The sequence below is a fragment of the Phaenicophaeus curvirostris genome, unplaced genomic scaffold (genome assembly GCF_032191515.1).
Source record: "Phaenicophaeus curvirostris isolate KB17595 unplaced genomic scaffold, BPBGC_Pcur_1.0 scaffold_84, whole genome shotgun sequence".
Lineage (NCBI taxonomy): Eukaryota > Metazoa > Chordata > Aves > Cuculiformes > Cuculidae > Phaenicophaeus > Phaenicophaeus curvirostris.
In genome coordinates this window covers 1-242,360 of record NW_027206706.1, presented here as the reverse complement: position 1 = coordinate 242,360, position 242,360 = coordinate 1, and the positions used below count along the sequence as shown (strand labels likewise).

The window sequence follows — 242,360 nt, the reverse complement described above, 5'->3', positions numbered from 1 at the left end:
GGTAACGAGGCAGCCGCTATGGGGTGTCGCGGGGCCTTGTGGGTAACGAGGCGGCTACTGGGGCGCCGCGGGGCCTTGTGGGTAATGTAGGCGACCGGGGGGCGCCGCGGGGCCTTGTGGGTGCGGGGAGGCCCCCGCCATGCGGTGCGTGTACCTGCTGCGGCCGGTCGGCCCCTCCCCCTCCCCGCGCTGCTACGTGGGGTTCTCGGTGTCCCCCCGGCGGCGGCTCCGGCAGCACAACGGGGGGAGGGGCCGCGGCGGGGCCCGCGCCACCAGCAGGGGGGGGCCCTGGTGAGGGGGGGGGGGTTAGGGGGTGGGGGAGGGGCTAAAGGGGGTGGGGGAGGGGTTAGAAGGGGTGGGGAGGGGGTGATAGAGGTGGGGGAGGGGGTAGAGGAGAGGGGGAGGGGGTAAAATGGGTAGGGGAGGGGGCTTAAAGAGTGGGGGAGGGGGAGGGGAGGGGGTAAAAGGGAGGGGAGGGGCCTAAAGGGGTTGGGAGGGGGTAAAATGGGTGGGGGAGGGGAGTTTAGAGGGTGGGGGAGGGGAGTTTAGAGGGTGGGGAGGGGCTAGAGGGGAGGGGGAGGGGCTAGAGGGGAGGGGGAGGGGGAAAAGGGGGTGGGGAGGGGCCTAAAGGGGGTGGGGAGGGGGGAAAAGGGAGGGGAGGGGGCTTAAGGAGTGGGGGAGGGGGGAGGGGTAAAGGGGGAGGGGAGGGGGTAGAAGGGAGGAGGGGGGCCTAAAGGGGTTGGGAGGGGGTAAAAGGGGTGGGGGAGGGGCCTAAAAGGGTGGGGGAGGGGTTTGCTGGGTGGGGGAGGGGGCTTAGAGGGTGGGGGAGGGGCTAAAGGGGGTGGGGGAGGGGTGAAGAGTGGGGGAGGGTCTCTCACCTCCCCTCCCCCCCCCCAGGGCCCTCGAGCTCTTCGTTTACGGCTTCCCCAGCGTCATCGCTGCCCTCAGGGTGAGGGGGGAGGGGCCGGGGGGGGGGCCTAGGTGGGTGGGGGAGGGGCTGGGGGGGGGTTGGGTGGGTGGGGGAGGGGCTTAAGTTGGGAGGGGAGGGGCCTATGGGTGTGGGGGAGGGGCTGAAGGGGGATGGGGGGGTCCTGGGTGAGTGGGGGAGGGGCTGGGGGGGTCCTAGGTGGGTGGGGGAGGGGCTGGGGGGGTTCCTGGAGCTGTGGGGGAGGGGCTGAAGGGGGATGGGGGGGTTCCTATGAATATGGGGGAGGGGCTAAAGGTGGGAGGGGGGGTTCTTCGCGGGTGGGGGAGGATTTTGGGGGGTCCCTGACCCCCTTTTCCCCCCCCTCCCCCGCAGTTCGAGTGGGCCTGGCAGCACCCGGGGCGGTCGCGGCGCCTGCGGGGACTCGGGGGGCTCGGGGGGGGGCGCAGGGGGTCGCGCCGGGGGGCACGGGGGGTGGGGGGGGCTCTGGGCCGGGCCCTGAGGACCCTCCCCCTCCTTCTCGGGGCCCCCCCCTGGCGCCGCCTCCCCCTGCGGCTCCGCTGGCTGCGGCCCCCGCCCCTCCCCCCCCTGCGGCCCCCGCCCCCCCCCCACGTCGTCGTCGAGGAGGGGGAGGGGCCGGGGGAGGAAGAGGAGGAGGAGGGGGAGGGGCACAGGGAGGAGGAGGCCCCGCCCCCCAGCGCGTCATGTGACCTCTGCGGGGAGGGGTACGAGGTGAGCGAGGGGGGAGGGGAGGGGTTAATGGGGTGGGGGAGGGGCTTCAAGTGGGTCTTAAGGGGTGGGGGAAGGGCGTAAAGGAGAGGGGAGGGGCCTGAAGGGGTGAGGGAGGGGCCTAAAGGAGAGGGGAGGGGCCTAAAGGAGAGGGAGGGGCCTTAAGGGGTGGGGGAGGGGCCTAAAGGAGAGGGGAGGGGCTTGAGGATGGGGGAGGGGCTTGAAGTGGGGTCTTAAGGGGTGGGGGAGGGGCCTAAATGAGTGGGGGAGGGGCTTGAGGGTGGGGGAGGGGCCTAAAGAGCCTCTTAACGGGTGGGGGAGGGACCTGAGGGAGTGGGGAGGGGCTTGAAATGGGATCGAAGGGGTGGGGGAGGGGCTTGTGTGGGATTTTGGGGCTTGGGGGAGGGGCTGGAGGGGAAGAGGGAGCTTGAGGGGGTGGGGGAGGGGCCTTGAGGGCTGGGGGAGGGGCTTATGGGGCTGGGGGAGGGGCTTGGAGGGGTGGGAGAGGGGACTGAGCGCGGGGGACGGGCTTGAAGTGGGGTTCAAGGAGCGGGGGAGGGGCTGAAAAGAGGGGGGAGGGGCAGGATATGGGGTTAAGGGAGTGGGGGAGGGGCTGTGGGGTGGGGGAGGGGCTAAAAGCCCCCCTCCCCTCCCCCCCCCCCCCCCCCCCCCAGCCGCTCCTCCCCCCCCTGCGCTGCCCGCGCTGCCCCCTGGCCGCTCACCCCCCCTGCCTCGCCCGGAGCCTCCTCGGCCCCGAGCCCCGCGAGCTGCTGCCCCTGCAGGGCCCGTGTCCCAGGTGGGCGGGGCCGGGGGGGGAGGGGGCGGGGCCTGAGGGGGAGGGGGAGGGGCTGAGGGGAAGGGGGAGGGGCAGGGGAAGGGGTTAGTTACGGCTCTGGGGGGGCTAGAGGGGCAGTTGTGGGTCTGGGGGGGGCAGTTGTGGGATGAGAGGGGCAGTTAAGAGGCTGAGAGGAGCAGTTATGGGTCTGGGGGGCAGGTATGGGTCCTAGGGAGCAGTTGTGGGTCTGGGGGGGCAGTTATGGGGCTGAGAGGGGCAGTTGTGAGTCTGGGGGGGCAGTTGTGGGTCTAGGGAGCAGTTATGGGGCTGAGAGAAGCAGTTGTGGGTGTGGGGGGGCAGCTATGGGTCATAGGGGGGTGGCTACGGGTCTGAGAGGGGCAGTTGTGGGTCTGGGGGGGCAGTTGTGGGTCACGGGGGGGTGGTTACGGGTCTGAGAGGGGCAGTTGTGGGTCTGAGGGGGCAGTTGTGGGTCTGAGGAGGCAGTTGTGGGTCATAGGGAGCTGGTTACAGGTTTGAGAGGGGCACTTGTGGGTCTGGGGGGCAGTTATGGGGCTGAGAGGGGCAGTTGTGAGTCTGGGGGGGCAGTTGTGGGTCTGGGGAGCAGTTATGGGGCTGAGAGAAGCAGTTGTGGGTGTGGGGGGGCAGCTATGGGTCATAGGGGGGTGGCTACGGGTCTGAGAGGGGCAGTTGTGGGGCTGGGGGGGCAGTTGTGGGTCACGGGGGGGTGGTTACGGGTCTGAGAGGGGCAGTTGTGGGGCTGGGGGGCAGTTATGGGGCTGAGAGGGGCAGTTGTGGGTCTGAGGGGGCAGTTGTGGGTCTGAGGAGGCAGTTGTGGGTCATAGGGAGCTGGTTACAGGTTTGAGAGGGGCACTTGTGGGTCTGGGGGGCAGTTATGGGGCTGAGAGGGGCAGTTGTGAGTCTGGGGGGGCAGTTGTGGGTCTGGGGAGCAGTTATGGGGCTGAGAGAAGCAGTTGTGGGTGTGGGGGGGCAGCTATGGGTCATAGGGGGGTGGCTACGGGTCTGAGAGGGGCAGTTGTGGGGCTGGGGGGGCAGTTGTGGGTCTGAGGGAGCAGTTACGGGTCCCAGGAGAGTAGTTGTGGATCTGAGAGGGGCACTTGTGGGTCTGGGGGGCAGTTATGGGGTTGAGAGGGGCAGTAATGCGGCTGAGAGGGGCAGTTGTGAGTCTGGAGGAGCAGTTATGGGCCTGAGGGGGCAGTTGCGGGTCTGGGGGGGCAGTTATGGGTCATAGGGGGTGGCTACGGGTCTGAGAGAGGCAGTTGTGGGTCTAAGAGGGCAGTTATGGGGCTGAGGGGGCAATTGTGGGTCTGGGGGGCAGTTGTGGGTCATGGGGGGGTGGTTACGGGTCTGAGAGGAGCAGTTGTGAGTCTGGGGGGGCAGTTGTGGGTCTGGGGGGCAGTTATGGGGCTGAGAGGGGCAGTTGTGGGTCTGGGGGGGCAGTTATGGGGCTGAGAGGGGCAGTTATGGGTCTGGGGGGGTCAGTTGTGGGTCTGGGGGGGAGCACTTATGGGTCTCTGCCCCCCAGGTGCGCCCTCCCCCTGCTGTGGGGCGACCTGATCCGGCGGCACCGCGAGGCCCACGGCCCCTCCCCCACCTCCCGGGGCCCCTCCTGACCCCAAAACGCTACTTTTTATAATAAAATCTATTTATTTTTTTATTTCTTTCTTCATTTCCGGGTCTCCAACCCCACTTCCGGGTGTCACGTCCCACTTCCGATGCACCCTGCCCTCACTTAAGGGTATCCCACCCCCACTTCCGGGTTCTGGACACCACTTCCGGGTGCCCCGCCCCCACTTCCGGGTCCTGGACGCCACTTCCGGGTCCCCCGCCCCCATTTCCGAACGCCCTAACCCCATTTCTGAGCTCCCCCACCCCACCCTGAGCTGCCCCAAACCCCATTTCCCCTTCCCCACCGCCACTTCCGGGTGCCCCACCCCACTTCCGGGTGCCACTTCCGGGTGCTCCTCCCACTTCCGGGTGCGCCACCTCCCTCCCAGGCCCCTTTTCTACGTTCTCAACCTCATTTCTGGCTGCATCGTGTCACTTCCAGGTGATAAAACGCCTCTACTTCCTCTTCCGGGAGGCACTTCCTCTTCCGGGAGGGGCCACTTCCGCTTCCGGGAGGGGCCACTTCCGCTTCCGGGAGGGGCTCAATCACTTCTTCTTGGTCTCGCGGCAGGCGACGACGTAGCGCTGGGCGACGTTGAGGGGGGGGGAGTAGCCGTCGGCGTACGACGTGTCCTCAAACAGCACCGAGTAGTCGTCCTGAGGCTGCAGGGGGCGGAAAAACAGGAATTTGGGGCAAAAAAAAGGGATTTGGGGCAAAAAGAGGGGAGTTGGGGGCAAAAAGAGGGGGTTCGGGGCAAGGAAAATGAGATTTGGGGTGGAAAACGGGGATATGGAGGAAAAAAAAACGGGTTCGGGGCAAAAAGAAGGGGGTTTGGGGCAAAGAAAATGAGATTTGGGGTGGAAAAATGGGATTTGGGGTGGAAAAAGGGGATTTAGGGTGGAAAAAAGGAGGATTAGAGGCAAAAAGGGGGGTTTGGAGAAGAAAAATGGGGAGTTGGGGCAAAAAAAGAGGGGCTCGGGGCAAAAAGAAGAGAGTTTGGGGCAAGGAAAATGAGATTTGGGGTGGAAAAGGGGATTTGGGGTGGAAAAAGAGGATTTGGGGTGGAAAAAAGGAAGATTAGAGGCAGAAAAGGGGGTTTGGAAAAGAAAAATGGGGGGTTGGGGCAAAAAAAAGAGATTTAGGGCAAAAAGAGGGGGGTCTGGGCAAGGAAAATGAGATTTGGGGGAAAAAGAAGGGATATGGGATAAAAAAGAGGGGGATTTGGGGCAAAAAGAGGGGGATTTGGGTAAGGAAAATGAGATTTGGGGTGGAAAAAGGGGATTTGGGAAGAAAAATATGGGATTAGAGACAAAAATGGGGGTTTGGGAAAGAAAAAGAGGGAGTTTGGGGCTAAAACGGGGGTTTGGGGCAAAACGAGGGCGTTTGGGTCTAAAAGGGGGGGGTTGGGGCAAAAAAGAGGAATTTGGGGCAAAAAAGAGGAATTTGGGGCAAAAAAAGAGGAATTTGGGGCAAAAAAGAGGAATTTGGGGCAAAAAAGAGGAATTTGGGGCAAAAAAAGGAGGATGTGAGGCAAAAGAAAAAGATTTGGAGCAAAAAAAGGGCTTTTTGGGCAGAAAAGGGAGAAATTGGAGTAGAAAAAGGGGAAATTGGGGCAGAAAAGAGCAAATTTGGGAGAAAAAAGGGGATTTGGGGTCTGAAATAGGGGAATCGAGGCTGAAATGCGGGATTTGGGGTTGGGAAAAGGTGGATTTTGAGGGCTGGGGGTGGGATTTTGGGGTGGGGGTGGGATTTTGGGGGCGCGAGGAGGGGGTTTGGGGGTACGCACGCGCTGGGGGGGCGCGTGGATGAGGGCGCGGTAGAAGCAGGTGGTCTGGGGGTAGAGGGCGAGGACGAGCTGCTCCCGCTGGAAAAGGGCCTCGGGGTCCGTCTCCGGGTTCGTTTTCCACTGCGGCAGCGGGATGATGCGGCGCCGGCTCAGCGTGTGCCGCCTGCCGGAGAAACGGGGCGGTTGGGGGGGGTTCCAGGGGATTTAGGGCGATTCCAGGGGATTTTGTGGGGATTCTGATGGATTTAGGGCGATTCCAGGGGATTTTGTGGGGATTCTGATGGATTTAGGGCGATTCCAGGGGATTTGGGGGCGATTCCGGGGGATTTAGGGCGATTCCGAGGGATTTGGGGGCGATTCCGAGGGATTTAGGGCGATTCCGAGGGATTTTGGGGTGATTCTGAGGGATTTAGGGCAATTCCAGGGGATTTGGGGGCGATTCCAGGGGATTTGGGGGGGATTTTGAGGGATTTAGGGCGATTCCAGGGGATTTGGGGGCGATTCCGAGGGATTCAAGGCGATTCCAGGGGATTTGGGGGCGATTCCGAGGGATTTTGGGGTGATTCTGAGGGATTTAGGGCGATTCCAGGGGATTTGGGGGCGATTCCAGGGGATTCAAGGCGATTCCAGGGGATTTAGGGCGATTCCGAGGGATTTAGGGCAATTCCAGGGGATTTGGGGGCGATTCCAGGGGACTTTGTGGGGATTCTGATGGATTTAGGGCGATTCCAGGGGATTTTGGGGGGATTCCGAGGGATTTACAGCGATTCCAGGGGATTTGGGGGCGATTCCAGGGGATTTGGGGGCGATTCCAGGGGATTTGGGGCGATTCCAGGGGATTTTGGGATGATTCCGAGGGATTTAGAGCGATTGCAAGGGATTCAAGGCGATTCCAGGGGATTTGGGGGCGATTCCGAGGGATTTAGGGCAATTCCGAGGGATTTAGGGCGATTCCAGGGGATTTGGGGGGGATTCCAGGGGATTTAGGGCGATTCCAGGGGATTTGGGGGCGATTCCGAGGGATTTGGGGGCGATTCCGAGGGATTTGGGGGCGATTCCAGGGGATTTAGGGCGATTCCGAGGGATTTGGGGGGGATTCTGATGGATTTAGGGCGATTCCAGGGGATTTGGGGGCGATTCCGAGGGATTTGGGGGCGATTCCAGGGGATTTGGGGGGGATTCCAGGGGATTTGGGGCGATTCCAGGGGATTTGGGGGCGATTCCGAGGGATTTGGGGGCGATTCTGAGGGATTTAGGGCGATTCCAGGGGATTTGGGGTGATTCCGAAGGATTTGGGGGCGATTCCAGGGGATTTGGGGGCGATTCCAGGGGATTTTGTAGGGATTCTGAGGGATTTAGGGCGATTCCAGGGGATTTTGGGGGGATTCTGAGGGATTTAGAGTGATTCCAGGGGATTTGGGTGCGATTCCAGGGGATTTGGGGGCGATTCCAGGGGATTTGGGGGCGATTCCGAGGGATTTGGGGGCGATTCCGAGGGATTTGGGGGAGATTCCGAGGGATTTAGGGCGATTCCGAGGGATTTAGGGCGATTCCGAGGGATTTTGGGGGGATTCTGAGGGATTTAGGGCGATTCCAGGGGATTTGGGGTGATTCCGAGGGATTTGGGGGCGATTCCAGGGGATTTGGGGGCGATTCCAGGGGATTTTGGGGGGATTCTGATGGATTTAGGGCGATTCCGAGGGATTTGGGGGCGATTCTGAGGGATTTAGGGCGATTCCAGGGGATTTTGTGGGGATTCTGATGGATTTAGGGCGATTCCAGGGGATTTGGGGGCGATTCCGAGGGATTTGGGGGCGATTCCAGGGGATTTGGGGGAGATTCCGAGGGATTTAGGGCGATTCCGAGGGATTTAGGGCGATTCCGAGGGATTTTGGGGGGATTCTGAGGGATTTAGGGCGATTCCAGGGGATTTGGGGTGATTCCGAGCGATTTGGGGGCGATTCCAGGGGATTTGGGGGCGATTCCAGGGGATTTTGGGGGGATTCTGATGGATTTAGGGCGATTCCGAGGGATTTGGGGGCGATTCTGAGGGATTTAGGGCGATTCCAGGGGATTTTGTGGGGATTCTGATGGATTTAGGGCGATTCCAGGGGATTTGGGGGCGATTCCGAGGGATTTGGGGGCGATTCCAGGGGATTTAGGGCGATTCCGAGGGATTTGGGGGGATTCCGAGGGATTTGGGGGCGATTCCGAGGGATTTGGGGGCGATTCCAGGGGATTTGGGGGCGATTCCAGGGGATTTAGGGCGATTCCGAGGGATTTTGGGGTGATACTGAGGGATTTAGGGCGATTCCAGGGGATTTGGGGTGATTCCGAAGGATTTGGGGGCGATTCCAGGGGATTTGAGGGCGATTCCAGGGGATTTTGGGGGCAATTCCGAGGGATTTAGGGCGATTCCGAGGGATTTGGGGGGATTCTGAGGGATTTAGGGCGATTCCAGGGGATTTGGGGGCGATTCCAGGGGATTTGGGGGCGATTCCAGGGGATTTAGGGCGATTCCGAGGGATTTGGGGGGATTCTGAGGGATTTAGGGCGATTCCAGGGGATTTGGGGGCGATTCCGAGGGATTCAAGGCGATTCCAGGGGATTTGGGGGCGATTCCAGGGGATTTTGTAGGGATTCTGACGGATTTAGGGTGATTCCAGGGGATTTGGGGGCGATTCCAGGGGATTTGGGGCAATTCCAGGGGATTTGGGGGGGATTCTGAGGGATTTAGGGTGATTCCAGGGGATTTGGGGGCGATTCCAGGGGATCTGGGGGGGATTCTGATGGATTTAGGGCGATTCCAGGGGATTTGGGAGCGATTCCGAGGGATTTAGGGCGATTCCGAGGGATTTGGGGGCGATTCTGAGGGATTTAGGGGCGATTCCAGGGGATTTGGGGGGGATTCCAGGGGATTTGGGGGGGATTCTGATGGATTTAGGGCGATTCCAGGGGATTTGGGGGCGATTCCGAGGGATTCAAGGCGATTCCAGGGGATTTGGGGGCGATTCCAGGGGATTTTGTAGGGATTCTGAGGGATTTAGGGCGATTCCAGGGGATTTTGTGGGGATTCTGAGGGATTTAAGGCGATTCCAGGGGATTTGGGGGCGATTCCGAGGGATTTGGGGGCGATTCCAGGGGATTTAGGGCGATTCCAGGGGATTTGGGGGCGATTCCAGGGGATTTGGGGGCGATTCCAGGGGATTTGGGGGCGATTCCGAGGGATTTAGGGCGATTCCGAGGGATTTTGGGGTGATTCTGAGGGATTTAGGGCGATTCCAGGGGATTTGGGGTGATTCCGAAGGATTTGGGGGCGATTCCAGGAGATTTGAGGGCGATTCCAGGGGATTTTGGGGGCAATTCCGAGGGATTTAGGGCGATTCCAAGGGATTTGGGGGGATTCTGAGGGATTTAGGGCGATTCCAGGGGATTTGGGGGCGATTCCAGGGGATTTGGGGGCAATTCCAGGGGATTTAGGGCGATTCCAGGGGATTTGGGGGCGATTCCAGGGGATTTAGGGCGATTCCGAGGGATTTGGGGGGATTCTGAGGGATTTAGGGCGATTCCAGGGGATTTGGGGGCGATTCCGAGGGATTCAAGGCGATTCCAGGGGATTTTGGGGCGATTCCAGGGGATTTTGGGGGGATTCTGAGGGATTTAGGGTGATTCCAGGGGATTTGGGGGCGATTCCAGGGGATTTGGGGGGGATTCTGAGGGATTTAGGGCGATTCCAGGGGATTTGGGGGCGATTCCGAGGGATTTAGGGCGATTCCGAGGGATTTGGGGGGGATTCTGATGGATTTGGGGCGATTCCAGGGGATTTTGGGGGGATTCTGAGGGATTTAGGGCGATTCCGGGGGATTTGGGGGCGATTCTGAGGGATTTAGGGCGATTCCAGGGGATTTGGGGGCGATTCCAGGGGATTTGGGGGCGATTCCGAGGGATTTGGAGGCGAATCCGAGGGATTTGGGGGCGATTCCAGGGGATTTGGGGCGATTCCAGGGGATCTGGGGGGGATTCCGATGTATTTAGGGCGATTCCAGGGGATTTGGGAGCGATTCCGAGGGATTCAAGGCGATTCCAGGGGATTTAGAGCGATTCCGAGGGATTTAGGGCGATTCCGAGGGATTTGGGGGCGATTCCAGGGGATTTGGGGGCGATTCCAGGGGATTTGGGGGCGATTCCAGGGGATTTGGGGGCGATTCCGAGGGATTTGGGGGCGATTCTGAGGGATTTAGGGCGATTCCGAGGGATTTGGGGAGATTCTGATGGATTTAGGGCGATTCCAGGGGATTTGGGGGCGATTCCAGGGGATTTTGGGGGGATTCTGAGGGATTTAGGGCGATTCCGAGGGATTTGGGGGGGATTCTGATGGATTTGGGGCGATTCCAGGGGATTTTGGGGGGATTCTGAGGGATTTAGGGCGATTCCGGGGGATTTGGGGGCGATTCTGAGGGATTTAGGGCGATTCCAGGGGATTTGGGGGCGATTCCAGGGGATTTGGGGGCGAATCCGAGGGATTTGGGGGCGATTCCAGGGGATTTGGGGCGATTCCAGGGGATCTGGGGGGGATTCCGATGTATTTAGGGTGATTCCAGGGGATTTGGGAGCGATTCCGAGGGATTCAAGGCGATTCCAGGGGATTTAGAGCGATTCCGAGGGATTTAGGGCGATTCCGAGGGATTTGGGGGCGATTCCAGGGGATTTGGGGGCGATTCCAGGGGATTTGGGGGCGATTCCGAGGGATTTGGGGGCGATTCTGAGGGATTTAGGGCGATTCCGAGGGATTTGGGGAGATTCTGATGGATTTAGGGCGATTCCAGGGGATTTGGGGGCGATTCCAGGGGATTTTGGGGGGATTCTGAGGGATTTAGGGCGATTCCGAGGGATTTGGGGGGGATTCTGATGGATTTAGGGCGATTCCAGGGGATTTTGGGGGGATTCTGAGGGATTTAGGGTGATTCCAGGGGATTTGGGGGCGATTCCAGGGGATTTGGGGGCGATTCCAGGGGATTTTGGATCGGTTTGGGGGGATTTCAGGTGATTGCAGGGGATTTGTGGGCAATTCCAAGAAATTTTAGGGCGATTCCAGGGGATTCCGGGGGATTTTGGATCGGTTTGGGGGGATTTCAGGTGATTCCAGGGGATATTGGGGCGATTCTAGGGGATTTCAGGTGATTCCAGAAGATTTTGGGGGGATTCTGAGGGATTTAGGGCAATTCCACGGGATTTTGGGGCGATTCCAAAGGACTTACAGCGATTCTTGGGCATTTTGGGCCAATTCCAAGAGATTTTAGAGCGATTCCAGGGGATTCTGGGGGATTTTGGATTGGTTTGGGGGGATTTCACGTGATTCCAGGGGATTTTGGGGGGATTCCGAGGGATTTAGAGCGATACGAGGCGATTTAGGGCAATTCCACGGGATTTTGGGGTGATTCCAAGGGATTTACAGTGATTCTTGGGGATTTTGGGCCAATTCCAAAAGATTCTAGGGCAATTCCAGAGGATTCCAGGGGATTTTGGATCGGTTTGGGGGGATTTCAGGTGATTCCAGGGGATTTTGGGGTGATTCCAGGGGATTTAGGGCGATTCTTGGGGATTTTGGGGTGATTCTGAGGGATTTAAGGTGATTCCAGGGGATTTGGGGCCAATTCCAAAAGATTTTAGGGCAATAACAGGGGATTCCAGGGGATTTGGGATCGGTTTGAGGGGATTTCAGGTGATTCCAGGGGATTTTGGGGGGATTCCAGGGGATTTTAGGGCGATTCCAGGGGATTCTGGGGGATTTTGGGGGGATTCTGAGGGATTTAGGGCGATTCCAGGGGATTTTGGGGCGATTCCAGGGGATTTTGGGGCGATTCCAGGGGATTTTGAGTTGGTTTGGGGGATTTCAGGTGATTCCAGGGGATTTTGGGGGACTTTGGATCAGTTTGGGGGGATTTGGGGGCGATTCCAGGGGATTTCAGGGCAGTTTGGGGTGATTCCAGGGGATTTAGGGGCAGTTTGGGGGGGATCAGAGAGGATTTAGGGCAATTCCAGGGGATTTAGGGGCAGTTTGGGGGGATCAGAGAGAATTTAGGACGATTCCAGAGAATTTAAAAACAGTTTGGGGCGATTCCAGGGGATTTAGGAGCAGTTTGGGGCGTTTCCAGGGGATTTAGGAGCAGTTTGGGGCGATTCCAGGGGATTTAGGAGCAGTTTGGGGCGATTCCAGGGGATTTAGGGGCAGTTTGGAGCGATTCTTGGGGATTTAAGAGGATTCCAGGGGATTTAGGGTCGATTCGAGCACATTTAGGGCAGTTTGGGAGGTACAGGGCGGTTCAAGGGGTGGGTTTGGGGTGATTCAGAGGGTTTTGGGGTCACTCACTCTTTTCCTTCCTCGTCGATGTCGTCCACTTCATATCTGGGGGAGAAAAAAAGGCACAGGGATGGGTTTTGGGGCAAAAAGGGAGGATTTTGGGGCTCAGGGCTTGGTTTTTTGGGCACGGGGTCAGTTTGGGGGCAGGATTTGGGGGGCAGAGTTGGTTTTGAGTCAAAATCCAGGGATTTTGGGTCAGAACAGGTGGGTTTGGGGCACAATCCAGGTGTTTGGGGTCAGGATTTGGGGCGCAGGGTTGGGTTTGGGTCAGAATCCAGGTGTTTTGGGTCAGAACAGGTGGTTTGGGGTCAGGATTTGGAGGTTTTACATGGGGATAAGCGGTTTTGGGGCAAAATCCCCGTGTTTTGGGGCAGAACAGGTGGTTTGGGGTCAGGATTTGGGGTCCAGGGTCGGTTTTGGGGCAAAATCCCCGTGTTTTAGGTCACAACAGGTGGTTTGGGGTCAGGATTTGGGGCGCAAAATCAGTTTTGAGTCAGGATCTCAGGGTTTTGGGTCAGGATCTGAGGATTTGGGGTCAGTTTTGGGTCAAGATCTGAGGGTTTTGGGTCAGAATCTGGGCCGCAGGGTCAGTTTTGGGTCAGGATCTCGGGGTTTTGGGTCAGGATCTTGGAGTTTTGGGTCAGGATCTCGGGGTTTTGGGTCAGGATCTCGGGGTTTTGGGTCAGGATCTGAGGGTTTGGGGTCAGTTTTGGGTCAGGATCTGAGGGCTTGGGGTCAGGATCTGGGCCGCAGGATCAGTTTTGGGTCAGGATTTCAGGGTTCTGGGTCAGGATTTCAGGGTTCTGGGTCAGGATTTCGGGGTTCTAGGTCAGGGTCTTGGGGTTTTGGGTCAGTTTTGGGTCAGGATCTGGGGGTTTTGGGTCAGGATCTCGGGGTTTTGGGTCAGGATTTGGGGCGCATGGTTGGTTTTGGGTCAGGATCTCAGAGTTTTGGGTCAGGATCTGAGGGGTTGGGGTCAGGATCTGAGGGTTCTGGGTCAGTTTTGGGTCAGATCTGGGGGTTTTGGGTCAGGATCTCGGGGTTTTGGGTCAGGATTTGAGGCGCATGGTTGGTTTTGGGTCAGGATCTCAGAGTTTTGGGTCAGGATCTGAGGGGTTGGGGTCAGGATCTGGGCCGCAGCATCAGTTTTGGGTCAGGAACTGGGGGTTTGGGGTCAGTTTTGGGTCAGGATCTTGGAGTTTTGGGTCAGGATCTTGGAGTTTTGGGTCAGTTTTGAGTCAGGATCTTGGGGTTTTGGGTCAGGATCTTGGGGTTTGGGGCCAGTTTTGAGTCAGGATCTGGGGGTTTTGGGTCAGGATCTGGGCCGCAGGGTCAGTTTTGGGTCAGGATCTCGGGGTTTTGGGTCAGGATCTTGGGGTTTGGGGTCAGTTTTGAGTCAGGATCTTGGGGTTTTGGGTCAGGATCTGAGGATTTGGGGTCAGTTTTGGGTCAAGATCTGAGGGTTTTGGGTCAGAATCTGGGCCGCAGGGTCAGTTTTGGGTCAGGATCTCGGGGTTTTGGGTCAGGATCTTGGAGTTTTGGGTCAGGATCTCGGGGTTTTGGGTCAGGATCTCGGGGTTTTGGGTCAGGATCTCGGGGTTTTGGGTCAGTTTTGGGTCAGGATCTGAGGGCTTGGGGTCAGGATCTGGGCCGCAGGATCAGTTTTGGGTCAGGATTTCAGGGTTCTGGGTCAGGATTTCAGGGTTCTGGGTCAGGATTTCGGGGTTCTAGGTCAGGATCTGAGGGTTTTGGGTCAGTTTTGGGTCAGATCTGGGGGTTTTGGGTCAGGATCTGGGGGTTTTGGGTCAGGATCTGGGCCGCAGGGTCAGTTTTGGGTCAGAATCTCGGGGTTTTGGTTCAGGATCTTGGGGTTTGGGGTCAGTTTTGAGTCAGGATCTTGGGGTTTTGGGTCAAGATTTGAGGGTTTTGGGTCAGGATCTTGGGGTTTGGGGTCAGTTTTGGGTCAGGATCTCGGGGTTTTGGGTCAGGATCTCGGGGTTTTGGGTCAGTTTTGAGTCAGGATCTTGGGGTTCTGGGTCAGGATCTTGGGGTTTTGGGTCAGTTTTGGGTCAGGATCTGGGGGTTTTGGGTCAGGATCTCGGGGTTTTGGGTCAGGATTTGGGGCACACAGTTGGTTTTGGGTCAGGATCTCAGGGTTTTGGGTCAGGATCTGAGGGTTTGGGGTCAGGATCTGGGCCACAGGGTCAGTTTTGGGTCAGAATCTCGGGGTTTTGGGTCAGGATCTGGGGGTTTTGGGTCAGGATCTGAGGGTTTGGGGTCAGGATCTGAGGGTTTGGGGTCAGGATCTGAGGGTTCGGGGTCAGGATCTGGGCCGCAGGGTCAGTTCTGGGTCAGGATCTGGGGGTTTGGGGTCAGGATCTGGGGGTTCGGGGTCAGGATCTGGGCCGCAGGGTCAGTTCTGGGTCAGGATCTGGGGGTTTGGGGTCAGGACCCTCGGGTTTCGGGGTCGCTCGTCGCGGCGGCGGGGCTGACTTGTTGGCGGCGTGGCTGTAGCTGACGACCTCGGCCAGGATCCACTGCTCGTCGCCCTCGAGCGCCTTCACCCTGGCGGCCACCTTGTCCCCGGGCTTGGCCACGTAGTCTCCGGCGGCCGGCACGGCGCCGCACAGCGGGGGGGGCCTGGAAAGCGAGAAAACAAAAAAAAAAAAAAAAAAAGGGGCTGGGGAGACCCAAAGCGGAGGGGTTTGGCACCGAAAACGGGGGGCCCCGCGCTCACTTCTCGCCGGGTTTGCCAATCCAGAGCGGGAGCGTCATGGCCGACTGCTGCAGCAGCGTCATCAGCACCCCCCGGCGCATGGTCTTGCGCGGCGGCTCGGCCTCGCTGTACAGCCCCGCCATCTTGGCCGCTGAAACGGGGGCGAAAACGAGAATTTGAGGGGTTTGCGGAGGGAAACGTGGGGGTCGAGGGGTTTTTTGGGGGGGGGGGGGGGGTGGAGGTACCGATGCGGCGCTCCTCGAGGAGGGATTTGATCTCAGCCACCTTGTCCAGGGCCTTGCGGAGGATGCTGGAGAGGGGAGAGAAAAGAGGGATTGGGGGAAAGGGAGAGGAAAAGGGGGGGAGGGGGGGGAAAGGGGAGGGAGGGGAGGGGAAGTGGAGGGGAAAAACAGGGGAGTGGGGAGAAAAAGGCACGGAAATGGGGGAAAAGGCAAAGAAAATGGGGGAAAAGGCAAAGAAAATGGGGGAAAAGGCACAGAAAATGGGGGAAAAGGCAAAGAAACTGGGGGAAAAGGCAAAGAAAATGGGGGAAATGCACGGAAATGGGGGAAAAGGCAAAGAAACTGGGGGAAAAGGCAAAGAAACTGGGGGAAAAGGCAAAGAAACTGGGGGAAAAGGCAAAGAAAATGGGGGAAAAGGCAAAGAAAATGGGGAAAAGGCAAAGAAAATGGGGAAAAGGCAAAGAAACTGGGGGAAAAGGCAAAGAAACTGGGGGAAAAGGCAAAGAAACTGGGGGAAAAGGCAAAGAAAATGGGGGAAAAGGCAAAGAAAATGGGGGAAAAGGCACGGAAATGGGGGAAAAGGCACGGAAATGGGGGAAAAGGCACGGAAATGGGGGAAAAGGCAAAGAAAATGGGGGAAAAGGCAAAGAAAATGGGGGAAAAGGCAAAGAAAATGGGGGAAAAGGCAAAGAAAATGGGGGAAAAGGCAAAGAAAATGGGAAAGAGAAAGCAAAAATTGGAAAATAGTGTGAAAATGAAAAAAAACCACATGAAAACAGGGAAAAAACTGCATGGAAATAGGGAAAAAACACGTTGCAATGAAACGAAAAGAACATGAATAGCAAAAAAAGGAAAGAAAATGGAGAAAAATTTTAAAAAGCCATGAAAAAGGGGAGCAAAATGCATGGAAATCACAAAAAAACGTGTGGAAATTAGAAGAAACGGATAGAAATAGCAAAAAAAAGGAAGGAAAATGGGGAAATGAGAGGAAAATGCAGGGGAAACGGGGAAAATAAAAAAAAATCATGGGAATGGGGAAAAAAACACGTGGAAATGCAGGAAAGGAGAGGAAAATCATGGAAATTGGGGAAAAAACAACATGGAAATGGAAAAAGGGAAAGGAAAACGTGGGGAAATGACAGGGGAAAAGCAGGAAAATGCAGGGAAATAGCACGAAAAGAAAAAAACAAACTAGAAATAAGAGAAAAATATAACAATGAGGGAAAGATAAAAAATTAGAGAAAAAAATGACAAAAAAACCACAGAAATGAAACAAAAACCACATGGAAACGGGGGAGAACGTGAAGAAATTGAACAAAAAAAAAGCAAAAAACATAGAAATTAAAAAAAACAGGGAATAGAGAAGAATGAAGAAAAAAACATGGAAATGGGGAAAAAAAGGTCACAGAAATGGAAAAACAAACAGAACAAAACTAGAAGTGAATGAAAAATAGGTAGAAAAAGGAGAAAAATAACAAAATATATAAAAACAGGAAGGAAAACCTGAGAACGGACAAAAGGAAACTAAAACTTCAAGAGGTTTCAGCTAAAAGTGAGAATTTGGGGCTAAAATGGAGGGGGATTTAGGGTCAAAAGAGGAAGATTTGAGGTTAAAAGAAGGGGATTTGGGGTCCCTACTTGCACTCAGCCTCCGCGTCCGCCTTGGCCGTCGTGTAGAGACCTCGCAGCTTCGTCCTGTAATAAGGGGAGACTGGGGGGGGGGGAGGGAAACGGGGGGTCAGGGGGACCCCAAAACCCACGAAGGGCCCCCAAAGCGATGAGGAAACCCACAAAGCGCGAGAGGAAACCCTAAAACCAGGGTGGGGGGAACCCGAAGAACAAGGGGAGAGCCCAAAATCAAGGGGAGACCCCCAAAAATCATGGGGGGAGACCCAAAAATGACAAAAAAGGGGCCCCTAAATCAAGGGGGAGCCCCAAAAATGACAACAGGAGCTCCTAAATCATGGTGGGAGACCCTAAAATCAATGGGGAGCCCCAAAAGCAGAGAGAGGAGGTGCGAAATCATGCGGGGGAGCCCCCAGATTATAGAGGAAGCCCCTGAATGACAGGGAGAGCCCCCAAAATCACGGAAGGAGACCCCAAATGACAGGGGGAGAGCCCGAAACCATGGGGGAGCCCCAAAATGACAAGCAGAGAGACCCTAAAATCATGGAGGGAGCCCCAAATGACAAGGGGGAGACCCCAAAATCATGGGGGAGGCCCAAAATGACAAGGAGAGAGCCCCTAAAATCACGGAGGGAGCCCCCAAATGACAGGGGGAGCCTCTAAAATCAAGTGGAGAGGCCGCAAATGACAGGGGGAGCCCCCTAAATCATAGAGGGAGCCCCTAAAATCACGCAGGGAGCCCCCAAAACGACGGAGGGAGCCCCCAACCCCCCCGTCTCCTCACTTTTGTTCTCCGTCTGCATCCGCTCGTGCGTTTTCTGGATGTTGACGAGGTTGTGCTCGCTGCGGGACCGCTCCTCCTGCGAGGGGGGAAGAGGAGGAGGTGAGGGGGGATGGGGCTGAGGGGGCGAGGGGGCTGAGGGGGGCGCTAATCCCCCTCAGGGGTAAAAAAAGCGGGTCCCCTCCCTCCTCCCCGTTACCTGCGTCTGTTTGATGAGCTGGTGCAGCTCCCCCAGCAGCTCCGCGATGCGGGAATCGGCTGAAACCAGCGCCATGGGGAGAGAAAAAGGGGGTTCGAGGGGGTGGGGGGGAAGAAAATGGCGGCGCAGGGGGGAGGGGGAGAAGAAAATGGCGGCGGCGCGCGCTGCGCATGCGCGAAGACTCCCGCCTTTTTAAGGCGGCGCCTCTGCGCAGGCGCGGAGTCCCCCCGGCGCCGCGGGGCACGACGGGAGTTGTAGTTCGCGCCGGGGGCCCCTCCCGCGCTCTGATTGGCGGGAGGCGCGTCGGCGAGCGTTGCCATTGGTCGAGGGAAGGGAGGTCACGTGGGCGCGGGGTCACATGACCCCCCCCCACTTCCCCTCAGGGTAAACAGCGATGGAGGACGAGGAGCCGCTGGTGCCGCCGGGTGAGAGCGGCTGCGCCCCACAGCGCCCCACGGAGCCCCACAGCGCCCCATAGAGCCAGGAGCTGCCCTATAGCGCCCCACGGAGCCGGGAGCTGCCCTATAGCTGCCCCACAGCCGCGCCATGGTGCCTTGAGCTGCCCCACAGCTCCTCCAGAGCGTCCCGAGCTGCCCCACAGCTGCCCCACAGGGCCCTGAGCTGCCCCACAGCTGCCCCATAGGGTCCTGAGCTGCCCTATAGCGCCCTGAGCTGCCCCACAGCTGCCCCATAGGGTCCTGAGCTGCCCCACGGAGCTGGGAGCTGCCCCACAGGGCCCTGAGCTGCCCCAGAGCAGCCCCATAGCACCCTCAGCTGCCCTATAGGGCCCTAAGCTGCCCCATAGCTACCTCCCAGCTGCCCCACGGAGCTAGAAGCTGCCCTATAGCTACCCACCAGCTGCCCCATAGGGCCCTGAGCTGCCCCATAGCTGCCCCCCAGCTGCCCTATGGAGCTGGGAGCTGCCCCATAGCTGCCCCATAGCACCCTCAGCTGCCCCATAGGGCCCTCAGCTGCCCCATAGCTGCCCCATAGCACCCTCAGCTACCCCTCAGCTGCCCCACAGGGCCCTATAGCTGCCCCATAGCACCCCCAGCTGCCCCATAGTGCTCTAATCTGCCCCATAGCTACCCCCCAGCTGCCCCACGGAGCCGGGAGCCGCCCCATAGCTGCCCCACGGAGTCGGGAGCCACCCCATAGCTGCCCCATAGCTGCCCCATAGCTGCCCCATGGAGCTGGGAGCTGCCCTATAGCAGCCCCATAGGGCCCTGAGCTGCCCCATAGCTACCCCTCAGCTGCCCCACAGGGCCCTATAGCTGCCCCATAGCACCCCCAGCTGCCCCATAGTGCTCTAATCTGCCCCATAGCTACCCCCCAGCTGCCCCACAGAGCTAGGAGGTGCCCTAGAGCTGCCCCATAGCACCCTCAGCTGCCCCATAGCTACCCCCCAGCTGCCCCACAGGGCCCTGAGCTGCCCCATAGCAGCCCCATAGCACCCCCAGCTGCCCCATAGTGCTCTAATCTGCCCCATAGCTACCCCCCAGCTGCCCCACGGAGCCGGGAGCTGCCCCATAGCTGCCCCATAGCTGCCCCACAGAGCTGGGAGCTGCCCCATAGCTGCCCCCCAGCCCCCAGTGACCCCTCTCCCCGCAGCCGAGCCGCCCCCCCAGCCCCCCAGCGCCCCCTGGAGGAACGGAGCCGCCTTCTGGTGAGGCCGCACCCCCAAACCGGCTCCCAGTCCCTCCCAGTGCCACCTGGTACCCCTTAATCCCCTCCCAGTGCCACCCCGTACCCCTTAATCCCCTCCCAGTACCCCTTAATCCCCTCCCAGTGCCACCCAGTACCCCTTAAACCTCTCCCAGTGCCCCTTAATCCTCTCCCAGTGCCACCCAGTACCCCTTAAACCTCTCCCAGTACCCCTTAATCCCCTCCCAGTGCCACCCTGTACCCCTTAAACCTCTCCCAGTGCCCCTTAATCCCCTCCCAGTGCCCCTTAATCCCCTCCCAGTGCCACCCAGTACCCCTTAATCCCCTCCCAGTACCCCTTAATCCCCTCCCAGTGCCACCCCGTACCCCTTAATCCCCTCCCAGTACCCCTTAATCCCCTCCCAGTGCCACCCAGTACCCCTTAATCCCCTCCCAGTACCCCTTAATCCCCTCCCAGTAGCCCTTAATCCCCTCCCAGTGCCACCCTGTACCCCTTAAAGCTCTCCCAGTGCCCCTTAATCCCCTCCCAGTGCCAACCAGTGCCCATTAACCCCCTCCCAGTGCCCCCCAGTCACCTTCCAGTCCCTCCCAGTGCCCCCTACTCCCCTCCCAGTGCCCCTAAATCCCCCTCCCAGTCCCTCCCAGTGCCCCCCACTCCCCCCCCAGTCCCTCCCAGTGCCCCTAAATCCCCCTCCCAGTCCCTCCCAGTGCCCCTAAATCCCATCCCAGCACCTCCCAGTCCCTCCCAGTGCCCCCCAGTCCCTCCCAGTGCCCCTAAATCCCATCCCAGCGCCTCCCAGTCCCTCCCAGTGGCTCCCAGTAGCTCCCAGTTGCCCCTAGGTTGCTGGGGGCGTGCAACAACCTGCCGTACGTGCTGATGCTCAGCGCCGCCCGCGACCTCCTCACCCCCGACCCGGCGCAACCGGTGGGTCCTGCCCCCCAACCCCCTTTATCTGCCCCCCAACCCCCTCTTGCCCCCCCCCCCCTTTTTATTTTTAGTCTCTCACCCCTCTCTTTTCCAGGGACCCCCCCGGAACAGCTCCCGCTACGACTGCAACCCCATCTCTACTGGGGTGAGACTGGGAGGGGACTGGGATGGACTGGGAGGGGAGTGGGGGGCACTGGGAGGGGATTAGGAGGGGACTGGGGGGGCACTGGGAGGGGCCTGGGAGGCACTGGGAGGGGACTGGGGGGCACTGGGAGGGGACTGGAAGGGACTGGGGGGCACTGGGAGGGGACTGGGGGGGACTGGGAAGGACTAGGGGGCACTGAAAGGGTACTGGGGGGCACTGGGAGGGCACTGGGAGGGGCCTGGGGGGCACTGGGAGGGGCCTGGGGGGCACTGGGAGGGGACTGGAAGGGACTGGGGGGCACTGGGAGGGGACTGGAAGGGACTGGGGGGCACTGGGGGGCACTGGGGGGCAGCGGGCTCTGTGCCCCACACGTGTGGGTCCAGGCCGTGCTCCTGGCCGACGTTCTCCCCACGCTGCTCATCAAACTGGCGGCGCCGCTTGGGCTCCACCTCCTGCCCTACAGGTCAGGGGGGCCCTACGGGGTCCCTATAGGGTCCTTATGGGGTGTTATGGGTCCCTATGGGGTCCCTATGGGTCTCTATGGGTCCCTATGGGGTGTTATGGGTCTCTGTGGGGTCTCTGTGGGGTCTCTGTGGGGTCTCTATGGGGTCTCTGTGGGGTCTCTATGGGGTCTGTGGGGTCTGTGGGGTCTCTGTGGGGTCTCTGTGGGGTCTCTATGGGGTCTCTGTGGGGTCTCTGTGGGGTCTCTGTGGGGTCTCTATGGGGTCCCTATGGGTCTCTATGGGTCCCTATGGGGTGTTATGGGTCTCTGTGGGGGCTCTGTGGGGTCTCTGTGGGTCTCTATGGGTCTCCATGGGTCTCTATAGGTGCCTGTGAGGCATTGTGGGTTCCTATGGGGTCCTTATGGGGTGTTATGGGTCTCTATGGGGTTTCTATGGGTTCCTATGAGGTGCTATGGGGAGTTAGGGGTTGATCTATGGGTTCTTGTGGGTCCCTATGGGTCTCTGTGGTCCCTGTGGGTCAATCTGTGGGTCCCTATGGGGTCTCTCTGGGTCCTTATGGGTCTCTATGGGTCTCTGTGGTCCCTATAGGTCAATCTGTGGGTCCCTATGGGTTCCTATGGGGTCTCTGTGAGTCGTTATGGGTCTCTATGGGTCCCTATGGGTCAATCTATGGGGCACTGTGGGGGGCCATGGATCAATATGGGTCAATCTATGGGTTTCTGTGGGTCTCTATAGGGCGCTGTGGGTCAATCTATGGGTCCAGATGGTCCTTATGGGACATTTATGAATCCCTATGGGTCTCTATGGGTCCTTATGGGTCTCTATGGGTCCCTATGGGTCTCTGTGGGGCAATCTGTGGGTCCCTATGGGTCCCTATGGGTCCGTGGGTCAATCTATGGGTCCATCCGTGGGTCCCGCAGCCCCCGGGTGGCGTTGGCCGCTCTGTGCTCCTGGGGAAGCTTCGCCCTCGTCAGCTGCACCCGCGGCCCCACGGCGGCTCTGGGGGGTGCGTGTGGGGCTGGGGGGGGGATCTGTGGGGCTGGGGAGGGATCTGTGGGGCTGGGGAGGGGATCTGTGGGGCTGGGGGGGGATCTGTGGGGCTGGGGAGGGGATCTGTGGGGCTGGGGGGGGATCTGTGGGGCTGGGGGGGGATCTGTGGGGCTGGGGAGGGGGATCTGTGGGGCTGGGGAGGGGGATCTGTGGGGCTGGGGAGGGGATCTGTGGGGCTGGGGGGGGGATCTGTGGGGCTGGGGGGGGGATCTGTGGGGCTGGGGGGGGGGATCTGTGGGGCTGGGGGGGGATCTGTGGGGCTGGGGGGGGGATCTGTGGGGCTGGGGAGGGATCTGTGGGGCTGGGGGGGGATCTGTGGGGCTGGGGAGGGGATCTGTGGGGCTGGGGGGGGATCTGTGGGGCTGGGGGGGGATCTGTGGGGCTGGGGGGGGATCTGTGGGGCTGGGGAGGGGATCTGTGGGGCTGGGGGGGATCTGTGGGGCTGGGGGGGGATCTATGGGGCTGGGGGGGGATCTATGGGGCTGGGAGCGGGGCTGGGGGGGGATCTGTGGGGCTGGGGAGGGATCTGTGGGGCTGGAGGGGGGATCTGTGGGGCTGGGGGGGGATCTGTGGGGCTGGGAGCGGGGCTGGGGGGGGGATCTGTGGGGCTGGGGGGGGGGATCTGTGGGGCTGGGGGGGGGGATCTGTGGGGCTGGGGAGGGGGATCTGTGGGGCTGGGGAGGGATCTGTGGGGCTGGGGAGGGATCTGTGGGGCTGGGGAGGGGATCTGTGGGGCTGGGGGGGGGATCTGTGGGGCTGGGGGGGGGATCTGTGGGGCTGGGGAGGGATCTGTGGGGCTGGGGAGGGGGGATCTGTGGGGCTGGGGGGGATCTGTGGGGCTGGGGGGGGATCTGTGGGGCTGGGGAGGGATCTGTGGGGCTGGGGGGGGATCTGTGGGGCTGGGGAGGGATCTGTGGGGCTGGGGGGGGATCTGTGGGGCTGGGGAGGGATCTGTGGGGCTGGGGGGGGGATCTGTGGGGCTGGGGGGGGATCTGTGGGGCTGGGGAGGGGGATCTGTGGGGCTGGGGAGGGATCTGTGGGGCTGGGGGGGGGATCTGTGGGGCTGGGGGGGGGATCTGTGGGGCTGGGGAGGGGATCTGTGGGGCTGGGGGGGGGATCTGTGGGGCTGGGGGGGATCTGTGGGGCTGGGGGGGGATCTGTGGGGCTGGGGGGGGGATCTGTGGGGCTGGGGGGGGATCTGTGGGGCTGGGGGGGGGATCTGTGGGGCTGGGGGAGGGATCTGTGGGGCTGGGGGGGGATCTGTGGGGCTGGGGGGGGGATCTGTGGGGCTGGGGGAGGGATCTGTGGGGCTGGGGGGGGGATCTGTGGGGCTGGGGGGGGGATCTGTGGGGCTGGGAGCGGGGCTGGGGGGGGATCTGTGGGGCTGGGGGGGGATCTGTGGGGCTGGAGGGGGGATCTGTGGGGCTGGGGAGGGATCTGTGGGGCTGGGGGGGGGATCTGTGGGGCTGGGGAGGGATCTGTGGGGCTGGGGGGGGGATCTATGGGGCTGGGGAGGGGATCTGTGGGGCTGGGGGGGATCTGTGGGGCTGGGGGGGGATCTGTGGGGCTGGGGGGGGATCTGTGGGGCTGGGGGGGGGATCTATGGGGCTGGGAGCGGGGCCGGGGGGTGATCCATGGGGCTGGGGGGAGAGCTATGGGGCGGATCTATGGGGCTGGGGAGGGGATCTATGGGGCTGGGGGGGATCTATGGGGCTGGAGGGGATCTATGGGGCAGAGAGTGGGGCTGGGGGGGGATCTGTGGGGCTGGGGGGAGAGCTATGAGGCGGGGAGCGGGGTTGGGGGGCGGATCTATGGGGCTGGAGGGGATCTGTGGGGCTGGGAGCGGGACTGGGGGGGGGATCTGTGGGGCTGGGGGGGGATCTATGGGGCGGGGGAGGATCTATGGGGCCGGGGGGGGATCTATGGGGCGGGGATCTATGGGGCTGGGGGGTAGGGGCTGCCCCCCCCCCCCCCCCAGGCTGTGGGGCTGCCCCCTAAGTGTGGGGCGGGCCCAGGGGTGGCTCTGGCCAGCGTGAGCTCGGGGCTCGGGGAGGTGACGCTGCTGGCGCTGGCGGCCGAGTACCCCAGGTAGGGGGCGCTATGGGGCACGGGGGGGGACCCTATGGGGCGGGGGGGGTCCCTAAGGGCCCCTATGGGGCGGGGGAGGGAGTTGTGGGGTCCCTATGGGGTCTCTATGGGTCCCTATTGGTCTCTATGGGTCCCTATGGGGTCTCTATGGGTCCCTATTGGTCTCTATGGGTCCCTATGGGGTCTCTATGGGGTCTCTATGGGTCCCTATGGGGTCTCTATGGGTCCCTATTGGTCTCTATGGGTCCCTGTGGGGTCCCTATGGGGTCCCTATGGGGTCTCTATGGGTTCCTATTGGTCTCTATGGGTCCCTATGGGGTCTCTATGGGTCCCTATTGGTCTCTATGGGTCCCTATGGGGTCCCTATGGGGTCCCTATGGGGTCTCTATGGGTCCCTATTGGTCTCTATGGGTCCCTATGGGGTCTCTATGGGGTCTCTATGGGTCTCTATGGGGTCTCTATGGGTCTCTATGGGTCCCTATTGGTCTCTATGGGTCCCTATGGGGTCTCTATGGGTCCCTATTGGTCCCTATTGGTCTCTATGGGTCTCTATGGGTCCCTATGGGGTCCCTATTGGTCTCTATGGGTCCCTATGGCTCTTTATGGGTCCCTGTAGGTCCCTATTGGTCTCTCTGGGTCAATCTATGGGTCCCTATGGGTTCCTATTGATCCCTATTGGTTTCTCAGTCCCTATTGGTCTCTATGGGTCCCTATAGCTCCTTATGGGTCACGGTGGGTCAGTTTATAGGTCCCTATGGGTCTCTATGGGTCCCTATTGGTCCCTATGGCTCTTTATGGATCCCTGTAGGTCCCTATGGGTCTCTCTGGGTCAATCTATTGATCCCTATTGGTTTCTGAGTCCCTGTTGGTCTCTATGGGTCCCTATGGGCCGCCATGAGGTTCCTATGGCTCCTTATGGGTCGCAGCGGATCAATTTATAGGTCCCTATGGGGTCTCTATGGGTCCCTATGGGGTCTCTATGGGTCTCTATGGCTCTTTATGGGTCCCTGTAGGTCCCTATTGGTCTCTCTGGGTCAATCTATGGGTCCCTATGGGTTCCTATTGATCCCTATTGGTTTCTCAGTCCCTATTGGTCTCTATGGGTCCCTATAGCTCCTTACGGGTCACGGTGGGTCAGTTTATAGGTCCCTATGGGTCTCTATGGGTCCCTATTGGTCCCTATGGCTCTTTATGGATCTCTGTAGGTCCCTATGGGTCTCTCTGGGTCAATCCATTGATCCCTATTGGTTTCTGAGTCCCTATTGGTCTCTATGGGTCCCTATGGGCCGCCATGAGGTCCCTATGGCTCCTTATGGGTCGCAGCGGATCAATTTATAGGTCCCTATGGGTCCCTATGGATCCCTATTGGTCTCTATGGCTTCCTAGTTGTCTCTATGGGTCCCTATGGTTCTTTGTGGGTCCCTGTAGATCCCTATTGGTTTCTGTATTGATCTCTATTGGTTTCTGAGTCCCTATTGATTTCTATGGGTCCCTATGGGTCGCCATGAGGTCCATATGGCTGCTTATGGGTCAATTTATAGATCCCTATTGGTTTCTCTGGGTCAATCTATTGATCCCAATTGGTTTCTCAGTCCCTATTGATCTCTATGGGTTCCTATGGCTCCTTATGGGTCGCAGTGGGTCAATTTATGGGTCTGTATTGGTTTCCTTGGGTTAATATATTGATCGCTATTGGTTTCTGAGTCCCTATTGGTTTCTATGGGTCCCTATGGGTCGCCATGACGTCCTTATGGGTTGCAGTGAGTCAATTCATAGATCCGTATTGGTCTCTATGGGTCCCTATTGGTTTCTTAGGGTCCCTGTAGGTCCCTATTGGTTTCTCTAGGCCAATTTATTGATCTCTATTGATTTTTCACTCCCTATTGGTTTCTATGGGTCCCTATTGGTCGTTATGGCTCGCCATGAGGTCCATACACGTCCTTATGGGTCAATTTATAGGTCCCTATTGGTTTCTCTGGGTCAATATATTGATCCCTATTGGTTTCTGAGTCGCTATTGATCTCTATGGGTCCCTATGGGTTTCTATGGGTCCCTGGAGGTCCCTATTGATTTCTCTGGGTCAATCTATGGGTCGCTGTGGGTCGATCTATGGGTCCCTATGGGTTTCTATTGATCCCTATTGGTTTCTGAGTCCCTGTTGATCTCTATGGGTCCCTATGGGTTTCTATGGGTCCCTGGAGGTCCCTTTTGATTTCTCTGGGTCAATCTATGGGTCCCGATGGGTTTCTATTGATCCCTATTGGTTTCTGAGTCCCTATTGGTTTCTATGGGTCCCTATGGGTTGCCACGAGGTCTTTATGGGTCGGAGTGGGTCAATTTATAGGTCTCTATTGGTTTCTATGGGTTCCTATGGCTCTTTATGGGTCCTTGTAGGTCCTTATTGGTTTCTCTGAGTCAATCTATTGATCTCTATTGGTTTCTGAATCCGTATTGATCTCTATGGGTCACCATCAGGTCGTTATGGCTCACAGTGGGTCAATTTATAGGTCCCTATGGGTTTCTATGGGTCCCTATGGCTCTTTACGGGTCCCTGTAGGTCCCTATTGGTTTGTCTGGATCAATCCATTGATCCCTATTGGTTTCTGAGTCACTATTGATCTCTATGGGTCCCCATGAGGTCCCTATGGCTCTTTAGGGGTCGCAGTGGGTCAATTTATAGGTCCCTATTGATCTTTGGGGGTCCCCCTATTGATCCCTGTGGGTCCCTATGGGTCACTGTTGGTCACTGTGGGTCCTTATTGATCTCTATGGGACCCTCAGGGACCTTATTGATCTCTGTGGGTCCTCCTATTGATTTCTATGGGTCATTATTGATCTCTATGGGTCCTTATTGATCTCGATGGGTCCCTATTGATCTCTGGGAGTTCCCCTATTGGTCTCTGTGGGTCCCTATTGATCTCTATGGGTCCTTGTTGGTCTCTATGTGTTCTTATTGATATCTGGGGGTCCCTTTATTGATATCTATGAGTCCCTATTGATCTCTGTGGGTGCTTATTGATTTTTGGGAGTCCCTATGGGTCTCTATTGATCTCTGTGGGTCCCTGTGGGTTCCTATGGGTCCCTATTGATCTCCGTGGGTCCGTATTGGTCTCTATGGGTCCCTATTGATTTCTGTGGGTCCTCCTATGGGTCTCCGTGGGCCCCTATTGATCTCCATGGACCCCTATTGATCTCTGTGGGTCCCTATTGATCTCTATAGGTCCTCGTATGGGTCTCTGTGGGTCCTCGTATGGGTCTCTGGGGGCCCCTATTGATCTTTGGGGGCTCCTATTGATCTTTATGCGTGCCTATTGATTCCCGTGAGTCCCTATTGATCTCTGTGGGCCCCTATTGGTCTCTGGGGGCCCCTATTGATCTTTATGCATGCCTATTGATCCCTGTGAGTCCCTATTGATCTCTGTGGGTCCTCCTATTGATCTCCATGGGCCCCTATTGATCCATATGGGCCCCTATTGATCTCCATGGGCCCCTATTGATCCCTGTGGGCCCCTATTGATCCATATGGGTCCCTATTGATCTCTGTGGGTCCCTATTGATCTCTGTGGGTCCCTATGGGTCTCTGTGGGTCCCCCTATTGGTCTCTGGGGACCCCTATTGATCTCTGGGGGCCCCTATTGATCTTTATGCATGCCTATTGATCCCTGTGAGTCCCTATTGATCTCTGTGGGTCCTCCTATTGATCTCCATGGGCCCCTATTGATCCATATGGGCCCCTATTGATCCCTGTGGGCCCCTATTGATCCATATGGGTCCGTATTGATCTCTGTGGGTCCCTATTGATCTCTATAGGTCCCTATGGGTCTCTGGGGGCCCCCTATTGATCCCTGTGGGCCCCCTATTGATCCCTGTGGGCCCCTATTGATCCCTATGGGTCCCTATTGATCCCTATGGGTCCCTATTGATCTCCATGGGCCCGTATTGATCCCTATGGGTCCCTATTGATCTCCATGGGCCCGTATTGATCCCTATGGGTCCCTATTGATCCCTGTGGGTCCCTATTGATCCCCGTGGGTCCCTATTGATCCCCATGGGTCCCTATTGATCCCTATGGGTCCCTATTGATCCCTGTGGCTCCCTATTGATCCCTATGGGTCCCTATTGATCCCCATGGGCCCGTATTGATCCCTATGGGCCCCTATTGATCCCCGTGGGTCCCTATTGATCCCCGTGGGCCCCTATTGATCTATATGGGCCCCTATTGATCCCTGTGGGCCCCTATTGATCTATATGGGTCCCTATTGATCCCTGTGGGCCCCTATTGATCTCCGTGGGTCCCGGTGGGTCGGCGCGGGGGTGAGCGCGTGGCTGTGCCCCCCAGGCTGGCGCTGTCGCTGTGGGCGGCGGGCACGGGGGCCGCGGGGCCGCTGGGCTCCGTGTCGTACGCGGCGCTGGGCCAGGGCCGGCGGGCGCTGCTGCTGGGGCTGGGGCTGCCCCTGCTCGGCCTCGCCAGGTACCGGGGGGGCACTTGGGGGGCGGGGGGGGCACTTGGGGGGCTGGAGGGGGGGTTATGGGGCTGGAGGGGCACTTAGGGGGCTGGAGGGGCACTTAGGGGGCTGGAGGAGGGGGTGATAGGGGTGGAGGGGGGGGGTTATGGGGCTGGAGAGGGGGGTTATAGGGCTGGAGGGGCACTTAGGGGGCTGGAGGAGCACTTAGGGGGCTGGAGGGGGGGTGATGGGGCTGGAGGGGCACTTAGGGGGCTGGAGGGGGGGTGATGGGGCTGGAGGGGCACTTAGGGGGCTGGAGGGGCACTTAGGGGGCTGGAGGGGCACTTAGGGGGCTGGAGGAGGGGGTGATAGGGGTGGAGGGGGGGGTTATGGGGCTGGAGAGGGGGGTTATAGGGCTGGAGGGGCACTTAGGGGGCTGGAGGGGGGGTTATGGGGCTGGAGGGGCACTTAGGGGGCTGGAGGGGCACTTAGGGGGCTGGAGGAGGGGGTGATGGGGCTGGAGGGGCACTTAGGGGGCTGGAGGGGGGGGTGATGGGGCTGGAGGGGCACTTAGGGGGCTGGAGGGGGGGTGATGGGGCTGGAGGGGCACTTAGGGGGCTGGAGGGGCACTTAGGGGGCTGGAGGGGGGGTGATGGGGCTGGAGGGGCACTTAGGGGGCTGGAGGAGGGATCTATGGGGCTGGAGCGGGAGGTTATGGGGCTGGAGAAGCACTTAGGGGGCTGGAGGGGCACTTAGGGGGCTGGAGAGGGGGGTTATAGGGCTGGAGGGGCACTTAGGGGGCTGGAGGGGCACTTAGGGGGCTGGAGGGGGGGTTATGGGGCTGGAGGGGCACTTAGGGGGCTGGAGGGGGGGGGATGGGGCTGGAGGGGCACTTAGGGGGCTGGAGGGGGGGTTATGGGGCTGGAGGGGCACTTAGGGGGCTGGAGGGGGGGGTTATGGGGCTGGAGGGGCACTTAGGGGGCTGGAGGGGGGGTTATGGGGCTGGAGGGGCACTTAGGGGGCTGGAGGGGGGGGTTATGGGGCTGGAGGGGCACTTAGGGGGCTGGAGGGGGGGTTATGGGGCTGGAGGGGCACTTAGGGGGCTGGAGGGGCACTTGGGGGGCTGGAGGGGCACTTAGGGGGCTAGAGGGGGGGTTATGGGGCTGGAGGGGCACTTAGGGGGCTGGAGGAGGGATCTATGGGGCTGGAGCGGGAGGTTATGGGGCTGGAGAAGCACTTAGGGGGCTGGAGGGGCACTTGGGGGGCTGGAGGGGGGGGTGATGGGGCTGGAGGGGCACTTAGGGGGCTGGAGGGGGGGGTTATGGGGCTTGAGGGGGGGTTATGGGGCTGGAGGGGCACTTAGGGGGCTGGAGGGGCACTTGGGGGGCTGGAGGGGGGGTTATGGGGCTGGAGGGGCACTTGGGGGGCTGGAGGAGCACTTAGGGGGCTGGAGGGGGGGGGTTATGGGGCTTGAGGGGGGGTTATGGGGCTGGAGGGGCACTTAGGGGGCTGGGGGGGCACTTAGGGGGCTGGAGGGGGGGGTGATGGGGCTGGAAAAGGGTGGTTGGGGGGATCTGTGGGGCTGGGGGGGGGATCTGTGGGGCTGGGGGGGGATCTATGGGGCTGGGGAGGGGATCTGTGGGGCTGGGGGGGATCTGTGGGGCTGGGGGGGGGATCTGTGGGGCTGGGGGGGGATCTGTGGGGCTGGGGGGGGATCTGTGGGGCTGGGGGGGGGGTCACTTATAAGTCTGACCCCCCCCCCCCTCCCCCCCCCCCAGCTATTTCTTCCTGCTCGCCCCTCCCCCACCGGCTCCCCCCGACCCTCCCCCCCCCACGACTGGGAGTTGGCCCCGAGCCAAGGTGGGGGCGGGGCTAAAGGGGGTTAATTGGGGCTAAAGGGGGTTAATTGGGGCTAATGGGGGTTAATTGGGGCTAAGGGGGGTTAATTGGGGCTAAAGGGGGTTAATTGGGGCTAATGGGGGTTAATTGGGGCTAAGGGGGGTTAATTGGGGCTAAAGGGGGTTAATTGGGGCTAATGGGGGTTAATTGGGGCTAAGGGGGGTTAATTGGGGCTAAGGGGGGTTAATTGGGGCTAAGGGGGGGTTAATTGGGGCTAAAGGGGGGTTAATTGGGGCTAAAGGGGGGTTAATTGGGGCTAAAGGGGGTTAATTGGGGCTAAGGGGGGTTAATTGGGGCTAAGGGGGGTTAATTGGGGCTAAAGGGGGGTTAATTGGGGCTAAGGGGGGTTAATTGGGGCTAAGGGGGGTTAATTGGGGCTAAAGGGGGTTAATTGGGGCTAAGGGGGGTTAATTGGGGCTAAGGGGGGTTAATTGGGGCTAAAGGGGGGTTAATTGGGGCTAAAGGGGGTTAATTGGGGCTAATGGGGGTTAATTGGGGCTAAGGGGGGTTAATTGGGGCTAAAGGGGGTTAATTGGGGCTAATGGGGGTTAATTGGGGCTAAGGGGGGTTAATTGGGGCTAAAGGGGGTTAATTGGGGCTAATGGGGGTTAATTGGGGCTAAGGGGGGTTAATTGGGGCTAAGGGGGGTTAATTGGGGCTAAGGGGGGGTTAATTGGGGCTAAAGGGGGGTTAATTGGGGCTAAAGGGGGGTTAATTGGGGCTAAAGGGGGGTTAATTGGGGCTAAGGGGGGTTAATTGGGGCTAAGGGGGGTTAATTGGGGCTAAAGGGGGGTTAATTGGGGCTAAGGGGGGTTAATTGGGGCTAAGGGGGGTTAATTGGGGCTAAGGGGGTTAATTGGGGCTAAGGGGGGTTAATTGGGGCTAAGGGGGGTTAATTGGGGCTAAAGGGGGGTTAATTGGGGCTAAAGGGGGGTTAATTGGGGCTAAAGGGGGTTAATTGGGGCTAAAGGGGGTTAATTGGGGCTAATGGGGGTTAATTGGGGCTAAAGGGGGTTAATTGGGGCTAATGGGGGGTTAATTGGGGCTAAGGGGGGTTAATTGGGGCTAAGGGGGGTTAATTGGGGCTAAGGGGGGTTAATTGGGGCTAAGGGGGGTTAATTGGGGCTAAAGGGGGTTAATTGGGGCTAAAGGGGGGTTAATTGGGGCTAAGGGGGGTTAATTGGGGCTAAGGGGGGTTAATTGGGGCTAAAGGGGGGTTAATTGGGGCTAAGGGGGGTTAATTGGGGCTAAGGGGGGTTAATTGGGGCTAAAGGGGGTTAATTGGGGCTAAGGGGGGTTAATTGGGGCTAAGGGGGGTTAATTGGGGCTAAAGGGGGTTAATTGGGCTAAAGGGGGGTTAATTGGGGCTAAAGGGGGGTTAATTGGGGCTAAAGGGGGTTAATTGGGGCTAATGGGGGTTAATTGGGGCTAAAGGGGGTTAATTGGGGCTAATGGGGGTTAATTGGGGCTAAGGGGGGTTAATTGGGGCTAAGGGGGGTTAATTGGGCTAAGGGGGGTTAATTGGGGCTAAGGGGGGTTAATTGGGGCTAAAGGGGGGTTAATTGGGGCTAAAGGGGGGTTAATTGGGGCTAAAGGGGGGTAATTGGGGCTAAGGGGGGTTAATTGGGGCTAAAGGGGGTTAATTGGGGCTAAGGGGGGTTAATTGGGGCTAATGGGGGTTAATTGGGGCTAATGGGGGTTAATTGGGGGCTAAGGGGGGTTAATTGGGGCTAAAGGGGGTTAATTGGGGCTAATGGGGGTTAATTGGGGCTAAGGGGGGTTAATTGGGGCTAAAGGGGGTTAATTGGGGCTAATGGGGGTTATTGGGGCTAAGGGGGGTTAATTGGGGCTAAGGGGGGTAATTGGGGCTAAGGGGGGGTTAATTGGGGCTAAAGGGGGGTTAATTGGGGCTAAAGGGGGGTTAATTGGGGCTAAAGGGGGTTAATTGGGGCTAAGGGGGGTTAATTGGGGCTAAGGGGGGTTAATTGGGGCTAAAGGGGGGTTAATTGGGGCTAAGGGGGGTTAATTGGGGCTAAGGGGGGTTAATTGGGGCTAAAGGGGGTTAATTGGGGCTAAGGGGGGTTAATTGGGGCTAAGGGGGGTTAATTGGGGCTAAAGGGGGGTTAATTGGGGCTAAAGGGGGTTAATTGGGGCTAATGGGGGTTAATTGGGGCTAAGGGGGGTTAATTGGGGCTAAAGGGGGTTAATTGGGGCTAATGGGGGTTAATTGGGGCTAAGGGGGGTTAATTGGGGCTAAAGGGGGTTAATTGGGGCTAATGGGGGTTAATTGGGGCTAAGGGGGGTTAATTGGGGCTAAGGGGGGTTAATTGGGCTAAGGGGGGTTAATTGGGGCTAAAGGGGGGTTAATTGGGGCTAAAGGGGGTTAATTGGGGCTAAAGGGGGTTAATTGGGGCTAAGGGGGGTTAATTGGGGCTAAGGGGGGTTAATTGGGGCTAAAGGGGGGTTAATTGGGGCTAAGGGGGGTAATTGGGGCTAAGGGGGGTTAATTGGGGCTAAAGGGGGTTAATTGGGGCTAAGGGGGGTTAATTGGGGCTAAGGGGGGTTAATTGGGGCTAAAGGGGGGTTAATTGGGGCTAAAGGGGGTTAATTGGGGCTAAAGGGGGTTAATTGGGCTAATGGGGGTTAATTGGGGCTAAAGGGGGTTAATTGGGGCTAAGGGGGTTAATTGGGGCTAATGGGGGTTAATTGGGGCTAAGGGGGTTAATTGGGGCTAAAGGGGGTTAATTGGGGCTAAGGGGGGTTAATTGGGGCTAAAGGGGGGTTAATTGGGGCTAAAGGGGGGTTAATTGGGGCTAAGGGGGGTTAATTGGGGCTAAAGGGGGTTAATTGGGGCTAAGGGGGGTTAATTGGGGCTAAAGGGGGTTAATTGGGGCTAAGGGGGGTTAATTGGGGCTAAAGGGGGGTTAATTGGGGCTAATGGGGGTTAATTGGGGCTAAGGGGGGGTTAATTGGGGCTAAGGGGGGTTAATTGGGGCTAAAGGGGGTTAATTGGGGCTAAGGGGGGTTAATTGGGGCTAAAGGGGGTTAATTGGGGCTAAAGGGGTTAATTGGGGCTAAAGGGGGGTTAATTGGGGCTAAAGGGGGTTAATTGGGGCTAAAGGGGGTTAATTGGGGCTAAGGGGGGTTAATTGGGACTAATTGGCGTTAATTGGGGCTAAAGGGGTTGGGGGTGGGGCTAAGGGGGGTTAATTGGGGCTAAAGGGGGGTTAATTGGGGCTAAAGGGGGTTAATTGGGGCTAAAGGGGGTTAATTGGGGCTAAAGGAGGTTAATTGGGGCTAAAGGGGGTTAATTGGGGCTAAAGGGGGTTAATTGGGGCTAAAGGGGGTTGGGGGCGGGGCTAAAGGGGGGTTAATTGGGGCTAAGGGGGTTAATTGGGGCTAAAGGGCTGGGGGCGGGGCTAAAGGGGGTTAATTGGGGCTAAAGGGGGTTAATTGGGGCTAAGGGGGGTTGGGGGCGGGGCTAAAGGGGGGTTAATTGGGGCTAAAGGAGGTTAATTGGGGCTAAAGGGGTTGGGGGTGGGGCTAAAGGGGTTTAATTGGGGCTAATGGGTTTGGGGGCGGGGCTAAGGGAGTTAATTGGAGCTCAATGGGTGTGGGGGTGGGGCTAAGGGGGTTAATTGGAGTTAATGGGTCTGGGGGCGGGGCTAAGGGGGTTAATTGGAGCTCAATGGGTTTGGGGGTGGGGCTAAGGGGGTTAATTGGGGCTAATGGGTCTGGGGGCGGGGCTAAGGGGGTTAATTGGGGCTAATGGGTCTGGGGGCGGGGCTAAGGGGGTTAATTGGGGCTAATGGGTCTGGGGGCGGGGCTAAGGGGGTTAATTGGGGTTACTGGGTTGGGGCGGGGCTAAGGTTGTCCCCTCCCCCAGGCGTGGCTGCCGCTCGCCCTGCCCCTCGGGGTCGTCTACTTCGCCGAGTACTTCGTCAACCAGGGGATGGTGAGGGGGCACTTGGGGGGCAGGGGGGGGCACTTATGGGGCAGAGGGGGGCACTTATGGGTCGTTAGGGGGCAGTTATGGGGTAGAGGGGGTCACTTATGGGTCACCAGGGGGCAGTTATGGGGCAGAGGGGGCACTTATGGGTCACTAGGTCACTCGTGGGGCTGAGGGGGGGCACTTATGGGGCTGAGGGGGTCACTTATGGGGCAGAGAGAGCACATATGGGTCTCTGGGGGTCACTTATGGGTCACTAGGAGTCACTTATGGGGCTGAAGGGATCATTTGTAGGTCACTATGGGTCGCTTCTCAGTTTAAGGGGGTCACTTATGGGGCAGGGGAGAGGGATGTGGGGTGGTTATGGGGCTGGGCTGGATTCTGTGGGGCTGAGGGGGTCACTTATGGGGCAGGGGAGATGGATGTGGGGTGGTTATGGGGCTGGGCTGGATTCTGTGGGGCTGAGGGGGGTCACTTATGGGGCTGAGGGGGTCACTTATGGGGCAGGGGGGATGGATGTGGGATGGTTATGGGGCTGGGGGGTCACTTATGGGGCAGGGGGGATGGATTTGGGGTGGTTATGGGGCTGGGTTGGATTCTATGGGGCTGAGGGGATCACTTATGGGGCAGGGGAGATGGATTTGGGATGGTTATGGGGCTGGGCTGGATTCTATGGGGCTGAGAGGGTCACTTATGGGGCTGAGGGGGTCACTTATGGGGCGGGGGGATGGATGTGGGGTGGTTATGGGGCTGGGCTGGATTCTATGGGGCTGAGGGGGTCACTTATGGGGCAGGGGGGATGGATGTGGGGTGGTTATGGGGCTGGGCTGGATTCTGTGGGGCTGGGGGGTCACTTATGGGGCTGAGGGGGTCACTTATGGGGCAGGGGGGATGGATGTGGCGTGGTTATGGGGCTGGGCTGGATTCTGTGGGGCTGAGGGGGTCACTTATGGGGCTGGGGGGTCACTTATGGGGCAGGGGGGGATGGATTCTATGGGGCTGGGGGGTCACTTATGGGGCTGAGGGGGTCACTTATGGGGCAGGAGGGATGGATGTGGGGTGGTTATGGGGCTGGGCTGAATTCTATGGGGCTGAGAGGGTCACTTATGGGGCTGAGGGGGTCACTTATGGGGCAGGGGGGATGGATGTGGGGTGGTTATGGGGCTGGGCTGGATTCTGTGGGGCTGAGGGGGTCACTTATGGGGCAGGGGGGATGGATGTGGGGTGGTTATGGGGCTGGGCTGGATTCTGTGGGGCTGAGGGGGTCACTTATGGGGCAGGGGGGATGGATGTGGGGTGGTTATGGGGCTGGGCTGGATTCTGTGGGGCTGGGGGGTCACTTATGGGGCTGGGGGGTCACTTATGGGGCAGGAGGGATGGATTTGGGATGGTTATGGGGCTGGGCTGGATTCTGTGGGGCTGAGGGGGGTCACTTATGGGGCTGAGGGGGTCACTTATGGGGCAGGAGGGATGGATGTGGGATGGTTATGGGGCTGGGCTGGATTCTATGGGGCTGAGGGGGTCACTTATGGGGCAGGGGGGATGGATTTGGGATGGTTATGGGGCTGGGCTGGATTCTATGGGGCTGGGGGGTCACTTATGGGGCTGGGGGGTCACTTATGGGGCAGGAGGGATGGATTTGGGATGGTTATGGGGCTGGGCTGGATTCTGTGGGGCTGAGGGGGGTCACTTATGGGGCTGAGGGGGTCACTTATGGGGCAGGAGGGATGGATGTGGGATGGTTATGGGGCTGGGCTGGATTCTATGGGGCTGAGAGGGTCACTTATGGGGCTGAGGGGGTCACTTATGGGGCTGAGGGGGTCACTTATGGGGCAGGAGGGATGGATTTGGGATGGTTATGGGGCTGGGCTGGATTCTATGGGGCTGAGGGGGGTCACTTATGGGGCTGAGGGGGTCACTTATGGGGCCGGGGGCTCACTTATGGGGCTGAGCTGTGGGTCCAGCCCCACACGTGCCCCTCCTGCCCCACAGCTGGAGCTGCTCTACTTCCCGGCCTCGTCCCTGCCCCATAGCGCCCAGTATCGCTGGTGAGACCCACGGCGACGGCACTGGGGGGGGGGGGGGGGGGTCGATGTGTGGGTCGCGCCGTGGGGCTGCCCCACATCTCGCTCTGCCCCACAGGTACCAGGTGTTCTACCAGGGGGGCGTCTGCATCGCTCGCTCCGCCACCCACTGGGTCCAGGTCCGGCCCCTCTGGGCCCTGGCGCTGCTGCAGGTGGGGGGCTGCCCCATAGGCACCTATAGAGACCCTATAGAGACCCCTAGGGACCCATAGAGACCCATAGAGACCCACAGAGACCCCACAGAGACCCCACAGAGACCCCACAGAGACCCCATAGAGACCCATAGAGACCCCATAGAGACCCCACAGAGACCCCACAGAGACCCTATAGAGACCCGTAGGGACCCCTAGAGACCCCACAGAGACCCATAGGGACCTATAGAGACCCTATAGAGACCCATAGGAACCCTGTAGAGACCCATAGGGACCCCATAGAGACTCCTAGAGACCCATAGGGACCCATAGAGACCCATAGGGACCCCTAGAGACCCTATAGAGACCCATAGGGACCCTGTAGAGACCCATAGGGACCCCGTAGAGACTCCTAGAGACCCATAGAGACCCATAGGGACCCTGTAGAGACCCATAGAGACCCCTAGGGACCCCTATAGAGACCCCTAGGGACCCCTATAGAGACCCCTAGGGACCCCTATAGAGACCCATAGGGACCCTATAGAGACCCATAGAGACCACCTAGAGACTCCATATGGACCCCTATAGAGACCCCTATAGAGACCCCTATAGAGACCCCTATAGAGACCCCACAGAGACCCCACAGAGACCCCACAGACCCCACAGAGACCCCACAGAGACCCCATAGAGACCCTACAGACCCCACAGACCCCACAGACCCCACAGAGACCCCACAGAGACCCCACAGACCCCACAGAGACCCCACAGACCCCATAGAGACCCCACAGACCCCACAGAGACCCCATAGAGACCCCATAGAGACCCCACAGACCCCACAGAGACCCCACAGAGACCCCACAGAGACCCCATAGAGACCCCACAGACCCCACAGAGACCCCACAGAGACCCCACAGACCCCACAGAGACCCCACAGACCCCATAGAGACCCCACAGACCCCACAGACCCCACAGAGACCCCACAGAGACCCCACAGACCCCACAGAGACCCCATAGAGACCCCACAGACCCCACAGAGACCCCATAGAGACCCCACAGAGACCCCATAGAGACCCCACAGACCCCACAGAGACCCCATAGAGACCCCACAGAGACCCCATAGAGACCCTACAGACCCCACAGACCCCACAGACCCCACAGAGACCCCACAGAGACCCCACAGACCCCACAGACCCCACAGAGACCCCATAGAGACCCACAGAGACCCCACAGACCCTCCCCTCCCCCTGAGGCCCCTCCCCTCGCCGTGGCCCCTCCCCCTCAGCCCCCTCCCCTCCCCCCAGCCCCTCCCCCTGGCTGAGGCCCCTCCCCCCCCCCAGACCCTGCTGGCCTGTGTCCTCTCGGGGTCGGTGTTCGGGGGGTTCCTGCCGGGCCCCGCGGCCGCCATGACGCTGCTGGGGGGGGAGGGGCTCGTCGGGGGGGCCGCCTACGGCAGCGCCTACCTGGGCGTCGCCCAGCAGGTGAGGGGGCGGGGCCTGAGGGGGAGGGGGCGGGGCCTGGGGAGGGAGGGGGCGGGGCCTGAGGGGGAGGGGGCGGGGCCTGAGGGGGAGGGGGCGGGGCCTGAGGGGGAGGGGGCGGGGCCTGGGGAGGGAGGGGGCGGGGCCTGGGGAGGGAGGGGGCGGGGCCTGGGGAGGGAGGGGGCGGGGCCTGAGGGGGAGGGGGCGGGGCCTGAGGAGGGAGGGGGCGGGGCCTGGGGAGGGAGGGGGCGTGGCTTGAGGGGGCGTGGCTATAGGAGAAGGGGCGTGGCTTGAGGGGAGGGGGCGGGGTGGGAGATCTATGGGGCTGGGGAGGGGATCTGTGGGGCTGGGGGGGATCTGTGGGGCTGGGGAGGGGGATCTGTGGGGCTGGGGGGGGGATCTGTGGGGCTGGGGAGGGGATCTGTGGGGCTGGGGGGGGGATCTGTGGGGCTGGGGAGGGGGATCTGTGGGGCTGGAGGGGGATCTGTGGGGCTGGAGGGGGATCTGTGGGGCTGGGGGGGGATCTGTGGGGCTGGGGGGGGGATCTGTGGGGCTGGGGGGGATCTGTGGGGCTGGGGAGGGGGATCTGTGGGGCTGGGGAGGGGATCTGTGGGGCTGGGGAGGGGATCTGTGGGGCTGGGGGGGGATCTGTGGGGCTGGGGGGGGGATCTGTGGGGCTGGGGGGGGATCTGTGGGGCTGGGGGGGGATCTGTGGGGCTGGGGAGGGGATCTGTGGGGCTGGGGAGGGGATCTGTGGGGCTGGGGGGGGATCTGTGGGGCTGGGGGGGATCTGTGGGGCTGGGGAGGGGATCTGTGGGGCTGGGGGGGGATCTGTGGGGCTGGGGGGGGGATCTGTGGGGCTGGGGGGGGATCTGTGGGGCTGGAGGGGGATCTGTGGGGCTGGGGGGGATCTGTGGGGCTGGGGAGGGGGATCTGTGGGGCTGGGGAGGGGATCTGTGGGGCTGGGAGGGGGATCTATGGGGCTGGGGGTGGATCTGTGGGGCTGGGAGGGGGATCTATGGGGCTGGGGGGGGATCTGTGGGGCTGGGGAGGGGATCTGTGGGGCTGGGGAGGGATCTGTGGGGCTGGGGGGATCTATGGGGCTGCCCCCTAAGTGTGGGGCGCAGGCGGGCCCGGCGGGGCGCTCGCTGGCTCTGACGCTGACGGCGCTCGTGGCCTCCGTGGGGCTGGGGCTGGCGGGGGGCGCGGCCCTGGGCGTCCATCGGCTCCTCTGTGGGGCAGAGCGACCCACGGCGCCCGCCTGACCCACGGCCACGCCAGGTGAGCGACCCACGGCGCGGGGGGACCCCTAACTCTGCCCCATAAGTGAGGGATGGGGGGCTGGGACCCCTAACTCTGCCCCATAAGTGAGGGATGGGGGGCTGGGACCCATAGCGCTGCCCCATAAGTGAGAGATGGGGAGCTGGGACCCATAGCGCTGCCCCATAAGTGAGAGATGGGGGGCTGGGACCCCTAACTCTGCCCCATAAGTGAGGGATGGGGGGCTGGGACCCATAGCGCTGCCCCATAAGTGAGAGATGGGGGGCTGGGACCCCTAACTCTGCCCCATAAGTGAGGGATGGGGGGCTGGGACCCCTAACTCTGCCCCATAAGTGAGGGATGGGGGGCTGGGACCCATAGCGCTGCCCCATAAGTGAGGGATGGGGGGCTGGGACCCATAGCGCTGCCCCATAAGTGAGGGATGGGGGGCTGGGACCCATAGCGCTGCCCCATAAGTGAGAGATGGGGGGCTGGGACCCCCAGCTCTGCCCCATAAGTGAGAGATGGGGGGCTGGGACCCCTAACTCTGCCCCATAAGTGAGGGATGGGGGGCTGGGACCCCTAACTCTGCCCCATAAGTGAGGGATGGGGGGCTGGGACCCCTAACTCTGCCCCATAAGTGAGGGATGGGGGGCTGGGACCCATAGCGCTGCCCCATAAGTGAGAGATGGGGGGCTGGGACCCCTAACTCTGCCCCATAAGTGAGAGATGGGGGGCTGGGACCCATAGCGCTGCCCCATAAGTGAGGGATGGGGGGCTGGGACCCATAGCGCTGCCCCATAAGTGAGAGATGGGGGGCTGGGACCCCCAGCTCTGCCCCATAAGTGAGAGATGGGGGGCTGGGACCCCTAACTCTGCCCCATAAGTGAGAGATGGGGGGCTGGGACCCCTAACTCTGCCCCATAAGTGAGAGATGGGGGGCTGGGACCCCTAACTCTGCCCCATAAGTGAGGGATGGGGGGCTGGGACCCCTAACTCTGCCCCATAAGTGAGAGATGGGGGGCTGGGACCCCTAACTCTGCCCCATAAGTGAGGGATGGGGGGCTGGGACCCCTAACTCTGCCCCATAAGTGAGGGATGGGGGGCTGGGACCCCTAACTCTGCCCCATAAGTGAGGGATGGGGGGCTGGGACCCATAGCGCTGCCCCATAAGTGAGAGATGGGGGGCTGGGACCCCTAACTCTGCCCCATAAGTGAGAGATGGGGGGCTGGGACCCATAGCGCTGCCCCATAAGTGAGGGATGGGGGGCTGGGACCCATAGCGCTGCCCCATAAGTGAGAGATGGGGGGCTGGGACCCCCAGCTCTGCCCCATAAGTGAGAGATGGGGGGCTGGGACCCCTAACTCTGCCCCATAAGTGAGAGATGGGGGGCTGGGACCCCTAACTCTGCCCCATAAGTGAGAGATGGGGGGCTGGGACCCCTAACTCTGCCCCATAAGTGAGGGATGGGGGGCTGGGACCCCTAACTCTGCCCCATAAGTGAGAGATGGGGGGCTGGGACCCCTAACTCTGCCCCATAAGTGAGGGATGGGGGGCTGGGACCCCTAACTCTGCCCCATAAGTGAGGGATGGGGGGCTGGGACCCCTAACTCTGCCCCATAAGTGAGGGATGGGGGGCTGGGACCCCTAACTCTGCCCCATAAGTGAGGGATGGGGGGCTGGGACCCATAGCGCTGCCCCATAAGTGAGAGATGGGGGGCTGGGACCCATAGCGCTGCCCCATAAGTGAGGGATGGGGGGCTGGGACCCCTAGCGCTGCCCCATAAGTGAGAGATGGGGGGCTGGGACCCCTAGCGCTGCCCCATAAGTGAGAGATGGGGGGCTGGGACCCCCAGCTCTGCCCCATAAGTGAGGGATGGGGGGCTGGGACCCCTAACTCTGCCCCATAAGTGAGAGATGGGGGGCTGGGACCCCTAACTCTGCCCCATAAGTGAGGGATGGGGGGCTGGGACCCATAGCGCTGCCCCATAAGTGAGAGATGGGGGGCTGGGACCCCCAGCTCTGCCCCATAAGTGAGGGGGGGGGTCTCTGCCCCACAGCTCTCTGGATCGTGGCCCCCCCGGCTCTGCCCCACGGCGAGAAGGACCCTCGGGACCCACGGAGCCCTCGGCTGCCCCACGGCGCCCACAGCCAATAAACCTCGTGGACCCCCACGTGCTGCTGCGTCTGGGGGGGACTGACCCATAGATTGACCCATAGATTGACCCATAGGGACCCTATAGAGACCCCATAGGGGCCCATGGACCCCATAGAGACCAATAGGGACCCCATAGAGACCCCACAGAGACCCATAGACCCCATAGGGACCCCACATGGACCCATAGAGACCCTATAGAGATTCATAGGGACCCCTAGAAACACCCTAGAGACCCTATAGGGACCCACAGAGACTCATAGACCCCATAGAGGCACATGAAGAGCCATAGGGACCCACAGAGACCCCATAGGGAACCCTAGGGGCCCATAGAGACACATGGGGACCCGATAGACCCCATAGAGACCCCACAGAGACCCCATAGAGACCCCACAGAGACCCCATAGAGACCCCACAGGGACACATGGAGACCCCACAGAGACCCCATAGACCCCATAGAGACCCCATAGACGCCACAGGGACCCCATAGAGACCCCATAGAGGCCCCTAGAACCCCATACAGACCACATAGGAACTCATAGACCCCATAGGGACCCCATAGAGACCCCACAGAGACCCCACAGAGACCCCACAGAGACCCCACAGACCCCACAGAGACCCCATAGGAACCCCTAGAGACCCACAGAGACCCCATAGAGACCCCGTAGAGACCCCATAGGGACCCACAGGGACCCACAATGGCTCCGGTTTCTTCACCTTTAATCAATTCTTAGCGAGTTCCTGCCCCACAGATCCACGGGGGGGGCCCTCCTGCCCCATAGATCGGGGGGGGGGGGGGCCCTCCTGCCCCATAGATCCATAGGGGGGTCCCTCCTGCCCCATAGATCCACGGAGGGGGCCCCTCCCGCCCCACAGATCCACGGGGGGGGCCCCTCCTGCCCCACAGATCCACGGGGGGGGGCCCTCCCGCCCCATAGATCCATAGGGGGGCCCTCCCGCCCCATAGATCCATAGGGGGGCCCTCCCGCCCCATAGATCCACGGGGGGGGGGGGCCTCCTGCCCCATAGATCCACGGGGGGGCCCCTCCCGCCCCATAGATCCACGGGGGGGGCCCTCCTGCCCCATAGATCCACGGGGGGGCCCTCCTGCCCCATAGATCCATAGGGGGGCCCTCCCGCCCCATAGATCCACGGGGGGGGGCCCTCCTGCCCCATAGATCGGGGGGGGGGGGGGGCCCTCCTGCCCCATAGATCCACGGGGGGGGGGGGGGGCCCTCCTGCCCCAGAGCTCCCTCCCCCTCCACCCTCGGAAGCGAGTCCCCACCCACTTCCGGTGACGTCACGATGAGCGCCGGTCACTTCCGGTTTTTCCGTGCTTCCGGTTCCGGTTCGCGGAAGCTCGCGAGCTGCGGTCGCTCGTGTGGCCTGAGAGTAAGTGGGGGGGGGACGGACCCTGATTTTGGGGTGAAGGACCTTGAGTTTGGGGTGAAAACCCTTGAGTTTGGGGTCAAGAACCTTGGATTGGGGTGAGGGACCTTGAGTTTGGGGTGAGGAACCTTGATTTTAGGGTGAAAAACCTTGAATTTTGGGTGAGGGACCTTGAGTTTGGGGTGAAGGACCTTGATTTTAGGGTGAAAAACCTTGAATTTGGGGTGAAGGACCCTGGGATTGGGGTGAAGGACCTTGAGTTTGGGGTCAAGAACCTTGAGTTTGAGGTGAAGGACCTCGAGTTTTGGGGTGAAGAACCATGATTTTAGGGTGAAAACCCTTGAGTTTGGGGTGAGGGACCTCGGATTGGGGTGAGAGACCTTGAGTTTGGGGTGAAGAACCTTGAGTTTGGGGTGAAGAACCTTGAGTTTGGGGTGAAAAGCCTTGAATTTGGGGGGAAGGACATTGAGTTTGGGGTGAGGGACCTTGATTTTGGGGTGAGGGACCTTGGATTGGGGTGAAGGACCTTGAGTTTGGGGTCAAGAACCTTGAGTTTGGGGTGAAGGACCTCGAGTTTTGGGGTGAAGAACTATGATTTTAGGGTGAAAACCCTTGAGTTTGGGGTGAGGAACCTTGGATTGGGGTGAAGGACCTTGAGTTTGGGGTGAGGAACCCTGAGTTTTGGGTGAAGGACCTTGAGTTTGGGGTGAAAAACCTTGATTTTAGGGTGAAAACCCTTGAGTTTGGGGTGAGGGACCTTGAATTTGGGGTGAAGAACCTTGAGTTTGGGGTGAAGAACCTTGGATTGGAGTCAAGAACCTTGAGTTTGGGGTGAAGAACCTTGAATTGGGGTGAGGGACCTTGATTTTAGGGTGAAAACCCTTGAATTTGGGTTGAGGGACCTTGAGTTTGGGGTCAAGAACCTTGGATTGGGGTGAAGGACCTTGGATTGGGGTGAAAACCCTTGAATTTGGGGTGAGGGACCTTGAGTTTGAGCTGAGGAACCTCAAGTTTGGGTTGAGAACCTTGGGGTTTGGATCTCGAACCTCAACTTTTTGGTGAGGAACCTCAAGTTTTGGTGGCGAACCTCAACGTTGAGCTGAGGAACCTCAAGGTTTGGATGGAGAACCTGGAGTTTTGGGTGGGGAACCTCGAGTTTTGGGTGGGGAACCTCGAGTTTTGGGTGGGGAACCTCGAGTTTTGGGTGGGGAACCTCGAGTTTTGGGTGAGGAACCTCAAGTTTGGGTTGAGAACCTTGGGTTTTGGATCTCGAACCTCAACTTTTTGGTGAGGAACCTCAAGTTTTGGAGCTAGAAGGTGGGTTTTGGTTGCAGGAGATGCCCAAGGGCGCCCGTCCCCGCCCCCCCGAGCGGTTCCGGCTGCGCTGCCGGTGGCTCCGGCGCCTGGCGAGGACCTTGGTCCTGGAGAACGGGGCCCTCTGCGACGAGGTGGCTCGGCTGGAGGCCAAGTGGCTCCGAGCCCGAGAAGAACGACGCTTCCTCCTGGCTCGGCTCCTCCAGCTCCACCAGGAAGCGCCTGGAGAAGGTCCCAGGGGGAGGCAGCGACGAGGAGGAGGTGGGAGAAGGTCCAAGGGGGTCAATGGGTGGAGGTGGAGGAGGAGGTGGGATGGGGTCAGGAGGACCTGGAGATGGAGCTGGAGCTGCTGGAACGTTCTCCACAGCTCCTTGAGATGGTTTGATGGTCCCCAGGTCCACGCGAAGGAGAAGCAGGAGCCGATGGCGCTTGGTCCTCCTGGCCCAGAGACCCCGCGAGGCCCCAGCTCCCCGGAGACGCCCCTCGCCAACCCCCCCGAGATGCCTTCAAGCCTCCGGGACCCCCCGAAACGCCCCGAGGAGACCCCAAAGCGGAGGTGGCGGCTCCTCCGTCCGCCCTCTGGAGCCAGGAGGTCACCTCCAGGTGCCAGCGGCGCCGCGTCCCCTTGGTCTTGGGCCCCTTGACCGTCCACCACGTGGGAAGCATCAACCCGGGGTCCTCCTACCCGGTGGGATTCCAGAGCTCCAGGTTCTTCTCCGGAGGCCTCTACGCTTGCCGGGTCCTGCCGGGTCCTAGATTTGAGATCGAAGGAGGAGGAGAAGATGCTGAGAAGGTCGCGGTGGTGGGTCCCACGGCGGACGTGTGTCACGGGCGGCTCCTCCAGAGCTTGGGAGAAGCCGGAGGGAGGTGGAAAGGGGCCGGAGAAGACTTCTTCGGCCTCAGCCACCCGGCCGTGAGGCGGCTCCTGGAGGAGGAGGAGGAGGAGGACGAGGAGGACGAAGAGAACGACGAGGAGGACGAGGACGACGAGGAGGATGAAGACGACGAGGAGGACGAGGACGATGATGGAGCCGCCGGGGGCTTGGGCTACGGGGAGGTCTTCTTGGCCAGCCCCGCGGGCTCCGAGCCGTGACCGCGAAAACCATCTCAGAGAGGTTGAGGGACCTCAAAATCCATCTTGGAGAGGTTGAGGGACCTCAAAAACCATCTCGGAGAGGTTGAGGGACCTCAAAAACCATCTCGGAGAGGTTGAGGGGCCTCAAAATCCGTCTTGGAGAGGTTGAGGGACCTCAAAAACCGTCTCGGAGAGGTTGAGGGACCTCAAAATCCAACCCTGAGGCGATGGAGGGACCTTAAAATCCATCATGGAGAGGTTGAGGGGCCTCAAAATCCATCTTTGAGAGGTTGAGGGACCTCAAAATCCATCTTGGAGAGGTTGAGGGACCTCAAAAAGCATCTTGGAGAGGTCGAGGGACCTCAAAATCCAACCCTGAGGAGGTGGAGGGACCTCAAAATCCATCTTTGAGAGGTTGAGGGACCTCAAAATCCATCTCGGAGAGGTTGAGGGACCTCAAAATCCATCTTGGAGAGGTTGAGGGACCTCAAAATCCATCATGGAGAGGTTGAGGGGCCTCAAAAACCATCTCGGAGAGGTTGAGGGACCTCAAAATCCATCATGGAGAGGCTGAGGGACCTCAAAGCCAAAGCTTTGGTGGCTCCCGGAGGTCCCAGAGGGTCTCCTGGTGGTCCTAGAGGGTCTCCTGGTGGTCCTAGAGGGTCTCTTGGTGGCCCTAGAGGGGTTCTAGTGGTCCTGAAGGGTCTCCTGGAGGTCCTAGAGGGTCTCCTGGAGGTCCTAGAGGGGCTCCTGGAGGTCCCAGAGGGGTTCTAGTGGTCCTAGAGGGGCTCCTGGAGGTCCTAGAGGGGCTCCTGGTGGTCCATAAAGAGGTCCTGGGGGTCCTTCCACCTGCCCCCCAACCCCCTTCCTTCACCCCCCACCTTCTGGGGCCACCCCAGAGCGCTGGAGACCCCCCCGTCCCCAAGAAAAACACGAGGAGAAACTTCCAGAAGGTCCTTTTTGGGGTTTTGAGGGGGGCTTGGGGCATCTCAAGGGGGTTTAATGGATCTCAAGGGGGTTTTGGAGGCATCTCGAGGGGGTTTTGATCCTCAGGGTTGAGTTGAGAAGCTTCCAAGGTTGGTTTTGAGGTGAATTTGGGGTCTCGAGGGGGTTTGGAGGCATCTCGAGGGGGTTTAATGGATCTCAAGGGGGTCTTGGTGGATCTCAAGGGGGTTTTGATGCATCTGAAGGGGATCTTGGTGGATCTCAAGGGGGTTTAATGGATCTCGAGGGGGTTTGGAGGCATCTCGAGGGGCTTTAATGGGTCTCAAGGGGGTTTTGATGCATCTCAAGGGGATCTTGGTGGATCTCAAGGGGGTTTAATGGATCTCGAGGGGGTTTTGGGGGCATCTCGAGGGGGTTTTGATCCTCAGGGTTGAGTTGAGAAGCTTCCAGGGTTGGTTTTGAGGTGAATTTGGGGTCTCGAGGGGGTTTGGAGGCATCTTGAGGGGGTTTGGAGGCACCTCGAGGGGGTTTGGAGGCACCTCGAGGGGGTTTGGAGGCACCTCGAGGGGGTTTAATGGATCTCGAGGGGGTTTTGGAGGCATCTCAAGGGGGTTTAATGGATCTCGAGGGGGTTTTGGAGGCATCTCAAGGCGATCTTGGTGGATCTCGAGGGGGTTTAATGGATCTCAAGGGGGTCTTGGTGGATCTCGAGGGGGTTTAATGGATCTCGAGGGGGTTTTGGAGGCATCTCGAGGGGGTTTTGATCCTCAGGCTTGGGTTGAGAAGCTTCCAAAGTTGCTTTCGAGGTGGTTTCTGGAAGGTCTCACGTCGCCCAAGGCCGGAGACGCCTCCAGAGCTCCTGGGCCACCAACTTGGCTTCTCGTTTGGCCCCCGAGAAGGGCGCCAGGTTCTCCTGGGCTCGCCGGGCCAGGTAGGGGATGGTGGCTTCGGGAGGTCCATACGGCACCGACTTGTAGACCGTGAACCCGGCTTCTCCTGAGGAGCAAAAATAAACCTTCTCAGGACCTTCGGAGGGACCTCCAGGGGTGGAAGCGTCTCCGTTTCTCTTGTTTGGGGAGGAGAAATATCTCCCCGGGGTTCCGAAAGCCTCATCCGGGGGGTTGAGGGACCTTGAAAGGGACCTTGGGGCATCTCGGGAGGGGTTGGAGGCATCGGAGAAGGTCCCTGAGGAGATGAGGGACCTCAAGAGGCACCTTGAGGCATCTCAGGAGGCTTCAGAGAAGCCCTTGAGGAGGTGAGGGACCTCAAAAGGCACCTTGGGGCGTCTCGGGAGGGTTCCTGGAGGGGTTGGAGGCCTCAGAGAAGGTCCCTGAGGAGATGAGGGACCTAGAGATTCATGGAGAACCTCAAGAATCATGAGGGATCTGAAGAACCTTGAAGGTCCTAAAGACCCTGGAGAAGCTCAAGGACCCATGGAAGGACCTTGAGACCCATGGAGGGACCTCAAGGAGCCCATGGAGGGACCTTGAGACCCATGGAGGGACCTAGAGATCCATGAGGAACCTTAAGAATCATGAAGAACCTCAAGAATCATGAGGGATCTGAAGGACCTTGAAGGTCCTGAAGACCCTGGAGAAGCTCAAGGACCCATGGAAGGACCTTGAGACCCATGGAGGGACCTCGAGACCCATGGAGGGACCTCGAGGAGCCCCTGGAGACCCTCAAGACCTATGGAGGGACCTAGAGATCCATGAGGAACCTTAAGAATCACGAGGAACCTCAAGAACCGTGAGGGGTCTGAAGAACCTTGAAGGTCCTGAAGACCCTGGAGAAGCTCAAGGACCATGGAAGGACCTTGAGAGCCATGGAGGGACCTCAGGGACCATGAAGGGACCTCAGGGACCCCCTGAGGAACCTCAAGAGGCTGGTGGGACCCCATCCCCACGTACCGAGGGCGAGGGAGATGTGGTCGCTCATCCCCAGGAGCTGCCCGAAGCAGACGCCTCCGTCCTGACGGGGGATCCCCAGCTCGTCCATCCTGGGGTGGGGGGGAGGTTTACGAGCCCTAATTAACCTCCCGTTGATTAATTAACCCCCCCCGGCCTCGTTAACGAAGCTCGGGGAGGAGTTGATGACGCTCGAAACACGTTGAGGAAGGTCCGAGTTGACCTCGATCTCCTCTAAATTGACTCGAATCTCCTCTAATTAACTCAAAGCCACCTCTAATTAAGGTTTTTAATTAATCCAACCTCCCCTAATTAACCCCTGGCCCTTAATTAAGCCAAATTGCCTCTAAATTGGCCTCAATCTCCTCTAAATTGGCCTCAATCTCCTCCCAATTGACTCGAATCTCCTCCCAATTGACTCAAATCTCCTCTAATTAACGCAAATCCACCTCTAATTAAGGTTTTTAATTAATCCAACCTCCCCTAATTAACCCCTGGCCCTTAATTAAGCCAAATCTCCTCTAAATTGGCCTCAATCTCCTCTAAATTGGCCTCAATCTTCTCTAAATTGACTCAAATCTCCTCTAAATTGACTCAAATCCCCCTAATTAACCCCAATCTTCCTTAATTAACCCCAATCTCCCCTAATTAACCCCTTAATTAATCCAAATCTCTTCTAAATTGACCTCAACCCCCTCCCAGTTGACCTCGACCCCCTCCCAGTTGACCTCAACCTCCTCCAAATTGACCTCAACCTCCTCCAAATTGACCTCAACCTCCTCCAAATTGACTCAAATCCCCCTAATTAACCTGAATCTTCCTTAATTAACCCCAATCTCCCCTAATTAACCCCTTAATTAACCCATATCACCTCCCAGTTGACCTCAACCCCCTCCCAGTTGACCTCAACCCCCTCCAAGTTGACCTCAACCCCCTCCCAGTTGACCTCAACCTCCTCCAAATTGACTCAAATCCCCCTAATTAACCCAAATCTTTCTTAATTAACCCCAATCTCCTCTAATTAACCCCTTAATTAACCCAACCCCCCTCCAAGTTGACCTCAACCTCCTCCCAATTGACCTCAACCCCCTCCAAATGACCCCAAACCCCCCCAATTAACCCCGAATCCTCCTTAATTAACCCCATAACTCTTCTTAATTAACCCCCCTGTGGCGCTAATTAACCTGCGGGTGGCGTGGAGCACCGATTCCTCGTTATGAGTGGCCACCATGAAGCCGAAACGAGGTCCTAGACGCGAGGCCAGCGACAAGCCCAGCTCCACGCAGTGACGGTAGCTGGGGGGGGGGGTCACTTAGGGGTCACTTGGGGGTCCCAGGGGTCACTTAGGGGTCACTTAGGGGTCTGAGGGGTCACTTAGGGGTCCGAGGGGTCACTTAGGGGTCACTTAGGGGTCACTTAGGGGTCCCAGGGGTCACTTAGGGGTCACTTAGGGGTCACTTAGGGGTCCCAGGGGTCACTTAGGGGTCACTTATGGGGCTGAGGGGTCACTTATGGGTCTGAGGGGTCACTTAGGGGTCACTTATGGGGCTGAGTGGTCACTTAGGGGTCTGAGGGGTCACTTAGGGGTCACTTGGGGGTCTGAGGGGTCACTTAGGGGTCCGAGGGGTCACTTAGGGGTCTGAGGGGTCACTTAGGGGTCACTTATGGGGCTGAGGGGTCACTTAGGGGTCTGAGGGGTCACTTAGGGGTCACTTAGGGGTCTGAGGGGTCACTTAGGGGTCACTTATGGGTCTGAGGAGGTCACTTATGGGTCTGAGGGGTCACTTAGGGGTCACTTATGGGGCTGAGGGGTCACTTAGGGGTCCCAGGGGTCACTTAGGGGTCACTTATGGGGCTGAGGGGTCACTTAGGGGTCTGAGGGGTCACTTAGGGGTCACTTATGGGTCTGAGGAGGTCACTTATGGGTCTGAGGGGTCACTTAGGGGTCACTTATGGGGCTGAGGGGTCACTTAGGGGTCTGAGGGGTCACTTAGGGGTCACTTATGGGTCTGAGGAGGTCACTTATGGGTCTGAGGGGTCACTTAGGGGTCACTTATGGGGCTGAGGGGTCACTTAGGGGTCTGAGGGGTCACTTAGGGGTCACTTAGGGGTCTGAGGGGTCACTTAGGGGTCTGAGGGGTCACTTAGGGGTCACTTATGGGGCTGAGTGGTCACTTAGGGGTCCCAGGGGTCACTTAGGGGTCACTTATGGGTCCGAGGAGGTCACTTATGGGTCTGAGAGGAGCCCTTATAGGGCTGAAGGGAGCAGCTATGGGGCTCTCTGCGGGATCTATGGGTCCCAGGGGTCACTTAGGGGTCACTTAGGGGTCCGAGGGGTCACTTATGGGGCTGAGGGGTCACTTGGGGGTCCAGGGGGTCACTTGGGGGTCACTTGTGGGGCAGGCACCTCCGGTGGGTGGATTCCAGGCTGGGCTGGAGGTTCCCGGTGCTTTTTTCCGCCTCCAGGTAAGCTCCTCGCACCAATTTGGCTCCGAAAAGGGCCCCGCGGCGGCTCAAAAGCTCGAAATCCGCCTCGAGGCGCGACCCACAGCCCTGGGGGGGGATCTGTGGGGCTGGGGGGGGATCTGTGGGGCTGGGGGGGGGATCTGTGGGGCTGGGGGGGGATCTATGGGGCTGGGGGGGGGATCTGTGGGGCTGGGGGGGGATCTGTGGGGCTGGGGGGGGATCTGTGGGGCTGGGGGGGGGATCTATGGGGCTGGGGGGGGGATCTGTGGGGCTGGGGGGGATCTGTGGGGCTGGGGGGGGGATCTGTGGGGCTGGGGGGGGGATCTGTGGGGCTGGGGGGGATCTGTGGGGCTGGGGGGGGATCTGTGGGGCTGGGGGGGGGATCTATGGGGCTGGGGGGGGATCTGTGGGTCCAAGGGGTCACTTATGGGTCCCAGGGGTCGTTTACGGGTCACTTAGGGGTCCGAGGGGTCACTTAGGGGTCCCAGGGGTCACTTAGGGGTCACTTAGGGGTCTGAGTGGTCACTTAGGGGTCCGAGGGGTCACTTAGGGGTCACTTAGGGGTCTGAGTGGTCACTTAGGGGTCTGAGGGGTCACTTAGGGGTCACTTAGGGGTCTGAGGGGTCACTTAGGGGTCTGAGGGGTCACTTAGGGGTCACTTATGGGTCTGAGGGGTCACTTAGGGGTCCCAGGGGTCACTTAGGGGTCACTTAGGGGTCTGAGTGGTCACTTAGGGGTCCGAGGGGTCACTTAGGGGTCACTTAGGGGTCTGAGTGGTCACTTAGGGGTCTGAGGGGTCACTTAGGGGTCACTTAGGGGTCTGAGGGGTCACTTAGGGGTCACTTAGGGGTCTGAGGGGTCACTTAGGGGTCCTAGGGGTCGTTTACGGGTCACTTAGGGGTCCGAGGGGTCACTTAGGGGTCTGAGGGGTCACTTAGGGGTCACTTAGGGGTCCGAGGGGTCACTTAGGGGTCTGAGGGGTCACTTAGGGGTCACTTAGGGGTCTCAGGGGTCACTTAGGGGTCACTTATGGGTCTGAGGGGTCACTTATGGGTCCCAGGGGTCACTTAGGGGTCACTTAGGGGTCCGAGGGGTCACTTAGGGGTCTGAGGGGTCACTTAGGGGTCACTTAGGGGTCCGAGGGGTCACTTAGGGGTCACTTATGGGTCCCAGGGGTCACTTATGGGTCCCAGGGGTCGTTTACGGGTCACTTAGGGGTCCGAGGGGTCACTTAGGGGTCCCAGGGGTCACTTAGGGGTCACTTAGGGGTCTGAGGGGTCACTTAGGGGTCACTTATGGGTCTGAGGGGTCACTTATGGGTCCCAGGGGTCATTTACGGGTCACTTAGGGGTCCGAGGGGTCACTTAGGGGTCACTTAGGGGTCTGAGTGGTCACTTAGGGGTCCGAGGGGTCACTTTGGGGTCCCAGGGGTCACTTAGGGGTCACTTAGGGGTCTGAGTGGTCACTTAGGGGTCCGAGGGGTCACTTAGGGGTCACTTAGGGGTCTGAGGGGTCACTTAGGGGTCACTTAGGGGTCCGAGGGGTCACTTACGGGTCTGAGGGGTCACTTAGGGGTCACTTAGGGGTCTGAGGGGTCACTTAGGGGTCACTTAGGGGTCTGAGGGGTCACTTAGGGGTCACTTATGGGTCCCAGGGGTCACTTATGGGTCCCAGGGGTCACTTAGGGGTCACTTAGGGGTCTGAGGGGTCACTTAGGGGTCTGAGGGGTCACTTAGGGGTCACTTAGGGGTCTGAGGGGTCACTTAGGGGTCACTTAGGGGTCCGAGGGGTCACTTAGGGGTCACTTATGGGTCCCAGGGGTCACTTATGGGTCCCAGGGGTCACTTAGGGGTCACTTAGGGGTCTGAGGGGTCACTTAGGGGTCACTTAGGGGTCTGAGGGGTCACTTAGGGGTCACTTATGGGTCTGAGGGGTCACTTATGGGTCCCAGGGGTCGTTTACGGGTCACTTAGGGGTCCGAGGGGTCACTTAGGGGTCCCAGGGGTCACTTAGGGGTCCGAGGGGTCACTTAGGGGTCACTTAGGGGTCTGAGGGGTCACTTAGGGGTCACTTATGGGTCTGAGGGGTCACTTAGGGGTCCCAGGGGTCACTTAGGGGTCACTTAGGGGTCTGAGTGGTCACTTAGGGGTCCGAGGGGTCACTTAGGGGTCACTTAGGGGTCTGAGTGGTCACTTAGGGGTCTGAGGGGTCACTTAGGGGTCACTTAGGGGTCTGAGGGGTCACTTAGGGGTCACTTAGGGGTCTGAGGGGTCACTTAGGGGTCCTAGGGGTCGTTTACGGGTCACTTAGGGGTCCGAGGGGTCACTTAGGGGTCTGAGGGGTCACTTAGGGGTCACTTAGGGGTCCGAGGGGTCACTTAGGGGTCTGAGGGGTCACTTAGGGGTCACTTAGGGGTCTCAGGGGTCACTTAGGGGTCACTTATGGGTCTGAGGGGTCACTTATGGGTCCCAGGGGTCACTTAGGGGTCACTTAGGGGTCCGAGGGGTCACTTAGGGGTCTGAGGGGTCACTTAGGGGTCACTTAGGGGTCCGAGGGGTCACTTAGGGGTCACTTATGGGTCCCAGGGGTCACTTATGGGTCCCAGGGGTCGTTTACGGGTCACTTAGGGGTCCGAGGGGTCACTTAGGGGTCCCAGGGGTCACTTAGGGGTCACTTAGGGGTCTGAGGGGTCACTTAGGGGTCACTTATGGGTCTGAGGGGTCACTTATGGGTCCCAGGGGTCATTTACGGGTCACTTAGGGGTCCGAGGGGTCACTTAGGGGTCACTTAGGGGTCTGAGTGGTCACTTAGGGGTCCGAGGGGTCACTTTGGGGTCCCAGGGGTCACTTAGGGGTCACTTAGGGGTCTGAGTGGTCACTTAGGGGTCCGAGGGGTCACTTAGGGGTCACTTAGGGGTCTGAGGGGTCACTTAGGGGTCACTTAGGGGTCCGAGGGGTCACTTACGGGTCTGAGGGGTCACTTAGGGGTCACTTAGGGGTCTGAGGGGTCACTTAGGGGTCACTTAGGGGTCTGAGGGGTCACTTAGGGGTCACTTATGGGTCCCAGGGGTCACTTATGGGTCCCAGGGGTCACTTAGGGGTCACTTAGGGGTCTGAGGGGTCACTTAGGGGTCACTTAGGGGTCTGAGGGGTCACTTAGGGGTCACTTAGGGGTCCGAGGGGTCACTTAGGGGTCACTTATGGGTCCCAGGGGTCACTTATGGGTCCCAGGGGTCACTTAGGGGTCACTTAGGGGTCTGAGGGGTCACTTAGGGGTCACTTAGGGGTCTGAGGGGTCACTTAGGGGTCACTTATGGGTCTGAGGGGTCACTTATGGGTCCCAGGGGTCGTTTACGGGTCACTTAGGGGTCCGAGGGGTCACTTAGGGGTCCCAGGGGTCACTTAGGGGTCCGAGGGGTCACTTAGGGGTCACTTAGGGGTCTGAGGGGTCACTTAGGGGTCCGAGGGGTCACTTAGGGGTCCGAGGGGTCACTTAGGGGTCTGAGGGGTCACTTAGGGGTCCCAGGGGTCACTTAGGGGTCACTTAGGGGTCTGAGGGGTCACTTATGGGTCTGAGGGGTCACTTAGGGGTCCCAGGGGTCACTTAGGGGTCACTTAGGGGTCTGAGGGGTCACTTAGGGGTCCGAGGGGTCACTTAGGGGTCACTTAGGGGTCTGAGGGGTCACTTAGGGGTCACTTATGGGTCTGAGGTGTCACTTATGGGTCCCAGGGGTCGTTTACGGGTCACTTAGGGGTCCCAGGGGTCACTTAGGGGTCTGAGGGGTCACTTAGGGGTCACTTAGGGGTCTGAGGGGTCACTTAGGGGTCACTTATGGGTCCCAGGGGTCGTTTACGGGTCACTTAGGGGTCCGAGGGGTCACTTAGGGGTCTGAGGGGTCACTTAGGGGTCACTTAGGGGTCACTTAGGGGTCACTTAGGGGTCACTTAGGGGTCTGAGGGGTCACTTAGGGGTCACTTATGGGTCTGAGGGGTCACTTATGGGTCCCAGGGGTCATTTACGGGTCACTTAGGGGTCCGAGGGGTCACTTAGGGGTCCGAGGGGTCACTTAGGGGTCCCAGGGGTCACTTAGGGGTCACTTAGGGGTCTGAGGGGTCACTTAGGGGTCTGGTCACTTAGGGGTCCGAGGGGTCACTTAGGGGTCACTTAGGGGTCTGAGGGGTCACTTAGGGGTCTGAGGGGTCACTTAGGGGTCTGGTCACTTAGGGGTCCGAGGGGTCACTTAGGGGTCACTTAGGGGTCTGAGGGGTCACTTAGGGGTCACTTATGGGTCTGAGGGGTCACTTTGGGGTCCGAGGGGTCACTTAGGGGTCCCAGGGGTCTGAGTGGTCACTTAGGGGTCCGAGGGGTCACTTAGGGGTCACTTAGGGGTCCGAGGGGTCACTTAGGGGTCCCAGGGGTCTGAGTGGTCACTTAGGGGTCCGAGGGGTCACTTAGGGGTCACTTAGGGGTCCGAGGGGTCACTTAGGGGTCCCAGGGGTCTGAGTGGTCACTTAGGGGTCCGAGGGGTCACTTAGGGGTCACTTATGGGTCTGTGGGGTCACTTATGGGTCCCAGGGGTCATTTACGGGTCACTTAGGGGTCCAAGGGGTCACTTAGGGGTCACTTAGGGGTCTGAGTGGTCACTTAGGGGTCCGAGGGGTCACTTAGGGGTCACTTATGGGTCTGAGGGGTCACTTAGGGGTCACTTATGGGTCTGAGGGGTCACTTATGGGTCCCAGGGGTCATTTACGGGTCACTTAGGGGTCCCAGGGGTCACTTAGGGGTCACTTAGGGGTCTGAGTGGTCACTTAGGGGTCTGAGGGGTCACTTAGGGGTCACTTAGGGGTCTGAGGGGTCACTTAGGGGTCACTTATGGGTCCGAGGGGTCACTTAGGGGTCCCAGGGGTCACTTAGGGGTCACTTATGGGTCCCAGGGGTCACTTAGGGGTCACTTAGGGGTCTGAGTGGTCACTTAGGGGTCTGAGGGGTCACTTAGGGGTCACTTATGGGTCCGAGGGGTCACTTAGGGGTCACTTAGGGGTCACTTAGGGGTCACTTAGGGGTCCCAGGGGTCACTTAGGGGTCACTTAGGGGTCTGAGTGGTCACTTAGGGGTCCGAGGGGTCACTTAGGGGTCACTTATGGGTCTGTGGGGTCACTTATGGGTCCCAGGGGTCATTTACGGGTCACTTAGGGGTCCAAGGGGTCACTTAGGGGTCACTTAGGGGTCTGAGTGGTCACTTAGGGGTCCGAGGGGTCACTTAGGGGTCACTTATGGGTCTGAGGGGTCACTTAGGGGTCACTTATGGGTCTGAGGGGTCACTTATGGGTCCCAGGGGTCACTTAGGGGTCACTTAGGGGTCCCAGGGGTCACTTAGGGGTCACTTATGGGTCTGAGGGGTCACTTATGGGTCCCAGGGGTCACTTAGGGGTCACTTAGGGGTCTGAGGGGTCACTTAGGGGTCACTTTGGGGTCTGAGTGGTCACTTAGGGGTCCGAGGGGTCACTTAGGGGTCACTTATGGGTCAGAGAAGGTCACTTATGGGTCTGAGAGGAGCTCTTATGGGGCTGAAGGGAGCAGCTATGGGGCTCTCTGCGGGATCTATGGGTCCCAGGGGTCACTTAGGGGTCACTTAGGGGTCCGAGGAGGTCACTTAGGGGTCCCGAGGGGTGACTTGGGGGTCACTTATGGGGCTGCCCCACACCTTCAGGTAGGCCTGGTAGGTGTTCCAGACGCAGGGCCGGTCCCGGTTGTGCCGCCCCATAAGTGCCACCGTCACCAGGCTCAGCGCGGGGTTCAGGGAGCTCAGCTCGGCGTCCACCAGCACCCCGACCCCCAGGGAGGCCGCTCGCTATGGGGCAGAGGCCTCAGGGGACCCCCCTGCCCCATAGATCCGTCCCCCTGCCCCATAGATCCCTCCCCAGCCCCATAGATCCCGCCCCAGCCCCATAGATCCCATCAACTCCAGCTCCAGCAGCTCCTAGTGGGGCATCAGGACGTGGTTCCTGCCCCATAGATCCCTCCCTCTGCCCCATAGATTCATCCCGTGCCCCATAGATCCATCCCCTGCCCCATAGATTCGTTCTCAGCCCTATAGATTCGTCCCCTGCCCCATAGATCCCTCCCCAGCCCCATAGATCAGCCCCAGCCCCATAGATCCCATCAACTCCAGGTCCATCAGCTCCTATTGGGGCATCAGGACATGGTTCCTGCCCCATAGATCCCTCCCTCTGCCCCATAGATTCATCCCGTGCCCCATAGATCCGTCCTCTGCCCCATAGATTCGTTCCCAGCCCCATAGATCAGCCCCAGCCCCATAGATCCCATTGACTCCAGCTCCAGCAGCTCCTAGTGGGGCATCAGGACGTGGTTCCTGCCCCATAGATCCCTCCCTCTGCCCCATAGATTCATCCCGTGCCCCATAGATCCATCCCCTGCCCCATAGATTCGTTCTCAGCCCTATAGATTCGTCCCCTGCCCCATAGATCCCTCCCCAGCCCCATAGATCCCATCAACTCCAGGTCCATCAGCTCCTATTGGGGCATCAGGACATGGTTCCTGCCCCATAGATCCCTCCCTCTGCCCCATAGATTCATCCCGTGCCCCATAGATCCGTCCTCTGCCCCATAGATTCGTTCCCAGCCCCATAGATCAGCCCCAGCCCCATAGATCCCATTGACTCCAGCTCCAGCAGCTCCTAGTGGGGCATCAGGACGTGGTTCCTGCCCCATAGATCCCTCCCTCTGCCCCATAGATCCGTCCTCTGCCCCATAGATCCATCCCCTGCCCCATAGATTCGTTCTCAGCCCTATAGATTCGTCCCCTGCCCCATAGATCCCTCCCCAGCCCCATAGATCCCATCAACTCCAGCTCCATCAGCTCCTAGTGGGGCATCAGGATGTGGTTCCTGCCCCATAGATCCGTCCCCCTGCCCCATAGATCCGTCCTCTGCCCCATAGATCCATCCCCTGCCCCATAGATTCGTTCTCAGCCCTATAGATTCGTCCCCTGCCCCATAGATCCCTCCCCAGCCCCATAGATCCAGCCGCAGCCCCATACATCCCGTCGACTCCAGCTCCATCAGCTCCTATTGGGGCATCAGGACATGGTTCCTGCCCCATAGATCCCTCCCTCTGCCCCATAGATTCATCCCGTGCCCCATAGATCCGTCCTCTGCCCCATAGATTCGTTCCCAGCCCCATAGATCAGCCCCAGCCCCATAGATCCCATCAACTCCAGGTCCAGCAGCTCCTATTGGGGCATCAGGACATGGTTCCTGCCCCATAGATCCCTCCCTCTGCCCCATAGATCCCTCCCTCTGCCCCATAGATCCCTCCCCTGCCCCATAGATCCCTCCCCAGCCCCATATATCCTGCCCGATAGCTCCAGCCCCATGGATCCCACCTGGACGATGCTCTCCAGCCGCCCCACGGCCGCCCCCAGGTGTCGGTTCTCCGCTGGGCTCAGCCCGGGCACCACCCGCTCCTGCACCAGTATGGACCAGTATGGACCGGTATGGACCAGTGTGGACCAGTAGGGACCAGTATGGACCAGTAGGAACCAGTATGGACCAGTACGGACCAGTACATGGACCACTCTGGACCAGTATAGACTGGTACAGACCAGTATAGGGACCAGTAGGGACCAGTATAGACTGGTACAGACCAGTATAGGGACCAGTAAGGACCAGTATAGACTGGTACAGACCAGTATATGGACCAGTAGGGACCAGTATAGACTGGTACAGACCAGTATAGGGACCAGTAAGGACCAGTATAGACTGGTACAGACCAGTATAGGGACCAGTAGGGACCAGTATAGACTGGTACAGACCAGTATAGGGACCAGTATAGGGACCAGTAGGGACCAGTATAGACTGGTACAGACCAGTATAGGGACCAGTAGGGACCAGTATAGACTGGTACAGACCAGTATAGGGACCAGTAGGGACCAGTATGGACTGAGGGGTCACTTAGGGGTCACTTATGGGTCAGGAGGAGTCACTTATGGGGCAGGGGAGTCACTAGGGGGTCACTTATGGGGCAGGAGGATTTATTTATGGGGCAGGGGGGTCACTTATGGGTCACTAGGGGTCACTTATGGGGCAGGGGGGTCACTTAGGGGTCACTTATGGAGCAGGAGGAGTCACTTAGGGGTCACTAGGGGTCACTTATGGGGCTGAAGGGGTCACTGATGGGGCAGGGGAGTCACTTATGGGGCAGGGGAGTCACTTAGGGGTCACTTAGGGGTCAGGAGGAGTCACTTATGGGGCAGGAGGAGTCACTTATGGGTCACTTAGGAGTCACTTATGGGGCAGGAGGAGTCACTTATGGGTCACTGGGGTCACTTATGGGGCAGGAGGAGTCACTTATGGGGCAGGGGGGTCACTTAGGGGTCACTTATGGGGCAGGGGGGTCACTAGGGGTCACTTAGGGGTCACTTATGGGTCACTAGGGGTCACTTATGGGGCAGGAGGGTCACTTATGGGGCAGCCCCACCTCGCCCCCCATCAAGGCCTCGAGCAGCTCCAGCGTCAGCCCCGACCCCGGCTTGGAGAGCGTCTCCTAGGGGGAGATGTGGGGCAGCCCCATAGATCCCCCCCCCCAGCCCCATAGATCTCCTCCCCAGCCCCACAGATCCCCCCCCCAGCCCCATAGATCCCCCCCCAGCCCCATAGATCCCCCCCCAGCCCCACAGATCCCCCCCAGCCCCACAGATCCCCCTCCCCAGCCCCACAGATCCCCCCCCCAGCCCCACAGATCCCCCCCCAGCCCCACAGATCCCCTCCAGCCCCACAGATCCCCCCCCAGCCCCACAGATCCCCCCCCAGCCCCACAGATCCCCCTCCCCAGCCCCACAGATCCCCCCCCCAGCCCCATAGATCCCCCCCCAGCCCCACAGATCCCCCCCAGCCCCACAGATCCCCCCCCAGCCCCATAGATCCCCTCCCCAGCCCCACAGATCCCCCCCAGCCCCACAGATCCCCCCCAGCCCCATAGATCCCCCCCCAGCCCCACAGATCCCCCCCCAGCCCCACAGATCCCCCCCAGCCCCACAGATCCCCCCCCAGCCCCATAGATCCCCTCCCCAGCCCCACAGATCCCCCCCAGCCCCACAGATGTGGGGCAGCCCCCCAACTCACGCAGAGGCGGCCGCTCAGCAGCCCCGTCACCTTCAGCTGCATCAGCGGCTCGTGCCCCACGGCGCCCGCCAGCCCCACACATTCCAGCGCCGCCCCACGGTTCGCCTCGTACCAGGCCTCCCTGCCCCATAAGTGAGATTCCGGACCCATAAGTGAGAGATTCCTGCCCCATAAGTGATTCCTGCCCCATAAGTAGAGCTCCCAGCCCCACAAGTGGCTCTCCCAGCCCCACAAGTAGAGCTCCTATAAATAAGGATCCCAGCCCCACAAGTAGGGATCCCAGCCCCATAAGTAGAGCTCCCAGCCCCATAAGTAGGGCTCCCAGCCCCATAAGTAAGGATCCCAGCCCCATAAGTAGGGATCCCAGCCCCACAAGTGGGGATCCCAGCCCCATAAATAGGGCTCCCAGCCCCATAAGTGGCTCTCCGAGCCCCATAAGTACGGATCCCAGCCCCATAAGTGGCTCTCCCACCCCACATGTAGAGCTCCCAGCCCCATAAATAAGGATCCCAGCCCCATAAATAGGGCTCCCAGCCCCACAAGTGGCTCTCCCAGCCCCATAAGTAGAGCTCCCAGCCCCATAAATAAGGATCCCAGCCCCACAAATAAGGATCCCAGCCCCACAAGTAGGGATCCCAGCCCCATAAGTAGAGCTCCCAGCCCCACAAGTGGCTCTCTCAGCCCCATAAATAGGGATCCCAGCCCCACAAGTGGCTCTCCCAGCCCCACAAGTGACTCCCCAGCCCCATAAGTAGAGCTCCCAGCCCCACAAGTGGCTCTCCCAGCCCCACAAGTAGGGATCCCAGCCCCATAAATAGGGATCCCAGCCCCACAAGTGACTCCCCAGCCCCATAAGTGACCCCTCAGTCCCATAAGTGGCTCTCCCAGCCCCATAAATAGGGATCCCAGCCCCATAAATAGGGATCCCAGCCCCACAAGTGGCTCTCCCAGCCCCACAAGTAGGGATCCCAGCCCCATAAGTAGGGATCCCAGCCCCATAAGTGTCTCTCCCAGCCCCATAAATAGGGATCCCAGCCCCACAAGTGGCTCTCCCAGCCCCATAAATAGGGATCCCAGCCCCACAAGTGGCTCTCCCAGCCCCATAAATAAGGATCCCAGCCCCACAAGTAGGGATCCCAGCCCCACAAGTAGGGATCCCAGCCCCACAAGTGGCTCTCCCAGCCCCATAAATAGGGATCCCAGCCCCATAAATAGGGATCCCAGGCCCCCAAGTGGCTCTCTCAGCCCCATAAGTGACCCCTCAGTCCCATAAGTAGCTCTCCCAGCCCCACAAGTGGCTCTCCCAGCCCCATAAGTAGAGCTCCTATAAATAGGGCCCCCAGCCCCATAAGTAGGGATCCCAGCCCCATAAGTGGCTCTCTCAGCCCCATAAATAGGGATCCCAGCCCCACAAGTGGCCCTCCCAGCCCCATAAGTGACCCCTCAGCCCCATAAGTGGCTCTCCCAGCCCCATAAGTAGGGATCCCAGCCCCATAAGTAGAGCTCCCAGCCCCACAAGTGGCTCTCCCAGCCCCATAAATAGGGCTCCCAGCCCCATAAATAGGGATCCCAGCCCCATAAGTAGAGCTCCCAGCCCCACAAGTGGCTCTCCCAGCCCCACAAGTGACTCCCCAGCCCCATAAGTAGAGCTCCCAGCCCCACAAGTGGCTCTCCCAGCCCCACAAGTGGCTCTCCCAGCCCCATAAGTAGGGATCCCAGCCCCATAAATAGGGATCCCAGCCCCACAAGTGACTCCCCAGCCCCATAAGTGACCCCTCAGCCCCACAAGTGGCTCTCCCAGCCCTACAAGTGGCTCTCCCAGCCCCATAAGTAGAGCTCCTATAAATAGGGCCCCCAGCCCTATAAATAAGGATCCCAGCCCCATAAATAAGGATCCCAGCCCCATAAATAGGGGTCCTAGCCCCATAAATAGGGGTCCCAGCCCCCCAAGTGTCCCTCCCAGCCCCCCAAGTGTCTCTCCCAGCCCCCCAAGTGCCTCCCCCTGCCCCACATACCCGTCGTCGCCCTGCCCCACGTCGTCCTCGCAGGGCAGAGCCAGCATGGGCCGCAGCCCCATAGCGCGCAGCCGCCCCACGGCGGCCTCCACCTCCTTGGGGGTCTCGCCCCCCACGAAGTGCCCGTAGAACGAGGCCCTCAGCCCCGCGACCCACACGCGTCGGCCCAGCGCCCTCCTCGACGCCTCCAGGATCTATGGGGCAGGGAAGTTATGGGGCTGGAGACCCTCGCTCTGCCCCATAAGTGGCCCCGAGGGGTACGTAGGGGGCACCGACCCACGGCGCGTGGCGGACGAGACGTGGCGACGAGCACAGGGTGAGGACCACGAGGGCTCGAGCCAGCTCGCCGGGGGTCCTCTGCCCCATAGCGGCCCCCGAGGAGAAATCCAGCGCCGTGGGGCGCCCCACGGCCCCCGCCGCCCGCTCCGCACCCATCGCGGGAGGTGGGGAGGGAGCCGGCGCCGTGGGGCACGGGGGAAAAGGGACCCCGAGTCACTCATTAAGCTGGACTCTGACCCACGGCGGCCGCCCGGGGATCTGTGGGGCAGTAGGGGTCAAGCTATGGGGCACTAGGGGTCTCTATGGGGCACTAGGGGTCTCTATGGGGTGTCTATGGGTCTCTGTGGGGTCTCTGTGGGGTCTCTATGGGGTCTCTATGGGGTCTCTGTGGGGTCTCTATGGGGTCTCTGTGGGGTCTCTGTGGGGTCTCTGTGGGTCTCTATGGGGTCTCTGTGGGGTCTCTATGGGGTCTCTGTGGGGTCTCTGTGGGGTCTCTATGGGGTCTCTGTGGGGTCTCTGTGGGGTCTCTATGGGGTCTCTATGGGTCTCTATGGGGTCTGTGGGGTCTCTATGGGGTCTCTGTGGGGTCTCTGTGGGGTCTCTGTGGGGTCTGTGGGGTCTCTATGGGGTCTCTGTGGGGTCTCTGTGGGGTCTCTATGGGGTCTCTGTGGGGTCTCTATGGGGTCTCTGTGGGGTCTGTGGGGTCTCTATGGGGTCTCTGTGGGGTCTCTATGGGGTCTCTGTGGGGTCTCTGTGGGGTCTCTGTGGGGTCTCTGTGGGGTCTCTATGGGGTCTCTATGGGGTCTCTGTGGGGTCTCTATGGGGTCTCTGTGGGGTCTATGGGGTCTCTGTGGGGTCTATGGGGCTCTGTAGGGTCTCTATGGGTCCCTATGGCGCCCTATGGGGTCTCTATAGGGCTCTATAGCTCTCTAGGGGACTCTCTCTATGGGGTCTCTATGGGGCTCTATGGATCCCTATGGGGTCTCTAGGGGGTCCCTATGGGTCTCTATGGGGCTCTATGGGTCTCTATGGGGTCTCTATGGGCTCTATGGGTCTCTGTGGGGTCTCTATGGGGTCTCTATAGGTCTCTATGGGGTCTCTATGGGGTCTCTATGGGCTCTGTGGGTCTCTATAGGTCTCTATGGGGTCTCTATGGGGCTCTATAGGGTCTCTGTGGGGTCTCTATGGGGTCTCTATGGGCTCTATGGGTCTCTATAGGGCTCTATGGGTCTCTATGGGGTCTCTATGGGCTCTATGGGTCTCTGTAGGTCTATATGGCGCTCTATAGGGTCTCTATGGGGCTCTATAGGGTCTCTATGGGTCTCTGTAGGGTCTCTATGAGGTCTCTGTGGGGTCTCTGTGGGGTCTCTATGGGCTCTATGGGTCTCTATAGGTCTCTATGGGGCTCTATAGGGTCTCTATGGGGTCTCTATGGGGCTCTGTGGGGTCTCTATGGGGCTCTATAGGGTCTCTATGGGGCTCTATAGGGTCTCTGGGGGTCTCTATGGGGTCCGAGCATCCCCGCGGGTCCTCTGCCCCATAGCGGCCCCCGAGGAGAAATCCAGCGCCGTGGGGCGCCCCACGGCCCCCGCCGCCCGCTCCGCACCCATCGCGGGAGGTGGGGAGGGAGCCGGCGCCGTGGGGCACGGGGGAAAAGGGACCCCGAGTCACTCATTAAGCTGGACTCTGACCCACGGCGGCCGCCCGGGGATCTGTGGGGCAGTAGGGGTCAAGCTATGGGGCACTAGGGGTCTCTATGGGGCACTATGGGGCTCTATGGGGTGTCTATGGGTCTCTGTGGGGTCTCTGTGGGGCACTATGGCGTCTCTGTGGGGTCTCTGTGGGGTCTCTGTGGGGTCTCTGTGGGGTCTCTATGGGGTCTCTGTGGGTCTCTATGGGGTCTCTATGGGGTGTCTATGGGGTCTGTGGGGTCTCTATGGGGTCTCTGTGGGGTCTCTGTGGGGTCTCTGTGGGGTCTGTGGGGTCTCTGTGGGGTCTCTGTGGGGTCTCTATGGGGTCTCTGTGGGGTCTCTGTGGGGTCTCCGTGGGGTCTCTATGGGGTCTCTATGGGGTCTCTATAGGGTCTCTATAGGGTCTCTGTGGGGTCTCTATGGGGTCTCTATGGGGTCTCTGTGGGGTCTCTGTGGGGTCTCTGTGGGGTCTGTGGGGTCTCTGTGGGGTCTATGGGGTCTCTATAGGGTCTCTGTGGGGTGTCTGTGGGGTCTCTGTGGGGTCTCTATGGGGCTCTATAGGGTCTCTATGGGGCTCTATAGGGTCTCTGGGGGTCTCTATAGGTCTCTATGGGGCTCTATAGGTCTCTATGGGGCTCTATAGGGTCTCTATGGGGTCTCTATGGGGCTCTGTGGGGTCTCTATGGGGCTCTATAGGGTCTCTGGGGGTCTCTATGGGCTCTATGGGGCTCTATAGGTCTCTATGGGGCTCTATAGGGTCTCTATGGGGTCTCTATGGGGTCTATGGGGTCTCTATGGGGTCTCTGTGGGGTCTCTATGGGGCTCCATGGCGTTTCTATGGGTCTTTATGGGGCTCTGTAGGGTCTCTATGGGTCCCTATGGCGCCCTATGGGGGCTCTATAGGGCTCTATAGATCTCTAGGGGACTCTATGGGGTCTCTATGGGGCTCTATGGATCCCTATGGGGTCTCTAGGGGGTCCCTATGGGTCTCTATGGGGCTCTATGTGTCTCTATGGGCTCTATGGGTCTCTATAGATCTCTATGGGCTCTGTGGGTCTCTATAGGTCTCTATGGGGCTCTATAGGGTCTCTATGGGGTCTCTATGGGGCTCTGTGGGGTCTCTATGGGGCTCTATAGGGTCTCTATGGGGCTCTATAGGGTCTCTGGGGGTCTCTATGGGGTCCGAGCATCCCCGCGGGTCCTCTGCCCCATAGCGGCCCCCGAGGAGAAATCCAGCGCCGTGGGGCGCCCCACGGCCCCCGCCGCCCGCTCCGCACCCATCGCGGGAGGTGGGGAGGGAGCCGGCGCCGTGGGGCACGGGGGAAAAGGGACCCCAAGTCACTCATTAAGCTGGACTCTGACCCACGGCGGCCGCCCGGGGATCTGTGGGGCAGTAGGGGTCAAGCTATGGGGCACTAGGGGTCTCTATGGGGCACTATGGGTCTCTATGGGGTGTCTATGGGTCTCTGTGGGGTCTCTGTGGGGCACTATGGCGTCTCTATGGGGTGTCTATGGGTCTCTGTGGGGTCTCTGTGGGGTCTCTGTGGGTCTCTATGGGGTCTCTATGGGTCTCTATGGGGTCTCTATGGGGTGTCTATGGGGTCTCTGTGGGGTCTCTGTGGGGTCTCTGTGGGTCTCTATGGGGTCTCTATGGGGTCTCTATGGGGTGTCTATGGGTCTCTGTGGGGTCTCTGTGGGTCTCTATGGGGTCTCTGTGGGTCTCTATGGGGTCTCTATGGGGTGTCTATGGGGTCTCTGTGGGGTCTCTATGGGGTCTCTGTGGGGTCTCTATGGGGTCTCTGTGGGTCTCTATGGGGTCTCTGTGGGGGCTGTGGGGGCTGTGGGGTGTCTGTGGGGTCTGTGGGGTCTCTGTGGGGTCTCTGTGGGGTCTCTATGGGGTCTCTGTGGGTCTCTATGGGGTCTCTATGGGGTGTCTATGGGGTCTCTATAGGTCTCTATGGGGTCTCTATGGGTCTCTGTGGGGTCTCTATGGGGTCTCTGTGGGGTCTCTATGGGGTCTCTATGGGGTGTCTATGGGGTCTCTATAGGTCTCTATGGGGTCTCTATGGGGTCTGTGGGGTCTCTGTGGGTCTCTGTGGGGTCTCTGTGGGTCTCTATGGGGTCTCTATGGGGTGTCTATGGGGTCTGTGGGGTCTCTATGGGTCTCTGTGGGGTCTCTGTGGGGTCTCTGTGGGGTCTCTATGGGGTGTCTATGGGTCTCTGTGGGGTCTCTGTGGGGTCTCTGTGGGGTCTCTGTGGGGTCTCTATGGGGTGTCTATGGGTCTCTGTGGGGTCTCTGTGGGGTCTCTATGGGGTCTATGGGGTCTCTGTGGGGTCTCTGTGGGGTCTCTGTGGGGTCTGTGGGGTCTCTATGGGGTCTGTGGGGTCTCTGTGGGGTCTCTGTGGGGTCTCTGTGGGGTCTCTGTGGGGTCTGTGGGGTCTCTGTGGGGTCTCTATGGGGTCTCTATGGGGTCTCTGTGGGGTCTCTGTGGGGTCTCTATGGGGTCTCTGTGGGGTCTCTGTGGGGTCTGTGGGGTCTCTATGGGGTCTCTGTGGGGTCTCTGTGGGGTCTGTGGGGTCTCTGTGGGGTCTCTGTGGGGTCTCTGTGGGGTCTGTGGGGTCTCTGTGGGGTCTCTGTGGGGTCTCTATGGAGTCTCTGTGGGGTCTCTGTGGGGCTCCATGGTGTTTCTATGGGTCTTTATGGGGCTCTGTGGGGTCTCTATGGGTCCCTATGGCGCCCTATGGGGTCTCTATAGGGCTCTATAGCTCTCTAGGGGACTCTCTCTATCGGGTCTCTATGGGGTCTCTATGGGGTCTCTGTGGGGTCTCTGTGGGGTCTCTATGGGGTCTGTGGGGTCTCTGTGGGGTCTCTGTGGGGTCTATGGGGTCTCTGTGGGGTCTCTGTGGGGCTCTATGGGGTCTCTATGGGGTCTGTGGGGTCTGTGGGGTCTCTGTGGGGTCTCTGTGGGGTCTATGGGGTCTCTATGGGGTCTGTGGGGTCTGTGGGGTCTCTGTGGGGTCTCTGTGGGGTCTATGGGGTCTCTGTGGGGTCTCTGTGGGGCTCTATGGGGTCTCTATGGGGTCTCTGTGGGGTCTCTGTGGGGTCTCTGTGGGGTCTCTATGGGGTCTGTGGGGTCTCTATGGGGTCTCTATGGGGTCTCTATGGGGTCTCTGTGGGGTCTGTGGGGTCTCTGTGGGGTCTGTGGGGTCTCTATGGGGTCTCTATGGGGTCTCTGTGGGGTCTCTATGGGGTCTCTATGGGGTCTCTATGGGGTCTGTGGGGTCTGTGGGGTCTCTATGGGGTCTCTATGGGGTCTCTGTGGGGTCTGTGGGGTCTCTGTGGGGTCTCTATAGGGTCTCTATAGGTCTCTATAGGGTCTCTATGGGGCTCTATGGGGCTCTATAGTTGCTCTGTGCCCCCCCTGCTGTCCCCCCCCCCTCTATAATTAGCGCTGGGTTATAATTAGCCCCCATGTGACTAATTGGGGGGTGGGGTCAGTTGTCCTTCAGCCTCCACCATGGCCACCCCCGGACACGGAGGAGGTTGGGGGGGGGGGGGAATTTTTAGGAATTTAGGGGAATTTTGAGAAATTTGGGGAGATTTTGAGGAATTTGGGGAAATTTTGAGGAATTTGGGGGCATTTCAGGCGGTTTGGGGGGAGATTTGGGGCAATTTTGAGGGATTTTGAGGGATTTGGGGGCATTTTCGATACTTGGGGGGGTCAATATTGGGGCATTTGGGGAAATTTTGAGGAATTTTGGGGAATTTTGGGAAATTTTGAGGAATTTGGGGAAATTTTGAGGAATTTGGGGGCATTTCAGGAGATTTGAGGGGAGATTTGGGGCAATTTTGAGGGATTTTGAGGGATTTGGGGGCATTTTCGATCCTGGGGGGGGCAATATTTGGGATTTGAGGGGATTTTTTAGGAATTTAGGGGAATTTTGAGGAATTTGGGGAAATTTTGAGAAATGTGGGGAAATTTTGAGGGATTTGGGGGAATTTTGAGGATTTTGGGGGCATTTCAGGTGATTTGGGGGGAGATTTGGGGCAATTTTGAGGGATTTTGAGGGATTTGGGGGCATTTTCGGTCCTTGGGGGGGGTCAATATTGGGGCATTTGGGGAAATTTTGAGGAATTTTGGGGAATTTTGGGAAGTTTTGAGGAATTTGGGGAAAATTTGGGGGCATTTCAGGTGATTTGGGGGGAGATTTGGGGCAATTTTGAGAGATTTTGAGGGATTTGGGGGCATTTTCAATCCTGGGGGGGCAATATTTGGGCTTTGAGGGGAATTTTTAGGGATTTGGGGAAATTTTGAGGAATTTGGGGAAATTTTGTGGAATTTGGGGGCATTTCAGGTGATTTGGGGGGAGATTTGGGGCAATTTTGAGGGATTTTGAGGGATTTGGGGGCATTTTCGATCCTGGGGGGGCAATATTTGGGCTTTGAGGGGAATTTTTAGGAATTTAGGGGAATTTTGAGGAATTTGGGGAAATTTTGAGAAATGTGGGGAAATTTTGAGGGATTTGGGGGAATTTTGAGGATTTTGGGGGCATTTCAGGTGATTTGGGGGGAGATTTGGGGCAATTTTGAGGGATTTTGAGGGATTTGGGGGCATTTTCAGTCCTTGGGGGGGTCAATATTGGGGCATTTGGGGAAATTTTGAGGAATTTAGGGGAATTTTGAGGGATTTGGGGCAATTTTGAGGGATTTTGGGGCAATTTTGAGGAATTTGGGGGCATTTCAGGTGGTTTTGGGGCAATTTCGGGGCATTTGGAGGTGATTTGGGGCAGTTTTGTGGGTTTTGGGGTCATTTTGGGGTGATATTGGATTATTTTGGGGTGATATTGGATTATTTTGGGGTGATATTGGATTATTTTGGGGTGCTATTGGATCATTTGGGGGGCATTTCAGGTGGTTTGGGGCAATTTGAGGTGGTTTTGGGGTGTTTTGTATGTTTTCGAAGGGGGTTGGGGCTGTTTTGGGGTGAATCGAGTGGGTTTTCGGGTGGTTTTGGGGGGTTCGGGGCTGGTTTGGGGGCTCTCGAGCGGGTTTTGGGGTGGTTTTATGGTTTATCGAGTAGTTTTTGGGGTGTTTGGGGCTGGTTTGGGGTGTCTTGAGTGGTTTTGGGGTGGTTTTTTGGTTTATTGAGTGGGTTTTGGGGTGTTTGGGGTTGGTTTGGGGTGTCTTGAGTGGGTTTTGGGTGGTTTTGGGGTATCTTGAGTGGTTTTGGGGTGGTTTTATGGTTTATCGAGTAGTTTTTGGGGTGTTTGGGGCTGGTTTGGGGTGTCTTGAGTGGATTTTGGGTGGTTTTGTGGTTTATTGAGTGGGTTTTGGGGTGTTTGGGGCTGTTTTGGGGTGTCTTGAGTGCTTTTGGAGGTGGTTTTGGGGTATCTTGAGTGGTTTTGGGGTGGCTTTGAGTGCTTCTTGGGTGGTTTTGGGGTATCTTGAGTGGGGTTTGGGTGGTTTTGGGGTATCTTGAGTGGTTTTGGGGTGGCTTTGAGTGCTTTTTGGGTGATTTTGGGGTATCTTGAGTGGTTTTGGGGTGGTTTTATGGTTTACCGAGTGCTTTTTGGGGTGTTTGGGGCTGTTTTGGGGTGTCTTGAGTGGTTATTGAGTGGTTTTGGGGTATCTTGAGTGCTTCTTGGGTGGTTTTGGGGTATCTTGAGTGGTTTTGGGGTGGTTTTGGGTTGTGTTGAGTAGGTTTGGGGTGGTTTTGAGTGCTTTTTGGGGTGTCTTGAGTGGTTTTGAGGTGTTTTGGGGTATCTTGAGTGGTTTTGGAGTGGTTTGGGGTGGCTTTGAGTGCTTTTTGGGTGGTTTTGGGGTATCTTGAGTGGGTTTGGGGTGGTTTTGGGGTATCTTGAGTGGGTTTTGGGTGGTTTTGGGGCATCTTGAGTGGGTTTTGGGTGGTTTTGGGGTATCTTGAGTGGTTTTGGGGTGGCTTTGTGTGGTTTTTGGGTGGTTTTGGGGTATCTTGAGTGGGTTTTGGGTGGTTTGGGGTGGTTTCGAGTGGGTTTTGGGTGGTTTTGGGGTGTCTTGAGTGGTTTTGGGGTGGCTTTGTGTGTTTTTTGGGTGGTTTTGGGGTATCTCGAGTGGTTTCGGGGTGGTTTTGGGGCATCTTGAGTGGGTTTTGGGTGGTTTTGGGGTATCTTGAGTGGTTTTGGGGTGGCTTTGTGTGGTTTTTGGGTGGTTTTGGGGTATCTCGAGTGGTTTCGGGGTGGTTTTGGGGCATCTTGAGTGGGTTTTGGGTGGTTTTGGGGTATCTTGAGTGGTTTTGGGGTGGCTTTGTGTGGTTTTTGGGTGGTTTTGGGGTATCTCGAGTGGTTTCGGGGTGGTTTTGGGGTATCTTGAGTGGGTTTTGGGTGGTTTTGGGGTGTCTTGAGTGGTTTTGGGGTGGCTTTGTGTGTTTTTTGGGTGGTTTTGGGGTATCTCGAGTGGGTTTTGGGTGGTTTGGGGTGGTTTCGAGTGGGTTTTGGGTGGTTTTGGGGCATCTTGAGTGGGTTTTGGGTGGTTTTGGGGTGTCTTGAGTGGTTTTGGGGTGGCTTTGTGTGGTTTTTGGGTGGTTTTGGGGTATCTCGAGTGGTTTCGGGGTGGTTTTGGGGTATCTTGAGTGGGTTTTGGGTGGTTTGGGGTGGTTTCGAGTGGGTTTGGGGTGGTTTTGGGGCATCTTGAGTGGGTTTTGGGTGGTTTTGGGGTGTCTTGAGTGGTTTTGGGGTGGCTTTGTGTGTTTTTTGGGTGGTTTTGGGGCATCTTGAGTGGGTTTTGGGTGGTTTTGGGGTGTCTTGAGTGGTTTTGGGGTGGCTTTGTGTGTTTTTTGGGTGGTTTTGGGGTATCTCGAGTGGTTTCGGGGTGGTTTTGGGTTGTGTTGAGTAGTTTTTGGGTGGTTTGGGGTGGTTTCGAGTGGGTTTGGGGTGGTTTTGGGGCATCTTGAGTGGGTTTTGGGTGGTTTTGGGGTGTCTTGAGTGGTTTTGGGGTGGCTTTGTGTGTTTTTTGGGTGGTTTTGGGGTATCTCGAGTGGGTTTTGGGTGGTTTTGGGGTATCTTGAGTGGGTTTTGGGGTGGCTTTGTGTGTTTTTTGGGTGGTTTTGGGGTATCTCGAGTGGTTTCGGGGTGGTTTTGGGTTGTGTTGAGTAGTTTTTGGGTGGTTTGGGGTGGTTTCGAGTGGGTTTGGGGTGGTTTTGGGGCATCTTGAGTGGGTTTTGGGTGGTTTTGGGGTGTCTTGAGTGGTTTTGGGGTGGCTTTGTGTGTTTTTTGGGTGGTTTTGGGGTATCTCGAGTGGTTTCGGGTTGGTTTTGGGGTATCTTGAGTGGGTTTTGGGTGGTTTGGGGTGGTTTTGGGGCATCTCGAGTGGGTTTGGGCTGGTTTCGGGGTGGTTTCGTGCTTAAGCGACCGCGTTTTTTGGGGGCGCCCCGGGCCCGTGGTTATTTTTTCGTGTTTCGGGGCGCAGGGCGGACGTGGCGGGCGCTGTCGCTGCTGGTGGCGCTGCCGGGGGTCGGCGTCTGCATGGCCAACGTGTGGCTGGGCCAGAAGAGACACGAGCACCCCCGGCCCCGCTTCGTGCCCTACCACCACCTGCGCATCCGCACCAAGGTGGGGGACAGCCCCACGGCGCCCCGATGGGGCTGGGGGGGCGCTATGGGGCTGGGGTGGGCGCTATGGGGCTGGGGGTGGGTATTGAGGGGCGCTATGGGGCTGGGGATGGATGCTATGGGGTGGGAGGTGGGCGCTATGGGGCTGGGATGGGCGCTATGGGGCTGGGGTCTCTGTGGGGTCTCTGTGGGGTCTCTGTGGGGTCTCTGTGGGGTCTCTGTGGGGTCTCTGTGGGGTCTCTATGGGGTCTCTGTGGGGTCTGTGGGGTCTCTGTGGGGTCTCTGTGGGGTCTCTGGGGTCTCTGTGGGGTCTCTGTGGGGTCTGTGGGGTCTCTGTGGGTCTCTATGGGGTCTCTATGGGGTCTCTGTGGGGTCTCTGTGGGGTCTCTGGGGTCTCTGTGGGGTCTCTGTGGGGTCTGTGGGGTCTCTATGGGGTCTCTGTGGGGTCTCTGTGGGGTCTGTGGGGTCTCTATGGGGTCTGTGGGGTCTCTGTGGGGTCTCTGTGGGGTCTCTGTGGGGTCTCTATGGGGTCTCTGTGGGGTCTCTGTGGGGTCTCTATGGGGTCTCTATGGGGTCTGTGGGGTCTCTATGGGGTCTCTGTGGGGTCTCTGTGGGGTCTGTGGGGTCTCTGTGGGGTCTCTGTGGGGTCTCTATGGGGTCTCTGTGGGGTCTCTATGGGGTCTCTGTGGGGTCTCTGTGGGGTCTCTATGGGGTCTCTGTGGGGTCTCTATGGGGTCTCTATGGGGTCTCTGTGGGGTCTCTATGGGGTCTCTATGGGGTCTGTGGGGTCTCTGTGGGGTCTCTATGGGGTCTGTGGGGTCTCTGTGGGGTCTCTGTGGGGTCTCTATGGGGTCTCTGTGGGGTCTCTATGGGGTCTCTGTGGGGTCTCTGTGGGGTCTCTATGGGGTCTCTGTGGGGTCTCTGTGGGGTCTCTATGGGGTCTCTGTGGGGTCTCTATGGGGTCTCTGTGGGGTCTCTGTGGGGTCTCTATGGGGTCTCTGTGGGGTCTCTGTGGGGTCTCTGTGGGGTCTCTATGGGGTCTCTGTGGGGTCTCTATGGGGTCTCTATGGGGTCTCTGTGGGGTCTCTGTGGGGTCTCTATGGGGTCTGTGGGGTCTCTGTGGGGTCTCTATGGGGTCTCTATGGGGTCTGTGGGGTCTCTGTGGGGTCTCTGTGGGGTCTCTATGGGGTCTGTGGGGTCTCTATGGGTCTCTGTGGGGTCTCTGTGGGGTCTCTGTGGGGTCTCTATGGGGTCTCTATGGGGTCTGTGGGGTCCCTATGGGTCCCTATGGGTCCCTATGGGTCGCTATGGGTCCCGCTATGGGTCTCTCCCCCCCAGCGTTTCCCGTGGGGTGACGGGACCCACACCTTGTTCCACAACCCCCGGACGAACCCGCTGCCCACGGGCTACGAGCGCTGAGCCCCCCAATAAAGGCTGAGCCTGCCCCACGGCGACTGATCCTGCCCCCCAACGCCCCCAAACCGCCCCAACCCGCCCCCCAAGTGCTTCCAATGCCCCCAAACGCCCCCCAGACGCCCCCAAACTCCCCCCAAAAAGCCACCCAGACACCTCGGAACTCCCCCAACCCCCCCAAAATGGCACCGAACGCCCCCCAACTCCCCCCAGACGCCCCCGAACGCCCCCCAAACACCCCCAGACGCCCCCAAACGCCCCCCAGACGCCCCTAAACGCCCCCAAACGCCCCCCAAACGGCCCCCAGACACCCCCAAACGCCCCCCAAACACCCCTAAATGCCCCCCAGACGCCCCCAAACGCCCCCCAAATACCCCTAAACGCCCCCCAACTCCCCCCAGACGCCCCCAAACGCCCCCCAGACGCCCCCAAATGCCCTCCAACTCCCCCCAGACGCCCCCAAACACCCCCCAAACACCCCCCAAATGCCCCCCAGACGCCCCCAAACGCCCCCAAACGCCCCCCAGACACCCCCAAACGCCCCCAAACGCCCCCCAGACACCCCCAAACGCCCCCAAACGCCCCCCAGACGCCCCTAAACGCCCCCAAACGCCCCCCAGACGCCCCCAAACGCCCCCCAAACACCCCTAAACGCCCCCCAACTCCCCCCGGATGCCCCCAAACACCCCCCAACTCCCCCCAGACGCCCCCAAATGCCCCTAAACGCCCCCCAACTCCCCCCAGACGCCCCCAAACGCCCCCCAAACGCCCCCAAACGCCCCCAAACACCCCTAAACGCCCCCAGACGCCCCCAAATGCCCCTAAACGCCCCCAAACGCCCCCCAGACACCCCCAAACACCCCCAGACGCCCCCAAACACCCCCAGACGCCCCCAAACGCCCCCCAAACGCCCCCCAGACACCCCTAAACGCCCCCAAACGCCCCCCAGACACCCCTAAACACCCCCAAACGCCCCCAAACACCCCCAGACGCCCCCAAACGCCCCCTCGAGGCCGTTGCTTCTCTCTTTTATTGGGGTCCCCACGTTTTGGGGGGGGTGGGGGGTTGGGGGGGAGGGGTGTCCTCACTCCTGGGGTTCCCCCGGCTCCCCCGCCCCCCCCCAGCAGCTCCCGGTAGCGGCGGCGGAAGAACCCGGCCTGGAGGGGGGGGAGTGACGTCATCGGTGACGTCATATGGGGGGGTGACGTCACGGGGGTGATGTCACCCGGGGGGAGGGGAGTCCCCGGGGGGGGGGAGGGGGCGTTTGGAGGGGGATTTGGGGGGATTTGAGGGGATTTGGGGGTCATTTGGGGGGATTTGAGGGGATTTGAGGTGATTTTGGGGTCATTTGAGGTGATTTTGGGGTCCTTTGAGGGGATTTGGGGGGGATTTGAGGGGATTTGGGGGGGATTTGAGGGGATTTGGGGTGATTTGGGGTCCTTTGGGGTGATTTGGGGGGGATTTGAGGTGATTTTGGGGTCATTTGGGGGTGATGCATTGATTTTGGGGGGACTTGGGGTCGTTTGGGGGGATTTAAGGTGATTTTGAGGGGATTTGAGGTGATTTTGGGGTCCTTTGGGGTGATTTTGGGGGTGATGAGTTGATTTTGGGGGGACTTGGGGTGGTTTGGGGGGGATGTGAGGTGATTTGGGGGGATTTGAGGTGATTTTGGGGTCCTTTGGGGTGATTTTGGGGGCATTTGAAGTGATTTTGGGGTCCTTTGGGGTGATTTTGGGGGTGATGAGTTGATTCTGGGGGGACTTGGGGTGGTTTGGGGGGGATTTTTGGTGATTTTGGGGGGTCGAGATGATTTTGAGGTGATTTGAGGTGATTTTGGGGGGTTGAGATGATTTTGTGGAGGTTTGAGGTGATTTTGGGGGGTTTTGAGGGGTTGTGGGGTGATTTTTGGTGGGGTTGGGGTGATTTTGGGTGGGTTTGGGGTGATTTGGGGGGATTTTGAAGGGTTTTGGGGTGATTTTTTGGGGGTTGAGATGATTTTGAGTGGGTTTGAGGTGATTTTGGGGTGATTTGAGGTGATTTGGGGGTGATTTAGGCTGATTTTGAGAGGCTTTGGGCTGGTTTGAGGTGATTTGGGGTAGGTTTGGGGGTGATTTTGGGGGGTTGAGATGATTTTGGGTGGGTTTGAGGTGGTTTGGGGGGGTCTGAGGTAGTTTTGGGGTGATTTGGGGTTGCTTTGGGGTGGTTTGGGGGTGATTTAGGGTGATTTGAAGTGGGTTTGGGGTGATTTGGGGGGATTTTGTGGGGGTTTGAGGCGATTTTGAGTGGATTTGGGGGGATTTGGTGAGGTTTGGGGTGTTTCGGGGTGATTTTGGGGTGATTTGGGGTGATTTGGGGTGGATTTGGGGGGTTTCGGGGTGATTTGGGGTGTTTAGGGGTGATTTGGGGTGGATTTGGGGTGATTTGGGGTGGATTTGGGGGGTTTCGGGGTGATTTGGGGTGATTTGGGGTGGATTTGGGGTGATTTGGGGGGTTTCGGGGTGATTTGGGGTGATTTGGGGTGGATTTGGGGTGATTTGGGGTGTTTCGGGGTGATTTGGGGTGATTTGGGGTGGATTTGGGGTGATTTGGGGGGTTTCGGGGTGATTTGGGGTGATTTGGGGTGGATTTGGGGTGTTTCGGGGTGTTTCGGAGTGTTTCGGGGTGATTTGGGGTGATTTGGGGTGATTTGGGGTGGATTTGGGGTGATTTGGGGGGTTTCGGGGTGATTTGGGGTGATTTGGGGTGGATTTGGGGTGATTTGGGGGGTTTCGGGGTGATTTGGGGTGATTTGGGGTGGATTTGGGGTGTTTCAGGGTGTTTCGGAGTGTTTCGGGGTGATTTGGGGTGATTTGGGGTGGATTTGGGGTGATTTGGGGTGGATTTGGGGGGTTTCGGGGTGATTTGGGGTGATTTGGGGTGGATTTGGGGGGTTTCAGGGTGATTTGGGGTGGATTTGGGGTGATTTGGGGTAATTTCTGGTGGCTTTGGGGTGATTTTCAGTTTCTTTGGGGTGATTTTTGGGGTCTTGGGGCAAGATCGGGGTTCATGGCGCCCCCCCCCGCCCCTCAAGCCCCTCCCCCTGCCTCAAGCCACGCCCCCAGGTCCTAGAGCCCCTCCCCCTGGGTTTAGGCCCCTCCCCTCTCCCATTAAGCCCCTCCCCCTGGGTTTAGGCCCCCCCCCTCTCCCATTAAGCCCCTCCCCCTGGTTTTTGGCCCCTCCCCTCTGCCATTAAGCCCCTCCCCCTGGGTTTAGGCCCCTCCCCTCTCCCATTAAGCCCCTCCCCCTGGTTTTTGGCCCCTCCCCTCTGCCATTAAGCCCCTCCCCCTGGGTTTAGGCCCCGCCCCTCACCTTCCATAGCGCCGCCCCCCCCAGCGCCAGCAGCACCAGCCCCACGGCCGCCCCCCCCAAGATGTGGGGGAGGGGCTGGGGGGGCTCCGGGCGCTCCAGGAGGGTCTGAACCTGCGGGGGGACAGACACCTATAGATTGAGCCCTACACTGACCCCTAGGGACCCCATAGGGACCCCTAGAGACCCATAGGGACCCTTAGAGACCCCATAGAGACACCATAGGGAGACATCGAGACCCCATAGAGACCCATAGAGACCTATAGGGACCCATAGGGACCCTTAGAGACCCACAGAGACCCCATAGGGACCAATAGAGACCTGTAGAGGCCCAGAGACCCATAGGGACCCATAGATTGACCCATAGATTGACCCATAGGGACGCATAGGGACCCATAGGGACCCCATAGAGACCCCATAGAGACCCCATAGGGACCCATAGAGACCCCATAGGGACCCCATAGGGACCCATAGGGACACATCAAGACCCCATAGAGACCCATAGAGACCTATAGGGACCCATAGAGACCCATAGAGAGCCCTAGAGACCCATAGAGACCTATACGGACCCATAGAGACCCCATAGGGACCCCTAGGGACCCCTAGAGACCCATAGAGACCCATAGAGACCCCATAGGGACCCATAGAGACCCCATAGAGACCCCTAGAGACCCATAGAGACCCCATAGGGACCCATAGAGACCCATAGAGACCCATAGAGACTCATAGAGACCCCATAGGGACCCATAGAGACCCCATAGAGACCCCTAGGGACCTATAGGGACACATAGAGACCCCACAGAGACCCATAGAGACCCCATAGGGACCCATAGGGACCCATAGAGACCCCATAGGGACCCATAGAGACCCATAGAGAGCCCTAGAGACCCAAAGAGACCTATACGGACCCATAGAGACCCCATAGGGACCCATAGGGACCCCTAGAGACCCATAGAGACTCATAGAGACCCCATAGGGACCCATAGAGACCCCATAGAGACCCCTAGGGACCCCTAGAGACCCATAGAGACCCCATAGAGACCCATAGAGACACATAGGGACCCATAGAGACTCCATAGAGACCTCATAGGGACCTATAGGGACACATAGAGACCCCACAGAGACCCATAGAGACCCCATAGGGACCCATAGAGACCCATAGAGACCCCATAGAGACCCCATAGGGACACATAGAGACCCATAGAGACCCCATAGGGACTCCATAGAGAACCATAGAGACCCACAGACACCCCATGTAGACCCCATAGGGACCCCATAGGGACCAATAGAGACCCCATAGGGACCAATAGAGACCCCATAGAGACCCATAGAGACCCCATAGGGACCCATAGAGACCCCATAGGGACCAATAGAGACCCCATAGAGACCCCATAGAGAACAATAGGGACCAATAGGCATCAATAGAGACCCCTAGAGACCCCATAGAGACCCCTAGAGACCCCATAGGGACCCATAGAGACCCATAGGGACCCCATAGAGCCCCGTAGCTGCCCCACACCTCCAGCATCCCGCTCCCCGCGCTGTTCCAGTATCTCCCCTCGTCGAAGGCCACGCGGGCCGAGCTCTTCAGGACGACGCGGGGCTGCTGGATCTATAGGGGGTGCGGGGGACCCCCAGAGAGAGAGCTCTGGGCTGTGGGGCAGGGCCCGTGCCCCATAGGTGCCCCATAGGTGCCCCATAGGTGCCCCCTTACCCAGCCCAGAGCCAGGGACCCTTGGAGGCTGAAACCCAGAGTGTGCGGAGGCTGCAGGGGCGGCACCGAGCAGAGCAGCTGGAGGCAGGAGGCCACGGAGCAGTCCTGGGGGGCACAAAGTGGGGGTACAGGGGGGTTAGGGGGTGCGGGGGGGTCTGGGGAATAGGGGGGTGAAAGATGGGGGGGGTGGGTATTATGGGGTGGGAGAGAGAGAGGGGGAAATGGGGAAGGGGGGGTATGGGAAAGGTCTAAGCAGAGAGTGACCCCATAGAATTGGGGGGCAAAAAGGGGGGTGCAGAGGGGGAGAAATGGGGGGTACAGGGGGGTTAAGGGGTGCGGGGGGGTCTGGGAAATAGGAATACTTCAGGTGGGGGGTGTGGGTATTATGGGGTGGAAGAGGGAGGGGGGAAATGGTGAGGGGGGTATGGGAGAGGTCCAAGAAGAGAGTGACCCTATAGGATTTGGGGGTGTCGAATTGGGGGGTGCAGAGGGGGTGAAAGTGGGGGTACAGGGGGGTTAGGGGGTGCGGGGGGGGTCTGGGGAATAGGGGGATGAAAGATGGGGGGGTGGGTATTATGGGGTGGCAAGGGGGAAGGGTGAAAATGGGGACGGGGGGTTGTGGTTATGGGAGAGATCCAAGAAGAGAGTGAGCCTATAGGATTTGGGGGTGTCGAATTGGGGGGTGCAGAGGGGGAGAAATGGGGGGTACAGGGGGGTTAAGGGGTGCGGGGGGGGTCTGGGGAATAGGAATGTTTCAGGTGGGGGGGTTGGGTATTATGGGGTGGCAAGGGGGAAGGGTGCAAATGGGGACGGGGGGTTATGGTTATGGGAGAGATCCAAGAAGAGGGTGAGCCTATAGGATTTGGGGGTGTCGAATTGAGGGGTGCAGAGGGGGAGAAAGTGGGGGTACAGGGGGGTTAAGGGGTGCGGGGGGGTCTGGGGAATAGGGGGGTGAAAGATTGTGGGGGTGAGTATTATGGGGTGGGAAATAGAGGGGGGCAAATGGGGAGGGGGTATGGGAGAGGTCCAAGAAGAGAGTGAGCCTATAGGATTTGGGGGTGTCGAATTGAGGGGTGCAGAGGGGGAGAAAGTGGGGGTACAGGGGGGTTAGGGGGTTCGGGGGGGTCTGGGGAATAAGGGGTCGAAAGATTGTGGGGGTGAGTATTATGGGGTGGGAGAGAGAGAGGGGGAAATGGGGAGGGGGTGTATGGGGAAGGCCTAAGCAGGGAGTGACCCCATAGAATTGGGGGGCAAAAAGGGGGGTGCAGAGGGGGAGAAAGTGGGGGTACAGGGGGGTTAGGGGGTGAGGGGGGGTCTGGAGGTTCCGCTGGGGGTGGGAAAATGGGGGTTCGGTGTGTCCCCCCCTTACCAGGAGGCTTTGATCTTGCAGGCGATGTTTAGGGTTCGGGTCCCCTGGGATCTCGGGGCCCTCCTGGCACCGCGCCAGCTCAGGCTGTTTTGGGGGGGGGGGGGGGGGGGGAGAGAGCTGGGACCCCCCCCCCCCATTTTGGGGACCCCCCCACACCTCAACCTTGGGAACCCCCCCCTTTCCCATTTTTGAGGTCCCACTCACCCCCCCCCAAACTTCATTTTAGGGGATTTAGGGGTTCAAGGGGAGGATTTTGGGGTCCCAGGCTGTTTTTTTGGGGTTCAAGGGGGGGATTTTGGGGTCCCAGGCTGGTTTTTTGGGGTTCAAGGGGGGGATTTTGGGGTCCCAGGCTGGTTTTTTGGGGTTCAAGGGGGGGATTTTGGGGTCACAGGCTGGTTTTGGGGGTTCAAGGAGGGGATTTGGGGGTTCAAAGGAAGATTTTGGGGTTCAGGATGAGGATTTCAGGGTTCAAGGTGAGGATTTTGGGGTCCCAGGGAGGATTTTGGGGTTCAAGGGGAGGATTTTGGGGTCCCAGGGTGATTTTTCGGGGGTTCAAGGGAGGGATTTGGGGGTTCAAGACTCGTTTTTGGGGTTCATGGGAGGATTTTGGGGTTCAAGGGAGGATTTTGAGGTCCCAGGCTGGTTTTGGGGGTTCAAAGGAGGGATTTAGGGGTTCAAGGGGAGGATTTTGGGGTCCTAGGGTGATTTTCTGGGGTTCAAGGGGAGGATTTTGGGGTCCCAGGGGGATTTTCTGGGGTTCAATGGGAGGATTATGAGGTTCAAGGGGAGGATTTCGGGGTCCTAGGCTGGTTTTTTGGGGTTCAAGGGGAGGATTTTGGGGTCCCAGGGTATTTTGGGGGGTTCAAGGGGAGGATTTTGGGGTCCCAGGCTGTTTTTGGGGGGTTCAAGGGGAGGATTTTGGGGTCCCAGGCTGGTTTTTTGGGGTTCAAGGGGGGGATTTTGGGGTCCCAGGCTGGTTTTTAGGGTTCAAGAGGAGGATTTTGGGGTCCGAGACTGGTTTTTTGGGGTTCAAGAGGAGGATTTTGGGGTCCCGGGCTGTTTTTTTGGGGTTTAAGGGAGGATTTTGGGGTTCAAGGGGAGGATTTTGGGGTCCCAGGCTGGTTTTTTGGGGTTCAATAGGAGGATTTTGGGGTTCAAGGCTGCATTTTGGGGTTCAAGGGGGGGATTTTGGGGTTCAGGGGTGGGTTTTGGGGGTACCTGGAGGGGGGTGACCCCCAGCGCCCCCCAGAGCCGGGTCCCCCCCAGCCCCGAGGGCACCTGGAAGGTGACGTTGAGGGGGGGTCCCCGAGAACCCCGAATCTGGAGCTGGAAAAGGTGGAGACCCCATAGAGACCCCATAGACCCCATAGGGACCCATAGAGACCCATAGAGATCCTATAGAGACCCCACAGAGACCCCACAGAGACCCCACAGAGACCCCACAGAGACCCCACAGAGACCCCATAGAGACCCCATAGAGACCCCACAGAGACCCCATAGAGACCCCACAGAGACCCCATAGAGACCCCATAGAGACCCCACAGACCCCACAGAGACCCCACAGAGACCCCACAGAGACCCCATAGAGACCCCACAGAGACCCCATAGACCCCACAGACCCCACAGAGACCCCATAGAGACCCCACAGAGACCCCACAGAGACCCCATAGAGACCCCACAGAGACCCCACAGAGACCCCATAGAGACCCCACAGAGACCCCATAGAGACCCCATAGAGACCCCACAGACCCCACAGAGACCCCACAGAGACCCCACAGAGACCCCACAGAGACCTCATAGAGACCCTACAGAGACCCATAGAGACCCTATAGAGCGCCATAGAGACCCTATAGAGCACCATAGAGACCCCACAGAGCCACAGAGAGACCCCATAGAGACCCTATAGAGCGCCATATAGACCTATAGAGACCCATAGAGCCCATAGAGACCCCACAGAGACCCCACAGAGACCCCATAGAGACCCCACAGAGACCCCATAGAGACCCCATAGAGACCCCACAGAGACCCCATAGAGACCCCATAGAGACCCCATAGAGACCCCACAGAGACCCCATAGAGACCCCACAGACCCCACAGAGACCCCACAGAGACCCCACAGAGACCCCATAGAGACCCCATAGAGACCCCATAGAGACCCCACAGAGACCCCATAGAGACCCCATAGAGACCCCACAGAGACCCCATAGAGACCCCATAGAGACCCCATAGAGACCCCACAGAGACCCCATAGAGACCCCACAGAGACCCCATAGAGACCCCATAGAGACCCCACAGACCCCACAGAGACCCCACAGAGACCCCATAGAGACCCCACAGAGACCCCATAGAGACCCCATAGAGACCCCACAGAGACCCCATAGAGACCCCACAGAGACCCCATAGAGACCCCATAGAGACCCCACAGACCCCACAGAGACCCCACAGAGACCCCACAGAGACCCCATAGAGACCCCACAGAGACCCCACAGAGACCCCATAGAGACCCCACAGAGACCCCATAGAGACCCCATAGAGACCCCACAGAGACCCCATAGAGACCCCATAGAGACCCCACAGACCCCACAGAGACCCCACAGAGACCCCACAGAGACCCCACAGAGACCTCATAGAGACCCTACAGAGACCCATAGAGACCCTATAGAGCGCCATAGAGACCCTATAGAGCACCATAGAGACCCCACAGAGCCACAGAGAGACCCCATAGAGACCCTATAGAGCGCCATAGAGACCCCATAGAGACCCCATAGAGACCCCATAGAGACCCCACAGAGACCCCATAGAGACCCCACAGAGACCCCATAGAGACCCCATAGAGACCCCACAGACCCCACAGAGACCCCACAGAGACCCCACAGAGACCCCATAGAGACCCCACAGACCCCACAGAGACCCCACAGAGACCCCACAGAGACCCCACAGAGACCCCACAGACCCCACAGAGACCCCACAGAGACCCCACAGAGACCCCGTAGAGACCCCACAGAGACCCCATAGAGACCCCACAGAGACCCCACAGAGACCCCATAGAGACCCCACAGAGACCCCACAGAGACCCCATAGAGACCCCACAGAGACCCCATAGAGACCCCACAGAGACCCCACAGAGACCCCACAGACCCCACAGAGACCCCACAGAGACCCCACAGAGACCCCACAGACCCCACAGAGACCCCATAGAGACCCCACAGAGACCCCACAGACCCCACAGAGACCCCACAGAGACCCCACAGAGACCCCACAGACCCCACAGAGACCCCACAGAGACCCCATAGAGACCCCACAGAGACCCCACAGAGACCCCACAGAGACCCCACAGACCCCACAGGGACCCCATAGAGACCCCACAGAGACCCCACAGAGACCCCACAGACCCCACAGAGACCCCACAGAGACCCCACAGAGACCCCATAGAGACCCCACAGAGACCCCACAGAGACCCCACAGACCCCACAGAGACCCCACAGACCCCATAGAGACCCCATAGAGACCCCACAGAGACCCCATAGAGACCCCACAGACCCCACAGAGACCCCACAGAGACCCCACAGACCCCACAGAGACCCCATAGAGACCCCACAGAGACCCCACAGAGACCCCACAGACCCCACAGAGACCCCACAGAGACCCCACAGAGACCCCACAGAGACCCCATAGAGACCCCACAGAGACCCCACAGAGACCCCACAGACCCCACAGAGACCCCACAGACCCCATAGAGACCCCACAGAGACCCCACAGAGACCCCACAGAGACCCCATAGAGACCCCACAGAGACCCCATAGAGACCCCACAGACCCCACAGAGACCCCACAGAGACCCCACAGACCCCACAGAGACCCCATAGAGACCCCACAGAGACCCCACAGAGACCCCACAGACCCCACAGAGACCCCACAGAGACCCCACAGAGACCCCACAGAGACCCCATAGAGACCCCACAGAGACCCCACAGAGACCCCACAGACCCCACAGAGACCCCACAGACCCCATAGAGACCCCACAGAGACCCCACAGAGACCCCACAGAGACCCCATAGAGACCCCACAGAGACCCCATAGAGACCCCACAGACCCCACAGAGACCCCACAGAGACCCCACAGACCCCACAGACCCCACAGAGACCCCACAGACCCCACAGAGACCCCATAGAGACCCCACAGAGACCCCACAGAGACCCCACAGACCCCACAGAGACCCCACAGAGACCCCACAGACCCCACAGACCCCACAGACCCCACAGAGACCCCACAGACCCCACAGAGACCCCACAGAGACCCCACAGACCCCACAGAGACCCCACAGACCCCACAGAGACCCCACAGAGACCCCACAGACACCCCACAGACCCCACAGAGACCCCGAACCCCAAAGATGAGGGGGGGGCACCCCCAGTTCTCACCTCGTACAGGTGGGAGATGGGGACGTGGGGGACGTCGCGGGGGACGGGGACGAAGGTCGAAGAGTTGGGGGGGCTGGGGGGACACGTTAGTGGCCCAAGGGGACAAGTTAGTAGCCCAGGGGGTTCAATTAGGGGCCCAGGGGTCAGTTTAGTGGCCCAAGGGGTCAGGTTGGTGGCCCAAGGGATTCGATTAGTGGCCCCAGGGGTCAGTTTAGTGGCCCCAGGGATCAGTTTAGTAGCCCCAGGGGTTAGGTTGGTGGCCAAGGGGTCAGTTTAGTGGCCCTAGGGGTTCAATTAGTGGCCCCGGGGTCAGGGTCGGTGGCCCAGGGCTCAGGGTTGGTGGCCCAAGGGGTTCAATTAGTCACCTAGGGGCTCAGCTTAGTGGCCCAGGGGGTCAGCTTAGTAGCCCAGAGCCTTGGGGGTTGACTTGGTAGCCCCCAGGGCTGGCTCGTTGGCCCCTGGGGGCTGGCTCAGGCTTGGTAGCCCCCGGGGCTTGGTTGGTAGCCCCCGGCCCTACCTGGCAAGCAGCAGGACCACCCCGTAGCGCACAGGCACGTGGACTCGTTGCCCTGGGCCACCAGGCTCCTCGTCGGAGCTGCCACAGAGAGAGGAGGGGGGGGACACACACACTCCTGGGTCCCGTGGCCACCAACTCCGCCCCCGTGGCCACTAACCCGGGGTCGGTGGCCACCAGAGCCTTGTGGCGGCCTCCCCAGGCCCTGTGGCTACTGACCTGCTGGCGGTGGCCACCAGCTCCAGCTCCAGCCCCAGCTCGGCCTCGGGGGGCACGAAGAGCGAGAGGGCAAACGTCACCTGGGGGGAGGTGGCCACCGGCCCCCAGAAGGTGGCCGCGAGGTCAAGGGTGGTGGCCCAGAGGGCGTTTAGTAGCCCAAAGGTTCAGGTTGGTGGCCCAAGGGGTTCGATTAGTGGCCCAGGGGTCAGTCTAGTGGCCCAAGGGGTCAGGTTAGTGGCCCAAGGGGTCAGTTTAGTGGCCCAAGGGGTTAAATTAGTGGCCTAGGGGTCAGTTTAGTGGCCCAAGGGGTTAAATTAGTGGCCCAGGGGTCAGTTTAGTGGCCCAAAGGGTTAGATTAGTGGCCCAGGGGTCAGTTTAGTGGCCCCAGGGTTCAACTTAGTGGCCCAAGGGGTCAGGTTAGTGGCCCAAGGGGTCAGTTTAGTAGCCCAAGGGGTCAGTTTAGTGGCCCAAGGGGTTCAATTAGTGGCCCAGGGGTCAGGTTGGTGGCCCAAGGGATCAGGTTAGTGGCCCAGGGGTCAGTTTAGTGGCCCAAGGGGTCAGTTTAGTGGCCCAGGGATCAGGGTTGGTGGCCCAAGGTCTTAGATTAGTGGCCCAAGGGGTCAGTTTAGTGGCCCAAGGGGTTAAATTAGTGGCCTAGGGGTCAGTTTAGTGGCCCAAGGGGTTAGATTAGTGGCCCAGGGGTCAGGTTAGTGGCCCAAGGGGTCAGGTTAGTGGCCCAAAGGCTTAGATTAGTGGCCCAAGGGGTCAGTTTAGTGGCCCAAGGGGTCAAATCGGTGGCCCAGGGCGTCAGTTTAGTGGCCCAAGGGGTTAAATTAGTGGCCTAGGGGTCAGTTCAGCGGCCCAAGGGGTCAGGTTAGTGGCCCAAGGGGTCAGTTTAGTGGCCCCAGGGGTCAGGTTAGTGGCCCAGGGGTCAGTTTAGTGGCCCCAAGCACAGTTTGGTAGCCCGCAGGCTGGATCTGGTAGCCCAGGGCCACCCAGGGAGACGGGGGGGGGTGTCCTAGTGACCCCAGGGCTGGTCGGTAGCCCCGAGATGGGGGTTGGTAGCCCAGGGCTACCTCAGCGCCGGCGCGGAAGCCGTCGGGGTCGAGCAGGCAGAGGGTCGAGCGCGTCCGGCCCAGCGGCTCCTCCGAGCGGCACCGCAGGGACCCGGGGCTCCCGCTGGCCTGGGGGGGCAACCAGGGGCTCAGCGGGGGCCACCAGGCTCCTGGGGTCCACAGCCACGTCTGGAAGGGGGAGTTGGTGGCCCAAGAGGGGGTTTAGGTGGCCCCTGGTCTCCATAACCACATCTCAAGGGGGTTTGGTGGCCCAAGAGGGGGTTTTGGTGGCCCAAAGGGGCTCCAGGGGTTTCTGAGGGCATCTCGAGGGGGGTTTGGTGGCCCAAGATGGGGGTTTGGTGGCCCAAGAGGGGGTTTAGGTGGCCCAAGGGGACTCTGGGAGGTCCTGGTGGCATCTCAAGGGGGTTTTGGTGGCCCAAGGTGGGTGTTTGCTGGCCCAAGGGCTCCATAACAACATCTCAAGGGGGTTTTGGTGGCCCAAGGGTGGGATTTGGTGGCCCAAGAGGGGGTTTTGGTGGCCCCGGGAGGGGTTTTGGTGGCCCCTGAGCTCCATAACAACATCTCAAGGGGGTTTTGGTGGCCCAAGATGGGGTTTTGGTGGCCCAAGAGGGGGTTTTGGTGGCCCAAGGGGGCTCCAGGGGCTCCAGAACAACATCTCAAGGCGGGTTTGGTGGCCCAAGATGGGGGGTTGGTGGCCCAAGAGGGGGTCTAGGTGGCCCAAGGGGGCTCTGGGAGGTCCTGGTGGCATCTCAAGGGGGTTTTGGTGGCCCAAGATGGGCTTTTGGTGGCCCAAGATGGGGTTTTGGTGGCCCAAGGGGGCTCCAGGGGCTCCAGAACAACATCTCAAGGGGGGTTTGGTGGCCCAAGATGGGGGTTTAGGTGGCCCAAGAGGGGGTTTAGGTGGCCCAAGGGGGCTCTGGGAGGTCCTGGTGGCATCTCAAGGGGGTTTTGGTGGCCCAAGATGGGGGTCTGGTGGCCCAAGAGGGGGTTTAGGTGGCCGAAAGGGGCTCTGGGGGCTCCTGGTGGCATCTCGAGCGGGGTTTGGTGGCCCAAGACGGGTGTTTGGTGGCCCAAGGGCTCCATAACCACATCTCAAGGGGGTTTTGGTGGCCCCGGGAGGGGTTTTGGTGGCCCAAGAGGGGGTTTTGGTGGCCCCGGGAGGGGTTTTGGTGGCCCCTGAGCTCCGTAACAACATCTCAAGGGGGTTTTGGTGGCCCAAGATGGGGTTTTGGTGGCCCAAGAGGGGGTTTTGGTGGCCCAAGGAGGCTCCAGGGGCTCCAGAACAACATCTCAAGGGGGGTTTGGTGGCCCAAGATGGGGGGTTGGTGGCCCAAGAGGGGGTCTAGGTGGCCCAAGGGGGCTCTAGGAGGTCCTGGTGGCATCTCAAGGGGGTTTTGGTGGCCCAAGATGGGGGTTTGGTGGCCCAAGAGGGGGTTTTGGTGGCCCAAGGGGGCTCCAGGGGCTCCATAACAACATCTCAAGGGGGGTTTGGTGGCCCAAGATGGGGGTCTGGTGGCCCAAGGGCTCCATAACCACATCTCAAGGGGGGTTTGGTGGCCCAAGATGGGGGTTTGGTGGCCCAAGGGCTCCATAACAACATCTCAAGGGGGTTTTGGTGGCCCAAGAAGGGGTTTTGGTGGCCCCGGGAGGGGTTTTAGTGGCCCGAGGGCTCCATAACCACATCTCAAGGGGGTTTTGGTGGCCCAAGAGGGGTTTTGGTGGCCCCCAAGCTCCGTAACAACATCTCAAGGAGGTTTTGGTGGCCCCGGGGGGGGGGTTGGTGGCCCCGGGGGGGGTCTTGGTGGCCGCGGTCTCACCTGGAGCAGGTGGGCTCGGCGCAGGGCGAGCTGGTGGCCGTGGAGGAGCCGCACGGTGGCCCCGGGGGCCTCGTGGCCGCGGTTGACGAGCCCCAGGGTGACGTCCAGCGCCTCGGCCACCCCCACCACCAGGGGCTCATGGCTAATGGCGGGGACGACACGGTAGCCACAGGCTCAGGGGGGCAGCCACACGTCAGGTTAGTAGCCCAGGACCCAGGGTTGGTGGCCCAGGGGTTAGATTAGTGGCCCAGGGGTCAGGTTGGTGGCCCAAGGGGTCAGCTTGGTGGCCCAAGGGGACAGGTTAGTGGCCCAGGGGTCAGGTTAGTGGCCCAAGGGGTTAAATTAGTGGCCATGGGGTCAGTTTAGTGGCCCAAGGGTTCAGTTTAGTGGCCCAAGGGGTCAGATTAGTGGCCTAGGGGTCAGTTTAGTGGCCCAAGGGGTCAGATTAGTGGCCTAGGGGTCAGATTGGTGGCCCAAGGGGTCAGTTTAGTGGCCCAAGGTGTTAAATTCGTGGCCCAGGGGGTCAGGTTGGTGGCCCAAGGGGTTAAATTAGTGGCACAGGGATCAGGTTAGTGGCCCAAGGGGTCAGTTTAGTGGCCCAAGGGGTTAAATTAGTGGCCCAAGAGGTCAGTTTAGTGGCCTAGGGGTCAGGTTAGTGGCCCAAGGGGTTAAATTAGTGGCCATGGGGTCAGTTTAGTGGCCCAAGGGTTCAGTTTAGTGGCCCAAGGGGTCAGATTAGTGGCCCGGGGGTCAGTTTAGTGGCCCAAGGGGTTAGATTAGTGGCCCGGGGGTCAGTTTAGTGGCCCAAGGGGTCAGGTTAGTGGCCCAGGGGTCAGTTTAGTGGCCCAAGGGGTCAGATTAGTGGCCTAGGGGTCAGGTTGGTTGCCCAAGGGGTTAAATTAGTGGCACAGGGATCAGGTTAGTGGCCCAAGGGGTCAGTTTAGTGGCCCAAGGGGTTAAATTAGTGGCCCAAGGGGTCAGTTTAGTGGCCTAGGGGTCAGGTTAGTGGCCCAAAGGGTTAAATAAGTGGCCCAGGGGTCAGTTTAGTGGCCCAGGGGGTTAAACTAGTGGCCCAAGGGGACAGGGTAGTGGCCCAAGGGGTTAAATTAGTGGCCCAAGGGGTCAGATTAGTGGCCCAGGGGTCAGTTTAGTGGCCCAAGGGGTTAAATTAGTGGTCCAAGTGGTCAGTTCAGTGTCCCAAGGGGTCAGGTTAGTGGCCCAGGGGTCTGGTTAGTGGCCCAAGGGGTCAGGTTGGTGGCCCAAGGGGTTAGATTAGTGGCCCAGGGATCAGGGTTGGTGGCCCAGGAGTCAGATTAGTGGCCCAAGGGGTCAGTTTAGTGGCCCAAGGGGACAGGTTGGTGGCCCAAGGGGTTAAATTGGTGGCCCAGGGGTCAGTTTAGTGGCCCAAGGGGTCAGTTTATTGGCCCAGGGGGTCAGGTTGGTAGCCCAAGGGGTTAAATTAGTGGCCATGGGGTCAGTTTAGTGGCCCAAAGGTTCAGTTTAGTGGCCCAAGGGGTTAAATTAGTGGCCCAAGGGGTTAAATTCGTGGCCCAGGGGGTCAGGTTGGTGGCCCAAGGGGTTAAATTAGTGGCCCAAGGGATCAGGTTAGTGGCCCAGGGGTCAGGTTGGTGGCCCCAGGGGTCAGGTTGGTGGCCCAAGGGGTTAAATTAGTGGCCCAAGGGATCAGGTTAGTGGCCCAGGGGTCAGGTTGGTGGCCCCAGGGGTCAGGTTGGTGGCCCAAGGGGTTAAATTAGTGGCCCAAGGGATCAGGTTAGTGGCCCAGGGGTCAGGTTGGTGGCCCCAGGGGTCAGGTTGGTGGCCCAAGGGGTTCGATTAGTGGCCTAAGGGGTCAGATTAGTGGCCCAAGGGGTCAGTTTAGTGGCCCAAGGGGTTAAATTCGTGGCCCAGGGGGTCAGGTTGGTGGCCCAAGGGGTTAAATTAGTGGCACAGGGATCAGGTTAGTGGCCCAAGGGGTCAGTTTAGTGGCCCAAGGGGTTAAATTAGTGGCCCAAGAGGTCAGTTTAGTGGCCTAGGGGTCAGGTTAGTGGCCCAAGGGGTTAAATTAGTGGCCATGGGGTCAGTTTAGTGGCCCAAGGGTTCAGTTTAGTGGCCCAAGGGGTCAGATTAGTGGCCCGGGGGTCAGTTTAGTGGCCCAAGGGGTTAGATTAGTGGCCTAGGGGTCAGTTTAGTGGCCCAAGGGGTCAGGTTAGTGGCCCAGGGGTCAGTTTAGTGGCCCAGGGGTCAGGTTGGTGGCCCCAGGGGTCAGGTTGGTGGCCCAAGGGGTTCGATTAGTGGCCTAAGGGGTCAGATTAGTGGCCCAAGGGGTCAGTTTAGTGGCCCAAGGTGTTAAATTAGTGGCCCAAGGGGTCAGATTAGTGGCCTAGGGGTCAGTTTAGTGGCCCAAGGTGTTAAATTAGTGGCCCAAGGGGTCAGATTAGTGGCCAAGGGGTCAGTTTAGTGGCCCAGGGGTCAGGTTGGTGGCCCAAGGGGTCAGTTTAGTGGCCCAAGGGATCAGGTTAGTGGCCCAGGGGTCAGCTTAGTGGCCCAGGGGGTTAAATTAGTGGCCCAAGGGGTTAAATTCGTGGCCCAGGGGGTCAGGTTGGTGGCCCAAGGGGTTAAATTAGTGGCCCAAGGGATCAGGTTAGTGGCCCAGGGGTCAGGTTGGTGGCCCAAGGGGTTTGATTAGTGGCCCAAGGGGTCAGATTAGTGGCCTAGGGGTCAGTTTAGTGGCCCAGGGGTCAGGTTGGTGGCCCAAGGGGTCAGTTTAGTGGCCCAAGGGATCAGGTTAGTGGCCCAGGGGTCAGGTTGGTGGCCCAGGGGTCAGGGTTAGTGGCCCCAGGGTTCAACTTAGTGGCCCAGGGGTCAGTTTAGTGGCCCAAGGGGTTAAATTAGTGGCCTAGGGGGTTAAATTAGTGGCCCAAGGGGTCAGTTTAGTGGCCCAAGGGGTTAGATTAGTGGCCCAGGGGTCAATTTAGTGGCCCAAGGGGTCAGGTTAGTGGCCCAAGGGGTCAATTTAGTGTCCCAAGGGTTCAGGGTTAGTGGCCCAGGGCCCAGGGTCGGTGGCCCAGGGCTCGTACCTGGGGCGGCTCAGGGAGAGGTGGAGGTCGGGGCGACAGGGGCCGGCGCAGCCCCGCGAGAACGGCAGCTGCCGGCACACGTGTCTGTCTGTCCGGCCGTCCCCGTGTCCGTCTGTCCATCCAGCCCCTCCCTCCATCCCTCCCCGTGTCCATCTGTCCATCCATCCCCTCCATCCCTCCCCGTGTCCATCTGTCCATCCCATCCCCTCCCTCCATCCCTCCCTGTGTCCATCTGTCCCTCCATCCCCGTGTCCATCTGTCCATCCAGCCCCTCCCTCCATCCCCGTGTCCATCTGTCCATCCAGCCCCGTGTCCATCTGTCCATCCAGCCCCTCCCTCCATCCCCGTGTCCATCTGTCCATCCAGCCCCTCCCTCCCTCCCTCCCTCCATCCCCGTGTCCATCTGTCCATCCAGCCCCGTGTCCATCTGTCCATCCAGCCCCTCCCTCCATCCCCGTGTCCATCTGTCCATCCAGCCCCGTGTCCATCTGTCCATCCAGCCCCTCCCTCCATCCCCGTGTCCATCTGTCCATCCAGCCCCTCCCTCCATCCCCGTGTCCATCTGTCCATCCATCCCCTCCATCCCTGTGTCCATCTGTCCATCCAGCCCCTCCCTCCATCCCCGTGTCCATCTGTCCATCCATCCCCTCCAGCCCCGTGTCCATCTGTCCATCCAGCCCCTCCCTCCATCCCCGTGTCCATCTGTCCATCCATCCCCTCCAGCCCCGTGTCCATCTGTCCATCCCTCCCCTCCCTCCCTCCCCGTGTCCATCTGTCCATCCCCTCCTTTCACCCTCGTGTCCATCTGTCCATCCCATCCCACCCCCCTTCCCTCCATCCCCGTGTCCCCCCCCGTGTCCGTGTGTCTGACCGTGGCGGTGACGTCCGTCTGTCCCGGGGGCCTCAACGCGACCCTCTGACCCTGGGGGGGCTCCGGGTACCCGTAGCTGAGTCGCAACCGCAGGGGGGTCCTGGTGTCCTGGGGACAACCCTGAGGAGAAGACACACCCCCCCCCCAAAATGTCCATCTGTCCATCCAGCCCTCTCACGTGTCCGTCTGTCCCTCCGAACCCACCAGCAGGCCCAGGGCCAAGCTCCGACACCTCCGTCCCGGGCTCACGGTCTCCGTCCCGCTCAGCTCGGAGCCTCCGACCGACACCAACCGCGACGCCGGCTCCAGCCTCACCCGGAACGGCACCTCGGCCGACAGCCCCGGGCCTGGGGGGGGACACGGGGAGGCGTCTGGGGGGGCCCTGAGGGCATCTCGGGGGGGTTCGGGACCCCAGAACCGCGTCTAGATGGGCTTCAGGAGCCCATAACCACGTCTAGATGGGGTTTAGGGGGTGATAGGGGGGAGCTGGGGGGGCTTGAGGGCATCTCAGGGGGTTAAGGAGGCCATAAGAACATCTAGAAGGGGTTTAGAAGGTCATAGATGAGATCTGAGGGGGCTTGAAGGCATCTCAGAGGGGTTCAGGAGCCCATAAGAACGTCTAGAAGGGGTTTGGGGGGTCATAGATGAGATCTGAGGGGGCTTGAGGGCATCTCGGGGGGGTTTGGGACCCCAGAACCACATCTAGATGGGGTTCAGGAGCCCATAAGAACATCTAGATGGGGTTCAGGAGGCCATAAGAACATCTAGAAGGGGTTTAGGGGGTCATAGATGAGATCTGGGGGGGCTTGAGGGCATCTCAGAGGGGTTCAGGAGCCCGTAAGAACGTCTAGAAGGGGTTTAAGGGGTCATAGTGTGGATCTGGGGGGGCTTGAGGGCATCTCAGGGGAGTTTGGGACCCCAGAACCGCGTCTAGATGGGGTTCAGGAGCTCATAACCACGTCTAGATGGGGTTTAGGGGGTGATAGGGGGGATCTGGGGGGGCTTGAGGGCATCTCGGGGGGGTTCGGGATCCCAGAACCACATCTAGATGGGTTTCAGGAGCCCATAACCACGTCTAGATGGGGTTTAGGGGGTGATAGGGGGGAGCTGGGGGGGCTTGAGGGCATCTCAGGGGGGTTCAGGAGCCCATAAGAACATCTAGAAGGGGTTTAGGGGTTCATAGATGAGATCTGGGGGGGCTTGAAGGCATCTCAGGGGGGTTCAGGAGGCCATAAGAACATCTAGAAGGGGTTTAGGGGGTCCTAGGGGAGATCTGGGGGGGCTTGAGGGCATCTTAGAGGGGTTCAGGAGCCCATAAGAACGTCTAGAAGGGGTTTAAGGGGTCATAGTGTGGATCTGGGGGGGCTTGAGGGCATCTCAGGGGGGTTTGGGAGCCTGGAACCACGTCTAGATGGGATTCAGGAGGCCATAACCACGTCTAGATGGGGTTTAGGGGGTGATGGGGGGAGCTGGGGGGGCTTGAGGGCATCTCAGGGGGGTTCAGGAGGCCATAAGAACATCTAGAAGGGGTTCAGGAGCCCATAAGTACATCTAGATGGGGTTTAGGGGGTGAGAGGGGAGATCTGGGGGGGCTTGAGGGCATCTCAGGGGGTTCAGGAGGCCATAAGAACATCTCAAGGGGGTTTAGGAGGTCTTGGGGGGGGCCCTGAGGTCGTCACCGTAGTTGTCGTTGGTCCCCTTGGTGGCCACGAAGCAGATAGTGGCCTTGGCCACCTCCCTGGGGGTTGTGTCCTCCTCCCGGCATCGCTCCCCGGTGGGCACCGGGACCTCCTGGGGCTGGAAGGTCACGTTCACCTGGACCTTGAGGCGCGGACGAGCCCTGGAAGGAGAAGGAGGAGGTGATGGAGGAGCCCTGGTGGCCCCCTGGAGGGAGGTCCAGGCTGGGAACCCACCTGAGAAGAAGGACCTGGCCCTGGGCTCCCACCGCGAGGTCCGGGAGAAGGTCCCCGGTGACGTCGCGGCCACCGCTGAGGGCTCGGCCGAAGAGCCGCGTGGAGAAACGCAACCCGGAGATGCGCTGGGAGCAGGAGAAGACGTGGGACCTTCTGGAGAGGAGCTTCTGCAGCTCCCGTGGCCTCCACGGCACCAGGAACTTCTCAAAACCCACGTTCCCACCACCCAGAACCTCTCCAGGTCCCCAATTTCTCCACCTCCACGACGTTCCCACCACCCAGAACCTCTCCAGGTCCCCGATTTCTCCATCTCCAGGACGTTCCCACCACCCAGAACCTCTCCAGGTCCCCAATTTCTCCATCTCCAGGACGTTCCCACCACCCAGAACCCCTCCAGGTCCCCAATTTCTCCACCTCCACGACGTTCCCACCACCCAGAACCTCTCCAGGTCCCCGATTTCTCCATCTCCAGGACGTTCCCACCACCCAGAACCTCTCCAGGTCCCCGATTTCTCCACCTCCACGACGTTCCCACCACCCAGAACCTCTCCAGGTCCCCGATTTCTCCATCTCCAGGACGTTCCCACCACCCAGAACCTCTCCAGGTCCCCAATTTCTCCACCTCCAGGACGTTCCCACCACCCAGAACCTCTCCAGGTCCCCAATTTCTCCACCTCCACGACGTTCCCACCACCCAGAACCTCTCCAGGTCCCCGATTTCTCCATCTCCAGGACGTTCCCACCACCCAGAACCTCTCCAGGTCCCCGATTTCTCCATCTCCAGGACGTTCCCACCACCCAGAACCTCTCCAGGTCCCCGATTTCTCCATCTCCAGGATGTTCCCACCACCCAGAACCTCTCCAGGTCCCCGATTTCTCCATCTCCAGGACGTTCCCACCACCCAGAACCTCTCCAGGTCCCCGATTTCTCCATCTCCAGGACGTTCCCACCACCCAGAACCTCTCCAGGTCCCCAATTTCTCCACCTCCAGGACGTTCCCACCACCCAGAACCTCTCCAGGTCCCCAATTTCTCCATCTCCAGGACATTCCCACCACCCAGAACCTCTCCAGGTCCCCGATTTCTCCATCTCCAGGACGTTCCCACCACCCAGAACCTCTCCAGGTCCCCGATTTCTCCATCTCCAGGACGTTCCCACCACCCAGAACCTCTCCAGGTCCCCAATTTCTCCACCTCCGGGACGTTCCCACCACCAGGAACCTCTCCAGGTCCCCAATTTCTCCACCTCCAGGACGTTCCCACCACCAGGAACCTCTCCAGGTCCCACCTGGCTGTACCGGCCTTGGACTCCTCTCCAGGACCCTTGGAAGATGTAGACGGCTCCCAGCTCCTCGTCCTCCAGGGGGGCCCCCACGGCCACCTCGGGCCACCGGTCCCCGTCCACGTCCCCCACCAGGGCCAGGCTGGACCCGAAGCGACCCAGGGGGTGGCCGGGGTCTCCTCGGAGGACACGGGAGCAGCGGAGACGAGGGGCCTGGGGAGAAGAAGGTCCTCATGGGGTCTCCATGAGGTTCTGAAGCTCCACAGGGAGGTGGGTTGGGGTCTCCATGAGGTTCTGAAGCTCCTCAGGAGGTGGGATGGGGTCTTCATGAGGTTCTGAAGCTCCTCAGGGAGGTGGGTTGGGGTCTCCATGAGGTTCTGAAGCTCCTCAGGAGGTGGGATGGGGTCTCCATGAGGTTCTGAAGCTCCTCAGGAGGTGGGATGGGGTCTCCATGAGGTTCTGAAGCTCCTCAGGAGGTGGGTTGGGGTCTCCATGAGGTTCTGAAGCTCCTCAGGGAGGTGGGATGGGGTCTCCATGAGGTTCTGAAGCTCCTCAGGGAGGTGGGATGGGGTCTCCATGAGGTTCTGAAGCTCCTCAGGAGGTGGGTTGGGGTCTCCATGAGGTTCTGAAGCTCCTCAGGGAGGTGGGATGGGGTCTCCATGAGGTTCTGAAGCTCCTCAGGGAGGTGGGATGGGGTCTCCATGAGGTTCTGAAGCTCCTCAGGAGGTGGGATGGGGTCTCCATGAGGTTCTGAAGCTCCTCAGGAGGTGGGTTGGGGTCTCCATGAGGTCCTGAAGCTCCTCAGGAGGTGGGATGGGGTCTCCATGAGGTTCTCAGGAGGTGGGTTGGGGTCTCCATGAGGTTCTGAAGCTCCTCAGGGAGGTGGGATGGGGTCTCCATGAGGTTCTGAAGCTCCTCAGGGAGGTGGGATGGGGTCTCCATGAGGTTCTGAAGCTCCTCAGGGAGGTGGGATGGGGTCTCCATGAGGTTCTGAAGCTCCTCAGGGAGGTGGGACGGGGTCTCCATGAGGTTCTCAGGAGGTGGGTTGGGGTCTCCATGAGGTTCTGAAGCTCCTCAGGAGGTGGGTTGGGGTCTCCATGAGGTTCTGAAGCTCCTCAGGGAGGTGGGATGGGGTCTCCATGAGGTTCTGAAGCTCCTCAGGAGGTGGGACGGGGTCTCCATGAGGTTCTCAGGAGGTGGGTTGGGGTCTCCATGAGGTCCTGAAGCTCCTCAGGAGGTGGGTTGGGGTCTCCATGAGGTTCTCAGGAGGTGGGTTGGGGTCTCCATGGGGTTCTGAAGCTCCTCAGGGAGGTGGGTTGGGGTCTCCATGAGGTTCTGAAGCTCCTCAGGAGGTGGGTTGGGGTCTCCATGAGGATCTGAAACTCCTCAGGGTGGTGGCTTGGGGTCTCCATGGGGTCTGGGAGGTGGGTTGGGGTCTCCTGGGGGGTCCCACCTCGGGGTGGAGGTCGCAGAGGTCCACGCGCCCCCCGCTGCCGCCCTCGAAGAAGAGGGGAGACCCCACCAGGAGGACCTCGGCCGAACCATCTCCGTCTGGGTCCAGCGCCAGCAGGGACGCCCCAAAGGCTCCTCCCACCTGAGGAGAAGACCCCAACCCACCCCTGAGACCCCATGGAGACCCCATGGAGACCCCTGGAGACCCCATGGAGACCCTCAACCCACCCCTGAGACCCCATGGAGACCCTCAACCCACCCCTGGAGACCCCATGGAGACCCTCAACCCACCCCTGAGACCCCATGGAGACCCTCAACCCACCCCTGGAGACCCCATGGAGACCCTCAACCCACCCCTGGAGACCCCATGGAGACCCTCAACCCAGCCCTGAGACCCCATGGAGACCCCCAACCCACCCCTGAGACCCCTGGAGACCCCATGGAGACCCTCAACCCACCCCTGGAGACCCCATGGAGACCCTCAACCCACCCCTGAGACCCCTGGAGACCCCATGGAGACCCTCAACCCACCCCTGGAGACCCCATGGAGACCCTCAACCCACCCCTGGAGACCCCATGGAGACCCTCAACCCACCCCTGGAGACCCCATGGAGACCCTCAACCCACCCCTGAGACCCCCTGGAGACCCTCAACTCACCCCTGGAGACCCCCTGGAGACCCTCAACCCACCCCTGAGACCCCATGGAGACCCCTGGGACCTCATGGAGCCCCCACCCCACCCCGTGTCCCCCTGACCTGGGTCCCCGAGGCCTCGTCCAGCAGGTCCCAGCGGGTCCCACCACGCTGGAAGAGGAGAAGACGCCCCATGTGGCCGGAGCGAGGGGCGCCCAGAGCCAGGGCCTGGTGGCCACCCAGGAGCAGGGACTCGGCCGCGTAGCCTGGGGACACGGGGACATCGGGGTCACCGGGGCCTCCAGGAGATCATGGAGACCCCAAGATCTCCAGAACCTCCTGGAGGAACCAAGATTTCCAGGTTCTCATGGAGGAACCAAGATCTCCAGAACCTCCTGGAGGAACCAAGATCTCCAGGTTCTCATGGAGGAACCAAGATCTCCAGAACCTCCTGGAGGAACCAAGATCTCCAAGTTCTCATGGAGGAACCAAGATCTCCAGAACCTCCTGGAGGAACCAAGATCTCCAAGTTCTCATGGAGGAACCGAGATCTCCAGGTTCTCCTGGAGCTCCAGGGTCTCCAGACTCACCCAGGTAGCTGTTGTCCGCCTGGTGGCCTCCGTGGGACGTGTTGAGCCAGGTGACGTCCCTGGAGCTGCCGTAGAGCCAGGCCCCCCCGGACCAGCCGTAGGCGCCCACCGAGCCCAGCAAGGGGCCCTCCTGCGCCCCGAGACCAGGACAGGGGTCACCTCCAGGCCCAGGACCTCCAGGAGGCCCCAAAACCTTCTCAAGAACCTCCTGGAGGCCCCAAAACCTTCTCTAGATCCTCCTGGAGGCCCCAAAACCTTCTCGAGAACCTCCTGGAAACCCCAATCCTTCTCTAGACCCTTCTGGAGGCCCCAAAACCTTTTCTAGAACCTCCTGGAGGCCCCAAAATCTTCTCCAGACCCTCCTGGAGGCCCTAAAACCTTCTCTAGATCCTCCTGGAGGCCCCAAAACCTTTTCTTGAACCTCCTGGAGGCCCCAAAATCTTCTCTAGAACCTCTTGGAGACCTCAAAACCGTCTCCAGACCCTCCTGGAGGCCTCAAAACCTTCCCGAGAACCTCCTGGAGGCCCCAAAACCTTCTCTAGAACCTCCTAGAGGCCCCAAAACCTTTTCTAGAACCTCCTGGAGGCCCCAAAACCTTCTCTAGGACCTCCTCGAGGCTCCAAAACCTTCTCTAGAACCTCCTGGAGACCCCAAAACCTTCTTCAGAACCTCCTGGAGGCCCCAAAACCTTCTCCAGACCCTCCTGGAGGCCCCAAAACCTTTTCTAGACCCTTCTGGAGGCCCCAAAACCTTTTTTAGAACCTCCTGGAGGCCCCCAAACCTTCTCCAGAACCTCCCGGAGGCCTCAAAACCTTCTCTAGATCCTCTTGGAAGCCCCACAATCTTCTCCAGACCCTTGTGGAGGCCCCAAAACCTTCTCCAGATCCTCCTGGGGGCCCCAAAACCTTCTCTAGACCCCCCTGGAGGCCTCAAAATCTTCTCCAGACCCTCCTGGAGGCCCCAAAACCTTCTCTAGATCCTCCTGGAGGCCCCAAAACCTTTTCTTGAACCTCCTGGAGGCCCCAAAATCTTCTCTAGAACCTCTTGGGCGTCCCAAAACCTTCTCCAGACCCACCTGGAGACCCTAAAATCTTCTCCAGAACCTCTTGGAGGTCCCAAAACCTTCTCCAGAACCTCCTGGAGGCCCCAAAAGCTTTTCTAGAACCTCCTGGAGGCCCCAAAACCTTCTCTAGACACTTCTGGAGGCCTCAAAATCTTCTCCAGACCCTCCTGGAGACCTCAAACCCTTCTCCAGACCCTCGTGGAGGCCCCAAAACCTTCTTGAGAACCTCCTGGAGGCCCCAAAACCTTCTCCAGACCTTCAAGGAGGCCCCAAAACCTTCTCCAGACCCTCCTGGAGACCCCAAAACCTTTTCTAGAACCTCCTGGAGGCCCCAAAACCTTCTCCAGAACCTCCTGGAGGCCCCAAAACTTTCTCTAGACCTCCCTGGAGGCCTCAAAATCTTCTCCAGACCCTCCTGGAGGCCCTAAAACCTTCTCTAGATCCTCCTGGAGGCCCCAAAACCTTTTCTTGAACCTCCTGGAGGCCCCAAAATCTTCTCTAGAACCTCTTGGAGGTCCCAAAACCTTCTCCAGACCCACCTGGAGACCCTAAAATCTTCTCCAGAACCTCTTGGAGGTCCCAAAAGCTTTTCTAGAACCTCCTGGAGGCCCCAAAAGCTTTTCTAGAACCTCCTGGAGGCCCCAAAACCTTCTCCAGACCCTCCTGGAGACCTCAAAACCTTCTCTAGACCCTCCTGGAGGCCCCAAAACCTTCTCTAGACCCTTCTGGAGGCCTCAAAACCTTCTCGAGAACCTCCTGGAGACCCCAAACCTTCTCTAGACCCTTCTGGAGGCCCCAAAACCTTCTCCAAACCCTCCTGGAGGCCCCAAAACCTTCTCTAGGACCTCCTCGAGGCTCCAAAACCTTCTCTGGAACCTCCTGGTGGCCCCAAAACCTTCTCTAGAACCTCCTGGAGGCCTCAAAACCTTCTCGAGAACCTCGTGGAGGTGCCCCCCAAGGTGACTCACGGGGGTGATGGTGGCGCTGAAGCCCTCCTGGCTCATCTCCAGCTGGAAGGAGCTTCCCTGCGCCAAGGAGGTTCCTGGAGGAGGAGGAAGAAGGTGAGGAGAAGACAACAAGAGTCACCCCAAACTTCTAGGGGGTCTCCACGGACCCTCGAGGGAGAAGATCTTGTGGTGGAGCTGGTCCTGGATGCCCTGGAGAGCCTGGAAGTTGTCGACGCGGAAGACGTGGTCGTGGCCGGGGGGGGAGGAGATGGTGAGGAGCTCCTGGAGGGCGTCCGGGTGGGAGAAGGAGTGACCCACCTGGAGATGGAGGAGATGGAGATGGAGATGGAGATGGAGATGGAGATGGAGATGGAGATGGAGATGGAGGAGATGGAGATGGAGATGGAGATGGAGATGGAGATGGAGATGGAGGAGATGGAGATGGAGATGGAGATGGAGGAGATGGAGATGGAGATGGAGATGGAGATGGAGATGGAGATGGAGGAGATGGAGATGGAGATGGAGATGGAGATGGAGATGGAGATGGAGATGGAGATGGAGGAGATGGAGATGGAGATGGAGATGGAGATGGAGATGGAGATGGAGATGGAGATGGAGATGGAGGAGATGGAGATGGAGGAGATGGAGATGGAGATGGAGGAGATGGAGATGGAGGAGATGGAGATGGAGATGGAGATGGAGATGGAGATGGAGATGGAGATGGAGATGGAGATGGAGGAGATGGAGATGGAGGAGATGGAGATGGAGATGGAGGAGATGGAGATGGAGGAGATGGAGATGGAGATGGAGATGGAGATGGAGGAGATGGAGGAGATGGAGGAGATGGAGAAGATGGAGGAGATGGACATTCTGGGCTGTCCCTCACCCCGATGGCGTAGCGGACGATCCCCTCCCTCTGGGCCTCCTCGATGACCTCCTGGTAGCCCAGGGGGTCTCCGTATTTCTGGCCGTCGGTGACCACGATGAGGACCCTCCGGGCTCCTCCTCGAGCTCCGTGGCCAGGGGTGAAGAGGCTCCTCCTGCTCCACCAGGAGAACCATCTGGAGATGTTCCCGGAGGCCCCGAGGAGGAGGACGAGGGGGGTTGGGTGGGGTTGGAGGAGAAGATCCTCACGTGACGGAGCGGATGGCGCTGGCCGTCCAGGTGGTCTGGCGGGCCTGGGTCACCCGGTGGACCTCCAGCTCCCGCTGCCACCGGGACAAGGAGGAGAAGGTGGAGAAGTCGAAGTGGAGGATGGTCTTGGTGGAGAATTGCACCAGGGAGAACTGGGAGAGGAGAAGAACCGTGGTGGGACCTCAGCGCTTGGTCCTCTCCATAAGATGTTGACCTGAGGAGCAAGCTAGGAGGCATCTAAGCCACCTTCGGGGCATGAAGAGCTGGAGGAACAACCAGAAGAGCTTGAGAAAGACCCAGAAGAGCTTGAGAAACAACCAGAAGAGGTCGAGAAACAACCAGAAGAGGTCGAGAAACAACCAGAAGAGGTCGAGAAACACCAGAAGAGCTTGAGAAACACCAGAAGAGCTTGAGAAACAATCAGAAGAGCTGGAGAAACATCCAGAAGAGCTTGAGGAACACCAGAAGAGCTTGAGAAACTTCCAGAAGAGCTTGAGAAACAACCAGAAGAGCTTGAGAAACAACCAGAAGAGCTCGAGAAACAACCAGAAGAGCTTGAGGAACATCCAGAAGAGCTCGAGAAACCCCAGAAGAGCTTGAGAAACAACCAGAAGAGCTTGAGAAACATCCAGAAGAGCTTGAGAAACAACCAGAAGAGCTTGAGGAACACCCAGAAGAGCTTGAGAAACATCCAGAAGAGCTTGAGAAACAACCAGAAGAGCTTGAGGAACACCCAGAAGAGCTCGAGAAACAACCAGAAGAGCTTGAGGAACAACCAGAAGAGCTTGAGAAACACCAGAAGAGGTCGAGAAACACCCAGAAGAGCTCGAGAAACTTCCAGAAGAGCTCGAGAAACCCCAGAAGAGCTCGAGAAACACCCAGAAGATCTTGAGAAACAACCAGAAGAGCTCGAGAAACCTCCAGAAGAGCTCGAGAAACACCAGAAGAGCTCGAGAAACTTCCAGAAGAGCTTGAGAAACAATCAGAAGAGCTTGAGAAACACCAGAAGAGCTTGAGGAACCCCCAGAAGAGCTCGAGAAACACCCAGAAGAGCTTGAGGAACAACCAGAAGAGCTCGAGAAATGCCAGAAGAGCTCGAGAAACTTCCAGAAGAGCTTGAGAAACAATCAGAAGAGCTTGAGAAACACCAGAAGAGCTTGAGGAACACCCAGAAGAGCTCGAGAAACACCCAGAAGAGCTTGAGGAACAACCAGAAGAGCTCGAGAAATGCCAGAAGAGCTCGAGAAACTTCCAGAAGAGCTTGAGAAACACCAGAAGAGCTTGAGGAACAACCAGAAGAGCTTGAGAAACACCAGAAGAGCTTGAGGAACAACCAGAAGAGCTCGAGAAACACCCAGAAGAGCTTGAGGAACAACCAGAAGAGCTTGAGAAACAACCAGAAGAGCTCGAGAAACACCAGAAGAGCTCGAGAAACACCCAGAAGAGCTTGAGAAACCCCAGAAGAGCTCGAGAAACAACCAGAAGAGGTCGAGAAAGACCCAGAAGAGCTCGAGAAACACCAGAAGAGCTCGAGAAACTTCCAGAAGAGCTTGAGGAACCCCCAGAAGAGCTTGAGAAACACCAGAAGAGCTCGAGAAACCCCAGAAGAGCTCGAGAAACACCCAGAAGAGCTCGAGAAACACCAGAAGAGCTTGAGAAACATCCAGAAGAGCTCGAGAAACCACAGAAGAGCTCGAGAAACACACAGAAGAGCTTGAGAAACATCCAGAAGAGCTCGAGAAACACCCAGAAGAGCTCGAGAAACACCCAGAAGAGCTTGAGAAAGACCCAGAAGAGCTTGAGAAACCTCCAGAAGAGCTCGAGAAACCCCCAGAAGAGCTCGAGAAACCCCAGAAGAGCTTGAGGAACCCCAGAAGAGCTTGAGAAACCCCCAGAAGAGCTCGAGAAACCCCCAGAAGAGCTCGAGAAACCCCAGAAGAGCTTGAGGAACCCCAGAAGAGCTTGAGAAACCCCCAGAAGAGCTCGAGAAACCCCAGAAGAGCTTGAGGAACCCCAGAAGAGCTTGAGAAACACCCAGAAGAGCTTGAGGAACACCCAGAAGAGCTCAAGAAACAACCAGAAGAGCTTGAGAAACAACCAGAAGAGCTTGAGGAACAACCAGAAGAGCTCGAGAAACAACCAGAAGAGCTTGAGGAACATCCAGAGGAGCTTGAGAAACCCCAGAAGAGCTTGAGGAACAACCAGAGGAGCTTGAGAAACACCAGAAGAGCTTGAGGAACAACCAGAAGAGCTTGAGAAACACCAGAAGAGCTTGAGGAACAACCAGAAGAGCTCGAGAAACACCCAGAAGAGCTTGAGGAACAACCAGAAGAGCTTGAGAAACAACCAGAAGAGCTCGAGAAACACCAGAAGAGCTCGAGAAACACCCAGAAGAGCTTGAGAAACCCCAGAAGAGCTCGAGAAACAACCAGAAGAGGTCGAGAAAGACCCAGAAGAGCTCGAGAAACATCCAGAAGAGCTTGAGGAACATCCAGAAGAGCTTGAGGAACCCCAGAAGAGCTTGAGAAACCCCCAGAAGAGCTCGAGAAACCCCAGAAGAGCTTGAGGAACCCCAGAAGAGCTTGAGAAACACCCAGAAGAGCTTGAGGAACACCCAGAAGAGCTCGAGAAACACCAGAAGAGCTCAAGAAACCTCATTTTGACCCCAGGACCAGCCCCTTGGAGGCATCTCCCCCCACGTCTGGTCTTCTCCACCCCACATGGAGCCAAGGATGGGACCTACCAGGGTGTTGGTTCCCTCGAAGCTCCTCATGACCTGGGTGATGAAGCTCTTCATCTTCTCAAAGTCCCCCGGGGAGATGCTCCCGGATCCGTCCACCAGGAAGACGACGTCCAAGGCCTCCGTGGGGCAACCTCGGGGGGGGTGGAGAGTTGGGTTGGAGGCATCTACCCCACCTTCTGGTCTCCTCCAGCCCATCTAGACCTCAAGATCAGCCCCTAGGAGGCATCTACCCCACCTTCTGGTCTCCTCCAACCCATCAAGACCTCAAGATCAGCCCCTAGGAGGCATCTACCCCACCTTCTGGTCTCCTCCAGCCCGTCTAGACCTGAAATCCAGCCCCTAGGAGGCATCTACCCCACCTTCTGGTCTCCTCCAGCCCATCTAGACCTGAAGATCAGCCCCTAGGAGGCATCTACCCCATCTTCAGGCCTTCTCCACCCCACATGGACCTCCAGGTCCCCCCCCCGGTACCTGGTCGGGTGGTGGGAAGGGTCTTTCCTTCAGGTAGGAGGAAGCAGAAGCCTCGAAGCTCCACGTTGGTCCCACAGGTTCTTCTCGCCATGGGGTCACAGGCCTGGGGAGCAGGACAGGGGGACATCGTGGTGCCCCCCAAGCCCTCAGAGAGGCCAGAAGAGCTCGAGAAAACCCCAGAAGGCCTTGAGAAATCCCCAGGAGACCACAAGAGACCCCAGGAGACCTTGATAGAACCCCAGGAGACCTCAAGAAACCCCAGTAGACCTTGATAGAACCCCAGGAGATCTTGATAGAACCCCAGAAGACCTTGATAGAACCCCAGGAGACCCCAAGAAATGCCAGGAGACCTTGATAGAACCCCAGGAGACCTTGATAGAACCCCAGGAGACCTCAAGAAACCCCAGGAGACCTTGATAGAACCCCAGGAGACCTCGAGAAACGCCAGAAGACCTTGATAGAACCCCAGGAGACCTCAAGAAACCCCAGGAGACCTTGATAGAACCCCAGAATACCTTGACAGAACCCCAGGAGACCTCGAGAAACGCCAGAAGACCTTGATAGAACCCCAGGAGACCTTGATAGAACCCCAGGAGACCCCAAGAAATGCCGGGAGACCTTGATAGAACCCCAGGAGACCTTGATAGGACCCCAGGAGACCTTGATAGAACCCCAGGAGACCCCAAGAAATGCCAGGAGACCTTGATAGAACCCCAGGAGACCTTGATAGAACCCCAGGAGACCTCAAGAAACCCCAGTAGACATAGAGAGAACCCCAGTATGCCTTGAGAAACCCCAGTAGACCTTGATAGGACCCCAGGAGACCTTGATAGAACCACAGGAGACCTCGAGAAACCCCAGGAGACCTTGATAGGACCCCAGGAGACCTTGATGGAACACCAGAAGGCCTCAAGAAACCCCAGGAGACCTCGAGAAACCCCAGTAGGCCTTGAGAAACCCCAGGAGACCTTGATAGAACCCCAGGAGACCTTGAGAACCCCCAGTAGACCTTGATAGGACCCCAGGAGACCTTGATAGAACCCCAGGAGACCTCAAGAAACCCCAGGAGACCTTGATAAAACATCAGGAGACCTTGATAGAACCCCAGGAGACCTTGAGAAACCCCAGTAGACCTTGATAGGACCCCAGGAGACCTTGATAGAACCCCAGGAGACCTCAAGAAACCCCAGGAGACCTTGATAAAACATCAGGAGACCTTGATAGAACCCCAGGAGACCTTGAGAAACCCCAGTAGACCTTGATAGGACCCCAGGAGACCTTGATAGAACCCCAGGAGACCTCAAGAAACCCCAGGAGACCTCGAGAAACCCCAGGAGACCTTGATAGGACCCCAGGAGACCTTGATAGGACCCCAGGAGACCTCAAGAAACCCCAGGAGACCTTGATAGGACCCCAGGAGACCTTGAGAGGACCCCAGTAGACCTTGATAGGACCCGAGGAGACCTCAAGAAACCCCAGTAGACCTTGAGAAACCCCAGGAGACCTTGATAGAACCCCAGGAGACCTTGATAGGACCCCAGGAGACCTTGATAGAACCCCAGGAGACCTCAAGAAACCCCAGGAGACCTCGAGAAACCCCAGGAGACCTTGATAGGACCCCAGGAGATCTTGATAGGACCCCAGGAGACCTCAAGAAACCCCAGGAGACCTTGATAGGACCCCAGGAGACCTTGAGAGGACCCCAGTAGACCTTGATAGGACCCGAGGAGACCTCAAGAAACCCCAGTAGACCTTGAGAAACCCCAGGAGACCTTGATAGAACCCCAGGAGACCGTGATAGGACCCCAGGAGACCTTGATAGGACCCCAGGAGACCTCGAGAAACCCCAGGAGACCTTGATAGGACCCCAGGAGACCTCAAGAAACCCAAGTAGACCTTGATAAGGACCCCAGGAGACCTTGATAGAACCTCAGGAGACCTTGATAGGACCCCAGGAGACCTCGAGAAACCCCAGTAGACCTTGATAGGACCCCAGGAGACCTCAAGAAACCCAAGTAGACCTTGATAAGGACCACAGGAGACCTTGATAGAACCTCAGGAGACCTTGATAGGACCCCAGGAGACCTCGAGAAACCCCAGTAGACCTTGATAGGACCCCAGGAGACCTCAAGAAACCCAAGTAGACCTTGATAAGGACCACAGGAGACCTTGATAGAACCTCAGGAGATCTTGATAGGACCCCAGGAGACCTCGAGAGACCCTAGAAGACCTTGAGAAACCCGAGTAGACCTTGATAGAACCCCAGGAGACCTTGAGAGAACCCCCAGTAGATGCCAGCAGACCCCCAGAAGACCCCAGTAGACCTTGAGAGAACCCAGAAGAACCCAAAAGACCTCAGTAGACCTCAAGAAGACCCCAAAGAGTCTTCAGTAGACACCAAGAACCCCAGAAGACTCCGAAGACCCTCAAGAGCTCCCAGCAGGACCCCAGGAGATCCCAGAAGACGCCCCGGAGAAGCTCCAGGATGAAGGTGGCGCTGGGGACCCACCAGGACGTGGGACCCGTTGGCCACCAGGGTCAGTCCCAGCGCCGTGGTCGTCAGATCTGGAGGAGCTTTCAGGGAGCGGAGAAGACCATGAGGACCTTCCTCGTGGTGGGACCCAAGGATTTGGGGTGGGAGGGGAGGTGGACCTCGACCTCCTTACCCGTCACGGGGACGCGGTGGCAGCTCCTGGTGGCCACGGGGCAACTGTAGATGCGGCCGGTGGCCTCGGGACCTGCTGGCTCCAAGGGGGCCCCGACCAGGACCCTGAAGAGAGGGGGTTGGTCAGGTTGGAGAAGGTTTTGGGGTGGTTGGAGAAGGTTTTGAGGGGGTTGGAGAAGGTTTTGAGGGGGTTGGAGAAGGTTTTGGGGTGGTTGGAGAAGGTTTTGGGGTGGTTGGAGAAGGTTTTGAGGGGGTTGGAGAAGGTTTTGGGGTGGTTGGAGAAGGTTTTGAGGGGGTTGGAGAAGGTTTTGGGGGGGTTGGAGAAGGTTTTGAGGGGGTTGGAGAAGGTTTTGAGGGGATTGGAGAAGGTTTTGGGGTGGTTGGAGAAGGTTTTGAGGGGGTTGGAGAAGGTTTTGGGGTGGTTGGAGAAGGTTTTGAGGGGGTTGGAGAAGGTTTTAAGGGGGTTGGAGAAGGTTTTGAGGGGGTTGGAGGAGGTTTTGAGGTGGTTGGAGAAGGTTTTGGGGTGGTTGGAGAAGGTTTTGAGGGGGTTGGAGAAGGTTTTGAGGGGGTTGGAGAAGGTTTTGGGGGGGTTGGAGGAGGTTTTGGGGTGGTTGGAGGAGGTTTTGTGGGTGTTGGAGAAGGTTTTGAGGAGGTTGGAGAAGGTTTTGAGGGGGTTGGTGAAGGTTTTGAGGGGGTTGGAGAAGGTTTTGAGGGGGTTGGTGAAGGTTTTGGGGTGGTTGGAGAAGGTTTTGAGGTGGTTGGAGAAGGATTTGAGGGGGTTGGAGAAGGTTTTGGGGTGGTTGGAGAAGGTTTTGAGGGGGTTGGAGAAGGTTTTGGGGTGGTTGGAGAAGGTTTTGGGGTGGTTGGAGAAGGTTTTGAGGGGGTTGGAGGAGGTTTTGGGGTGGTTGGAGAAGGTTTTGAGGGGGTTGGAGAAGGTTTTGGGGTGGTTGGAGAAGGTTTTGAGGGGGTTGGAGAAGGTTTTGAGGGGGTTGGAGGAGGTTTTGGGGTGGTTGGAGAAGGTTTTGGGGTGGTTGGAGAAGGTTTTGGGGGGGTTGGAGAAGGTTTTGAGGGGGTTGGAGAAGGTTTTGAGGAGGTTGGAGAAGGTTTTGAGGTGGTTGGTGAAGGTTTTGAGGGGGTTGGAGAAGGTTTTGAGGGGGTTGGTGAAGGTTTTGAGGGGGTTGGAGAAGGTTTTGAGGTGGTTGGAGAAGGATTTGAGGGGGTTGGAGAAGGTTTTGGGGTGGTTGGAGAAGGTTTTGAGGGGGTTGGAGAAGGTTTTGGGGTGGTTGGAGAAGGTTTTGGGGTGGTTGGAGGTTTTGAGGGGGTTGGAGAAGGTTTTGAGGGGGTTGGAGAAGGATTTGGGGTGGTTGGAGAAGGTTTTGAGGGGGTTGGAGAAGGTTTTGGGGTGGTTGGAGAAGGATTTGAGGGGGTTGGAGAAGGTTTTGGGGTGGTTGGAGAAGGTTTTGAGGGGGTTGGAGAAGGTTTTGGGGTGGTTGGAGAAGGTTTTGGGGTGGTTGGAGGTTTTGAGGGGGTTGGAGAAGGTTTTGAGGAGGTTGGAGAAGGTTTTGGGGTGGTTGGAGGAGGTTTTGGGGTGGTTGGAGAAGGTTTTGGGGTGGTTGGAGGAGGTTTTGAGGGGGTTGGAGAAGGTTTTGAGGGGGTTGGAGAAGGTTTTGAGGGGGTTGGTGAAGGTTTTGGGGTGGTTGGAGGAGGTTTTGAGGGGGTTGGAGAAGGTTTTGAGGGGGTTGGAGAAGGTTTTGAGGGGGTTGGTGAAGGTTTTGGGGTGGTTGGAGGAGGTTTTGGGGTGGTTGGAGAAGGATTTGAGGGGGTTGGAGAAGGTTTTGGGGTGGTTGGAGAAGGTTTTGAGGGGGTTGGAGAAGGTTTTGGGGTGGTTGGAGAAGGTTTTGGGGTGGTTGGAGGTTTTGAGGGGGTTGGAGAAGGTTTTGAGGAGGTTGGAGAAGGTTTTGGGGTGGTTGGAGGAGGTTTTGGGGTGGTTGGAGAAGGTTTTGGGGTGGTTGGAGGAGGTTTTGAGGGGGTTGGAGAAGGTTTTGAGGGGGTTGGAGAAGGTTTTGAGGGGGTTGGTGAAGGTTTTGGGGTGGTTGGAGGAGGTTTTGGGGTGGTTGGGGAAGGTTTTGAGGGGGTTGGAGGAGGTTTTGAGGAGGTTGGAGAAGGTTTTGAGGGGGTTGGAGAAGGTTTTGAGGGGGTTGGAGGAGGTTTTGGGGTGGTTGGAGGAGGTTTTGTGGGTGTTGGAGAAGGTTTTGAGGAGGTTGGAGAAGGTTTTGAGGTGGTTGGTGAAGGTTTTGAGGGGGTTGGAGAAGGTTTTGAGGGGGTTGGTGAAGGTTTTGGGGTGGTTGGAGAAGGTTTTGAGGTGGTTGGAGAAGGATTTGAGGGGGTTGGAGAAGGTTTTGGGGTGGTTGGAGAAGGTTTTGAGGGGGTTGGAGAAGGTTTTGGGGTGGTTGGAGAAGGTTTTGGGGTGGTTGGAGGTTTTGAGGGGGTTGGAGAAGGTTTTGAGGGGGTTGGAGGAGGTTTTGAGGGGGTTGGAGAAGGTTTTGGGGTGGTTGGAGAAGGTTTTGAGGGGGTTGGAGAAGGATTTGGGGTGGTTGGAGAAGGATTTGGGGTGGTTGGAGAAGGTTTTGAGGGGGTTGGAGAAGGTTTTGAGGGGGTTGGAGGAGGTTTTGAGGGGCTTGGAGGAGGTTTTGAGGTGGTTGGAGGAGGTTTTGGGGTGGTTGGAGAAGGTTTTGGGGTGGTTGGAGAAGGTTTTGGGGTGGTTGGAGGAGGTTTTGAGGGGGTTGGAGAAGGTTTTGAGGAGGTTGGAGAAGGTTTTGAGGGGGTTGGAGAAGGTTTTGAGGGGGTTGGAGAAGGTTTTGAGGGGGTTGGTGAAGGTTTTGGGGTGGTTGGAGGAGGTTTTGGGGTGGTTGGAGGAGGTTTTGAGGGGGTTGGAGAAGGTTTTGGGGTGGTTGGAGAAGGTTTTGAGGGGGTTGGAGAAGGTTTTGAGGGGGTTGGAGGAGGTTTTGGGGTGGTTGGAGAAGGTTTTGGGGTGGTTGGAGAAGGTTTTGGGGGGGTTGGAGAAGGTTTTGAGGGGGTTGGTGAAGGTTTTGAGGGGGTTGGAGAAGGTTTTGAGGTGGTTGGTGAAGGTTTTGAGGGGGTTGGAGAAGGTTTTGAGGGGGTTGGTGAAGGTTTTGGGGTGGTTGGAGAAGGTTTTGAGGGGGTTGGAGAAGGTTTTGAGGGGGTTGGAGAAGGTTTTGGGGGGGTTGGAGGAGGTTTTGGGGTGGTTGGAGGAGGTTTTGTGGGTGTTGGAGAAGGTTTTGAGGAGGTTGGAGAAGGTTTTGAGGGGGTTGGTGAAGGTTTTGAGGGGGTTGGAGAAGGTTTTGAGGGGGTTGGTGAAGGTTTTGGGGTGGTTGGAGAAGGTTTTGAGGTGGTTGGAGAAGGATTTGAGGGGGTTGGAGAAGGTTTTGGGGTGGTTGGAGAAGGTTTTGAGGGGGTTGGAGAAGGTTTTGGGGTGGTTGGAGAAGGTTTTGGGGTGGTTGGAGGTTTTGAGGGGGTTGGAGAAGGTTTTGAGGGGGTTGGAGAAGGATTTGGGGTGGTTGGAGAAGGATTTGGGGTGGTTGGAGAAGGTTTTGAGGGGGTTGGAGAAGGTTTTGGGGTGGTTGGAGAAGGTTTTGGGGTGGTTGGAGAAGGTTTTGAGGAGGTTGGAGAAGGTTTTGAGGGGGTTGGAGAAGGTTTTGAGGGGGTTGGTGAAGGTTTTGGGGTGGTTGGAGAAGGTTTTGAGGGGGTTGGAGGAGGTTTTGGGGTGGTTGGAAGAGGTTTTGGGGTGCTCTTGAGGGTTTTGGGGTGCCTGGAGAAGGTTGGGGTGGTGGGACCCCACTCACACGTCCTTTCCCAGCGCGAGGCTGCAGCCGAAGGAGCTCTCGGTGCCCCCAAAACTCAGGGGGTTCCCCTCGTCCAGCGCCGAGACGGGGGGCGCCCAGAGACCTTTTTTTTTTTGGGGGGGGGGGACACCCCAAAATCCACCCTCAGGGTATCAACCAGGGGGTTGGGGACCCCCCAAAACCCCAGGAACCCCCCGCAGGGACCCCAAAAACCACTCAAGGTACCCTAAAACCCAACCAGGGACCCCAAAAAACACTCAAGGGACCCCAAAAACCAACCGGGGACCCCATAAAACCAACCAGGGACCCCAAAAACCAACCGGGGACCCCAAAAACCTCTCAAGGGACCCCAAAAACCACTCAAGGGACCCCAAAAACCAACCAGGGACCCCAAAAACTAACTGGGGACCCCAAAAACCTCTCGAGGGACCCCAAAACCCACTCATGGGACCCCAAAAACTAACCGGGGACCCCAAAAACCAACCCGGCACCCCAAAAACTAACCGGGGACCCCAAAAACCAACCCGGCACCCCAAAAACCAACCGGGGACCCCAAAAACCAACCGGGGACCCCAAAAACTAACCAGGGACCCCAAAAACCTCTCAAGGGAGCCAAAAAACCAACCGGGGACCCCAAAAACCAACCGGGGACCCCAAAATCCAACCGGGGACCCCAAAACCCAACCGAGGACCCCAAAAAACACCCAAGGGACCCCAAAAACCAGCCAGGGGACCAAAAAAACCAACCGGGGACCCCAAAAACTAACTGGGGACCCCAAAAACCAACCAGGGGACCCCAAAAACTAACTGGGGACCCCAAAAACCTCTCGAGGGACCCCAAAAACCATCAGGGGGCATCAAAAACCGCTCAAGGGACCCCCCAAAACCAACTGGGGACCCCAGGAATCAACTGGGGACCCCAAAAACCGCTCAGGGGACCCCAAAACCCACTCAAGGGACCCCAAAAATGAATCAGGGGACCCCAAAAACTAACCGGGGACCCCAAAAACTAACTGGTGACCCCAAAAAACAACCGGGGACCCCAAAAAGCCCAACCGGGGACCCCAAAAACTAACCGGGGACCCCAAAAACCAACAAGGGACCCCAAAAACTAACTGTGGACCCCAAAAACCTCTCAAGGGACCCCAAAAACCAACCGGGGACCCCAAAAACCTCTCAAGGGACCCCAAAAACTAACTGGGGACCCCAAAAACCTCTCAAGGGACCCCAAAAACCAACCGGGGACCCCAAAAACCAACTGGGGACCCCAAAAACCAACTGGGGACCCCAAAAACTAACCAGGGACCCCAAAAACCTCTCAAGGGACCCCAAAAACCAACCGGGGACCCCAAAAACACACAAAGGACCCCAAAACCCCCCAAGGACCCCAAGTTTCCCCCCCCAGGGACCCCAAAACCCCCCCGGGGGACCCCAAAACCCACTCAGTACACCCCAAAACCACCCAAGGAACCCGAATTTCCCTCTCAGGGGACCCCAAAACCACCCCAGGAACCCCAAAACCCCCCAGGGGACCCCAATTTCCCACTTTTCCCCCCCCAAGGGGACCCCAAAACTCCCCAGGGGACCCCAAAACCCCCCAAGGACCCCAAGTTTCCCCCCCCAGGGACCCTAAAACCCCCCCGGGGGACCCCAAAACCCCCCAGGGGACCCCAAAACCCACTCAGTACACCCCAAATTCCCCCAAGGAACCCGAATTTCCCTCTCAGGGGACCCCAAAACCCCCCCAGGAACCCCAAAACCCCCCAGGGGACCCCAATTTCCCTCTTTTCCACCCCCGGGGACCCCAAAACCCCCCAAGAAATCCCTTTTCCACCCCCAAGGGGACCTAAAAACCATCCAAGTGACCCCAAAACCCCCCCAGGGGACCCCAAAACCCCCCTGGGGACCCCAAAACCCCCCCGGGGGACCCCAAAACCCCTCCCCGACCTGCCCAGAGCAGCAGCCAGAGGCTCATGGTGGCTGAGAAGAAGTTGGGGGGGGGGGAAGTGGTTTTGGGGGGCTGGGGGGGGGGAGGAGGAGCTGGGGGAGGGATTTGGGGGGGCTGGGGGGGGGGAGGAGCTCGAGGAGGATTTGGGGACCCCCTAAACCGAGGGATCCGAAACTGGGGACCCCCCCAAACCAGTTGAACCCCAAAACTGGGGGGGATCCTAAACTGGGGACCCCCCGAAACCAGTTGAACCCCAAACTGGGGACCCCCCAAACCAGTTGAACCCCAAAACTGGGGGAGATCCGAAACTGGGGACCCCCCAAAACCAGTTGAACCTCAAACTGCGGACCCCCCAAACCAGTTGAACCCCAAAACTGGGAGGGATCCGAAACTGGGGACCCCCCCAAACCAGTTGAACCCCAAAACTGGGAGGGATCCTAAACTGGGGACCCCCCTAAACCAGTTGAACCCTAAACTGGGGACCCCCCAAACCCGTTGAACCCCAAACTGGGAGGGATCCTAAACTGGGGACCCCCCCAAACCAGTTGAACCCCAAAACTGGGGGGATCCTAAACTGGGGACCCCCCTAAACCAGTTGAACCCTAAACTGGGGACCCCCCAAACCCGTTGAACCCCAAACTGGGAGGGATCCTAAACTGGGGACCTCCCCAAACCAGTTGAACCTCAAACTGGGGACCCCCTAAACCAGTTGAACCCCAAAACTGGGGACCCCCCAAACCAGTTGAACCTCAAACTGGGACCCCCTAAACCAGTTGGACCCCAAAACTGGGGGGGATCCTAAACTGGGGACCCCCCCAAACCAGTTGAACCCCAAAACTGGGAGGGATCCGAAACTGGGGACCCCCCCAAACCAGTTGAACCCCAAAACTGGGGGGATCCTAAACTGGGGACCCCCCCAAACCAGTTGAACCCCAAAACTGGGGGGATCCTAAACTGGGGACCCCCCTAAACCAGTTGAACCCTAAACTGGGGACCCCCCAAACCCGTTGAACCCCAAACTGGGAGGGATCCTAAACTGGGGACCTCCCCAAACCAGTTGAACCTCAAACTGGGGACCCCCTAAACCAGTTGAACCCCAAAACTGGGGACCCCCCAAACCAGTTGAACCTCAAACTGGGACCCCCTAAACCAGTTGGACCCCAAAACTGGGAGGGATCCGAAACTGGGGACCCCCCCAAACCAGTTGAACCCCAAAACTGGGAGGGATCCGAAACTGGGGACCCCCCCAAACCAGTTGAACCCCAAAACTGGGGGGGATCCTAAACTGGGGACCCCCCCAAACCAGTTGAACCTCAAACTGGGGACCCCCCAAACCAGTTGAACCCCAAAACTGGGAGGGATCCTAAACTGGGGACCCCCCTAAACCAGTTGAACCTCAAACTGGGGACCCCCCAAACCAGTTGAACCCCAAACTGGGGGGGATCCGAAACTGGGGACCCCCCAAAACCAGTTGAACCTCAAACTGGGGACCCCCTAAACCAGTTGAAGCCCAAAACTGGGGGGGATCCTAAACTGGGGACCCCCCTAAACCAGTTGAACCCTAAACTGGGGACCCCCCAAACCCGTTGAACCCCAAACTGGGAGGGATCCTAAACTGGGGACCCCCCCAAACCAGTTGAACCCCAAACTGGGGACTCCCCAAACCAGTTGAACCCCAAAACTGGGGACCCCCCAAACCAGTTGAACCTCAAACTGGGGACCCCCTAAACCAGTTGACCCCCAAAACTGGGGTGCAATCCACCCCTCCCCCCCCAAAAAATCTGTGGGTGCCCCTCCCCCCTCCCCTCCCCCCCCCCCTTGAGGTTTTAGCAAATTTGGTGAGTTTCTAGGTTATTTTTGGCCCTCGCGGAACCGAGAGAAACGGGGGGGGGAGGGACCCGACAGAGGGGAAAAGGAAAGCGAAAGGGGGGGATTGAGAGAAAAAGGAGAAAAAGAGGAAAAAAGGGAGAAATTGAGAAAAAAAGGGAGAAATTGAGCAAAAAAAGGGAGAAATTGAGGAAAAAAAGGGAAGAAATTCAGGAAAAAAAAGGAGAAATGGAGCAAAAAGGGGAGAAATGGAGAAAAAATGGGAGAAATTGAGCAAAAAGGGGGAGAAATTGAGGAAAAACGGGAGAAATGGAGCAAATAGGAGGAGAAATTGAGCAAAAATGGGGAGAAATTGAGGAAAAAGGGTGAGAAATTGAGCAAAAATAGGAGAAATTGAGCAAAAAAAGGGAAGAAATTCAGCAAAAAAAGGAGAAATGGAGCAAAAAGGGGAGAAATAGAGCAAAAAGGGGAGAAATTGAGCAAAAAAAGGAAAGAAATTGAGGAAAAAAGGGAGAAATTGAGCAAAAAAAGGGAGAAATTGAGGAAAAAAAGGGAGAAATAGAGCAAAAAGGGGAGAAATTGAGCAAAAAAAGGGAAGAAATTCAGGAAAAAAAAAGGAGAAATGGAGCAAAAAGGGAAGAAATGGAGAAAAAATGGGAGAAATTGAGCAAAAAGGGGGAGAAATTGAGGAAAAAGGGTGAGAAATGGAGCAAAAATAGGAGAAATTGAGCAAAAAAAGGGAAGAAATTCAGCAAAAAAAGGAGAAATGGAGCAAAAAGGGGAGAAATAGAGCAAAAAGGGGAGAAATTGAGCAAAAAAAGGAAAGAAATTGAGGAAAAAAGGGAGAAATTGAGCAAAAAAGAGGAGAAATTGAGCAAAAAAAAGGGAGAAATAGAGCAAAAAAAGGGAGGAATAGAGCAAAAAGGGGAGAAATTGAGCGAAAAAGTGAAAAATGGAGCAAAAAAGGGGAGAAATTGAGAAAAAAGGGAGAAATGAAGCAAAAAGGGGGAGAAATTGAGCAAAAAGGGGAGAAATTGAGCAAAAAAAGGAAAGAAATTGAGCAAAAAAAGGGAGAAAGGGAGCAAAAACAGGAGAAATTGAGCAAAAAAGGGGAGAAATTGAGAAAAAAGGGAGAAATGGAGCAAATAGGAGGAGAAATGGAGCAAAAATGGGGAGAAATGGAGCAAAAATGGAAGAAATTGAGAAAAAAGGGGAGAAATGGAGCAAAAAAGGGGAGAAATTGAGCAAAAAAAGGGAGAAATGGAGCAAAAAAGGGGAGAAATTGAGCAAAAAAAGGGAGAAATGGAGCAAAAAAAGGGAGAAATGGAGCAAAAAAGGGAGAAATTGAGAAAAAAGGGAGAAATTGAGCAAAAAAGGGGAGAAATTGAGTAAAAAAAGGGAGAAATTGAGCAAAAAAGGAGAGAAATGGAGAAAAAAAGGGAGAAATTGAGCAAAAAAAGGAAAGAAATTGAGGAAAAAAGGGAGAAATGGAGCAAAAAAGGGGAGAAATAGAGCAAAAAAGGGGAGAAATTGAGCAAAAAAAGGGAAGAAATTCAGCAAAAACAGGTGAAATTGAGCAAAAAGGGAAGAAATCGAGAAAAAATGGAGAAATTGAGCAAAAAGGGAAGAAATTCAGCAAAAAAAGGAGAAATGGAGCAATAATGGGAGAAAAGGAGCAAAAATGGGAGAAATTGAGCAAAAAAAGGGAAGAAATGGAGAAAAAAGGGAGAAATGGAGCAAAAAGGGGAGAAATTGAGCAAAAAGGGGAGAAATGGAGAAAAAATGGGAGAAATCGAGCAAAAAAGGGAAGAAATTCAGCAAAAAAAGGAGAAATTGAGCAATAATGGGAGAAATTGAGCAAAAAAAGGGAGAAATTGAGCAAAAAGGGGAGAAATGGAGCAAAAAGGGGGAGAAATGGAGCGAAAATGGGAGAAATTGAGCAAAAAAAGGGGAGAAATGGAGCAAAAAGGGGAGAAATTGAGCAAAAATGGGGAGAAATCGAGAAAAAATGGGAGAAATTGAGAAAAAAGGGAGAAATTGAGGAAAAAAGGGAAGAAATTGAGAAAAAATGGGAGAAATTGAGCAAAAAAAGGAAAGAAATTGAGGAAAAAAGGGAGAAATGGAGCAAAAAAGAGGAGAAATTGAGCAAAAATGGGAGAAATTGAGCAAAAAAGAGGAGAAATTGAGGAAAAAGGGAGAAAGTGAGCAAAAAAGGGAGAAATAGAGCAAAAAAGAGGAGAAATTGAGCAAAAAAAGGAGAAATTGAGCAAAAATGGAAGAAAATGAGAAAAAAGGGGAGAAATGGAGCAAAAAGGGGGAGAAATTGAGCAAAAAGGGGGAGAAATGGAGCAAAAAGAGAAGAAATGGAGCAAAATAGAGGAGAAATTGAGCAAAAAGGGAAGAAATTGAGGGAAAAAGGGAGAAATGGAGCAAAAAAGGGAGAAATGGAGCAAAAAAAAAGGGAGAAATGGAGCAAAAATGGGAGAAATTGAGCAAAAAAAGGGAAGATATTGAGCAAAAAAGGGAGAAATGGAGTAAAAAAAGTGAGAAATCGAGTCGAAAGGGGAGAAATTCCCTAAAAATTCAAGAAATTGAGCAAAAAGGGGGAGAAGTTGAGGAAAAACGAGGGAAACGGAGCGAAAAAAAAGTGAGAAATTGAGTCAAAAAGGGAGAAACGGAGTAAAAATGAATAAAAACTCGAGTCCCGCGGCTCTTGTGCTTCTGGTTTATTGGCTGCGGGTGCGGGTGCCGCCCCACAGGGACCCCGAGGAGCTCCTGGGGACCTCGAGAAGCTCCTGGGGACCTTGAGAAGCTCTTGGGGACCACGAGAAGCTCTTGGGGACCTCGAGAAGCTCTTGGGGACCTTGAGAAGCTCTTGGAGACCACGAGAAGCTCTTGGAGACCACGAGAAGCTCTTGGAGACCTTGAGAAGCTCTTGGAGACCTCAAGAAGCTCTTGGGGACCTTAAGAAGCTCTTGGAGACCATGAGAAGCTCTTGGGGACCACGAGAAGCTCTTGGAGACCACAAGAAGCTCTTGGGGACCACGAGAAGCTCTTGGGGACCTCGAGAAGCTCTTGGGGATCTTGAGAAGCTCTTGGAGACCACGAGAAGATCTTGGAGACCTCGAGAAGCTCTTGGAGACCTCGAGAAGCTCTTGGAGACCTCAAGAAGCTCTTGGGGACCTTGAGAAGCTCTTGGAGACCACGAGAAGCTCTTGGAGACCTCAAGAAGCTCTTGGGGACCTTAAGAAGCTCTTGGGGACCTTGAGAAGCTCTTGGAGACCACGAGAAGCTCTTGGAGACCTTGAGAAGCTCTTGGAGACCTCAAGAAGCTCTTGGGGACCTTAAGAAGCTCTTGGAGACCATGAGAAACTCTTGGGGACCTCGAGAAGCTCTTGGAGACCTTGAGAAGCTCTTGGGGACCTCGAGAAGCTCTTGAGGACCATGAGAAGCTCTTGGAGACCTTGAGGAGCTCTTGGAGACCACGAGAAGCTCTTGGGGACCTTGAGGAGCTCTTGGAGACCTTGAGGAGCTCTTGGGGACCTTAAGAAGCTCTTGGGGACCACGAGAAGCTCTTGGAGACCACGAGAAGCTCTTGGGGACCTCGAGAAGCTCTTGGAGACCACGAGAAGCTCTTGGAGACCACGAGAAGCTCTTGGAGACCTTGAGAAGCTCTTGGGGACCTTGAGGAGCTCTTGGAGACCAGGAGAAGCTCTTGGAGACCTCGAGAAGCTCTTGGGGATCTTGAGAAGCTCTTGGAGACCTTGAGAAGCTCTTGGAGACCTTGAGAAGCTCTTGGGGACCTTGAGAAGCTCTTGGAGACCACGAGAAGCTCTTGGAGACCTCAAGAAGCTCTTGGGGATCTTGAGAAGCTCTTGGAGACCTTGAGAAGCTCTTGGGGACCTCGAGAAGCTCTTGGAGACCTTGAGAAGCTCTTGGGGACCTTGAGATGCTCTTGGGGACCTCGAGAAGCTCTTGGAGACCACGAGAAGCTCTTGGAGACCTCGAGGAGCTCTTGGAGACCTCGAGGAGCTCTTGGAGACCTCGAGGAGCTCTTGGGGACCTCGAGAAGCTCTTGGAGACCACGAGAAGCTTTTGGGGACCTCGAGAAGCTCTTGGGGACCTCGAGAAGCTCTTGGAGACCTTGAGAAGCTCTTGGAGACCACAAGAAGCTCTTGGAGACCTCGAGAAGCTCTTGGAGACCTCGAGAAGATCTTGGGGACCTTGAGAAGCTCTTGGAGACCTTAAGAAGCTCTTGGAGATCTTGAGAAGCTCTTGGAGACCTCGAGAAGCTCTTGGGGACCTCGAGAAGCTCTTGGAGACCACAAGAAGCTCTTGGAGACCACAAGAAGCTCTCGGGGACCACGAGAAGCTCTTGGAGACCACGAGAAGCTCTTGGAGACCACGAGAAGCTCTCAGTGATGTTCTTCGTGGCCTTTTTGACCTCCTGGTGACCACGCGAAGTTCTCCAGATGTTCTCCAGGTGCCCTCAGAAGCTCCAGGAGACCCCAGGGGTGGGTTGGACGGGTTCTTCGAGGAGGAACCGAGGCTGGTGGGACCTGGAGGAGCTTCTCCTCACGCGAAGAGGCGCTGGAAGCAGGGCCGGCAATAGGGCTTCCCCTCCATCTCCTGGAAGGTCCCCTCGGCCAAGGCCCCGAGGCAGAAGGTGCAGGCGAAGGGCGCGGCGGGGGGGTGGGACCTCCTGGAGAAGTGGAGCTCGCAGAAGGGGCGACCCCCGGCCTCGAAGAAGGTCCCACCCGGGAAGGGCTGGAGACACTCCTGGAAGACGCCGGAGAGGCTGGTGAGGACGTGGGATGGGGGGACACCAAGGAAAGGGGGGGACGAGGGGGGACAGAGGGGCCTTGGAGGCATCTAAGGGGGGTTTTGAGGGGTCCAAGGTGGGTTTTGGGGGTCATTTAGAAGGTTTTTGGGGTGTCCAAGGTGGCTTTGAGGACCTTGGTGGCATCTAAGGGGGCTTTTGGGGTGCCTCAAGGTGGGTTCTTGGAGGTTTTGGGGTGTCCAAGGTGGCTTTGAAGACCTTGGTGGCATCTCAGGGGGCTTCTGGGGTGCCTCAAGGTGGGTTCTTGGAGGTTTTTGGGGTGTCCAAGGTGGCTTTGAGGCCCTTGGAGGCATCTAAGGGGGCTTCTGGGGTGCCTCAAGGTGGGTTCTTGGAGGTTTTGAGGTGTCCAAGGTGGCTTTGAGGCCCTTGGAGGCATCTCAGGGGGCTTTTGGGTTGCCTCAAGGTGGGTTCTTGGAGGTTTTGAGGTGTCCAAGGTGGCTTTGAGGCCCTTGGAGGCATCTCAGGGGGCTTCTGGGGTGCCTCAAGGTGGGTTCTTGGAGGTTTTGGGGGGTCCAAGGTGGCTTTGAAGACCTTGGTGGCATCTAAGGGGGCTTCTGGGGTGCCTCAAGGTGGGTTCTTGGAGGTTTTGAGGGGTCCAAGGTGGCTTTGAGGCCCTTGGAGGCATCTCAGGGGGCTTCTGGGGAGATGGGGGTGGCCAGCAGGGGTGGGAAGGTCCTCACGGAGCAGACGAAGCAGTCCGGGTGCCAGAGGCCGTCGAGGGCGGAGACGAAGGTGTCGAGGACGGGACCTCCACACGCCCGACAGCGGCTGGAGAAGAGCTCGGAGAAGTCCTCCCGGCAGAAGGGCCGCCCCTCCCGCTCCAGGAAGCCTGGAGGAGATGGAGATGGAGATGGAGATGGAGGAGATGGAGGAGATGGAGGAGATGGAGGAGATGGAGATGGAGATGGAGATGGAGATGGAGATGGAGATGGAGATGGAGATGGAGATGGAGATGGAGATGATGGAGATGGAGATGATGGAGATGGAGATGATGGAGATGGAGATGATGGAGATGGAGATGATGGAGATGGAGATGATGGAGATGGAGATGGAGATGGAGATGGAGATGGAGATGATGGAGATGGAGGAGATGGAGATGGAGATGGAGGAGATGGAGATGGAGGAGATGGAGATGGAGGAGATGGAGATGGAGGAGATGGAGATGATGGAGATGGAGGAGATGGAGATGGAGAAGATGGAGATGGAGAAGATGGAGATGGAGAAGATGGAGATGGAGAAGATGGAGATGGAGATGGAGGAGATGGAGATGGAGAAGATGGAGATGATGGAGATGATGGAGATGGAGATGGAGGAGATGGAGGAGATGGAGGAGATGGAGATGGAGATGATGGAGATGGAGATGGAGAAGATGGAGATGGAGATGGAGATGGAGGAGATGGAGATGGAGGAGATGGAGATGGAGATGGAGGAGATGGAGATGGAGATGGAGATGGAGATAGAGGAGGTGGAGGAGATGGAGATGGAGGAGGGGATGGTGATGGAGATGGAGGAGATGGAGATGGAGGAGATGGAGGAGATGGAGATGATGGAGATGGAGGAGATGGAGGAGATGGAGGAGATGGAGATGGAGGAGATGGAGATGGAGATGGAGATGGAGATGGAGAAGATGGAGATGATGGAGATGATGGAGATGGAGCCACCCACCCTCCTCTCCGAAGGGTTTTCCGCACTTGACGCAGCAGAAGTGCTCGGGGTGCCAGGTCTTCTCCAGCGCCGTCACCATTCGCTGGGGTCGGACGGGGTTGAGGAGGAGGAGGAGGAGACGTCGTCCCCCCCCTCCCCGGGTCCCACCACCCCAGGTTCTCCCTAGGAGGTCCCGTGGCCTCGAGGAGATCCCGTGGGCCCCAGGTTCCTCCTAGAGGAACCCATGGACCACTGGAAGGTCCCACCACCCCCTAGAAGGTCCCTTAGAGCCACTAGAAGGTCCCACCAGCCCCTAGAAGGTCCCTTAGAGCCACTAGAAGGTCCCACCAGCCCCTAGAAGGTCCCTTAGAGCCACTAGAAGGTCCCACCAGCCACCCCAGAAGGTCCCACCACCCCCTAGAAGGTCCCAGGAGCCCCCCAGAAGGTCCCACCAGCCCCCCCAGAAGGTCCCACCAGCCCCCTAGAAGGTCCCACCAACCCTCTAGAAGGTCCCACCAACCCTCTAGAAGGTCCCATGGAGCCCAGAAGGTCCCACCAGCCCCTAGAAGATCCCATGGCCCCCCAGAAGGTCCCATCACCCCAGGTTCTCCTAGAAGATCCCAAGGCCTCCTGGAGATCCCATGGGCCCCAGGTTCCTCCTAGAAGATCCCATGGAGCCCAGAAGGTCCCACCACCCCCTAGAAGATCCCATGGAGCCCAGAAGGTCCCCGGGACCCACGCCGAGGATGGGTTGGGCGCAGAGGGCGCAGCGTGGAGAGAAGAGGCTCCCGTAGTCGCGGGGGCAGTAGAGGACCCCGTCCTTCTCGCAGAAGCCACCTCCGCCCGCCAGGTCCACCCCGCAGCGGCCGCAGGAGAAGTGCTCGGGGTGCCACGCGAGGCCCAGCGCCCGCACCGCCTGGAGAAGACACCGGGAGGTCACCCCAGGCCCTTGGTGGCATCTCAGGGGGCTTCTGGGGTGCCTCAAGGGGGGTTCTTGGAGGTTCTGAGGGGTCCAGGGTGGCTTTGAGGCCCTTGGAGGCATCTCAGGGGGCTTCTGGGGTGCCTCAAGGTGGGTTCTTGGAGGTTTTGGGGGGTCCAGGGTGGCTTTGAGGCCCTTGGAGGCATCTCAGGGGGCTTCTGGGGTGCCTCAAGGTGGGTTCTTGGAGGTTTGGGGGGGTCCAAGGTGGCTTTGAGGCCCTTGGAGGCATCTAAGGGGGCTTCTGGGGTGCCTCAAGGTGGGTTCTTGGAGGTTTTGGGGGATCCAAGGTGGCTTTGAGGCCCTTGGAGGCATCTCAGGGGGCTTCTGGGGTGGCTTTTGGGGGTCATTTAGAAGGTTTTGGGGGGTCCAAGGTGGCTTTGAGGACCTTGGTGGCATCTCAGGGGGCTTCTGGGGTGCCTCAAGGTGGGTTCTTGGAGGTTTTGGGGGGTCCAAGGTGGCTTTGAAGACCTTGGTGGCATCTAAGGGGGCTTCTGGGGTGCCTCAAGGTGGGTTCTTGGAGGTTTTGAGGGATCTAAGGTGGCTCTGAGGCCCTTGGAGGCATCTCAGGGGGCTTCTGGGGTGCCTCAAGGTGGGTTCTTGGAGGTTTGGGGGGTCCAAGGTGGCTTTGAGGCCCTTGGTGGCATCTAAGGGGGCTTCTGGGGTGCCTCAAGGTGGGTTCTTGGAGGTTTTGGGGCCACTAAGGTGGCTTTGAGGCACTTGGAGGCATCTAAGGGGGCTTCTGGGGTGCCTCAAGGTGGGTTCTTGGAGGTTTTGGGGCCACCAAGGTGGTTTTTGGGGTCATTTAGAAGGTTTTTTGGTGTCCAGGGTGGTTTTTGGGGTCATTTAGAAGGTTTAGAGGTGCCCAGGGTGGGTTCGGGGGGGTCATTTTGGAGGTTCCTCGAGGTTCTCCAACCCACCTTGCCCGCGATGGGCTTGTGACACGCCCCGCAGACGCCCTTGGAGCCCGTGGGGACCCCTTGGCGGCTCAGATCCTCCTGGAGAAGCTCCAGCATGGCCTCCAGGTTCTTCTCCTCAGGAACCACCTTCTTGGGGGGCACCTGGAGGTGGGAGAAGACCCCGATGGAGACCCCGGAGGAGACGAGAAGAAACCTCCCGACCCCGCAACAAGGACTCACGGATCGTTGGAGGTGGAAGTCGGAGAGCGAGGCCATCAGCTTGTCCAGCTCCTGGGTGGCCGAGGTGGCCGAGGAGGTCCCCGACCTGGTTTTTGGGGTCACGCAGAAGGTTCGAGGTGGAGACGGTGGCCACCACCAAGTTCTCGGCTTCTCCTCAGCGTCACCTCCAGGTTTTTTTGGGGGAAAACCTCAATTTTTGGGGGGCACGAGGACCTCACTCACCTCGGTGGGGGGGGAGACCTCTTGACTTCGGCTTCTTCTGGCGCCTCCTTCTTCTTCGGCCCCTCCAGGAGCTCATCTGGGGGGGGTTTGGGGTCACCAAGGTGGGTTTTGGGGTCTCCAAGGTGAGTTTTGGGGTCATCAAGGTGAGTTTTGGGGTCTCCAAGGTGGATTTTGGGGTCACCACGATGGTTTTGGGGGTCTCCAAGGTGGGTTTGGGGTCTCCAAGGTGGGTTTTGGGGTCCTCAAGGTGGGTTTTGGGGTCATCAAGATGGTTTTGGTGTCCCCAGGGGGAGTTTTGGGGTCTCCAAGGTGGTTTTGGGGGTCACCAAGGTGGGTTTGGGGTCTCCAAGGTGGGTTTGGGGGTCACCAAGGTGGGTTTATGTGGTCATCAAGGTGGGTTTATGTGGTCATCAAGGTGGGTTTTGGGGTCACCAAGGTGGGTTTTGGGGTCTCCAAGGTGGATTTGGGGTCATCAAGGTGGGTTTTGGGGTCTCCAAGGTGGGTTTGGGGTCTCCAAGGTGGGTTTGGGGGTCACCAAGGTGGGTTTATGTGGTCATCAAGGTGGGTTTTGAGGTCAACAAGGTGGGTTTTGGGGTCACCAAGGTGGGTTTTGGGGTCACCAAGGTGGGTTTTGGGTCTCCTAGGTGGGTTTGGGGGTCTCCAAGGTGGGTTTGGGGTCCTTACCTGCCAGGCTGCTCTGGGTGACACTCAGGTCCCTCAGGAGTCGCTCGAGGTCCCCGAGGTCGGGGGGGACGCGGGGGGGACGCGGCTTCTGCACCGAGCTGGGGGGGGGGGACCCCAAGGTCCCCAAGGGGCCCTTGATGTCCCGGAGGGGCCCCCCATGTCCCCAAGGCCCCACCTGGGACCTCCAAGGTCCCTCCAAGGTCCCCTAGGTGCCCCCCATGTCCCCAAGGTCCCAACTGTGACCTCCAAGGTCCCACCAAGGTCCCACCAAGGTGCCCCCCATGTCCCCAAGGTCCCTCCTGTGACCTCCAAGGTCCCTTCAAGGTCCCTCCAAGGTCCTCAAGATCCCTCCAAGGTCCCTCCAAGGTCCCCAAGGTGCCCCCCATGTCCCCAAGGTCCCAACTGTGACCTCCAAGGTCCCTTCAAGGTCCCTCCAAGGTCCTCAAGATCCCTCCAAGGTCTCTCCAGGGTCCCTCCTGTGACCTCCAAGGTTCCTCTAAGGTCCTCAAGATCCCTCCAAGGTCCCCAAGGTGCCCCCCATGTCCCCAAGGTCCCAACGGTGACCTCCAAGGTCCCTCCAAGGTCCCTCCAAGGTCCCCAAGGTGCCCCCCATGTCCCCAAGGTCCCACCTGTGACCTCCAAGGTCCCTCCAAGGTCCCTCCAAGGTCCTCAGGATCCCTCCAAGATCCCTCCAAGGTCCCCAAGGTGCCCCCCATATCCCCAAGGTCCCTCCTGTGACCTCCAAGGTCTCTTCAAGGTCCCTCCAAGGTCCCTCCAAGGTCCTCAAGGTCCCTCCAAGGTGCCCCCCATGTCCCCAAGGTCCCTCCTGTGACCTCCAAGGTCCCTCCAAGGCCCTCAAGATCCCTCCAAGGTCCCTCCAAGGTCCTCAAGATCCCTCCAAGGTCTCTCCAGGGTCCCTCCTGTGACCTCCAAGGTTCCTCTAAGGTTCCCAAGATCCCTCTAAGGTCCCCAAGGTGACCCCCATGTCCCCAAGGTCCCCAAGATCCCTCCAAGGTCCCTCCAAGGTCCCCAAGATCCCTCCAAGATCCCCGAGGTGCCCCCCACGTCCCCAAGGTCCCTCCCAGGTGTCCCCGTGTCCCTCGTACCTGTAGAGCTCCTCGAGGTCCCCCCCCGGCACCTGGAGCCACCGTGTCGAGGACAACGAGGACGGGGACGTCGGTCACCTCCAGGGTCCCCACCCCTGGGCTCCTCCCGGTGTCCCCAACGTCCCCAAATCCCACGGGGACACTGGCCACCCCCCCATCTCCAACCCCCGCGGCCCCAGGGTCCTCAAGGTCCTCCAAGACCCTCCTGTGGCCCCAAGATCCTCCACGTCCCCAAGGTCCCTGAAGACCCCGAGGTCCTTGAAGACCCCGAGGTCCCTCATGGCTCCAAGAGTCCCAAAGCCACTCAAGGTCCCCAAGGTCCCCAACATCTCCAAAGCCCCCGAGGTCCTCCAGGTCCCCAAAGCCTCCGGAGACCCCAAGATCCTCCACGTCCCCAAGGTCTCCAACATCTCCAAAGCCCCCGAGGTCCTTGAAGACCCCGAGGTCCCTCAAGGCTCCAAGAGTCCCAAAGCCACTCAAGGTCCCCAAGGTCTCCAGCATCTCCAAAGCCCCCGAGGTCCCCCATGTCCCCAAAGCCTCCAGAGACCCCAAGGTTCTCCAGTGTCTCCTCACCGAGCCGTAGGGGGGTGGGGGGGGGCGAGGAGGGTCCCCCCCGGGGGCCACGTCCGGGTCCGTCAGCAGCACCGGGCGCCGGGCCAGGTGGGAGGTTGTGGCGTCCAGGTGAGCCAGGAGGGCGTCTGGGGCGGGCAGGAGCATCAGAACCCGAGGAGAACCTCAGCACATCCCACCCAGGACCCTCAGAACCCACCCAGGACCCTCAGGACCCTTGAAGAACCTCATCAGATCCCACCCAGGACCCTCAGATCCCACCCAGGAGCATCAGAACCCACCCAGGACCCTCAGAACCCTCGAAGAACCTCATCAGACCCCACCCAGGAGCAGCAGAACCCACCCAGGAGCAGCAGAACCCACCCAGGACCCTCAGAACCCTTGAAGAACCTCATCAGACCCCACCCAGGAGCAGCAGACCCCACGCAGGAGCATCAGATCCCACCCAGGAGCAGCAGACCCCACCCAGGAGCATCAGGACCCATGAAGAACCTCATCAGATCCCACCCAGGAGCAGCAGATCCCACCCAGGACCCTCAGATCCCACCCAGGAGCATCAGAACCCATGAAGAACCTCATCAGATCCCACCCAGGACCCTCAGAACCCACCCAGGAGCATCAGAACCCTTGAGGAACCTCATCAGATCCCACCCAGGACCAGCAGATCCCACCCAGGACCCTCAGAACCCACCCAGGACCCTCAGAACCCACCCAGGACCCTCAGATCCCACCCAGGACCCTCAGAACCCACCCAGGAGCATCAGAACCCTTGAGGAACCTCATCAGATCCCACCCAGGACCCTCAGAACCCACCCAGGACCCTCAGATCCCACCCAGGACCCTCAGAACCCACCCAGGAGCATCAGAACCCTTGAGGAACCTCATCAGATCCCACCCAGGACCCTCAGAACCCACCCAGGACCCTCAGAACCCACCCAGGACCCTCAGAACCCTTGAAGAACCTCATCAGACCCCACCCAGGAGCAGCAGAACTCATGAAGAACCTCATCAGACCCCACCCAGGAACAGCAGATCCCACCCAGGACCCTCAGAACCCATGAAGAACCTCATCAGATCCCACCCAGGAGCAGCAGATCCCACCCAGGACCCTCAGATCCCACCCAGGACCCTCAGGACCCATGAAGAACCTCATCAGATCCCACCCAGGAGCATCAGAACCCTTGAAGAACCTCATCAGATCCCACTCAGGACCCTCAGAACCCACCCAGGACCCTCAGGACCCATGAAGAACCTGATTCAGCAGCTACTCAGCACCACCCAGAACTTCATCCAGGACTATCCAGCACCCTCAGACCCTCACCCAGCACCATCAGAACCTCATCCAGCACCACCAGGACCCTCAGGACCCACTCAGCACCCTCCAGAACTTCATCCAGGACCATCCAGCACCACCCAGAACTTCATCCAGGAGCATCAGGACCACCAGGACCCACCCAGCACCATCCAGAACTTCATCCAGCACCATCCAGCACCCTCAGACCCTCACCCAGCACCATCAGAACCTCATCCAGCACCACCAGGACCCACTCAGCACCATCTAGAACCTCACCCAGCACCATCAGGACCGACCAGCATCATCCAGAACTCACTCAGCACCACCAGGACCCACTCAGCACCACCCAGAACTTCAACCAGCACCACCAGAAGGTGCTCAGCACCATCAGAACCTCATCCAGCACCATCAGGACCCACTCAGCATCATCCCGAACCTCATCCAGCACCATCCAGGACCATCCAGAACCTCATCCAGGACCAACCAGCATCATCCAGGACCCACTCAGCACCATCAGGACCCACTCAGCACCATCCAGAACCTCATCCAGCACCACCAGGACCCTCAGGACCCTCTCAGCACCACCCAGAACTTCATCCAGGACCACCAGAAGGTGCTCAGCACCATCAGAATCGCATCCAGCACCATCAGGACCCACACAGCACCATCCAGAACATCATCCAGGACCCTCAGGACTCACTCAGCACCATCCAGAACTTCAACCAGGACCACCAGGACGTGTTCAGCACCATCAGAACCGCATCCAGGACCCTCAGGACCCACTCAGCACCACCCAGAACTTCATCCAGCACCACCAGGACCCACTCAGCACCACCAGGACCATCCAGAACTTCATCCAGGACCACCAGAAGGTGCTCAGCACCATCAGAACTTCATCCAGGACCATCAGGATCCATCCAGCACCATCCAGGACCCACAGGACCCGCTCAGCACCACCCCGAACTTCATCCAGCACCACCAGGACCATCAGGACCCACCAGGACCATCCAGAACTTCATCCAGCACCATCAGGAGCCACTCAGCACCCCCTAGAAGCTCATCCAGCACCACCAGGACCCTCAGGACCCACTCAGCACCATCAGAACTTCATCCAGGACCCTCAGGACTCACTCAGCACCACCCAGAACTTCATCCAGCACCACCAGGACCCATTCAGCACCATCCAGAACCTCATCCAGCACCATCAGGACCCACCCAGCACCATCCAGCACCTTATCCAGGACCACCAGGACCCACTCAGCACCTCATACAGGACCATCCAGCACCACCTAGAACCTCATCCAGGACCATCAGGACCCACTCAGCACCATCTAGAACCTCATCCAGCACCACCAGGAACCTCAGGACCCACTCAGCACCATCTAGAACTTCATCCAGGACCATCAGGACCATCCGGAACTCCATCCAGGACCCTCAGAACTCACTCAGCACCATCCAGAACTTCATCCAGCACCACCAGGACCCACTCAGCACCATCCAGAACTTCATCCAGCACCACCAGAAGGTGCTCAGCACCATCAGAACCTCATCCAGGACCCTCAGGACTCACTCAGCATCATCCAGAACTTCATCCAGGACCACCAGAAGGTGCTCAGCACCATCAGAACTTCATCCAGGACCATCAGGATCCATCCAGCACCATCCAGGACCCACTCAGCACCACCAGGACCATCCAGAACTTCATCCAGCACCACCAGGACCCCCCAAAACTTCCTCCAGGACCCTCCAGCCCCCTCAGACCCTCACCCAGCACCATCAGGCCCCCCCCGCCTCCTTCCAGAACTTTCCTGGGGTCTCCCGGACAGACAGACAGACAGAGGGGTGGAGGGCCAGACGGCCGGAGGGGCCTCACCCAGCTCGTCCATGGCGGCTGCGGGTGACGTGGGACCCGCCGAGGGCCACAGCTGCCCTTGTATGGAAGATTCCGGAGAGAATCGCGGGGGGGCTGGAGATCCAGGGGGGCCTGGATCTGGGGGGGCCAAGGGGGTCCTGGATCTGGGGGCCAAGAGGGTCCTGGATCTGGGGGCCAAGGGGGTCCTGGGTCTGGGGGGGCCAAGGGGGTCCTGGGGCTGGGGGTCAAGAGGGTCCTGGATCTGGGGGTCAAGAGGGTCCCGGGGCTGGGGGTCAAGAGGGTCCTGGATCTGGGGGTCAAGAGGGTCCTGGGTCTGGGGGCCAAGAGGGTCCTGGGTCTGGGGGGCCAAGAGGGTCCTGGGGCTGGGGGTCAAGAGGGTCCTGGGGCTGGGGGTCAAGAGGGTCCTGGGGCTGGGGGTCTATGAGGGTCTGGGGGGCCAAGAGGGTCCTGGGTCTGGGGTCCAAGAGGGTCCTGGGGCTGGAGATCCAGGGGGTCCTGGGTCTGGGGGTCTATGAGGGTCTGGGGGGCCAAGAGGGTCCTGGGTCTGGGGTCCAAGAAGGTCCCGGGGCTGGAGATCCAGGGGGTCCTGGGTCTGGGGGTTCATGAGGTTCCTGGATCAGGGGGGGCCAAGAGGGTCCTGGGTCTGGGGGTCAAGAGGGTCCTGGGGCTGGAGATCCAGGGGGTCCTGGGTCTGGGGGGCCAAGAGGGTCCTGGGGCTGGGGGGCCAAGAGGGTCCTGGGGCTGGAGATCCAGGGGGTCAAGGGTCTGGGGGTCTATGAGGGTCCTGGGGGGCCAAGAGGGTCCTGGATCTGGGGGCCAAGAGGGTCCTGGGGTGCCAAGAGGGTCCTGGATCTGGGGGCCAAGAGCGTCCTGGGGTGCCAAGAGGGTCCTGGATCTGGGGGCCAAGAGCGTCCTGGGTCTGGGGGGCCAAGAGGGTCCCGGGGCTGGAGATCCAGGGGGTCCTGGGGCTGGGGGCCAAGAGGGTCCTGGGGGGCCAAGAGGGTCTTGGATCGGGGGGGGGCCAAGAGCGTCCTGGGTCTGGGGGCCAAGAGGGTCCTGGGGTGCCAAGAGGGTCCTGGATCTGGGGGCCAAGAGGGTCCTGGGGTGCCAAGAGGGTCCTGGATCTGGGGGCCAAGAGCGTCCTGGGGTGCCAAGAGGGTCCTGGATCTGGGGGCCAAGAGCGTCCTGGGTCTGGGGGGTCAAGAGGGTCCCGGGGCTGGAGATCCAGGGGGTCCTGGGTCTGGGGGCCAAGAGGGTCCTGGGGGTCCAAGAGGGTCCTGGGGCTGGAGATCCAGGGGGTCCTGGGGCTGGGGGCCAAGAGGGTCCTGGGGGGCCAAGAGGGTCTTGGATCGGGGGGGGGCCAAGAGGGTCCTGGGGCTGGAGATCCAGGAGGTCCTGGGTCTGGGGGTTCATGAGGGTCCTGGATCTGGGGGCCAAGAGGGTCCTGGATCTGGGGGCCAAGAGGGTCCTGGGGCTGGAGATCCAGGAGGGTCCTGGGTCTGGGGGCCAAGAGGGTCCTGGATCTGGGGGCCAAGAGGGTCCTGGATCTGGGGGTCAAGACGGTCCTGGGTCTGGGGGCCAAGAGGGTCCTGGGTCTGGGGGCCAAGACGGTCCTGGGTCTGGGGGCCAAGAGGGTCCTGGGTCTGGGGGCCAAGACGGTCCTGGGTCTGGGGGGCCAAGAGGGTCCTGGATCTGGGGTCCAAGAGGGTCCTGGATCTGGGGGCCAGGGGGTCCTGGGGCTGGGGGTCAAGAGGGTCCTGGGTCTGGGGGTCCAAGAGGGTCCTGGGTCTGGGGGGCCAAGAGGGTCCTGGGGGGGCCAAGAGGGTCCTGGATCAGGGGGTCAAGAGGGTCCTGGGTCTGGGGGCCAAGAGGGTCCTGGATCTGGGGGGGCCAAGAGGGTCCTGGATCTGGGGGTCAAGAGGGTCCTGGGTCTGGGGGCCAAGAGGGTCCTGGATCTGGGGGGGCCAAGAGGGTCCTGGATCTGGGGGCCAAGAGGGTCCTGGGGGGGCCAAGAGGGTCCTGGATCAGGGGGGCCAGGAGGGTCCCGGGGGGCCAAGAGGGTCCTGGATCTGGGGGGCAAGAGGGTCCTGGATCTGGGGGCCAGGGGGTCCTGGGTCTGGGGGGCCAAGAGGGTCCTGGGTCTGGGGGCCAAGAGGGTCCTGGGTCTGGGGGGCCAAGAGGGTCCTGGATCTGGGGTCCAAGAGGGTCCTGGGGGCCAAGAGGGTCCTGGGGCTGGGGGTCAAGAGGGTCCTGGGGCTGGGGGTCTATGAGGGTCTGGGGGGCCAAGAGGGTCCTGGGTCTGGGGGCCAAGAGGGTCCTGGGTCTGGGGGTCAAGAGGGTCCTGGGTCTGGGGGGCCAAGAGGGTCCTGGGGGGGCCAAGAGGGTCCTGGATCAGGGGGTCAAGAGGGTCCTGGGTCTGGGGGCCAAGAGGGTCCTGGACCTGGGGGGGCCAAGAGGGTCCTGGATCTGGGGGCCAAGAGGGTCCTGGGGGGGCCAAGAGGGTCCTGGATCAGGGGGGCCAGGAGGGTCCCGGGGGGCCAAGAGGGTCCTGGATCTGGGGGGCAAGAGGGTCCTGGATCTGGGGGCCAGGGGGTCCTGGGTCTGGGGGGCCAAGAGGGTCCTGGGTCTGGGGGCCAAGAGGGTCCTGGGTCTGGGGGGCCAAGAGGGTCCTGGATCTGGGGGGCAAGAGGGTCCTGGATCTGGGGGCCAGGGGGTCCTGGGTCTGGGGGGCCAAGAGGGTCCTGGGTCTGGGGGCCAAGAGGGTCCTGGGTCTGGGGGGCCAAGAGGGTCCTGGATCTGGGGTCCAAGAGGGTCCTGGGGGCCAAGAGGGTCCTGGGGCTGGGGGTCAAGAGGGTCCTGGGGCTGGGGGTCTATGAGGGTCTGGGGGGCCAAGAGGGTCCTGGGTCTGGGGGCCAAGAAGGTCCCGGGGCTGGAGATCCAGGGGGTCCTGGGTCTGGGGGCCAAGAGGGTCCTGGGGGACCAAGAGGGTCCCGGGGCTGGAGATCCAGGGGGTCCTGGGTCTGGGGGCCAAGAGGGTCCTGGGTCTGGAGATCCAGGGGGTCCTGGGTCTGGGGGCCAAGAGGGTCCTGGGGCTGGGGGGCCAAGGGGGTCCTGGGGCTGGAGATCCAGGGGGTCCTGGGGCTGGGGGTCTATGAGGGTCCTGGGGCTGGGGGGCCAAGAGGGTCCTGGGTCTGGGGGCCAAGAGGGTCCTGGGGCTGGAGATCCAGGGGGTCCTGGGGCTGGGGGTCTATGAGGGTCCTGGGTCTGGGGGTCAAGAGGGTCCTGGGTCTGGGGGGCCAAGAGGGTCCTGGGTCTGGGGTCCAAGAAGGTCCCGGGGCTGGAGATCCAGGGGGTCCTGGGTCTGGGGGCCAAGAGGGTCCTGGGGGACCAAGAGGGTCCCGGGGCTGGAGATCCAGGGGGTCCTGGGTCTGGGGGGCCAAGAGGGTCCTGGGTCTGGGGGCCAAGAGGGTCCCGGGGCTGGAGATCCAGGGGGTCCTGGGGGTCAAGAGGGTCCTGGGTCTGGGGGGCCAAGAGGGTCCTGGGTCTGGGGGTTCATGAGGGTCCTGGATCTGGGGGCCAAGAGGGTCCCGGGTCTGGGGGTTCATGAGGGTCCTGGATCTGGGGGGGCCAAGAGGGTCCTGGGTCTGGGGGCCAAGAGGGTCCCGGGGCTGGAGATCCAGGGGGTCCTGGGGGTCAAGAGGGTCCTGGGTCTGGGGGGCCAAGAGGGTCCTGGGTCTGGGGGTTCATGAGGGTCCTGGATCTGGGGGCCAAGAGGGTCCCGGGTCTGGGGGTTCATGAGGGTCCTGGATCTGGGGGGGCCAAGAGGGTCCTGGATCTGGGGGGCCAAGAGGGTCCAGGGTCTGGGGGCCAAGAGGGTCCCGGGGCTGGAGATCCCGGGGGTCCTGGGTCTGGGGGGCCAAGAGGGTCCTGGGGGGCCAAGAGGGTCCTGGGTCTGGGGGCCAAGAGCGTCCTGGGTCTGGGGGGTCAAGAGGGTCCTGGGGCTGGAGATCCAGGGGGTCCTGGGTCTGGGGGCCAAGAGGGTCCTGGGGGGCCAAGAGGGTCCTGGGGCTGGGGGGGCCAAGAGGGTCCTGGGGCTGGAGATCCAGGAGGTCCTGGGGCTGGGGGTTCATGAGGGTCCTGGATCTGGGGGCCAAGAGGGTCCTGGATCTGGGGGCCAAGGGGGTCCTGGGGCTGGGGGTCAAGAGGGTCCAGGGTCTGGGGGGCCAAGAGGGTCCTGGGGGGCCAAGAGGGTCCTGGGTCTGGGGGCCAAGAGGGTCCCGGGGCTGGAGATCCCGGGGGTCCTGGGTCTGGGGGGCCAAGAGGGTCCTGGGGGGCCAAGAGGGTCCTGGAGCTGGGGGCCAAGAGGGTCCCGGGGCTGGAGATCCAGGGGGTCCTGGGTCTGGGGGCCAAGAGGGTCCTGGGGGGCCAAGAGAGTCCTGGATCTGGGGGCCAGGAGGGTCCGGGGGGGGGGGGGTGACCCCTAAGTGTGGGGCTGGGGGGTCCTGGGGGGGGGGTGACCCCCAAGTGTGGGTCAGGAGCTTTTCCACCTCCTTTATTGGTTCCTGCCCCCCAAGTTGGGGGTCGCGAGGGGTCGGGGGGTCCCCGAGATTGGGGGGCGCCGTGGGGCTGCCCCATAGCGACCTGGGCCCCCCCTTTCCGAGGCCCCCGTGGGGCTGCCCCATGGCCTGGGGGGATCTCCAGGGGCTTCAGGAGGACCTCAAGGGGCTTCAGGAGCATCTCAAGGGGCTTCAGGAGCTTCTCAAGGGGCTTCAGGAGCTTCTCAAGGGGCTTGAGGAGCATCTCGAGGGGCTTGAGGAGCATCTCAAGGGGCTTCAGGAGCTTCTCAAGGGGCTTCAGGAGCATCTCGAGGGGCTTGAGGAGCATCTCGAGGGGTTTCAGGAGCATCTCGAGAGCTTCAGGAGCTTCTCAAGGGGCTTCAGGAGCTTCTCAAGGGGCTTGAGGAGCATCTCGAGGGGCTTGAGGAGCATCTCGAGGGGCTTCAGGAGCTTCTCAAGGGGCTTCAGGAGCTTCTCAAGGGGCTTGAGGAGCATCTCGAGGGGTTTCAGGAGCATCTCGAGAGCTTCAGGAGCTTCTCAAGGGGCTTCAGGAGCTTCTCAAGGGGCTTGAGGAGCATCTCGAGGGGTTTCAGGAGCATCTCGAGAGCTTCAGGAGCTTCTCAAGGGGCTTCAGGAGCTTCTCAAGGGGCTTGAGGAGCATCTCGAGGGGCTTGAGGAGCATCTCGAGGGGCTTCAGGAGCATCTCGAGAAGTTTCATGAGGATCTTGAGGGCTTCAGGAGCTTCTCAAGGGGCTTCAGGAGCATCTCGAGAAGCTTCATGAGGATCTTGAGGGCTTCAGGAGCTTCTCGAGAGCTTCAGGAGGTTCTTGAGGGGCTTGAGGAGCACCTCAAGGGGCTTCAGGAGCATCTCGAGGGGCTTCAGGAGCATCTTGAGGGGCTGCAGGAGCATCTCAAGAGCTTCAGGAGCTTCTCAAGGGGCTTCAGGAGCATCTCGAGGGGCTTCAGGAGCTTCTCGAGGGGCTTGAGGAGCATCTCGAGGGCTTCAGGAGCTTCTCAAAGGGGTTCAGGAGCATCTCAAAGGGGTTCAGGAGCTTCTCAAGGGGCTTTGGGAGGACCTCGAGCTTCTCCTGGAGGTCCCCGAGGCCCCATCAGGGGCTTCTCCAGCTCCTTGAGGACTTTCTGGAGGTCCTCAAGGTTCTCCTGGAGGTCCTCAAGGTCCCCAAGGGCCTCCATCATCTTCTTGATCTCATGGTCAACATCAAAACAGGCTTTAAGACCTCCAGGAGGACCTCAAGAAGTTCCTGAAGGCCCTCAAGGAGAACTTTTCATGGCCTTGGCTTCAACTTCATCGTCATCATGGACCTCCTGGAGGTCCTCAAGGTCCTTCTGGAGGTCCCCAAGGGTCTCCAGCACCCTCCTGACCTCATGGTCAACATCAAAATGAGCTTAAACATCTCCAGGAGGACCTCAAGGGGTTCCTGGAAGTTCCTCGAGTTCTCCTTGAAGGCCTTTTTATGGCCTTGGCTTCATCTTCATCATCATCATGGACCTCCTGGAGGTCCTCAAGGTCCTTCTGGAGGTCCTCAAGGGTCTCCAGCACCCTCCTGACCTCACGGTCAACATCTCAATGAGCTTCAACATCTCCAAGAGGACCTCAAGGGGTTCCTCAAGTTCTCCTTGAAGGCCTTTTCATGGCCTTGGCTTCATCTTCATCATCATCATGGACCTCCTGGAGGTCCTCAAGGTCCTTCTGGAGGTCCTCAAGGGTCTCCAGCACCCTCCTGACCTCATGGTCAACATCTCAATGAGCTTTAACATCTCCAGGAGGACCTCAAGGGGTTCCTGGAGGTTCCTCAAGTTCTCCTTGAAGGCCTTTTTATGGCCTTGGCTTCATCTTCATCGTCATCATGGACCTCCTGGAGGTCCTCAAGGTGCTTCTGGAGGTCCCCAAGGGTCTCCAGCACCTTCCTGACCTCACGGTCAACATCTCAATGAGCTTCAACATCTCCAGGAGGACCTCAAGGGGTTCCTGGAGGTTCCTCAAGTTCTCCTTGAAGGCCTTTTTGTGGCCTTGGCTTCATCTTCATCATCATCATGGACCTCCTGGAGGTCCCCAAGGGTCTCCACAACCTTCCTGACCTCATGGTCAACATCAAAACAGGCTCGAAGGTCCTCAAGACCCACCAAGGTCTTGGAGAAGACCTTTATCTCCACATCATCTTCACCTCAGGGGTCTCCAAGCCTTGGAGAGGTCCCCATGTTCCATCTCCTCACACACAAGGTCCTCAAGACCCTCCTCCACGGGGTCTCCAAGGTCCTTTCGGGGGGGTCCTCAAGAGGTCCCCGACCTCCACGGCCACCTCTTCTCCATCCAAGAGGTCCCCGAACATCTCCAGGTGGGTCTCCAACCCCCCCGAGGGCCTCTGGGAGGTCCTAGAGAGACCCAGCGACCCCCAGGTCCATCTCATCGTCACTCGAGAGGTCCCCAAGCTCCATGGCCACCTCCTCTCCTCCCACGGGAGCAGAAGATCTGCTCGGGAGGTCCCTGGTGGGGCCCTTGAGGGCCTCAAGGTCCTCCTGGACGTCCCTGTGGCCCCTCTTGGTGGCCCTGAGGTCCTCAAGGTCCTCCTGGACGTCCCTGTGGCCCCTCTTGGTGGCCCTGAGGTCCTCAAGGTCCTCCTGGACGTCCCTGTGGCCCCTCTTGGTGGCCCTGAGGTCCTCAAGGTCCCCGTTGGTGCCTCCAAGGTCCCCGTTGGAGACCCCAAAGTTCTCCTCCACCTCCAGGAGCTCCTCCTGGCCGCCCCCAAGGTCCTCCTGGAGGTCCCCAAGGCCCCTCTTGGTGGCCCTGAAGTTCTCAAGGTCCTCCTGGGCATCCTCAAAGTCCTCCTGGAGGTCTCCAAGGTCCCCATTGGAGACCCCAACGTTCTCCTCCATCTCCTGGAGCTCCTCCTGGTTGCCCCCAAAGTCCTCCTCGAGGTCCCTGAGGTCCCCAAGGTCCTCCTGGACGTCTCCAAGCTCCTCCTGGAGGTCCCCGAGTCCCCTCTTGGTGGCCCTGAAGTTCTCAAGATCCTCCTGGACATCCCCAAAGTCCTCCTGGACGTCTCCAAGCTCCTCCTGGAGGTCCCCGAGTCCCCTCTTGGTGTCCCTGAAGTTCTCAAGATCCTCCTGGACATCCCCAAAGTCCTCCTGGACGTCTCCAAGCTCCTCCTGGAGGTCCCCGAGGCCCCTCTTGGTGGCCCTGAAGTTCTCGAGATCATCCTGGAGGTCCTCAACGTCCTCCCGGTCGTCCCCAAAGTCCTCCCGGAGGTCCCCTCGGTCCCCGTTGGCCACCAGGGGGGTGATGAGCGGGTCCTCCTGGGGCGTCCCCATGTCCAGGGGGGGCGCGGCTCCCGGCGGGGCCACCACGGCCAGGAGAGCCCTGGCCAAGCGAGGTGGCCGGCGGGCCAACTGGGCCACCCGGAGGAGCCGAGGGGCCACCAGGTGGGGGGGACCTTCCAGGAGGTCCCGAGCGGCTCGAGCGGCCACGGCCGAGGAGCTCCAGCGCTCGGCCAAGAGCCAGAGGTCCCAGGGGGGAGCGTCCAGCAAGGAGGAGACGAGAACCTCGAAGAGGTCCTCCTCCACCACCAGGAAGCGTCGAGCGAGGGCGAGGGCGGCGCCGGCCACGCGGGGGGACAACGAGGAGGACAGAAGAGGACAACGGTCCTCAAAGCCACCGCGGCAGCCGTGGAGGAAGTGGAGGAGGACGAGGAGAGCGGGACGAGGGGCGAAGGCCAAGGAGACGGGGGCTTCTCCGTGGGCTTCGCGGAAGGAGCCGCCCAAGAGGGCCCCGAAGACCGGGGAGCCAAGGGTCAAGGAGGAGCGGGAGGAGGGGACGGGGGGAGGGGAACCGGCCGGGAGGAGGAGGACGTCGTGGGGACAGCGCCAGTAGGGACACGGAGGGGGGGACGGGGCAGGAGAGGGGTTGGGGGAGGTCGGAGAGGGGTTGGAGGAGGTCGGAGGTGGGTTGGAGGAGGTCTGAGGTGGGTTGGAGAAGGTCTGAGTTGAGTTGGAGAAGGTCTGAGATGGTTTAGAGGAGGTTGGAGATGGGTTGGAGGTCTGAGGTGGGTTGGAGAAGGTCTGAGATGGGTTGGAGAAGGTCTGAGGTGGGTTGGAGAAGGTCTGAGGTGGGTTGGAGAAGGTCTGAGATGGTTTAGAGGAGGTTGGAGATGGGTTGGAGGTCTGAGGTGGGTTGGAGAAGGTCTGAGATGGGTTGGAGAAGGTCTGAGATGGGTTGGAGAAGGTCTGAGTTGAGTTGGAGAAGGTCTGAGGTGGGTTGGGAGAGGTTGGAGATGGTTTAGAGGAGATTGGAGATGGGTTGGAGGAGATTGGAGATGGGTTGGAGGTCTGACGTGGGTTGGAGAAGGTCTGAGGTGGGTTGGGAGAGGTTGGAGATGGGTTGGGAGAGGTTGGAGATGGTTTAGAGGAGGTTGGAGATGGTTTAGAGGAGATTGGAGATGGGTTGGAGAAGGTCTGAGGTGGGTTGGAGAAGGTCTGAGAAGGTCTAGAAGAGGTTGGAGAGGGGTTGGAGGAGATTGGAAGTGGATTACAGGAGGTTGAGAAGGTTTGGAGGCACAAGGATGGTGGTGGTGGATTGGAGGAGGTTGGAGATGGTTTAGAAGAGGTTGGAGATGGGTTGGAGAAGGTCTGAGAAGGTTTTGAGGAGGTCCGAGGTGGTTTCAAGAAGGTCTGAGGTGGCTTTGAGAAGGTCTGAGGTGGCTTTGAGGAGGTTGGAGGTGGTTTCGAGGAGCTCTGAGGTGGCTTTGAGAAGGTCTGAGGTGGTTTCGAGGAGCTCTGAGGAGGCTTTGAGAAGGTCTGAGGTGGCTTTGAGGAGCTGGAGAAGCTCTGGAGGCCGCGGGGAGGGGATCTGGAGGGGCTCGGGGACCCTTGGGGACAAGGAGGAGCAGGAGGAGCTGGGCTGGAGACCCTCGGGGAGCTGGAGAGTCGGGGACGCTTGGGTGGCCGTGGGGACAAGGCGGGGGGGGTGGCCTCCTGGGGACCTTTGGTGGCCTCAAGGAGACGTTTAGTGGCCTCCTGGGGACCTTTGGTGGCCTCAAGGGGACGTTTAGTGGCCTCCTGAGGACCTTTGGTGGCCTCAAGGGGACCTTTGGTGGCCTCCTGGGGATGTTCAGTGGCCTCCTGGAGATCTTTGGTGGCCACGTGGGGACGTTTAGTGGCCACCTGAGGACATTTAGAGGCCACCTGGGGACGTTTGGTGGCCTGGGGACGTTTGGTGGCCACCTGGGGACATTTAGTGGCCACTTGGAGATCTTGGGTGGCCTCCTGGGGACCTTTGGTGGCCACATGGGGACGTTTGGTGGCCACCTGGAGACCTTGGGTGGCCTCCTGGGGACCTTTGGTGGCCACCTGGAGATCCTGGGTGGCCTGGAGACCTTCGGTGGCCACCTGAGAACGTTTAGTGGCCTCCTCGGGACCTTTGGTGGCCACATGAGGATGTTTGGTGGCCACCTGGAGACCTTGGGTGGCCTCCTGGGGACCTTTGGTGGCCACCTGGAGATCCTGGGTGGCCTGGAGACCTTCGGTGGCCACCTGAGAACGTTTAGTGGCCTCCTCGGGACCTTTGGTGGCCACATGAGGATGTTTGGTGGCCACCTGGAGATCTTGGGTGGCCTCCTTGGGACCTTTGGTGGCCACCTGGAGATCTTGGGTGGCCTGGGGACCTTCAGTGGCCACATGGGGACGTTTGGTGGCCTCCAGGGGACCTTTGGTGGCCACATGAGGACATTTGGTGGCCACCTGGAGATCTTGGGTGGCCTCCTGGGGACCTTCGGTGGCCACCTGAGAACATTTAGTGGCCTCCTGGGGACCTTTGGTGGCCACATGAGGACGTTTGGTGGCCACCTGGAGATCTTGGGTGGCCTCCTGGGGACGTTTAGTGGCCACCTGGGGACGTTTGGTGGCCTTGTGGGGACCTTTGGTGGCCACCTGGAGATCTCGGGTGGCCTGGGGACCTTTGGTGGCCTCCAGGGGACCTTTGGTGGCCTCGTGGGGACCTTGGGTGGCCTCCTGAGCTCCTGAAGGCCCCGAGGGGACCTGGGACGCGTCCGTGTCCCCCCCCGTGTCCCCAAGTCCATCTCCGTGTCCCCAAGGCTCCTGGAGGTCCCCGAGGCCAGCAGGCGGCGGCGGCCGGTGGCCCCCGGGGTGGCCCCAAGCGTCCTCGTGTCCCCAAGGCTCCTCGGGGACGTCCCAGGGCTCCGCGACGTCCTCGTGGCCCCAAAGGTCCCGGGGGGCCTCGTCCCCGACGACCTGCGGAGCCACCGAGGGGCCTTGATGTCCCCAACGTCCCCGATGTCCCCAAGGGCCCCGATGTCCCCAACGTCCCCATTGTCCCCATGGGCCCCGATGTCCCCGATGTCCCCAAGGGCCCCGATGTCCCCATTGTCCCCATTGTCCCCGATGTCCCCGATGTCCCCAAGGGCCCCGATGTCCCCATTGTCCCCAAGGGCCCCGATGTCCCCATTGTCCCCGATGTCCCCATTGTCCCTGATGTCCCCGATGTCCCCATTGTCCCCGATGTCCCCATTGTCCCCATTGTCCCCATTGTCCCCGATGTCCCCATTGTCCCCGATGTCCCCAAGGGCCCCGATGTCCCCATTGTCCCCATTGTCCCCGATGTCCCCGATGTCCCCATTGTCCCTGATGTCCCCGATGTCCCCGATGTCCCCATTGTCCCCAAGGGCCCCGATGTCCCCATTGCCCCCGATGTCCCCAAGGGCCCCGATGTCCCCGATGTCCCCATTGTCCCCGATGTCCCCGATGTCCCCAAGGGCCCCGATGTCCCCGATGTCCCCATTGTCCCCGATGTCCCCATTGTCCCCGATGTCCCCGATGTCCCCGATGTCCCCATTGTCCCCGATGTCCCCGATGTCCCCGATGTCCCCATTGTCCCCATTGTCCCCGATGTCCCCGATGTCCCCATTGTCCCCGATGTCCCCATTGTCCCCGATGTCCCCGATGTCCCCATTGTCCCCGATGTCCCCAAGGGCCCCGATGTCCCCAATGTCCCCGATGTCCCCATTGTCCCCAAGGGCCCCGATGTCCCCATTGTCCCCATTGTCCCCGATGTCCCCATTGTCCCCATTGTCCCCGATGTCCCCAAGGGCCCCAATGTCCCCCCTGTCCCCGATGTCCCCATTGTCCCCAAGGGCCCCGATGTCCCCATTGTCCCCGATGTCCCCGATATCCCCATTGTCCCCGATGTCCCCCCTGTCCCCGATGTCCCCCCTGTCCCCTCTGTCCCCCGTGTCCCCCCTGTCCCCACCTGGAGCCCCCTGAGGGCGCCGAGGGCGTCTGCGGCGAAGAGGCTGAAGCCCGGGGGGGGCTGGAGGCCCCTCGAGGCTCCGATCGAGGCCCAAACCAGCAGCGACGCCGCCCCCCCCGCGCCCCACAGCAGCCCCCGGGGGGTCCCCGGCCTGCAACAACGTATAGCGCCTAGAGGGGGGCTACAGGGGGCTACAGGGGGGTACAGGGGGGCTAGAGGGGGGTATAGGGGGGCTAGAGGGGCTATAGGGGGGCTAGAGGGGGTTCTAGGGGAGCTAGAGGGGGTTCTAGGGGGGCTAGAGGGGCTATAGGGGGGCTATAGGGGGTTCTAGGGGGGCTAGAGGGGCTATAGGGGGGCTATAGGGGGTTCTAGGGGGGCTAGAGGGGGTTCTGGGGGGGCTATAGCGGGTTCTAGGGGGGCTAGAGGGGGGCTATAGGGGGTTCTAGGGGGGCTAGAGGGGGTTCTAGGGGGGCTAGAGGGGGCTAGAGGGGGGTATAGGGGGGCTAGAGGGGGTTCTAGGGGGGCTAGAGGGGCTAGAGGGGGTTCTAGGGGGGCTAGAGGGGGGCTAGAGGGGGGTACAGGGGGGCTAGAGGGGGTTCTAGGGGGGCTAGAGGGGGGCTAGAGGGGGTTCTAGGGGGGCTAGAGGGGGGCTAGAGGGGGGTACAGGGGGGCTAGAGGGGGGTATAGGGGGGCTAGAGGGGGGCTAGAGGGGGGCTAGAGGGGGTTCTAGGGGGGGCTAGAGAGCGGCTAGAGGGGGGTATAGGGGGGCTAGAGGGGGGCTGTAGGGGGGCTAGAGGGGGTTCTAGGGGGGCTAGAGGGGGCTAGAGGGGGGTATAGGGGGGCTAGAGGGGGTTCTAGGGGGGCTAGAGGGGCTATAGGGGGGCTAGAGGGGGTTCTAGGGGGGCTAGAGGGCGGCTAGAGGGGGGTATAGCGGGGCTAGAGGGGGGCTGTAGGGGGGCTAGAGGGGGTTCTAGGGGGGCTAGAGGGGGCTAGAGGGGGGTATAGGGGGGCTAGAGGGGGTTCTAGGGGGGCTAGAGGGGCTATAGGGGGGCTAGAGGGGGTTCTAGGGGGGCTAGAGGGCGGCTAGAGGGGGGTATAGGGGGGCTAGAGGGGGGCTGTAGGGGGGCTAGAGGGGGTTCTAGGGGGGCTATAGGGCGGCTAGAGGGGGGTATAGGGGCTATAGGGGGGCTATAGGGGGTTCTAGGGGGGCTAGAGGGGCTAGAGGGGGGCTAGAGGGGGTTCTAGGGGGGCTATAGGGGGTTCTAGGGGGGCTAGAGGGGGTTCTAGGGGGGCTAGAGGGGCTAGAGGGGGGCTAGAGGTCGGCTAGAGGGGGGCTAGAGGGGGCTAGAGGGGGCTAGAGGGGGGTATAGGGGGTTCTAGGGGGGCTAGAGGGGCTAGAGGGGGGCTAGAGGGGGTTCTAGGGGGGCTAGAGGGGCTATAGGGGGGCTAGAGGGGGTTCTAGGGGGGCTAGAGGGGGGCTAGAGGGGGGTATAGGGGGGCTAGAGGGGGGCTAGAGGGGGGTACAGGGGGGCTAGAGGGGGGTATAGGGGGGCTAGAGGGGGGCTAGAGGGGGGCTAGAGGGGGTTCTAGGGGGGGCTAGAGGGCGGCTAGAGGGGGGTATAGGGGGGCTAGAGGGGGGCTGTAGGGGGGCTAGAGGGGGTTCTAGGGGGGCTAGAGGGGGCTAGAGGGGGGTATAGGGGGGCTAGAGGGGGTTCTAGGGGGGCTAGAGGGGCTATAGGGGGGCTAGAGGGGGTTCTAGGGGGGCTAGAGGGCGGCTAGAGGGGGGTATAGGGGGGCTAGAGGGGGGCTGTAGGGGGGCTAGAGGGGGTTCTAGGGGGGCTAGAGGGGGCTAGAGGGGGGTATAGGGGGGCTAGAGGGGGTTCTAGGGGGGCTAGAGGAGCTATAGGGGGGCTAGAGGGGGTTCTAGGGGGGCTAGAGGGCGGCTAGAGGGGGGTATAGGGGGGCTAGAGGGGGGCTGTAGGGGGGCTAGAGGGGGTTCTAGGGGGGCTATAGGGCGGCTAGAGGGGGGTATAGGGGCTATAGGGGGGCTATAGGGGGTTCTAGGGGGGCTAGAGGGGCTAGAGGGGGGCTAGAGGGGGTTCTAGGGGGGCTATAGGGGGTTCTAGGGGGGCTAGAGGGGGTTCTAGGGGGGCTAGAGGGGGTTCTAGGGGGGCTAGAGGGGCTAGAGGGGGGCTAGAGGTCGGCTAGAGGGGGGCTAGAGGGGGCTAGAGGGGGCTAGAGGGGGGTATAGGGGGTTCTAGGGGGGCTAGAGGGGCTATAGGGGGGCTAGAGGGGGTTCTAGGGGGGCTAGAGGGGGTTCTAGGGGGGCTAGAGGGGCTATAGGGGGGCTAGAGGGGGTTCTAGGGGGGCTAGAGGGGGGCTAGAGGGGGGTATAGGGGGGCTAGAGGGGGGCTAGAGGGGGGTACAGGGGGGCTAGAGGGGGGTATAGGGGGGCTAGAGGGGGGCTAGAGGGGGGCTAGAGGGGGTTCTAGGGGGGGCTAGAGAGCGGCTAGAGGGGGGTATAGGGGGGCTAGAGGGGGGCTGTAGGGGGGCTAGAGGGGGTTCTAGGGGGGCTAGAGGGGGCTAGAGGGGGGTATAGGGGGGCTAGAGGGGGTTCTAGGGGGGCTAGAGGGGCTATAGGGGGGCTAGAGGGGGTTCTAGGGGGGCTAGAGGGCGGCTAGAGGGGGGTATAGGGGGGCTAGAGGGGGGCTGTAGGGGGGCTAGAGGGGGTTCTAGGGGGGCTAGAGGGGGCTAGAGGGGGGTATAGGGGGGCTAGAGGGGGTTCTAGGGGGGCTAGAGGGGCTATAGGGGGGCTAGAGGGGGTTCTAGGGGGGCTAGAGGGCGGCTAGAGGGGGGTATAGGGGGGCTAGAGGGGGGCTGTAGGGGGGCTAGAGGGGGTTCTAGGGGGGCTATAGGGCGGCTAGAGGGGGGTATAGGGGCTATAGGGGGGCTATAGGGGGTTCTAGGGGGGCTAGAGGGGCTAGAGGGGGGCTAGAGGGGGTTCTAGGGGGGCTATAGGGGGTTCTAGGGGGGCTAGAGGGGGTTCTAGGGGGGCTAGAGGGGGTTCTAGGGGGGCTAGAGGGGCTAGAGGGGGGCTAGAGGTCGGCTAGAGGGGGGCTAGAGGGGGCTAGAGGGGGCTAGAGGGGGGTATAGGGGGTTCTAGGGGGGCTAGAGGGGCTATAGGGGGGCTAGAGGGGGTTCTAGGGGGGCTAGAGGGGCTATAGGGGGGCTAGAGGGGGTTCTAGGGGGGCTAGAGGGGGGCTAGAGGGGGGTATAGGGGGGCTAGAGGGGGGCTAGAGGGGGGTACAGGGGGGCTAGAGGGGGGTATAGGGGGGCTAGAGGGGGGCTAGAGGGGGTTCTAGGGGGGGCTAGAGAGCGGCTAGAGGGGGGTATAGGGGGGCTAGAGGGGGGCTGTAGGGGGGCTAGAGGGGGTTCTAGGGGGGCTAGAGGGGGGTATAGGGGGGCTAGAGGGGGTTCTAGGGGGGCTAGAGGGGCTATAGGGGGGCTAGAGCGGGTTCTAGGGGGGCTAGAGGGCGGCTAGAGGGGGGTATAGGGGGGCTAGAGGGGGGCTGTAGGGGGGCTAGAGGGGGTTCTAGGGGGGCTAGAGGGGGCTAGAGGGGGGTATAGGGGGGCTAGAGGGGGTTCTAGGGGGGCTAGAGGGGCTATAGGGGGGCTAGAGGGGGTTCTAGGGGGGCTAGAGGGCGGCTAGAGGGGGGTATAGGGGGGCTAGAGGGGGGCTGTAGGGGGGCTAGAGGGGGTTCTAGGGGGGCTATAGGGCGGCTAGAGGGGGGTATAGGGGCTATAGGGGGGCTATAGGGGGTTCTAGGGGGGCTAGAGGGGCTAGAGGGGGGCTAGAGGGGGTTCTAGGGGGGCTAGAGGGGGTTCTAGGGGGGCTAGAGGGGCTAGAGGGGGGCTAGAGGTCGGCTAGAGGGGGGCTAGAGGGGGCTAGAGGGGGCTAGAGGGGGGTATAGGGGGTTCTAGGGGGGCTAGAGGGGCTATAGGGGGGCTAGAGGGGGTTCTAGGGGGGCTAGAGGGGCTATAGGGGGGCTAGAGGGGGTTCTAGGGGGGCTAGAGGGGGGCTAGAGGGGGGTATAGGGGGGCTAGAGGGGGTTCTAGGGGGGCTAGAGGGGGCTAGAGGGGCTATAGGGGGGCTAGAGGGGGTTCTAGGGGGGCTAGAGGGGCTATAGGGGGGCTAGAGGGGGTTCTAGGCGGGCTAGAGGGGGGCTAGAGGGGGGTATAGGGGGGCTAGAGGGGGGCTGTAGGGGGGTACAGGGGGGCTAGAGGGGGGTATAGGGGGGCTAGAGGGGGGCTAGAGGGGGGCTAGAGGGGGTTCTAGGGGGGCTAGAGGGGGGTATAGGGGGGCTAGAGGGGGTTCTAGGGGGGCTAGAGGGGCTATAGGGGGGCTAGAGGGGGTTCTAGGGGGGCTAGAGGGCGGCTAGAGGGGGGTATAGGGGGGCTAGAGGGGGGCTGTAGGGGGGCTAGAGGGGGTTCTAGGGGGGCTATAGGGCGGCTAGAGGGGGGTATAGGGGCTATAGGGGGGCTATAGGGGGTTCTAGGGGGGCTAGAGGGGCTAGAGGGGGGCTAGAGGGGGTTCTAGGGGGGCTATAGGGGGTTCTAGGGGGGCTAGAGGGGGTTCTAGGGGGGCTAGAGGGGCTAGAGGGGGGCTAGAGGTCGGCTAGAGGGGGGCTAGAGGGGGCTAGAGGGGGCTAGAGGGGGGTATAGGGGGTTCTAGGGGGGCTAGAGGGGCTATAGGGGGGCTAGAGGGGGTTCTAGGGGGGCTAGAGGGGCTATAGGGGGGCTAGAGGGGGTTCTAGGGGGGCTAGAGGGGCTATAGGGGGGCTAGAGGGGGTTCTAGGGGGGCTAGAGGGGCTATAGGGGGGCTAGAGGGGGTTCTAGGGGGGCTAGAGGGGGGCTAGAGGGGGGTATAGGGGGGCTAGAGGGGGGCTAGAGGGGGGTACAGGGGGGCTAGAGGGGGGTATAGGGGGGCTAGAGGGGGGCTAGAGGGGGGCTAGAGGGGGTTCTAGGGGGGGCTAGAGGGCGGCTAGAGGGGGGTATAGGGGGGCTAGAGGGGGGCTGTAGGGGGGCTAGAGGGGGTTCTAGGGGGGCTAGAGGGGGCTAGAGGGGGGTATAGGGGGGCTAGAGGGGGTTCTAGGGGGGCTAGAGGGGCTATAGGGGGGCTAGAGGGGGTTCTAGGGGGGCTAGAGGGCGGCTAGAGGGGGGTATAGGGGGGCTAGAGGGGGGCTGTAGGGGGGCTAGAGGGGGTTCTAGGGGGGCTAGAGGGGGCTAGAGGGGGGTATAGGGGGGCTAGAGGGGGTTCTAGGGGGGCTAGAGGAGCTATAGGGGGGCTAGAGGGGGTTCTAGGGGGGCTAGAGGGCGGCTAGAGGGGGGTATAGGGGGGCTAGAGGGGGGCTGTAGGGGGGCTAGAGGGGGTTCTAGGGGGGCTATAGGGCGGCTAGAGGGGGGTATAGGGGCTATAGGGGGGCTATAGGGGGTTCTAGGGGGCTAGAGGGGCTAGAGGGGGGCTAGAGGGGGTTCTAGGGGGGCTATAGGGGGTTCTAGGGGGGCTAGAGGGGGTTCTAGGGGGGCTAGAGGGGGTTCTAGGGGGGCTAGAGGGGCTAGAGGGGGGCTAGAGGTCGGCTAGAGGGGGGCTAGAGGGGGCTAGAGGGGGCTAGAGGGGGGTATAGGGGGTTCTAGGGGGGCTAGAGGGGCTATAGGGGGGCTAGAGGGGGTTCTAGGGGGGCTAGAGGGGGTTCTAGGGGGGCTAGAGGGGCTATAGGGGGGCTAGAGGGGGTTCTAGGGGGGCTAGAGGGGGGCTAGAGGGGGGTATAGGGGGCTAGGGCTAGAGGGGGGCTAGAGGGGGTACAGGGGGGCTAGAGGGGGGTATAGGGGGGCTAGAGGGGGCTAGAGGGGGGCTAGAGGGGGTTCTAGGGGGGGCTAGAGAGCGGCTAGAGGGGGGTATAGGGGGGCTAGAGGGGGGCTGTAGGGGGGCTAGAGGGGGTTCTAGGGGGGCTAGAGGGGGCTAGAGGGGGGTATAGGGGGGCTAGAGGGGGTTCTAGGGGGGCTAGAGGGGCTATAGGGGGGCTAGAGGGGGTTCTAGGGGGGCTAGAGGGCGGCTAGAGGGGGGTATAGGGGGGCTAGAGGGGGGCTGTAGGGGGGCTAGAGGGGGTTCTAGGGGGGCTAGAGGGGGCTAGAGGGGGGTATAGGGGGGCTAGAGGGGGTTCTAGGGGGGCTAGAGGGGCTATAGGGGGGCTAGAGGGGGTTCTAGGGGGGCTAGAGGGCGGCTAGAGGGGGTATAGGGGGGCTAGAGGGGGGCTGTAGGGGGGCTAGAGGGGGTTCTAGGGGGGCTATAGGGCGGCTAGAGGGGGGTATAGGGGCTATAGGGGGGCTATAGGGGGTTCTAGGGGGGCTAGAGGGGCTAGAGGGGGGCTAGAGGGGGTTCTAGGGGGGCTATAGGGGGTTCTAGGGGGGCTAGAGGGGGTTCTAGGGGGGCTAGAGGGGCTAGAGGGGGGCTAGAGGTCGGCTAGAGGGGGGCTAGAGGGGGCTAGAGGGGGCTAGAGGGGGGTATAGGGGGTTCTAGGGGGGCTAGAGGGGCTATAGGGGGGCTAGAGGGGGTTCTAGGGGGGCTAGAGGGGCTATAGGGGGGCTAGAGGGGGTTCTAGGGGGGCTAGAGGGGGGCTAGAGGGGGGTATAGGGGGGCTAGAGGGGGGCTAGAGGGGGGTACAGGGGGGCTAGAGGGGGGTATAGGGGGGCTAGAGGGGGGCTAGAGGGGGTTCTAGGGGGGGCTAGAGAGCGGCTAGAGGGGGGTATAGGGGGGCTAGAGGGGGGCTGTAGGGGGGCTAGAGGGGGTTCTAGGGGGGCTAGAGGGGGGTATAGGGGGGCTAGAGGGGGTTCTAGGGGGGCTAGAGGGGCTATAGGGGGGCTAGAGCGGGTTCTAGGGGGGCTAGAGGGCGGCTAGAGGGGGGTATAGGGGGGCTAGAGGGGGGCTGTAGGGGGGCTAGAGGGGGTTCTAGGGGGGCTAGAGGGGGCTAGAGGGGGGTATAGGGGGGCTAGAGGGGGTTCTAGGGGGGCTAGAGGGGCTATAGGGGGGCTAGAGGGGGTTCTAGGGGGGCTAGAGGGCGGCTAGAGGGGGGTATAGGGGGGCTAGAGGGGGGCTGTAGGGGGGCTAGAGGGGGTTCTAGGGGGGCTATAGGGCGGCTAGAGGGGGGTATAGGGGCTATAGGGGGGCTATAGGGGGTTCTAGGGGGGCTAGAGGGGCTAGAGGGGGGCTAGAGGGGGTTCTAGGGGGGCTAGAGGGGGTTCTAGGGGGGCTAGAGGGGCTAGAGGGGGGCTAGAGGTCGGCTAGAGGGGGGCTAGAGGGGGCTAGAGGGGGCTAGAGGGGGGTATAGGGGGTTCTAGGGGGGCTAGAGGGGCTATAGGGGGGCTAGAGGGGGTTCTAGGGGGGCTAGAGGGGGCTAGAGGGGCTATAGGGGGGCTAGAGGGGGTTCTAGGGGGGCTAGAGGGGCTATAGGGGGGCTAGAGGGGGTTCTAGGCGGGCTAGAGGGGGGCTAGAGGGGGGTATAGGGGGGCTAGAGGGGGGCTAGAGGGGGGTACAGGGGGGCTAGAGGGGGGTATAGGGGGGCTAGAGGGGGGCTAGAGGGGGGCTAGAGGGGGTTCTAGGGGGGCTAGAGGGGGGTATAGGGGGGCTAGAGGGGGTTCTAGGGGGGCTAGAGGGGCTATAGGGGGGCTAGAGGGGGTTCTAGGCGGGCTAGAGGGGGGCTAGAGGGGGGTATAGGGGGGCTAGAGGGGGGCTAGAGGGGGGTACAGGGGGGCTAGAGGGGGGTATAGGGGGGCTAGAGGGGGGCTAGAGGGGGGCTAGAGGGGGTTCTAGGGGGGGCTAGAGAGCGGCTAGAGGGGGGTATAGGGGGGCTAGAGGGGGGCTGTAGGGGGGCTAGAGGGGGTTCTAGGGGGGCTAGAGGGGGCTAGAGGGGGGTATAGGGGGGCTAGAGGGGGTTCTAGGGGGGCTAGAGGGGCTATAGGGGGGCTAGAGGGGGTTCTAGGGGGGCTAGAGGGGCTAGAGGGGGGCTAGAGGGGGTTCTAGGGGGGCTATAGGGGGTTCTAGGGGGGCTAGAGGGGGTTCTAGGGGGGCTAGAGGGGGGCTATAGGGGGTTCTAGGGGGGCTAGAGGGGGTTCTAGGGGAGCTATAGGGGGTTCTAGAGGGGCTAGAGGGGCTAGACGGGGGCTAGAGGGGCTATAAGGGGTTCTAGGGGGGCTAGAGGGGGTTCTGGGGGGCTATAGGGGGTTCTAGGAGGGCTATAGGGGAGCTATAGCAGGTTCTAGGGGGGCTAGAGGGGCTAGAGGGGGGCTAGAGGGGGTTCGAGGGAGTTCTAGGGGGGCTAGAGGGGGGCTATAGCGGGTTCTAGGGGGGCTAGAGGGGGTTCTAGGGGAGCTATAGGGGGTTCTAGGGGGGCTAGAGGGGCTAGACGGGGGCTAGAGGGGCTATAGGGGGTTCTAGGGGGGCTAGAGGGGGTTCTGGGGGGCTATAGGGGGTTCTAGGGGGGCTATAGGGGAGCTATAGCAGGTTCTAGGGGGGCTAGAGGGGCTATAGGGGGGCTAGAGGGGGTTCTAGGGGGGCTAGAGGGGCTAGAGGGGGGCTAGAGGGGGTTCGAGGGGGTTCTAGGGGGGCTAGAGGGGGGCTATAGCGGGTTCTAGGGGGGCTAGAGGGGCTATAGGGGGGCTATAGGGGGTTCTAGGGGGGCTAGAGGGGCTATAGGGGGGCTATAGGGGGTTCTAGGGGGGCTAGAGGGGGGCTAGAGGGGGTTCTAGGGGGGCTATAGGGGGGCTATAGGGGGTTCTAGGGGGGCTAGAGGGGCTATAGGGGGGCTAGAGGGGCTATAGGGGGGCTAGAGGGGGTTCTAGGGGGGCTAGAGGGGGGCTATAGCGGGTTCTAGGGAGGCTAGAGGGGCTATAGGGGGGCTATAGGGGGTTCTAGGGGGGCTAGAGGGGCTATAGGGGGGCTATAGGGGCTATAGGGGGGCTAGAGGGGCTATAGGGGGGCTATAGGGGGTTCTAGGGGGGCTAGAGGGGGTTCTAGGGAGGCTAGAGGGGCTATAGGGGGGCTATAGGGGGTTCTAGGGGGGCTAGAGGGGCTATAGGGGGGCTATAGGGGGTTCTAGGGGGGCTAGAGGGGCTAGAGGGGGGCTAGAGGGGGTTCTAGGGGGGCTAGAGGGGGGCTATAGCGGGTTCTAGGGGGGCTAGAGGGGCTATAGGGGGGCTAGAGGGGGTTCTAGGGGGGCTAGAGGGGCTAGAGGGGGGCTAGAGGGGGTTCTAGGGGGGCTAGAGGGGGGCTATAGCGGGTTCTAGGGGGGCTAGAGGGGCTATAGGGGGGCTAGAGAGGGTTCTAGGGGGGCTAGAGGGGGTTCTAGGGGGGCTAGAGGGGCTATAGGGGGGCTATAGGGGGTTCTAGGGGGGCTAGAGGGGCTATAGGGGGGCTATAGGGGGTTCTAGGGGGGCTATAGGGGGGCTATAGGGGGTTCTAGGGAGGCTAGAGGGGCTAGAGGGGGGCTATAGGGGGTTCTAGGGGGGCTAGAAGGGCTATAGGGGGGCTAGAGGGGGTTCTAGGGGGGCTATAGGGGGTTCTAGGGGGCTATTGAGGGGTTACCGGGGCTATGGAGGGGCTATAGGGGGAGAGTGGGGGGCTACAGGAGGGATATAGGGGGGTATAGGGGGTCTATATGGCCTATAAGGGGACTAGAGGGGGGCTAGAGCGGGGCTAGAGGGGGAGAATGTGGGTTATAGGGGGGCTATAGGGGGAGAACAGGGGGTTATAGGGGGAGAAGGGGGGCTATAGGGGGCTACAGGGGGAGAATGGGGGCTATAGGCGTCTATAGGGGCTATAGGGGGCTGTAGGGGGAGAATGGGGGGCTATAGGGGGGCTATAAGGGGGCTGTAGGGGGAGAATGTGGGGGTATAGGGGTTATAGGGGGTTCTAGGGGGGCTATAAGGGGGCTATAGGGGGAGAATGGGGGCTATAGGGGGAGAGTGGGGGCTATAGGGGGAGACTGGGGGGTTATAGGGGGAGAATGGGGGCTATAGGGGGGTTATAGGGGGAGAACGGGGGGCTATAGGGGGAGAATGGGGGCTATAGGGGGGTTATAGGGGCTATAGGAGGGCTATAGAGGGAGAATGGGGGGTTCTAGGGGGGCTCTAAGGAGGCTGTAGGGGGAGAATAGGGGGCTATAGAGGCTATAGGGGGGCTATGGGGGTTCTAGGGGGGCTATAAGGGGGCTGTAGGGGGAGAATAGGGGCCTATAGGGGCTATAGGGGGAAAATGGGGGGCTATAGAGGGATTATAGGGGGAGAATGGGGTATATAGGGGGGCTATAAGGGGGCTGTAGGGGGAGAATAGCGGGCTATAGGGGGGCTATAGGGGGTTCTGGGGGGCTCTAAGGAGGCTGTAGGGGGAGAATAGGGGGCTATAGAGGGGCTATAGGGGGTTCTGGGGGGCTCTAAGGAGGCTGTAGGGGGAGAATAGGGGACTATAGGGGCTATAGGGGGGCTATAGCGGGAGAATGGGGGGCTAACGGGGGGAATGAGGGTTATAAGGGGAGAATGGGGGCTATAGGGGGAGAATGGGGCCTACAAGGGGGCTATAGGGGGAGAATGGGGGCTATGGGGGAGAATGGGGGCTATAGGGGGAGAATGGGGGGGCTATAGGGGGAGAATGGGGGCTATAGGGGGAGAATGGGGGGTCAGAGGGGGAGAATGGGGGGCTATAGGGGGAGAATGGGGGGCTATAGGGGGAGAATAGGGGGCTATAGGGGGAGAGGGGGATTATAGAGGGAGAAAGGGCGTTATAGGGGGGCTATAGGGGGAGAACAGAGGGCTATAGGGGGGCTATAGGGGCTATAGGGGCCTATAGAGGGGCTATAGGGGGAGAATGGGGGGCTATAGGGGAAGAACGGGGGGTTATAGGAGGAGAATAAGGGCCATAGGGGGGCTACAGGGGCTATAGGGGGGTGTAGGGGGGTTATAGGGGGAGAATGGGGGGCTATAGGGGTGTACAGGGGTACATTGGGGGCTGAGGGGGGGGCAATGGGGGCCTATAGGGTCCCGGCAGGGTTCTATAGGGTCTCTCTAGGTTCCCGGGGGGGTCTCTAAGGTCTCTCTATGTTCCCAGGGGGGTCTATAGGGTCTCTCTAGCATCCTGGGGGGGGTCTATAGGGTCTCTATAGGTCCCATGGGGGGGTCTCTGGGATCTCTATAGGTCCCGAGGTCGTTCTATAGGGTCTCTCTAGGGTCCGGGGGCGGTCTCTAGGGTCTCTCTAGGGTCCCGGATTGGTCTATAGGGTCTCCATAGGGTCCCAGGGGGTTCTATAGCGTCTCTCTAGGGTCTAGGGGGATCTCTATAGGTCCTTGGGAGATCTCTAGAGTATCTATAGGGCCCAGAGAGGTCTATAGGGTGTCTCTAGGTTCCCGGGGAGGGTTCTATAGGGTCTCTCTAGGTGCCGGGGGGGACTCTAGGATCTCTCTAGGTTCCCGGGGGGTTCTATAGGGTCCTTCTAGGTCGCAAGGGAGTTCCATAGGGTGTCTCTAGGTTCCCAGGGGGGGTCTCTATAGTCTCTCTAGGTTGCCGTCGGGGTTCTATAGGGTCTCTCTAGGTTCCCGGGGGGGGGTTTCAAGGGTCTTTATAGGTTCCAGGAGGGTTCTATAGGGTGCCTATAGGGTCTGGGGGGGTCTCTATAGGTCCTCGTGGACGTCTCTAGTGTATCTATAGGGCCTGGACGGGTCTATAGGGTGTCTCTAGGTTCCCAGGGGGGGTCTCTAGGGTCTCTCTATGTTCCCAAGGGCGTCTATAGGGTCTCTATAGGGTCCGGGTGAGGTCTCTAGGGTCTCTCCAGGTTCCCCAGGGGGGGTCTCTAGGGTCTCTCTAGGTCTCGGGGGGTTCTATAGGTCGGAAGGGAGTTCTATAGGGTCTCTCTAGGTTCCCGGGGGGTTCTATAGGGTGTTTATAGGGGCCGGGGAGGTCTCTAGTGTATCTATAGGGCCCGGAGGGGTCTCTAGGGTCTCTCTATAGGTTCCGGGGGGGTTCTATAGGGTGTCTATAGGTTCCGGGGAGGTCTCTAGCGTATCTATAGGGCCTGGAGGGGTCTCTAGGGTCTCTCTCTAGGTTCCGGGGGGGGTTCTATAGGGCGTCTATAGGGTCCGCAGAAGGCTCTAGCGTATCTATAGGGCCCGGAGGGGTCTCTAGGGTCTCTCTATAGGTTCCGGGGGGGTTCTATAGGGTGTCTATAGGTTCCGGGGAGGTCTCTAGCGTATCTATAGGGCCTGGAGGGGTCTCTAGGGTCTCTCTCTAGGTTCCGGGGGGGGTTCTATAGGGCGTCTATAGGGTCCGCAGAAGGCTCTAGCGTATCTATAGGGCCCGGAGGGGTCTCTAGGGTCTCTCTATAGGTTCCGGGGGGGTTCTATAGGGTGTCTATAGGTTCCGGGGAGGTCTCTAGCGTATCTATAGGGCCTGGAGGGGTCTCTAGGGTCTCTCTCTAGGTTCCGGGGGGGGTTCTATAGGGCGTCTATAGGGTCCGCGGAAGGCTCTAGCGTATCTATAGGGCCCGGAGGGGTCTCTAGGGTCTCTCTATAGGTTCCGGGGGGGTTCTATAGGGTGTCTATAGGTTCCGGGCAGGTCTCTAGCGTATCTATAGGGCCCGAAGGGGTCTCTAGGGTCTCTCTAGGTTCCAGGGGGGTTCTATAGGGTGTCTATAGGGTCCGGGGAGGTCTCTAGCGTATCTATAGGGCCCGGAGGGGTCTCTAGGGTCTCTCTCTAGGTTCCCGGGGGGTTCTATAGGGTGTCTATAGGTTCCGGGGAGGTCTCTAGCGTATCTATAGGGCCCGAAGGGGTCTCTAGGGTCTCTCTACGTTCCAGGGGGGTTCTATAGGGTGTCTATAGGTTCCGGGGGGGGGTTCTATAGGGTGTCTATAGGTTCCGGGGGGGTTCTATAGGATGTCTATAGGTTCAGGGGGGGTTCTATAGGGTGTCTATAGGGTCCGGGGGGGTTCTATAGGGTGTCTATAGGTTCCGGGGGGGGTTCTATAGGGTGTCTATAGGTTCCGGGGGGGGTTCTATAGGGTGTCTATAGGGTCCGGGGGGGTTCTATAGGGTGTCTATAGGTTCCGGGGGGGGTTCTATAGGGTGTCTATAGGTTCCGGGGGGGGTTCTATAGGGTGTCTATAGGTTCCGGGGGGGGTTCTATAGGGTGTCTATAGGTTCCGGGGGGGTCCTATAGGGGTTCTATAGGTACCTGGCGAGCAGGGGGAGGGCGGTGGCGCAGGCGAGGCGCACGGGGGGGTCCCCGCAGCGCAGGCCCCGGGTCAGCAGCCCCATCCCAAAGGGGGTCCCGGCGGAGCCCCCCAAAACCCGCAGCAGGGCCTCTCCTGGGGGGGGGGAGGGGGAACCACAAAAAGAAAGGGGCTCAGGGACCCCCAAATTCCACTCGGGGACCCCAAATCCCACTCGGGGACCCCTTGAAGGCCCCAAAGAACCACTCAGGGACCCCCAAATCCCACTCGGGGACCCCAAATCCCACTCGAGGACCCCAAGTCCCACTCGGGGACCCCCAAATCCCACTCAGGGACCCCCAAATCCCACCTGGGGACCCCAATTCCCACCCACAAACCCCTTGAAGGCCCCATAGAACCACTCAGGGACCCCCAAATCCCACCCAGGGACCCCCAAATCCCATTCAGGGACCCCCAAATCGCACTAGGGGACCCCCAAATCGCACTCGGGGACCCCTTGATGGCCCCAAAGAACCACTCGGGGACCCCCAAATTCCACTTGGGGACCCCAAATCCCACCCAGGGACCCCTTGAAGGCCCCAAAGAACCACTCAGGGACCCTCAAATCGCACTCGAGGACCCCAAATCCCACTCGAGGACCCCCAATTCCCACCCAGAAACCCCCTGAAGGCCCCAAAGAACCACTCAGGGACCCCAAATCCCACTCAGGGACCCCCAAATCCCACTCGAGGACCCCAAATCCCACTCGAGGACCCCCAAATCCCACTCAGGGACCCCCAATTCCCACCCAGAAACCCCCTGAAGGCCCCAAAGAACCACTCAGGGACCCCCAAATTCCACTCATGGACCCCAAATCCCACTGGAGGACCCCAAATCCCACTCAAGGACACCCAAATCCCACTGGAGGACCCCAAATCCCACTCGGGGACCCCCAAATCCCACTCTGGGACCCCCAAATCCCACTCAGGGACCCCTTGAAGGCCCCAAAGAACCACTCAGGGACCCCAAATCCCACTCAGGGACCCCCAAATCCCACTCGAGGACCCCAAATCCCACTCAGGGACCACCAAATCCCACTCAGGGACCCCTTGAAGGCCCCAAAGAACCCCTCAAGGACCCCCAAATCCCACTGGAGGACCCCAAATCCCACTCAAGGACCCCCAAATCCCACCCAGAAACCCCTTGAAGGCCCCAAAGAACCACTCAGGGACCCCCAAATCCCACTCAGGGACCCCCAAATCCCACCCAGAAACCCCTTGAAGGCCCCAAAGAACCACTCAGGGACCCCAAAATCCCACTGGAGGACCCCCAAATCCCACTCGAGGACCCCAATTCCCACCCAGAAACCCCTGGAAGACCCCAAAGAACCACTCAGGGACCCCCAAATCCCACTTCAGGACCCCAATTCCCACTCAGGGACCCCCAAATCCCACCCAGAAACCCCTGAAAGACCCCAAAGAACCACTCAGGGACCCCCAAATCCCACTCAAGGACCCCCAAATCCCACTCGAGGACCCCAATTCCCACCCAGAAACCCCTTGAAGGCCCCAAAGAACCACTCAGGGACCCCAAAATCCCACTGGAGGACCCCAAACCCCCTCGGGGACCCCCAAATCCCACTCGGGGACCCCTCAAATCCCTCCTCACCGAGCTCGCGGAGCTTCTCCCTGCGCGGGCTGGGGGCGGCGGGTCGGAAGGCGTCGGCGCGGGGGTCGATGCCGAGCACGAGCCAAGCTCGGATGAGGGAGGGGACGTAACCTCGTACGAGCCCCCCGAGCATGGCGGGGTGTCCCGCCAAGCGGTGGAGGAGGCGAGCGGCGCGAGGAGCCGGCGCGCGGACCCCCGTGAGGTAGCGCAGGAGGGAGGTGACGACGGCGGCCGCCGCCAGAGCCCGGCACGGCTCGTCCCGCGAAGCCAACCGAGCCAAGAGGAGAAGAGCCGGCGTCTCGGGGAGACGGGGGTCCCCGTCCCCGACCCCGCGCGGCAGAGCCAGAGCTCGCAAGGCCGGCAAACGGCGGCGGCGGCGATGGCGAAGAACGGGGGACGGCGGCGAAGGAGGCGATGGAGAAGCCAGCGGAGGCGAAGAGGGAGGCGAGGAGGCCGTGGAGACGAGCCAGGAGCTGGGAAAGGAGAGAAACGGGGGAGCGGGGAGGGGGTTGAGGGCATCTCGAGGGGGTTGAGGGCGGCTCAGAGGGGTTTGAGGGCATCTAAGAGGGGTTTGAGAGCATCTAGAGGGGCTTCACAGCATCTAAGACGGGTTTCAAAGCATCTAAGAAGGGTTTGAGGGCATCTAAGAGGGGTTTCAAACAATCTAAGAGAGGGTTGAGGGCATCTCGAGGGGGTTGAGGGCAGCTCAGAGGGGTTTGAGTGCATCTAAGGGGGGTTTGAGGGCGTCTAAGGGGGGTTTGAGGGCATCTAAAAGGGGGTTGAGAGCATCTAAGAGGGGATTGAGGGCATCTCGAGGGGGTTGAGGGCATCTAAAAGGGGTTTGAGGGCATCTAAGAGGGGTTTGAGGGCATCTAAGAGGGGTTTGAGGGCATCTAAGAGGGGTTTGAGGGCATCTAAGAGGGGTTTCAAAGCATCTAAGAAGGGTTTGAGGGCATCTAAGAGGGGTTTCAAACAATCTAAGAGGGGGTTGAGGGCATCTCAAGGGGGTTGAGGGCATCTCGAGGGGGTTGAGGGCATCTAAAAGGGGTTTGAGGGCATCTAAAAGGGGTTTGAGGGCATCTAAGAGGGGTTTGAGGGCATCTAGAGGGGCTTCAGAGCATCTAAGACGGGTTTCAAAGCATCTAAGAAGGGTTTGAGGGCATCTAAGAGGGGTTTCAAACAATCTAAGAGGGGGTTGAGGGCATCTCAAGGGGGTTGAGGGCATCTCGAGGGGGTTGAGGGCATCTAAAAGGGGTTTGAGGGCATCTAGAGAGGTTTCAAAGCATCTAAGAGGGGCTTCAGGGCATCTCAGAGGGGTTTGAGGGCATCTCAGAGGGGTTTGAGGGTATCAAGAGAGGGTTTGAGGGCAGCTCAAGGGGGTTGAGGGCAGCTCAGAGGGGTTTGAGGGCATCTAAAAGGGGTTTGAGGGCATCTAGAGGGGTTTCAGGGCATCTAAGAGGGGTTTCAGGGCATCTAAGAGGGGTTTCAGGGCATCTCAGAGGGGTTTGAGGGTATCGAGAGAGGGTTTGAGGGTATCGAGAGAGGGTGTGAGGGCAGCTCAAGGGGGTTGAGGGCAGCTCAGAGGGGGTTTGAGGGCATCTAAAAGGGGTTTGAGGGCATCTAAGAGGGGTTTGAGAGCACCTAAGAGGGGTTTCAAACAACCTAAGAGGGGGTTGAGGGCATCTCAAGGGGGTTGAGGGCAGCTCAGAGGGGGTTGAGGGCATCTCGAGGGGGTTGAGGGCAGCTCAGAGGGGTTTGAGGGCATCTCAGAGGGGTTTGAGGGCATCTAAGAGGGGGTTGAGGGCATCTAAGAGGGGTTTGAGGGTGTCTAGATGGGGTTTGAGGGTGTCTAGAGGGGGTTGAGGGCGTCTAGAGGGGGGTTGAAGGCATCTAAGGGGCGTTCGAGAGCATCTTAAGGGTGTTTGAAGGCATCTTAAGGTGGTTTGAAGGCATCTAAGGGGGATTTGAAGGCCCCTTAAGGGGATTTGAAGGCACCTAGAGGGGGTTTGAAGGAATCTAAGAGGGTTTGAGGGGATTCAAGGCCCCCGAAGCCCCCTACCACCCCCTTTCCCCCCTCACTTGAGGCTCCTCAAGCTGCCGGCGGCGGCTCCGTCTCTCGGCGTTGCCGGCGCCGCGTCCTGCGGGAGATCGAAGGAGGCGGCCTCTTCATCTTCCTCCTCATCATCTTCTTCTTCTTCCTCCTCGTCGGCGCGAGCCCGCAGGACGTCGGCTAAGGAGGCCACCAGGCCTCGCTCTTCCAAGGCATCCAAAGCCTCTTGGTCGTAGGCGAAGGCCGCCAAGGCCACCAGCACGCGGTGCCTCCACGCCGGCACCGCCAAGAGGCGCGGCAGCAACGCCAACCCCCCCGCCGCTCGCACCCGCGCCCGGTTCACCGCCTCGCGGCACAGCAAGCAGAGAGCTCGCACCGTGGCGGCGGCGGAGGTCGCGGGGACGTTGGGCGCCGCCAACGCTCGCTTGAGCTCCTCGGTGACGGCTTCGACGGCGCCGGCGGCGCCCAGGGCGGGCCGGAGGGCGGCGCGGGCGCAGGCGTTGGCGATGGCGCCCAAGGCCGGTTGGCGTCGGTCGCGCTTGGCGTGAGCGGCCAGGGCGGCGAGGGCCGGCAGGGCCGGGAGGAGGTCGTCGGCGGCGATGGCGGAGGAGGAGTCGGCGCCGTCGGTGAGGCCGCGGAGAGCCGAGGCCACGGCCGGACAAGCCGGGTGGGAGGGAGGGAGGGAGGCCAGGCGGGAGGCCAGGGCGCGGGCGGCGCCGGCGCGGCACAGCGAGAGCCGCGGGGAGGACGAGGAGGACGAGGAGGAGGAGGACGAGGACGAGGCCAGGATGCGGAGGGCGCGGGCGGCGCTGTGGAGGCACTCGGGGCTCGAGCAGGAGGCCGCCAGCGAGACCAGCAGCGGGGCGGCGCCTGCAAAGGGGAGAGGAAGGGGTTAAGTTGGACGAGGAAGGGGTTAGAGTGGGGAGGAAGGGGTTAAAGCGGGGAGGAAGGAGTTAAATAGGACTAGGAGAGGATTAATTTGGGGAGGAAGGGGTTAAATTGGAAAAGGAAAGGGTTAAATGGGGCTAGGAAAGGGTTAAATTGGGGAGGAAGGGGTTAAATTGGACTAGGAAGGGGTTAAAGTGGGGAGGAAGGGGTTAAATTGGACTAGGAAGGGGTTAAAGTGGGGAGGAAGGGGGTTAAAGTGGACTACGAAGGGGTTAAAGTGGGGAGGAAGGGGTTAAAGTGGACTAGGAAGGGGTTAAAGAGGGGAGGAAGGGGTTAAAGTGGACTAGGAAGGGGTTAAAGTGGGGAGGAAGGGGTTAAGTTGGACTAGGAAGGGGTTAAAGTGGGGAGGAAGGGGTTAAATGGGACTAGGAAGGGGTTAGATTGGGGAGGAAGGGGTTAAGTTGGACTAGGAAGGGGTTAAAGCGGGGAGGAAAGGGTTAAATTGGACTAGGAAGGGGTTAAAGTGGGGAGGAAGGGGTTAAATGGGACTAGGAAGGGGTTAAAGTGGGGAGGAAGGGGTTAAAGTGGACTACGAAGGGGTTAAAGAGGGGAGGAAGGGATTAAGTTGGAGTAGGAAGGGGTTAGAGTGGGGAGGAAGGGGTTAAAGTGGACTAGGAAGGGGTTAAAGTGGACTAGGAAAGGGTTAAAGTGGGGAGGAAGGGGTTAAAGTGGGGAGGAAGGGGTTAAGTTGGACTAGGAAGGGGTTAAATTGGACTAGGAAGGGGTTAAAGTGGGGAGGAAGGGGTTAAAGGGGACTAGGAAAGGGTTAAAGGGGAGGGAAGGGGACAAATTGGCGTGAAAAAGGGGGTCGAATTGGCGGGAAAAAAGGGGTCCAATTGGCGGGAAAGGGACCCCCCTCCCCCCCCGCCCAAGAACCTCTTAAAAGCCCCTCAGGGACCCCAAAACCCCCTCAGGGACCTCCTGGGACCCCCCCAAACCCCCTCAGGGACCCCAAAATCCCCTCCAAGCCCCCAGGTCACCCCTGGGACCCCCAAAACCCCCTCAAGGGCCTCCCAGAGCCCCCCAAGGGCCTCTCAGGGACCCCAAAACCCCCTCAGGGACCTCCTGGGACCCTCCAAAACCCCTCAGGGACCCCAATATCTCCCCCAAAACCCCCTTAGGGACCCCAAAATCCCCTCCAAGCCCCCAGGTCACCCCTGGGACCCCCAAAACCCCCTCAAGGGCCTCCCAGAGCCCCCCACGGTCCCCTCAGGGACCCCAGAGCCCCCCAAGGTCCCCTCAGGGAACCCAAAACCCCCTCAGGGACCCCAAAATCCCCTCCAAGCCCCCCTCAGGGACCCCAAAATCCCATCCAAGCCCCTAGGTCTCTCCTGGGACCCCCAAAACCCCCTCAAGGACCTCCCAGAGCCCCCTCAAGGTCCCCTCAGGGACCCCAAAACCCCCTCAGGGACGTCCTGGGATCCATCAAACCCCCTCAGGGACCCCAAAATCTCCCCTCAAGCTCCCCTCAGGGACCCCAAAATCCCCTCCAAGCCCCCAGGTCTCTCCTGGGACCCCCAAAACCTCCTCAAGAACCTCCCAGAGCCCCCCAAGGTCCCCTCAGGGACCCCAAAACCCCCTCAAGGGCCTCCCAGAGCCCCCAAAACCCCCTCAGGGACCTCCTGGGAACCCTCAAACCCCCTCAGGGACCCCAAAATCCCCTCCAAGCCCCTAAGGTCACCCCTGGGACCCCCAAAACCCCCTCAAGGGCCTCCCAGAGCCCCCCAAGGGCCTCTCAGGGACCCCAAAACCCCCTCAAGGGCCTCCCAGAGCCCCCAAAACCCCATCAGGGACCTCCTGGGACCCCCCCAAACCCCCTCAGGGACCCCAAAATCTCCCCTCAAGCTACCCTCAGGGACCCCAAAATCCCCTCCAAGCCACCAGGTCACCCCTGGGACCCCCAAAACCCCCTCAAGGACCTCCCAAAGCCCCTCAAATCCCCCTCAGAGCCCCCCAAAACCCCTCTGGGACCCTCCCAGGACCCCCAAAACCCCTCTGGGACCCTCCCAGGACCCCCAAAACCCCTCAGGGACCCCCCCAGGACCCCCAAAACCGCTCTGACCAGCGTCGAGGACATCGCGGGCGCCTTCGGGCTCGAGGGCCAGGTTGGCGAGGGTCCTCGCCGCGCGGTTGAGGACGCTCTCGGGGCCGGGGGACGACAGCAGGGTCACTGTTGGGGGGACACAGAGGTCAGGGGGGGACAGGGAACCCCAAAAGGGAAAATTAGACCCCAAAACCAAGCTCAGAGACCCCAAAACCAAGCCCAGAGACCCCAAAATGGGGAATTAGACCCCCAAAACAAGCACAGAGACCCCAAAATGGAAAATTAGACCCCCAAAACCAAGCCCAGAGACCCCAAAACAAGCCCAGAGACCCCAAAATGGGAAATTGGGCCCCAAAACCAAGCCCAGAGACCCCAAAACCAAGCACAGAGACCCCAAAATGGGGAATTAGACCCCGAAAACCAAGACTAGAGACCCCAAAACAAGCTCAGAGACCCCAAAATGGGGAATTAGACCCCTAAAACAAGCACAGAGACCTCCAAAATGGGGAGTAAGTTCCCCAAAACAAGCACAGAGACCCCAAAATGGAAAATTAGACCCCAAAACCAAGCTCAGAGACCCCAAAATTGGGAATTAGACCCGAAAACCAAGCACAGAGACCCCAAAATGGGGAATTAGACCCCTAAAACAAGCACAAAGACCCCAAAATGGGGAATTAGACCCCCAAAACCAAGCCCAGAGACCCCAAAATGGAAAATTAGACCCCAAAACCAAGCCCAGAGACCCCAAAATGAAAAATTAGACCCCAAAATCAAGCCCAGAGACCTCAAAACCAAGCTTAGAGACCCCAAAATGGGGAATTAGACCCCCAAAACAAGCAGAGAGACCCCAAAATGGGGAGTAAGATCCCCAAAACAAGCACAGAGACCCCAAAATGGAAAATTAGACCCCAAAACCAAGCCCAGAGAGCCCAAAATGAGGAATTAGACCCCCAAAACAAGCCCAGAGACCCCAAAATGGGGAATTAGACCCCAAAACCAAGCTCAGAGACCCCAAAATCAAGCACAAGAGACCCCAAAATGGGGAATTAGACCCCCAAAACCAAGCACAGAGACCCCAAAACAAGCCCAGAGACCCCAAAATGGGGAATTAGACCCCCAAAACAAGCACAGAGACCCCAAAATGGGGATTTAGACCCCCAAAACCGCGACTCAGACCCCAAAAAAGGGCAGTAAGAACCTAAAAGTGGGGACTGAGACCCCAAAACCGCGACTCAGACCCCAAAAAAGGGCAGTAAGAACCTAAAAGTGGGGACTGAGACCCCAAAACCAAGACTCAGACCCCCAAAATGGGCAATAAGAACCTAAAAGTGGGGACTGAGACCCCAAAAACCGCAACTCAGACCCCCATAACCGGGACTGAGACCCCCAAAACTGGGACTGAGACCCCCAAAACTGGCAATAAGAACCTAAAAGTGGGGACTGAGACCCCCAAAACAAGGACTCAGACCCCCAAAACGGGAAATAAGAACCTAGAATTGGGGACTCAGACCCCCAAAACCAGGACTCAGACCCCCAAAACCAGGACTCAGACCCCCAAAACAGGCAATAACCTAAAAGTGGGGACTGAGACCCCCAAAGCCAAGAATCAGACCCCAAAACGGCACTCAGACCCTCAAAAACCGGGAATGAGAACCTAAAAGTGGGGACTGAGACCCCAAAACCAAGACTCAGACCCCCATAACGGGACTCAGACCCCCAAAACCGTGACTCAGACCCCCAAAATGGGCAGTAAGAACCTAAAAGTGGGGACTCAGACCCCCAAAACCGCGACTGAGACCCCCAAAATGGGCAATAAGAACCTAAAAGTGGGGACTGAGACCCCAAAACCCGCGACTCAGACCCCCAAAAACCGCGACTCAGACCCCCAAAACGGGCAATAAGAACCTAAAAGTGGGGACTCAGACCCCCAAAAACCGCGACTCAGACCCCCAAAACGGGAAATAAGAACCTAAAAGTGGGGACTCAGACCCCCAAAATGGGACTCAGACCCCCAAAACGGGAAATAAGAACCTAAAAGTGGGGACTGAGACCCCCAAAACCGAGAATCAGACCCCAAAACTGTGACTGAGACCCCCAAAACCGGGACTGAGAACCTAAAAGTGGGGACTGAGACCCCCAAAACCAGGAATCAGACCCCCAAAACGGGCAATAAGAACCCAGAATTGGGGACTGAGACCCCCAAAACCGCGACTCAGACCCCCAAAACTGGGACTGAGACCCCCAAAACCAAGACTGAGAACCTAAAAGTGGGGACTGAGACCCCCAAAACCAGGACTCAGACCCCCAAAACGGGCAATAAGAACCTAAAAGTGGGGACTGAGACCCCCAAAATGGGACTCAGACCCCCAAAACGGGTAATAAGAACCTAAAAGTGGGGACTGAGACCCCAAAACCGCGACTCAGACCCCCAAAACTGGGACTGAGACCCCCAAAACCAAGACTGAGAACCTAAAAGTGGGGACTGAGACCCCCAAAACCAGGACTCAGACCCCCAAAACGGGCAATAAGAACCTAAAAGTGGGGACTGAGACCCCCAAAATGGGACTCAGACCCCCAAAACGGGTAATAAGAACCTAGAATTGAGGAATCAGACCCCCAAAACCGCAACTCAGACCCCCAAAATGGGCAACAAGCACCCAGAATTGGGGAATCAGACCCCCAATCCGAGACTCAGACCCCCAAAACCAAGACTGAGACACCCAAAAACGGGACTAAGAACCTAAAAGTGGGGACTGAGACCCCCAAAACCACGACTCAGACCCCCAAAATGGGCAGTAAGAACCTAAAAGTGGGGACTGAGACCCCCAAAACCACGACTCAGACCCCCAAAACGGGCAGTAAGAACCTAAAAGTGGGGACTCAGACCCCCAAAACCACGACTCAGACCCCCAAAATGGGCAGTAAGAACCTAAAAGTGGGGACTGAGACCCCAAAACCCGCGACTCAGACCCCCAAAAACCGCGACTCAGACCCTCAAAACGGGCAATAAGAACCTAAAAGTGGGGACTCAGACCCCCAAAATGGGACTCAGACCCCCAAAACGGGAAATAAGAACCTAAAAGTGGGGACTGAGACCCCCAAAACCGAGAATCAGACCCCAAAACTGGGACTGAGACCCCCAAAACCGGGACTGAGAACCTAAAAGTGGGGACTGAGACCCCCAAAACCAGGAATCAGACCCCCAAAACGGGCAATAAGAACCCAGAATTGGGGACTGAGACCCCCAAAACCGCGACTCAGACCCCCAAAACGGGAAATAAGAACCTAAAAGTGGGGACTGAGACCCCCAAAACCAAGACTCAGACCCCCAAAACGGGAAATAAGAACCTAAAAGTGGGGACTGAGACCCCAAAACCGCGACTCAGACCCCCAAAACTGGGACTGAGACCCCCAAAACCAAGACTGAGAACCTAAAAGTGGGGACTGAGACCCCCAAAACCAGGACTCAGACCCCCAAAACGGGCAATAAGAACCTAAAAGTGGGGACTGAGACCCCCAAAATGGGACTCAGACCCCCAAAACGGGTAATAAGAACCTAAAAGTGGGGACTGAGACCCCAAAACCGCGACTCAGACCCCCAAAACTGGGACTGAGACCCCCAAAACCAAGACTGAGAACCTAAAAGTGGGGACTGAGACCCCCAAAACCAGGACTCAGACCCCCAAAACGGGCAATAAGAACCTAAAAGTGGGGACTGAGACCCCCAAAATGGGACTCAGACCCCCAAAACGGGTAATAAGAACCTAGAATTGAGGAATCAGACCCCCAAAACCGCAACTCAGACCCCCAAAATGGGCAACAAGCACCCAGAATTGGGGAATCAGACCCCCAATCCGAGACTCAGACCCCCAAAACCAAGACTGAGACACCCAAAAACGGGACTAAGAACCTAAAAGTGGGGACTGAGACCCCCAAAACCACGACTCAGACCCCCAAAATGGGCAGTAAGAACCTAAAAGTGGGGACTGAGACCCCCAAAACCACGACTCAGACCCCCAAAACGGGCAGTAAGAACCTAAAAGTGGGGACTCAGACCCCCAAAACCACGACTCAGACCCCCAAAATGGGCAGTAAGAACCTAAAAGTGGGGACTGAGACCCCAAAACCCGCGACTCAGACCCCCAAAAACCGCGACTCAGACCCTCAAAACGGGCAATAAGAACCTAAAAGTGGGGACTCAGACCCCCAAAATGGGACTCAGACCCCCAAAACGGGAAATAAGAACCTAAAAGTGGGGACTGAGACCCCCAAAACCGAGAATCAGACCCCAAAACTGGGACTGAGACCCCCAAAACCGGGACTGAGAACCTAAAAGTGGGGACTGAGACCCCCAAAACCAGGAATCAGACCCCCAAAACGGGCAATAAGAACCCAGAATTGGGGACTGAGACCCCCAAAACCGCGACTCAGACCCCCAAAATGGGCAATAAGAACCTAAAAGTGGGGACTCAGACCCCCAAAACCAAGACTCAGACCCCCAAAATGGGCAATAAGAACCTAAAAGTGGGGACTGAGACCCCAAAACCGCGACTCAGACCCCCAAAACTGGGACTGAGACCCCCAAAACCAAGACTGAGAACCTAAAAGTGGGGACTGAGACCCCCAAAACCAGGACTCAGACCCCCAAAACGGGCAATAAGAACCTAAAAGTGGGGACTGAGACCCCCAAAATGGGACTCAGACCCCCAAAACGGGTAATAAGAACCTAGAATTGAGGAATCAGACCCCCAAAACCGCAACTCAGACCCCCAAAATGGGCAACAAGCACCCAGAATTGGGGAATCAGACCCCCAATCCGAGACTCAGACCCCCAAAACCAAGACTGAGACACCCAAAAACGGGACTAAGAACCTAAAAGTGGGGACTGAGACCCCCAAAACCACGACTCAGACCCCCAAAAACCGCGACTCAGACCCCCAAAACGGGCAATAAGAACCTAAAAGTGGGGACTCAGACCCCCAAAATGGGACTCAGACCCCCAAAACGGGAAATAAGAACCTAAAAGTGGGGACTGAGACCCCCAAAACCGAGAATCAGACCCCAAAACTGGGACTGAGACCCCCAAAACCGGGACTGAGAACCTAAAAGTGGGGACTGAGACCCCCAAAACCAGGAATCAGACCCCCAAAACGGGCAATAAGAACCTAAAAGTGGGGACTGAGACCCCCAAAACCGCGACTCAGACCCCAAAAATGGGCAATAAGAACCTAAAAGTGGGGACTCAGACCCCCAAAACCAAGACTCAGACCCCCAAAACGGGACTCAGACCTCTAGAACTGGGACTGAGACCCCCAAAACGGGCAGTAAGAACCTAAAAGTGGGGACTGAGACCCCAAAAACCGGGACTCAGACCCCCAAAACGGGCAATAAGAACCTAGAATTGGGGACTCAGACCCCCAAAACCAGGACTCAGACCCCCAAAACAGGCAATAACCTAAAAGTGGGGACTGAGACCCCCAAAGCCAAGAATCAGACCCCAAAACGGCACTCAGACCCTCAAAAACCGGGAATGAGAACCTAAAAGTGGGGACTGAGACCCCAAAACCAAGACTCAGACCCCCATAACGGGACTCAGACCCCCAAAACCGTGACTCAGACCCCCAAAACGGGCAGTAAGAACCTAAAAGTGGGGACTCAGACCCCCAAAACCGCGACTGAGACCCCCAAAATGGGCAATAAGAACCTAAAAGTGGGGACTGAGACCCCAAAACCCGCGACTCAGACCCCCAAAACGGGCAATAAGAACCTAAAAGTGGGGACTGAGACCCCCAAAACCGAGAATCAGACCCCAAAACTGGGACTGAGACCCCCAAAACCGGGACTGAGAACCTAAAAGTGGGGACTGAGACCCCCAAAACCAGGAATCAGACCCCCAAAACGGGCAATAAGAACCCAGAATTGGGGACTGAGACCCCCAAAACCGCGACTCAGACCCCCAAAATGGGCAATAAGAACCTAAAAGTGGGGACTGAGACCCCCAAAATGGGACTCAGACCCCCAAAACAGGTAATAAGAACCTAGAATTGAGGAATCAGACCCCCAAAACCGCAACTCAGACCCCCAAAATGGGCAACAAGCACCCAGAATTGGGGAATCAGACCCCCAATCCGAGACTCAGACCCCCAAAACCAAGACTGAGACACCCAAAAACGGGACTAAGAACCTAAAAGTGGGGACTGAGACCCCCAAAACCACGACTCAGACCCCCAAAATGGGCAGTAAGAACCTAAAAGTGGGGACTGAGACCCCAAAACCCGCGACTCAGACCCCAAAAAACCACGACTCAGACCCCCAAAACGGGCAATAAGAACCTAAAAGTGGGGACTGAGACCCCCAAAACCGAGAATCAGACCCCAAAACTGGGACTGAGACCCCCAAAACCGGGACTGAGAACCTAAAAGTGGGGACTGAGACCCCCAAAACCAGGAATCAGACCCCCAAAACGGGCAATAAGAACCCAGAATTGGGGACTGAAACCCCCAAAACCGCGACTCAGACCCCAAAAATGGGCAATAAGAACCTAAAAGTGGGGACTCAGACCCCCAAAACCAAGACTCAGACCCCCAAAACGGGACTCAGACCTCTAGAACTGGGACTGAGACCCCCAAAACGGGCAGTAAGAACCTAAAAGTGGGGACTGAGACCCCAAAAACCGGGACTCAGACCCCCAAAACTGGGACTGAGACCCCCAAAACGGGCAATAAGAACCTAGAATTGGGGACTCAGACCCCCAAAACCAGGACTCAGACCCCCAAAACCAAGACTCAGACCCCCAAAACCAAGACTCAGACCCCCAAAACGGGCAATAACCTAAAAGTGGGGACTGAGACCCCCAAAGCCAAGAATCAGACCCCAAAACGGCACTCAGACCCTCAAAAACCGGGAATGAGAACCTAAAAGTGGGGACTGAGACCCCAAAACCAAGACTCAGACCCCCATAACGGGACTCAGACCCCCAAAACCGTGACTCAGACCCCCAAAACGGGCAGTAAGAACCTAAAAGTGGGGACTGAGACCCCAAAACCCGCGACTCAGACCCCCAAAAACCGCGACTCAGACCCCCAAAATGGGCAGTAAGAACCTAAAAGTGGGGACTCAGACCCCAAAACCCGCGACTCAGACCCCCAAAACGGGAAATAAGAACCTAAAAGCGGGGACTGAGACCCCCAAAACCGAGAATCAGACCCCAAAACTGGGACTGAGACCCCCAAAACCGGGACTGAGAACCTAAAAGTGGGGACTGAGACCCCCAAAAACAGGAATCAGACCCCCAAAACGGGCAATAAGAACCCAGAATTGGGGACTGAGACCCCCAAAACCGCGACTCAGACCCCAAAAATGGGCAATAAGAACCTAAAAGTGGGGACTCAGACCCCCAAAACCAAGACTCAGACCCCCAAAATGGGCAATAAGAACCTAAAAGTGGGGACTGAGACCCCAAAAACCGCAACTCAGACCCCCATAACTGGGACTGAGACCCCCAAAACTGGGACTGAGACCCCCAAAACGGGCAATAAGAACCTAAAAGTGGGGACTGAGACCCCCAAAACAAGGACTCAGACCCCCAAAACGGGCAATAAGAACCTAGAATTGGGGACTCAGACCCCCAAAACCAGGACTCAGACCCCCAAAACAGGCAATAACCTAAAAGTGGGGACTGAGACCCCCAAAGCCAAGAATCAGACCCCAAAACGGCACTCAGACCCTCAAAAACCGGGAATGAGAACCTAAAAGTGGGGACTGAGACCCCAAAACCCGCGACTCAGACCCCAAAAAACCACGACTCAGACCCCCAAAACGGGCAATAAGAACCTAAAAGTGGGGACTGAGACCCCCAAAACCGAGAATCAGACCCCAAAACTGGGACTGAGACCCCCAAAACCGGGACTGAGAACCTAAAAGTGGGGACTGAGACCCCCAAAACCAGGAATCAGACCCCCAAAACGGGCAATAAGAACCCAGAATTGGGGACTGAGACCCCCAAAACCGCGACTCAGACCCCAAAAATGGGCAATAAGAACCTAAAAGTGGGGACTCAGACCCCCAAAACCAAGACTCAGACCCCCAAAACGGGACTCAGACCTCTAGAACTGGGACTGAGACCCCCAAAACGGGCAGTAAGAACCTAAAAGTGGGGACTGAGACCCCAAAAACCGGGACTCAGACCCCCAAAACTGGGACTGAGACCCCCAAAACGGGCAATAAGAACCTAGAATTGGGGACTCAGACCCCCAAAACCAGGACTCAGACCCCCAAAACCAAGACTCAGACCCCCAAAACCAAGACTCAGACCCCCAAAACGGGCAATAACCTAAAAGTGGGGACTGAGACCCCCAAAGCCAAGAATCAGACCCCAAAACGGCACTCAGACCCTCAAAAACCGGGAATGAGAACCTAAAAGTGGGGACTGAGACCCCAAAACCAAGACTCAGACCCCCATAACGGGACTCAGACCCCCAAAACCGTGACTCAGACCCCCAAAACGGGCAGTAAGAACCTAAAAGTGGGGACTGAGACCCCAAAACCCGCGACTCAGACCCCCAAAAACCGCGACTCAGACCCCCAAAATGGGCAGTAAGAACCTAAAAGTGGGGACTCAGACCCCAAAACCCGCGACTCAGACCCCCAAAACGGGAAATAAGAACCTAAAAGCGGGGACTGAGACCCCCAAAACCGAGAATCAGACCCCAAAACTGGGACTGAGACCCCCAAAACCGGGACTGAGAACCTAAAAGTGGGGACTGAGACCCCCAAAAACAGGAATCAGACCCCCAAAACGGGCAATAAGAACCCAGAATTGGGGACTGAGACCCCCAAAACCGCGACTCAGACCCCAAAAATGGGCAATAAGAACCTAAAAGTGGGGACTCAGACCCCCAAAACCAAGACTCAGACCCCCAAAATGGGCAATAAGAACCTAAAAGTGGGGACTGAGACCCCAAAAACCGCAACTCAGACCCCCATAACTGGGACTGAGACCCCCAAAACTGGGACTGAGACCCCCAAAACGGGCAATAAGAACCTAAAAGTGGGGACTGAGACCCCCAAAACAAGGACTCAGACCCCCAAAACGGGCAATAAGAACCTAGAATTGGGGACTCAGACCCCCAAAACCAGGACTCAGACCCCCAAAACAGGCAATAACCTAAAAGTGGGGACTGAGACCCCCAAAGCCAAGAATCAGACCCCAAAACGGCACTCAGACCCTCAAAAACCGGGAATGAGAACCTAAAAGTGGGGACTGAGACCCCAAAACCAAGACTCAGACCCCCATAACGGGACTCAGACCCCCAAAACCGTGACTCAGACCCCCAAAACGGGCAGTAAGAACCTAAAAGTGGGGACTCAGACCCCCAAAACCGCGACTGAGACCCCCAAAATGGGCAATAAGAACCTAAAAGTGGGGACTGAGACCCCAAAACCCGCGACTCAGACCCCCAAAAACCGCGACTCAGACCCCCAAAACGGGCAATAAGAACCTAAAAGTGGGGACTCAGACCCCCAAAAACCGCGACTCAGACCCCCAAAACGGGCAATAAGAACCTAAAAGTGGGGACTGAGACCCCCAAAACCGAGAATCAGACCCCAAAACTGGGACTGAGACCCCCAAAACCGGGACTGAGAACCTAAAAGTGGGGACTGAGACCCCCAAAACCAGGAATCAGACCCCCAAAACGGGCAATAAGAACCCAGAATTGGGGACTGAGACCCCCAAAACCGCGACTCAGACCCCAAAAATGGGCAATAAGAACCTAAAAGTGGGGACTCAGACCCCCAAAATGGGACTCAGACCCCCAAAACGGGTAATAAGAACCTAAAAGTGGGGACTGAGACCCCAAAACCGGGACTGAGACCCCCAAAACGGGCAATAAGAACCTAGAATTGAGGACTCAGACCCCCAAAACGGGACTCAGACCCCCCAAACTGGGACTGAGACCCCCAAAACCAAGACTGAGAACCTAAAAGTGGGGACTGAGACCCCCAAAACGGGCAATAAGAACCTAGAATTGAGGACTCAGACCCCCAAAACCGCGACTCAGACCCCAAAACCAAGACTCAGACCCCAAAAACGGGACTCCGACCCCCTCCTAGCCCCACCCCGCCCCCCCATCTCGCCGCCCCCCTCCCCCCCCTCCCAGCCCCCCACTCCCCCCTTCCCCCCCTCCAACCCCCCCGTACCGAGCCTCTGGACGCCCCCGAGGCTCCGCACCCCTTTTCGGGAGCCCCTCTCGGTGCAGCAGTTGCCGAGGACGCTGAGGGCCAAGTCGAGGATGCGGCGGGGACGCTGCGGGCCCAGCAGCTCGAGGAGGGGAGCTAAACCTCCCCGTTCGCGGAACCGAGCGGCCCCCCCCGCCCGCCGGGTGTGGCGGCTCCGAAGGGCCAGGAGAGCCCGGGACAGAGCGGGCTCGTCCGCCGCCCGCACCGCCTCAACGCACCAGCCCAACGGCTCCGCCATGGGGGGAGAGCCCGGCCGGAAGAAGGAGGCCGCGCTCCGCCCCGCCACTCGCTGCTCCGCGGCGGCGCTCTAGGAAGGAGGGCGGCTTCTCGGTGGTAGCGCGGTCCTCCCACAGCATGGCGGGAGGGCGGCTCTATGCTACCCCCCGACGCCGCTCTAGGAAGGAGGGAGGCTTCTCTGTGGTGGCGCGGTCCTCCCACAGCATGGCGGGAGGGCGGCTCTATGATACCCCCCACCCGACGCCGCTCTAGGAAGGAAGGAGGCTTCTCGGTGGTGGCGAGGTCCTCCCAGACCCTCCAACTCATTTTTGGGGCCAAACTCTCAATTTTTGGGGTCAAATTCCCCATTTTTGGGGTCAAACTCCCCATTTTTGGGGTCAAACTCCCCATTTTTGAGGTGAAATTCCCCATTTTGGGGTCAAACTCCCCATTTTTGAGGTGAAATTCCCCATTTTGGGGTCAAACTCCCCATTTTTGAGGTCAATTTGCCCATTTTGGTGGTCAAACTCCCCATTTTTAGGGTCAAACTCCCCATTTTTGAGGTGAAATTCCCCATTTTTAAGGTCAAACTCCCAAAATTTAAGGTCAAACTCCCCATTTGGGGGGAAAATTCACCATTTTGGGGTCAAATTCACCATTTTTGAGGTGAAATTCCCCATTTTGGGTGCCAAATTCCCCATTTTTGGGGTCAAACTCCCCATTTGGGGGTCAAACTCCCAATTTTTGAGGTGAAATTCCCCATTTTGGGGTCAAACTCCCCATTTTGGGGTCAAACTCCCCATTTTGGGGGCTCTGTGATGATTTTTAGGGTCAAACTCCCCATTTTGGGGCCAAATTCCCCATTTTTGAGGCGAAATTCCCCATTTTTAGGGTCAAACTCCCCATTTTTGAGGTGAAATCCCCCATTTTGGGGTCAAATCCCCCATTTGGGGGGGAAATTCACCATTTTGGGGTAAAATTCCCCATTTTGGGGCCAAATTCCCCATTTTTGAGGTGAAATCCCCCATTCTGGGGGTCAAATTCCCTATTTTGGGGCCAAATTCCCCATTTTTGAGGCGAAATTCCCCATTTTTAGGGTCAAACTCCCCATTTTCGAGGTGAAATCCCCCATTTTGGGGTCAAATCCCCCATTTTTGAGGTGAAATTCCTCATTTTGGGGTCAAATTCCCCATTTTTAGGGTCAAACTCCCCATTTTTGAGGTGAAATTCCCCATTTTTAAGGTCAAACTCCCAAAATTTAAGGTCACACTCCCCATTTTGGGGGAAAATTCACCATTTTGGGGTCAAACTCACAATTTTTGCGGTGAAATTCCCCATTTTGGGGCCAAATTCCCCATTTTTGAGGAGAAATTCCCCATTTTGGGTGCCAAATTCCCTATTTTTGAGGTGAAATTCCCCATTTTTGGGGTCAAACTCCCCATTTGGGGGTCAAACTCCCCATTTTTGGGGTCAAACTCCCCATTTTGGGGGCTCTGGGACAATTTTTAGGGTCAAACTCCCAAAATTTAAGGTCAAACTCCCCATTTTGGGGTCAAATTCACCAATTTATAGGTGAAATCCATCATTTTTTAGGTGAAATTCCCCATTTTGGGGTAAAATTCCCCATTTTTAGGGTCAAACTCCCCATTTTTGGGGTCAAACTCCCCATTTTTAGGGTCAACCCCCCATTTTGGGGTCAAACTCCCCATTTTGGGGGCTCTGTGATGATTTTTAGGGTCAAACTCCCCATTTTGGGGTCAAATTCCCCAGTTTTGAGGTGAAATTCCCCATTTTTGGGGTCAAACTCCCCATTTTGGGGTCAAACTCCCCATTTTTGGGGTCAAACTCCCCATTTTGGGGGAAAATTCCCCATTTTGGGGTAAAATTCCCCATTTTTAGGGTCAAACTCCCCATTTTGGGGTCAAACTCCCCATTTTGGGGGTCAAACTCCCCATTTTTAGGGTCAAACTCCCCATTTTGGGGTCAAATTCCCCATTTTTGGGGTCAAACTCCCCATTTTGGGGGCTCTGGGATGATTTTTAGGGTCAAACTCCCCAATTTTAAGGTCAATTTGCCCCTTTTGGGGTCAAACTCCCCATTTTGGGGTCAAATTCCCCAGTTTTCAGGTGAAATTCCCCATTTTTGGGGTCAAACTCCCCATTTTTAGGGTCAACCCCCCCATTTTGGGGTCAAACTCCCCATTTTGGGGGCTCTGTGATGATTTTTAGGGTCAAACTCCCCATTTTGGGGTCAAACTCCCCATTTTTGAGGTGAAATTCCCCATTTTTATGGTCAAACTCCCAAAATTTAAGGTCAAACTCCCCATTTTGGGGTAAAATTCCCCATTTTGGGGTCAAATTCCCCATTTTTGAGGAGAAATTCCCCATTTTGGGTGCCAAATTCCCTATTTTTGAGGTGAAATTCCCCATTTTTGGGGTCAAACTCCCAAGTTTTGAGGTCAAACTCCCCATTTTTGGGGTCAAACTCCCCATTTTGGGGGCTCTGTGACGATTTTTAGGGTCAAACTCCCAAAATTTAAGGTCAAACTCCCCATTTGGGGGGAAAATTCCCCATTTTGGGGTCAAATTCCCCAATTTTTAGGTGAAATCCCCCATTTTGGGGTCAAATTCCCCATTTTTGAGGTGAAATTCCCCATTTTGGGGCCAAATTCCCCATTTTTGAGGAGAAATTCCCCATTTTTGGGGTCAAACTCCCCATTTGGGGGTCAAACTCCCAAGTTTTGAGGTCAAACTCCCCATTTTTAGGGTCAAACTCCCCATTTTTAGGGTCAAACTCCCCATTTTGGGGTCAAATTCACTATTTTTGAGGTGAAATTCCCCATTTTTTGGTCTCCGTGACCATTTTGGGGGCCATACTGGGAGGGTCCCAGCCCATACTGGGAGGGTCCAGCCCATACTGGGAGGGTCCCAGTCCATACTGGGAGGGTCCAGCCCATACTGGGAGGGTCCCAGTCCATACTGGGAGGGTCCAGCCCATACTGGGAGGGTCCAGTCCATACTGGGAGGGTCCAGCCCATACTGGGAGGGTCCCAGCCCATACTGGGAGGGTCCAGTCCATACTGGGAGGGTCCAGTCCATACTGGGAGGGTCCCAGTCCATACTGGGAGGGTCCCAGTCCATACTGGGAGGGTCCAGCCCATACTGGGAGGGTCCAGTCCATACTGGGAGGGTCCCAGTCCATACTGGGAGGGTCCAGCCCATACTGGGAGGGTCCAGTCCATACTGGGAGGGTCCAGTCCATACTGGGAGGGTCCAGCCCATACTGGGAGGGTCCCAGTCCATACTGGGAGGGTCCAGCCCATACTGGGAGGGTCCAGTCCATACTGGGAGGGTCCCAGTCCATACTGGGAGGCACTGGTCGACAATCAATGACCCCACAAGCTGTTTTAATGCAGGCGCCGCGAGCGGGGGGGGGGAGGGGCCGGCGGAGGGGACACCTGGGGACACCCTGGACCCCCACTAGGACCTCAAGGTGACCCCCAAGGCCCTCAGGTTGACCCCTAGAGACCCCGGGACCCCCAAGGTGACCCCAAGGACCTCAAGGTGACCCCTAAAGACCTCAAGGTGACCACCAAGGACCTCAGGTTGACCCCTAGAGACCCCAGGACCCCCATGATGCCCCCTAAGGACCTCAAGGTGACTCCTAAAGACGTCAAGGTGCCTCCAAGAACCTCAAGGTGCCCCCTAAGGACCTCAAGGTGCCCCCTAAGGACCTCAAGGTGACTCATAGAGACCCCAGGACCCCCACGATGCCCTCTAAGGACCTCAAGGCGACTCCTAAGGACCTCAAGGTGCCCCCTAAGGACCTCAAGGTGACTTGTAGAGACCCCAGGACCTCCACGGTGACCCCTAAGGACCTCAAGGTGCCCCCAAGAACCTCTAGGTGACCCATAAGGACCTCAAGTTGCCCCCTAAAGACCTCAAGGTGACCCCTAAGGACCTCAAGGTGCCCCCCAAGAACCTCAAGGTGCACCCAGGAACGTCAAAGTGACCCCCAAGAACCTTCAGATGCCCCCAAGAACCTCAAAGTGTCCCCTAAGGACCTCAAGGTGACTTGTAGAGACCCCAGGACCTCCACAATGCCCCCTAAGGACCTCAAGGTGACCCCTAAGGACCTCAAGGTGCCCCCAGGAACCTCAAGGTGCCCCCCAAGGACCTCAAGGTGCCCCCTAAGGACCTCAGGTTGACCCCTGGAGACCCCAGGACCCCCACGATGACCCATAAGGACCTCAAGGTGCCCCCTAAAGACCTCAAGGTGCCTCCAAGAACCTCAAGGTGACCCCTAAGGACCTCAAGGTGACTCGTAGAGACCCCAGGACCCCCATGATGCCCCCTAAGGACCTCCAGGTGCCCCATAGAGACCCCAGGACCCCCAAGTTGACCCACAGGGACCCCAACTTGACCCCCAAGGACCTCAAGATGCCCCATAAGGACCTCAAGGTGACTCGTAGAGACCCCAAGACCCCCAAGGTGACCCATAAGGACCTCAAGGTGCCCACTAAGAACCTTCAGATGCCCCCAAGGACCTCAAGGTGCCCCCTAAAGACCTCAAGGTGACCCGTAGAGACCTCAAGGTGCCCCCAAGAACCTCAAGGTGCCCCCCAAGGACCTCAAGATGCCCCCTAAGGACCTCAAGGTGACTCGTAGAGACGCCAGGACCTCCACGATGCCCCCTAAGGACCTCCAGGTGCCCCCCAAGGACCTCAAGGTGACCCATAGAGACCCCAGGAGCCCCAAGTTGACCCATAGGGACCCCAACTTGACCCCCAAGGACCTCAAGGTGACTTGTAGAGACCCCAAGTCCCCCAAGGTGACCCATAAGGACCTCAAGGTGCCCCCCAAGAACCTCAAGATGCCCCCTAAAGACCTCAAGGTGCCTCCAAGAACCTCTAGGTGACCCCTGAGGACCTCAAGATGCCCCCTAAGGACCTCAAGGTGCCCCATAGAGACCCAAGGACCTACATGATGCCCCCTAAGGACCTCAAGGTGCCCCCCAAGGACCTCAAGGTGCCCCGTAGAGACCCCAGGAGCCCCAAGTTGACCCATAGGGACCCGAACTTGACCCCCAAGGACCTCAAGGTGACCCCTAAAGCCCTCAAGGTGCCCCCAAGAACCTCAAGGTGCCCCCCAAGGACCTCAAGATGCTCCATATGGACCTCAAGCTGCCCCGTAGAGGCCCCAGGACCCCCAGGGTGACCCCTAAGGACCTCAAGATGACCCCTAAGGACCTCCAGGTGCCCCGTAGAGACCCCAGAACCTCCACGATGCCCCCTAAGGACCATAAGGTGCCCCCTAAAGACCTCAAGGTGCCTCCAAGAACCTCTAGGTGCCCCCCAAGGACCTCAAGGTGCCCCCTAAGGACCTCCAGGTGCCCCGTAAAGACCCCAGGACCCCCATGATGCCCCCTAAGGACCTCAAGATGCCCCCTAAAGACCTCAAGGTGACTCCTAAAGACCTCAAGGTGCCTCCAAGAACCTCAAGGTGCCCCCAAGAACCTCAAGATGCCTCCTAAGGACCTCAAGGTGACTCGTAGAGACCCCAGGACCTCCATGATGCCCCATAAGGACCTCAAGGTGCCCCCAAGGACCTCAAGATGCCCCATAATGACCTCAAGGTGCCTACAAGAACCTCAAGGTGACCCCTAAGGACCTCAAGGTGCCCCGTAGAGACCCCAGGACCCCCACGATGCCCCCTAAGGACCTCAAGGTGACTTCTAAAGACCTCAAGGTGACCCCAGGAACCTCAAGGTGCCCCCCAAGGACCTCAAGGTGCCCCCAAGGACCTCAAGATGCCCCATAAGGACCTCAAGGTGACCCCTAAGGACCTCCAGGTGCCCCCTAAGGACCTCAAGGTGCCCCTTAAAGCCCTCAAGGTGACCCCAAGGACCTCAAGATGCCCTCTAAGGACCTCCAGGTGCCCCATAGAGACCCCAGGACCCCCACAATGATCCCTAAGGACCTCCAGGTGCCCCCTAAGGACCTCAAGGTGCCCCCTAAAGACCTCAAGGTGACCCTTAAAGCCCTCAAGGTGCCCCTTAAAGCCCTCAAGGTGCCCCCAAGGACCTCAAGGTGCCCCCAAGAACCTCAAGATGCCCCATAAGGACCTCAAGGTGACTCCTAAAGACCTCAAGGTGCCCCCTAAGAACCTTCAGATGCCCCCAAGGACCTCACGGTGCCCCCAAGAACCTCCAGATGCCCCATAAGGACCTCAAGGTGACCCCTAAGAACCTCAAGGTGATGCCTAAAGCCCTCAAGGTACCTCCAAGAACCTCAAGGTGGCCCCCAAGAACCTCAAGGTGCCCCCTAAAGACCTCAAGGTGCCCCCTAAAGATGTCAAGATGCCTCTAAGAACCTCAAGGTGACCCCTAAAGCCCTCAAGGTGCCTCCAAGAACCTCAAGGTGGCCCCCAAGAACCTCAAGGTGACCCCTAAAGACCTCAAGGTGACCCCAAGAACCTCAAGGTGCCCCCTAAAGACCTCAAGGTGACCCCTAAAGCCCTCAAGGTGCCCCCCAAGAACCTCAAGGTGCCTCCAAGAACCTCAAGGTGACCCCTAAGGACCTCAAGGTGACCCCCAAGAACCTCAAGGTGCCCACTAAAGCCCCCAAGGTGCCCCCTAAAGCCCCCAAGGTGCCCCCTAAAGCCCTCAAGGTGCCCCCAAGAACCTCAAGGTGACCCCAAGAACCTGAAGATGCCCCCTAAAGACCTCAAGGTGACCCCTAAAGACCTCAAGGTGTCTCCAAGAACCTCAAGGTGACCCCTAAGGACCTCAAGGTGACCCCCAAGAACCTCAAGGTGACCCCAAGGACCTCAAGATGCCCTCTAAGGACCTCCAGGTGACTTGTAGAGATCCCAGGACCCCCATGATGCCCCCTAAGGACCTCAAGGTGCCCCCCAAGGACCTCAAGGTGCCCCAGAAGGACCTCAAGGTGACCCCTAAAGCCCTCAAGGTGCCTCCAAGAACCTCAAGGTGACCCGTAAGGACCTCCAGGTGCCCCCTAAGGACCTCCAGGTGCCCCATAGATCCCCCCACCCCGTGTCCCCCCTGCTGTCCCACCCCCCCAGGTTGTCCACCCCTCCCCCACCGCGGTGGCCCGGGGCTCAGGGCGGCTGCCGAGGGGGCCGGAAGAGGCGCCAGGAGCCGCGGCAGATGAGGAGGAACCAGTAGAGCTGGGGGGCCAGGAGGAGAGCGGCGGCCGCGTTGTAGAGCGGTGGGAGGGCCCCGGGGACCTCCAGGAGGGCCAAGCCCCGGTGGGCCCCGTAGGCCCCGTAGAGGTAGGGGAAGAGGAGGACCCGGCAGAGGAAGAAGGTGACCAGCAGGGCCACCGCGTTGACCTTGTAGAGAGCCGTGTGCTGCAGCCGGAACTGTGAGGGAGGAGAAGGAGGAGGTGGGTCAGCAAGGAGGTTCTCCAGAAGGAGCTGGGGTGGAGGGACACCAGCCCTCGACGGCTCTATGGGGTCTCCTGGGGGTGAGGAACCCGTAGGGACCTCAGATCTTCTCCTGGAGAGGGAGAAGATGGGGAGTCATGGGGCCTCAATGTCTCTATGGGGTCTCCAGGACCTCAGATCTTCTCCTGGAGAGGGAGAAGATGGGGAGTCACGGGGACCCAACGTCTCTATGGGGTCTCCTGGGGGTGAGGAACCCGTAGGAACCTCAGATCTTCTCCTGGAGAGGGAGAAGATGGGGATTCATGGGGCCTCAATGTCTCTATGGGGTCTCCAGGACCTCAGATCTTCTCCTGGAGAGGGAGAAGATGGGGATTCATGGGGACCCGACGTCTCTATGGGGTCTCCAGGACCTCAGATCTTCTCCTGGAGAGGGAGAAGATGGGGAGTCACGGGGACCCAACGTCTCTATGGGGTCTCCTGGGGGTGAGGAACCCGTAGGAACCTCAGATCTTCTCCTGGAGAGGGAGAAGATGGGGATTCATGGGGCCTCAATGTCTCTATGGGGTCTCCAGGACCTCAGATCTTCTCCTGGAGAGGGAGAAGATGGGGATTCATGGGGACCCGACGTCTCTATGGGGTCTCCAGGACCTCAGATCTTCTCCTGGAGAGGGAGAAGGTGGGGAGTCATGGGGCCTCAATGTCTCTATGGGGTCTCCAGGACCTCAGATCTTCTCCTGGAGAGGGAGAAGATGGGGATTCATGGGGACCTGACGTCTCTATGGGGTCTCCAGGACCTCGGATCTTCTGGAGAGGGAGAAGATGGGGAGTCATGGGGACCCAACGTCTCTATGGGGTCTCCTGGGGGTGAGGAACCTGTAGGAACCTCAGATCTTCTCCTGGAGAGGGAGAAGATGGGGAGTCATGGGGCCTCAATGTCTCTATGGGGTCTCCAGGACCTCAGATCTTCTCCTGGAGAGGGAGAAGATGGGGATTCATGGGGACCCGACGTCTCCATGGGGTCTCCTGGGGGTGAGGAACCCGTAGGGACCTCAGATCTTCTCCTGGAGAGGGAGAAGATGGAGATTCATGGGGACCCAACGTCTCTATGGGGTCTCCTGGGGGTGAGGAACCCGTAGGAACCTCAGATCTTCTCCTGGTGGCCCCCAAGCCCCCCCCAACCCCCTCCGGAAGGTCCCGGCGGCCCCGTCTCACCAGGATGAGGACCTTGCCGAGGCAGACGAAGGGGGTGCTGAGCTCGGCCATCAGGAGGCACCCCAAGAAGAAGTCACCCTTGTCCTGGCGCCACAGCTGGGGGGACACGAGGAGGAGAGAGGGGACACGTCAGGACACCGAGAAGGTCCCAGAGGGACCTGGAGGAGCAGGAGGAACCCCAAGGGGACCTGGTCTCCAGGCCTGGATCCACGATGGAAGCCGAGGAGCTCCTTGGGCTCCTGGTGGACCCCCAGAACCACGTCCATCCCACCTCCTAGAGCCAAATCGAGGTCCCCAACCCTTTCTCGTGTCCCCAAGGTGTCCCCAAGGTGTCCCCAAGAGGTCCCCGAGGACTCATGGTGGCCACGAGGGAAGCCGAGGAGCTCCTTGGGCTCCTGGTGGATCCCCAGAACCACGTCCATCCCACCTCCTAGAGCCAAATCGAGGTCCCCAACCCTTTCTCCTGTCCCCAAGGTGTCCCCAGGAGGTCCCCAGGAGGTCCCCAAGGTCTCCAGGAGGTCCCCAAGGTCCCCAGGAGGTCCCCAAGGACTCATGGTGGCCACGAGGGAAGCCGAGGAGCTCCTTGGGCTCCTGGTGGATCCCCAGAACCACGTCCATCCCACCTCCTAGAGCCAAATCGAGGTCCCCAACCCTTTCTCCTGTCCCCAAGGTCCCCAGGAGGTCCCCAGGAGGTCCCCAGGAGGTCCCCGAGGACTCACGGTGGCCACGAGGGAAGCTGAGGAGCTCCACGGGCTCCTGGTGGATCCCCAGAACCACGTCCATCCCACCTCCTAGAGCCAAATCGAGGTCCCCAACCCTTCCTCGTGTCCCCAAGGTGTCCCCAAGGTGTCCCCAAGGTCCCCAGGAGGTCCCCGAGGACTCATGGTGGCCACGATGGAAGCCAAGGAGCTCCACGGGCTCCTGGTGGACCCCCAGAACCACGTCCATCCCACCTCCTAGAGCCAAATCAAGGTCCCCAACCCTTCCTCTTGTCCCCAAGGTGTCCCCAAGGTCCCCAGGAGGTCCCCAAGGTCTCCAGGAGGTCCACGAGGACTCATGGTGGCCACGAGGGAAGCCGAGGAGCTCCACGGGCTCCTGGTGGATCCCCATAACCACGTCCATCCCACCTCCTAGAGCCAAATCGAGGTCCCCAACCCTTCCTCTTGTCCCCAAGGTGTCCCCAAGAGGTCCCCACGACATCCCCAAGGTCTCCAGGAGGTCCCCAGGAGGTCCCCAAGGACCCATGGTGGCCACGAGGGAAGCTGAGAAGCTCCTTGGGCTCCTGGTGGATCCCCAGAACCACGTCCATCCCACCTCCTAGAGCCAAATCGAGGTCCCCAACCCTTTCTCCTGTCCCCAAGGTGTCCCCAGGAGGTCCCCAGGAGGTCCCCAGGAGGTCCCCGAGGGCTCATGGTGGCCACGAGGGAAGCCGAGGAGCTCCTTGGGCTCCTGGTGGACCCCCAGAACCACGTCCATCCCACCTCCTAGAGCCAAATCGAGGTCCCCAACCCTTTCTCTTGTCCCCAAGGTGTCCCCAAGGTGTCCCCAGGAGGTCCCCAGGAGGTCCCCAAGGACTCATGGTGGCCACGAGGGAAGCCGAGGAGCTCCACGGGCTCCTGGTGGATCCCCAGAACCACGTCCATCCCACCTCCTAGAGCCAAATCGAGGTCCCCAACCCTTCCTCGTGTCCCCAAGGTGTCCCCAAGGTCCCCAGGAGGTCCCCAAGGTCCCCAGGAGGTCCCCGAGGACTCACGGCGGCCACGGGGAAGCAGACGAGGACCATGGCGGCGTGGTGGAGCACCATGAGGAGGTCCTTGCGGAGGTAGGAGGCGGCGGCCGCCCGCAGCGAGGGGGGAGGCGCCTCCTCGTGGCCCTTGAGGCGTCCCCGGTGCCGGTGGCACAGGAACATGGCGTAGACGTCGTAGACGAAGTAGGGGACGGCGAACTCGGGGTACGAGCGGGCCAGCCAGTGCCTGGGGACAACGGGGACCTCCTGGAGCCACCACGGGGCGGGGCTTGGGGAGCCAGGAGGTCCTGGAGACCCCAAGGTGGGGAGCCAGGAGGTCCTGGAGACCCCAAGGTGGGGTCTCAAGGAGTTGGGGACCCTTGGGGACACCAGGTTGGGGAGCCAGGACGTCCAGGTGACCCCAAGTTGGGGTCTCAGGGGTCCAGGAGATCCAAGGGGACCCCAGGTTGGGGATCCAGGAGGTCCAGGGGACCCCAAGGTGGGGATCCAGGAGATCCAGGTGACCCCAATTGGGGGATCTAGGGACTTGGGGACCCTTGGGGACACCAGGTTGGGGACCCAGGAGGTCCAGGGGACCCCAAGTTGGGGATCTAGGGACTTGGGGACCCTTGGGGACACCAAGTTGGGGACCCAGGAGGTCCAGGGGACCCCAAGTTGGGGTCTAGGGACTTGGGGACCCTTGGGGACACCAGGTTGGGGACCCAGGAGGTCCAGGGGACCCCAAGTTGGGGACCCAGGAGGTCCAGGGGACCCCAAGTTGGGGATCTAGGGACTTGGGGACCCTTGGGGACACCAGGTTGGGGACCCAGGAGGTCCAGGGGACCCCAAGTTGGGGACCCAGGAGGTCCAGGGGACCCCAAGTTGGGGATCTAGGGACTTGGGGACCCTTGGGGACACCAGGCTGGGGACCCAGGTGACCCCAGGTTGGGGACCTTGAGATCAGGGTCCCCTCCCCCCCCCTCCCCCTCCCCCCCCCATTGATCCGGATCAGCTGGTAATCCACTGCCCCTCCCCCACCCAGGCTGTCCAGGATTGGGGGGGGGGCACTTGTGGGGCTGGGGGGGCACTTGGGGGGCAGGGGGGGCACTTATGGGTCACTTGGGGGGCTCTTGTGGGGCTGGGGGGGCAGGGGGGGCACTTGGGGGTCAGCTGAGGGGCAGGGGGGGCTCTTGTGGGGCTGGGGGGGCTCTTGTGGGGCACTTGTGGGGCAGTTGGGGGGCACTTGTGGGGCTGCGGGGGCACTTGGGGGGCACTTGTGGGGCTGGGGGGGCACTTGTGGGTCACTTGTGGGGCAGGGGGGGCACTTGTGGGTCACTTGTGGGGCAGAGGGGCACTTGTGGGGCACTTGGGGGGCAGGGGGGGCACTTGGGGGGCACTTGTGGGGCACTTGTGGGGCTGGGGGGGCACTTGGGGGGCTGGGGGGCACTTGTGGGGCACTTGGGGGTCACGGGGGGCACTTGTGGGGCTGGGGGGGCACTTGTGAATCACTTGGGGGGCTCTTGTGGGGCAGTTGTGGGGCAGGGGGGGCACTTGGGGGGCACTTGTGGGGCACTTGTGGGTCACTTGTGGGGCATGGGGGGGCACTTGTGGGGCAGGGGGTGCACTTGTGGGTCACTTGGGGGGCACTTGTGGGGCAGGGGGGGCACTTATGGGTCACTTGTGGGGCTGGGGGGGCACTTGTGGGTCACTTGTGGGGCTGGGGGGGCACTTGTGGGGCTGGGGGGGCACTTGTGGGTCACTTGTGGGGCTGGGGGGGCACTTGTGGGGCTGGGGGGGCACTTGTGGGGCTGGGGGTGCACTTGTGGGTCACTTGGGGGGCACTTGTGGGGCAGGGGGGGCACTTGTGGGTCACTTGTGGGGCTGGGGGGGCACTTGTGGGTCACTTGTGGGGCTGGGGGGGCACTTGTGGGGCTGGGGGGGCACTTGTGGGGCTGGGGGTGCACTTGTGGGTCACTTGGGGGGCACTTGTGGGGCAGGGGGGGCACTTGTGGGGCACTTGTGGGGCTGGGGGGGCACTTGTGGGTCACTTGTGGGGCTGGGGGGGCACTTGTGGGGCTGGGGGGGCACTTGTGGGTCACTTGTGGGGCTGGGGGGGCACTTGTGGGGCTGGGGGGGCACTTGTGGGGCTGGGGGTGCACTTGTGGGTCACTTGGGGGGCACTTGTGGGGCAGGGGGGGCACTTGTGGGTCACTTGTGGGGCTGGGGGGGCACTTGTGGGTCACTTGTGGGGCTGGGGGGGCACTTGTGGGGCTGGGGGGGCACTTGTGGGGCTGGGGGTGCACTTGTGGGTCACTTGGGGGGCACTTGTGGGGCAGGGGGGGCACTTGTGGGGCACTTGTGGGGCTGGGGGGGCACTTGTGGGTCACTTGTGGGGCTGGGGGGGCACTTGTGGGTCACTTGTGGGGCTGGGGGGGCACTTGTGGGGCACTTGGGGGGCACTTGTGGGGCACTTGTGGGGCTGGGGGGGCACTTGTGGGGCAGTTGGGGGTCGGGGGGGCAGTTGGGGGTCAGGGGGGGCAGTTGGGGGGCAGTTGGGGGGCAGTTGGGGGTCGGGGGGGCAGTTGGGGGGCAGTTAGGGGGCAGTTGGGGGTCGGGGGGGGCAGGGGGGGCAGTCGGGGGGCAGTTGGGGGGCAGTTGGGGGGCAGGGGGGGCAGTTGGGGGGCAGTTGGGGGCAGGGGGGGCAGTTGGGGGCAGTTGGGGGGCAGTTGGGGGCAGGGGGGGCAGTTGGGGGGCAGTTGGGGGCAGGGGGGGCAGTTGGGGGCAGTTGGGGGGCAGTTGGGGGGCAGTTGGGGGCAGGGGGGGCAGTCGGGGGGCAGTTGGGGGGCAGTTGGGGGCAGGGGGGGCAGTTGGGGGGCAGTTGGGGGCAGTTGGGGGTCGGGGGGGCAGGGGGGGCAGTTGGGGGGCAGTTGGGGGGCAGGGGGGCAGTTGGGGGGCAGTTGGGGGCAGTTGGGGGCAGGGGGGGCAGGGGGGGCAGGTGGGGCAGTTGGGGGCAGGGGGGGCAGTTGGGGGGCAGTTGGGGGTCGGGGGGGGCAGGGGGGGCAGTCGGGGGGCAGTTGGGGGCAGGGGGGTCAGGGGGGGCAGTTGGGGGGCAGTTGGGGGTCAGGGGGGGCAGTTGGGGGCAGTTAGGGGGCAGTTGGGGGTCGGGGGGGGCAGGGGGGGCAGTCGGGGGGCAGTTGGGGGCAGGGGGGGCAGTTGGGGGCAGTTGGGGGGCAGTTGGGGGGCAGGGGGGGCAGTCGGGGGCAGTTGGGGGCAGTTGGGGGCAGGGGGGGCAGTTGGGGGGCAGTTGGGGGCAGGGGGGGCAGTCGGGGGGCAGTTGGGGCAGGGGGGGCAGTCGGGGGGCAGTTGGGGGCAGGGGGGGCAGTCGGGGGGCAGTTGGGGCAGGGGGGGCAGTTAGGGGGCAGTTGGGGGCAGGGGGGGCAGTCGGGGGGCAGTCGGGGGGCAGTTGGGGGCAGTTGGGGGGCAGTTGGGGTCAGGGGGGGCAGTTGGGGGGCAGTTGGGGTCAGGGGGGGCAGTTGGGGGGCAGTTGGGGGCAGGGGGGGCAGTTGGGGGCAGTTGGGGGTCAGGGGGGGCAGTTGGGGGTCAGGGGGGGCAGTTGGGGCAGTTGGGGGGCAGGGGGGGCAGTTGGGGGGCAGGGGGGGCAGTCGGGGGGCAGTTGGGGGCAGGGGTCACTCACTGGTCATCGAGGACGTGGTGGCACGAGGAGGAGATGATGTAGCCGGCCGTGGACGCCATCACGGCCTGCACAGAGGACACCAGCCTGGGGACACGGGGACAGACACGGGGACACACGGGGGGACAGACAGGGGGACAGGGACAGGGGGACATGGGGACAGGAGGAGAGGGGGACAGGGGGACATGGAGGGACAGGGGGACATGGGGACAGGGGGACAGGGGGACAGGGGGGGACAGGGGGACATGGGGAGAGGGGAACAGGGAGAGGGGGACAGGGGGACATGGGGACATGGGGACGGGGGGGACAGGGGGACATGGGGAGAGGGGAACAGGGAGAGGGGGACAGGGGGACATGGGGACAGGGGGACAGGGGGACATGGGGACAGGGGGACAGGGGGACATGGAGGGACAGGGGGACATGGGGGGACAGGGGGACATGGGGACATGGGGGGACAGGGGGACATGGGGGGACAGGGGGACAGGGATAGGGGGACAGGGGGACATGGGGACATGGGGACAGGGGGACATGGGGACATGGGGGGACAGGGGGACATGGAGGGACAGGGGGACATGGGGGGACAGGGGGACATGGGGACATGGGGGGACAGGGGGACATGGAGGGACAGGGGGACAGGGATAGGGGACATGGGGACATGGGGACAGGGGGACATGGGGGACATGGGGGACAGGGGGACATGGAGGGACAGGGGGACATGGGGGGACAGGGGGACATGGGGACATGGGGGGACAGGGGGACATGGGGGGACAGGGGGACAGGGATAGGGGACAGGGGGACATGGGGACATGGAGGGACATGGGGACAAGGGGACATGGGGACATGGGGGGACAGGGGGACATGGGGACATGGGGGACAGGGATAGGGGGAGAGGGGGACATGGGGAGAGGGGAACAGGGAGAGGGGGACAGGGGGACATGGGGACATGGGGACGGGGGGGACAGGGGGACATGGGGACAGGGGACAGGGGGACATGGGGACATGGGGACAGGGATGGGGGGACAGGGGGACATGGGGACAGGGATGGGGGGACAGGAGGATGGGGGACATGGGGACAGGGGGACATGATGGGGACAGCAACAGGGGGACAGGGATGGGGGACAGGGACAGAGGACAGAGGGACATGGGGACACAGGGCCAGGGGGCCAGGGGGATTGAGGTGACAGGGGGATTAAGGGGACAGGGGGACATTGTGGAGGGGGGATGGGGGGACAGGGGGACAAGGGGACATGGGGGGACAGGGGGACAGGGGGACGTGGGGAGAGGGGGACAGGGACATGGGACAGGGGGACATGGGGACGTGGGGACGTGAGGGGGACATGGGGACAGGGGGACATGGGAGAGAGACAGGGGGACATGGGACATGGGGACAGGGATAGGGGGACAGGGGGACAGGGGGACATGGGGACATGGGGACAGGGGGACAGGGGGAGAGGGGGAGAGGGGGACAGGGGGACATGGAGGGACATGGGAACAAGGACATGGGGACAGGGGGACATGGGGACATGGGGAGAGGGGGACAGGGAGACATGGGGACATGGGGACAGGGGGACAGGGACATGGGGGGACAGGGGGACAGGGAGACATGGGGACATGGGGACAGGGGGACAGGGACATGGGGGGACAGGGGACAGGGGGGACAGGGGGACAGGGATAGGGGGACATGGGGACATGGAGGGACATGGGGACATGGGGGGACAGGGGGACATGGGGACAGGGGGACAGGGATGGGGGACAAGGGGACATGGAGGGACATGGGGACATGGGGACAGGGGGACAGGGACGACAAAGGGACATGGGGGGACAGGGACATGGGGCCATGGGGCCATGGGGCCAGGGGGTGGCAGGTCACTCGAGGGGACACGAGGCGCCGGCAGCCCCCCCGCTGTCACCCACGTGTGTCCCCCGTCCCCCCCCCCCCCGTCCCTGTCCCTGTCCCTGTCCCTAAGCCGCCCTTGGCCTGTCCCCACTGTCCCCGAGCGGCGCTAATCCCTGTGTCACCCCCCCCCGCCTGGCCTCGCGCCAGACCCCCCTGGCCCCTCCTCCATCCCTGTCCCCATCCCTGTCCCCCTCCCTGTCCCCCTTGTCCCCTCCTGTCCCCCCCCATCCCTGTCCCCATCCCTGTCCCCCTCCCTGTCCCCCTTGTCCCCTCCTGTCCCCCCCCATCCCTGTCCCCATCCCTGTCCCCCTCCCTGTCCCCTTGTCCCCATCCCTGTCCCCTTCTCCTCCATCCCTGTCCCCATCCCTGTCCCCTTGTCCCCATCCCTGTCCCCATCCCTGTCCTCCTCTCTGTCCCCCTCCCTGTCCCCTTGTCCCCCTCCCTGTCCCCTTGTCCCCATCCCTGTCCCCTTCCCCTCCATCCCTGTCCCCCTCCCTGTCCCCCTCCCTGTCCCCTTGTCCCCATCCCTGTCCCCATCCCTGTCCCCTTGTCCCCATCCCTGTCCCCATCCCTGTCCCCCTCCCCTCCATCCCTGTCCCCCTCCCTGTCCTCTTGTCCCCCTCCCTGTCCCCTTGTCCCCATCCCTGTCCCCCTCCCTGTCCCCTTGTCCCCATCCCTGTCCCCTTGTCCCCCTCCCTGTCCCCCTCCCTGTCCCCTTGTCCCCCTCCCTGTCCCCCTCCCCGTCCCCATCCCGTGTCCCTGTCCCCTCCCAGCCCTGTCCTTGTCCCCGTCTCCCATCCCCCCCTCTCCGTCCCCACCCCTGGGCCCTCCCTGCCCTTTTCTCTGTCCCCTGTCCCTGTCCCCCCCTGTCCCTGTCCCCCTGTCCCCTCTCCATCCCCCTGTCCCTGTCCCCCTCTCTTTGTCCCCATCCCTGTCCCCCAGCTCCCTCCTCCCCCTCCATCCCCGTCCCCCCTGGTCCTTTCTGTCCCCCCATCCCTGTCCCCCCATCCCTGTCTTTGTCCCCGTCCCCGTCCCCTCTGTCCCCTCAGCCCTGTCCCCTCTCCATCCCTGTCCCCTCAGCCCCATTCCCTCCCTGTCCCTGTCCCCTCTGTCCCCTCTGCCTCCATCCTCTCTCCATCCCCTCCCTGTCCCTGTCCCCTCTGTCCTCTCTCTCTCCATCCCTGTCCCCTCTATCCCCTCATCCCTGTCCCCTCTGTCCCCTCATCCCTGTTCCCTGTGTCCCCTCATCTCTGTCCCCTCTGTCCCCTCATCCCCGTCCCCTCTCCCTCCATCCCCTCTCTCCCTCCATCCCTGTCCCCTGTCCCCTCATCCCTGTCCCCTCTCCATCCCTGTCCCCTCTGTCCCCTCAGCCCCATCCCCTCCTCATCCCTGTCCCCTGTCCCCTCATCCCTGTCCCCTCATCCTCCTCGTCCTTTCTCCATCCCCTCCCTGTCCCCTCTGTCCCCTCATCCCTGTCCCCTCTGTCCCCTCATCCCTGTCCCCTCTCCCTCCATCCTCTCTCCATCCCCTCTCCCTCCCTGTCCCCTCTCCATCCTTTCTCCATCCCTGTCCCCTCTGTCCCCTCATCCCCATCCCCATCCCTGTCCTTTCTCCATCCTTTCTCCATCCCTGTCCCCTGTGTCCCCTCATCCCCATCCCCTCCCTGTCCCTGTCCCCTCATCCTCCCTGTCCTTTCTCCATCCCCTCCCTGTCCCTGTCCCTGTCCCCTCATCCCCATCCCCTCTCCCTCCATCCCCTCTCTCTCTCCATCCCCTCCCTGTCCCCTGTGTCCCCTCATCCCTGTCCCCTCTGTCCCCTCATCCCTGTCCCCTCTCCATCCCTGTCCCCTCTGTCCCCTCAGCCCCATCCCCTCTCTCCCTCCATCCCTGTCCCCTGTGTCCCCTCATCCCTGTCCCCTCTCCATCCCTGTCCCCTCTCTCCCTCCATCCCCATCCCCTCTCCCTCCATCCCCTCTCTCTCTCCATCCCTGTCCCCTCTGTCCCCTCATCCCTGTCCCCTCTCTCTCTCTCTCCATCCCCTCTCTCTCCATCCCCTCCCTGTCCCCCCGGTGTCCCCCCCGTGTCCCCCCCCGGTGTCCCACCTTGCTGCCAGCACGTCAGCCCTGGTGTCCCCGCAGCGGGCCCGGAGCGCGGCCCTGGCGAGCAGGAAGAGCCCCGGGAAGAAGAGCAGCCCCGCGGACAGCGCCCGCCCGGGGGGGGCCATGGCGCCGGGGCGGGGCCTCACGGAAACGGGGGGCGGGGCCTCACGGCTCCGGGGGGGCGGGGCCTCGCGGCTCCGGGGGGGCGGGGCCTCACGGAAACGGGGGGCGGGGCCTCGCGGCTCCGGGGGGCGGGGCCTAACGGCTCCGGGGGGCGGGGCCTCACGGTGAGGGAGGGGCCTCGCCTCACGGGGGCGGGGCCTAACGGCTCCGGGGGGCGGGGCCTCACGGAAACGGGGGGCGGGGCCTAACGGCTCCGGGGGGCGGGGCCTAATGGTGAGGGAGGGGCCTCGCGGACACGGGGGACGGGGCCTCACGGCTCCGGGGGGCGGGGCCTCACGGAAACGGGGGGCAGGGCCTCACGGAAACGGGGGGGCGGGGCCTCACGGAAACGGGGGGCGGGGCCTCGCGGCTCCGGGGGGCGGGGCCTCACTGAAACGGGGGGCGGGGCCTCACGGAAACGGGGGGCGGGGCCTCACGGTGAGGGAGGGGCCTCGCCTCACGGGGGCGGGGCCTAACGGCTCCGGGGGGCGGGGCCTAACGGTGAGGGAGGGGCCTCGCGGACACGGGGGACGGGGCCTCACGGCTCCGGGGGGCGGGGCCTCACGGAAACGGGGGGCGGGGCCTAACGGCTCCGGGGGGCGGGGCCTCACGGAAACGGGGGACGGGGCCTCATGGCTCCGGGGGGCGGGGCCTAACGGGGCGGGGCCTCACGGTGAGGGGACGGGGCCTCGTGGACACGGGGGGCGGGGCCTCACGGCTCTGGGGGGCGGGGCCTCACGGCACGGGGGGCCCAACGGCCCCGGGGGGCAGGGCCTCACAGTGAGGGGGCGTGGCCTAACCGCGCCGGGGGCGTGGCCTAACCGCACCAGGGTGCGGGGCTAACGGCACGGGGGGCGGGGCCTCACTGCACGTGGGCGGGGCCTAACGGCGAGGGGCGTGGCCTAAGGGCCAGGGGGCCTCACTGCACGGGGGCGGGGCCTCACGGCACCGGGGAGGTCTCACGGTGAGGGGGGCGGGGCCTCACGGCACCGGGGGGCGGGGCCACAGGGTGGGGGCCTGGGGACCAGGGGCGGGGCTTAGCCAGAGGGGCGTGGCCTAAGGACACTGGGGATTGGTACAGGGGCGGGGCTTAGAGGGGCGTGACCTAAGGGCACTGGGGGTGGGACCGGGGGCGGGGCCTAGACAGAGGGGCGGGGCCTAACGGCACAGGGGGCTGGGAGCAGGGGGGCCTGGGATGGGGGCGGGGCCTAATGGCACCGGGGGCGGGGCCTAACATCACACGGGTCATGTGACCAGGGCGCGGCTTAGCCAGAGGGGCGTGGCCTAACGGCACAGGGGTCATGTGACCAGGGCGGGGCTTAGCCAGAGGGGCGTGGCCTAAACGGCACAGGGGTCATGTGACCAGGGCTTAGGGCGGAGCCTCAAGGCACGGTGGGCGTGGCCATGAGACAAGGGGCGGGGCTTAGGCAGAGGGGCGGGGCCTAAAGGCACTGGGTGCAGGGCTTAGGGTGGGCCTAGTCCCAAGGGAAGGGGCGTGGCTTAAAGGAGGGGGCGTGGCTTAAAGGGGGGCGTGGCTTAAAGGAGGGGGCGTGGCTTAAAGGAGGGGGCATGGCCTCATAGGCAGCATCGACAGATGAGGAGATCATGAGGGGCGTGGCTTGAAGTGGGGGCGTGGCTTAAAGGCTCGTGGGTTCAGAGGGGGCGTGGCCTCAGGCAGCCAGGGAAAAGAAGGGAACTGTGGGGTACTGGGAGGGGACTGGGGGGCACTGGGAGGGACTGGGGAGGGACTAGAGGGGACTGGGGGGCACTGGGAGGGGACCAGAGGGGTCTGAGAGGCACCAGGAGGGGACTAGGGGGCACTGGGAGGGGACTAGGGGGCACTGGGGGGCACTGGGAGGTGATCAGAGGGGACAGGGGAGCACTGGGAGGGGACTGGGAAGGGACTAGAGGGGACTGGGGGGCACTGGGAGGGGACTGGAAGGGGACCAGAGTGGTCTGAGAGGCACCAGGAGGGGACTGGGGGGCACTGGGAGGGCCTGGGAGGGGACTAGAGGGGACTGGGGGGCACTGGGAGGGGACCAGAGGGGACTAGGGGGCACTGGGAGGGGACCAGGAAGGGACTAGAGGGGACTGGGGTCACTGGGAGGGGACCAGAGTGGTCTGAGAGGCACCAGGAGGGGACTGGGGGGCACTGGGAGGGGACTAGAGGGGACTGGGGGGCACTGGGAGGGGACCAGAGGGGACTAGGGGGCACTGGGAGGGGACCAGGAAGGGACTAGAGGGGACTGGGGTCACTGGGAGGGGACCAGAGTGGTCTGAGAGGCACCAGGAGGGGACTGGGGGGCACTGGGAGGGACTGGGAGGGGACTAGAGGGGACTGGGGGGCACTGGGAGGGGACCAGAGGGGACTAGGGGGCACTGGGAGGGGACCAGGAAGGGACTAGAGGGGACTGGGGTCACTGGGAGGGGACCAGAGTGGTCTGAGAGGCACCAGGAGGGGACTGGGGGGCACTGGGAGGCGCTGGGAGGGGACTGCAGGGGACTGGAAGGCACCAAGAGGGGACTGGGGAGCACTGGGAAGGGACTGGGAAGGGACTGGGGGGCACTGGGAGGGGACTCGGTGGCACTGGGGTGGACTGGAAAGGCACCAGGGGCCACTGGGAGGGACTGGGGGGGCTGGGAGGGGACTGGGGGGGTCTGAGAGGCAGCAGGAGGGGACTGGGGGGCACTGGGAGGGACTGGGAAGGGACCAGGGAACATTGGAGGTAAAATAGGTGGGTTCTGAGGGGACCGAGAGCTCAGAGGGGGCGTGGCTTGAGATGAGGGGCGTGGCTTATATGACTGGGCGTGGCTTACGGAGTGTACATTGACGCTTCTGAAAGGGGCGTGGCTTTGGGAGGGGGCGTGGTCACCACTGACGGAGATGCCATATAAGGCTTGGGTGGGCGTGGCCTCACGGCCTCGAGGGCCCTATAAGGACACGCCCTTTGGTTAAGCCCCGCCCCCCAGCAGGCGGGGGGGAGGGGAGGGGGAAATGGGGGGGGAATGGGGGAAAGGGGGGGGAAAGGGGGGGGAAATAAGTCAGGTTTGGAGGTTAAAAGCGGGTTTTGAGGTTAAAAAGGTGAATTTGGGGTAAAAAAGCCAAATTTTGAGGTAAAAAGGCAGGGTTTGGGGTAAAAAAAGCCAAATTTTGAGGTATAAAGGTGGGTTTTGAGAAAAAAAGGTGGGATTTGAGGTAAAAAAAGCCAAATTTTGAGGTAAAAAGGTGGGATTTGGGGGTAAAAAAAGCCAAATTTGGAGGTTAAAAGGTGGGTTTTGAGGTAAAAAGGAGGGGGTTGAGGTAAAAAAGCCAAATTTGGAGGTTAAAAGGTGGGTTTTGAGGTAAAAAGGTGGGATTTGGGGGTAGAATAAGGCAGATTTGGAGGTTAAAAGCGGGTTTTGAGGTTAAATAGGTGGGTTTGGGGTAAAAAAAGCCAAATTTTGAGGTAAAAAGGTGGGTTTTGAGGTAAAAAGGCAGGGTTTGGGGTAAAAAAAAAGCCAAATTTTGAGGTTAAAAGGTGGGTTTTGAGGTAAAAAGGTAGGGTTTGGGGTAAAAAAAGCCAAATTTGGAGGTTAAAAGGTGGGTTTTGAGGTAAAAAGGTGGGATTTGAGGGTAAAAAAGCCAAATTTTAAGGTAAAAAGGTGGGGTTTGAGGTAAAAAGGCAGGGTTTGGGGTAAAAAAAGCCAAATGTTGAGGTAAAAAGGTGGGTTTTGAGGTAAAAAGGCAGGGTTTGGGGTAAAAAAAAGCCAAATTTTGAGGTTAAAAGGTGGGTTTTGAGGTAAAAAGGTGGGATTTGGGGGTAAAATAAGGCAGGTTTGGAGGTTACAAGCGGGTTTTGAGGTTAAATAGGTGGGTTTGGGTTAAAAAAGCCAAATTTTGAGGTAAAAAGGTGGGATTTGAGGTAAAAAGGTGTGATTTGGGGTAAAAACCCCAAATTTTGAGGTAAAAAGGTGGGATTTGGGGGTAAAAAAGGCAGGTTTGGAGGTTACAAGCGGGTTTTGAGGTAAAAAGGTGGGATTTGGGGGTAAAAAAGGCAGGTTTGGAGGTTAAAAGTGGGTTTTGAGGTTAAATAGGTGGGTTTGGGGTAAAAAAAGCCAAATTTTGAGGTAAAAAGGCAGGGTTTGGGGTAAAAAAAGCCAAATTTTGAGGTATAAAGGTGGGTTTTGAGAAAAAAAGGTGGGATTTGAGGTAAAAAAAGCCAAATTTTGAGGTAAAAAGGTGGGATTTGGGGGTAAAAAAAGCCAAATTTGGAGGTTAAAAGGTGGGTTTTGAGGTAAAAAGGGGGGGGTTGAGGTAAAAAAGCCAAATTTGGAGGTTAAAAGGTGGGTTTTGAGGTAAAAAGGGGGGGGTTGAGGTAAAAAAGCCAAATTTGGAGGTTAAAAGGTGGGTTTTGCGGTAAAAAGGTGGGATTTGGGGGTAGAATAAGGCAGATTTGGAGGTTAAAAGCGGGTTTTGAGGTTAAATAGGTGGGTTTGGGGTAAAAAAAGCCAAATTTTGAGGTTAAAAGGTGGGTTTTGAGGTAAAAAGGTAGGGTTTGGGGTAAAAAAAGCCAAATTTTGAAGTTAAAAGGTGGGTTTTGAGGTAAAAAGGCAGGTTTGGGGTAAAAAAAGCCAAATTTTGAGGTTAAAAGGTGGGTTTTGAGGTAAAAAGGTGGGATTTGGGGGTAGAATAAGGCAGATTTGGAGGTTAAAAGCGGGTTTTGAGGTTAAATAGGTGGGTTTGGGGTAAAAAAAGCCAAATTTTGAGGTAAAAAGGTGGGTTTTGAGGTAAAAAGGTGGGATTTGAGGGTAAAAAAGCCAAATTTTAAGGTAAAAAGGTGGGGTTTGAGGTAAAAAGGCAGGGTTTGGGGTAAAAAAAGCCAAATGTTGAGGTAAAAAGGTGGGTTTTGAGGTAAAAAGGCGGGATTTGGGGGTAAAATAAGGCAGGTTTGGAGGTTAAAAGCGGGTTTTGAGGTTAAATAGGTGGGTTTGGGGGTAAAAAAAGCCAAATTTTGAGGTAAAAAGGCAGGGTTTGGGATAAAAAAAGCCAAATTTTGAGGTATAAAGGTGGGTTTTGAGAAAAAAAGGTGGGATTTGAGGTAAAAAAAGCCAAATTTTGAGGTAAAAAGGTGGGATTTGGGGGTAAAAAAAGCCAAATTTGGAGGTTAAAAGGTGGGTTTTGAGGTAAAAAGGGGGGGGTTGAGGTAAAAAAGCCAAATTTGGAGGTTAAAAGGTGGGTTTTGAGGTAAAAAGGTGGGATTTGGGGGTAGAATAAGGCAGATTTGGAGGTTAAAAGCGGGTTTTGAGGTTAAATAGGTGGGTTTGGGGTAAAAAAAGCCAAATTTTGAGGTAAAAAGGTGGGTTTTGAGGTAAAAAGGCAGGGTTTGGGGGAAAAAAAAGCCAAATTTTGAGGTTAAAAGGTGGGTTTTGAGGTAAAAAGGTGGGATTTGGGGGTAAAATAAGGCAGGTTTGGAGGTTACAAGCGGGTTTTGAGGTTAAATAGGTGGGTTTGGGGTAAAAAAAGCCAAATTTTGAGGTAAAAAGGTGGGATTTGAGGTAAAAAGGTGTGATTTGGGGTAAAAACCCCAAATTTTGAGGTAAAAAGGTGGGATTTGGGGGTAAAAAAGGCAGGTTTGGAGGTTAAAAGTGGGTTTTGAGGTTAAATAGGTGGGTTTGGGGTAAAAAAAGCCAAATTTTGAGGTAAAAAGGCAGGGTTTGGGGTAAAAAAAGCCAAATTTTGAGGTATAAAGGTGGGTTTTGAGAAAAAAAGGTGGGATTTGAGGTAAAAAAAGCCAAATTTTGAGGTAAAAAGGTGGGATTTGGGGGTAAAAAAAGCCAAATTTGGAGGTTAAAAGGTGGGTTTTGAGGTAAAAAGGGGGGGGTTGAGGTAAAAAAGCCAAATTTGGAGGTTAAAAGGTGGGTTTTGAGGTAAAAAGGGGGGGGTTGAGGTAAAAAAGCCAAATTTGGAGGTTAAAAGGTGGGTTTTGCGGTAAAAAGGTGGGATTTGGGGGTAGAATAAGGCAGATTTGGAGGTTAAAAGCGGGTTTTGAGGTTAAATAGGTGGGTTTGGGGTAAAAAAAGCCAAATTTTGAGGTTAAAAGGTGGGTTTTGAGGTAAAAAGGTAGGGTTTGGGGTAAAAAAAGCCAAATTTTGAAGTTAAAAGGTGGGTTTTGAGGTAAAAAGGCAGGTTTGGGGTAAAAAAAGCCAAATTTTGAGGTTAAAAGGTGGGTTTTGAGGTAAAAAGGTGGGATTTGGGGGTAGAATAAGGCAGATTTGGAGGTTAAAAGCGGGTTTTGAGGTTAAATAGGTGGGTTTGGGGTAAAAAAAGCCAAATTTTGAGGTAAAAAGGTGGGTTTTGAGGTAAAAAGGTGGGATTTGAGGGTAAAAAAGCCAAATTTTAAGGTAAAAAGGTGGGGTTTGAGGTAAAAAGGCAGGGTTTGGGGTAAAAAAAGCCAAATGTTGAGGTAAAAAGGTGGGTTTTGAGGTAAAAAGGCAGGGTTTGGGGTAAAAAAAAGCCAAATTTTGAGGTTAAAAGGTGGGTTTTGAGGTAAAAAGGTGGGATTTGGGGGTAAAATAAGGCAGGTTTGGAGGTTACAAGCGGGTTTTGAGGTTAAATAGGTGGGTTTGGGTTAAAAAAGTCAAATTTTGAGGTAAAAAGGTGGGTTTTGAGGTAAAAAAAGCCAAATTTTGAGGGTAAAAGGTGGGTTTTGAGGTAAAAAGGTGGGATTTGGGGGTAAAAAAGGCAGGTTTGGGGGTTAAAAGCGGGTTTTGAGGTTAAATAGGTGGGTTTGAGGTAAAAAAAGCCAAATTTTGATGTAAAAGGCGGGTTTTGAGGTAAAAAGGTGGGATTTGGGGGTAAAAAAAGGCAGGTTCGGAGGTTAAAAGCAGGTTTTGAGGTTAAATAGGTGGGTTTGGGGGTAAAAAAAGCCAAATTTTGAGGTAAAAAGTGGGTTTTGAGGTAAAAAGGTGTGGTTTGGGGGTAAAATAAGGCAGATTTGGAGGTTAAAAGCGGGTTTTGAGGTTAAATAGGTGGGTTTGGGGTAAAAAGCCAAATTTTGAGGTAAAAAGAGGGTTTTGAGGTAAAAAGGTGAGATTTGGGGGTAAAAAAGGCAGATTTGGAGGTTAAAAGTGCGTTTTGAGGTTAAATAGGTGGGTTTGGGGTAGAAAAGCCAAATTTTGAGGTAAAAAGGTGGGTTTTGAGGTAAAAAGGCAGGGTTTGGGGTAAAAAAAGCCAAATTTTGAGGTAAAAAGGTGGATTTTGAGGTAAAAAGGCGGGATTTGGGGGTAGAATAAGGCAGGTTTGGAGGTTAAAAGCGGGTTTTGAGGTTAAATAGGTGGGTTTGGGGTAAAAAAACCAAATTTTGAGGTAAAAAGGTGGGTTTTGAGGTAAAAAGGTGGGTTTTGAGGTAAAAAGGCGGGATTTGGGGGTAAAATAAGGCAGGTTTGGAGATTAAAAGCGGGTTTTGAGGTTAAAAAGGTGAATTTGGGGTAAAAAAGCCAAATTTTGAGGTAAAAAGGTGGGGTTTGAGGTAAAAAGGTAGGGTTTGGGGTAAAAAAAGCCAAATTTTGAGGTAAAAAAAGCCAAATTTTGAGGTAAAAAAAGCCAAATTTTGAGGTAAAAAGCTGGGATTTGGGGGTAAAAAACGCAGGTTTGGAGGTTAAAAGCGAGTTTTGAGGTTAAATAGGTGGGTTTGGGGTAAAAAAAGCCAAAATTTGAGGTAAAAAGGTGGATTTTGAGGTTAAATAGGTGGGTTTGAGGTAAAAAAAGCCAAATTTTGAGGTAAAAAGGTGGGGTTTGAGGTAAAAAGGTGGGATTTGGGGGTAAAAAAGGCAGGTTTAGAGGTTAAAAGCGAGTTTTGAGGTTAAATAGGTGGGTTTGGGGTAAAAAGCCAAATTTTGAGGTAAAAAGAGGGTTTTGAGGTAAAAAAAGCCAAATTTGGGGTAGGGTTTGGGGTAAAAAAGCCAAATTTTGAGGTAAAAAGGTGGGTTTGGGGGTAAAAGGTCGGATTTGGGAGTTAAAAAGTTAGGTTTGGAGGTTAAAAGTGGGCTTTGAGGTTAAATAGGTATGGGGTAAAAAAAGCCAAATTTTGAAATAAAAAGAGGGTTTTGAGGTAAAAAGGTGGGATTTGGGGGTAAAAAAGGCAGGTTTAGAGGTTAAAAGCGGGTTTTGAGATTGAATAGGTGGGTTTGGGGGTAAAAAAAGCCAAATTTTGAGGTAAAAAGGCAGGGTTTGGGGTAAAAAAAGCCAAATTTTGAGGTATAAAGGTGGGTTTTGAGAAAAAAAGGTGGGATTTGAGGTAAAAAAAGCCAAATTTTGAGGTAAAAAGGTGGGATTTGGGGGTAAAAAGGTGGGATTTGGGGGTAAAAAGGTGGGATTTGGGGGTAAAAAGGTGGGATTTGGGGGTAAAAAAAGCCAAATTTTGAAGTTAAAAGGTGGGTTTTGAGGTAAAAAGGCAGGTTTGGGGTAAAAAAAGCCAAATTTGGAGGTTAAAAGGTGGGTTTTGAGGTAAAAAGGTGGGATTTGGGGGTAGAATAAGGCAGATTTGGAGGTTAAAAGCGGGTTTTGAGGTTAAATAGGTGGGTTTGGGGTAAAAAAAGCCAAATTTTGAGGTAAAAAGAGGGTTTTGAGGTAAAAAGGTGGGATTTGAGGGTAAAAAAGCCAAATTTTAAGGTAAAAAGGTGGGGTTTGAGGTAAAAAGGTAGGGTTTGGGGTAAAGAAAGCCAAATTTTGAAGTTAAAAGGTGGGTTTTGAGGTAAAAAGGTGGGATTTGGGGATAAAATAAGGCAGGTTTGGAGGTTACAAGCGGGTTTTGAGGTTAAATAGGTGGGTTTGGGGTAAAAAAAGCCAAATTTTGAGGTAAAAAGGTGGGATTTGAGGTAAAAAGGTGTGATTTGGGGTAAAAACCCCAAATTTTGAGGTAAAAAGGTGGATTTGGGGGTAAAAAAGGCAGGTTTGGAGGTTACAAGCGGGTTTTGAGGTAAAAAGGTGGGATTTGGGGGTAAAAAAGGCAGGTTTGGAGGTTAAAAGTGGGTTTTGAGGTAAAATAGGTGGGTTTGGGGTAAAAAAAGCCAAATTTTGATGTAAAAGGTGGGTTTTGAGGCAAAAAGGTGGGATTTGGGGGTAAAAAAGGCAGGTTTGGAGGTTACAAGCGGGTTTTGAGGTAAAAAGGTGGGATTTGGGGGTAAAAAAGGCAGGTTTGGAGGTTAAAAGTGGGTTTTGAGGTAAAATAGGTGGGTTTGGGGTAAAAAAGCCAAATTTTGAGGTAAAAAGGTGGGTTTTGAGGTAAAAAGGTGGGTTTAGAAGCAAACCCCCCACGTTTTGAGGTAAAAAATGCAGGTTTTGGGGGTAAAAGCCAAATTTTTGGGGAAAAAAGGACAGGCTTTGGGGCAAAAAGGCAGGTTTTGAGGTAAAAAGGAAGGTTTTGAGGGGGAAAAGGGCAGGTTTGGGGGTAAAAAGCTGGATTTGAGGGTAAAAGCCGGATTTGGAAGCATGGGGGGGAAAATGAGGTAAAATGAGCAGATTTGGAGTGAAAAAAGGCTTTTTTTTTGAGGTAAAGGCAGATTTGAGGTGAAAGCGGCTTTTTTTGAGGTGAAAAAGGGCGATTTGGGGAGATTTTGAGGTGAAAGGGGGAGATTTGGGGTCAAAGGGGCACATTTTGAGGTAAAAAAGGCAGATTTTTGAGGTAAAAAGGGGAGTTTTGGAGAGAATTAGGGGTGGAAGGGGCAGATTTGGGGTGAAACAAGATTTTTAGGCGAAAGGGGCAGGTTTTGAGGGGAAAAGTTCAGGTTTTGAGGGGAAAAGTTCAGGTTTTGAGGGGAAAAGTTCAGGTTTTGGAGCCGGGGGGTGGAAATCCAGAGGTAAAAGGGGCAGATTTTGAGATAAAAGGAGATTTGGGGTGGAAAAGGTGATTTTTTTTGAGGTAAAACCAGTAATTCGGGGAATTTTGAGGTGAAAGAGGTAGATTAGGGGTCCGAGGGACACGTTTTGAGGTGGAAAAAGCAGATTTTGAGGCACAAAGAGGTGGATTTGGGGCAAAACGGGGGGGAAGGGGGGTAGAAAAAGGGGGTGAGGGGCAAAAAGGGGGGGCAAAGGGGGTAGGAGGGGCAAAAGGGGGGTAAAAGGGGGGAGGAGGGGCAAAAAGGGGGGGCCCCTAAAGAGCAGGGGGGGGAGGGGCAAAGGAGGGGGAAAGGGGGGGGGGGGCTATTTTTGGCCACCAAAAGGGCAAAATGGGCACCCGAGAAGGTCAGGGAGGGGGGGGGGGGGAAGGGGGTGGGGGCCCTGATATAAGGGGGAGCCCCTGGGGCCCCCCCCGCGCCGCCATTGGGGACCCCAAGGTGAGGACGATGCCCCCCCGCACCCCCCAAAATTGCCCCCCTACACCCCCCCAACTGCCCCCCAACCCCACAACTGCCTCCCTGCACCCCAAAACTGCCCTCCAACTGCCCCTGCTCCCCAACTGCCCCCCCACCTCCCCCAAACTGCCTCCCCTGCACCTCCCAACTGCCCCCTGCACCCCAAAACTCACCCCCCAACTGCCCCATCCCCAAACTGCTCCCTGCACCTCCCAACTGCCCCCTCTGCCCCCAAAACTGCCCTCTGCACCCCAGGAACTGCCCCCTCTGCACCCCAGAACTGCCCCAAACTGCCCCCCTGCGCCCCCAAACTGCCCCCCCGCACCCCCAACTGCCCCTCTCCCCCCCAAAGTGCCCCAAACTGCCCCCCTGCACCCCCAAACTGCCCCTGCATCCTCCAAACTGCCCCCCGGCCTCCCAAACTGCCCTCTCTGCCCCCCCAAACTGCCCCCCGCACCCCCAAACTGCCCCCCCGCACCCCCAAACTGCCCTTCCTGGCCATCAACCTGCCCCCTCTGCACCCCCAAACTGCCCCCCCCCCCCCCAGGAACCCCAAGACCCCTCCAGGCACCTCCTTTTCCCCCCCACCCCCCGGGGTGGGCCCCTCCGTGACTCAGCGCCATCGCCGCTTTAAGGCTCTTCCCCCCCCTTCCCTCCCCCGCGGGGGGTGAATGGGGCGATGACGTCACCGCCCCAGGCCCCGCCCCCGGCGCGCGCCCCCGCGGTTCCCGCCCAAAGTGTGTGTGTGGGGGGAGCTTGAGGGGGAAAAAGGCGGGAATTGAGGGGAAAAGGCGGGATTTGAGGGAAAAAGGCAGATTTTGAGGGCAAAAAAGTGGATTTTGAGGTAAAAAAAGCAGATTTTTAGGTAAAAAAGCACGTTTTGAGGTAAAAAATTGGGGTTGGAGATGAAACAGGCAGGTTTTTGGGTTAAAAAAGGCAGGTTTTGTGGTAAAAAGGCAGGTTTTTGCTAAAAAAGGCAGGGTTTGGGGTAAAAAAGTCAAATTTCGGGGTAAAAAGGTGGGTTTCGGGGTAAAAAGGTGGGTTTTGAGGTAAAAAAAGCCAAATGTTGAGGTTAAAAGGGCAGGTTTGGGGGTAAAAGGTGGGATTTGGGGGTAAGAAAAGCCAAATTTTGAGGTAAAATGTGGGTTTTGAGGTAAAAAGGTGGCATTTGGGAGTTAAAAAGTTAGGTTTGGAGGTTACAAGAGGGTTTTGAGGTTAAATAGGTGAGTTTGGAGTCAAAAAAGCCAAATTTTGAGGTAAAAAGGTAGGTTTTGAGGTAAAAATGTGGGTTTAGAGGCAAACCCCCCACATTTTGAGGTGAAAAGGCAGGTTTGGGGGTAAAAAGCCAATTTTTGAGGTAAAAAGGCAGGTTTTGGGGTAAAAAAGGCAGGTTTTGGGGTAAAAAAGGCAGGTTTGAGGCAAGAAAGGCAGGCTTGGAGGGAAAAAAAGTAAAAAATACCGGTTTCGATATTAAATAAGGCAGGTTTTTGGAAAAAAGGCAGCTTTTAAGATTAAATAAAGAGATTTGGAGGTAAAGGCAGGAGTTTGGGTTAGCAAAGGTGGGGTTTGGGGGTTGAAAAGCAGGTTTGGGGGTTAAAAAGGTAGGTTTCGAGTTAAAAATGGGGGAAAAGGCAGGTTTTGAGGTAAAAAGGCAGATTTGGAGGAAAAAAGCAGGTTTTGGGGTAAAAAAAAGACAGATGAAGGTGCTTAGAGGGAGATATTTTGGGTGAAAAGGGCAGGTTTGGGGGTAAAGCGGGAGATTTGGTGTGAAAAGGGCAGATTTAGGTGCCTAGAGGGGAATATTTTGCAGTCCAAAGGGCAGATTTGGTGTGAAAGGAGCCAAAAAATGTGGATTTTGCTGCCTGGAGAGATTTTTTGGGGTGAAAAAGGCAGATTTGAGGTGAAAAGGGCAGATTTTGGTGCCTAGAGGGAGAGATTTGTGGTCCAAGTGGCGGATTTGATGGGAAAAGAGCCCAAATGAAGGAGATTTTGCTGCCTGGAGAGAGATTTTGGGGCTGAAAAAGGCAGATTGGTGTGAAAAGGGCAGATTTAGGTGCCTAGAGAGAGATTTTTGGGGTCAAAAGGGCAGATTTAGATGCCTGGAGGGAGATATTTGGGGGTCCAAAGGGCAATTTTGGTGTGAAAAGGGCAGATTTAGGTGCCTGGAGGGGGAGGTTGGGGTCCGAAGGGCAGATTTGGTGTGAAAAAGGCAGATTTAGGTGCCTGGAGGGAGAGATTTGGGGTCCGAAGGGCAGATTTGGTGTGAAAAGGGCAGATTTAGGTGCCTGGAGGGAGAGATTTGGTGTGAAAAAGGCAGATTTGGTGTGAAAAAGGCAGATTTAGGTGCCTGGAGGGAGAGATTTGGTGTGAAAACAGCAGATTTAGGTGCCTGGAGGGAGAGATTTGGGGTCCAAAGGGCAGATTTGGTGCAAAAAAGGCAGATTAGGTGCCTGGAGGGAGATTTTTGGGGTGAAAAGGGCAGATTTAGGGTCTAAAGGGCAGATTTAGGTGCCTGGAGGGGCAGATTTAGGGTCTAAAGGGCAGATTTAGGTGCCTGGAGGGACAGATTTGGTGTGAAAAAGGCAGATTTAGGTGCCTGGAGGGAGAGATTTGGGGTCCGAAGGGCAGATTTGGGGTGAAAAGGGCAGATTTAGGTGCTGGAGGGAGAGATTTGGGGTCCCAAAGGGCAGATTTGGAGCAAAAAAGGCAGATTTAGGTGCCTGGAGGGAGATTTTTGGGTGAAAAGGGCAGATTTAGGGTCTAAAGGGCAGATTTAGGTGCCTGGAGGGACAGATTTGGTGTGAAAAAGGCAGATTTAGGTGCCTGGAGGGACAGATTTGGTGTGAAAAAGGCAGATTTAGGTGCCTGGAGGGAGATTTTTGGGGTGAAAAGGGCAGATTTAGGGTCTAAAGGGCAGATTTAGGTGCCTGGAGGGGCAGATTTAGGGTCTAAAGGGCAGATTTAGGTGCCTGGAGGGAGAGATTTGGTGTGAAAAAGGCAGATTTAGGTGCCTGGAGGGAGAGATTTGGGGTCCGAAGGGCAGATTTGGTGTGAAAAAGGCAGATTTAGGTGCCTGGAGGAGATTTTTGGGGGTGAAAAGGGCAGATTTGGGGTGAAAAGAGCCAAAAAGGTGCTGGTTTGGCTGCCCGGAGAGCGATTTTTGGGGTGAAAGGGTCCCACGTCGCTGGGGGGGAAGGAAGGGAAGGAGGAAACCTTCCCAGCGGCCCGGGTTCCTCCTCTTCCTCCCTTGAAACGCCCTTGGGGTTCCCCGGGTCCCTCCCTTTGCTCCCATCTCGGCTCCACCCGGGCTGCTCGCCATTCCCCGGCCGCCTCCTGCAGCAACAGGGACAGCGGGTCCGTCCTCCCCCCTTTTCCCCCTCCTCCCCCCCCTTTTCCCCCTCCTCCCCCCCCTTTTCCCCCTCCTCCCCCCCCTTTTCCCCCTCCTCCCCCCCCTTTTCCCCCTCCTCCCCCCCCTTTCCCCCTCCTCCCCCCTTTTCCCCCTCCTCCCCCCCCTTTTCCCCCTCCTCCCCCCCCGTTTCCCCCTCCTCCCCCCCCGTTTCCCCCTCCTCCCCCCCCGTTTCCCCCTCCTCCCCCCCCGTTTCCCCCTCCTCCCCCCCTTTTCCCCCTCCTCCCCCCCTTTTCCCCCTCCTCCCCCCCTTTTCCCCCTCCTCCCCCCCTTTTCCCCCTCCTCCCCCCCCTTTTCCCCCTCCTCCCCCCCTTTTCCCCCTCCTCCCCCCCCCTTTTCCCCCTCCTCCCCCCCCTTTTCCCCCTCCTCCCCCCCCTTTTCCCCCTCCTCCCCCCCCTTTTCCCCCTCCTCCCCCCCCTTTTCCCCCTCCTTCCCCCCCTTTTCCCCCTCCTTCCCCCCCCTTGTCCCCCTCCTTCCCCCCCCTTGTCCCCCCGTTTCCCCCGTCCTTCCCCCCGTTTCCCCCCCCGTTTCCCCCCCGGGTCCCTCCAAATTCCCTCTGGGTCCCCCTTAAACTCCTATTTCCCCCCTAAATCCCTTCTGGATCCCCCCTAAACTCTTATTTCCCCCCCAAATTCCCTCTAGATCCCCCCCAACTCCTATTTCCCCCCCCAGTTCCCTCTGGGTCCCGCCAAATCCCCTCTAGATCCCCCCCAATCCCCTCTGGGTCCCCCCAAATCCCCTCTGGATCCCCCCCAAACTCGTATTTCCCCCCCCAAATCCCCTCTGGGTCCCCCCCAAATCCCCTCTGGGTCCCCCCAAATCCCCTCTAGATCCCCCCCAAACTCCTATTTTCCCCCCCAATCCCCTCTGGGTCCCCCCAAATCCCCTCAAGATCCCCCCCAACTCCTATTTCCCCCCCCCCAAATCCCCTCTAGATCCCCCCCAAACTCCTATTTCCCCCCCCAATTGCCTCTGGGTCCCCCCAAATCCCCTCTGGATCCCCCCCAAACTCGTATTTCCCCCCCCAAATCCCCTCTGGGTCCCCCCCAAATCCCCTCTGGGTCCCCCCAAATCCCCTCTAGATCCCCCCCAAACTCCTATTTTCCCCCCCAATCCCCTCTGGGTCCCCCCAAATCCCCTCAAGATCCCCCCCAACTCCTATTTCCCCCCCCCCAAATCCCCTCTAGATCCCCCCCAAACTCCTATTTCCCCCCCCAATTGCCTCTGGGTCCCCCCAAATCCCCTCTGGATCCCCCCCAAACTCGTATTTCCCCCCCCAAATCCCCTCTGGGTCCCCCCCAAATCCCCTCTGGGTCCCCCCAAATCCCCTCTAGATCCCCCCCAAACTCCTATTTTCCCCCCCAATCCCCTCTGGGTCCCCCCAAATCCCCTCAAGATCCCCCCCAACTCCTATTTCCCCCCCCCCCAAATCCCCTCTAGATCCCCCCCAAACTCCTATTTCCCCCCCCAATTGCCTCTGGGTCCCCCCAAATCCCCTCTGGATCCCCCCCAAACTCGTATTTCCCCCCCCAAATCCCCTCTGGGTCCCCCCCAAATCCCCTCTGGGTCCCCCCAAATCCCCTCTAGATCCCCCCCAAACTCCTATTTTCCCCCCCAATCCCCTCTGGGTCCCCCCAAATCCCCTCTAGATCCCCCCCAACTCCTATTTCCCCCCCCCAAATCCCCTCTAGATCCCCCCCAAACTCCTATTTCCCCCCCCAATTCCCTCTGGGTCCCCCCTGAATCCCCTCTAGATCCCCCCAACTCCTATTTCCCCCCCAAATCCCCTCTGGGTCCCCCCAAATCCCCTCTGGATCCCCCCCAAACTCCTATTTCCTCCCCAAATCCCCTCTAGATCCCCCCCAAACTCCTATTTCCCCCCCAATTCCCTCTGGGTCCCCCCCAAATCCCCTCTGCCCCCCCCCCCCAACCCCCCCCGGGCCCCCCCAAACTGTGGGTGTCGGCAGGAGCCGCCGCGATGTCTCCGCCGGTGCCGGCTCTGACCCCGGAGCAGAAGCAGGAGTTGGCGTCCATCGCCCAGCGCATCGTCGCCCCCGGAAAGGGCATCCTCGCCGCCGATGAGTCCACTGGTGGGGAACTGGGGGCACTGGGGGGCACTGGGAGGGGACTGGGGGGCACTGGGAGGGGACTGGGGGGCACTGGTGGGGCACTGGGAGGGGACTGGGAGGCACTGGGAGGGGACTGGGGGGCACTGGGCGGGGACTGGGAGGGACTGGGAAGGGACTAGAGGGGACTGGGGGGCACCAGGAGGGTACCAGGGGGCACTGGGAGGGACTGGGAAGGGACTAGGGGCCACTGGGAGGGACTGGGAAGGGATTAGAGGGGACTGGGGGGCACTGGGATGGGACCAGAGGGGTCTGAGAGGCACCAGGAGGGGACTGGGGGGCACTGGGAGCGACTGCGAAGGGACTAGAGGGGACTGGGAGGCACTGGGAGCGGACTAGAGGGGTCTGAGAGGCACCAGGAGGGTATAAGGGGGCACTGGGAGGGATTGGGAAGGGACTAGAGGGGACTGGGGGGCACTGGGAGGGGACTAGAGGGGACTGGGAGCAGACTAGAGGGGACTGGGGCGCACTGGGAGGGACTGGGAAGGGACTAGAGGGGACTGGGGGGCACTGGGAGGGGACCAGAGGGGTGTGAGAGGCACCAGGAGGGTACCAGGGGGCACTGGGAGGGACTGGGAAGGGACTGGGAGGCACTGGGAGCAGACTAGAGGGGACTGGGGGCACTAGAAGGGGACGAGGTGGCACTGGGAGGGGACCAGAGGGGACTGGGGGGCACTGGGAGGGACTGGGAAGGGACTGGGAAAGGGACTGGGGGGCACTGAAGGGCACTGGGAGGGGACTGGGAAGGCAGCTGGGAGGGGACTGGGGGGCACTGGGAGGGACTGGGGGGCACTGGGAGGGGACTTGGTGGCATCAGCGGGCACTGGGAGGGAACTGGGGGGCACTGGGAGGGGACTGGGAGGCACTGGGAAAGAACTCGGTGGCACCAGGGAGCACTGGGAGGGACTCGATGGCACTGGGAGGCACTGGGGCAGCATGAGAAGACCAGTTTGGGTTACTGGTCTATACTGGGAGCTACTGGTTTGTACTGGGATGGGTGCAGGGAGTGCCAGGAAGCCTCAGAAGCATCTCGGAACCTTGTGGTGGCCCCAGGGGACCCTTGTGGCTGCACTGGGAGCTACTGGGAGGCACTGGGGCTGCACCAGGAGGCCAGTTTGGGTTCCTGGGAGTTACTGGTTTATACTGGGAGTTACTGGTTTATACTGGGACGGGTGCAGGGAGCATGGAGAAGCATCTGAAGGCTTCATGGTGGCACCAGGAGACCCTGAGAGCTCCTGGGGCCGCACTGGGAGCTACTGGGAGGCACTGGGGCAGCATGAGAAGACCAGTTTGGGTGACTGGTCTATACTGGGAGCTACTGGTTTGTACTGGGACGGGTGCAGGGAGCATCAAGAAGCCTGTGAAGCATCTGAGAACCTTGTGATGGCCCCAAGAGCCCCTTGTGGCCGCACTGGGAGCTACTGGGGCCGCCGTAGGACGCCCATTTTGGGCAATTGGTTTATACTGGGAGCGACTGGTCTATACTGGGAGTTACTGGTTTGTACTGGGATGAGTGCAGGGAGCACGGAGAAGCGTCTGAAGGCTTCATGGTGGCACCAGGAGACCTTGAGAGCTCCTGGGGCCACACTGGGAGCTACTGGGAGGCACTGGGGCAGCACCAGGAGGCCAGTTTTGGTTCCTGGGAGTTACTGGTTTATACTGGGAGTTACTGGTTTATACTGGGATGAGCGCAGTGAGGGTGAAGAAGCATCTGAAGGGTTCATGGTGGCACCAGGAGACCCTGAGAGCTCCTGGGGCCGCACTGGGAGCTACTGGGAGGCACTGGGGCAGCATGAGAAGACCAGTTTGGGTTCCTGGTCTATACTGGGAGTTACTGGTTTATACTGGGACGGGTGCAGGGAGCATCAAGAAGCCTGTGAAGCATCTGAGAACCTTGTGATGGCCCCAGGAGCCCCTTGTGGCCGCACTGGGAGCTACTGGGGCCGCCGTAGGACGCCCATTTTGGGCGACTGGTCTATACGGGGAGCGACTGGTCTGTACTGGGAGTTACTGGTTTGTACTGGGATGAGTGCAGGGAGCACGGAGAAGCGTCTGAAGGCTTCATGGTGGCACCAGGAGACCCTGAGAGCTCCTGGGGCCACACTGGGAGCTACTGGGAGGCACTGAGGTTGCACCAGGAGGCCAGTTTTGGTTCCTGGGAGCTACTGGTTTATACTGGGAGTTACTGGTTTATACTGGGACGAACTGGTTTGAACTGGGACGGATGCAGGGAGCACCAAGAAGTCTGTGAAGCATCTCAGAACCTTGTGGTGGCCCCAGGGGACCCTTGTGGCTGCACTGGGAGCTACTGGGAGGCACTGGGGCTGCACCAGGAGGTCAATTTTGGTTCCTGGGAGCTACTGGTCTATACTGGGAGTTACTGGTTTATACTGGGACGAACTGGTTTGTACTGGGACGGGTGCAGGGAGCACCAGGAAGCCTGTGAAGCATCTGAGACCCTTGTGGTGGCCCCAAGAGCCCCTTGTGGCCGCACTGGGAGCTACTGGGAGGCACTGGGGTAGCACCAGGAGGCCAGTTTGGGTTACTGGTCTATACTGGGAGTGACTGGTCTATGCTGGGAGCTACTGGTTTCTACTGGGACGGGTGCAGGGAGCACCAGGAAGCCTGTGAAGCATCTGAGACCCTTGTGATGGCCCCAAGAGCCCCTTGTGGCCGCACTGGGACCTTCTGCGGCCGCAGTAGGACGCCCATTTTGGGCGACTGGTCTATACTGGGGGCGACTGGTCTGTACTGGGAGTTACTGGTCTATACTGGGATGAGGGCAGGGAGCACGGAGAAGCATCTGAAGGCTTCATGGTGGCACCAGGAGACCCTGAGAGCTCCTGGGGCCGCACTGGGAGCTACTGGGAGGCACTGAGGTTGCACCAGGAGGCCAGTTTGGGCGACTGGTCTATACTGGGAGTGACTGGTCTATACTGGGAGTGACTGGTTTATACTGGGACGGGTGCAGGGAGCACCAGGAAGCCTGTGAAGCATCTCAGACCCTTGTGGTGGCCCCAAGAGCCCCTTGTGGCCACGCCGGGACCTTCTGTGGCCGCAGTAGGACGCCCATTTTGGGCGACTGGTCTATACTGGGAGCGACTGGTCTATACTGGGAGTTACTGGTCTATACTGGGATGAGGGCAGGGAGCACGGAGAAGCATCTGAAGGCTTCATGGTGGCACCAGGAGACCCTGGGAGCTCCTGGGGCCGCACTGGGAGCTGCTGGGAGGCACTGGGGCAGCACCAGGAGGCCAGTTTGGGTTACTGGTCTATACTGGGAGCGACTGGTCTGTACTGGGAGCGACTGGTCTGTACTGGTGTCGCGCAGGCAGCATCGCCAAGCGGCTGAGCTCCATCGGGGCCGAGAACACGGAGGAGAACCGGCGCTGGTACCGGCAGCTGCTGTTCACGGCCGACAGCCGCGTGGACCCCTGCATCGGGGGCGTCATCCTCTTCCACGAGACCTTCTACCAGAAGGCCGACGACGGGCGCCCCTTCCCCCAGGTCATCCGCAGCAAGGGAGCCCTCGTGGGCATCAAGGTGGGGCCGCGGGGACCTTGGGGACGTCACGGGGGGCTTGGGGACATCGGGGGGGGCTTGGGGACATGGAGGGGACGCGGGGAACCTGGAGGGTTTGGGGCCTCCTGGAGCCTGGGTGACCCCGTCAGAGGTGGCTTCATCAGGGACTTGGGTTTGGGTTTATATGGAGGGGCCTTGGGGACATCAGGGGGGCCTTGGGGACATTGAGGAGGCCTTAGGGACCTTGGAGACATCAGGGGGGCCTTGGGGACATCGGGGGGGCCTTGGGGACATGGAGGGGACGCGGGGAACCTGGAGGATTTGGGGCCTCCTGGAGCCGGGGTGACCCCGTCAGAGGTGGCTTCATCAGGGTTTGATGTTTATGTTCATCGGGGGGGCCTTGGGGACATCAGGGGGGCCTTGGGGACATTGTTGGGACCTTGGGGACATCACGGGGGGCTTGGGGACATGGAGGGGACCTTGGGGACATGGAGGGGACGCGGGGAACCTGGAGGGTTTGGGGCCTCCTGGAGCCGGGGTGACCCCGTCAGAGGTGGCTTCATCAGGGACTTGGGTTTGTGTTTATATGGAGGGGCCTTGGGGACATCAGGGGGGCCTTGGGGACATTGAGGAGGCCTTAGGGACCTTGGGGACATCAGGGGGGCCTTGGGGACATGGAGGGGACGCGGGGGACCTGGAGGGTTTGGGGCCTCCTGGAGCCTGGGTGACCCCGTCAGAGGTGGCTTCATCAGGGACTTGGGTTTGGGTTTATATGGAGGGGCCTTGGGGACATCAGGGGGGCCTTGGGGACATTGAGGAGGCCTTAGGGACCTTGGAGACATCAGGGGGGCCTTGGGGACATCGGGGGGGCCTTGGGGACATGGAGGGGACGTGGGGAACCTGGAGGGTTTGGGGCCTCCTGGAGCCGGGGTGACCCCGTCAGAGGTGGCTTCATCAGGGATTGATGTTTATGTTCATCGGGGGGGCCTTGGGGACATTATTGGGGCCTTGGGGACATGGAGGGGACCTTGGGGACATGGAGGGGACGCGGGGAACCTGGAGGGTTTGGGGCCTCCTGGAGCCGGGGTGACCCCGTCAGAGGTGGCTTCATCAGGGACTTGGGTTTGGGTTTATATGGAGGGGCCTTGGGGACAATAGAGGGACCTGGGGACATTCTTGGGGCCTTGGGGACATCAGGGGGTCCTTGGGGACATGCCGGGGCCCGCGTCCACCTCGTTGTCCTCGTCCCCAGGTGGACAAGGGGGTCGTGCCCCTGGCCGGCACCAACGGAGAAACCACCACCCAGGGTGAGTGACGGCCCTGTCCCCTCGCTGTCCCCGTGTCCCCTCACTGTCCCCTCTGTGTCCCCAGGCCCGGACGGGCTCTCCGAGCGCCGTGCTCAGCCCTGTCCCCGTGTCCCCTCGCTGTCCCCTCTGTGTCCCCAGGCCCGGACGGGCTCTCCGAGCGCCGTGCTCAGCCCTGTCCCCGTGTCCCCTCGCTGTCCCCGTGTCCCCTCGCTGTCCCCGTGTCCCCAGGCCCAGACGGGCTCTCCGAGCGCCGTGCTCAGCCCTGTCCCCGTGTCCCCTCGCTGTCCCCTCGTCCCCAGGCCCGGACGGGCTCTCCGAGCGCCGTGCTCAGCCCTGTCCCCGTGTCCCCTCGCTGTCCCCGTGTCCCCAGGCCTGGACGGGCTCTCCGAGCGCCGTGCTCAGCCCTGTCCCCGTGTCCCCTCGCTGTCCCCGTGTCCCCTCGCTGTCCCCTCTGTGTCCCCAGGCCCGGACGGGCTCTCCGAGCGCCGTGCTCAGCCCTGTCCCCGTGTCCCCTCGCTGTCCCCTCTGTGTCCCCAGGCCCGGACGGGCTCTCCGAGCGCCGTGCTCAGCCCTGTCCCCGTGTCCCCTCGCTGTCCCCGTGTCCCCTCGCTGTCCCCGTGTCCCCAGGCCCAGACGGGCTCTCCGAGCGCCGTGCTCAGCCCTGTCCCCGTGTCCCCTCGCTGTCCCCTCGTCCCCAGGCCCGGACGGGCTCTCCGAGCGCCGTGCTCAGCCCTGTCCCCGTGTCCCCTCGCTGTCCCCTCTGTGTCCCCAGGCCTGGACGGGCTCTCCGAGCGCCGTGCTCAGCCCTGTCCCCGTGTCCCCTCGCTGTCCCCGTGTCCCCTCGCTGTCCCCTCTGTGTCCCCAGGCCCGGACGGGCTCTCCGAGCGCCGTGCTCAGCCCTGTCCCCGTGTCCCCTCGCTGTCCCCGTGTCCCCAGGCCCGGACGGGCTCTCCGAGCGCCGTGCTCAGCCCTGTCCCCGTGTCCCCTCGCTGTCCCCGTGTCCCCTCGCTGTCCCCGTGTCCCCAGGCCCAGACGGGCTCTCCGAGCGCCGTGCTCAGCCCTGTCCCCGTGTCCCCTCGCTGTCCCCTCGTCCCCAGGCCCGGACGGGCTCTCCGAGCGCCGTGCTCAGCCCTGTCCCCGTGTCCCCTCGCTGTCCCCTCTGTGTCCCCAGGCCTGGACGGGCTCTCCGAGCACCGTGCTCAGCCCTGTCCCCGTGTCCCCTCGCTGTCCCCGTGTCCCCTCGCTGTCCCCTCTGTGTCCCCAGGCCCGGACGGGCTCTCCGAGCGCCGTGCTCAGCCCTGTCCCCGTGTCCCCTCGCTGTCCCCGTGTCCCCAGGCCCGGACGGGCTCTCCGAGCGCCGTGCTCAGCCCTGTCCCCGTGTCCCCTCGCTGTCCCCGTGTCCCCTCGCTGTCCCCGTGTCCCCAGGCCCAGACGGGCTCTCCGAGCGCCGTGCTCAGCCCTGTCCCCGTGTCCCCTCGCTGTCCCCGTGTCCCCAGGCCTGGACGGGCTCTCCGAGCGCCGTGCTCAGCCCTGTCCCCGTGTCCCCTCGCTGTCCCCGTGTCCCCAGGCCTGGACGGGCTCTCCGAGCGCCGTGCTCAGCCCTGTCCCCGTGTCCCCAGGCCTGGACGGGCTCTCCGAGCGCTGTGCTCAGTACAAGAAGGACGGGGCCGACTTCGCCAAGTGGCGCTGCGTGCTCAAGATCTCGGCCCACACGCCCACGCGTCTCGCCGTGCTGGAGAACGCCAACGTCCTTGCCCGCTACGCCAGCATCTGCCAGCAGGTCCCTGGCCCCTCCTGTCCTCTTCGGGGGCACCCGCGTGGGGTTTGGGGGCACCTAGATGGGGTTTGGGGGCACCTAGATGGGGTTTGGTGGCACCTAGAGGGGGTTTGGTGGCACCTAGGTGTTTATGGTGGCACCTAGCTGGGGTTTGGTGGCACCTGGATGTTGATGGGGGCACCTAGATGGGGTTTGGGGGCACCTAGATGGGGTTTGGGGACACCTAGAGGGGGTTTGGTGGCACCTAGGTGTTTATGGTGACACCTAGATGTTTATGGTGGCACCTAGCTGGGGTTTGGTGGCACCTGGATGTTGATGGTGGCACCTAGATGGGGTTTGGGGGCACCTAGATGGGGTTTGGTGGCACCTAGAGGAGGTTTGGTGGCACCTGGATGTTGATGGTGGCACCTAGATGGGGTTTGGTGGCACCTAGATGGGGTTTGGGGGCACCTAGATGGGGTTTGGTGGCACCTTCATGTTGATGGTGGCACCTAGACAGGGTTTGGGGGCACCTGGATGGGGTTTGGTGGCACCTGGCTGGGTTTGGTGGCACCTTCATGTTGATGGTGGCACCTAGATGGGGTTTGGGGGCACCTGGATGGGGTTTGGTGGCACCTGGATGGGGGTTGGGGGCACCTGGATGTGGTTTGGTGGCACCTGGACGTTGGTGGTGGCACCTAGATGAGGTTTGGTGGCACCTAGGTGTTTATGGTGACACCTAGATGGGGTTTGGTGGCACCTAGATGTTTATGGTGGCACCTAGCTGGGGTTTGGTGGCACCTGGATGTTGATGGTGGCACCTAGATGGGGTTTGGGGGCACCTAGATGGGGTTTGGGGGCACCTAGAGGTGGTTTGGTGGCACCTAGGTGTTTATGGTGGCACCTAGGTGTTTATGGTGGCACCTAGATGGGGCTTGATGTCACCTAGATGGGGTTTGGGGGCACCTAGATGGGGTTTGGTGGCACCTGGACGTTGATGGTGGCACCTACAGATGGTTTGGTGGCACCTGGATGTTGATGGTGGCACCTAGATGGGGTTTGATGTCACCTAGATGGGGTTTGGGGGCACCTAGATGGGGTTTGGTGGCACCTTCATGTTGATGGTGGCACCTAGACAGGGTTTGGGGGCACCTGGATGGGGTTTGGTGGCACCTGGCTGGGTTTGGTGGCACCTTCATGTTGATGGTGGCACCTAGATGGGGTTTGGGGGCACCTGGATGGGGTTTGGTGGCACCTGGATGGGGGTTGGGGGCACCTGGATGGGGGTTGGGGGCACCTGCATGTTGATGGTGGCACCTAGATGGGGTTTGGTGGCACCTACATGGGATTTGGTGGCACCTAGATGAGGTTTGGTGGCAACTGGATGTTGATGGTGGCACCTAGACGGGGTTTGGTGGCACCTAGACGGGGTTTGGGGGCACCTAGATGGGGTTTGGTGCACCTTCATGTTGATGGTGGCACCTAGACAGGGTCTGGGGGCACCTGCATGTTGATGGTGGCACCCGGATGGAGTTTGGGGGCACCCGGATGGAGTTTGGGGGCACCCGGATGGGGTTTGGGAGCACCTAGATGGGGTTTGGGGGCACTTGGATGTTGATGGTGGCACCTAGATGGGGTTCGGTGGCACCTGGATGTTAATGGTGGCACCTGGATGTTAATGGTGGCACCTAGATGAGGTTTGGTGGCACCTAGATGTTTATGGTGTCACCTAGATGGGGTTTGGTGGCCTTTAGACGGGGTTTGGTGGCACCTGGATGTTTATGGTGTCACCTGGATGGGGTTTGGGGGCACCCAGATGGGGATTGGTGGCACCTAGACGGGGTTTGGTGTCACCTAGATGTTTATGGTGTCACCTAGACGGGGTTTGGTGGCACCTAGATGTTTATGGTGGCACCTAGACGGGGTTTGGTGTCACCTAGATGTTTATGGTGTCACCTGGATGGGGTTTGGTGGCACCTAGATGTTTATGGTGTCACCTGGATGGGGTTTGGTGTCACCTAGATGTTTATGGTGTCACCTAGATGGGGTTTGGTGGCACCTAGCCGGGGTTTGGTGGCACCTCCACGTTGCTGCTGTCCCCTGCCTGTCCCCGTGTCCCCCGCGTGTCCCCACCGTCCCCCGTTGTCCCCCCAGAACGGCATCGTCCCCATCGTGGAGCCCGAGATCCTTCCGGACGGTGACCACGACCTCAAGCACTGCCAGTACGTCACCGAGAAGGTGGGTCCCCTCCTCGTCCCCCTCCATGTGTCCCCCCCCCCAAGATTGTCCCCTCACTGTCCCCACCGCGTCCCCAAGGTCCTGGCCGCCGTCTACAAGGCCCTGAGCGACCACCACATCTACCTGGAGGGGACGCTCCTCAAGCCCAACATGGTCACCCCGGGCCACGCCTGCACCAAGAAGTACAGCCCCGAGGAGATCGCCATGGCCACCGTCACCGCCCTGCGCCGCACCGTGCCACCCGCTGTCCCCGGTCAGTGCCACCACCCCCCGGTGGCCCCGTCCCCGTAGCTACGTCCCCACGGTGTCCCCGTCCCCGTATCGATCTCCTCAAGGTGTCCCCGTCCCCGTATCGATCTCCTCGAGGCGTCCCCGTCCCCGTATCGATCTCCTCGAGGCGTCCCCGTCCCCGTATTGATCTTCTCGAGGTGTCCCCGTCCCCGTATCGATCTCCTCGAGGCGTCCCCGTCCCCGTATTGATCTTCTCGAGGCGTCCCCGTCCCCGTATCGATCTCCTCGAGGTGTCCCCGTCCCCGTATCGATCTCCTCGAGGCGTCCCCGTCCCCGTATCGATCTCCTCGAGGCGTCCCCGTCCCCGTATTGATCTTCTCGAGGTGTCCCCGTCCCCGTATCGATCTCCTCGAGGTGTCCCCGTCCCCGTATCGATCTCCTCGAGGCGTCCCCGTCCCCATATCGATCTCCTCGAGGTGTCCCCGTCCCCGTATTGATCCCTCGAGGCGTCCCCGTCCCCGTATTGATCCCTCGAGGCGTCCCCGTCCCCGTATCGATCTCCTCGAGGCGTCCCCGTCCCCGTATCGATCTCCTCGAGGTGTCCCCGTCCCCGTATCGATCTCCTCGAGGCGTCCCCGTCCCCGTATCGATCTCCTCGAGGCGTCCCCGTCCCCGTATCGATCTCCTCGAGGTGTCCCCGTCCCCGTATCGATCTCCTCAAGGTGTCCCCGTCCCCGTATCGATCTCCTCGAGGTGTCCCCATGTCCATATCGATCTCCTCGAGGCGTCCCCGTCCCCGTATCGATCTCCTCGTGGTGTCCCCGTCCCCGTATCGATCTCCTCGTGGTGTCCCCGTCCCCGTATCGATCTCCTCGAGGCGTCCCCGTCCCCGTATCAATCTCCTCGTGGTGTCCCCGTCCCCGTATCGATCTCCTCGAGGCGTCCCCGTCCCCGTATCGATCTCCTCGAGGCGTCCCCGTCCCCGTATGGATCTCCTCGAGGCGTCCCCGTCCCCGTATCGATCTCCTCGAGGCGTCCCCGTCCCCGTATCGATCTCCTCGAGGCGTCCCCGTCCCCGTATCGATCTCCTCGAGGCGTCCCCGTCCCCGTATCGATCTCCTCGAGGCGTCCCCGTCCCCGTATCGATCCCTCAAGGTGTCCCCGTCCCCGTATCGATCTCCTCAAGGCGTCCCCGTCCCCGTATCGATCTCCTCAAGGTGTCCCCGTCCCCGTATGGATCTCCTCGAGGCGTCCCCGTCCCCATATCGATCTCCTCGAGGCGTCCCCGTCCCCATATTGATCTCCTCGAGGCGTCCCCGTCCCCGTATTGATCCCTCAAGGTGTCCCCGTCCCCGTATCGATCTCCTCGAGGCGTCCCCGTCCCCATATTGATCTCCTCGAGGCGTCCCCGTCCCCGTATCGATCTCCTCAAGGTGTCCCCGTCCCCGTATCGATCTCCTCGAGGCGTCCCCGTCCCCGTATCGATCTCCTCGAGGCGTCCCCGTCCCCGTATCGATCTCCTCGAGGTGTCCCCATGTCCATATCGATCTCCTCGAGGCGTCCCCGTCCCCGTATCGATCTCCTCGAGGCGTCCCCGTCCCCGTATCGATCTCCTCGTGGTGTCCCCGTCCCCGTATCGATCTCCTCGAGGCGTCCCCGTCCCCGTATCGATCTCCTCGAGGCGTCCCCGTCCCCGTATCGATCTCCTCGAGGCGTCCCCGTCCCCGTATCGATCTCCTCGAGGCGTCCCCGTCCCCGTATCGATCTCCTCGAGGCGTCCCCGTCCCCGTATCGATCTCCTCGAGGCGTCCCCGTCCCCGTATCGATCTCCTCGAGGTGTCCCCGTCCCCGTATGGATCTCCTCAAGGTGTCCCCGTCCCCGTATTGATCCCTCAAGGTGTCCCCGTCCCCGTATCGATCTCCTCGAGGCGTCCCCGTCCCCGTATCGATCTCCTCGAGGTGTCCCCATGTCCATATTGATCTTCTCAAGGCGTCCCCGTCCCCGCGGTGACCTCCTCGTGGTGTCCCCGTCCCCGCGGTGACCTCGTCGTGGTGTCCCCGTCCCCGCGGTGACCTCCTCGTGGTGTCCCCGTCCCCGCGGTGACCTCCTCGTGGTGTCCCCGTCCCCGCGGTGACCTCCTCGTGGTGTCCCCGTCCCCGCGGTGACCTCGCCGTGGTGTCCCCCGCAGGGATCACGTTCCTGTCGGGCGGGCAGAGCGAGGAGGAGGCCTCGGTGAACCTCAACGCCATCAACCGGTGTCCCCTGGGGCGGCCGTGGGCCCTGACCTTCTCGTACGGCCGCGCCCTCCAGGCCTCGGCCCTGCGCGCCTGGGCCGGCAAGAAGGACAACACCAAGGCCGCCCAGGAGGAGTACGTCAAGAGGGCCCTGGTAGGTGACGTCCGGGGGACATCATGGGGACAGCGGGACGGGGGGGACGTCGCGGGGACAGCAGGAACATCCTGGGGACGTCAGGGGATGTGGGGACATCATGGGGACGTCGGAGGGACTTGAGGAACATCATGGGGACGTCAGAGGGACTTGAGGAACAGCATGGGGACATGAGGAACATCATGGGGACGTCAGAGGGACTTGAGGAACATCATGGGGACATGAGGAACATCATGGGGACATCAGGGGGACTTGAGGAACATCATGGGGACATGAGGAACATCATGGGGACGTCAGAGGGACTTGAGGAACATCATGGGGACATGAGGAACATCATGGGGACGTCAGAGGGACTTGAGGAACAGCATGGGGACATGAGGAACATCATGGGGACGTCAGAGGGACTTGAGGAACATCATGGGGACATGAGGAACATCATGGGGACATCAGGGGGACTTGAGGAACATCATGGGGACATGAGGAACATCATGGGGACGTCAGAGGGACTTGAGGAACATCATGGGGACATGAGGAACATCATGGGGACGTCAGAGGGACTTGAGGAACAGCATGGGGACATGAGGAACATCATGGGGACATCAGGGGGACTTGAGGAACATCATGGGGACATGAGGAACATCATGGGGACATCAGGGGGACTTGAGGAACATCATGGGGACATGAGGAACATCATGGGGACATCAGAGGGACTTGAGGAACATCATGGGGACATGAGGAACATCATGGGGACGTCAGAGGGACTTGAGGAACATCATGGGGACATGAGGAACATCATGGGGACATCAGGGGGACTTGAGGAACATCATGGGGACATGAGGAACATCATGGGGACGTCAGAGGGACTTGAGGAACATCATGGGGACATGAGGAACATCATGGGGACATCAGGGGGACTTGAGGAACATCATGGGGACATGAGGAACATCATGGGGACATCAGAGGGACTTGAGGAACATCATGGGGACATGAGGAACATCATGGGGACGTCAGAGGGACTTGAGGAACAGCATGGGGACATCAGGGGGACACAGGGACATGAGGGACATCATGGGGACATCAGGGGGACATGAGGAACATGGGGACATGAGGAACATCAGGGGGCCTTGAGGAACATCATGGGGACTTGAGGAACATCATGGGGACATCAGAGGGACTTGAGGAACATCATGGGGACATCAGGGGGACACAGGGACATGAGGGACATCATGGGGACATCAGGGGGACTTGAGGACATCGGGGACATGGGGACATGAGGAACATCATGGGGACATCATGGGGACACGGGGACGTGAGGGACATCATGGGGACATCAGAGGGACTTGAACATCACGGGGACATCAGGGGGACACGGGGACGTGAGGGACATCATGGGGACATCAGAGGGACTTGAGGACAAAGAGGGACACGGGGACATGAGGAACATCAGGGGGACGCGGGGACGTGAGGGACATCATGGGGACATCACGGGGACATGAGGAACATCATGGGGACATCAGAGGGACTTGAGGAACATCATGGGGACATGGGGACTTGAGGAACATCATGGGGACATCAGAGGGACTTGAGGACAAAGAGAGGGACATGGGGACATGAGGAACATCACGGGGACATCAGAGGGACATGAGGAACATCATGGGGACATGAGGGGGACACAGGGACATGAGGGACATCATGGGGACATCAGGGGGACATGAGGAACATCATGGGGACTTGAGAAACATCATGGGGACACGGGGACTTGAGGAACATCATGGGGACATCAGAGGGACACGGGGACTTGAGGAACATCACGGGGACATCAGAGGGACATGGGGACGTGAGGAACATCACGGGGACATCAGGGGCATGTGGGGACATCCTGGGGACATCAGAGGGACACGGGGACATCAGGAGCATCACCAGGACATCATGGGGACATCAGGGGGACACAGGGACATGAGGAACATCACGGGGACAGCAGGAGCATCAGGGGGACAGCAGGGGGATGTGGGGACATCGGGGGACATCAGAGGGACACGGGGACATCATGGGGACATTGGGAACATCATGGGGACATCAGAGGGACATGGGGAACACCAGGGGGACATCAGGGACGTTAGAGGGACATGGGGACATCTCGAGGACACAAGGAGCATCGTGGGGACATCAGGGGGACATGGGGACCTCAAGGGGACAGCAGGGGGACACTAGGAACATGGGGACGTCCGAGGGGCATGGGGACATCAGGGGGACACGGGGACATGAGGGACATCACGGGGACATCAGGGGGACGTCAAGAACATCGTGGGGTCATGGGGACATCATGGGGACATCGGGGACATCAGGGGGACACGGGGCCATGGGGGGGCTTGGGGACACAGGGATGGGGAGGGGACATGGGGACAGGGAGGGGGGAGGAGGGGGTGACAGCCCTGTCCCCAAGGGGGCAGCGCGGCCACCTCCTGGGGTCACCTCACTCACCGTCTGTGTCCCCTTGTGTCCCCTCTGTCCCCAATGTCCCCTTCCTGTGTCCCCCTGTCCCTCTATCCCCCTTGTCCCCGTGTCCCTCCCCCCTCTGTGTCCCCCGTCCCTCATGTCCTTCTGTCCCCATGGCCCTACGTCCCCAATGTCCCTTTCACTGTGTCCCCTCACCCCTCCATGGCCCTGTCCCCCATCCCCCTGTCCCTGTCCCCATGTCCCTGTCCCCATGTCCCTCATCCCTCCCTGTCCCTGTCCCCATGTCCCCATGTCCCTCATCCCCCCATGTCCCTGTCCCCATGTCCCTCATCCCCCCATGTCCCTGTCCCCATGTCCCTGTCCCTCATCCCCATGTCCCCGTCCCCATGTCCCTCATCCCCCCATGTCCCTGTCCCCATGTCCCCGTCCCCATGTCCCTCACCCCCCCCATGTCCCTGTCCCCATGTCCCTCATCCCCCCATGTCCCTGTCCCCGTGTCCCCATGTCCCTCACCCCCCCATGTCCCTGTCCCCATGTCCTCTTGTCCCTCATCCCCCCATGTCCCCATGTCTCTCACCCCCCCATGTCCCCGTCCCCATGTCCCTCACCCCCCCATGTCCCTGTCCCCTATCCCCATGTCCCTCATCCCCCCATGTCCCCGTCCCCATGTCCCTCATCCCCCCATGTCCCTCTCCCCATGTCCCTCACCCCCCATGTCCCTGTCCCCATGTCCCTCATCCCCCCATGTCCCTCTCCCCGTGTCCCCATGTCCCTCACCCCCCCATGTCCCTGTCCCCATGTCCCTCATCCCCCCCTGTCCCTCTCCCCATGTCCCCATGTCCCTCATCCCCCCATGTCCCTCTCCCCATCCCCCCATGTCCCTCATCCCCCCATGTCCCTGTCCCCATGTCCCTCATCCCCCCATGTCCCTGTCCCCATGTCCCTCATCCCCCCATGTCCCTGTCCCCATGTCCCCATGTCCCTGTCCCCATGTCCCTGTCCCCATGTCCCTGTCCCCATGTCCCTCATCCCCCATGTCCCTGTCCCCATGTCCCTGTCCCCATGTCCCTGTCCCCATGTCCCCGTCCCCATGTCCCTGTCCCCATGTCCCTCACCCCCCCATGTCCCTGTCCCCATGTCCCTCATCCCCCCATGTCCCTGTCCCCATGTCCCTGTCCCCATGTCCCCATGTCCCTGTCCCCATGTCCCTGTCCCCATGTCCCTGTCCCCATGTCCCTCATCCCCCATGTCCCTGTCCCCATGTCCCTGTCCCCATGTCCCTCACCCCCCCATGTCCCTGTCCCCATGTCCCTCATCCCCCCATGTCCCTGTCCCCATGTCCCTCACCCCCCCATATCCCTGTCCCCATGTCCTCTTGTCCCTCACGCCCCCATGTCCCTGTCCCCATGTCCCTGTCCCCATGTCCCTCATCCCCATGTCCCTCACCCCCCCATGTCCCTGTCCCCATGTCCCTGTCCCCATGTCCCTCATCCCCATGTCCCTGTCCCCATGTCCCTGTCCCCATGTCCCTCACCCCCCCATGTCCCTCACCCCCCCATGTCCCTGTCCCCATGTCCCTGTCCCCATGTCCCTCATCCCCATGTCCCTGTCCCCATGTCCCTGTCCCCATGTCCTCTTGTCCCTCACCCCCCCATGTCCCTGTCCCCATGTCCCTGTCCCCATGTCCCTGTCCCCATGTCCCTCATCCCCCCATGTCCCTGTCCCCATGTCCCTGTCCCCATGTCCTCTTGTCCCTCATCCCCCCATGTCCCTGTCCCCATGTCCCTGTCCCCATGTCCCTCATCCCCATGTCCCTCATCCCCCCATGTCCCTGTCCCCATGTCCCTCACCCCCCCATGTCCCTGTCCCCATGTCCTCTTGTCCCTCATCCCCCCATGTCCCCATGTCCCTCACCCCCCCATGTCCCTGTCCTCTTGTCCCTCATCCCCCCATGTCCCTGTCCCCATGTCCCTCATCCCCCCATGTCCCTCTCCCCATGTCCCCATGTCCCTCACCCCCCCATGTCCCTGTCCCCATGTCCCTCATCCCCCCATGTCCCTGTCCCCATGTCCCTCACCCCCCCATGTCCCTCATCCCCCCATGTCCCTCATCCCCCCATGTCCCTGTCCCCCCATGTCCCTGTCCCCCCTGTCCCCCCTGTCCCTGTCCCCATGTCCCTCATCCCCCCATGTCCCTCATCCCCCCATGTCCCTCATCCCCCCATGTCCCTGTCCCCCCATGTCCCTGTCCCCCCTGTCCCCCCTGTCCCTGTCCCCATGTCCCTCATCCCCCCATGTCCCCGTCCCCATGTCCCTGTCCCCCTGTCCCCCCTGTCCCTGTCCCCCCCAGGCCAACTCCCTGGCCTGCCAGGGCAAGTACACGCCGAGCGGGCAGGCGGGAGCGGCCGCCAGCGAGTCCCTCTTCGTCTCCAACCACGCCTACTGAGGCCACGCCCCCTCCCGCAGGCCACGCCCCCTCCCCATAGACCGCTATGCAACCGTGGCCACGCCCCTCCGGCTCCGCCGCCGTGGCCACGCCCCCTTCATTGTCCGCTATGAGCGAGTGGCCACGCCCCCCTCGGGTGAGGCCACGCCCCCTTGTGGTCAGGCCACGCCCCCTCCCCCGCCTCGTCGGGGCAATAAACGTGGTGACGGTTCGAGTGGAGAGAGGGGGACTGGGGGGACTGGGAGGGAGGCGGAGGCACTGGGAGGGCACTGGAGCACTGGGAGGGAGGGAGAGGGCACTGGGAGCACTGGGATGGGCACTGGAGGGAGAGGGAGGCACTGGGAGGGCACTGGGAGCAGTGGGGAGGGAGGAGGGAGGCACTGGGAGGGCACTGGGATGTGGAACTGGGAGCACTGGGAGGGAGAGGGAGGCACTGGGAGCACTGGGATGGGGCACTGGGAGGGAGTGGGAGGCACTGGAAACACTGGGATGTGGAACTGGGAGGAGAGAGGGGAGGCACTGGGAGCACTGGGATGGGGAACTGGGCGGGGAGGGAGGCACTGGGAGGGCACTGGGAGCAGTGGGAGGGAGAGGGAGGCACTGGGAGGGCACTGGGAGCACTGGGAGAGAGGGAGAGGGAGGCACTGGGAATACTGGGATGTGGCACTGGGAGGGAGAGGGAGGCACTGGGAGCACTGGGAGGGAGGGAGAGGGCACTGCGAGTACCGGGATGTGGAACTGGAGGGAGAGGGAGGCACTGGGAGCACTGGGATGGGGAACTGGAGCACTGGGAGGGCACCTGGGAGCACTGGGATGTGGCACTCGGGAGCACTGGGAGAGAGAGGGGAGGCACTGGGAGCACTGGATGGGGAACTGGGAGCACTGGAGGGCACTGGGAGCACTGGGATGTGGCACTGGGAGGGAGAGGGAGGCACTGGGAGGGCACTGGGAGCGAGGGGGGGGGCACTGGGAGCACTGGGATGATTGGAATGCAGCACTGGGAAGCACAGGGAGAGGTACTGGGATGACTGGGAGGCACTGGGAGCACTGGGAGTCACCCTGGGAATCGCTAGGATGAGGGACTGGGAGGGACTGGGATGCACTGGGAGCACTGGGGTAACTGGGAGCCCTGGGAGGCAGCACTGGGAGGGACTGGGAGTACTGGGAGTACTGGGAGGGACTGGGAGGTGGCACTGGGAAGGGTCTGGGGGCACTGGGAGGGACTGGGGGCACTGGGAGGTGGCACTGGGAGGGACTGGAGGTACTGGGAGCCCTGGGAGGCAGCAATGGGAGGGACTGGGGGAACTGGGAGGGACTGGGAGGTAGCACTGGGAGGGACTGGGGGAACTGGGAGGCAGCACTGGGAGGGACTGGGGGAACTGGGAGGTGACACTGGGAGGGACTGGGGGAACTGGGAGGTGACACTGGGAGGGACTGGGGGAACTGGGAGGGACTGGGAGCACTGGGAGGTGGCACTGGGAGGGACTGGGGGAACTGGGACGGACTGGGAGCACTGGGAGTACTGGGAGGTGACACTGGGAGGGACTGGGGGAACTGGGAGTATTGGGAGGTGACACTGGGAAGGGTCTGGGGGGACTGGGAAGCAGCACTGGGAGGGACTGGGGGCACTGGGATGGACTGGGGGCTCTGGGAGGTGGCACTGGGAGGAACTGGGAGTACTGGGAGGGACTGGGGGAACTGGGAGGCAGCACTGGGAGGGACTGGGGGCACTGGGAGCACTGGGAGGTGGCACTGGGAGGGACTGGGGGAACTGGGAGGTGACACTGGGAGGGACTGGGGGAACTGGGAGGGACTGGGAGGTAGCACTGGGAGGGACTGGGGGAACTGGGAGGCAGCACTGGGAGGGACTGGGGGCACTGGGAGTACTGGGAGGGACTGGGGGCACTGGGAGTACTGGGAGGTGGCACTGGGAAGGGACTGGGAGGGACTGGGGGCACTGGGAGGGAACCGCTGGGCCCTGAGGGCTCCGCTCTAGCCCCGCCCCCTCCGTCCTCACTTCCGGTCCCGGCGCTTCCGCTTCCGGCGAGAGGCGGGGAGGAGGCGGAACCGGAACCGGAAGTGACGCGGTGGCGGCGCGGGGGGAGCGGCCGGTGCGTGAGGGGGGCCCCGATGGGGCTGGGGGCGCCCTTATGGGGCTGGGGGGCCCCTATGGGGCAGTTGTGGGGCTGGGGGGGCAGTTGAGGGGCTGGGGGGGCAGTTATGGGGCTGGGGGGGCAGTTGTGGGTCTCTATGGGGCAGTTGTGGGGCTGGGGGGCCCCTATGGGGCAGTTGTGGGGCTGGGGGGGCAGTTGTGGGGCAGTTGTGGGGCTGGGGGGGCAGTTAAGGGGCTGGGGGGCAGTTATGGGTCTCTATGGGGGCAGTTATGGGTCGGGGGGGCACTTATGGGTCTCTGTGGGGTCAGTTATGGGTCTCTATGGGGCAGTTATGGGTCTCTATGGGGGCAGTTATGGGGCTGGGGGGGCAGTTATGGGTCTCTATGGGGGCAGTTATGGGGCTGGGGGGGCAGTTGTGGGTCTCTATGGGGGCAGTTGTGGGGCTGGGGGGGCAGTTATGGGTCTCTATGGGGGCAGTTGTGGGGCTGGGGGGCAGTTATGGGTCTCTATGGGGGCAGTTATGGGGCTGTGGGGCAGTTGTGGGTCTCTATGGGGGCAGTTGTGGGTCTAGGGGGGCAGTTGTGGGTCTAGGGGGGCAGTTATGGGTCTCTATGGGGGCAGTTATGGGGCTGGGGGGGCAGTTATGGGTCTCTGGGGGCAGTTATGGGTCTCTATGGGGGCAGTTGTGGGGCTGGGGGGGCAGTTATGGGTCTCTATGGGGGCAGTTGTGGGGCTGGGGGGGCAGTTGTGGGTCTCTATGAGGGCAGTTGTGGGGCTGGGGGGGCAGTTATGGATCTCTATGGGGGCAGTTGTGGGGCTGGGGGGGCAGTTATGAGTCTCTATGGGGGCAGTTGTGGGGCTGGGGGGGCAGTTGTGGGTCTGGGGGGGCAGTTATGAGTCTCTATAGGGGCAGTTGTGGGTCTGGGGGGGCAGTTATGGGTCTCTTATGGGGGCAGTTGAGCGTCTGGGGGGGCAATTAAGAGTCTGGGAGGGGCAATTATGGGTCTTCATGGGGCAGTTGAGGGTCTGGGGGGGCAATTAAGGGTCTGGGAGGGGCAATTATGGGTCTCTATGGGGGCAGTTGAGGGCCTGGGGGGGCAATTAAGGGTCTGGGGGGCAATTAAGAGTCTGGGAGGGGCAATTATGGGTCTGGGGGGGCAGTTGAGGGGCTTGGGGGGGGCAGTTATGGGGACTTTGACCCCCCAGGGTGGCTTAATTACCCCAGAGTAATTAATGATGCTTTTAATTACCCCCTTGTGGGGCTGAGTTACCCCCTGGGGGTGTTAATTACCCCTGGGGGTGCTAATTACCCCCTGGGGGGTATTAATTATCATCATAACAGTGTTAATTGCCCCCCCCCCCCCCGGGGGTCTTTAATTACCCCCTGAGGGACCTTAATTAACTCTTCCAGTGTTAATTATCCCCTGGGGCATGTTAATTACCCCCCTGGGGGTCTTTAATTACCGCCTGAGGGACCTTAGTTAACTCTTTCAGTGTTAATTACCCCCTGGGGGATGTTAATTGCCCCCCTGGGGTGACTAATTCTATTGGTAACTGTATTAATTACCCCCTGGGGGGCTTTAATTACCCCTGTGGTGGTTTAATTACTCCCTGGGGGGGGGTCTTAGTTGCTCTTAACAGTGTTAATTAGCTCCTGGGGGGTGTTAATTATGTCCTGGGGTGATTAATTATATCTGTAATAATGTTAATTACCCCCTGGGGAGGCCCTAATTACCCCCTAGGGGGGCTTAATTAATTCCTGGGGGAGCTTAGTTACCCCTAAGAGTGTTAATTACTCCCTTTGGGGTCTTAATTACTCCCTAACAGTGCTAATTGTTGTTTGGGGGGCTTAATTAATCCTTAAGAGTGTTAATTATCTTTGGGTGGGGCCCTAATTAGCCCCTAACAGTGTTAGTTACCCCCTGGGGGTGATTAGTTACCCCCTAATGATGTTAATTACCCTGTGGGGTGATTAATTATTCTCTAATAGTGTTAATTAACGTGTTGGGGTGCTTAATTATTTCTTAACAGTGTTAATTACTTTTATTGGGGGCATTAATTATTCTGTAACAGTGTTAATTATCCCTGGGGGGGCTTAATTATCCTTGGGGTCACTAATTACTCGTTATGGGGGGCTATTGAGACTGTGAGGGAGACTAATTAACCCTTGAGGGGAACTTAATGATTTCTTGGGGACCTTAATTACCTTTTGGGGGCGGAATGTCTTAATTACTCCTGGGCTAATTAAGCTTTGAGGGCAGTAAACGAGCTTTGGGGCATCAATGACTGTGTAGGGGGTAGTTAATGACTTTGGGGTGGGTTAATTAGCCCTGGGAGGGCATTAATGAGCCCTAGGAGGGCTCTAATGAGCCCAGGGGTCTCTAATTAGTGCCTGAGAGTGCTAATAACTCCTTGGGGGGGTGTTAATTAGCTCTGGGAGGTGCTAATTAACCCTTGGGGCGCTGGTGAGCTCTGAGGTGTTGGTGGCTGGAGGGGCAGTTAATGACTTTGGGGTGGGTTAATTAGCTCTGGGAGGGCACTAATGAGCCCAGGGGTCTCTAATTAGTGTCTAGGGGGTGCTAATTACTCCTGGGGGGTGTTAATTAGCTGTGGGAGGTGCTAATTAACCCTTGGGGCGCTGGTGAGCTCTGAGGTGTTGGTGACTGGGGGGGGCAGTTAATGACTTTGGGGTGGGTTAATTAGCTCTGGGAGGACACTAATGAGCCCAGGGGTCTCTAATTAGTGTCTAGGGTGTGCTAATTACTCGTGGGGGTGTTAATTAGCTGTGGGAGGGGCTAATTAACCCTTGGAGGGCTGGTGAGCTCTGAGGTGTTGGTGACTGGGGGGGGCAGTTAATGACTTTGGGGTGGGTTAATTAGCCCTGGGAGGGCACTAATGAGCCCTAGGGAGGCACTAATGAGCCCAGGGGTCTCTAATTAGTGCCTGAGAGTGCTAATTACTCTTGGGGGGTGTTAATTAGCTGTGGGAGGGGCTAATTAACCCTTGGAGGGCTGGTGAGCTCTGAGGTGTTGGTGACTGGGGGGGGCAGTTAATGACTTTGGGGTGGGTTAATTAGCTCTGGGAGGACACTAATGAGCCCAGGGGTCTCTAATTAGTGTCTAGGGGGTGCTAATTACTCCTGGGGGGTGTTAATTAGCTGTGGGAGGGGCTAATTAACCCTTGGAGGGCTGGTGAGCTCTGAGGTGTTGGTGACTGGGGGGGCAGTTAATGGCTTTGGGGTGGGTTAATTAGCCCTGGGAGGGCACTAATGACCCCTGGGGTCTCTAATTAGCACCCGGGGGGCTCTAATTAACGCCGCTAATTGCAGCCATGGGGGAGCTGAGTGACCTGGACCGGCAGATCGAGCAGCTTCGCCGCTGCGAGCTCATCAAGGAGAGCGAAGTGAAGGCTCTTTGCGCCAAGGCTCGGTAATTAACAACCCCCCCGCTAATTAACCCCCTCCGGGGGGGGGTTGGGGGGGGTAATTAACGCCCTCCCGGGGGGTAATTAACGAGGTTTTCATTCCCAGGGAGATCCTGGTGGAGGAGAGCAACGTGCAGCGCGTGGACTCGCCCGTCACCGTGAGCCGGGGGGGAGCTGTGGGGCAGGATCTGTGGGGCAGGATCTGTGGGGCTGGATCTGTGGGGTGGGGGGGATCTATGGGGCAGGATCCGTGGGGCTGGGGGGGATCTATGGGGCTGGATCTGTGGGGCTGGGGGGGATCTATGGGGCTGGATCTGTGGGGCTGGGGGGGATCTATGGGGCTGGATCTGTGGGGCTGGGGGGGATCTATGGGGCAGGATCTATGGGGCTGGATCTGTGGGGCTGGGGGGGATCTATGGGGCAGGATCCGTGGGGCTGGGGGGGATCTATGGGGCTGGGGGATCTATGGGGCTGGATCTATGGGGCTGGGGGGGATCTATGGGGCTGGATCTGTGGGGCTGGGGGGGATCTATGGGGCTGGATCTGTGGGGCTGGGGGGGATCTATGGGGCTGGATCTGTGGGGCTGGGGGGGATCTATGGGGCTGGGGGGGATCTGTGGGGCTGGATCTGTGGGGCTGGGGGGGATCTATGGGGCTGGGGGGGATCTATGGGGCTGGATCTATGGGGCTGGGGGGGATCTATGGGGCTGGATCTGTGGGGCTGGGGGGGATCTATGGGGCTGGATCTGTGGGGCTGGGGGGGATCTATGGGGCAGGATCTATGGGGCTGGATCTGTGGGGCTGGGGGGGATCTATGGGGCAGGATCCGTGGGGCTGGGGGGGATCTATGGGGCTGGGGGATCTATGGGGCTGGATCTATGGGGCTGGGGGGGATCTATGGGGCTGGATCTGTGGGGCTGGGGGGGATCTATGGGGCTGGATCTGTGGGGCTGGGGGGGATCTATGGGGCTGGATCTGTGGGGCTGGGGGGGATCTATGGGGCTGGGGGGGATCTGTGGGGCTGGATCTGTGGGGCTGGGATCTGTGGGGCTGGGGGGGATCTGTGGGGCAGGGAGAGGGATCTGTGGGGCAGGGGGGGATCTGTGGGGCAGGGGGGGATCTATGGGGCAGGGAGGGGATCTATGGGGCAGAGGCAGGATCTATGGGGCTGGATCTGTGGGGCTGGGGGGGATCTATGGGGCAGAGACAGGATCTATGGGGCAGAAGCAGGATCTATGGGGCAGAGGCAGGATCTATGGGGCTGGATCTATGGTGCAGGGGGGGATCTATGGGGCAGAGGCAGGATCTATGGGGCAGAGACAGGATCTATGGGGCTGGATCTATGGTGCAGGGGGGGATCTATGGGGCAGAGGCAGGATCTATGGGGCAGAGGCAGGATCTATGGGGCTGGATCTATGGTGCAGGGGGGGATCTATGGGGCAGAGACAGGATCTATGGGGCAGGGGGGGATCTGTGGGGCAGAGGCAGGATCTATGGGGCGGGATCTATGGGGCAGGGGGAGCTGTGGGGCAGCCGTGGGTCTCCCCCCCAGGTCTGCGGCGACATCCACGGCCAGTTCTACGACCTCAAGGAGCTTTTCAGGGTGAGACCCCCAGGGCCCCCCAGACCCCCAAGTGCCCCCCAAGTGCCCCCCAAGTGCCCCCCAAGTGCCCCCCAGCCCCCCAAGTGCCCCTTAAGTGCCCCTTAAGTGCCCCCCCAGACCCCTAACTGCCCCCTAAGTGCCCCCCCAGCCCCCTAAGTGTCCCCCAAGTGCCTCCCCAGACCCCCAAGTGCCCCCCAAGTGCCCCCTAAGTGCCCCCCCAGACCCACAAGTGCCCCCTAAGTGCCTCCCAGCCCCATAACTTCCCCCTAAGTACCCCCCAGACCCCTAAGTGCCCCCTAAGTGCCCCCCAGACCCCTAAGTGCCCCCTAAGTGCCCCCCCTGACCCCTAAGTTCCCCCCTAAGTGCCCCCTAAGTGCCCCCCCCGGACCCCCAAGTGCCCCCCCAGACCCCTAAGTGCCCCCTAAGTGCCCCCCCAGACACCTGAGTGCCCCCCGAGTGCCCCCCAAGTGCCCCCCCAGACCCCTAAGTGCCCCCCGAGTGCCCCCCCAAGTGTCCCCCAAGTGCCCCCCAAGTGCCCCCTAAGTGCCCCCCAGACCCCCAAGTGCCCCCTAAATGACAACCCCAGACTCCTAAGTGCCCCCCAGACCCCTAAGTGCCCCCTAAGTGCCCCCCCTGACCCCTAAGTTCCCCCCTAAGTGCCCCCTAAGTGCCCCCCCCAGACCCCCAAGTGCCCCCCCCGGACCCCCAAGTGCCCCCCCAGACCCCTAAGTGCCCCCTAAGTGCCCCCCCAGACACCTGAGTGCCCCCCGAGTGCCCCCCAAGTGCCCCCCCAGACCCCTAAGTTCCCCCCTAAGTGCCCCCCGAGTGCCCCCCCAAGTGTCCCCCAAGTGCCCCCCAAGTGCCCCCTAAGTGCCCCCCAGACCCCCAAGTGCCCCCTAAATGACAACCCCAGACTCCTAAGTGCCCCCCCAGACCCCTAAGTGCCTCCAAGTGCCCCCCAGACCCCCAAGTGCCCCCTAAGTGCCCCCCCAGACCCCTAAGTGCCCCCTAAGTGCCCCCCCTGCCCCCTAAGTGCCCCCCCAGACACCTGAGTGCCCCCCGAGTGCCCTGCAAGTGCCCCCCCAGACCCCTAAGTTCCCCCCTAAGTGCCTCTCCAGACCCCTAAGTGCCTCCAAGTGCCCCCCAGACCCCCAAGTGCCCCCCAAGTGCCTCCCAGACCCCTTATTGCCCCCCTAAGTGCCCCCCCTGCCCCCCCAAGTGCCCCCCAGCCCCCTAAGTGCCCCCTAAATGACACCCCCAGACTCCCAAGTGCCCCCCCAAGTGCCCCCCCAAGTGCCCCCCAAGTGCCCCCGAAGTGCCCCCCAAGTGCCCCCTAAGTGCCCCCCAGCCCCCTAAGTGCCTCCCAGCCCCCCAAGTGCCCCCTAAGTGCCCCCCAGCCCCCTAAGTGCCTCCCAGCCCCCCAAGTGCCCCCTAAGTGCCCCCCAGCCCCCTAAGTGCCCCCTAAGTGCCCCCCAGCCCCCTAAGTGCCTCCCAGCCCCCCAAGTGCCCCCTAAGTGCCCCCCAGCCCCCTAAGTGCCCCCTAAGTGCCTCCCAGCCCCCTAAGTGCCTCCCAGCCCCCCAAGTGCCCCCCAAGTGCCCCCCAGCCCCCCAAGTGCCCCCTAAGTGCCCCCCAGCCCCCTAAGTGCCTCCCAGCCCCCTAAGTGCCCCCCCAGACCCCTAAATTCCTCTTCAATTGCCCCCCGAGTGCCCCCCAGACCCCCAAGTGCCCCCCAAGTGCCCCCCCAGACCCCTAAGTTCCCCCCTAAGTGCCCCCCAGACCCCTAAGTTCCCCTTCAATTGCCCCCAAGTGCCCCCCAAGTGCCCCCCAGACCCCCGAGTGCCCCCCTAAGTGCCCCCCCCCAGCCCCCTAAGTGCCCCCCCCTGCCCCCTAAGTGCCCCCCCTGCCCCCTAAGTGCCCCCCCTGCCCCCCAGGTGGGGGGTGACGTCCCCGAGACCAACTACCTCTTCATGGGGGACTTTGTGGATCGCGGCTTCTACAGCGTCGAGACCTTCTTGCTGCTCCTCGCGCTCAAGGTGGGGCCGGGGGGGGATCTGTGGGGCTGGGGGGGGATCTGTGGGGCTGGGGGGGGGATCTGTGGGGCCGGGGGGGGGATCTGTGGGGCTGGGGGGGGGATCTGTGGGGCTGGGGGGGGGATCTGTGGGGCTGGGGGGGGGATCTGTGGGGCTGGGGGGGGATCTGTGGGGCTGGGGGGGGGATCTATGGGGCAGGGAGAGGGATCTGTGGGGCTGGGGAGGGATCTGTGGGGCTGGGGGGGGGATCTGTGGGGCTGGGGGGGGGATCTGTGGGGCTGGGGGGGGGATCTGTGGGGCCGGGGGGGGATCTGTGGGGCCGGGGGGGGATCTGTGGGGCCGGGGGGGGATCTGTGGGGCCGGGGAGGGATCTGTGGGGCCGGGGGGGGGATCTGTGGGGCCGGGGGGGGATCTGTGGGGCCGGGGGGGGATCTGTGGGGCCGGGGGGGGATCTGTGGGGCTGGGGAGGGATCTGTGGGGCAGGGGGAGGGATCTGTGGGGCAGGAGAGGGATCTGTGGGGCAGGGGGAGGGATCTGTGGGGCTGGGGGGGGGATCTGTGGGGCAGGGGGAGGGATCTATGGGGCAGGGAGAGGGATCTATGGGGCAGGAGATGGATCTGTGGGGCAGAAACATGGATCTATGGGGCAGCTATGGGGCAGGAGCTGGATCTATGGGGTAGAAACATGGATCTGTGGGGCAGAGAGATGGATCTATGGGGCAGGGAGGGATCTGTGGGGCAGAGAGAGGGGTCTGTGGGGCAGGAGCGGGATCTATGGGGCAGGAGGTGGATCTATGGGGCAGGAGGTGGATCTGTGGGGCAGGAGAGGGATCTATGGGGCAGAAACACGGATCTGTGGGCCAGGAGCTGGATCTATGGGGCTGAAACACCGATCTGTGGGGCAGGAGCTGGATCTATGGGGCAGAAACACGGATCTGTGGGGCAGGAGCTGGATCTATGGGGCAGAAACATGGATCTGTGGGGCAGGAGCTGGATCTATGGGGCAGAAACATGGATCTGTGGGGCAGCTATGGGGCAGGAGCTGGATCTGTGGGGCAGGAGCTGGATCTATGGGGCAGGGAGAGGGTTCTATGGGGCTGGAGCTGGATCTATGGGGCAGCTATGGGGCAGGAGTTGGATCTATGGGGCAGGAGAGGGCTCTATGTTGCAGAAACATGGATCTGTGGGGCAGGAGCTGGATCTATGGGGCAGAAACATGGATCTGTGGGGCAGGAGCTGCATCTATGGGGCAGCTATGGGGCAGGAGGTGGATCTGTGGGGCAGGAGAGGGATCTATGGGGCAGAAACACGGATCTGTGGGGCAGGAGCTGGATCTATGGGGCAGAAACACGGATCTGTGGGGCAGGAGCTGGATCTATGGGGCAGAAACACGGATCTGTGGGGCAGGAGCTGGATCTATGGGGCAGAAACGTGGATCTGTGGGGCAGGAGAGGGCTCTATGGGGCAGAAACACGGATCTGTGGGGCAGGAGGTGGATCTATGGGGCAGAAACATGGATCTGTGGGGCAGAGAGATGGATCTATGGGGCAGGGAGGGATCTGTGGGGCAGAGAGAGGGGTCTGTGGGGCAGGAGCTGGATCTATGGGGCAGGAGCTGGATCTATGGGGCAGAAACATGGATCTGTGGGGCAGGAGCGGCAGCTATGGGGCAGCTATGGGGCAGGAGCGGGATCTGTGGGGCAGGAGCTGGATCTGTGGGGCAGGAGCTGGATCTGTGGGGCAGAAACATGGATCTGTGGGGCAGAGAGATGGATCTATGGGGCAGGAGAGGGCTCTGTGGGGCAGGAGGTGGATCTATGGGGCAGGAGGTGGATCTGTGGGGCAGGAGAGGGATCTATGGGGCAGAAACATGGATCTGTGGGGCAGGAGATGGATCTGTGGGGCAGAAACATGGATCTGTGGGGCAGGAGCTGGATCTATGGGGCAGCTATGGGGCAGGAGATGGATCTGTGGGGCAGGAGGGGGATCTATGGGGCAGGAGCGGGCTCTGTGGGGCTGACCCCGCGGCGTGGGGCAGGTTCGCTACCCCGACCGCCTGACCCTGATCCGAGGGAACCACGAGAGCCGGCAGATCACGCAGGTTTACGGCTTCTACGACGAGTGTCTCCGCAAATACGGCTCCGTCACCGTCTGGCGCTACTGCACCGAGATCTTCGACTACCTCAGCCTCTCGGCCATCATCGACGGCAAGGTCGGCGCCCCCCTGGCCCCCCGAACACGCTAAGGACACGCTAAGGACACGCTAAGGGCACGGGGAGGGGGAAAGAAGGGGGTTTGGGGGGGTTAGGATGGACCTAGAGGGGGTTAGGATGGACCTAGAGGGGGTAAGGAGGCGCTAGGAGAGGGTTAGGGGGGTTAGGGTGGGTTTAGGGGGGGTTAGGACACGCTAAGGACACGCTAAGGACACGCTAAGACACACCAAGGGCGCAGGGAGGGGAGAAGGAGGGGGGTTAGGGGGGGTTTGGGGGGGTTAGGATGGACCTAGAGGGGGTTAGGATGGACCTAGAGGGGGTAAGGAGGCACTAGGAGAGGGTTAGGGGGGTTAGGGTAGGTTTAAGGGGGATTAGGACACGCTAAGGACACGCTAAGGACACGCTAAGACACGCTAAGGGCACGGGACGGCGAAAAGAAGGGGGTTTGGGGGGGTTAGGATGGACCTAGAGGGGATAAGGAGGTGCTAGGAGAGGGTTAGGGGGGTTAGGGTAGGTTTAAGGGGGATTAGGACACGCTAAGGACACGCTAAGGACACGCTAAGACACGCCAAGGGTGCAGGGAGGGGAGAAGGAGGGGGGTTGGGGGGGTTTGGGGGGGTTAGGATGGACCTAGAGGGGGTAAGGACACGCTAGGAGAGGGTTAGGGGGGTTAGGGTGGGTTTAAGGGGGATTAGGACATGCTAAGGACACGCTAAGACACGCCAAGGGCACAGGGAGGGGAGAAGGAGGGGGGTTAGGGGGGGTTTGGGGGGGTTAGGATGGACCTAGGGGGGGTTAGGATGGACCTAGAGGGGATAAGGACACGCTAGGAGAGGGTTAGGGTGGGTTTAAGGAGGATTAGGACACGCTAAGGACACGCTAAGACACGCCAAGGGTGCAGGGAGGGGAGAAGGAGGGGGGTTAGGGGGGGTTTGGGGGGGTTAGGATGGACCTAGAGGGGGTAAGGACACGCTAGGAGAGGGTTAGGGGCTTAGGATGGGTTTAGGGGGGGTTAGGACACGCTAAGGACACGCTAAGGACACGCTAAGACACGCCAAGGGCACAGGGAGGGGAGAAGGAGGGGGGTTAGGGGGGGTTTGGGGGGGTTAGGATGGACCTAGAGGGGGTTAGGATGGACCTAGAGGGGATAAGGACACGCTAGGAGAGGGTTAGGGGGGTTAGGGTGGGTTTAAGGGGGGTTAGGACACGCTAAGGACACGCTAAGGACACGCCAAGGGCACAGGACGGCGAAAAGAAGGGGGTTTGGGGGGGTTAGGATGGACCTAGAGGGGGTTAGGATGGACCTAGAGGGGGTAAGGAGGCACTAGGAGAGGGTTAGGGGGGTTAGGATGGGTTTAGGGGGGGTTAGGACACGCTAAGGACATGCTAAGGACACGCTAAGACACGCCAAGAGCGCGGGGAGGGGGAAAGAAGGGGGTTTGGGGGGGTTAGGATGGACCTAGAGGGGGTTAGGATGGACCTAGAGGGGGTAAGGACACGCTAGGAGAGGGTTAGGGGCTTAGGATGGGTTTAGGGGGGGTTAGGACACGCTAAGGACACGCTAAGGACACGCTAAGACACGCCAAGGGCACAGGGAGGGGAGAAGGAGGGGGGTTAGGGGGGGTTTGGGGGGGGTTAGGATGGACCTAGGGGGGGTTAGGATGGACCTAGAGGAGATAAGGACACGCTAGGAGAGGGTTAGGGGGGTTAGGGTGGGTTTAAGGGGGGTTAGGACACGCTAAGGACACGCTAAGGACACGCCAAGGGCACAGGACGGCGAAAAGAAGGGGGTTTGGGGGGGTTAGGATGGACCTAGAGGGGGTTAGGATGGACCTAGAGGGGGTAAGGAGGCACTAGGAGAGGGTTAGGGGGGTTAGGATGGGTTTAGGGGGGGTTAGGACACGCTAAGGACATGCTAAGGACACGCTAAGACACGCCAAGAGCGCGGGGAGGGGGAAAGAAGGGGGTTTGGGGGGGTTAGGATGGACCTAGAGGGGGTTAGGATGGACCTAGAGGGGGTAAGGACACGCTAGGAGAGGGTTAGGGGGGTTAGGATGGGGTTAAGGGGGGTTAGGACACGCTAAGGACATGCTAAGGACACGCTAAGACATGCTAAGGGCACGGGACGGCGAAAGGAAGGGGGTTTGGGGGGGTTAGGATGGACCTAGAGGGGGTTAGGATGGACCTAGAGGGGGTAAGGACACGCTAGGAGAGGGTTAGGGGCTTAGGATGGGTTTAGGGGGGGTTAGGACACGCTAAGGACACGCTAAGGACACACTAAGGACACGCCAAGGGCACAGGGAGGGGAGAAGGAGGGGGGTTAGGGGGGGTTTGGGGGGGTTAGGATGGACCTAGGGGGGGTTAGGATGGACCTAGAGGGGGTAAGGATGCACTAGGAGAGGGTTAGGGGGGTTAGGGTGGGTTTAAGGGGGATTAGGACACGCTAAGGACACGCTAAGGACACGCTAAGACACGCCAAGGGTGCAGGGAGGGGAGAAGGAGGGGGGGTTTGGGGGGGTTAGGATGGACCTAGAGGGGTTAGGATGCACTAGGAGAGGTTTAGGGGGGTTAGGATGGGGTTAAGGGGGGTTAGGACACGCTAAGGACACGCTAGGAGGGGTTTGGGGGGGTTAGGATGGGTTTAAGGGGGTTAGGACATGCTAAGGACACGCTAAGGACACGCTAAGACACGCCAAGGGCGCAGGACGGCGAAAAGAAGGGGGTTTGGGGGGTTAGGATGGACCTAGAGGGGGTTAGGATGGACCTAGAGGGGGTAAGGAGGCACTAGGAGAGGGTTAGGGGGGTTAGGATGGGTTTAGGGGGGGTTAGGACACGCTAAGGACATGCTAAGGACACGCTAAGACACGCCAAGAGCGCGGGGAGGGGGAAAGAAGGGGGTTTGGGGGGGTTTGGGGGGGTTAGGATGGACCTAGAGGGGGTTAGGATGGACCTAGAGGGGGTAAGGATGCACTAGGAGAGGGTTAGGGGGGTTAGGGTGGGTTTAAGGGGGGTTAGGACACGCTAAGGACACGCTAGGAGGGGTTTAGGGGGGTTAGAATTGGTTTAAGGGGGTTAAGCACACGCTAAGGACACGCTAGGAGGGGTTTAAGAGGGTTAGGACACGCTAAGGACACGCTAGGAGGGGTTTAGGGGGGTTAGAATTGGTTTAAGGGGGTTAAGCACACGCTAAGGACACGCTAGGAGGGGTTTAGGGGGGTTAGGGTGGGTTTAAGGGGGGTTAGGACACGCTAAGGACACACTAGGAGGGGTTTAGGGGGTTAGGATGGGTTTAAGGGGGGTTAGGACACGCTAAGGACACGCTAGGAGGGGTTTAGGGGGGTTAGGATGGGTTTAAGGGGGGTTAGGACACGCTAAGGACACGCTAGGAGGGGTTTGGGGTGTCTAGGACACGCTAAGGACACGCTAAGGACACGCTAGGAGGGGTTTAGGGGACTTAGGATGGGTTTAAGGGGGTTAGGACACGCTAAGGACACGCTAGGAGGGGTTTGGGGTGTCTAGGACACGCTAAGGACACGCTAAGGACATGCTGGGAGCCGCTGCGGCCCCGGAGGGTGACGCTGGGGGGTGTCTCCCGCAGATCTTCTGCGTCCACGGGGGCCTCTCGCCCTCCATCCAGACCCTCGACCAGATCCGAACCATCGACCGCAAGCAGGAGGTGCCGCACGACGGGCCCATGTGCGACCTGCTCTGGTCCGACCCCGAGGGTACGAACCCCCCCCGGCCCTGAACCCAGCTTGAAAGGCTCTAACCTGCCCTAAACCCCCCTTAAAATGCTCCAACCTGCCCTAAACCAGCTCTAACCTGCCCTAAACCCGCTCCAACCTGCCCTAAACCCCCCTAAACCTACTCTAATCTGCCCTAAACCTACTCTAACCTGCCCTAAACCTACTCTAACCTGCCCTAAACCAGCTCTAACCTGCCCTAAACCAGCTCTAACCTGCCCTAAACCTACTCTAACCTGCCCTAAACCCGCTCCAACCTGCCCTAAACCCCCTTAAAATGCTCCAACCTGCCCTAAACCAGCTCTAACCTGCCCTAAACCAGCTCTAACTTGCTCTAACCTGCCCTAAACCCGCTCTAACCTGCCCTAAACCCCCCTTAAAATGCTCCAATCTGCCCTAAACCTGCTCTAACCTGCCCTAAACCCGCTCTAACCCGCTCTAACCTGCTCTAACTGGCCCTAAACCCTCCTTAAAATGCTCCAACCTGCTCTAAACCCGCTCTGACCTGCCCTAAACCAGCTCTAACTTGCTCTAACCTGCCCTAAACCCGCTCTAACTGGCCCTAAACCAGCTCTAACCTGCCCTAAACCCGCTCCAACCTGCCCTAAACCCCCTAAACCTACTCTAACCTGCCCTAAACCTGCTCTAACCTGCCCTGAACCAGCTCTAACCAGCCCTAAACCCCCCTTAAAATGCTCCAACCTGCCCTAAACCAGCTCTAACCTGCCCTAAACCAGCTCCAACCTGCCCTAAACCCCCTAAACCTACTCTAACCTGCCCTAAACCTGCTCTAACCTGCCCTAAACCTGCTCTAACCTGCCCTGAACCAGCTCTAACCTGCCCTAAACCCCCCTTAAAATGCTCTAACCTGCCCTAAACCCGCTCTAACCTGCCCTAAACCCGCTCTAACCTGCCCTAAACCCGCTCTAACCTGCCCTAAACCCGCTCTAACCTGCCCTAAACCCGCTCTAACCTGCTCTAACCTGCTCCAACCTGCCCTAAACCCGCTCTAACCTGCCCTAAACCCGCTCTAACCTGCCCTAAACCCGCTCTAACCTGCTCTAAACCCGCTCTAACTGGCCCTAAACCAGCTCTAACCTGCCCTAAACCCGCTCTAACCCGCTCCAACCTGCCCTAAACCCCCCTTAAAATGCTCCAACCGGCCCTAAACCCGCTCTGACCTGCCCTAAACCAGCTCTAACCCGCTCTAACCCCGCTCTAACTGGCCTTAAACCCAGCTTAAAATGCTCTAACTGACCCTAAACCTCCTCTAACCTGCCCTAAACCCGCTCTAACCTGCCCTAAACCCCCTTTTCTCCCCTTTTCTCCCCTTTTCTCCCCTTTTCTCCCCCTTTTCTCCCCTTTTCTCCCCTTTCTCCCCTTTTCTCCCCTTTCTCCCCTTTTCTCCCCTTTCTCCCCTTTTCTCCCCTTTTCTCCCCTTTTCTCCCCTTTTCTCCCCTTTTCTCCCCCTTTTCTCCCCCTTTCTCCCCTTTTCTCCCCTTTCTCCCCTTTCTCCCCTTTTCTCCCCTTTTCTCCCCTTTTCTCCCCCTTTCTCCCCTTTTCTCCCCCTTTTCTCCCCCTTTTCTCCCCCTTTCTCCCCTTTTCTCCCCTTTTCTCCCCTTTTCTCCCCTTTTCTCCCCTTTTCTCCCCTTTTCTCCCCTTTTCTCCCCCTTTTCTCCCCTTTCTCCCCCTTTCTCCCCTTTCTCCCCCTTTCTCCCCCTTTCTCCCCTTTTCTCCCCTTCTCCCCTTTTCTCCCCTTTTCTCCCCTTTTCTCCCCTTTTCTCCCCTCTAATCCCCTCTAATCCCCTCTAATCCCCTTTTCTCCCCTTTTCTCCCCTTTTCTCCCCTTTTCTCCCCTTTTCTCCCCTTTTCTCCCCTTTTCTCCCCTTTTCTCCCCTTTTCTCCCCTTTTCTCCCCTTTTCTCCCCTTTTCTCCCCTCTAATCCCCTCTAATCCCCTTTTCTCCCCTTTTCTCCCCTTTTCTCCCCTTTTCTCCCCTTTTCTCCCCTTTTCTCCCCCTTTTCTCCCCTTTTCTCCCCTTTTCTCCCCTTTTCTCCCCTTTTCTCCCCTTTTCTCCCCTTTTCTCCCCTTTCTCCCCTTTTCTCCCCTTTTCTCCCCTTTCTCCCCTTTTCTTCCCCTTTCTCCCCTTTTCTCCCCTTTTCTCCCCTTTTCTCCCCTTTTCTCCCCTTTTCTCCCCCTTTTCTCCCCCTTTTCTCCCCTTTTCTCCCCTTTCTCCCCTTTTCTCCCCTTTCTCCCCTTTTCTCCCCCTTTTCTCCCCTTTTCTCCCCTTTTCTCCCCTTTTCTCCCCTTTTCTCCCCCTTTTCTCCCCCTTTTCTCCCCCTTTTCTCCCCTTTTCTCCCCTTTTCTCCCCTTTTCTCCCCTTTTCTCCCCTTTTCTCCCCCTTTTCTCCCCCTTTTCTCCCCTTTTCTCCCCTTTTCTCCCCTTTTCTCCCCTTTTCTCCCCTTTTCTCCCCCTTTTCTCCCCTTTTCTCCCCCTTTTCTCCCCTTTTCTCCCCCTTTTCTCCCTTTTCTCCCTTTTTCTCCCCTTTTCTCCCCTTTTCTCCCCCTTTTCTCCCCTTTTCTCCCCTTTTCTCCCCTTTTCTCCCCCTTTTCTCCCCCTTTTCTCCCCTTTTCTCCCCTTTTCTCCCCTTTTCTCCCCCTTTTCTCCCCTTTTCTCCCCTTTTCTCCCCTTTTCTCCCCCTTTTCTCCCCCTTTTCTCCCCCTTTTCTCCCCCTTTTCTCCCCCTTTTCTCCCCCTTTTCTCCCCCCTTTCTCCCCCTCCAACCCCCTTTTCTCCCCCTTTTCTCCCCCTTTTCTCCCCCTTTTCTCCCCTTTTCTCCCCTTTTCTCCCCTTTTCTCCCCTTTTCTCCCCCTTTTCTCCCCTTTTCTCCCCCTTTTCTCCCTTTTCTCCCTTTTTCTCCCTTTTTCTCCCCTTTTCTCCCCCTTTTCTCCCCTTTTCTCCCCTTTTCTCCCCTTTTCTCCCCTTTTCTCCCCCTTTTCTCCCCCTTTTCTCCCCTTTTCTCCCCTTTTCTCCCCTTTTCTCCCCTTTTCTCCCCTTTTCTCCCCCTTTTCTCCCCTTTTCTCCCCTTTTCTCCCCTTTTCTCCCCCTTTTCTCCCCTTTTCTCCCCTTTTCTCCCCTTTTCTCCCCTTTTCTCCCCCTTTTCTCCCCTTTTCTCCCCTTTTCTCCCCTTTTCTCCCCCTTTTCTCCCCCTTTTCTCCCCCTTTTCTCCCCCTTTTCTCCCCTTTTCTCCCCCTTTTCTCCCCCTTTTCTCCCCCTTTTCTCCCCCTTTTCTCCCCCTTTTCTCCCCTTTTCTCCCCTTTTCTCCCCTTTTCTCCCCTTTTCTCCCCCTTTTCTCCCCCTTTTCTCCCCTTTTCTCCCCTTTTCTCCCCTTTTCTCCCCCTTTTCTCCCCCTTTTCTCCCCCTTTTCTCCCCCTTTTCTCCCCTTTTCTCCCCCTTTTCTCCCCCTTTTCTCCCCCTTTCTCCCCCTTTCTCCCCTTTTCTCCCCTTTTCTCCCCTTTTCTCCCCTTTTCTCCCCTCTAATCCCCTTTTCTCCCCTTTTCTCCCCCTTTTCTCCCCCTTTTCTCCCCCTTTTCTCCCCCTTTTCTCCCCCTTTTCTCCCCTTTTCTCCCCCTTTTCTCCCCCTTTTCTCCCCCTTTTCTCCCCCTTTTCTCCCCCTTTTCTCCCCTTTTCTCCCCTTTTCTCCCCCTTTTCTCCCCCTTTTCTCCCCCTTTTCTCCCCCTTTTCTCCCCCTTTTCTCCCCCTTTTCTCCCCTTTTCTCCCCTTTTCTCCCCCTTTTCTCCCCCTTTTCTCCCCTTTTCTCCCCTTTTCTCCCCTTTTCTCCCCTTTTCTCCCCCTTTTCTCCCCCTTTTCTCCCCTTTTCTCCCCCTTTTCTCCCCCTTTTCTCCCCCTTTTCTCCCCTTTTCTCCCCTTTTCTCCCCTTTTCTCCCCCTTTTCTCCCCCTTTTCTCCCCTTTTTCTCCCCCTTTTCTCCCCTTTTCTCCCCTTTTCTCCCCTTTTCTCCCCTTTTCTCCCCTTTTCTCCCCCTCTAACCCCCTTTTCTCCCCTTTTCTCCCCTTTTCTCCCCTTTTCTCCCCTTTTCTCCCCTTTTCTCCCCCTTTTCTCCCCCTTTTCTCCCCCTTTTCTCCCCCTTTTCTCCCCTTTTCTCCCCTTTTCTCCCCTTTTCTCCCCTTTTCTCCCCTTTTCTCCCCCTTTCTCCCCCTTTCTCCCCCTTTCTCCCCCTTTCTCCCCCTTTCTCCCCCTTTCTCCCCCTTTTCTCCCCCTTTTCTCCCCTTTTCTCCCCCTTTTCTCCCCTTTTCTCCCCCTTTTCTCCCCCTTTTCTCCCCCTTTTCTCCCCTTTTCTCCCCTTTTCTCCCCTTTTCTCCCCTTTTCTCCCCTTTTCTCCCCTCTAACCCCCTTTTCTCCCCTTTTCTCCCCTTTTCTCCCCTCTAACCCCCTTTTCTCCCCTTTTCTCCCCTTTTCTCCCCCTTTTCTCCCCTTTTCTCCCCTTTTCTCCCCCTTTTCTCCCCTTTTCTCCCCCTTTTCTCCCCCTTTTCTCCCTTTTTCTCCCCTTTTCTCCCCTTTTCTCCCCTTTTCTCCCCCTTTCTCCCCTTTTCTCCCCTTTTCTCCCCTTTTCTCCCCTTTTCTCCCCTTTTCTCCCCTTTTCTCCCCTTTTCTCCCCCTTTTCTCCCCCTTTTCTCCCCCTCCAACCCCCTTTTCTCCCCTTTTCTCCCCCTTTCTCCCCCTTTCTCCCCTTTTCTCCCCCTTTCTCCCCCTTTCTCCCCCTCCGACCCCCTTTTCTCCCCCTCTAACCCCATTTTCTCCCCCTCTAACCCCATTTTCTCCCCCTCCAACCCCATTTTTTCTCTCTCTAACCCCCTTTTCTCCCCCTGTCCCCCCCTTTTCCCCGTCCCCGTCCCCCCCGCAGACACGACGGGCTGGGGGGTGTCTCCGCGAGGCGCCGGCTACCTCTTCGGCAGCGACGTGGTGGCGCAGTTCAACGCCTCCAACGACATCGACATGATCTGCCGCGCCCACCAGCTCGTCATGGAGGGCTACAAGTGGCACTTCAGCGAGACCGTCCTCACCGTCTGGTCGGCCCCCAACTACTGCTACCGGTCCGACACGCTAAGGACACGCTAAGGACACGCTAAGGGGGGCGGGGGGGGCGTTCGGGCTGTCTGGTTGGGCTGGGAGGGGTGTTAAGGGGCCCCAACACGCTAAGAACATGCTAAGAACACGCTAAGATCACATCTAGGAGGTTCTGAGGGCCCTAAGATCACGTCTAGGAGGGTCTGAGGTCCCCGAGATCACGTCTAGGAGGGTCTGAGGTCACCGAGATCGCGTCTAGGAGGGTCTGAGGTCCCCGAGATCACGTCTAGGAGGGTCTGAGGTCCCCGAGATCGCGTCTAGGAGGGTCTGAGGTCACCGAGATCACGTCTAGGAGGGTCTGAGGTCCCCGAGATCACGTCTAGGAGGGTCTGAGGTCACCGAGATCGCGTCTAGGAGGGTCTGAGGTCACCGAGATCACGTCTAGGAGGGTCTGAGGTCACCGAGATCACGTCTAGGAGGGTCTGAGGTCACCGAGATCACGTCTAGGAGGGTCTGAGGTCCCCGAGATCACGTCTAGGAGGGTCTGAGGTCACCGAGATCACGTCTAGGAGGGTCTGAGGTCACTAAGATCACGTCTAGGAGGGTCTGAGATCACCGAGATCGCGTCTAGGAGGGTCTGAGGTCCCCGAGATCACGTCTAGGAGGGTCTGAGGTCCCCGAGATCGCGTCTAGGAGGGTCTGAGGTCCCCGAGATCACGTCTAGGAGGGTCTGAGGTCACTAAGATCACGTCTAGGAGGGTCTGAGGTCACTAAGATCACGTCTAGGAGGGTCTGAGGTCACCGAGATCACGTCTAGGAGGGTCTGAGGTCCCCGAGATCACGTCTAGGAGGGTCTGAGGTCACCGAGATCACGTCTAGGAGGGTCTGAGGTCACCGAGATCACGTCTAGGAGGGTCTGAGGTCACCGAGATCACGTCTAGGAGGGTCTGAGGTCACCGAGATCGCGTCTAGGAGGGTCTGAGGTCCCCGAGATCGCGTCTAGGAGGGTCTGAGGTCCCCGAGATCACGTCTAGGAGGGTCTGAGGTCACCGAGATCACGTCTAGGAGGGTCTGAGGTCCCCGAGATCACGTCTAGGAGGGTCTGAGGTCACCGAGATTGCGTCTAGGAGGGTCTGAGGGCCCTAAGATCACGTCTAGGAGGGTCTGAGGTCCCCGAGATCACGTCTAGGAGGGTCTGAGGTCACTAAGATCACGTCTAGGAGGGTCTGAGGTCACCGAGATCGCGTCTAGGAGGGTCTGAGGTCCCCGAGATCACGTCTAGGAGGGTCTGAGGTCACCGAGATCACGTCTAGGAGGGTCTGAGGTCACTAAGATCACGTCTAGGAGGGTCTGAGGTCGCTAAGATCACATCTAGGAGGGTCTGAGGTCCCCGAGATCACGTCTAGGAGGGTCTGAGGTCCCCGAGATCGCGTCTAGGAGGGTCTGAGGTC

General features: G+C 59.4%; 13 protein-coding genes and 1 long non-coding RNA gene across 58 annotated transcripts; 6 read left to right on the top strand and 8 right to left on the bottom strand.

Annotated features, from left to right (window-relative positions):
• Positions 1–36: 36 nt before the first annotated feature.
• LOC138734487 (structure-specific endonuclease subunit SLX1-like) lies at positions 37–4,125 on the top strand. 3 transcript variants are annotated; one of them, XM_069882143.1, is made up of 5 exons: positions 54–291; positions 898–949; positions 1,301–1,657; positions 2,329–2,450; positions 3,994–4,125. In XM_069882143.1, exons 1-5 carry the CDS (start codon positions 140–142, stop codon positions 4,079–4,081), a joined length of 771 nt encoding a protein of 256 aa, XP_069738244.1. In that variant the 5' UTR covers positions 54–139; the 3' UTR covers positions 4,082–4,125. The 3 variants fall into 3 exon arrangements, with proteins under 3 accessions (XP_069738245.1, XP_069738244.1, XP_069738247.1); XM_069882146.1 differs by having other exon boundaries at positions 78–144; XM_069882144.1 differs by lacking the exon at positions 2,329–2,450 and having other exon boundaries at positions 37–291.
• A 257-nt stretch (positions 4,126–4,382) lies between these two features.
• On the bottom strand, positions 4,383–17,889 carry SGF29 (SAGA complex associated factor 29). 2 transcript variants are annotated; one of them, XM_069882147.1, is made up of 9 exons: positions 17,789–17,889; positions 17,593–17,668; positions 16,821–16,893; positions 15,186–15,250; positions 14,962–15,091; positions 14,718–14,864; positions 12,234–12,269; positions 5,864–6,026; positions 4,383–4,739 (listed from the first exon to the last, which is right to left on the bottom strand). In XM_069882147.1, exons 1-9 carry the CDS (start codon positions 17,861–17,863, stop codon positions 4,623–4,625), a joined length of 882 nt encoding a protein of 293 aa, XP_069738248.1. In that variant the 5' UTR covers positions 17,864–17,889; the 3' UTR covers positions 4,383–4,622. The 2 variants fall into 2 exon arrangements, with proteins under 2 accessions (XP_069738248.1, XP_069738249.1); XM_069882148.1 differs by lacking the exon at positions 5,864–6,026.
• A 262-nt stretch (positions 17,890–18,151) lies between these two features.
• On the top strand, positions 18,152–41,672 carry CLN3 (CLN3 lysosomal/endosomal transmembrane protein, battenin). Of its 6 annotated transcripts, XM_069882166.1 has the most exons (15): positions 18,152–18,213; positions 19,400–19,454; positions 20,294–20,378; positions 20,476–20,526; positions 20,910–20,989; positions 21,911–21,996; positions 24,056–24,128; positions 28,468–28,599; positions 30,352–30,433; positions 34,359–34,427; positions 36,414–36,469; positions 36,564–36,657; positions 37,974–38,114; positions 39,354–39,392; positions 41,433–41,666. In XM_069882166.1, the coding sequence occupies exons 1-15, from the start codon at positions 18,183–18,185 to the stop codon at positions 41,571–41,573; spliced, it is 1,215 nt and encodes a 404-aa protein (XP_069738267.1). In that variant the 5' UTR covers positions 18,152–18,182; the 3' UTR covers positions 41,574–41,666. The 6 variants fall into 6 exon arrangements, with proteins under 6 accessions (XP_069738267.1, XP_069738268.1, XP_069738269.1 ...); XM_069882167.1 differs by lacking the exons at positions 20,910–20,989; positions 30,352–30,433 and having other exon boundaries at positions 41,433–41,667; XM_069882168.1 differs by lacking the exons at positions 21,911–21,996; positions 30,352–30,433 and having other exon boundaries at positions 41,433–41,667.
• Positions 41,673–42,832: 1,160 nt separating this feature from the next.
• TBRG1 (transforming growth factor beta regulator 1) lies at positions 42,833–71,280 on the top strand. Its single transcript, XM_069882118.1, has 6 exons — positions 42,833–42,919; positions 44,251–44,491; positions 44,626–49,448; positions 50,561–50,623; positions 61,814–62,096; positions 71,195–71,280. Exons 1-3 carry the CDS (start codon positions 42,833–42,835, stop codon positions 45,321–45,323), a joined length of 1,026 nt encoding a protein of 341 aa, XP_069738219.1. The 3' UTR covers positions 45,324–49,448; positions 50,561–50,623; positions 61,814–62,096; positions 71,195–71,280.
• Positions 47,052–62,215, bottom strand: PRODH2 (proline dehydrogenase 2). Its single transcript, XM_069882117.1, has 10 exons — positions 62,057–62,215; positions 61,781–61,974; positions 59,766–59,886; positions 59,122–59,187; positions 58,028–58,108; positions 56,298–56,474; positions 50,565–50,710; positions 49,342–49,452; positions 48,161–48,249; positions 47,052–47,246 (listed from the first exon to the last, which is right to left on the bottom strand). The coding sequence occupies exons 1-10, from the start codon at positions 62,213–62,215 to the stop codon at positions 47,074–47,076; spliced, it is 1,317 nt and encodes a 438-aa protein (XP_069738218.1). The 3' UTR covers positions 47,052–47,073.
• A 2,260-nt stretch (positions 71,281–73,540) lies between the features above and the next one.
• Positions 73,541–111,902, bottom strand: LOC138734471 (integrin alpha-D-like). The gene is made up of 31 exons (XM_069882116.1): positions 111,875–111,902; positions 109,928–110,030; positions 106,066–106,169; positions 105,909–105,973; positions 103,400–103,502; positions 102,929–103,059; positions 100,186–100,337; positions 99,938–100,091; positions 99,219–99,369; positions 99,073–99,146; positions 97,042–97,171; positions 96,575–96,717; positions 95,820–95,960; positions 94,373–94,579; positions 93,085–93,209; positions 92,851–93,011; positions 91,376–91,518; positions 91,172–91,291; positions 90,301–90,368; positions 87,224–87,365; positions 85,407–85,514; positions 84,331–84,410; positions 84,115–84,192; positions 83,598–83,670; positions 80,396–80,503; positions 79,178–79,261; positions 77,809–77,913; positions 77,614–77,706; positions 76,098–76,208; positions 73,751–73,906; positions 73,541–73,570 (listed from the first exon to the last, which is right to left on the bottom strand). The coding sequence occupies exons 1-31, from the start codon at positions 111,900–111,902 to the stop codon at positions 73,541–73,543; spliced, it is 3,471 nt and encodes a 1,156-aa protein (XP_069738217.1).
• Positions 100,419–102,420, top strand: LOC138734469 (golgin subfamily A member 6-like protein 24; the record flags this gene model as incomplete). Its single annotated transcript, XM_069882113.1, is given in 5 exon segments — positions 100,419–100,553; positions 100,656–100,782; positions 100,785–101,030; positions 101,502–102,023; positions 102,203–102,420. Coding segments are annotated over 5 exon segments (1,248 nt in total), but the record flags the coding sequence as incomplete, so codon positions are not given.
• A 4,511-nt stretch (positions 111,903–116,413) lies between the features above and the next one.
• TGFB1I1 (transforming growth factor beta 1 induced transcript 1) lies at positions 116,414–128,077 on the bottom strand. Of its 26 annotated transcripts, XM_069882196.1 has the most exons (14): positions 128,051–128,077; positions 124,887–125,011; positions 124,314–124,345; positions 123,208–123,305; positions 122,524–122,599; positions 122,302–122,386; positions 122,083–122,223; positions 120,926–121,102; positions 120,208–120,289; positions 119,223–119,371; positions 117,846–118,481; positions 116,686–117,805; positions 116,546–116,565; positions 116,414–116,505 (listed from the first exon to the last, which is right to left on the bottom strand). In XM_069882196.1, exons 1-11 carry the CDS (start codon positions 128,061–128,063, stop codon positions 118,278–118,280), a joined length of 1,182 nt encoding a protein of 393 aa, XP_069738297.1. In that variant the 5' UTR covers positions 128,064–128,077; the 3' UTR covers positions 116,414–116,505; positions 116,546–116,565; positions 116,686–117,805; positions 117,846–118,277. The 26 variants fall into 26 exon arrangements, with proteins under 26 accessions (XP_069738297.1, XP_069738277.1, XP_069738274.1 ...); XM_069882176.1 differs by having other exon boundaries at positions 116,414–117,545; positions 117,666–117,705; positions 117,806–118,481; XM_069882173.1 differs by having other exon boundaries at positions 116,414–117,645; positions 117,686–117,705; positions 117,806–118,481.
• A 4,510-nt stretch (positions 128,078–132,587) lies between these two features.
• Positions 132,588–170,328, bottom strand: ARMC5 (armadillo repeat containing 5). Of its 10 annotated transcripts, none has more exons than XM_069882137.1 (8): positions 170,044–170,328; positions 159,862–159,969; positions 156,881–157,721; positions 154,802–155,274; positions 153,157–153,289; positions 139,886–140,036; positions 136,833–138,870; positions 132,588–136,790 (listed from the first exon to the last, which is right to left on the bottom strand). In XM_069882137.1, exons 1-8 carry the CDS (start codon positions 170,318–170,320, stop codon positions 135,001–135,003), a joined length of 5,811 nt encoding a protein of 1,936 aa, XP_069738238.1. In that variant the 5' UTR covers positions 170,321–170,328; the 3' UTR covers positions 132,588–135,000. The 10 variants fall into 10 exon arrangements, with proteins under 10 accessions (XP_069738238.1, XP_069738237.1, XP_069738236.1 ...); XM_069882136.1 differs by having other exon boundaries at positions 132,588–136,804; positions 136,847–138,870; XM_069882135.1 differs by having other exon boundaries at positions 132,588–136,990; positions 137,033–138,870.
• On the bottom strand, positions 142,924–144,071 carry LOC138734489 (uncharacterized; the record flags this gene model as incomplete). Its single annotated transcript, XM_069882149.1, has 2 exons — positions 142,924–142,974; positions 144,006–144,071. Coding segments are annotated over 2 exons (117 nt in total), but the record flags the coding sequence as incomplete, so codon positions are not given.
• Positions 170,329–173,687: 3,359 nt separating the features above from the next.
• Positions 173,688–176,188, bottom strand: LOC138734466 (uncharacterized). Its single transcript, XR_011339583.1, has 2 exons — positions 176,143–176,188; positions 173,688–175,885 (listed from the first exon to the last, which is right to left on the bottom strand). It is a non-coding gene; the product is annotated as an uncharacterized lncRNA (long non-coding RNA).
• A 1,180-nt stretch (positions 176,189–177,368) lies between these two features.
• TLCD3B (TLC domain containing 3B) lies at positions 177,369–188,460 on the bottom strand. The gene is made up of 5 exons (XM_069882110.1): positions 188,332–188,460; positions 184,337–184,420; positions 180,670–180,889; positions 178,917–179,012; positions 177,369–177,680 (listed from the first exon to the last, which is right to left on the bottom strand). The coding sequence occupies exons 1-5, from the start codon at positions 188,451–188,453 to the stop codon at positions 177,417–177,419; spliced, it is 786 nt and encodes a 261-aa protein (XP_069738211.1). The 5' UTR covers positions 188,454–188,460; the 3' UTR covers positions 177,369–177,416.
• ALDOA (aldolase, fructose-bisphosphate A) lies at positions 181,135–220,910 on the top strand. Of its 3 annotated transcripts, none has more exons than XM_069882109.1 (9): positions 181,135–181,141; positions 204,196–204,318; positions 207,686–207,897; positions 209,129–209,183; positions 210,803–210,963; positions 213,094–213,177; positions 213,256–213,430; positions 215,598–215,797; positions 220,604–220,910. In XM_069882109.1, the coding sequence occupies exons 2-9, from the start codon at positions 204,207–204,209 to the stop codon at positions 220,697–220,699; spliced, it is 1,095 nt and encodes a 364-aa protein (XP_069738210.1). In that variant the 5' UTR covers positions 181,135–181,141; positions 204,196–204,206; the 3' UTR covers positions 220,700–220,910. The 3 variants fall into 3 exon arrangements, with proteins under 3 accessions (XP_069738210.1, XP_069738209.1, XP_069738207.1); XM_069882108.1 differs by lacking the exon at positions 181,135–181,141 and adding an exon at positions 198,786–198,804; XM_069882106.1 differs by lacking the exon at positions 181,135–181,141 and adding an exon at positions 202,107–202,176.
• A 1,821-nt stretch (positions 220,911–222,731) lies between these two features.
• On the top strand, positions 222,732–240,967 carry PPP4C (protein phosphatase 4 catalytic subunit). The gene is made up of 8 exons (XM_069882111.1): positions 222,732–222,810; positions 226,142–226,241; positions 226,343–226,394; positions 227,789–227,839; positions 229,772–229,873; positions 231,907–232,080; positions 235,680–235,806; positions 240,746–240,967. The coding sequence occupies exons 2-8, from the start codon at positions 226,144–226,146 to the stop codon at positions 240,958–240,960; spliced, it is 819 nt and encodes a 272-aa protein (XP_069738212.1). The 5' UTR covers positions 222,732–222,810; positions 226,142–226,143; the 3' UTR covers positions 240,961–240,967.
• Positions 240,968–242,360: the final 1,393 nt, after the last annotated feature.

Coding starts and splice junctions, on each gene's coding strand:
- LOC138734487 (XM_069882143.1), top strand. CDS start 140: ATGCGGTGCGTGTACCTGCTGCGGCCGGTCGGCCCCTCCCCCTCCCCG. Junction 950..1,300: donor GCGTCATCGCTGCCCTCAGG/GTGAGGGGGGAG, acceptor CCTCCCCCGCAG/TTCGAGTGGGCCTGGCAGCA. Junction 2,451..3,993: donor CTGCAGGGCCCGTGTCCCAG/GTGGGCGGGGCC, acceptor TCTGCCCCCCAG/GTGCGCCCTCCCCCTGCTGT.
- SGF29 (XM_069882147.1), bottom strand. CDS start 17,863: ATGGCGCTGGTTTCAGCCGATTCCCGCATCGCGGAGCTGCTGGGGGAG. Junction 17,669..17,788: donor AGCTCATCAAACAGACGCAG/GTAACGGGGAGG, acceptor CCCCCCTCGCAG/GAGGAGCGGTCCCGCAGCGA. Junction 12,270..14,717: donor TACAGCCACGCCGCCAACAA/GTCAGCCCCGCC, acceptor TTTCTCCCCCAG/ATATGAAGTGGACGACATCG.
- CLN3 (XM_069882163.1), top strand. CDS start 21,464: ATGGGTTCTTGTGGGTCCCTATGGGTCTCTGTGGTCCCTGTGGGTCAA. Junction 21,997..24,055: donor CCCCACGGCGGCTCTGGGGG/GTGCGTGTGGGG, acceptor GGGCGGGCCCAG/GGGTGGCTCTGGCCAGCGTG. Junction 36,470..36,563: donor CATAGCGCCCAGTATCGCTG/GTGAGACCCACG, acceptor TCTGCCCCACAG/GTACCAGGTGTTCTACCAGG.
- TBRG1 (XM_069882118.1), top strand. CDS start 42,833: ATGAGCGCCGGTCACTTCCGGTTTTTCCGTGCTTCCGGTTCCGGTTCG. Junction 42,920..44,250: donor GTCGCTCGTGTGGCCTGAGA/GTAAGTGGGGGG, acceptor TTTTGGTTGCAG/GAGATGCCCAAGGGCGCCCG. Junction 44,492..44,625: donor GAGGCAGCGACGAGGAGGAG/GTGGGAGAAGGT, acceptor GATGGTCCCCAG/GTCCACGCGAAGGAGAAGCA.
- PRODH2 (XM_069882117.1), bottom strand. CDS start 62,215: ATGGGTGCGGAGCGGGCGGCGGGGGCCGTGGGGCGCCCCACGGCGCTG. Junction 56,475..58,027: donor GGCTGGAGAGCATCGTCCAG/GTGGGATCCATG, acceptor TCTGCCCCATAG/CGAGCGGCCTCCCTGGGGGT. Junction 47,247..48,160: donor CCACATCTCCCTCGCCCTCG/GTACGTGGGGAT, acceptor TTTGCTCCTCAG/GAGAAGCCGGGTTCACGGTC.
- LOC138734471 (XM_069882116.1), bottom strand. CDS start 111,902: ATGAGCCTCTGGCTGCTGCTCTGGGCAG. Junction 97,172..99,072: donor TCAGCGCCACCATCACCCCC/GTGAGTCACCTT, acceptor CTCGGGGCGCAG/GAGGGCCCCTTGCTGGGCTC. Junction 79,262..80,395: donor TGGGGGTCACCCCCCTCCAG/GTACCCCCAAAA, acceptor CCCCCAAAACAG/CCTGAGCTGGCGCGGTGCCA.
- TGFB1I1 (XM_069882171.1), bottom strand. Junction 124,346..124,886: donor CCCCACCCCCCTACGGCTCG/GTGAGGAGACAC, acceptor CGGTGGCTCCAG/GTGCCGGGGGGGGACCTCGA. Junction 122,600..123,207: donor CACCCAGAGCAGCCTGGCAG/GTAAGGACCCCA, acceptor AACCCCCCCCAG/ATGAGCTCCTGGAGGGGCCG.
- ARMC5 (XM_069882133.1), bottom strand. CDS start 170,320: ATGGCGGAGCCGTTGGGCTGGTGCGTTGAGGCGGTGCGGGCGGCGGAC. Junction 153,290..154,801: donor GGAGAAGCTCCGCGAGCTCG/GTGAGGAGGGAT, acceptor CCCCCCCCCCAG/GAGAGGCCCTGCTGCGGGTT. Junction 138,871..139,885: donor GCGCCCTCAGGGGGCTCCAG/GTGGGGACAGGG, acceptor GTGGCTCCGCAG/GTCGTCGGGGACGAGGCCCC.
- TLCD3B (XM_069882110.1), bottom strand. CDS start 188,453: ATGGCCCCCCCCGGGCGGGCGCTGTCCGCGGGGCTGCTCTTCTTCCCG. Junction 179,013..180,669: donor TCTGCTTCCCCGTGGCCGCC/GTGAGTCCTCGG, acceptor GTGTCCCCCCAG/CTGTGGCGCCAGGACAAGGG. Junction 177,681..178,916: donor TCGGCAAGGTCCTCATCCTG/GTGAGACGGGGC, acceptor CCTCCCTCACAG/TTCCGGCTGCAGCACACGGC.
- ALDOA (XM_069882109.1), top strand. CDS start 204,207: ATGTCTCCGCCGGTGCCGGCTCTGACCCCGGAGCAGAAGCAGGAGTTG. Junction 207,898..209,128: donor GAGCCCTCGTGGGCATCAAG/GTGGGGCCGCGG, acceptor CCTCGTCCCCAG/GTGGACAAGGGGGTCGTGCC. Junction 215,798..220,603: donor AGTACGTCAAGAGGGCCCTG/GTAGGTGACGTC, acceptor TGTCCCCCCCAG/GCCAACTCCCTGGCCTGCCA.
- PPP4C (XM_069882111.1), top strand. CDS start 226,144: ATGGGGGAGCTGAGTGACCTGGACCGGCAGATCGAGCAGCTTCGCCGC. Junction 226,395..227,788: donor GCGTGGACTCGCCCGTCACC/GTGAGCCGGGGG, acceptor TCTCCCCCCCAG/GTCTGCGGCGACATCCACGG. Junction 235,807..240,745: donor GCTCTGGTCCGACCCCGAGG/GTACGAACCCCC, acceptor TCCCCCCCGCAG/ACACGACGGGCTGGGGGGTG.